At 38.9% G+C, this 278,575-nt stretch overlaps 26 protein-coding genes, 3 long non-coding RNA genes and 2 pseudogenes across 60 annotated transcripts in view; 14 read left to right on the top strand and 17 right to left on the bottom strand.

The window, feature by feature from the left end:
* The window catches only part of LOC113670258 (uncharacterized), a 14,462-nt gene extending 9,802 nt beyond the window's left edge, over positions 1-4,660 (bottom strand). The window contains exons 1-4 of one of the 2 annotated variants that reach the window (XM_027186362.2): positions 4,221-4,660; positions 2,666-2,761; positions 1,256-2,176; positions 807-1,064 (exon numbers count right to left, since the gene is read on the bottom strand). In XM_027186362.2, coding sequence (XP_027042163.2) covers positions 807-1,064; positions 1,256-2,176; positions 2,666-2,761; positions 4,221-4,335 — 1,390 coding nt within the window. In that variant the 5' untranslated portion in view covers positions 4,336-4,660. The remainder of the gene's footprint in view (positions 1-806; positions 1,065-1,255; positions 2,177-2,665; positions 2,762-4,220) is intronic. The other variant, XM_027186363.2, reaches the window with a different exon arrangement.
* Positions 4,661-6,757: 2,097 nt separating this feature from the next.
* Positions 6,758-20,186, bottom strand: LOC113670262 (uncharacterized). Of its 4 annotated transcripts, XM_089205176.1 has the most exons (19): positions 20,101-20,186; positions 19,221-19,331; positions 18,501-18,554; positions 17,811-18,029; positions 17,172-17,283; positions 16,681-16,865; positions 16,124-16,368; positions 15,418-15,805; positions 14,908-15,026; positions 14,662-14,806; positions 14,147-14,494; positions 13,751-13,932; positions 12,722-12,929; positions 11,361-12,536; positions 10,256-10,590; positions 9,383-9,559; positions 8,731-9,256; positions 7,965-8,139; positions 6,758-7,014 (listed from the first exon to the last, which is right to left on the bottom strand). In XM_089205176.1, coding segments are annotated over exons 2-19 (4,677 nt in total). In that variant the 5' UTR covers positions 19,303-19,331; positions 20,101-20,186; the 3' UTR covers positions 6,758-7,013. The 4 variants fall into 4 exon arrangements, with proteins under 4 accessions (XP_089061302.1, XP_089061303.1, XP_089061304.1 ...); XM_089205177.1 differs by lacking the exon at positions 20,101-20,186 and having other exon boundaries at positions 9,383-9,540; positions 10,261-10,590; positions 19,221-20,053; XM_089205178.1 differs by lacking the exons at positions 7,965-8,139; positions 20,101-20,186 and having other exon boundaries at positions 19,221-20,065.
* Positions 20,187-23,412: 3,226 nt separating this feature from the next.
* On the top strand, positions 23,413-25,287 carry LOC149046718 (uncharacterized). The gene is made up of 2 exons (XR_016186240.1): positions 23,413-24,155; positions 24,440-25,287. It is a non-coding gene; the product is annotated as an uncharacterized LOC149046718 (long non-coding RNA).
* A 135-nt stretch (positions 25,288-25,422) lies between these two features.
* Positions 25,423-48,978, bottom strand: LOC113685267 (uncharacterized). 7 transcript variants are annotated; one of them, XM_089205181.1, is made up of 20 exons: positions 48,848-48,978; positions 48,466-48,591; positions 47,415-47,483; positions 46,948-47,166; positions 45,742-45,853; positions 45,316-45,500; positions 44,676-44,923; positions 43,925-44,318; positions 43,562-43,680; positions 42,787-42,931; positions 41,555-41,905; positions 40,696-40,898; positions 39,245-39,446; positions 38,200-38,757; positions 37,764-37,790; positions 37,291-37,620; positions 36,629-36,789; positions 35,827-36,406; positions 35,102-35,276; positions 25,423-25,733 (listed from the first exon to the last, which is right to left on the bottom strand). In XM_089205181.1, the coding sequence occupies exons 2-20, from the start codon at positions 48,548-48,550 to the stop codon at positions 25,685-25,687; spliced, it is 4,212 nt and encodes a 1,403-aa protein (XP_089061307.1). In that variant the 5' UTR covers positions 48,551-48,591; positions 48,848-48,978; the 3' UTR covers positions 25,423-25,684. The 7 variants fall into 7 exon arrangements, with proteins under 7 accessions (XP_089061307.1, XP_089061306.1, XP_089061308.1 ...); XM_089205180.1 differs by lacking the exon at positions 48,848-48,978 and having other exon boundaries at positions 48,466-48,692; XM_089205182.1 differs by lacking the exon at positions 48,848-48,978 and having other exon boundaries at positions 35,827-36,403; positions 48,466-48,692.
* On the top strand, positions 25,857-29,222 carry LOC149046717 (uncharacterized). Its single transcript, XM_089205186.1, has 3 exons — positions 25,857-28,121; positions 28,359-28,665; positions 29,165-29,222. The coding sequence occupies exons 1-2, from the start codon at positions 27,956-27,958 to the stop codon at positions 28,523-28,525; spliced, it is 333 nt and encodes a 110-aa protein (XP_089061312.1). The 5' UTR covers positions 25,857-27,955; the 3' UTR covers positions 28,526-28,665; positions 29,165-29,222.
* A 1,447-nt stretch (positions 48,979-50,425) lies between the features above and the next one.
* Positions 50,426-58,891, bottom strand: LOC113685266 (uncharacterized). Its single transcript, XM_089205187.1, has 12 exons — positions 58,741-58,891; positions 57,975-58,037; positions 57,468-57,677; positions 56,887-56,998; positions 56,533-56,714; positions 55,371-56,276; positions 54,679-54,951; positions 53,134-53,604; positions 52,480-52,749; positions 51,407-51,568; positions 51,157-51,222; positions 50,426-50,964 (listed from the first exon to the last, which is right to left on the bottom strand). Exons 1-12 carry the CDS (start codon positions 58,838-58,840, stop codon positions 50,840-50,842), a joined length of 2,940 nt encoding a protein of 979 aa, XP_089061313.1. The 5' UTR covers positions 58,841-58,891; the 3' UTR covers positions 50,426-50,839.
* A 523-nt stretch (positions 58,892-59,414) lies between these two features.
* LOC113685264 (uncharacterized) lies at positions 59,415-68,271 on the bottom strand. 2 transcript variants are annotated; one of them, XM_027202753.2, is made up of 13 exons: positions 68,140-68,271; positions 67,620-67,820; positions 66,740-66,805; positions 66,180-66,389; positions 65,171-65,282; positions 64,490-64,671; positions 63,376-64,266; positions 62,620-62,892; positions 61,685-62,134; positions 61,108-61,377; positions 60,526-60,849; positions 60,089-60,157; positions 59,415-59,842 (listed from the first exon to the last, which is right to left on the bottom strand). In XM_027202753.2, the coding sequence occupies exons 2-13, from the start codon at positions 67,717-67,719 to the stop codon at positions 59,715-59,717; spliced, it is 3,075 nt and encodes a 1,024-aa protein (XP_027058554.2). In that variant the 5' UTR covers positions 67,720-67,820; positions 68,140-68,271; the 3' UTR covers positions 59,415-59,714. The 2 variants fall into 2 exon arrangements, with proteins under 2 accessions (XP_027058554.2, XP_089058789.1); XM_089202663.1 differs by lacking the exon at positions 68,140-68,271 and having other exon boundaries at positions 66,740-66,821; positions 67,620-67,662.
* A 1,634-nt stretch (positions 68,272-69,905) lies between these two features.
* On the top strand, positions 69,906-70,940 carry LOC149046716 (uncharacterized; annotated as a pseudogene).
* A 1,408-nt stretch (positions 70,941-72,348) lies between these two features.
* On the top strand, positions 72,349-83,977 carry LOC113669099 (uncharacterized). The gene is made up of 12 exons (XM_027185096.2): positions 72,349-73,358; positions 74,915-74,977; positions 75,091-75,300; positions 75,613-75,724; positions 76,395-76,576; positions 76,857-77,660; positions 77,980-78,252; positions 78,540-78,974; positions 79,304-79,570; positions 81,201-81,515; positions 82,068-82,130; positions 82,616-83,977. The coding sequence occupies exons 1-12, from the start codon at positions 73,277-73,279 to the stop codon at positions 82,678-82,680; spliced, it is 2,871 nt and encodes a 956-aa protein (XP_027040897.2). The 5' UTR covers positions 72,349-73,276; the 3' UTR covers positions 82,681-83,977.
* Positions 83,978-84,199: 222 nt separating this feature from the next.
* Positions 84,200-95,739, top strand: LOC113669084 (uncharacterized). 3 transcript variants are annotated; one of them, XM_089204307.1, is made up of 12 exons: positions 84,200-84,399; positions 85,006-85,065; positions 85,203-85,412; positions 85,949-86,060; positions 88,552-88,727; positions 89,458-90,384; positions 90,822-91,094; positions 91,325-91,786; positions 92,106-92,375; positions 93,523-93,759; positions 94,483-94,704; positions 95,086-95,739. In XM_089204307.1, exons 1-12 carry the CDS (start codon positions 84,309-84,311, stop codon positions 95,190-95,192), a joined length of 3,147 nt encoding a protein of 1,048 aa, XP_089060433.1. In that variant the 5' UTR covers positions 84,200-84,308; the 3' UTR covers positions 95,193-95,739. The 3 variants fall into 3 exon arrangements, with proteins under 3 accessions (XP_089060433.1, XP_089060434.1, XP_089060435.1); XM_089204308.1 differs by lacking the exon at positions 84,200-84,399 and adding an exon at positions 84,587-84,769; XM_089204309.1 differs by lacking the exons at positions 84,200-84,399; positions 85,006-85,065; positions 85,203-85,412; positions 85,949-86,060 and adding an exon at positions 86,637-88,289.
* A 1,521-nt stretch (positions 95,740-97,260) lies between these two features.
* Positions 97,261-108,675, bottom strand: LOC113669083 (uncharacterized). 2 transcript variants are annotated; one of them, XM_089204310.1, is made up of 12 exons: positions 108,116-108,675; positions 106,637-106,708; positions 105,645-105,854; positions 104,780-104,891; positions 104,222-104,403; positions 103,116-104,033; positions 102,662-102,934; positions 100,862-101,302; positions 99,934-100,203; positions 99,054-99,338; positions 98,830-98,886; positions 97,261-97,464 (listed from the first exon to the last, which is right to left on the bottom strand). In XM_089204310.1, exons 1-12 carry the CDS (start codon positions 108,216-108,218, stop codon positions 97,352-97,354), a joined length of 3,036 nt encoding a protein of 1,011 aa, XP_089060436.1. In that variant the 5' UTR covers positions 108,219-108,675; the 3' UTR covers positions 97,261-97,351. The 2 variants fall into 2 exon arrangements, with proteins under 2 accessions (XP_089060436.1, XP_089060437.1); XM_089204311.1 differs by having other exon boundaries at positions 99,054-99,332.
* Positions 108,676-109,194: 519 nt separating this feature from the next.
* On the bottom strand, positions 109,195-117,958 carry LOC113669082 (uncharacterized). Its single transcript, XM_089204312.1, has 12 exons — positions 117,829-117,958; positions 116,408-116,488; positions 115,946-116,155; positions 115,221-115,332; positions 114,459-114,640; positions 113,316-114,263; positions 112,668-112,940; positions 111,915-112,310; positions 111,004-111,273; positions 110,427-110,684; positions 110,249-110,305; positions 109,195-109,725 (listed from the first exon to the last, which is right to left on the bottom strand). Exons 1-12 carry the CDS (start codon positions 117,929-117,931, stop codon positions 109,616-109,618), a joined length of 3,000 nt encoding a protein of 999 aa, XP_089060438.1. The 5' UTR covers positions 117,932-117,958; the 3' UTR covers positions 109,195-109,615.
* An 11,673-nt stretch (positions 117,959-129,631) lies between these two features.
* LOC113669090 (uncharacterized) lies at positions 129,632-145,691 on the bottom strand. Of its 11 annotated transcripts, none has more exons than XM_089205607.1 (27): positions 145,528-145,691; positions 144,813-145,079; positions 143,390-143,599; positions 142,749-142,799; positions 142,535-142,591; positions 142,400-142,435; positions 141,685-141,720; positions 141,539-141,592; positions 141,271-141,321; positions 139,630-140,943; positions 138,957-139,079; positions 138,265-138,393; positions 137,872-138,045; positions 137,341-137,379; positions 136,894-136,929; positions 136,759-136,818; positions 136,198-136,281; positions 135,544-135,669; positions 134,117-134,179; positions 133,570-133,747; positions 132,864-132,934; positions 132,382-132,432; positions 132,119-132,208; positions 131,414-131,470; positions 131,153-131,233; positions 130,542-130,675; positions 129,632-130,475 (listed from the first exon to the last, which is right to left on the bottom strand). In XM_089205607.1, the coding sequence occupies exons 1-26, from the start codon at positions 145,589-145,591 to the stop codon at positions 130,569-130,571; spliced, it is 3,609 nt and encodes a 1,202-aa protein (XP_089061733.1). In that variant the 5' UTR covers positions 145,592-145,691; the 3' UTR covers positions 129,632-130,475; positions 130,542-130,568. The 11 variants fall into 11 exon arrangements, with proteins under 11 accessions (XP_089061733.1, XP_089061734.1, XP_089061737.1 ...); XM_089205608.1 differs by having other exon boundaries at positions 130,554-130,675; XM_089205611.1 differs by having other exon boundaries at positions 141,271-141,318.
* Positions 145,692-148,609: 2,918 nt separating this feature from the next.
* Positions 148,610-153,787, top strand: LOC113669069 (ADP-ribosyl cyclase/cyclic ADP-ribose hydrolase). Of its 2 annotated transcripts, none has more exons than XM_027185061.2 (9): positions 148,610-148,795; positions 148,933-149,051; positions 149,972-150,651; positions 150,871-150,959; positions 151,041-151,158; positions 151,436-151,533; positions 151,839-151,931; positions 153,022-153,108; positions 153,343-153,744. In XM_027185061.2, the coding sequence occupies exons 2-9, from the start codon at positions 148,991-148,993 to the stop codon at positions 153,431-153,433; spliced, it is 1,317 nt and encodes a 438-aa protein (XP_027040862.2). In that variant the 5' UTR covers positions 148,610-148,795; positions 148,933-148,990; the 3' UTR covers positions 153,434-153,744. The 2 variants fall into 2 exon arrangements, with proteins under 2 accessions (XP_027040862.2, XP_027040860.2); XM_027185059.2 differs by having other exon boundaries at positions 148,612-148,847; positions 153,343-153,787.
* A 5-nt stretch (positions 153,788-153,792) lies between these two features.
* On the bottom strand, positions 153,793-166,531 carry LOC113669068 (gamma-aminobutyric acid receptor subunit beta-1). 2 transcript variants are annotated; one of them, XM_027185058.2, is made up of 10 exons: positions 166,186-166,531; positions 161,161-161,297; positions 160,244-160,311; positions 159,586-159,812; positions 158,834-158,916; positions 158,605-158,739; positions 157,349-157,413; positions 156,571-156,720; positions 156,107-156,259; positions 153,793-155,753 (listed from the first exon to the last, which is right to left on the bottom strand). In XM_027185058.2, exons 2-10 carry the CDS (start codon positions 161,249-161,251, stop codon positions 155,469-155,471), a joined length of 1,257 nt encoding a protein of 418 aa, XP_027040859.2. In that variant the 5' UTR covers positions 161,252-161,297; positions 166,186-166,531; the 3' UTR covers positions 153,793-155,468. The 2 variants fall into 2 exon arrangements, with proteins under 2 accessions (XP_027040859.2, XP_027040858.2); XM_027185057.2 differs by lacking the exon at positions 166,186-166,531 and adding an exon at positions 164,225-164,394.
* Positions 164,827-165,918, top strand: LOC149046715 (uncharacterized). The gene is made up of 2 exons (XR_016186236.1): positions 164,827-164,960; positions 165,480-165,918. It is a non-coding gene; the product is annotated as an uncharacterized LOC149046715 (long non-coding RNA).
* Positions 166,532-167,187: 656 nt separating the features above from the next.
* On the bottom strand, positions 167,188-193,194 carry LOC113669071 (ZZ-type zinc finger-containing protein 3). Its single transcript, XM_027185064.2, has 13 exons — positions 192,247-193,194; positions 191,477-191,537; positions 190,902-190,979; positions 190,171-190,318; positions 188,713-188,845; positions 188,095-188,194; positions 187,620-187,721; positions 186,024-186,119; positions 185,393-185,533; positions 184,587-184,685; positions 168,601-168,636; positions 168,406-168,506; positions 167,188-168,164 (listed from the first exon to the last, which is right to left on the bottom strand). Exons 1-13 carry the CDS (start codon positions 192,840-192,842, stop codon positions 167,999-168,001), a joined length of 1,857 nt encoding a protein of 618 aa, XP_027040865.2. The 5' UTR covers positions 192,843-193,194; the 3' UTR covers positions 167,188-167,998.
* Positions 176,781-178,833, top strand: LOC149046714 (melanocortin receptor 3-like). Its single transcript, XM_089205175.1, has one exon. The coding sequence runs from the start codon at positions 177,198-177,200 to the stop codon at positions 178,089-178,091; it is 894 nt and encodes a 297-aa protein (XP_089061301.1). The 5' UTR covers positions 176,781-177,197; the 3' UTR covers positions 178,092-178,833.
* Positions 180,018-181,182, top strand: LOC149046713 (adenosine receptor A2a-like). The gene has a single exon (XM_089205174.1). It carries the CDS (start codon positions 180,145-180,147, stop codon positions 181,042-181,044), a length of 900 nt encoding a protein of 299 aa, XP_089061300.1. The 5' UTR covers positions 180,018-180,144; the 3' UTR covers positions 181,045-181,182.
* Positions 182,580-184,486, top strand: LOC113669072 (beta-3 adrenergic receptor-like). The gene has a single exon (XM_027185068.2). It carries the CDS (start codon positions 182,672-182,674, stop codon positions 183,587-183,589), a length of 918 nt encoding a protein of 305 aa, XP_027040869.2. The 5' UTR covers positions 182,580-182,671; the 3' UTR covers positions 183,590-184,486.
* A 2,230-nt stretch (positions 193,195-195,424) lies between the features above and the next one.
* LOC113669081 (allatostatin-A receptor-like) lies at positions 195,425-200,986 on the bottom strand. 2 transcript variants are annotated; one of them, XM_089204304.1, is made up of 5 exons: positions 200,850-200,986; positions 199,373-199,779; positions 198,832-199,276; positions 196,706-197,278; positions 195,425-195,571 (listed from the first exon to the last, which is right to left on the bottom strand). In XM_089204304.1, the coding sequence occupies exons 2-5, from the start codon at positions 199,775-199,777 to the stop codon at positions 195,555-195,557; spliced, it is 1,440 nt and encodes a 479-aa protein (XP_089060430.1). In that variant the 5' UTR covers positions 199,778-199,779; positions 200,850-200,986; the 3' UTR covers positions 195,425-195,554. The 2 variants fall into 2 exon arrangements, with proteins under 2 accessions (XP_089060430.1, XP_089060431.1); XM_089204305.1 differs by lacking the exon at positions 200,850-200,986 and having other exon boundaries at positions 199,373-199,900.
* Positions 200,987-203,053: 2,067 nt separating this feature from the next.
* LOC113669061 (uncharacterized) lies at positions 203,054-207,656 on the bottom strand. The gene is made up of 4 exons (XM_027185051.2): positions 207,512-207,656; positions 207,008-207,048; positions 205,890-206,038; positions 203,054-205,014 (listed from the first exon to the last, which is right to left on the bottom strand). Exons 1-4 carry the CDS (start codon positions 207,543-207,545, stop codon positions 203,733-203,735), a joined length of 1,506 nt encoding a protein of 501 aa, XP_027040852.2. The 5' UTR covers positions 207,546-207,656; the 3' UTR covers positions 203,054-203,732.
* A 94-nt stretch (positions 207,657-207,750) lies between these two features.
* On the top strand, positions 207,751-211,971 carry LOC113669080 (meiosis inhibitor protein 1-like). Its single transcript, XM_027185078.2, has 2 exons — positions 207,751-209,134; positions 209,415-211,971. The coding sequence occupies exons 1-2, from the start codon at positions 207,751-207,753 to the stop codon at positions 211,874-211,876; spliced, it is 3,846 nt and encodes a 1,281-aa protein (XP_027040879.2). The 3' UTR covers positions 211,877-211,971.
* A 1,588-nt stretch (positions 211,972-213,559) lies between these two features.
* On the bottom strand, positions 213,560-217,416 carry LOC113669095 (1-acyl-sn-glycerol-3-phosphate acyltransferase alpha). The gene is made up of 4 exons (XM_027185093.2): positions 216,828-217,416; positions 216,079-216,174; positions 215,667-215,739; positions 213,560-214,242 (listed from the first exon to the last, which is right to left on the bottom strand). The coding sequence occupies exons 1-4, from the start codon at positions 217,356-217,358 to the stop codon at positions 214,070-214,072; spliced, it is 873 nt and encodes a 290-aa protein (XP_027040894.2). The 5' UTR covers positions 217,359-217,416; the 3' UTR covers positions 213,560-214,069.
* On the top strand, positions 216,839-221,508 carry LOC113669094 (cyclin-dependent kinase 9). 2 transcript variants are annotated; one of them, XM_027185092.2, is made up of 4 exons: positions 216,839-217,868; positions 218,195-218,279; positions 218,385-218,475; positions 219,593-221,508. In XM_027185092.2, exons 2-4 carry the CDS (start codon positions 218,259-218,261, stop codon positions 220,453-220,455), a joined length of 975 nt encoding a protein of 324 aa, XP_027040893.2. In that variant the 5' UTR covers positions 216,839-217,868; positions 218,195-218,258; the 3' UTR covers positions 220,456-221,508. The 2 variants fall into 2 exon arrangements, with proteins under 2 accessions (XP_027040893.2, XP_027040892.2); XM_027185091.2 differs by having other exon boundaries at positions 216,846-218,123.
* Positions 221,509-221,874: 366 nt separating this feature from the next.
* LOC113669096 (tRNA wybutosine-synthesizing protein 3 homolog) lies at positions 221,875-226,862 on the bottom strand. The gene is made up of 8 exons (XM_027185094.2): positions 226,656-226,862; positions 226,434-226,505; positions 225,729-225,827; positions 225,064-225,135; positions 224,089-224,157; positions 223,343-223,407; positions 222,575-222,642; positions 221,875-222,349 (listed from the first exon to the last, which is right to left on the bottom strand). The coding sequence occupies exons 1-8, from the start codon at positions 226,818-226,820 to the stop codon at positions 222,201-222,203; spliced, it is 759 nt and encodes a 252-aa protein (XP_027040895.2). The 5' UTR covers positions 226,821-226,862; the 3' UTR covers positions 221,875-222,200.
* A 5,738-nt stretch (positions 226,863-232,600) lies between these two features.
* LOC149046712 (uncharacterized) lies at positions 232,601-235,794 on the bottom strand. Its single transcript, XR_016185935.1, has 2 exons — positions 235,657-235,794; positions 232,601-234,031 (listed from the first exon to the last, which is right to left on the bottom strand). It is a non-coding gene; the product is annotated as an uncharacterized LOC149046712 (long non-coding RNA).
* A 78-nt stretch (positions 235,795-235,872) lies between these two features.
* Positions 235,873-264,162, top strand: LOC113669092 (uncharacterized). Of its 3 annotated transcripts, none has more exons than XM_089204301.1 (33): positions 235,873-236,114; positions 237,959-238,016; positions 238,736-238,832; positions 239,348-239,428; positions 239,539-239,817; positions 240,179-240,445; positions 240,680-240,836; positions 241,136-242,826; positions 242,964-244,812; positions 245,387-245,547; positions 246,333-246,391; positions 253,425-253,551; positions 253,758-253,928; positions 254,155-254,252; positions 254,630-254,711; positions 255,029-255,134; positions 255,402-255,513; positions 255,685-255,739; positions 255,822-255,878; positions 256,045-256,098; positions 256,288-256,374; positions 256,484-256,570; positions 256,922-257,618; positions 257,711-257,787; positions 258,125-258,217; positions 258,363-258,416; positions 258,586-258,682; positions 258,791-258,964; positions 259,254-259,397; positions 259,745-259,805; positions 260,292-260,328; positions 261,180-261,242; positions 262,051-262,566. In XM_089204301.1, exons 3-33 carry the CDS (start codon positions 238,818-238,820, stop codon positions 262,180-262,182), a joined length of 7,224 nt encoding a protein of 2,407 aa, XP_089060427.1. In that variant the 5' UTR covers positions 235,873-236,114; positions 237,959-238,016; positions 238,736-238,817; the 3' UTR covers positions 262,183-262,566. The 3 variants fall into 3 exon arrangements, with proteins under 3 accessions (XP_089060427.1, XP_089060425.1, XP_089060426.1); XM_089204299.1 differs by lacking the exon at positions 235,873-236,114 and adding an exon at positions 236,780-237,137; XM_089204300.1 differs by lacking the exons at positions 235,873-236,114; positions 261,180-261,242 and adding an exon at positions 236,780-237,137 and having other exon boundaries at positions 262,051-264,162.
* LOC113669093 (uncharacterized) lies at positions 248,904-250,124 on the bottom strand (annotated as a pseudogene).
* Positions 264,163-265,342: 1,180 nt separating the features above from the next.
* LOC149046711 (uncharacterized) lies at positions 265,343-269,532 on the bottom strand. Of its 2 annotated transcripts, XM_089204303.1 has the most exons (3): positions 268,169-269,384; positions 267,478-267,882; positions 265,343-266,778 (listed from the first exon to the last, which is right to left on the bottom strand). In XM_089204303.1, exons 1-3 carry the CDS (start codon positions 269,382-269,384, stop codon positions 266,015-266,017), a joined length of 2,385 nt encoding a protein of 794 aa, XP_089060429.1. In that variant the 3' UTR covers positions 265,343-266,014. The 2 variants fall into 2 exon arrangements, with proteins under 2 accessions (XP_089060429.1, XP_089060428.1); XM_089204302.1 differs by having other exon boundaries at positions 265,343-267,882; positions 268,169-269,532.
* A 4,712-nt stretch (positions 269,533-274,244) lies between these two features.
* LOC149046710 (uncharacterized) lies at positions 274,245-278,150 on the top strand. The gene is made up of 6 exons (XM_089204306.1): positions 274,245-274,754; positions 274,866-274,897; positions 275,544-275,597; positions 275,895-276,049; positions 276,188-276,283; positions 277,024-278,150. The coding sequence occupies exons 1-4, from the start codon at positions 274,673-274,675 to the stop codon at positions 276,045-276,047; spliced, it is 321 nt and encodes a 106-aa protein (XP_089060432.1). The 5' UTR covers positions 274,245-274,672; the 3' UTR covers positions 276,048-276,049; positions 276,188-276,283; positions 277,024-278,150.
* The last annotated feature ends 425 nt before the right edge of the window (positions 278,151-278,575 follow it).

Here is a 278,575-nt window from a genome sequence, read left to right as displayed (position 1 = left end):
AAATTATGACAGATTAAATTATTCTTTTCTGACTATCACTTATTTCTTTAATCATTGACAGGAAATTATTTTAAGGTCATATATCTTTCCCCATTTGATTCTTAGTGTAAACCATATCTAGTCGGGTAGTCCTGGAAAGGAGAGACTTTGGCGACAGTGACTTACGCTTCCTAATAGTAACAGTCGATAACTGCTAATTTCCAGACTACCCTAATCCAGACGATCAGACCACACAATAAAGTGCAATTCTTGTTCCCACGGTTCTATGAAAAAGTTGACGAGCTGTAATAGTAGTTTCCATATACAGTCGACCTGTGTTAAGTGGTCGATCACGTGGAATGGCGGGGTGACTGCACAATAAAGGATCCACAGAATAGAGGTATTATAAAAACGAGAAAAAAACGCCATTCTATGTTTTAAACGACCACTTAATATACAAAAACTCTCTCCAAAATAATAATAACGTTAATTTCAGGATTAATTTCAAATTTCACTTGCAGATTATTACTAGTTTTATTTAGTGCTTATGCCTTAAGGGACCATTCAATACAGGTGTTAGACGAGGCAAGCAGGCCATTGGGACTTAGTAAAGGGTATCACGAACACTTAATAAAGGTGAAAATTACAGAATTAAAGGAGAAAAAATTTCGAGACTTTGAAAACCGACCGCTTAATATGGTGCCGCTTTTTGACGTCACCATGGGTTAGTGATCTACTGAGGACTTAACTGAACTAACTGCTGACTATCGAATTTATATAACCGCATATGTTATTATATTATCATTATAAGTATCATAAAAACGTACCAAAATTTAAGCTTGCATGTGTGGCTCTGAGCATAAAACCATACTTCTTCTGCCTTAAGAAGTAACCTCTCTTGCAGTATGACTCCAGTGAGATTGTGTTTCGATCGCGACTAAATCCTGGAACGTGAGCGATAAAGTATTGGCCCTTTGGTCCAAGTAAGAGAGTTTCACCGCGGACATAAAACTGGGCGTTACTTCTGTAGTTCTGTATGGCGGGATGATTTATAGAATAAATCATATACATGGCGCCATGATAGACTGTAAAATATAATAAAAAAAGTCAAGATTATATTTATCTGTAGCTTTATTTCCCATCCATAGACGCATGGGGAGAAGGCCTGGTGACTGCGAGGTTTTATTCAAGGACATACCCGAGGGTATTTCTGATACTTGTTACATTTAAACTTCCTAACAGATTCCCAGCTGGTACTAATGAGTAGTCGACTTACATGCAGTTGCTGCTCCACTACTGCTTACTGCAGCGGCTGCCTTAGCCGTAGCAACAGCCATCTCTGCCGCTGATATTGCAGCTACAGCACCTGCACCTCCACCAGCTTGAGCTCCTGCTCCTGCTATGCCAGCTGCAGCTGCACCAGCTGCACCACCAGCTACAGCACCCCCTGCCGCACCAGCACCAGCACCAGCACCAGCACCAGCACCAGCACCAGCTCCTGCCCCTGCTCCTGCTGCTGCTGCTGCCCCTGCTCCTGCTGCTGCTCCAGCTGCTGCCCCTCCTCCGGCCCCAGCTGAACCCATAACACCATTAATTATGGGCAGACCGGTGGTAACTCCACCTAACCCTTCGCCTTCTTCACCACCACCAGCCCCTGCCGCTCCTGCCCCTGCCGCTCCTGCCCCTGCCGCTCCTGCTCCAGCCCCTGCAGCTCCGCCGCCGCCTCCTCCTCCTCCTCCTCCTGCGCCTGCTCCAGCTCCCCCACCAGTGGTGCCTGCTGTTCCAGCAGTTCCTGCTGTCCCAGCAGTTCCTGCGGTGGCACCTGTTCCTGCAGAAGCGCCTCCGCCTCCACCACCTCCACCGCCTCCCCCTCCTCCACCAGCTCCTCCTCCACCTGCTGCTGTAGTCGGCTTCTGAGTGGGGTGCTGTCCGAAGATGTTGAAAACGCCACCACTCTGCACCTGTGCCATTAATATTTTTTGAACAGTTTCCAGTGCTATCTCGTGAGCTATTCGTTTTCCAGCCTCTTCCCCAGCTTTCGACCCTGCCTCCTCGCCAGCCTTGGCTCCTGCTTCGGCTCCAGCTTTAGCTCCAGTCTTGGCTCCTTCTTGAGCACCACTACTAGCCCCCGCTTGTGCTCCTGCATAGGCTCCGACAGTTGCAGCGTGAACAACCGAGTTGTTTCCAGTTATCACAGCTAAGTGAACGAGGGAAAAATGTTTAACTCAGGCCAAAGGTTAATTCCTAAAATAAACCTGAAGTGTAATAAGAGATGCACTTGTTTTCTGCTGAACGATAGAACACTTCAAACTTGCCCGAAGGTTTTGGAAAATTTTGCTACTGGCGTAATACCACACACTCTTCTGTGGTTATTCGACATACTCCAGTCGTTAGAATGCCGAACATTAGTTCGACAATGGCTCATTGACATTGTGTCTTGGGAGCAGGTTATCAGGAATTGAGTAAAATTTTAAATTTCCTTTACACCTCATAATTCTAGCGCAGTTTAGATAAATTAATCGTTATGGCAGAAATTTTTTTCCAGTCGTTAAACCATGAAACGATTCCGTGCAAATGAACATCAATGGCTGTATTAAATTTGCGAAGCCAATAACGCTATAAGGTCATTGGTCACAGACATGCATAAAAATGTAGTCGAAAATTCTAAACCTGTGGCCATACTTACGTATCACCGAGTCATTTCCACTGGAGGAAGGAACAGAAACACCTGGTATTCCTGATGGTAACCCTGGTATACTAGCCTTTTTTTCTTTACTTAGATCTGGAGAAGAAATGTAAGAAAACGTTTATTCAGCTTTTTTTACTGATGCTTCATGGGTGATTAGTTTTTGAGGAGCGCCTATTATTTTAGGCATTGAGTTTTAAAAAAGTTGTCGAAAATGACCGTTTGTTTCGTTGAACTCAAAGTGTAAATGTTCTAATATATTCCACGCGTATTACTCAGTCCGTAATTGCTCAGTCTGATAATTTGCAGTTTTAAATGAAAAATATATTGCATCTCAAATAGTTGATAACTACTTCGCTCATAGTATTTTCATTTCATTTTGATCCTTTGGATTCATTTGACCATGTCTTTTAGTTAAGTACTACTCTATGATTGCTTTCTTTACACCACTCAGTGTGAAAACGGAATGACAGTTATTTATTTATTTTCTATTAAAATATTATCCAGAGGTATGTTCTTAAACCACGTTGATAATTTCTTTTCCAAAGTTTCTAGATGTTGTTGATGGCTATTAACGTGTCTAGTCCATGTGGCAGGGTTACCTTAATCACTCACTCTAAGAGTAGGATTTAACTCATTGTGATACTATAGCTTCTTGTGTACTACATCGAAGAAACATTTTTGAGCAATTTCAATTCTTACCTTCTTTTATTCTTACGGGTGTCTTTCACTCGCTTTTGCAACAGAAAATATACTTTTTTTTTTTAGCTGTGAGTTTTTTTCGGTCGCTTTTTGTGTGAAGATCGTGTAAGGCTTGATAGTTCTGTGGGAGAGGTACTGTCAATTCTATCTTAACCCCCAATAAAATAGCGAATACGTAGATACGCGGGAACCTTCAGTGAAAATAAGTTTCGAAACTGCTACAATTGTGACATCTACAGACACATATGACATGCCTCAAGATAACAGCTTTTGGTAATCCTGTTTCTACCAATACAGCTACCAATAGAGGCAACCAGTAAAGACATTACTTTCTTTCGTATCAATAAAAAAATTAAAATTTTGGTTTTGGTGATAATAAATGTTTGGAATCGGCAAAGGGAGCTTATTACGTAAAAAGCTGCTAAACAGGAAAGGACCGAAAACAGCTAAATGTGCGAGTTATCTTTACTAAGTAAAATTTCTAGGAAAAAATTCAGTTGTGGCCACCAGGTACTAAGCGACAACGCGACAGTTAGAATAAAGAGTTAGTACCTGCTTTGTTCAAATAGCCTAAGGTGTAATGTTTGCTCTCACTAAGTTAGCCAACAAAGTTGTATATTAGACCGTTTATACCAAGCTATTAAAAAGAGTAATATACCTAAAATGCCTTAGATACGTTGAGAACTTGACGTTGAACACCATGACCGCTATGATACTTATGAGAGACAAAATTGTTCGCGTGTTATAGCTATGGTAAGGAAAATTACTGTAAGATGTTTACGGTATAAGTTCCGTCAGGGAATTCCCAGGCGTAAAATCTGTTCATTTATCCAAGCAAATATATCCCACCTACCGGTGACACGCAGTCTTGCTTGGCTGAAACGACCGTGTAGCTTGGGTTTTCTTCTACCACTGCTCACTTGGTCCGTCAAAACAAGAAACGCAAACAAAACTAGAAGAGCTCTCATGTCAAACTAATTTATCTTCTCCAGAAATACATCAATGTAGAAAAAAAACAACAGGGACACCGTCAAAACAATTGATTCGAAGACATTTAAGTCAAAGATCAAAGGAAGGTCGTCCTACAGACGAGGATAACTGAGCGTGGGCACCTGCCCCGAGATTCATTTTGCTGTCGTATTTTGAGTGACGTAATCTCTGTGTGGTATCAACGTTTCATTGTGAGTTATTTTTCCGAACGTTCTCCAATATCTACAATTTAATGATAGCGAAGTAACATGTAGGTAGTAATTACCTCATATCGCAGTCAAGTTAAGCACTTACGGAACGAGTTTTTTCTAAACGCCTCTTTCTTGGCAGACTATAACCAGCACTTTAAGGAAAATCACTTTATTTGTCCCTTCTGGCAGAACACTGGTCTCCTATTGTTTGATACCTGTTCCTTCCTGTTCTCTCAGTACATTAAATTATTTAGGCTTCGGTGTGTGAAACCGTAGACCAAACACAGTTTTTAAAAAACGTTCTCACAAAAAATAAAACTATTTTCTCTTTGCTGTTACGAATCTCTTGTTGCTGATATCGCTACGACTTCGTTTGAGTTTAAGCTTGAATTTAAACGAAGCAGAATCTGGTCGGTGACCAAGGGGCATGTCCTTAATTTACACAGTGTAATTTAAAAAACAATTAAACTTAAACTATCCAATTTGCTCGCTTCACTGCAATAATGAATAACTGTGTGCTAAAGAATGAGGTGACTGCAAGTGAGGTAAATTTGAACCGATGACAATCGAACATTATAGCTAAGCAGTGAATCAAAGTTGGAATTTTTGTTCCTTTTTTATTGGATGAAACTTGCCACTTTATGAGTTTAGAAATCTTATGCCGGACTCATCTCTTTAACAAACTAACATGGTCTCGATACTTAGTATCGTCTAAGACCGCAGTCTCTATTTAGCTACAAAGAACAACTGGGGTAAGAGCGAAGGAATATTATTAAATGCAGGAATGTGTTCTTTCTGAATATCTCTAAATTTTAAAAGATTGTATTTCAAAATGTGAAAATCCTTAAGCGGCGAATAATAGCAGACATCTTTGTTAAGAGTGTGTAATGTTATTGTATATTGAGTTCCTTTTTCATTTTTAGATTGCAGAAATGCCCAAATGAAAAGGTTTCCCTAAGGTCGGACAATAATCCCTCAATAAGCTTATAAATGAGGGAAATGGCGTTCAAAAACTTAAAACAGTATCTGGTAATTTGAAGGTGCGTCTACGTTGTTCATAAAATTATGCCCAGCGGTATTGAATATATTTCTTCTTGATTGGGAGGTTTAGCCTTGCTAGTCACAGTTGGTGACATACATGAAGCCAATTTTTTTAGAATATTGTTTTGAATGACACGCTCAACTGGCGTAATCAACTTTACCCTCTTGAGCTTTTGTCCACTTTCTAAGCTTGTAGGTATAATATCATGAGTTGCAGTAACTCGCACAAGGATGTGGCCTAAGATTTTGAAAGATCAGGTTAATTTTTTTTTAAAGTAAGTGCGCAGCACTCCGCTGTTTTGGTTAACTTGGTCGGGCATCATTCAGATTCTTTCCTATTGGTATCTATGGATTCAAGTTTTGTTAAGTTTCTGTAATGTAATGGGCAGAAATAACTCTTTTGTGCTGGTATGGTTGATCATTATTTTCCAACCAAGACGAAACGATTAAAAAAACATGGTTAGCATAGTTCTTGAAGTCGAGCGCGGGCTTTAGAAGCCCACATTTGCGCTCGCTATAAACATGGCAAAATGGAGGTTACTTGTTTTGACTGAAAACGGTATATATTCTGCTGGGAGACTGGTTAAGGCGATTTAAAAAAATTCTTCGATGACAAACAATCTTTCTCTTCGAATCCGTAATCTCTTCTCTCGTGCACTAGAAATTATCTCGGCCTTCTTACTTTAGTCTTAAATTAAGCCACGATCGAAGAAATAAATTTAGTGATCTTTCGTGATCAGACAAACTGAAAGCGCAAATCGTGATAGAGATTCTCCACGCACTGAAAAAAAAAGTTAAGTAACTCCAGCAATTCGAGGAAGGGATATTTCATGGACTGATTTTTTTCTAAATGTCTATAGGGTGTGCTAGCTTTTACAGATCGTAAATGGCCGCAAACAAATTCATAAATTGATTTTTAATTTTCATTGTTATCGGCGAAAAGATTTGTCCGGGAACCGCTGACCGGGAACCGCTGCTCAGTTCTCATGGTGAATATAACTCTAAACCAATCGATAAACATTCTTCGAGTGAATGGGATGGGTGGGTTGGAAAGTCTTCAGTATTGCCTTTTCCCGACATCATTTTAAGTGATACCCATCTTCTCGATTTAATTTTGGTTTATGGTCTGAGGACTAACGTCATAGCCGTAACGATGAAAACAAAGAAATTATTAAAAAATCATCCTTTATTATCTTTGAAACTTTTCACAAAGTGGAAGTAAACTAAGTCTGAAGTGTGGTTTTATCCCTTCGAAGTCCATAAGGCCATTTATTGTTTCCAGGAATTTGAAGGAAGACTTACATAAATGACATCTTTTTCAACACACGCTTCCTCATATGTATTCCACGATCAATAATCATTCCCTTCCAGAATTTCGTCCAGGTTAGATGACCACTTTTTACTTCACTCAATCGTTTATTCAATCTAAATGGTGCAAAATGACAGTTATTTAGTGAGATAGGTATATGAAGCCAGAGGTATGAGAAATCTTACTTTTAACGCCGTTCCTAAGAAAAAAAGGCTATCGAACAATTTATTTTTGAATTTCCTTTAATTTTCCCTACCAATGTCTGTTTAAAAAAACACAATAAAAAAAGATTGGTCACCGTGATTGTTTAAGAGATGTGATGGACCAAACATACCCCATTTGACCCGTACTGAAACGAATAACGCTACATTTCGCGGTTGCTGAAAGCAAGGCTTTTGACAATAACACTTGAAAAATAGGAAGTCTCAAACGTATGTAACGGTTTGATATATAATTTGTGGAAAAATGACACAATTTTAAAACGATATCGACTCAAAACACTCCTCGATTTGTTTCTTTCAAGGTCGTGATTTACATCCTCGAGCAAGAACAAAAGACAATCATACCTGTTTACCTCATTGATTGAAAACCAATACCGTGTTCTCCGAATACGTACGCGCTTATTTGCTTGATTTTTATGCACATTACAGGATGTGCAGTGCAATACTGAGAAATCACCTTACGACGAAATTTTCTAATCGAGTACAAATATCCTACGATATTGGACAGTTGTCTTTTTTGTGCTGTAAAAAATATGATTAAGGTCGGCTGCTTGCGCTACGCTTCTCTATCTGCTTCACTTCACCCACTTGCGAATGAAACGAACCGGTTGAATTATAAATGATTTATTGACGTTTTGTTTGTATTTTGACTCGCCCTGCGAGCTCGTCGTTAAAATACTCAGCGATACTGCACACCAAAACGTCTAATAAGATATATTATAATATATTTTATATATATTGTACGGAGAAATTAGATGCTAATCACTTTTAGGGGTCAAAAGATTCGAGAAGTTTATAGATGATAAGGCGAGTATTAAGAGCCACAGGCAAACCCATTTACTCACCAAGCACAGTAGCCCCATTTTCGGTCAAGATCGAAAACTTTTGTGACTGAACACCATTTTTTGTCAGCGTCTTCAGCTGTGCATCTCCAGAAAACTGTGCCTTTGTAAATAAAGGGAAGCCTACAACATGCTCCCTGTGCATTTCCCCCGGCTGTAATATGACCATCTTTACATACTTAAAAGTAAAATGACACAAGGTCAATCCTATACCTGAACTTGAATCAATGTTTTCCTTGACGTGGTCAGTTGAAATGACACTTGCTGGGTTGAGAAAAAACTTTATAGGGCCCACCAACTCTTTCAGCTCTTCGAACGTTTTAACCTGCTTACTCATCTGATCCTTAACAAGTAATTTAGTGTTAATTAGCCACCGTAAAGGGTAAAAAAGCTGACGTTTCGAGCGTTAGAGCGATTGGATCCGACGAAGGGCTAACGCTCGAAACGTCAGCTTTTTTACCCTTTACAGTGGCTAATTTACGTTTTCAACTCAGTTGTTAACACTTAATTACCTGCTATACTCTCCCACCGACGCAGCACCACAGTTCCTTTACCCCCGTTGCTCCTTAACAAGTTTTGTCATGTATACTTAGTCAAAAAAAACCTTTCATGTTGATACGATACGATTTAACTGAAAAAACTACGATTGCACTCGAACAGTAGAACGTATATTGTTCTCAGATTTAGCTTAACTATGAAGTGTAGGTCCTGTACTCATTTTTCGTCTTAGATATATCATGTAATTATAATTATTTTATTGATAGCTTACCAGATTTACTTAAACCTCGTCGTTTACTCTTGCCTGCTTTGTCGATCTGCATTTTACAGCAATTCTTTGGACATGATCTGGAACAGGATGTGTGGCAGCTAGCAGGACAAACTGACGTGGATCGAACACTAAGAGGGGATGATGAGTAGTTATCTAGAACTGGAATTCTCCTTTTTTCATGTTGTGCTGTCTTGCAACACTGCATTGGGCATTTATCATGGCAGCTATGGTAGCAGTTAGCTGGACAGGGAAGGGTTAGTGTGTAGGAAGAAGTATCACGAGTTACGCCCGACTGCGTCGTCGAACAGCATTGCCGTGGGCAAGTATTGAAGCAAACTCTGAGACAGATAGGTTGACAGTGGACTTGTGATGGGTCGACACTGGGCACGTAAGGAGAAGGAAGCGAAGGAAGATTACAGCAGCGAAAGGGGCAATCAGGGGCACAGAATTTACTGCAAATAGCTGGACATTCTGATGATGTATTTGGAATCGGTGATACTTGCTGGGCTGTCGACCCTTGCTGAGCCTGTTAAGGCAATAAAGTACATGTTCCCTTTTTCTTGGAAACTGAGATGTAGACCTGACTGATCATTACTCACAGCAGATCTCCTTATTTTCTTTGATTTGACGTCCCCTTCTAAGAGAGTGTTACCTGATTCAATGTTGCTTGTAATGTCTGCTGCGTATTCCTTTGTCTCATGTTCTTTACACAGCAGTAGTCAGGACATGAATCGATGCATTTCCCATCACACGCAAAGGAGCATGGTCCGTAAGAAATCTTGGGCTGAGGAGCCGAACCAGGGGCATCACCTTGGAGTTGACAGTAAAACTAAATTCAGATAAGTGGAAAAGAAAGGTCATAACCCGCTCGAACAGAATGAATTGCGGACGGAATGGCAATTCTCAGCATTTTCTGTTTTATTGCAACGGGAAGCCCACTGTCTGTGTATTATTATTCGAATGAGTCTCCGCAGTCTTAAATGTGAACGGCTTTTTAACCTATCACATAGTTTTTTTAAAAGTCTATCGTCCATTTGCTACATTGTTTTGTCGTTTTCATTCCGCTTTCGCGATAATGAAACCGTAGAAGAGGTCGTCCTGTATGGAAAGAAAGCCTCCCTATTATGTGGCTTCCAGAATCAACCCGAGTTAAAATCATGGAATGAGTGAAACACAGCTTTAGTACTTTTAAAGGAAACGAACAGCAACAGACAGAAAACGTAGTCAATATACCTCTTCCAAACTAGCGGTTTAGTCGTGCTCTAATCGATAATACCTTTTTGTTATGAAAATATTGGCAAAAGGCACGGCTATTTTGATACCCATCAAAGTCGCGTGGGTTTTTGAGACCCAGTTTTGAGTTGCCAGAAAAAAGTGACAAAAACAACGCGAGAAGCACACTGGTTGAGGTTGGCCCTTTGAAGACTTGTGTGAAAGTTTACCTTCTTGAGAGAAAGAAGCTGTCCCTTTGAGTTTTTCTGTGTTGATGCAAATTACCAACAAAGTTATGGTGGAATTTTTTTACCTTACCTCCACAATAGCCCCACTGTTTGTCAATATCATAGTTGTACGTGGTGGCACACCAGGGCTTGGATGCATCGTGAGTGGTGCAGGTTGGGTGTATTGTACCTTTATACACGAAAGGGAAATGACAGCAGTTACCATTTGAATTACCTCCATGAGAAAGGAAGCATGCTGCACAGAATCCCCACAGCTTGTCTTTGTCGTAGTCACTTGTGGATGAGCACCAGCGGTAACCTCTCTCAGCCCTCGTGCAGCGGTGTTGCGGGCTGCCTCGATAGATGAATGGAAATATGCAACAGGCTCCCATTGAGGTCCCTCCATGAGTCTGCATACATCCTGTGTTTTCCAAAAACAACCCAATGAGATGAAATTTCAGGCGGTTCGGAGGGTTATGAATTTTGACAGTGGTTTTTATTTTGTTTCTCTTATTTTCTCAGAAGGCAGTAAGATAAGGGCGCATGGGAATGTATTTTTTTGCTTTATGCAACAATTTGTTGATTAACAACGAGCAGGCTGATAACGTTATTATGCGCGCTGGTGGCAAAAAGGAAAGTTTAATGGGACATTTCTGGTCTGGCATGAACAAAATAGTGCCAAGGACCCTTTTTAAAGCTGACTATATTTTGTTTCCTTTTTGGTGAGAAAATTAGCCTCTCTCATTTCGCACGTAGTAACACAAGTCAGGTTTCTTAAACCACAATAACGGAGCAAAAACTGTTTTTTATGCTTTTATCGACATAAAGCCATGAGAGTCCTTTCAAGGCAAGCTTTAAAAGGCTTCATCGAGTTTTATAAATTTTTTGTCATGAAATTTAACTATTCTTTAAGAGGTGAAAAATGTAACAAATTGATCCTCTGTAGCAACGTAAGTACCCTTTTTCATTGATATATGTTTCTTTATTTGTTCATGGGATCACTTGGCTCACTGCAAGCGAGTTCGACAATGTCTTTCAAAAATCAAAAGTCGAGACCGCTGCGCAATGGCCAGAACGCTAGTTATATTGCTAATGTAGCTTCCGCAAGCTTCAAATAAGTATCAACTTTGAATATTTCAGAATGAGTGTAATCAATTTGACGTTTTACCCACAAACTTATTTTCCACCAACCTGGAACCAAGGGAGGCGTTGAAATTGGTGGTAGTGTTGGCAAGGTGACAGAAGCAACTGTTGGCAATGTGATTGGATTTGGTGTGGATGATGCGCATGGAGGTAAAGTATTAGATGGTTTCGGGGACGCTGAGGGTGAGCATGAAGGGGGGGAAACAGGAGGAGGATGAACGGTAGGAACAGGAGGAACAAGAGAAGGGGGAGCAGGAGGAGGTGTATTGGTAGGAGGAGCAGGGGAAGTAGGAGGAACAGGAGGAGGTGGAGCGGGAGGGGGAGCAGGAAGAGGGGGAGGAACAGGAGGAGGTGGAGCGGGAGGGGGAGCAGGAAGAGGGGGAGGAACAGGAGGAGGTGGAGCGGGAGGGGGAGCAGGACGAGGGGGAGGAACGAGAGGATTAGGTGGAAGGACTGGAGGGGGAGAAAGAGTGGGAGGGGGTGCAGGACGAGGAAAAGAAGAAAGAGGAGCAGGAGGAAAAGTAGGAGAAGGTTTGCAAGGTGGAGAGCCAGGGGATGGAGGCTTGCCATTTGGCCAGCAGGGTGGAGGTGTCGTAGTTTTCGGCGTGGTGAAAGCTGTAGTAGAGGTACGACATGGGCGAAGGGGTATCCCAGGAGTACTTATTACTTTTGGGCCACATGGAAATGGTGATGGACTAGGGGTACATGGACCAGGCTTAGTTGTAGAATAAGATAAATTTGACCCTGTGGGACTACAAGGTGGTGGGGTTATAGGGGGCTTGGTAGTTCTAACAGGCATAGGTGGGGAAGGGGGAAAGGGAGGCGGAGGAGGAGGAGGAGGAGGTAGAGGTGGTGGTGGTGGTGGGGGTTTCACCGGTGGAGGGGACGGTATTTGTGGTGAAGGAGGAGTTGGATGGACGTGCACATGAGGAGTAGTATGATGAGGAGGAACATGAGGTGTAGAAGGAGGGCGAGGAGGAGGAGGCGGAGGAGGAGGAGGGTGAGGAGGAGGCGGAGGAGGAGGAGGGGGAGGAGGAGGCGGAGGAGGAGAAGGGGGAGGAGTAGGAGGTGGAGGGTCAGGTGGAGGGGGAGGAGGTGGAGGAGGAGGTGGGGAAGGAGGTGCTTGTGTTTGTGGTATAGGTGGCGGCGGAGAGGTAGACAAGGTAGATTTTGAAGGCTTAGTCGTGAAGGGCCTTAGTGTCGTCGGCTTCTTAGTTGGAAAACCTGCAAAGCCATAAAAAAGTAATAGATTAAAAGTAACAAATAAAAGGGTTGATGTTGAATTATTCTTTATGCAAATTCGTATTTTGTGATACCAATATGCGAACTGATACCTTGGTGAGAGGAGTTAACGAGAAGCAAGCCAAAATGTGAAACAAAATGTGAAAGCTAAAGTAATCGTAACTTACTTGGTTTTGGCCTTGACGTAACTGTCACATATATAAAGTGATGGCATTGAAATCCTGGAGTCACATACAAGGTCTCCTTTCCCTCCAAGAGAATCTTGCGTTTTCCAGCCGGATCTCTCGCCCAGAAACTTACAAAATGTTTGCCAGTTGATGGGATTTCACTCTTGTCAAGAAATAGTTGCTGACTATCTCCTAAGTCTTCCATGACCTACAAGTTATATTATACACCTAATTTATGGTCCCCAGCGAAACAGTTCGTTTTGTTTTCTCGAGAGTCCTGATGTTTCCCGGGACGAAGTCGAGGGAAACATCGATCAGGACTCAAGGGAAAACAAAAGAAACCAGTTTCCCGAGGGACTAAACATGAAGTGCTTTATCATGTATTTAGACTTTCCCTTCAACAATCATGGCAAAAAACAAAAAAAAGTGCTGTTGTATTCGGCGCGCGGGCAACAACTGCGCAATTGTATCACGGTCGGGATACATTTGAATTCGATCGGTGGCACGTGACCAAGAATCAACCAATCACAGCGCTTGTTTTGTTGAGTGAAAGTCTAGGAATATAACAATACAGTTTTATAGTTTTTTCTTTTAATCATGGAATCAAAATTGCAAGTCACGGTTACGTTCTTTTTCATTACAAAATATTCATCGGTATTTGGGCTTATTCCCCTTAGCACAACCAATGAAGAAGAACGCTTTATAAATCCTAATGGAATGGAACGCACGTAATTATTTTTCTTATCACTGATTTCCCTGTTGCCATGCTCTGATAACTCAAACTATGATTGACTTCCCTTTGGAGCTCGAGGTTTCAGATAAATGTTTTGTTATAACAAGAACGATTTGCAAATTCCGATAAACTAATGATCGTCTTTAAAGCTCAAAGTTGACAACATCTTTTAGAAATCTAATCATTCCCATATGTTAGTTGTTCTATACCAATAAGTTTTTTTTCTTTTCTCAATAGTTTAGTACTATTGAGTTTAAAAGGTAAGCGTAGTTAGACCAAAGTTAACCGCCCTTTACCTGGGGTAAATATTTGTCATCGTAATTAGCATCAAGTGATCTCTTGACCACTTTACCACTTCCAATAACGTACTGGAGAAGTAGGCTGCGTCCTTTTACTAAATAACCCTCTGGTTTAAGACTGGAATGGAGCATAAAAGGAATACCTGCGTTATTCCAAAACTTTAGATACATGCATGGTTCTGCAAGAAAAAATAATGGTTCAATCAGAAGTGTGGTCATTTGTTTCGGTACCCTTCGGCTGATGAAAGCTGCTAAAGAGAACTCGGTGCATTTAAATATGGTTTGTTCGGATATATATATATATAAATGACGTTGGTTTTGGATGTAATCGATTAGGCCCCAAAGGAGGAGGATACTTTTTAATATATCATGAAGCATGTCGGGTTACTTTACCTTTAGGTTTATGAGGTGTTGCGGTCGTTGGAAGTGTTTTTGGTGTTGAGCTGATCGTTTTGACTGGGGTTGGCTTTGTTGTTGGTCTGTCTGTCGGGTGGGGTGGGTGGGGTGGTTTATTTGTACCGAAGCAGTTCATACGTGGACTCTCTGTAGCCGAAAGAGGTCGTAAAACAAATGCACAACGCCTCAACCAATTTATGCTATCTATGTGGAAGTCTGCCTCTAAATCCGCCCGGTGGTAGGTTTTATTCGAACTTCGACAAATGTACCACCCCTTTCGCTCTTTAAGGTTAAACTGAAAACCAGCTGAAAACGCTCGGGAAAACGCAAAGCTGGCGTCCTGCCCTAAATATGATGAAAAAAAAATTAACATCGTTATGACTTGACAAGTGAAGTTTCCAGCGTATTTGATGAATAAGCTCTATAACCATATGCAGACAAACAATGACCATACTGAAGTTGCCTACCGGACCGACTGTGAAGACAATTGATAAACTTTAATATCTACTTACTGAATGTCGTGTTTCCCGTCTTTCCCAGTATGAATTTGTAGTTTTTTTGGCGAACGTAGCTATCAGGTAAGCACACAGACTCAAATGATATAGACTGCTCATCTTTTGTGCCTGGAATAAAACCCGGAATCCTGACGACAAAGACCTAGCAACAAATTTCCAATAGGCGCGTATTAGTCATTGACGATACCAGTTGCTAGAAGACAAATAATTCGAAGATATTTCAAAAAACGATTTGATAATAACCTGACAACTTCGAGACAGCTCCAGTCTTCCAGAAGTAATTCGCCAACAGAGATTGACTTTCGGGTCCTGAAGAGCCGGTACATCAGTAGAGTAGATGACATACATGGCTGTACTCACAACTGTGATGGTGGGGAGAAACATCAATCCGGCACAATAAAGTTAAAATAACAGGGCGATAGTTTTTCATCTAACTTCCAACAATACAATAGCTTATCCCATAAGCACCAGAATCATTCCTGTTAATTTAAGTAAATAGTCTGGCTGTTCTGTGCGAAAATTAAAGGAAGTATGAGTTGCGGTAACAATGTTACAATAAGTACATCAGTAGGGCTTCGTCGTTGGTAACATTAAATTTTTGCTGTTCTGAAGTGTCCTTAAGGCCGCATTACGCAATCCAACGGCGGTATTTTGGTTGAATCGTGGATTTCAGTTGCTAAATATTTTTCACGTTTTCTTCATGATAGAGAATATAAAGGAAGCATCAGGGAAAACTTTTTCATTTTTACTCACTTTTCAAAGCGAACCCTCGCGGGTCTATAAGACCTTTTTTCTTTGCAAAAATCAAAGCGTTTATGCCAAGAGGTGGATAAATATAGACAAGTGTTTTATTGTGGAAAACAGCGTGTGTAAAAAGGCCAGTAATTGTCGTCCCTTGAGCTTCTCCTGAAGTCATCACATGGGTTCCTGTGATACCTAAAGTGACTCCAACTTGCGACTCCAACCCTCCGTTGCCTATTACATATGTATCTGTAATCAGTTCTGTTTGGGCACCCGCTGCTGCTCCAGCTCCAGCTGTTCCGGTTACATTTGCTTGAATTCCAGTCTGTGCTCCGGCATGGGATATTGCTCCTTGTTGCAATGGAGTAACACTCCCGTTTGCTGTATAAATGTTAAAAATCTTGAAGGAATAATAAGAATAACGAATGAATTGTAGGTGTAAATCGTTAAAAATCATGGAACTGCATTCTAATAAGGGTTAGTGTATTGAACGTGAACTTGACGCTAAGATAAAACCAGGTTGAAATCATGCGCTTAAAGTTAGATGTTTGAGTTAGACAAAAAGAGAAATCTGACCGTCCCTCCACTCATGAGGAACTCCCAGGCCTCTGGGAGCCTCTGAAGACGTAGCCACTGAACCTGTTTATGCGTAATCACGTCATAATGCCAGCGATAAGATACTTAGACTGGATCACTGAATGCCTAAGTAACACCGTACCGGTTTGTTAAAAGTACCAATTTTTAACAAAGCCTCTCTGAGTGTTTTAGTGGCTACTTTCATTGCCGTTTCTTTTGCTACTATTGCACCAGCCTCGGCTCCAGCTTTCTCTCCGGCCATGGCTCCTGCTTCTGCACCAGCTGTTGCGCCACTCTTCATTGCTTGTTTTACGCCAAGGGAGGCGCCAGCCTTGGCTCCCGCCTGCGCAGCAATTGTTATCAGAGTAGAGGAGGAGGTTTCGTTGACTGCGTTGGAGACATGAATACACTTCATTGGTACAGCTTTGAATAGTTTCATCGCATTTTAGTGAATAGCTGATGTTTTTTCATCGTTTTACTGCGCTCAAAAATGAATTAGAATGTCAAAGTAACGATAAAAGAATAATTACATTAATGATAAGAATGAGAATGATAAAACCTGACAATGATAACCACTCACTACTTGTGATCAAAGATTGATTTTTTCAGGTCAAAGAAAAAAAAAATCTATTTAACAGTCATCACTCAGTCCTACTCGTATCACCATACAAATGAGCGCAAGTTGACGACTTATCTTACGTCGTGGTTTGGGTGGTGTTGTTGTACGAAGAAACTCGGAGGGGATCGGATTGTGCTGTTTGCCGTCGGGAGTAATTACACCAACATCAAAGTTGTCACGGCCATATTGCTGTTTATGAAGTCCCTCGAGGTAGTAATAAGACCCTTTTATTAAGTGTATTCGTTGAGACTTTTGTTCGGGATATCTATAGGAAAAACGTTTTCTTGATCGTTATAAATGTAAAAAAGATAATATTATGACTTTTACCATGTGACCCCAACGACCCTTTGCGAGATTTTATTGATAACCAATAAACAAAAATCTCCTTATGTGTGAGCAGGGCCAGAAAAGCCGGGAGATACGAGTCGAAAGAAGAGTGGAAGAAAGATGAAAAGCAGTGGTCCTATGTAGAAATGCTCACTGACTAACCTCGGTCGAGCCAGACAAGAAAATAAACTGTGTTTGACCATTTTCCATGACGTACGAACCATGAAATAAAGTGTTAACTTACGCGGTAAAGCCCAAGTGAGAAGACTCGTGACCTTTGTCAACTCTAGCTATTTGCATTTTCCCGTCAGGGTTCTCGTCTAGGCTGAAGAACAACTTACCCTGATCGTCACTCGCTGAAAAGGAGGGTAATAAAATCTTTTTATTACCATTCAAATGAAGCGATTCTCTTAAGTGACAGGAGTGAAACTTGTCAGTTTGGGTGACAGAGAAATTGAACGATTGGCCGGAGTGAAAAATTTGGAATTTATAATGACTATTTAAACTGACTGTGAAGTCTTTGGGATAGCATTTAGTGCAATAAATTGAAAATTGATCGGCGGTGACATCATGGTAAATTAAATGGCGGTGACATCATGGTTTCACGTTTTCAACGCGAAAGCCCAGTTGTACAAAATAATGTTAATAACCTTTACGCAGTCACCCAAAATGTAAAACATTACCAGTCAATCAAAATTTCATTACATTTAGACTTTTATGTAAGAATCAAGGGCCTTGAACGCCATTCTCTTAAAAAAAAAAGCCTCGTTCCTATTTGGATTCATTGGGTTATTGCTTTTTTTGGCTGAATAGAAGGTAGCCAGATAGCTAAATTATTTAAATAGTTTGCAGTTTTTACCCGTTTTTTCCCCGTTTCTGATACCTATTTGGAAGATGTGATATCCTGTTTGAAGAGGCACAAAGTAACCTCTGACTCTTGATCCATAATTAGTTCCCCAGTCGTGCGGTTCGCTAAACTCTTTATTGTATTGAAGTGATGTTGGAAGCTTGGGAAATCTGGGATCTTTTAAAAGTTTTGTAACCAAATAGCCGTCAATATTATCCCATCTCTCTACGATGACTCCCTGTTGATATCTGATTTCTAGGAGAGGACAAGTTAACAGTAGGGTTAGATTGCGAGTTTTCTTTGGGTTCCGTGCAGCGCTTATAGCCAAGCCGAAGGCCGTTTTGCGTTGACCAAAGGATACAGTTCCGAACTCATTTTCTGCTTTTTTAGGCATTTTATCTATGAGCTTTTTGAACCGTCTTAAGGCTACAGTTTGTCGACGTTGGCGCTTCCGCGTGCTTTAAAAAACTGAACTTCTGTAGCTACATTCAGTACAGGTTAACCACTTATACCCGTAGTACAAGGGGTCGGATACGACAAAGGCCGAACGCTAGAATTGTCAGCTTTAGAAACGCTTTACGGGAAACAATTCACTTTATCGACTCAGTTGATAAAACCAAAGTATCTTATAGCTATGCTCTACTTGCCAAGCTCTACGGAAAAATGTTGAGGGGATTATCTTTGCTTCACTCTCCTCTCCACTACGCTCCTAATGTACTTCCTTACCTTCGTTTGGGTGAAAATGCCCAAAGAGGTCACGATATTGCGTTTCCTTTCTCTCTGCCATGATTAAAAATAGAAATGAGGACAAATAGTACTCACTTACGGGAAATTCAAGCTGATTTCACAGTAGTTAAATCAAAATTCGTATTCACAACTATTGTTCTATTTTTTTTTTAAGTCATTCTTGGCCGTGTTGAGAGTTGAATAAATAAAATATGGTCTGTACGTTGGGAGATCAGATTTTGATTATTTCTTTAGCATTCTCACATTTAAAATATGATCAGCTCAATTTTTCATAAATATACATTGGTTTACGCTAGAATTTTATCAAAAGAATTGTACTTTGAATTGCTATTATGATAAATAAATCTGTGATTTTTCGAGCTGCTTTTCAAGGCAGAAATTTAAAACTTTACGGTACCAGTCGTGTTGCTGACACACCTACATGTGAAAATTTTTGCAAATTTTAGAAGTTCGAATTCGAGCCATTTTCTCTGCCGAAAGATATTTTGAATTTTACGTGGATTAGTACCACAGTTGATATACTGATAACTGTATTTTATAACCGAATAATATTCTTTCAAACGTACTTACGTCTCACTTTACAAGGGCTTTTTGTATTAAGCATGTCAATAACATCGAAAATGTAATGTAAACGTGTTCGAAGATAATGTTTTCTATATGACTTACTAAAGAGGAGTACACAAGCTGATCAATCCTTACCTTCCTTTATCTTTGCCGCCCAGGAAGGCCAATTGAACATGTTCGTGAAAATGCCAAAGAGAAAAATCTGTGCACCTCTCATACTGCATTTTCATGACACACCAATCAGATCTGTGCCAAATACATGATCCACTTCTCAATTGTTACAAACTTGAGATATAATAAATCTAATTTCCTTATTCATTTAAAGTGTAAATATCCGTACTAACTCCCCACCTGCTGACTTATTTGTTCGTGTCACCGAACACGTCATGATGTAATCCAAAGTGAAGAGTCCTTGCTAATAGGTCGACACTTTACCGGCTGGGAACTTGTTCGTTGATGGAATTAATATGATAATTTTTTAAGTGGGAAAGAATTCTGTTTGCGCACCTTCGTGACCTTAACACGAACAAGAAGAGGAAGGAATGGTGCATCTAAGGTCACGCAAAATAAAAATAAAAATGTAACTACAGTATAAAACGAAGCAAACTCTTGTTTAAGGTCACTGATGCGATAATTATCGGCTCGAAAATTATGCTACAATTTGACTATCAGCATAACATGGAAGAAAACACAGAAGTCCTTGTAAAGAGCACTTCCATTGAGGCAAACATGGAATTTGTTCCTAATACAGCATTTTCATCACAGTCGCCATTGTGATCTTTCCCGTAAGAAATGTCAGCTTCTTCATCGTAATCAACATCATCATTGTCATGACTATCAAAATTTCAAACGCCATGATAGTGAGGAGAGATACGAATCTTTAAGTTTAGGTGGAAATTAGCCTCTGATTGTACTACTGAAACCAACAAACAACTATTATTACTAACATAGAGGCGAGACAGCGTGGCTGAGTGGTTAAAGCGCTGGGTTTAAGCCCTCAACCCCTGCTACTCACTGGGATTGTTCTCGGTTGTCCTGAGTTCATCTCCTTGGCTGCGCTTTGTATATGGCCAAATGGTCTGCCTCCTGTCAGTTGGAGTTTTATACACTATTTATTTATTCATAATGTGGATCAATATTTGTATCTGGGCAACGGAACTCGATATCGATTTGTCGCACTCGATTACCATTCCTGCTCGATAAGCAAACGACGTTGGATCAATATTTGTTTCTGGGCAACCGAGCTCGATATCGATTTGTCGTACTCGATTACCCCATTCCTGCTCGATAAGCAAACGACGTTTGATAATCGAGCTCGATAACTACAAGTCGTGCTCGATCGCTAATCGGATACGGGATCAATATTTGTTTCTGGGCAACCGAGCTCGATATCGATTTGGCTCTCGATCATGAGACACGGACCTCGTTGCGTTCGGTCCGTACGTCATGACTTCGAGCTAAATATTTTCCCGTCCCACCATAATACTGATTTAGTTTTCGATTTTGGAGGCACGACTGGATGTGTCCTATGGTTTCCATGGTGACAATTTTTTTCTTTTTTTTTTTGTTGCTTTATTTTCTACACGGTCCCACAAGCTTGTAAACCTCACCATGTTTGAATAAGGTTTATTGTGGTGCACATGCATTGTACTGTAAATTATCTGGGGAAAATGATGTTATGGTGTTTCTTTTATTTCTGTGTTGAATTTTATATTAGTAGTAGAGTTTACTTCTATACTTATTACGAAGAGCCAAACTGTTTTGAGAAATATTTTGAAGAACTTTTCTCGAAGAAGGGCAATCTGTTTTGAGCTATCTTAAAATGAAACGCTGTAAACTCCGTTAAGAGAAAAATTTATTTAAAAAAAAACCTGTTAAAATACCTTAACCTTTTTCAGGGAGTTTGACATACGAATCGGTCCCTGAAGATTAATATTGTTCACACTTTAACACTGACAAGAGCTAACCCCTTTTTTTTTTTAATGTTTTCAGTAAATCGGGCACCTGATACCTGGAGCTATGGCGGGTGTTCTGTCCTGAATCACCGAGCTAAATTTATTCTGGTAATTTTGCGTTAATAACTGAGTTGAAAACGTAAATTGGTCACCGCAAAGGGTAAAAAAAAAATAACGTTTCGAGCGTTAGCCCTTCGTCAGAGCGAGGGGCGAAGGGCTAACGCTCGAAACGTCAGCTTTTTTACCCTTTACGGTGGCTAATTTACGTTTTCAACTCAGTTGTTAACACTAAATTACCTGCTATACTCTCCCACCGACGCAGCACCTCAGTTTCTCTAGAAACTTACTCCCTTTATAACTTTATTCTGGTTTCTGTAAGAGATGTCTGAGCTCGCAAGGAAAGCCTCCTACTTGAAATCTTATAGAGCGTTACCACTCACGTTGCATGCAAATTTATTGGAACTAAAGAAAGTGTTCACTGAAGAAAAAAGTTTAACTCCCACAGGATTGGTTTGGTACACCAACATGGCCGCCGTTGGATTGTTTTGGAACACCGATATATGATAGGGTTAGGGGAGGGTTAGTCATCCTTAATGCTTACTACTGTATTTAAAGATCAATACTAAAAGGCTTCTTCTTGTTGTGTTTATAGCACCTCGGGCATGGGAGGTAGCTGATAAGACGCCCGCGGCAGACACAAAAGAGACATGTTATCATCAACGGGTTTTTGGACTGGAAAAGTACTTTTACAAACTCAGCGGAACCTGTAGCAAACTAAACTGTAGAGACGTTTCATGAAATGACAAGCAAGTTCAGAAACTTCGATCTTAAAGCGTTTTCTTGTAAAATAATCCTTTCTTCAAATAGATCTGTGCAAATTTTCTCATATTTGTTATCTTGACTAAATTTGAGCATACGCCCGTCTGAAAAAAAATGTCTTATTAAATCCGCTTCAGGAGCTCTGCGCGTATTTGAATTCATGTTGTTTTTAAGAATAGTGTGCCTTAAAACCAATAACGTTATATTGGTATAGCTTTGGAGTACTTCAGGGTTGTCCAGTGATCTTTGAATTGACCGTATATCAATTTACTGTAGTCGAGTGTAAATCTTCAAAGGGCCGCTACTTTCGGGGGGGACGGTTACTTTCGGGGTTCAATAGAAAGGTAAAAAATTAACGTTACTTCGGGGAACAGTTATTTTCGGGGAGGGCGTTTCTTTTGGAATTCTGCGGTATCTTCGATTCATATGCAACTCGTTCTTGGAGTTCCTACTACGGCCGTCCATCGAGGAGCAACGCCTTGGATATGACCTTCTGTAAACGTACATGGGGGCTACGTTTGGTTTTTTAGATTTTATTAAACATGGAATAGTCGTAAGTAAAACATTTAACAGTTACCGCTGGATCACTGGATATCATGATTGAGTTATGCGAAAATTGCTTTTTGAGTGACCATGAAAATCAAAGTTATTAGTTTGCGAAGACTTAAAAACGTAAATGGACACAGTCTTTTGTAATATGATTTGACATTTTTCTTTCCCATTGGTCACAGGAAAGATGCGAAAACGTAATAAAATCAAATCTGGCATAAGGAATCTCGTTCGAATTAAGAACAAGTCATAATATGTCGCCTACATTATTTTTGATCCACCTACACTCAATTTGTATTTGAAATCCTAAGGCGAAAATCTAGGGAGGCTGAAAGGCTAGTGTGTCGATCGTGAAAGGAACGTAATTCTAAAAGAATGCTTTTGGAAAGTTACAAGGCTTTATACCACTGACCGATGTCAAATTTTGCAAATTTTAGCGATTATAACTTTTGGAAAACGTTGAATTGAAAAAATCCGCTTCTGTTTTGCTGATCGTTTACATATAAAATCATCTGTCTAAACACGACATCCATAAACTTCCACCAGTCTGCTATGTCTGAAAAATTTGAGCTCAGTCGCATCGAAAGTAGCCAAGATATCAAAGTTTTGAAAGATGTAGCAAAAGAAAAATGGGATCAATATCAGTATCTGGGCAACTGCCCACGTACCCCTCCCTTCACCCAACATTAACCCTGACTTGTTATCAATTGACTATTGTTGAGTTAGGGGAGGGGCAGGTAGGCAGTTGCCCAGATGCTGGTATTGATCCGAAAAATGTTACCTTGCGAATTTATTCAAGGCCAAGTGATTCCCGTGGCCTTAAAACGAACAAATTAAAGTGCTGCGTTAGTAAATGCATACAAAGAGGGCAACATTGCCACAAAAAATTTTGCATAATTTGCCTGTAAGGCCCCCCTCTCCATTGACGCCACATCTGTTCGTCGAGGTATGATTGAAGATCTTCTTTTTTCATACCCCTTCGTATTTTTTGCCCTAACTTAGCGGGGGTAAACCTGAAATTTGCTCAAAAACTGAGTTTTTTGTTTTCCTCGGAATTTGCAGCTTTGGGTATTCAACTTCGCTATGGAAAAATAATTTTCTACTTATTTTCACTATTTTTGCCTTTTTGAGCGATTTCAAAATTCCCGCTCTGGCTAATGGTGTGGTTACCATGGCAACGAGAAGAGCATTTTTTGGATTTTTCAGTTGTTTATGATGTGTTATTCTGGCAACTAAGCTCCCAAACGGGCAGGATTTAACGAGAGATACTTTATGTAGTCTTATCTGAAGGGTTTTCTAGGGTCAAACCCATTATGGGATAGATTTAGAGGCAGTTTTGGTCGAATGTGACACTCGGTGTACTCGGAGCAACGAAAGGAAAAGTTATAATCAAAGGAAAAGTTATATCGAAAATTGTCGGAGAGAAAAGTAGATCTGTCTAGAGGAAGAAAAGAAAGAGAAGTTTTTCTGGAAGGCGAAAACAGAAACAAGAGTCTGAAGAAACAGCTCCCGATGTTGACGAAATCGCCGCCTCAACTCCGAGCACTTCGCTGGATGAAAATCAGCTCTCCGACTCGGACTCTAAAGAAACCGTTGGTTCCTCCAGAAAGAAAATGAAATATGCCGCTTCTTTTAGACAGCTCTGATGAAGAGTATACCTTCAATACCGAGGAAAGCGAGGGATTTAGATTAATAAATGAGAAAAATTTATCCACGGCCGTCTCAAAGGCACACGTGTGTGAGAAAGGTGAGAAATTTTTTTAAATCTATGTCTTTCTCTGTTCTCGATTATGACTTATTTCCCATATCATATCGACCCATAGTTCCAGTTTTTCCCTGCTAAATACACTGATTTATCTATTAAATCTTGGATTGGGTAAGAGAAAGATTTTTAGGTATTGTGCATATACACTGTAAACAAAAAATTATGGGGAAAAATCTCAGAATGTGTATTTCTGACTTGAGGTCTTTACTTTGCTTATAACAAAATTGCCCGATTTATCTTACAATTTTCACTTGATTTGTCTTTAGGCACCTTAACTCTTGAGGAAGATAAAAGTGCAAGAGTGGGGGTTACAGTTTTCCCTTCAGTGTAGTTCCTGTGAGGAATCCAGTCCACTTCCACCATCCAGTGGTGTGACCCAGTTAGGGAAATCATATGACATTAACCGCCGAGTCTTTTAGTAGGCTAAAAATCATGGAGAGGCTTTGTATCCCTGGTGGTGTTTGTACAAGAGTGGCAACACATGCAAAAGACAGTAAAAGTCCAATTTGCAGGTTATGCAGAAGGAAAAGAGATGGCGTCAAGGGAAGCGACTTCTGAGGACTCATCGAGAGGAAGCCCTTCAAGAAGCTGAAGGAGTTACTTATGAACCAGGAGGCTTTTAAATTACTTTTAGATACTCCTGTGGACAAAATATGGACACTTGGGCCACTATAGTGGTTACATATTGTAAAAAATTAAGTTTGATTGCTATCTGTAAGTTTAAAGGCTATTTTCTCATTACGCAAAATTTTGTCTTCAAGAAAAGATATCTTGACAACAATTTATCCAATTGAACTGAAATTTTCAGCATTTGTTCCTTTTGATAAGTTTTGTGTTATAGGCAGAGCAATTTTCCATATGATGTATGTACTTAAAGTTATGAAGTGAAACACCCCTCTGATTTTCCATGTCAAATTTAATTGATCATCATTTAAAATGTTTTCAACATATTAGAAATCCCTCTGCTTATAACAATAAGCAACATGTCTTCTTTGAATTGATACTAAAAATATTATTTTTTATTAATTCCAGAAGGAGTTCTCTTTTCTTAAGTAACCCCTGGTAGAACCCTGCAGGTGGCTCAATTAAACGAGTGGTATCCTATTACAATAGACATGTTGAGTCTGAAATATTTTTTTTCATGATCTTCAAGTCATAAGCTTTCCAGGGATATATAGTTTGCCTAAGTTTTGAAGTAAGTCCTAGCTGTGAAAAATGAGTGAAAAATGGGCATTTTTTCAGGTTTACCCCCGCCTGATTATTCCAGCAGGACTCTACCTCCTGTGTGTGGACACCAGTAACAGGATCAACAAAGTGTCGAGCATGCACGACGATTCGGTGCACGGCGACGTTATTTATACGGTTTTCCATGCCTCTGTATGAAGCCCAGTCATCGGTGTAGACTTCTGTTCCTGGTCGGATACACTTCGAGATTATGGGATCAAGTGTCGCGATATCCCGTCTCTCTACAACTTGGAAGTAACCCCGTGCTGGACTAAACTCGGTAGTGACTATACCAAATACCCACGCGTTTCTGGATGCTCTTCTTCCTCGGTTGAACTAAAAAAAGAGACGTACGGAGTTGTTACTGCACGTCTTTTTCCGTGACCAGAATGAACCTACTGCGGCAAAAATTTCTAGGTGAACATGAGAATAATTTATAGCTGAACATCCTCCTTTAGCGTTGTGGTAAATGAAAATGGGGTTAGCTTTACTTTGCGTTTGATTCAATTGGCCCATCAGCCTGGCAGTTAAACAACCCGGAGTACTTTTACTCCCACTGGAAGGAATGCTAGCCTATCGCAGTAGACCCTTGCCATTCACTGGTACTCATTCATAAACTGACAGAAATAGACACTATTTGAGTCCAGATATTTTCGTTTAACAATGATCTAACTGCCGATTACTTGAGGTAATAATTTAACTCGCTTACTTTGCCTCGTTTTAATAAGTACGCCTCCTTGGTACGCTAGTTTCATTTGGTTGCTTGCTTTCTTGCTAATTTGGATTCTTTAGTAGGTTTTGGGTCATCAGTTTCGAATCTTTTCAATGTCACATTAACCTTAACGGTTAAGGAGGCTCAAAAGTGTTTTTCAGCCGCGCGCGCCATTCTGCTTGTCAAGCCCCGTCCAAACGAGAAATGTTTGGCGATCAAACATTGCTCGGTGGCCAAACTTTTTCTCATTTCGTCAACTTTGTTTGATTGAATTTGATAAAATTTAAATGACGACAAGCATTTGATCAAATATTGTAAAACATTTGGCTTGTTCAAACATGTTTGACACCGTCAGGCCACTAAACACAGTATCAAAATTTTTGGTAAACAAACGATGTTTGATCGTGTTTGGTCGCCAAAAATCTCCCGCCCTAAAAGATTAGGATCAAATCTGCATTATAACGTGCGAGCGCTACATATGAAATCTTGCGCATGCAGTCGAAGCGCACTGACGCAAATGATAATCTAATCATGCTGAACGTTCTGAGTTTTGCTATGTTAGAATATTTTCGCTTCCGCTCGTTAGGTATTCTAATTTTTTGGTGAAAATCAAAGTCAGTTGGCACATTTTTTAACTACTCTTGGTAAGGAAAAATGAGAAAGCCGTAGCCGTAGTTGGTCATACAGATTTCTGTTGACAAAGGCCAGACCAGTTCCTTCTATGACAGAATAATTTGTTACTCTTTATCTACTTCCTATACTTTCAAGAAGGGAAATTAATTTGCTGTCTTGTTCAAGGCAGTTTGGTTGACGACATCATGTGTCTCATGGGATAGCAAGAACTTGAGCTTCAGCATTTCTTCTCTTTCCTTCCTCTTTGAGCTTCTTCTCATAGGATCCACTTATTCCCAGTCTCCTTGTGAACATTAACAGTTGAGGTGGACAGACACAACCCTTGGGGGTAAACGGTCAACCACACCCCTAGGGAGGAGGCTCTTCATAAGCATCCACACTTGGGGTAAACAAAAGTGCCCCTTGGAACGAGCCTCTTTGTGAGCATTGACACTTGGGGTAGACAGAAAAGCTCCTCAGGATGTGGCTCTTCATGAGTATTGACACTTGGGGTAGACAGAAAGGCCCCTTGGGACGAGGCTCTGTTAGCCTCGACACTTGGGGTAGACAGAAAAGCTCCTTGGGACGAGGCTCTTTTTTAGCCGCGACACTTGGGGTAGACGGAAAAGCTCCTTGGGACGAGGCTCTTTGTTAGCCGCGACACTTGGGGTAGACGGAAAAGCTCCGTGGGACGAGGCTCTTTGTTAGCCGCGACACTTGGGGTAGACGGAAAAGCTCCTTGGGACGAGGCTCTTTGTTAGCCGCGACACTTGGGGTAGACGGAAAAGCTCCTTGGGACGAGGCTCTTTGTTAGCCGCGACACTTGGGGTAAACAGAAAAGCTCCTTGGGACGAGGCTCTTTGTTAGCCTCGACACTTGGGGTAGACAGAAAAGCTCCTTGGGACGAGGTTCTTTGTTAGCCTCGACACTTGGAGTAAACAGAAAAGCTCACTGGGACGAGGCACTTTGTTAGCCACAACACTTGGGGTAGAAAGGAAAGCTCCTTGAGATGAGGCTCTTTGTTAGCCGCAACACTTGGGGTAGAAAGAAAAGCTCCTCGGGACAAGGGTCTTCGTGAGCATTGACACTTGGGTAGACAGACATGCCTCCCTCTTGACAAGCATTGACACAAACAATGTCACTTGTTCTATTGTTTAAGCAATTCCATGGATAGTAGCAGTCAGTTTTACTGTATAAAGTGTATGAAGTGTTTTAAAATTTGTAAATTTAATCAATGAAGGATGGTGTGATGCTCAAAGGAACAATGTGTATTTTAATTATGATAGTTACGCAGGACTCCTTTGAGCAGCACACTTCCCTTCCCTTGTTTTACTTGCAGGTGTCCTTCTTTGGGAATTTTCCTGCCAACAACAACAACAACCTTTCTGCAACTGTAGTAGGTAAGAAAACCTTGATTTTCATTAACCTGTAAAAGAAATAGCATTCTTGGTCCACCAAAGAAAATGCTTGTAGAACGATTACCACCCCCTGGTGATACATAGTTCATGATATGACAATGGTCCACAAAATATTATTTTGTTTGAATAATAACAAACTCAGGGTTTCAGCTAAACATAAAAATTGTGAACAAGAAACACATAGAACCAAGTAACTCAACATTTTCTGTATGATCATAGATGAAAGCCAAGCTGTGGGAGATGCAGAGAAAGAAGAAGGGACTAAGGAAGAAGATAAAGAAGAAAAGCAGGAAAAAGAAAAGGAAGAGGAAAAAGGAGTAAGTAATGAAGAAGAAACATTGGAAATGGAGATAAAGGAGGGAATGGAGGAATACCAGCTGGAGTAGTAGAAAAAGAACATGAGGAAATGAAAGGAGAGAGAGAAATTAAAGAAAAAGAACAAGGTACAAAGAAAAGAAGGAGGGACAGGAGGACAACAGCCAAAAGAAAGAAGGCAAAAAGGACCCTTCAACATAAGAGAAATTTGGTAAGATTATGAGTATGCAGAGTGTAAAAGTGTGATACAGATAAATGCTGCAGCAATTAACACAAATTTAAACTCTTTATGTAATACGTGGAACAGTGAAAAGCTTTCAATCAAAAGTCTGTCAAGGAAAAACAAGAATATCAAAAATGGATTATGTACATAGGCTACTAACAGTTGGCTTTTAAAATATATTAAAGTTCACACTGCAACCAGGTGGACAATCAGACATAGTTTGAAGCTACACTGGTTTGCAGATTTAATGAATGTAACCGAAGAAGTTACAATTCATAGACCCAACGTTTCGACACTCCTGTCTAGTGCCTTCATCAGGGGTAATCTAAACGCTGCAACAAGAGGTCCTTTTATATGATCACTAATTAGCGGCCTTTTTTCTGACTTTGGCTTTTGTTCCTGAAATCAAACATGCTGACAAGAGATTTACAATTATAATTAGCAGAACAATGTTATGATTTGTAAATACATTGATTTTTTTTTGAAGGATTGTGACGGCACCTGGAATTGAGAACGACGAAAATGGCAGACTTCATATTTGTTAAGAGGCGATCTCTGTAAGAGCGGTCCAGGGCATTTCGCATCGGAAAAAAGTTTTCCCTCAAACTTTGCCCAATAAACTATTTTTGGTAACAAGTAAGTAAAAACACATTAGTTTCTGGAAATACCTCAACATAAAATTTTTAGAGCTCTCAAAAGTCAAAGCTGCAAAACGCCCTTTTTTGACCTCTTGCGACATTGTAAAATTTCAAAAGTTGAATAGCCCTGTCCTCGTATCACACCGCAGGCAACAAAAAATATTTTGTATTCTTAAAGTGTGTGATATATAAGGTGTAAAAAATGCATTTCAATTTTGATATTCGTTTATTCAGAGGCTCGTCATAATTTATTTAAAAACACTCGTTGGACAGCTTTCTGAAATTGGTTAAAAGTACTCTTTCTTTCTCGATTGATATTGCTCAAGTCCAGACCAGACCATTAAAATTTCCACTTGATTTCTGCTAATAAGATGTTTGGCTGCAGAAAAATATAAAAACATCTTGCACTTATTGATTTTCTTCGCCGAGGTGACTTCGAACTTTTAGCGATAGTGCTAGCGTGACAGCCGATTATGCAAATTAGTTCATTGAGCAAACTCCGACCGTTTTATGTGAGTAGCTCAATAAATCTTAGATTTTAACCATTTTAAGTAGAAAACATAGTAGGGCAGAGCTTTAAAACCACACCGATTAATACTTTAAGCATTTTAAAAGGCCAAAATTTGACAAATTTTATTATCTCGTGACGAAAGACGTCAAAAACAACGTATCGAATATTATAATTTGATTAGCGCTCGTAAACCCTTTTTTAAAAATTTGGCTTCTGTTATTTCATATTTGAGTTCTGATGGCTTACGCTATTCAAACCTGTATGAACATTTCAAAATTAAACTACAGGATTCTATTTAGTGTAACCGGCGATAACAGCACACACTGAAATACACCATGATCAGTGACTCTGTCACGTAATTCCATCGTGTAATTGTCCTGAATACTTCTCACGTCTAAATAAAGCAGCGATTTCTCAGATTTCTCGCTGAAAGGGAAAAAATTATATTTGGTCGTCACATCTGTCTGCATAACAGTCTCTGTTCATAAGTTTGAAGAGTTCTTGTAAAAAAAGATATCGCATTCGCATAACGGGTGGACGTCATAACTAGATTGCATATCAACTGCACTCCGAAATCATTTCCTCCATTTTTGCAAGAGGTGCTGCATTGTATCTTGCATTTTGAATGCGAGCTCAAAATGTTCGCATATGTCTCTTAGCATCTTGACTTTGGGACTAGACAACCTTGCTTCTCTTGCCAACGAGTACACATCATAGATATCAAACATGATTGGATGTTTCAATCTATCTCATCCATTACTGTGTTCCTCGCCTCTCTCAAACACCCTTCGTCTACATCAGACGCAGATGCTTCTATCAAGTGGTCGTCTGCGTCGATGGCATCATCCGATTCTTGTTGTATTTGAGATCGCTGTTTAAGGCACAATCTCGAGAAGAAACCCTGAATCTGTATGTTGGATAACCACTCTGTTCTATCGAACATTCTCTCTCCATCTATTGTGCAAGCAGTTCGCATATCCTTTGCTACTTCTCTGGGTTTGGTTTCTGCCAGTGTCTCATCCGATATTAAATTTCTGTTTCAAGTACTACCTGACGTTTTGCAAAAGCCTTTCACTTGCACCTCTCTTATGAAGAGCCCATCCTATGGGAAGCTTTGATGTACTTGTCAAGGGTTCTGTGGCCACTGCAACCAGTTCAGTCGAACTTTCACCTTCTAATGACAATGACTGAAAGTGATGAACCCACTACCTCTTCACTTTGTCATAAAGACTTTAAGTCATGCTCGCAGGCACAGGACTTACATGATGAACTAGCTAGTTCATATGGAAGTCAAGGTCGGCCTGGGTCTTAAAATCTTAATCGCAACCAGGTTCAGGGCATTGATAGGAACTACCGTCGTTGCCATCATTGCTTTCTCCTGCTGATGCAGTTCGTCGAGCAGTAGTGGGGAAAAATGGAATCTCCTCCACCAGATCCGTCATTTTTTCTGTGGAAAAATTGCAATTTTCATTTTACCGAATAAACTTTCTAGGCCCAACATTAAACGCTCTCCAAACGCGCAGGCCCTCTTGTGTAAGAACCGCTGTAAAAAAGATTGGTTTTCAGTGCTGTCAGTCCTTGAAAATCTCTTTGTCTCCATAAAGTTACGAAATTCAGGAATAAAAAAGGCCTTTCTAAGATCGGATGAAGCAGGTTGCTATCACAACATCAAGATTGCCACTTTCGTACGTATCAGGTTACTTCCAGGCTTTCCTCCTGTCTTACAACAACGCTACTCACATGCCAATTGATTTCCCTCTTGGGAAACCATTCTGCTTGCTTTTCCCGGAACTTCAGCGCTATGAACTTCATTGACCAGTCAACTATTATAAATGCTTCATCTCCCTCCAAAGTATCGACAATTTTCCGCTGGCACTGATCCTGGTTTCTGCTCTCAGGATATGCCCTCTCCATTCAAAAATCTTAGCGGCAGCATTTTTTGCTTCATACAAATAGTGTTCCGCTTGAAACCTACCCAACTGCATTGTGTACTCAGAAATAACGCCATTTACTTCTTCAAGAACACTCTTCAGCTTCTCACAATCCTCACACTTCACGTTGTGACTGTGACTGCATACTTTCTGAACGTCAGTGTTACCAGCATGGCTCAGTGCAAAGACCCTACAGTGATCGGCACATTTGCTATCGTCCTCTTCGCAGTGATTAAAGTATGTAGTCTTCAAATACAACTTACTCTCCTGAAGCCTCTTCCGAACTTCTTTACACTAGTCCTTTTCTGCTACCACGCTTTCCAATTCGTCTATAATTTGGAGAAAATCCTCGATGCCATCCGCTCCCTCAGCTGCAGTATCGTCTAAACCTCTATAGAACGCCATACATCTTAGAAATGGCCTTTGAAATTTGCAAATTGACAGAATACCGGCTCTTTACCCCTTTGGAATCGCTACCAGGGTGCGTCGGAAACTGGCACCCTGAACTTTGGGGCCAGAACTTCTCATAAGTGTGCCTATGCTTTGCGCAGACCCACTTTTTGCCATAACTGAGTCTTCTATATCGAACAGGCCAGCCCTTGAAAAGATAAGCTCTCCTTCTGTGAAACTCTCTTTTGACAAATGAATTAAGCAGAGATGACTCTTTATTGAGTCAGTACTCTGTGGCAAGTTAAACAAACCGGAAACTCCTCATGAGTCTCCGAACGAAGTTTCTGAGGAACGCGACTGAAAACAGAACTTCTTGAGGCGAATACCGCTTCAAGAATTTAGCGGTATTAATCCCAAGCAAACCAGTACCGAAAGAGACATAAGAATTACAGGTAATAAAATTACGCGCTTTACAATATAGATATAGCTAATTGTTGGAAAAATTAGGTGACACGTAACGTAATAATTTATTTCCTCAAAAATCGCGGGGTCCTTTTCCACAAGTACTCCCTAGAGTTCTGAATAGAAACTTTCATTAAGACAGGTGTGCAGACAAAATTTTTCCTATTCCTGCCGACCAGAATTCTGATCCAAAAGGCGATGTTATCGCTGCTTTAATACGCAGGGAGAAGCAATTCAGGATAATTACACAATTGAATTATGTGACAGTGGTCACGGTGTATTTCAGTGTGTGCTGTTATCGCCGGTTACACTAAATAGAATCCTGTAGTTTGGTTTTGAAATGTTCATACAGGTTTGAATAGCGTAAGCCATCAGAACTCAAATATGAAATAACAGAAGCCCAATTTTTAAAAAGGGGTTTGCGAGCGCTAATCAAAATTATGATATTCGATACGTTGTTGTTGACGTCTTTCGTCACGAGATAATAAAATATGTCAAATTTTGGCCTTTTAAAATGTTTAAGGTATTAATCGGTGTGGTATTAAAGCTCTCTCCACTATATTTTCTACTATATTGTTTACTTAAAATGGTTAAAATCTAAGATTTATTGAGTTACCCATGTAAAACGGTCGGAGTTTGCTCAATGAACTAATTTGCATAATCGGCTGTCACGCTAGCAATATCGCTAGAAGTTCGAAGTCACCTCGGCGAAGAAAATCAATAAGTGCAAGATGTTTTTATTTTTTTCTGCAGCCAAACGTCTTATTAGCAGAAATCAAGCGGAGTTTTTAATGGTCTGGTCTGGACTTGAGCAATATCAACCAAGAAAGAAAGAGTACTTTTAACCAATTTCAGAAAGCTGTTCAACGAGTGTTTTTAAATGAATTATGACGAGCCTCTGAATAAACGAATATCAAAATTGAAATGCATTTTATACATCTTATATATCACACACTTTAAGAATACAAAATATTTTTTGCTGCATGCGGTGTGATACGAAGACCGGGCTATTCAACTTTTGAAATTTTCGATGTCGCAAGAGGTCAAAAAAGGGCCTTTTGCGGCTTTGACTTTTGAGAGCTCTAAAAATTTTATTTTGACGTATTTCTAGAAACTAATGTGGTTTTATTTACTTGTTACCAAAGATAGTTTATTGTGCAAAGTTTGAGGGAAAACTTTTTTCCGATGCGAAATGCCCTGGACCGCTCTTACAGAGATCGCCTCTTAATTTATTATTCACCTCCCCAACTTGTATTAATTTCATGAACAGGTCATAAAATGTTCAATTCAGTTAAAAAAAAAAAGTGAACTAGCATTTTTATAATGTCTAATTGTACAGCCCAAAATGTCTTCCTTGTGTTTTTTTGTCATGACTGCCAATTAAATATATGGCTTTTGCACTCTATAAAGAGGGCTAGCTCAGGTCGTTTAAAAACCAGGGTTAGATCAACAAGCATTGATTATTTTGTTAAAAGTGAACTGTTACAGTTGTTTAATGGCTTTTTGGTGGATCTATTAACACATTAATAACTGGATTGAACATTTAAAGACCTGTTAATAATGGAAACCTGCTCTCAACTATCAAGCCAATTCCTGAAAATTACTCACTTTTCACAAAATTGGCAAATCTGTCTTCATCTAGCTAACATTTAATCAATCTGGATTCAAAAATACATTTCTCTCACTGGTATCAATAATATCGCAGTGTGATTGTGTTATGTAATATCTGAATAGAATGAATGAAACAAACACAGCTTGAACTGTATGTTTATTTTATATTTAAAAATTTAGCTTCTTTTAACAATTACAGTAGCCCGCCACACTTTCTTCATTTCGTGAAATGTTGTCAATCAACCGTGGTCTCTGATAATGCATATGTTCAGTATAGTTAATATTATTCTTCTTAATATTTGATTGCAAGGGATGAACATTCATTACTTTTCAGACTTTTTTGTCATATTCTCCAAAAGATTTTCATATTTCATTAGAGTTCTGTTCCTTTTCCTAGTTACAAACGACCAATTAAAATAGAAACACGAAAGTGTATTGAGCTTATATAATAAAAATAGGTTATCACTATTATTATTACTATCTATTCTTATCAGGTTATGAGTACGACTTGCATTCTGTATTGTATACATGTACCGACCCGATTTGAATTAATTACTTCAGACATCAGGTATCAAAAAAAACTCTGAGATAAAAAAATAATAAAAGTTCGCAGGTAAAAATGTTTCTAGGGCGTATGTCAGTTCATTTATATCGCAATATCATTCAATAAATTTGACTTATTCTTCTCTTCGCAAACCACCGTTTATTTGCTGTAATCAGTGTAGCGTTTTGAAGTATCCTGCTTTGCATCATATCACAACAATCTGACAAATTAAACAAAAGGAAAACGTCTCAGCTAACATTAAATGTACCAATTATAAATATATATATATATATATATAAATTCGGGTTCATCGGTGCACTAGCTATTTATAACTTACCAAGGACAGTATCCCCATTTTCTGTCGAGCTCAAACACTTTAGTCACCGAACACCATTTCTTGTCTGCATTTTGATTTGTACATCTCCAATAAACCGCACCATCGTAAATAAAAGGAAAATTGCAGCAGGCTCCTTTGGCGTTTCCTCCGAATGTAATGGCACCATTTTTGCAATCTAGAGATAGAATTTAGCAGTTCAAAATCAAAGGTATCTACAGTGCAGAAAGAATCGTAATTTGCTTATTATGTTGACGCAGCTTAGTTTTCGCGCACAATTGCTTTGAGAACGTCCGATCACAGTGCGAAAAAGATCTGCCCATTTTTGCTATACAGCTGAAAACCACACACAAATTTATCTCTTAAGGGTGTTTTACGCCTGACATTGCACAATGTTCATTTGCACTCAAATCATTTCGCAGAGAGTGATAAATAGAACCTTTACACTAATAAATTCTTAATTTATTCCAAAAAAGGGCTGTTCATCTAACCTAAGCTAGAACTTTGATTGTTTTCGGCTTCCCTAAACAAAGACCTCTACTCGTAATTACCGCTGACGAAGTCTCTCACGGCCATGAGAAAGCCAGAAGCCGGAAGTACGAATACAGTTATTTCTTCGCGTTCGTGGACATAGTTGATACCTTCACCTAGCTGAGTACTCATAGTTACTTCGCGAAGATTTGGGGGGGGGGGGGGGGGGTTCTTTCAAAACACGAAATGTTATTTACCCTGGGCGGTGTTTCTCCACTTTTGCTGATTGATGTTTCCATTTTTCTGTCTTTTACAGCATTCGGTAGGACAGGCGTTTGTGCAAATCTTGTTACATACTTTTGGACAAAGTAACGTCGAACGGATCACAATCGGCGACGCTGAAGGTGTTTGTAAGCTCATAGAGGGGGATATACCCTCCCCTTGAATCCTTTGATAGAAACCAACACCCTTGTTGTTCACAGCAGAGTGAAGTAAAGAACTAGTTTCCTTTTGCGCTGCCTTGCAGCATTGCTGTGGGCAGTTGCCATGACATGTAGGGTAGCAGTTAGTAGGGCATGGTAGTTTAAGAGTGTAAGATAACGTGTTACGGCTTACGCCTTGCTGTGGGTTGTTACAACAGTCCGTTGGACAGTAGCTAACACATGTGTTGAAGCAGATCGGAGGGCAGTTCGTAGGTCTTTGAGGAGGACTTGCCATGTAAGGCGAAGGCGGAAGGAAATTACAACAACGAACGGGGCAGTCTGGTGCGCATGTCTCGGTGCAGATGGCTGGACAAGACTGCGAGGTCTGCTGAACCAGAGGGACCTGCTCGACCTGCTGATAAGGAAAAGTGAACACGCTGATAAGGTGTTTCAGCTCAATGTGTGTTACTGCATATTCCCCTTAGGAAATTGGTCGACCGTGAAGTTTGAGCGAATGATTCTGACTTTGAATTTACGGAACTCCTGGAACTGGCGCAGATAATTTTGTTATGTTTTCCATGCTTGGAATGGTAAATACTAATCCTTAGTGCACCGTCTCCTTTAATAAACGAATTACCTGAGGGGGTGGGGGTGTTAATGGAGCTGGTTGTTCCTGCGTACTTATCATGCCCTTTACACAGCAGTAGTCGGGACACGTGTCCACGCATTTACCATCACAATTAGCAGAACATGGTGCGTAGGCAATTTTGGGCTGGGAAACTGAGCCGGGCGCGTCACCTGTCGATATTAAAAATGATTCACATTAGAAGTGCAACACGAACATTTTAAATGACACTTTGTAGCGAATTATCCTTTTTGTTGTGCTTAGTTTCCATATTGAACAAATAAATAGTTCTACTTACGTAACATGTGACAATTTTGTACTCACTAGTTCTTAGATTTAGATTAAATTACATAATTTCAAATGACATTTACCGTTCCATTACTATATTTGAAACGCCTGCTATCCTTCTAATAGTTGCACTAACGGGCATTGTTATCAAATTGACTATTGTAATAGTACTTGTAATTTGATTGTTAACGTAGTTTTAACGTAGCGTGTAAAACAATACAACAAAGTGATGATGGCACGATTCATGCCAAAACAAGCATAATCGGAAGTTTCAAATTCATTTTGATTCAATTATTTTGTTGCAAACACAGCTATCACCCAAAAAAATACTGAAGTAAGCTTCCGGCGAGCAAACAAAAACAAACGAAAAAAAAATCATCGCTAACCTCCACAATAGCCCCACTGTTTATCCACATCATAGTTGTACGTGGTGGCACACCACGGCTTAGTTGAATCCTGGGTGGTACAGGTCGTGTACATTTTACCATCATACACGAAAGGAAAATGACAGCAGTTGCCATTTGAACTACCTCCGTAACAGAGAAAACATGCCGCACAAAATCCCCATTCTTTATCCTTGTCATAATTATTGGTTGTTGAGCACCAGCGGTAACCTCGCTCAGCCCTTGTACAGCGGTGCAGCGGGTTTCCTCGGTAGATGAATGGGAAAACGCAACAGGCGCCTTTTGAAGTTCCTCCATGGGTGGACATACAACCTGTTTGTTTGGTCGCGAATTACAAATAACTTCAATGCTAAATTATATGGAATATTTGATCCTTTCATTTTGTCGTGGTTGAAGAAATTGGATTTCAGCTGGGCTGAGATCTACCTTGGTATAAAGTTAAGCGTCCTGCCTACCTTGTATTATCACTGATCCTGAAACCTCTACGAAAGATGAAAATAACGTTTTAGAAATTATCTTTCCTTGTACCAGTTTTAATAGACCTTTGGTTCTTAGAGTCTTTCATATAGATATATCGGTATGTGTTCTGATAAAACGTCTGATATACTTAACGAATATTCACCGGAGTGGAGGTGACACCGAGGGGAGTGATTGTTTTAACATCAACCACACAAGAACTAAAAAAATTAATTTAGTTTTTGGTCAGTATACCGAAAATGGTCGAAAACCGACTGCCATCTTGTCTCTTTGCCTGTTCAAGTCGGAGTTGAATAGCAGTTGCTGATCACTTCAGCTTTTGCAAAATAGGGAGGCCGAAAAGCAGACTTCACTTGTCTGGTATATAATGAATGAAAATGTTACTGCTTCGCTGTTAGCACAAAGATTACTCACCGGGAACAGGAGAAAGGGAAGGTGCGGGGGGTAACGTTGGTAAGGTGACTGATGGGAATGGTTTGAAGCATAGTGGTGACCCAGCGGAACATGGAGAAATGACAAATGTGCTATTGATTGGCTTGCATTGAGGAGAACCAGCAGGTGGAGGACTAGCGTTTGGTGTGCAGGGAGGTATTGTTTTAGGTTGAGTCTTAGTAGTAGGTGTTGTTACTATGGAGCATGGACGACTTGTGGTCGTTGATACACCCGGGTTGCAAGGTGTAGTTTTAGTAGTTGGAGGGGTTGGCGGAGAAGGAGTGGAGGGTGGCGGTGGTGCTTCTGTTGGCTTCGTTGATGGAGGTGTTAGTATTGGTGGAGGAGGAGGAGGTGGGTGAGTCGGCTTGGGAGGTGGCGGGAAATGCGGGGGGTGGAAATGAACGTGGATATGAGGTATGCGTGGAGGAGGTGGGGGTGGTGGAGGAGGTGGTGGGGGCAGCTTAGTTGTGGCAGGTCGCGGGGTTTGAGTTGTAGGTTTGACTGTCGTTGTTCGTGTTGTTGGTTTAGTCGTCGAAGGACCTGTAATAATGAAAAAAAGGAAACAGGAACTATTTTAGTCTGAAAAGCATGGAAAACTTGTTCGATGAAATGCAATATTTAAGTCTCCTACGACAAACAAAAATCATCTTCCACTTTCCCATCACTTTTGTAACTTTGTTCATTTGCTATTTTTGGGACAAAATGATTCTTTAAGTAATCGATAAAGTGGGATAGGATGGAAAAACTCATTAACATGTAAAGCGCCTTGTATACCTCAATACATATCCTTAACAAAATAAATACAATAATATTTTTATTTTTAATGTAAATATATGAAAATCACACCTGTGAACCGCGGCTTAAGAAACGAATTTCAAAACAATCTTTGTAGTAATGAACACTACTTAAGCAGTAGTGAAAGTAAGGCCTGAAATGTTTTTCGGACCTCATATTCACTACTGCTTAAGTAGTGTTCATTACTGCGAAGATCACCTTCCATTTCGTTGTGTTTGTATTATCTACGTACTATGTTTTGGCCTTGATGTGACTTTCACTTCTATGTAGTGCCAGCAGTGCAGTCCAGGAATCGCATAAATTATTTTCTTCCCATCAAGAAGAATTTCGCGTTTCCCTTCTGGATCTTTGGCCCAGAAAGACACAATCTGTCTGGCTGCGATTTTGGGTTTGTCCAGGAACAACTGCTGAGTATCGGTCAATTCATCCATAACCTGAAGAAAAATCACAGATATTAATTATGCCCTCGGAATAAGATAATGAAGGCAATCTGATCCTGAAGGCGCCGGATCAGATTAGTAAAGATTTTTAGTTACATTATCAACGAAGTATCATAGCGTATGACCACTGGAACCATGGGCTAGGAGTTGCATCACTGGGTCACAGCGCTTAATAACGTCAGTAACCAACAAAACAGATTATTGACCAAATAATATGAATAAACCTATCTATTAATATTAAATTCGCGCACGTCCTTCGAAAGTCACTTGTTCTATGAGAGTGGCCCATTTACACTTTCAACGTCTAATAGCACTTTCCATTAGGCTAAAAATATTTGTTCAGCACAACCAAGTAAGCTTTAATGATGTAGAATGAATAAAAGGGGTATGTTTGTAAAGAAACGGTGGTGCTGCGTCGGTGGTAGAGTATAGCAGGTAATTTACGTTTTGCAACTAAGTTGAAAACGTAAATTGGCTACCGTAAAGAGTAAAAAAGCTGACGTTTCGAGCGTTAGCCATTTGTCAGAGCGATTGGAGGAATTGTGGGTTGTATGTTTGTTTATATTCAGAAAGTGGAGCAACGCTATTGGTGGAAGTTTGATGACGAGAAAACAGGAATAAATTAGTTGAATGAAAAGCGCTCGTTAATACCGTGGGGATTGAGAGTACCGATTTGGAATATAAATTTTTGTTCTAGTGTTTTCTAATGGGTCCATTAAGATAACTGATCACTTTACGAGTACCTCCGCCAATGTCATTTACTGCATAACTTGCACTTCTTGCAATAAGTTATACATTGGCGAAACAGGAAGACGACTAAGTGACCGATTCCGAGAACACCTTCGCAACGTGGAAAGAAATGACAAGGACGCACCCAAACCCGTCGCTAGACACTTTAATCTCCCTAATCATTCAAAACAACATATGGCAGTTTGCGGTCTTTCCTTACATCTAGGCAGTTCGGAAAGCCGCAAACACTAGAACAAAATTTTTTCTTCCAAATCGGCACTCTGAATCCCCACGGTATCAACGATATCATTCTTGTTTTTTTCGTCACCATATTCCCACCAATAGCGTAGCTCCATTTTCTGCATATAAACCCACACATAACCCACAATTCCTCCAATCGCTCTGATAAAAGGCTAACACTCGAAACGTCAGCTTTTTTGTTCTTTACTGCGGCCAATTTACGTTATCAACTCAGTTGTCAACACGAAATTACCCTTTCATAATATAGGCCCACCTCAGATAAAACTTCTCCATCTTGGTTTGGAACGTTAGTTCTTTTCACATGAAGAACCTTCAAATCGATTACTTTTTGATCGCGAATAACGTAGTGAAGGTGTAGCTTGGGTCCAGTGACTAAATACCCTTCTGGTTTGAGACTGGAGTAAAGGATGAAAGGCACCCCAGCTTTATTCCAAAACGTGAAGTTCACGCAGGGTTCTGGAGGGTAGACGGGAAATTTATATCTTATTTATCAAATTCTTGCATGAGGCTTATATTCATGAGAAATGTATCAACCGGTATCAATATATCCGTTAAGGTTAGATTTTGCATTGAAATGACCAATCAAATCATTCCGTCAACGTTTCGAGTGTTTAACTGATTTTTTTTTTCACGTAAAGTAGTTGGGATCATTATATAAATGTTTTCTGAACCTCGAACAATATACAACAATTTCTCCAGGTTTGAAAAAATGGTAATAGATTTAGACTCCTACACGGTTGGAATTTGTTCATGAGTCGGTGGTACACTGCCTAACTCTTAATCAGCTCAAGTTATCCCGTTAGAGTGCGACTTTAAAAAAAATCATGCAATGACCTCACTCTTCTTTTAAGCAGACTTATAGTAGTAATGTGTGTTTCCCTTATTTGAATGATGCGCATGAAATGTGTCAACGGGAGAGACTAGTAAAGGTAAACTTCTGATTATGCATGACGAGCTGGAGACGTAGCCAAACTTTAATTGTCCCTTATGTAATAATTTGCCAATTTTTTTATTGTTTTTGGTGGTTGCTCTGGTGACAGGCAATTTTTGAATAAGACCCAAATTTTAGCAATTATCTTTGTTCTACAATTAAAGACAATGATTATCATTACCGTAGTCCTTGTGTGGTGTGGTTGGAACAGTTGTAGGACGGGTGGTTCTAATTGTTGTTTTGTTTGTAAGTGGTGGTTTTGTGTCGGTAGAAGCAACACTAGGTGGTTTAGATGGTTCAATCGTATCGTAGCAGTTCATCAGAGGATTCTCGTCGGCTGCAAGAGGCCTTAGAGCGAACGAGCAACGCTTTAGCCATTCGGATGATGCCATGTTGTAGTCTGTAACCACCTCCGTTCGATGATAGTTTCGATTTATGCTTCTGCAAATGTACCATCCCTTTCGCATGAGGCTAAACTGGAATGCACCAGGAAGTGAAAATACTTGAAAGAAGGCTGCACTTGCATCATAATCTGGTGTTTAAAAAGAATAATTGAAAACTTATATTTTTCCCTATTTAAACCGAGGCAAGGTGGGCAGCGTGTTAAATAATTAAACTCAAGGTGCTTCTCCCCACCCTGAAGTGACAGAGTCCCAAAGCATCGGCGCATCTCTAGGACTTTTGCGGATTCACTCTTGAAACCATAGCAACACTAAGCGATTACAGCGCAATTTTTGAAAAATTGACAAGCGGCGAAGTTTTTCTTCCTGGTTAAGACACACGCAAGCTTAAAACTTAAGCTACAGACTCCTTGAACAGGGGTTTGAAATGTCGTTTGCACACCATAGTGTCGTCTTTGTATACTTGCTGAAATGTGGCTGCAAACTGTTGTATTTCGACCGTGAAAATCATTTTGTGTCGGTTTACAATAGCATCGATACGCGTACTGGGCGATACTCAGTCTGTTGAAATTTGCTGCATAGCAGTCTTAATCGATAAAGGTTTATTAGTTAGTATTTCAAAATGCTTAAAATCCCCGCCATATTAACTAACATATACGGTTGCTATGGACTTATAGACATATTCGTGACATGCGCAGACTTTTGTTAGCTTTTTTCCCAGCCGTATAAATGGATGTGTCAGGGAAACTCGACAAATAGCGCGAGGGCTACTTGCAGTGGACCAGCATACTGACCACGAGGATTAGAAACACTCATAATCGCTTTTTCCTGACGCTGACGATATTGCGTTATTGGCTCGTGGAAAATGACCTACGCCCTACCTAAATATCTCTTGTTACCTTCAAATTATGATGAATCATTGACATATGCAAAAATTGCAAACGCAGGTATTTCAGTGTGTTATGATTGAAACTTTGTTAGAATCATTGATATTACTATATTTTCCCTATACCAAATTTTGTATCTCCTTGGTGCCCCAAAACGAATCTGTAGTTCTTCTGTCGAATGTAGTGACCAGGTAAACACATGGACTCAAAGGAGATGGTTTGATGTTCTCCGGTCCCTTTGTCGAATCCTGGAATCTTGATGGCAAATGCCTACAGATTTTTTAAAAAAAATAGAAGCCCAGGTTCACAATTTTAAGTAAGTAGTTACTGAAAACACGTTTCTCAAGTAAAATAGTCTGTAATAAGAGTGGCAATGAAAATAATAATAGTTATAATAATAATAATAATAATAATAATAACAATGATAATAATAATGATGATAAAGTTGCTTTCAGAGGGGCCTTTTAGATTCATCAAATAAATGTTTAATAATGAGTAAGAGAGTCCCAATGGGGTTAACCGTTAGCCGTAAAACGGCCAAAATATTTAGCCGTTAGACGTAAAAATTGACAAATTTTAACCGTTAGTCGTAAAAAAAGTTAACCGTAAAAAATATATCTGGTGGAAACAATGGAAAGGTGTTAACCGTTAGCCGGAAATTGGCAAAAATTTTAACCGATAGCCGTAAAAGCCATCACCCCATTGAGACTCTCGAATAAATAATGAATAAGTAACAATTTGAGAAAATTAAAGAGGAAATAAAGATTAGGAATTAGAAAAACAAGCTTAAACACTCTTTTTTATAAACGTCACGTTAATCCTTGTCAATGTGAATATAATGGTGCGAAACCCGTCGGTGTCGATAATTACTGTATATAAGTAAATTTCATTTAACCCTACCTGACAGTTTTGAGTCAGCTCTAACTTTCCATTAGTGATTCGCCAGCAAAGATTGTAGATAGGATTTTGACTCGCGGGAACATCCAAAGAATGAATTACGTATAGCGCTCCGTTGACGACTATAAAAGCGGGAAAAGCACAATCCAAATGTTAAGAGGGCTTTACTATTTTGTTAAGGTCCACAAAGAAAATCCGTGACTACATTATTTGTGATATTAGAAATCGGAAAGATATTTGAGGTATTCAAAATTTAATTATCTTTAAGGGAAGGAATCGGGCTAGCACTAATCCATGTGCACTGTAAACGAAGCGTGCACAGAATCATACTTTGATGAATGGCATTGGGTGAATTTTTATACTTACGAACTCTGGAAAGCCCTCGTGAATCGAGATACACCATTTTTCTTGCAATGATATGAGAATTTTCGCCAGGAGTGGGAATGTAATATGGTTTTTCTCGATTGTATACATAAGCGCCATGAAAAACTCCCGAGTGACCTGCTGCAGCAGCGTTTGTTGCCCCTTGCGTTCCCGCTGTTATGGTAGCACTGACTGATCCTCCGACCCCGCCTTCACCTGGTTGACTCGTCTGACCTGTTAGACCTGTTTGGTTTATTTGACTAGTTTGACTTCCCGCCACAGCACTTGCAGTTCCAATTCCAATTGACCCAGTGGTGCCTGTTGTCTGTCCAGATGAAGACACTGATCCTGGCGTCAACGGTATCACGCTACCGTTTGCTGCATAAATATTAAATGTCTGAAAAAGTTGAAGTGATAAAGAAGTTCGTAAGAAATAAGCGTAATGAAAGAAGCTACCAAAACGATATGTGGTAGAGTGTTGCATATTCGCATTTGTAATGCACAAAGGTTTTTTATTTGGAATGAACATCTTATGAACTTTCATCGTAAGCGCGAGTCAAAGAAAAACAATCAGAATCCACGTTGATGATTTAAGTATGTAACCTCAAGAAAATAAAAGTCTGTTGGATGCTCACCCACAGAGTCATAGACATCTCGTGGAACTTCGAACATTAACTTCGCTCAAATACCTTTAGGCTTCTTTATATTAATTTTCAAAATGCAAAAACTGTTCCGGGCACCGTCGAATACCCACTGGTTTTTGAAATGTACCCAGTTTGGAAAGGGCCTCCTTCAGTGTTTTCGTGGCTACTTCAGTTGCTGCTTCTCGTGCTGCCTCTGCTCCTGCTTGGGCTCCAGCCCTTGTGCCCGCTTCAGCACCGGCTATTGCACCCGCCTTTGCACCACTCTTCAGGGCTTCATTCACTCCAAGGGTGGCACCTGCTCTAGCTCCCGCTTTAGCTGCTATCTTCACAAGATAGAAGGAGGAGGCACTGTCGTTGACTGAAAGTGCAGTTGTCAAATGTGATTAACAAATTAAGAAACGGTAGCTCTAAAAGGAGAACTTTTTTAAATTTTTTGAAATTGATCCCTCAACACACCATGCGACTGTGCTCAATTTAGCAATGAGTGTTCAAAATTTGCCCTTTAATCCAATTATAACAAATTTTGAACCCCAATAGTTTTTTTGGATTTCTTCACTTCGCGCACTGGTTTTTTTAATTTAATCATTGTGAGCCTCTTAGATAGACGAGTTTATCCTTCTTTGAATTTCTATTCATGTCTGCCTATCCTTTTGTCTTTCAGAATGATTAATTATTTATGTTTGCCTTAATTCATCCTCTTGTCTATCTGCCTGTCTCTTTCAAAAGGGCTCTATCTACCGTTGATCATACCGTGCGGCTTGGGAGGCGGCAGCGTCCACAAATAATCTGAAGGAATTGGCGCAAGAAATTCAAGATCAGGTGTCATTACGGCTACTGCCAGGGAGTCGTTCCCGTATTGTTCTTTATGAAGGGCTTCGATGTAGTAATAGGAGCCATTTTTCATGTTTATTGGATATGATTCTTGTTCAGGATATCTGCAGAAATGAAAAGGAAATAATATATTGGTAACAAGCACCATGTTGCAGTTTCCTGGATAATCCAACTTTCATATCCTTTGTCCCTTAAGATTCTGGCTTAACGGATGAGAGCTTTGTCGTCTTCCACCAGCCCATTTTTCCTCTCTAAATGACTCTTTCCATAATACGTTGAGATGAACTGCAGGTATTTTGTAGTGCCAATGCAATTCGTAGTTATGAATTAAAATAAAGCTCTTACTTTCTGAATTGCATGGGAAGAGATTCGTGGTCTTTACCAACTCGAGCTATCAATATCTTTCCATCCGGGTTATCAGTTACACTGAGGAACAGTTGGCCTCCATTATCACTCGCTGAAATTGATGCAAATTGTTAGAGTAAGGAAACTTTAATCTTCAGAGACAATCTGGATATGTAGTTAAACTCTTAAACTCCGGGTTATCAGTTACACTGAGGAACAGTTGGCCTTCATTATCACTCTCTGAAATTGATGCAAACTGTTAGAGTAAGGAAACTTTAATCTTAAGAGACAATCTGGATATGTAGTTAAACTCTTAGGTCCAAAGGTTAACAAAAATCTTTGGCTTCTATTAAATTTTTATTTTACTAGTCATCATTATGCCCTAATCCAGATTTAGGCTGGATGGTGGTGTTCATGACAGAACACTTTGCTTTCGAAATGCCAGTGTCTCTTCCGAAAAATACAATTGTAACCAACCACCTTCAGGCAGGGAAAGCAAAAAAAGTATGGCAAGGTAACCTGTAAGTGGACTGACAACCTATCCGAGGGACCGCTTAGTAGAACGTCTAGTCGCTTCATGTTATTAGCAATGATAGACTCCGGTATAATTTTTTGTTTAGGGATAATGTTTCGCATGTTATGCCTTTTGTTTTCCAGATTTCGGTTAGTAAGCTACGCTGATGGGTGAGTGAAGTCATTTGATAGATCTGCCTCACTCATGATTTACGCATCTTAAACGTTTAGCCTTAATTTCAAGTTTAGTTAGAAGGTTTTTATTCTATAATTTTAATGCGCCATAGAAATGTTATGAAAAAGCTCCCTATAATTTTTTTGTAAAGAGAGGTCCTTTAAGTGGTGTATTTTTCCCACACCCACAATTTCCTTGGCATATGCTGATTGTGACATTTTCGATAAATGTGCAACATGTCTCCTTTTAAACGGCTAAGAATATATGAAAGTCATATATTTCAACTGCGGATTAAGACGTGAATGAAAGTGATCCTCGCAGGAATGTGCACCACTTGAGCAGTAGTGAAAATAAGGCCTGAAAAAAAATTAAGGCCTGTACGGGATTTGAACCCATGACCTCAGCGAATACCGGTGCAGTGCTTTACCAACTGAGCTAACAAGCCAACTGGGAGCTGGTCATTAAGTTGGTTCCACGTTACTGCGAGGATCACTTTCATTCGTGTCTCCTTTTCTCACCTATGTAGAACACATGTTGTCCGCTCTTCTTTGGGACAAAGTAACCTCTGATCCGAGACCCATAATTGTCCCCCCAATTGACCGGCTCGCTGAATTTCGGTGTATAAGATACATATGTTGGCAGCATGGGAAAACGTGGATCCTCTAAAAGTTTTTCGATCAAATATCCATCTATTCCATCCCATCTTTCCAGTACGACTCCTTTTTTCCTATGAATCTCTAGAGAGAAGAAGGAGGAACACTTTATCTTAACACAATTAGCCTGAATGATCTTTCGTATTGTTGTGTTGGGAGATCTCATGTCAATTACCTTCCAGTTTTTACTAACTGCACCCAACAAAATCTTTGGGAATTGTAAGCTTGTACTCATTACGTTGACCATATACAGTTTACATGGTGTAGTGCTAACTCAAAATTTAGGTTTTGATGTTCTAGCAAATTGAACAGATCTTTTCTGTTATACAGACCATGGAAAGCAGTTGTTTTCTTGGGAATCTCTTCTCTTGCGGTGGAGTAAACGTTACCATCATGTTTTCCTGTTAACACAGAAAAGACCCATGAACTAGTAAAGCTTCCCGATTATAAACTTTAATGTTCATTCAGCTTTTGGCCTGATTTATCAGGTTTTCAATGTTCTGGCGGTGATCAAAGCAAAATAAAAATTTCTGCCTACTGAATAGTTATAATAACATTAGAATATGTTAAACAAATCCTACTTTGTTTTGGTCGCTTTTTTTAAAAATCAGAAAAATAGGATTGTAGGTAACTGAAAAATAAATTAGGGTTGGATAAAAGATATTTGAGCTACCCATATGCTTCCACATTCTATTCTCGTTTGGAGGATAAACGACGGTCCAGTATTTTACCAATTATTCTGTTTGAAGAAAATTCTGATTTGTTTCGTTGAAATTGGAAGAGTGATCTGTGCTTCGTTAACGAATAAAGGACTAAATGATCGATACAGGTATCAAAAACTTTACGTGAGAGAGAAAGCATTTCTATGTCTAAGAATGCTTACCTTTCTGTAGTGCAAGAACGTTTCTAGACAAAACACACTTGAGCAAATATGCTTTTTTCATACATATAACAAGTACGTGTACTTAAACAAACAGCTGGTTGTTTCTATCAAACAACTCAGTCTCACTGCAGGTCTGATGATAGAACGGTTGCTATAACTTTCACGATTACTCTTCTCTACATCATTAACAAAAATGCTTTGACCAACTGATGAAGTGTTCAGACACAATTTTGTTAAGATGATGCTTTTTCATTAACGGCTTTTAAACAAACGGCTGGTTGTTGTTATGGTTCGTAAACACAGCTTGGGGCAATCCGAGAATCTTACATTTTAGAAGAACAGGGATGAGAATGAGAAATAACCCAGGAAATGGCAGTGAAATAAATCCGTTGGCCTGACTGAAGTAGAACCGTTAGACATGCGTCCGTTGTTACAGGTCAAAAACGTTACCCATTTTCAAGCTTTATTAAATTGATGACAAAAATCAAAGTGCGGCTTACCCATGTGTTTCTTTGACGTGAAACAGGACGCCGGAGATTCGTACATGAAAATAATTATCCATATCAACAGATGTACACTTCTCATACTGCATCTTTATGAAGTCAAAATTAGCTTTGTGGTGGCGGCTGTAAGAGCAACATATTTTAGTTAGGTGTTAAACAGTTTGGGTTTTTTCCTGCTTATTTCTGCTAAGCTATGACATGTAGGTGTTACTAACCACCTGTTTAGACTGATCGGGTGGTGCTACTCAACCCTCTCTGTTGTTATGATGTAATCCTTAGTCAACAGTTGTAAGTGAAGCAGTTTTATGAGTAACTAAGGGTTCATAGAAACTTAATGACGGTTGAGTTTGAAAGTCATTTCAAGAAAAATTCAACTCACAGTTCTTGATGATAATGTCATTTAAAACATCGAAACGTCGAATCACTTTAACTTTCGAGCAAATGTCAAGAGATTTTACTCCTTTTACACGAACGTTATGAACGAAGGCACTTTTCACAGTGAACCACCAGGTTATAGTCGCAGAACGCTTCTCACTTAATTTTGTTGCTACTTATTTCTGACCTCATAGCAAAGTGGCATAGCTAATCGATCCTCCCTAGGTGGTTGAACTTCGATGGTGTTTTAAGAGCAAATTGGTCGAAACTCTTGAGAGAAGAGGATACGAGCAATTTGAATTTCCCTTCAAATCTGGGCCCAAATCAATTATTTTAAGTGTAAAATTTACTGTAAAGAAGAAAATCTTCAGAATTTATTGGGAATTGACGGAATTGAATTTAAGGTCAAGTATTTCAGAGAGATATTAGTCCTCTTTATTTTCACAAACGATCAGTCCGTCATGCAATTTCTTAACACTACAAAGGATGGATCTAAATGAAAGAGTCTTGACTGAAAAATAAACTCCTCAGCCAGGTCGAACATAATATATCGTTAAATTCTGAGCTTAAGAAGTAGACTTAATTTAGACCAGTTAGTTAAATTATAAAATTTTGACCCTGAATTTTGTTTTTTCTGCTTCACTGATTACTGTCTGTTAATGGTGGACGTAAACTCGTGTAACCTTCTCAACCGATCCGGAAAAATTAAAACCAGTTGAGAGCCTTGATTTCGTCTCAGTGAACCACGCTTTGGTGCCTCTAAAATAGCAAAAGAATCTCCAGTATTGAGTCTTACGTGAAACCTTCCAAAGAAAACAATTCTTTCTAGCCGAATTCGAGGTTCTTTCTTTAAGTTTCAGAACGAGGGTTTACTTTCGATACACGGGCGCCAAACGCATGCACGGTCCTAAATGGAGAGGGACAAAACGGATAGACGCAACTCTCTCACCAGTCAGACAATATGTGTCTGACTGGTTTGGGAATCGATTTCTTGTCTCGCTGAACGGCTTCAAGAGACCTGAATGTGCGTGGAAAGCTGAATATTAGAAATCACAGCATGGTCGAAATAAAATTCGCTAGCATGTTTTTAACATGCAATTTAAAGAAAGAGAGTGTTAAGTATCTTTTTCCCATCAAAGTTAAGATTGACCAGAGTTAGATAACGAGAGATTGTAGAAACAATACCAGACTTAGATTTTAAGGGGCCGTATAAAAGAGTACCGCACAGTAAATCGTCCTATAACAGTGCGTGTAGTGGCTAAAATGTAATAAACAGCCTACAGATGATGCTCTGTTCCGGAGGAATCAAGTCGAAGTAAACTTTTGTCTCTAAGAAGCCTGTCTTTCGCCCTGTCAAAATGGGCCTCCGGCCAATTCTAATAGACAATAATTGCTAGGAATACGTACAGCCCTTCGAGGTACAAAATTCTTCGACGAATGTCAATGCTTTTAACACCCATAACTGTGATGAAGATAAGTTACATTCCGGTTTGTAAACGTTTTAATTTTGTTTTAAATCATTGATTTGGATATACCGTAGAGACTAACAGAGGAGAAGTAATCACATCCTGAGCTCACCGGGTATGTAATTACCACCATGAAAGCAGTTTGTCGTTCTTTATTATCTACAAGTGTTCTTTACATATCCCACACGGAGAAAAAATTGGGAATATTTTGAAACACTTACAACACTGTGCACCCTACTAGGGTTTTTCCTATTGCTTAAATAATTGCATATTACCATTTCGCTCAGAATCAGGCCCCAGAATGGTGGTCATGCCAACCAAGCAATGTCTCACCCATATGTCTTGTCGACATATACAAGGATGGCACATGATTATCAAATCCAGGTATAGTGATTACAAGTAAATTAGTAGAGGTTAAGCGAACACGACGCACATCTTTAATTCAGTATTTCATGGAGTTCCTCTCTTCTATCCGTAACTAAAATAGTTTTGAAGGGCAAAAAATCGAAACAGTTCAGTTTTGTCCTTTTTTACGCCACTGTGATATCGTCGTCTCCTTCTTCACCCGATGTTTCCACGGGTAAGTTTCGTTTGCAGCACTGTGATGGACAAATGGGATGACATTCTCCAGAGGTGAGGCATGTGTTAGGACAGACTATAAAGAGATGAAAAAGAGGCAAAGAAGTGTTTAAATCAGTAACATACCCACATCTTCCTGTTATACTGAATTCTAATTCCAAGATTTTAAATTACATGCCTAGGCTTTCGCATCGTTGAAAGTATCCCTTGCTGCTTAGTAGTATGAAATTGCACTTAAAATATCCTCACAATGTTGTCACATTCCTACCTGTGGGATTGGCTACCCTGTGACCATGATAATGGTAGTGATAGTGAACTTCTTTTGACTCTTCCCCTTTATGAAAAAGAACGAAAACGACGCTTCAGTAGGAAAAAATTCTATTCATCGCACTGTTTCAACTTTCTGGTTGATCTAAATTGATGTCACTTACTTACTGCAGAAGGCATAAAATCGATATCGTCCCCGAAATCAAGTAAACAGGCAAGTGAAGGTTTTTCGGGTCAACATGCAGTATTACCTTCCTTGGGTGTAGTTACTCGCTGTGCTGAAGGTTTTGAAACTGCTGGGCCCACTGGTGATGGAACGGCAGAAGGGTGGTGATAATAATGGTATGTACCTTCTGACGTGGGAGGTACGAGAGAAGGCGATGCAGGGGCTGCTGGAGCTGTACCAGAGTGAACTATAAAGTGAGTTAAAACAAAGTAACGGGAAAGATAAACGCAGATGGTAACTAAAGGATATACCAAGATTAAATAAACAAATAAGACTGTAAAAGTTGCGTGATGAAACCATTCAAAACACATTCATGATAATGAATCTTTTTTCTGATCTCTTGGAATAAGTTTGTAAAACTTACTTTAAACTGTAAAGCAAATCAATTCATTTTACTCGCATATCGGAATATAGGTTGTTCTAGTAAACGAAATTTGAAAGTCTTTTCCCAACTGCACTAAAGTCACCATTCGAAGCAAAAAGGGAATTGTTAGTAGACAAATAATGGCTTCACCGCAATATAAAAGAGTTCGTTAAAAGAGAGGTAAATTGTGGTGGAATACAAAAGACATTTTGCATTCGATGTACATTGTGAAACACTCAACAGCAACGTGAACTATCTTGATCGTTTAGTGTAAAAGCTAGATACTAGTATCTGGAATTTTTTAGGATTTTTTCAGTCAAACGGAGTTTTTCTAAAATTTGAGGATTTTTAGAACATTTTTAGACAATAATTTCAAGAAAAATACAGCCTATTAGTGGCCTTCTGGTTTGTTTGAGAGAGAAATATGAAAGGAGACGATCCACTTATATGGTCTAATAAAAAAAAAATGATCATTTTGAATCAGATGGAAGGTGTTTCCATGCAACTTCACCACAAGAATCTCCCATTTTATGCAAAGTATGTGATTATTTCGAAAAAAAACTTAGATAAATCGGGATTTTAGAAAAAAAAGGGTAGAGATTTTCAGAGATAAAATGAGATTTTCAGACACTTTTTGGAGAATTTCCAGATAGATGTTTAAGCCATTTCTCGGGCCTTTTTTTAAATCTAGGCCAACAGGTGTGCTCAGTAATCCCTTGTCTCCTCGTTTGTACCTTGCTCAGCTGTAACTAATACATTCACGAACACAGGACATCCCACCACAGCTGGCTCTGAAATACTTGGTTTCTCGTTCAGGAGGATGTTAGTCTTTCCATGCGGATCCACAGCATTGAACGTCACGTAGCTGTGGAGTTCAGGTCTCTCTATTATGAGTTTAAGTCTAATTCCTGAACCAGTGACTAGGTATCCCTCATGTTTGAGTGAGGAGAAAAGCTTGAACGGTGATCCCATATTGTTTACAAAGTTCACCGTCACACAGGCCTCTGTTGCCAACATGAGAAAGGTTTTCATTAGCGATGCAGCATAAAAAGTCTATGAAATTGGTGAACACTCCAATAATGACTACTTTTACAGTTTTGAATACCACTGTTCGCTCGATCAGTATTACTTCTATCACAATGAAAAACATGAATGCTAGTTAAGCTAAACGGCCTTTAATTCGTCTCGTATCTACGCAAATCGAGATTCAAAATGTGTATCACTCTGATTCAAAAATCTCAAATTTTAAAAAACAATTCAATGAATTAAAAATATTTTCTGCCCCATTAACGTATCAGACTTTTACATTACAAAACGAAAATAAAGTTTTCGCCAAAGTGAAGGGGTGGTATAAAAAATTGTTGGAAACAATACAGACTAGCACTTACTCTTAACTGTATTAACAGCAGGTCTCGAGGGAAGGCCCATACTCCCAGTTGGTGCAGGAGGTTTATTCGATAGCTTTAAATTTGTTGGTTGTCCTGGTATTGTACCTATAGTGCCTGGTGGACATATCGGTATACAAGAAGGAAGTGCAGAGGATGAGGCAGGTTTGTTTGAAATCAGGTGAGGGGGGTGCGGTAGAGGTTGTCCACTTATGTGGGGATGTTCCACTGGCCCTAAAACGTTCTGGCACATTTTGTATTTATTTTCATTTTGAGCTATAGGATGGAATAAAAACGTGCACCGGCTAAGCACATCAGGGTCACCATTGTAAAAGTCCAGCATTAGCTCAGAGGTTGAATGTATCGATTTTCTTTCCCCTTTCTCGCAAACATACCAATCTTTATGCATGGACTGCAACATGATATTGCGCGTAAACTTCATCACAGAATATGCAGTAAAAGAACTCTCCTTATCTGCAAAAGAACAGCCTTTTTATTGGAAATAATAGAGATGGTAGGTTTTTAGCCGGGTAAAGAAAAAAATAAAGAAAAATGTTTTATTTTCGTCATGTCACGAGCGTGGGACAAAGAAATATGACTTGATTGAAAGGCAGTAGTGAAAATAAGGCCTGAAAAAATTCAGGCCTGTACGGGATTTGAACCCATGGCTCTACCAACTTAGCTAACAAGCCAACTAGGAGCTGGTCATGATGTTGGTTCTAAATAAACCCGTGAAGTGATGAAATAAACTGTTAAGAATATATGAAAGTCATACATTTGAACTGCGGATAAAGACGTGATGAAAGTGATCCTCGCAGTAATGTGCACTACTTAGGCAGTAGTGAAAATCTCTATTTCTTTACCGAGTTCAAAACTTACCATCTCTCTTATTTTCTATTTATAAACATAACGCTATAGACATTGTTGATCCTAGCAGACGCGGGATGCGTTTCATACGAACTTCTTAACAGATCGTGGAGTCTCCGTGGCTCAATGGTAGAGCATCGAAGCGCGGAGTTCGAAGGTCTGAGGTTCGATTCCTCATGAGGACTCAGAATTTTTTCTTTGTCCCACGCTCGTGACAAGACGAAAAAAAAACATCTCTCTCTTATTATTGTTGTAATATGTAGTTTGAGAGGAAGGCGTAGCATGTGATGCAAGAGAGGTACAAATTGTGAACTTCTCCAATAGACTCGAAATTTGGAACAAAAATGTTCTACTTCTCTAAAGGTGAAAACATAGTGAAAAAAGATAGCTAAAAAGTGTCATTTGTAAGAAGGCATGCGATCAGGTGGTACATTCAGTCAGGCAGCGAGCCAGAAGTCAATAAGACATGTGTAAAACCCATTTTTTGAGCCCAGCCAGGAGCTTGTAAACTTTGTTTTTGGACTGATTTAAGTCGTCAGCAATCTTTGCGAGAGGTCATATCACCCAACATGTTACCTTTCATTTTTCTTTTAGACAAAAGGACTAGAACTTTACTTCCTGTATCACCCACATAGGTAAAGGAATAATGTTTATGGAAACAATAAATAACTTAATACTTGCCAAAAAGGTCTGACCCGTCTCTTTTCTGCAGAATGTAGTGGTAGTTCTTTTGTCTGAGATAGAACCCTGGCAAGCAGAGTGATTCAAACGACACCGTTTCGTTTCTTTCTTTGATATGTTTGTAAAGCCCTGGGATGTGAGCTTTAAAAACCTGGCAAAAAGGCCCTAAGCCGAGGTCGCCATCTTTTGCACGCCAGCAGTAGTTGAGTGTACCATTTTCCTGCGAGTATGGAATGTTATATGCATGGATGGTGTATAATCCATGACCAACAACTGTGAAAAGAACAACAACGCTTGAAACGTGCTCTTAAAATATTAGAGGTGGTTAGCAAGTGTGTGTAAAGAGATACAATACCCAACACCATTTAACTCATATCAGGCGTTTTTCTTAAATAAGTAATGTATTATTTCTTCAGCCTTAATACTCATACATGTTATGAAAATGAAAACACTATTTACCCCACAATGGATGAGTGGCCTGAACCTGACTCCAAATTGATTGTCAAAGTAAATCAGCGACAATCAGAGGGGGAGAATCAGTCATAGGCTTTGGGGAGTAAAAAGTCTCTTGTCTTCTTAACATTTATATCTCCTTTCTGATTTAAAAAGTTTTGGCCTGTTTTAGACATATTTGATTTCCGTATTCATGTTTTGTTTTCAAGGTTGTTACGAAATGATAACGTTTTACTTACGTCTGCTTGCACCTCCAACTCTCCAGACTAATTCCCGAGCAACGGCCTGTGGATCTTCGCCCTGTTTTGGAATATAAGTTACTTCACGTTGTGTTGTATAACTTTCTTGGCCTGAAATTTGGACACCGCCACTGGCTCCACTAGCAATACCTGCTGCCCCTTTAGCCCCACTGATTATTTGGGATGATGATCCACCGCCTTTAGCACTCCCGGTAATGGACTGAACTCCAGCACCTCCTGCTCCTGCTCCTGCACTTACCCCTGCCCCTACCCCTGCCCCTGCCCCAGCACCTACGCCTCCTCCAGCAGTACTACTTGCTCCACCTCCCAAGCCTGTCCCTCCACTAAGCCCTCCTCCCATACCTCCTCCACCTACCACCCCTGCACCCATTCCTCCTCCACCACCTTCCGCTCCTCCTTCCATACCCGCCCCACCTCCAGCTTCACTTCCCATACCTGTTCCACCCCCCACTCCTCCCATACCTGCTCGAGCTCCCGCTCCCCCTGTTGGTGTGCCGCCAGTACTAGCTCCTCCACCTCCACTCGCTCCGGCCCCTACTGCATTGGCTCCACCAGTGGATCCTGCTGCTTGAGAACCTACCATTCCAGGACCAGTTACATCGATTACACTTCCATTCTTGAGGATTATCTTAAACTTATGCAGGTTGTCACCATGAAGGTTGTTCAGTGCGTCTTCCAGCATTTTTGTCGTTGTCTCGGCTGCAGCTTTTTCACCCGCACGAGCACCGGCTGATGCTCCAGCTTCCATTCCTGCTATTGCACCAGCGTTTGCTCCAGCGTGAGCTCCAGTTTTCATCGCCCATCTTGCTCCAAATGATGAACCAGCTTTAGCACCCGCCTTTGCCGCCACCTTAAGTATAATTGCCTGATAGGTGGCGTTCTGATCTGTTTGGAAATCATAACACTTATTGAGGGGGACGTTACTTTGGAGTTAAAATTTAACTATGAATAATTATGGTCTGGTAGCTAGTAAGAGACTTGACTTTTTAGGGTCAAGTTGCAACATTTTCAAGTTTACCTGAAAGCTTAAAAGGCTACAAAGGTTGAGTTGAATTATTTGGTTAATTGGTAGCCTTTAATCGGTTTTTAGAAGTTGCATTGGTGGGTGAATGTATTCATAAAAAAGACATAGTTTACTTACATGCAGATAGACGGTTTGTTGTCCATAAGAACTGAGCGGGAATCACCTTATAAAACTTTCCATCTGGTGTCTGTAAAGCAACTTCCAAGTGGTCCCATTGATGATCGTCCTTCATGATTGCCTCCATGTAGTAGTAAAGACCCTTTTTCAAAGATACCGGCAGGGACTTTTGATTTAAGAATCTGTTAAGGCATATCATCATATGTCAATAATTAATTTATCTGGTGGCCTTTAAAGAAATACCATCGGACGTTCAAAAATCTACCTCACAGTTTTTATATCTAGGAGAAACGTTTGAAGCGTTTTACTTGTTTCTGTGCTTCATCTTCACTGCCAGTGTGTTTTCCCATTTACCTGTCGTATTCATATTGGTCGCTGGGGAATCCTCCATCTACTTCAACAATCTTAGTTTTACCATCTGGCTTATCATTTGTACTTAGAAAAAGTTCACTTCCACCGTTAGAAGCTGGAAATGAAAAAAGGAAAAAAACCGTAGAGGCCCTTAGTAAGATATGAATCTTAACACATGTTATTTTTTAATTTCAGTTTGTGAAACACCCGTTCATGTTGCACACAATTGGGGTCATAATGCATCATGCAGCGAGTAGTTACGTTACTATCAGTCATTCCCTCCGATATGAAATTCAGTCAAAATGAGAACTTATGTTCAGGAAAGAACTTTCAGTCGAGTAATTCAGGCAAAAGAAAATTTGGACAGAGCGCAACGCTGACAGCTTCTTCGCCAAATTTGCACTAATCATGGAGCTCATCCAGTAAGATTGCGCGGGAGTTGCTTTGGGGTCATTTTATAGACGTTTACAGTTTTTGTTTATGTATGGAAGACCCCCTTTGCTGAACTTATTTACATATCTCATTAAAAGTATTTCATATTTCGAAAAGCAGTCTACCATTACATATAGAGGCTGGACCCTTACACAGAAAGAAGTAATGGTTTCCGGTTTGAAGAGGGACGAAATAAGTTCTTAAACGAGAGCCAAAGAAGTCTCCCCAGTTAGCAGGCTGTTCAAATGTTGGCACACATGTGGTAAAACTTGGCAGGTTTGGATATCGCGGATCCGCGAGTAGAAACCTGATTCGTTTGTAATCAATTCTATCCCATCTTTCTAAGTAAACGCCGTTCGTCCCTGAAACAGAATTGATTTTAAAAAAGATGAAGTAATAAAAGTTTGACTTGGTTTAAAGAGGTTACAGAAAAAACCCTTCAGATTTGAATCAGAAATGAAGCACTAATAGGCGTCACGTAAAAATATTCTTTTTGGGGAAATAATGTGTGAACACAAAGTTACGGACGAAAGGTCTCCGTACTCTAACGTCATTTACCCCAGGCTCTATTTCAAGAGAGAAGATATTTGCTACTCTACAGGTAAAGCACGTCAATTATTTGGAGACAAAAATGTCAAAAACATTGAATTCTCACTTACTGTTACAGGGTGGTGCAGAACTACCAAATGCCCGTTTTATACGAGCAACATCGTGCTCACCTTCTGTTGCGAGGAATGAATAATGTTTGAAACCGTTATCATGAAAATGTACGTACTTCAATAAGTGATAGCTTCCTATGAAATTTTTTGCATATATTTTCCATAAAAGTATGAAGATTTTAGCATCAATTGAAACTGAACCGGAAACGATGTTGATGATTTTGATTCTTCCATGTATAGATCACAACAAACATTCAGTATTACACCACAAAACACATGGCTTTTGTTCCCTTGCTAAATTAAATGAAAAGAAAATGGAGTTCACTTTATTTAATATGTATTTAAGAGGTGTATTAGATCAAGTATATCGTGATAAAGCGTTTGAGCTAGGTTATGATCATAGATTCCTTAGATTTTTTTCTTAAATGGTGTTGTCAAATCAGATAAACTTCATTCAGGCAAACTGTCTACATCCCGTCTGTGCTAGATATGATATGTAACAATTACGATTTGAATTTGAAGGAAATTCGGAGATAAAGTTCAACATCTGTAGCGAAACCCATTTTTTAGCATCTAGTAGTAAGTAACGTAGATGTTGATCTAACTAAGTCATTGCATTCAGTATTTCGCAAGTCTAAAGCTCAAGACTATAGAAAGACAAAGTTTATCAATTCTATTTGATTGACTTTGTAGAGGACATTACGGGTTGGAGGAGTAACTAACCTGTCACTTGAAAACAGTGATACGCAGTTTTATTGGAAATTACCTTTAGAGTCTCGGTTCTGGATTCCAACTTCGTAGCCATGTGAAACGGTGAGTGAAGTCACAGCAAATAATATAAAGCAAACTGTGACTGATCGGCTCATCTCAATAGCGTCTTCAGCTACAGAGGCGCCAATGCCAAGCGGAAATCTTTACGAAAGGTCATTTTTTTTATAAATATTGATGCTAGTTCTCAATAGTCGATGTGTTTTGAATAAACAAAAGAACACCCGCAGCGAATAGTGAAGTACCATGATACATTTGGCACACTCCTTGTCTCACTTTTATTGTGGCTCTCAGTTAAACAATTGGGCAATTACGCTAATAAGGCGTTGTAAACGATGTAGGAAGCATACTTTGGTGTGTGCTTTATTTTCGAGTATCGTCAAATTAGACGCAGACTGATTTGATCTAAAGCAGTCAATCGTGGCAAACGTAAGTATCACAAGGAACCAACGAAGAAAACCGCGTAACGTACGCCGTGTGCAAGAAAACGGGATTTATTGAGCCGTCATCAACTTTGGTTTTGTATCAGATTAGTGGATTAGATAGCGAGAACTTCAAAACAAAATCGTATACGAGGTCTCAAACTTAACTTTTTTAAAGTTTGGAGCAGTAGAGTCTGGGATTATGTTTTTGAGATTAGATACTCGAGACAGGTACTTCATGACACGTACATTTAGTAGTATTCTAAACAGTTTATTTGTAAGTTTTAACTTCTTTGACAATTTCCATCGCAAGAAATTACAAATCAAAGTGGAGACAGATACATGAGCACTTATTTTAGACAACACATGTCTTCTGTTTTTTTACCAGGCAAGCGATGCAGGAGTCGCTAGAATAGCCTCGAAAGCCATTTTTTAAAGTTTCCTAAGATCAGGAGTTATGCTAGCACGCCCATCCGCCATCAATATACAAATAAACAATCTTTGTTAATTTTAAACGAGAAAAATAGCGACATGCAATGAATGGACGTTTTCAAATCACCGTTATATCTTCGTCATCATCGTTGTCTGATATTTCCTCATCGAAGTCGCGCTTGCAGCAGTGTGATGGACAAGTGGGATGACATTCTGCAGACTGCGAGCACATGTTGGGACAAAATGCTGAAACAAACATATTTAAAAAAATAGTCCGGTTAAATCTTGTCAAGCCTCCAGCTTGTGTGTTTAATGTTATACTTTAGGCATGTTGGCGTACATTATGGCTGTAGTAATGTTGTGTTCTTTGTCTGTTGGTTTGTTTGGTAGAGATCCGGCCAGGTCATCCGAGATCGTTGAATAATCACTAATTATGTCATTAGGTTGTTGTAAGAACAGAATCGACGTATATTCTTTGTTCTTAAAATTTACCTGATGTACCTGCCGTTGCTTTCTGACCATGGAAGTGATAGTGATAGTGGAGTGATTGTGGTTCCTGTTCTGAATGAATTAAATCAAAAAAGGTTAGTTACGCGTTCATAATAACAATTAAGAAAATGTTTAAGTTATCTAGTCCCAATATTTCCAAAGCCCTGGATATGATGACTTTGGATTTGTTGTGTGCATGAGATTTTGCTCTATCAATGAAAATATGAACACAGCGTTCATCAGTATAACTGCCTCTTGAGTTGCTACGTTATTCTGACATAAGTTTGGGATTTAGTTTCACATAAATAACAAAAACGGAATCTCATGAAAGGTAAAGACAGCGGTGCGAAACTGCGAAAGTTACCGAAAAAATTTTGAATTTCGCTGAGGATATCAATCTTGGTCAGAAGTGGTAATTCTTCCTCAGTGTGTAAACTTACTTCCGTTTGATACTGAAGCTGAAGAAGGTGGTGATAATGGCAGGGAGGGTGGAGATGGTGCTGTGACTGGAGAAGAAGGAGGCTTTCGATAATTGTATGGAGGGGACGGAGTAAGAGGTGGAGCTGGAGATAAGGCAGGGGGAGAGGGTGGAGCTGGAGATAAGGCAGGGGGAGAGGGTTGAGCTGGAGATAAGGCAGGGGGAGGGGGTGGAGCTGGAGATAAGGCAGGGGGAGAGGGTGGAGGGAATATTGAAGCCGGTGAGGAAGGTGTTAACGGAAGTGACGGAGGAGCAACATGACTACCGGTCCTGTTTGTTGAGGCGCCTGTGCGGAGAAAAAAAAGTATCCAAATGTATGTAGATAAGATGATATCTATGTAGAATAACAGTCAAGTAGTAGTATCAATGCTACACTTAAATGAGTCATTTTAAACGCTCAGAAACCAAGTCGGCTGTCTTTTTTGGAAGGCTTATTTACCGTGTCGTGGGAATATCATCATGGTCCACCTTGATCATTTGCAATCCTGCTGGTAAAGGGTAGTTGCTCAGCGATTATCATCAACAGTTTATAGCTCATTTTTACCTTTTTTTGATGTCACTATGACATCCAAATAATCAGGACATCCTTCGACCACTGCCTCTGATATATTTGGTTTTTGGTTCAATAGCAATTCCCGATTCCATTTAGGATCTTCAGCGGTGAAAGTCACGTGACTGTGAAGTTCGGGCCGGTTTATCATAAGCTTCAGCTTAAAGCCAGATCCAGTTACTAGGTATGCCTCGTGTTTAAGGGATGATAAAATTTTGAATTCAGATCCAAAATTGTTTATGAAGTTCACGGCGACACACGCCTCTGCCGACAAAAAAAAAATCAAGAGGGAGTACTAACGTAAAATAGATTTTTAAAATGATTATACAAGACATTACAAACCACTCGACTAATTTCGCTCCCCATATTGGATTTTTTCTGTTCAAAGTGACTTTAAAGTGTTGACTTTGCATAAAGTTGTTAATTTAACAAAAAAAGGAACGTAAATTTATTAAAACTTTGACCCCAGGGGAAGTTTGAAGACAGCTCTTCTATGCTTGTTAGATACAGGAGACAAGAGATATCTGTAAAGCAAAACACATTGAATATATGCATTAAAAGAGTCACCTACTCTTGACATTTGCGACAGAAGGACTCCCAGATGACGTTGGAGGGCCGAGAATGGATGGTTCAAAATTTCCTGGTTGAGCTGAGGCTCCTTCCCCTTTCCTTGCTGGACATACTGGTATACACGAGGGCAAAGCAGGGGATGGTGATGCATCCGGAACTAAGTGAGGAGGATGCGGAAGAGGTTGTCCACTTATTTCTGGTTGTGCCACAGGTCCTACTACCCTCTGGCACATCCTGTATTTATTTTCATTTTGAGCGATAGGATGAAAGACAAACGTGCAGCGAACGAGGACATCAGGGTCACCATTGTAAAAGTCCAACTTTAATTCAGATGCTATATGGATCGACTTCGATTTTTTTTCGCAAATATACCAATCCTTATGCATAGATTGCAGCATCAGATTCCGAGTGTATTTCATCACAGAGAAAGCTCTGAAGGAGCTCTCTTTATCTGAAATTAAAGGGTCAAATCAATAAAGCTGGCAAAGATCTCTGTATAGGAGCATCGTTCTTTTGTCGTGGTATAATTTGAAAAAAGTATATATACATATTTTAAAAAATGGATAATTTACATTGGACAGTAGCTACGCAACCAAAGTAAAGAACAGAAATGAAACTGTGAACCAAAGGCATCTTCTGCTGTACTCTTGCTGTTGGTTGTCCAGTTTCTAAAACATGACGGACGGACCAGAAGTGAGGACCTTCAGTAGCGTTTTATAAATCTTTACATGTACCCATTTACAATCCAACGAAAGAAGACGCACAAAGATTGTGAAATAGTACTTAAAAATGTCAAGCGAAAATTGTTTCAAGGATTGAACTTGCACTTGCCGATTTTGCAGTCCTCTGATGCAATTATAACGATTGAGTATCCCAAGAAAAGGGGGGAAATGTAATATAGAACGTAACAAGCAAGCATTTGAAATTAATCCTTACCAAAGAGTTCCGATCCGTCCCTTTTTTGAAGAATGAAATGGTAGTTTCTTTGCTTGATGTAATGTCCTGGTAAACAGAGTGACTCAAATGAAACTGTGCCGTCACTGTCCTTAACTTTCTTGAAAAGGCCTGGAATATGAGCTCTGAAAACTTGGCAGAAGTGATCCAGCGCAACATCACTGTTTTTGGCACGCCAGCAGAAGTTAAGTGTACTGTTCTCTTGGGCATATGGAATGTCATATGAATGAATAGTGTATAGTCCTTTGTCCACAACTAAGGAGAGTGGAACGAATAAAATTTCTTTTAATTTGACAGACATCTGTTGTCAGGATTTATACAATTAAAGATTAATAGTCTAATTTCAGGCAACTGACAAACTCCAGGTCTCATAGTTGTGCAGCGTCTGAGATTGACTGTTCTATGCGCTCAAGAAAATTTTCCCTAGTTGATAACAATCTACTAAGTATTCAGAACTTGCACCGCTGCATAATTAAATCAAGCTTAGTAAGTCCCCAGATACTTTCATTGCAGAAAAATCGCTCTGGGACTTCGGAATTCTGTTAGACTAGTTATTTTATTTCCATACGCTGATAAATATTTACAGGTTTGAAACCACTAGCATTAAAGTTTAAAGTTTTCGTCTGAAAAGAATCTTGTCCCTATTTTGTGTTCGGAATTCATCTTTTTCAATTGGACGAATTACTTTGTGAAACTTTGATGTTTTTCAGTGAGATATGAGGGGAATTTTTCACTTACGTTTGCTTGCGCCTCCAACCCTCCAAACTAAATGTCGGGCAATTGTCTGTGGATCCTCTCCCGGTTTTGGAATATACGTGACCTCACGTTGTGAAGAGTAGGAAAATTCTCCAGGAGTCCCACCGACAGCACCCCCACCTGCGATTCCTGCAGCGCTAGAGCCTCCAGTAGCCATCCCAGAAGATGATCCAGCCACTGCAGCTCCTCCTCCTCCTATAGACACACCTCCGCCAGCACTAGCACCACCACCTATGCTTGTACCTGTTCCTCCTGCCGCGCTGTTGCCACCCCCTACACTCGAAGCCCCACTTGATCCAGCGCCAATAATTCCTCCGCTACTCCCTCCTGCTATTCCGCCACCGCCTCCTCCTCCTCCGCCTCCGCCTCCTCCTCCTGTACCACCACCTCCCCCTCCTCCTCCTGCACCTCCAGCTGCACCGGCGGTTCCGGCTGATCCAGCCGTTCCAGCTGATCCAGCCGTTCCAGCTGCTCCAGCTGTTGCAGAAGCACCGGCAGTTCCCGCTCCCCCTGCTCCACCGACCCCCGCAGCACCGGCAGCTCCGGCAGCACCGGTTCCAGCCCCTCCTATTCCAGGGCCAGTAATATCGACTTCACTTCCGCTTTTGAGAGTGATCTTAAACTTATGAAGTTCATCACCGTGAAGGGAGTTCATTGCATTTTCTAAAGTCCTTGTCATCGTGTTCGCAGCAGCTTTTTCCCCTGCACTGGCTCCTGCTGATGCTCCAGCCCTCATTCCTGCCATTGCACCAGCCTTTGCTCCAGCTTTTGCTCCACTTTTCATAGCCCACTTTGCTCCGAATGACGAACCAGCCTTAGCACCAGCTATTGCTGCTGCTCTGATCAATGTTGCCTGATACGTAGAGTTGTACTCTGGAGAACGTACATTATACGATAAAAATGTACAGTTAATTTTAATTATGGAATAATAGTGCAGATATTTCGTTTAATACATTGTGAGAATAATTGAGATTATGTGTGGGGGTGGGGGGGATGGGGGCTTTTGTAATTGAATGGGCGAATTTACGGATACAAAGTTAAGCAAGAAAAAAAAAATGAAAGAAATTTTCAAATTGAAGAGCACTGAGCTACTGACCCGAAGATGGGTGGTATATCGTCCACAGGAATTGAGAGGGAATCACGTTATAAAACTTTCCATCTGGTGTCTGTAAAGCAACTTCTAAGTGGTCCCATTGGTGGTCATCTTTCATGATTGCCTCCATGTAGTAGTACACGCCTTTTTTTAGGTAAACTGGGAGTGACTTTTGGTTTGTAAACCTGTAACGGTTTTAATATTTATAGCTTATTTAGCTGAGGGCTTTTGCGTGTTGGTCATTTACAAGTCTAAAACCGAAGCTAAATACAACTTTAATCACCTTTGATATGTTTTAACGTAGTCCTGGAGAACTGGATTGAGTCCAAAAATTACAAATTTCTTCATTTTCAAAATATATGTTTTTTTAAAAAGAATTCCATTGCACAATTGACCATTTCTCTTGAGTACTTAAAAGAAAGGCTACTCATACTTGAACAGGGTGAACATCAGATCCAATGATGTTGGCTCTTTCTGTTTCCTTTCCTTTCCATGGACTATTAAGGTTTCGCCTGCCCTTATAGAATCTTGGTGAAAGTCATATTGAGGGGCGATGTAGCGTAAATAAATTTTCCCCATTCAACGTATACGCCAATCTAAGATCATTTTTAATTTCACTTTCACCCTCCGCCTCTCCGGTGGAAAATTAATCCCAAATTAAACCATAATTTGTTGAAAGTGTACCTGTCATATTCGTAGTGGTTTGTAGGAAATCCTCCATCTACTCCAGTGATCATTGTTTTACCTTTTGGGTTGGCATTTGTGCTTATGTACAGTTCACTTCCTGCATTAGAAGCTGTATTTCAAAGAAAAGGAGTGCGAAATTGTATCGTAGTTATGTACTATTAAGTAAAAGAAAACCACAAAAATTGCTTTTGCGTTTTGCCTTTTTTCATTTCAACATCTGTACTAGTTAGAAGTCGTCCCCTTCCGTAGCCAATATCTGAACGTTTTTTGCCAATCTTCTCGAACACTAATCGGGTTTTTCAAAGATATGATGATTTTCAAATATTTTTTGTTCATGTGCGATTAGTCAAAACTATCACGTGACCGATTATTCATATTCCACACCTAAAAGTGCGAAATATCAGAGAATGCACCCCTGAAGATTTTCCCTAATTTTCAAACCTTACATCCAATACGAAAAGTATTCGAGTGATTTCTAGTTTGAGATAAAATAAGATGAGAGAGCATTTTGTTGGTTCATAAAGTCGTACCAGAGAACAAAGGTGAACATCATACGCAGTAAACAATAAGCTGTTCGTAAACATTTTTCCCGCATATTGCAAACTTATCTCAAGGATAATAAACACAATCGCTCTCACTTGGTGCGAAAATAAGCTCGCATATTTGTCCTTGGACATTATCTGTTCCTCAAAGCTCACAGTTTTCCTCGAGCTTGACTCTAGCAAAACTGTTCGCATCTGGAAACAGGTAGTGTGCGCGGACAGTTATGCGTGCATATTTTCACACTAGATGGAGGCTATTGTTTATCTATGATGATCCTGCAGCCAATAATGTGGTAATGATGAACAGTATATGTTTAATGTTCAACAATGCCTGACCCTGAGTTTTACTTGATCTTGTAAGAACTAATTAGGTGAAGTTTCATTATTATGTCAGGATCATCAGGTGATCCTTTGCTCCCTTTGGTCATTCTTTTACTATATATTAAGGAAAGCAGGATTCTTACAAATGAAGAAATAATGGTTTCCAGTCTGAAGAGGGACAAAGTAGGTTCTTAATCGCGAACCAAAGAAGTCCCCCCAGTTTGTTGGCTGCTCAAATGTTGGTAAACAGGTTGCAAAACTTGGCAGGTTCGGAAATCGCGGATCCGCCAGCAGAAATTTAATGCGCTTGTAATCTATTCTGTCCCACCTTTCCACGTACACGCCACGGGTCACTAAATGAAGGCAAACAAATTGATTCAATATCAGTAGGATTAATCATTTTTTTGCAGCAGGTCGAACGTATATTGCTGGAAATGATTACCGCAAGAGTTTTACCCACGACCGAACATTTTTAGCCCCAGAGGTGAATATCGTTTGAAATCCCCCTCATAATTTCAGTGCATTACAAAGCCAAAACGTGATGGAAATACACAAAATTTTACTGTAGAAGCGTATTATTTTCTAATACCTTTAGCTTTTGTAACCTGTTAACAAGAAAATGTATGAAAGTTATAGAGGAAATTACAAATCGAGTCTTGAAAATTGAAAACTAGTGTGGGTTATGTAACTATAGAAAACTTACAGTTACATGGCGGTTCAACTTTACCAAACGTCCTTTTTTGACGAACAACACCTTGCTCTTTGTCTTCTGCAATGAGGAAAAACTATGCGCAAGTTAAATGAGTTGTATCAACATCTGTTTTTTATTCGAAGAATCGAGATTATTTAAAGTTGTAATTCTCTCTCTTAATACCCAATGACTAACTCCCATATCTAGTTCAATGCAGATGTAGAACAGTCAAAGTCAGTTATTGAGCCGAAACCAAAACCAGTTCCACAATTCATTGGGATTTTCAATTTCATCGATATTCGGCTGAACTTACGTTAGTTTACGCTTTTCATTTTTCACAACAAATAAATTTCCCGGGGGTATGATAACAGTACAGGCCCAAATCATAATACTGTTGAATTTGACATGTAAGGACCTTTGATTTTTCAGTTACACGGATGTCTGTCAAGCGATAAAGCTGAGCACATTCTTCAAAAGGATTACGAGTGAAAGTAAACGTCTCTATGTATTGTGTGTAACATATGGTTGTTTATCTGATTGATCAGTAAACCCAGAGGGCAGATATTTGTTGACAACAGTCACGGATATCATCAAAAGTCACGATACATTGGGTGTTAACAAGTAAAAGCAAACACAAATTGTCACATTTAAAGGGGATCAAGTCACATTTAGGCATATGTCAGTACCAGATAAGCCTCACAGTATTCAAATTTATTGTATGCAGCAAAAGGAATTTTACAGAAGAAGACAGAAGTATTAAAATTATTTCCTATTGACACCGACAGAAAGCTTTCGAACCAAGTCCAGACTGCAGGTTATATGGATTTTAGGTGAATTGTCTCTAGTGAATCGGTGCTGCAAGTTTTCATTTAGCAAAAAGAGCTTAGCTTACCTTTCCCGTCACGGTTCTTGATGTCAATGCCTTTGCTTTGAGAAGCTGATAGTAGAACAAAACCGCATATCAGAGGGAAAATTGTGGCTGATGGCCACATTTCCGACGATTTTTAACGGTGGCGAAAAAAACCCAGGAGGGCAGAAACAAGGTCACTGTTGTTTTTAAATATTGATACTGGATTTGTCTTTGTTGATTGCCCTGAAAACAAACAAAAGAACACCTGCGACCTGATATCCAAGAAGCATGACATATTTAGCAATCATTTTTAAACAATCATCGCCGCTCCTACTAAAACGATCAAATTAGACACTCGAATGGAACATATGGTCAGTTTGTATTTGATCCATGACAAAAACACAAATAACTGGATCTAAGCGATGTCACGTGGAGTACACAAAAGAAATTTCGGAAGAGAAGATACTTGTAAAGAATGCGAGGTTTAACACGAATGGCGTGAAATTCAATTTAAAGACAAACTATTACGAATTATGTCAATATCACAGTTAAGGAAAAATACCTCGGGGAAAACTTCAATACATTAATGCTCCTATTCGAACAACACTGTCAGTTATGACACTAAATGATTTAAATATGGGGAAATTCAATGCACTCTTTGCGAGGATATTTGTGAGAGAAACCCATAAGCCACCGGAAAGAGAAAAGTTATTGAGTCAAACACAAAAGGTGTGGATTTTGTGATCAAGAGAAAATGCAACAATTATGTCAACATTGCTCAAGAATTTGGCATGAAGGAAGACTAAATATGACGTCAAAATAGGACCAAATCATAGTTTAGTTGACATAAGGTGTTCTAAAGCATTGATCACTACTTCGCTGACGAACCCAATTTTTTCCTTTTTAATCTTTCCTTTTTTTACATTGAATTTTAGAGGATGCGTCAGATTGAGAACCTTGCTCAAGAAGTTCTCATGAAATTGAGCACTCGCTTTTGATGCGGCGATACTAGTCAATAGGCGATCTGCGGTGCGTCATTTTATCAAAATGGAAGTTAGGCATTGGTAGTCTACGAGACTTAAAACCCGTGAGTTTATCATTGGTATGATGACCTTCCAACTGGAGAAGTCAAGTGAGGAACGTCATACTGTAAGTAAGGTAAACACTGAGCTTATATTCTGAATAAAAGAAACTTAGAAAATTCACGATTATGGTCTTCATAAAAAATTTCATGCTATCTGTTACACCAAACTAGAACCATAAATTTTACAGGTAGTTGTAGTCTCAGTGCAGTGCCCCCTTGATTGGGATATCCACCGGATTTGCGTGTCATGGGCGGCCTCACGCGTGTATGCCAGCGCGCGTATTGCGGTTGTCATAGGCTAGACTGAAAATCCATCCTTCTATGTCTAAAATGCCTATAAAAAAATGTGGTTTACATATGGTCAAAAAGTATCAAAGTCTAACTGACAAAAGTTTGATTTGATTATGGTCCTTAATGCGGTTTGAGATGCAGATGCTCCTCGGTCCAAGGTTGGTATTTAAAAAAGTCACTTGTATATGCATTATAGTTTAACTTTCTCCACCGAAGTGGTACGCTTTGTACCGAGAGGTCTTTAAAGCTTCATTCTAGCTAACCTATCAATGGCTCTCTTAAAATTCATTCAATAGCCCGGCTAAACGATGAGACGATTTCGTTCAACATCATATCGAAAGGGCATGTTTGACCTATAAGCTTGTTTGCTTTTAATTAACCTCCACTCAGTTGACCTCGATCAAAAATTCGTATGGTGCAGTCTCCTACACGATAATAAGTTTGAAGCCAATGGACAGTTCTATCCAACCACAGGTATCATGTATCGGGTATTTTTTAAATTTATAGACACCATGCAATCAAAATAGACAGTATGCACTCAACTGACAACTCAATTTTGATGTTCTTAGATTTGTATTGTAAAAGAGATTTGCATGATATTAGCATCACCTATGAGAGTATTTTTGGGGTGCGTTTGAAAATAATTCCGCTTGAAATCAAGAATACAAATGAGAGAAGAGGTTTATGTAAAATAATTGTTTCTGCTCTGCCTATTCCTAGAAGACACGCATTGAAATCTGTCAAAAACAGTCACAATGTACTAATGTGTACTGACATCTCATCTAGAGTGCTCCTTGGTGCTTCATACCACAGAAACTAGGTTAAGCTCCAGCAGCATGGGTCTCCTTGGCCCGTGTGCACCTTCACCTTTGTTATTAATTAATAATTATTTATGTCATGCTTTCTTATTGTGTAGATTCGTCAGAATTCGGAGGTTGCAGGTTATATCTGATATGACTGAAGTGCTTAAGGATCCATCAATTATGGCAGCTCAACTAAAAGTCAAAATTGTTAATGCACATGGCCAAGAAGAAGCCGGAGCAGATGAAAATGAAGTTTTCAGGGACGCACTGTCTGCGTTCTAGACAGCATTTGAGAATTCCTGCACAGTTGGAGGAGATGAACGAATACCAGTCATATGACATGACTTTCAAGCTCCAGAGTGGGAGGCCACAGCTAGACTCCTTGTTAAGGAATTTGAGCAACTCAACTTTTTTCCTGTTAAGTTAAATAGGGTATTCCTGATTGCCACACTTTTTGGGGAAACCGAGGTGACACAGCAGGAGCTACTCGTTTCTTTCTTAGCCTATTTGTCAAGGGATGAAAGGGCTTTGGTTGTGCATGCTTTAAACGGTAGTTTGGAAGATGAACACAGTGACGAGTGGCTTGATTTCTTAGATAGATTTGGATGTAAGCGAATTCCAAAGCCTGAGCAGTGCAAGGATACAATTTTAGAAATCGCTCACAAAGAGCAAATACAAGCTTGTCAATACATTATTGATTGCTGACATGAACCATTACGTAGTTTGAAGACAGCTACCCTTAACATCACGGAACTTGTAGATTTATTAAATAGAGCCATTCAAACAAAAAAAGGCGATCGATCTCCTCGAAGTTATCCCACAGCCGCAAAATAATGCCCAAAGAGATGCCATATCCTACTTTAAACGTTACCTGAGAGGTCTAGATAATGAAAGATTAAAAAAAGTTTTGCGGTTTCTGAAAGGAGCTAACACCATATACGTATTACAAATAAAGAATAGTTCATTTTTTTTCCTGAATTGTTTCGTATTGAAGACTAAAGTGTATGCCTTATATCACTCAAACAGAATTGAAAAAAAAATTTTTTTTTACAAAAATTGTGCAACCATTCTGCAAATGCACTCAGCCGAGAGTCAACCTGACCTGTTTGAGCCACTGTGTTATCGCCATTCTTCATTATAAGACAAAAGGTTAAGTATTGCTTATCACTGTGTAACTGTCCTAAAGTTGTTATTGCGGTATATAGTCTAATATTTACTGCTTCATAATATCAAATTTAATGTATCTAGCTTTTCTATTATATGTTCAACGCGTTGATGCAAATAAATTTAGCTCCTGCATCAGTCCAATAACATTAATTCCATGTTTATATGTAAAGTTCACCCCGCAACACTTGCATAAAGCAAAGCTTGAGACACTCACAATGTATGACATCAGCATCACAAGTCGTATCCACCAATCTATGCACCCTTTTCTAAGAGTACCCCCACCAGGCCTCAAAACGCTGGTTTGCGCGTAATTTACCATTTACAGAAAACGGTTATCTTCCGATTGGAAAAAATGTTGTATAGCAGCGATATCAACGTTTTCAGTCCCATTATCTGCCCTTTTAATCCTAGGAGTTCCACCAATTTGTCGAACACAGTCGATGAAATACTGAGCAACTATAAAAGGATCATTATTTGATGGGCCCACCTCCAGCCACGTGATTCGTTTACTATACCCATCGATACCTCCATGTATACAGAAGCCAAACGGGTTCAGTTTATTGTATCCATCTGTGTGCCAAAAATGGTTTGGCTTCTACACCGTCTGGGTCAAGAATTTTTAAGAGGTTCCTGACAGTATCTTTGTCAACACAAAGGCCGTAGATCTGTCAGAGTCTTTGAGTCATTTGTCTATGGCCAATCGTACTTCCGCTACTACGCAATTCTATCTTTATGCATCCACAAACCTCTTGAAGATCACTACGATTTTTCCGTCTCCTAAGACCTCGAGACTTCAGAATCCTCTTCAATTGACGCATACTAAGGTAAAAACCGTAGGTTAACTCGATAAGCAGCAAGATCTCTTTGTTATTCATTCTCAAATGATAATAACCGTCAATGATATCTCCAAGCTCAGCATTGCATGCCTTGTTGTAAGATAGGCAGATACGAAGGTAAAACTGCTCGACACTGTGACACATTTCCAGTGACAAATAGAATAGTCATCTTTAAGTCCTTCTATTCATTTTCACTACGCGGGAATAAGCATGTAATTTATGATCAGCGGTTGAAAAGTCGAGAAAAAGTCGAGAAAAAGTCGAGAAAAAAGTCGAGAAAAAAGTCAAGAAAAAAGTCTAAAAGAAGTCAGAAAAAAGTCAAGAGAAAAATTCGAAAAAAAGGAAAGCGTGAGGAAAAAAAATCGAGCGCGACAAAAATATCGAGCGCGGCAAAAGAAAACCGAGCGCGGCAAAAAAAATCGAGCGGGGCAAAAAAAGTCAGGCCGCCAAAAAAAGTCAAGCGCGACAAAAAAAATCGAGCGCGACAAAAAAAGAGTCGAGTGCGAAGAAAACAAAACCACGCGCGACAAAAAAAAATCGAGCGCCACAAAAAAAAATCGAGCACCACCATAAAAATCGAGCGCGACAAATAAAAACCAAGCGCGACAAAAAAAGTCGAACGCGACAAAAAAAAAATAGAGCGCAAGAAAAAAAAAAGTCGAACTTGACAAAAAAAAGTCAAGCGCGACACAAAATAGTCGAGGGCGACAAAAAAAACTCGAGCGCGACAAAAAATAATCGAGCGCAAGAAATAAAAAACCGAGCGTTACAGAGAAAAAAAGTCGAGCGCGGCAAAAAAAAAAAGAAGGCGAGCGCGACAAAAAAATCGAGCGCGACAAAAAAATCGAGCGCGACAAAAAAATCGAGCGCGTGAAAAAAAAGTCGAGCCCGTGAAAAAAAAATCGAGCGCGAGTTTTGCATGGCACCAACTGGGCTCCGTACACTTGCTAATTGATTCCTCTCGCTTTATAATGACAACCTCATGGATCATCATACGCTTCCCAGGTGAGAATTTTTTTTTCTGACCAAAGCTTGTCATGCGCGATGTTGATTTAAAATGTGTTGATCATAACTATGGTTTTAACGGTTATTTATCGACCTTCTTAGGTTCCTATGCGCGAATTCACACTTCGCGCTCAACGAACAATGAAACACACTGTAAAGATAGTGGGCTGTCAGTGAAATCAACCAAAACATAGAGTTTAAACTTCTATTCAACTTGGGTGACAATTTTCCAAATAGAGGCTCAATTAGGCATTAAGTTTCCCCTAAGTATCTTTAAAATGACGGTAGAGCAGATCCCAAAAATGTTATATGTTCTTTAGTACCCAACTTTTTTAGCGCTTAAGATAAAACGAAATAGTTCTAAAACTACGTTACCCATTATATGAAACAGTATCGCTTATTTTTGCAGGTGGCCAGGTTTTTATGGTTTCCTACATTTTAGCACCTACACATCCAATCAACTCAAACTTCCTTGTTCGAGTTTTGACTCATCGATTTAAGTGATCGATTTAAATGCAGTTTCCAAATATTTTTGTTTATTCAATAGTGAACTTTCATATTTTGACTGCTCTGTCACACAACGGTACCCGAACAGGTGAGGAGACTTTATGCTCTTGAATTAGCAAATGTAACGAATCGCTGTTATTCTTTAAGTGCTATTTTATCTATTTCCCGTTTAAAAAAACCTACTTGCTTAAAAAAAAAAATTCTATCCATCACATACGAAGGCCGTTAATCTGGAAGCACAGTCTACAATGAATTGGCTTCGTGTTCCTCCAGTGCTAAACTTCTGTGCACCTTTTGTCAACTCGATGTTCGTATTTTTCGAGCGTACTAAAACGGTCTTTCTCCTATTATCTCCCCATCTCTTTTTTACTTTAATAGTAATGTTTTATCTTTCTATATATCCATTACCTTCGTAATTTGTAATGACGTATTCGTTCCCTAAAACCCCAACCAACCTCCTTAATTCAATTCTATTCTACATCGATCCTTACTGAAAAAATATAGAGAGTTTGGGATAGAAGACATAAGGTAAAGGGCTCACATATACATGCTTGGTAAATTGTGGAAGTATTTCTGATGAACATCAACCTCTTTGTTATTTTATTTTCTTGCCCTACCAGATTTTGTTTATTGAATATATCTCAAAAGACCAAATTAGGTGTTTCTCATATGTAACTGCAATTAGAGCAAAGCCTGTAAAACTATCTCCGGCATAGACTGCACGCGGTGTGATCACGTAATGGATTTTTTTTGGGAGGGGGGAGGGGGGGAAGGAGGGGCTGAATTGAACTGCTGAAAAGAAAAAGAATCTTAACTCGATGCCTCCTTCTTTTCTGTCAATGCAGAGACAACATTTGCTCCGGGGACAATCACGTGAATCTTTTTTAATTGTGAAGTTGGAGTTGTTATCAATATTAGATGGGGGCAGAAGAGGACAAAATGGAAATTTTATGATGTATAGAGCACCAGTAGGAAATATTAGGAAGACAGCCACTAAACTAACGCCACCCGCATAACGAACCATGTAACATTCGAAACTATGTGCTCTTCTTTTCTCACATTTCCACAATTTGAGGTTTTAAGCGCTTAATTATCCAACGCAGTTTCGAAAAGATCTTATTTTGTCATCACTGATTACTCTGCATGAACAATTATTGACTGTAAAGCGAAAATGTCGAAATCCTTGCGATTGTATGGTGTACGATAAACGCTCGAAGTGACCTTGACAAAGACGACGTCAATAACTTAATTTTAAAGGGCCAGATACACTAAACATTGGATTTATGTGCCCTGGGGCTGGCAAGGTTTTTTCTTTTTTTTTTAAATTTTTAATTTTGTACGAAAATCATTCTGGTTCACTCGCTAGTCACTACGACTCCATAATTTCCTTTCTGAAAGGGTATGACCTCGTTAAGGAGGCACCAGATACCAGCGGTCGCTTAAACACGTGACTCGCGATAAGACCATGTCTTTCTTCTCAGCCATTCAGCCCCCAAACACTATATATCATTGATCAGCATTCTGCAATCATTTAGTCATTGTTTCAATCTACGAGTAGCTATCAACACCAATCACAGCGATCAATTTTGCAACGTTTCTTATGATCGACAGTACATTTCTTTCTCTTTTTTCATTTTTTTGAAGGAAATGGATACCAGACGTTTAGACAGAAACGATCATTTGGCGTCAAAGATGCGACTTGTAACTGTAAGTTACCCTCTGTATGTAGTGCTTGTATATCATTAGTAAGTGTTCTGAACAATAGATATGTCTCTTATAACTTACACCATTTTACCTCACCACCTCTGTCTTCATTTCAGTGACCCATGGCGCTTACTTGGAGAGATATGACAGAATCGATTATAAACGTGTCAAATTTCTGTTGGCTGATCCTCGATACCCAAACCTACCGAGTTTTGCAACATGTGTTCCAACATTCGAACAGCCGTCTAATTGGGCAGACTTCTTTGGGTCACGCTTAAGAACATATTTCGTTCTGCTACAGACAGGAAACCACTATTTCTATCTTTGTACGATATTCCTTAAACTTTGTTCATCATAATGTTATACGCGATTCATGTAATTATTTTTACATCAGACTTTTCACTTTAATCCTCATTTCAACATGGCCAATTAATTCAATTGTGAGATGGAATTCTTTCGCGAGGTAGACAATAACCCATTACACTCTGCCTAGTAGAAGGAAACAATCGATTTTGGGAGGCACACTTTCAAGCCCCTTCAATGGCCCAAAATTCTCTATTGCTCTCTCTCTTCAAATATGCTTCATTTGCAGTTCAATGTGTGGGTGTTAAAATTTTGCTGTTTGATTTTTTTTTCAGCATCAGACGCCGGGAGTGAGCTCTACCTCAGCACGAATGAAAAACCAGAAACTAAGTCGTTGATAAATTACGTAAGTGGAGGATTTGCAACCTATCAGTATGAGTACGACAGGTGAGACCATGAGCACAAATGCAGTTTCAGAGTGTTATATTTATCTCTGTTGCAGTAACGCAAATCTCACAATGATGTAACATAGTTTCCTACAAGTTCATCTCGTATTGATAGAGTCGGGTTTTGCCATGTGCATATACAGAACGCAATTGGTTTTGCTTCGATAATTAACAAAACTGTTGCATGGATATTGCCAAAATATTTCCCCTCTCGATATATGATACGTTAACCGCGTGCATGTTAAGATAAAAATGTCGTCCTGATAACGGGTATCAAAACGGCGTTTGCGCTTTTAATTTTTATTAGCAGAAGTGTGATTAGTATAACTGAACAGAAAATTGAACCATCACTTCGAATGAAAGTTATTTGTCTCTCTTGTAAGAATTTGCATCTCTTCTGTGGTTGTTTCATTACACAAATGAAAAAAACTTCAAAATAGAATTGCAGTTTTCTCATATTAAAAGAGTCGCTTGCTAATTCGCAGTTCTCATCTGTGGAATATCAAAGTTAAGATTCATATTCCGTCATGGCCTCTTAATATTCTCTATTACTTTAATACAGGCACGTGGTATAACCTTGCTGGTCGTTTATGTCAATTTTTTTTTTTGAACGCAGCATCCACTACATCCACACTTCAGCGTAATGATGTTTTTCCTTTTTGCGCTCTTAGGTTTACAAATCAAAAATCTCTACCTGTTTACATGAAGAAAGGTAAATTTTACTACATGGAGGCAGTGATGAAAGATGACCACCAGAAAGATCACCTGGAGGCTGCTGTTAAGACACCAGACGGACAATTTTACAAAGTTATACCCTCAAAATTCTTGTGGACAACTTTGCCACTACCGCCTGGTTGGTATATTTTCAAATAAATTTTGATAGTTGTATTTTACCAGTGGCTGGTAGGTGTACCAAAATCTAAAAAGGGCTACTTCGGCATTTTTCGTCACTTAAATGATTTTTGTAAAGAGCCATCACTAAACACTTTCACCAACAATATTTGAAATAACAAGACCCTAGGCAAATATTCAAACAGTTCATCACTTCAGTTATTTCCTTATTTTCTACGTATGGTGTACTATAAAGGACAGGAGCGATTAAAGTATTATCACCCATCATTATTATTTATCAGAGAAAAACTCAACCTATCAAGTAACGTTGCTCAAAGTTGCTGCAAGAGCTGGTGCAAGAGCTGGTTTGGCATTTGGAGCTCATTGGGGAAAGAGGAGTGGGGCGAAAGCAGGAGCTAAAGCAGGTGCCTTGGCCGGAATGGAGGTAGGAGCATCCGCCGGAGCTCGTGTAGGAGAAAAAGCTGCCCTACAAGTGATCACAAAAACAATCGAGGATGGACTCAATAACGTCTATGGACAGAACTCGCACCGATTTAAAATTGTTGTAGAGAATGGGAACGTGGTTTCCGTTACTAATCCAACTTCAGGAGGCACTCCTGGAAGTGGGGGATCAGGTGCTGCAGGAGGAACAGGGGGTGCAGCTGGCGTAGGAGGCAGAGGTGGCACAGGAGGAGCAGAGGGCGAGGGCGGTAGAGGGTTCGGAGGTACAGGAGGCGCAATGGGGTCGCAAGCCGCAAAGGGCGAAGCGTATGGAGGGGGAGCAGCAGCATCGATGGCTGTAAAAGGAGGAAGTGGCTCGTCACTTACTGTAGGGGTGAACGGAGGTGGCCAAGGACAAGTCAGTGCTGGAAGAAGTGAGAGCGCATCAGGACAAGCAGGAAATGGAGCATCAGTTTCTGCTAAAGGTTCACAAGTGACTACCGGTGAGGGAGTAGATACTTCTCCTGTTTCTAGTAGCAACAAAGCTAGCTCTCAACCAGATGAATTTTTGGGGTTCCAGGAGGCGTCATATATGTTAAAACCTGGAGAAGACGCACGAGCAATAGCAAGACTGCTTGTGTGGAAACAAGGGGCTGCAAGCAAACGTAAGTGGATGTCTTAGCTCAGAAAACTCGTAACATTAACACAGCTATTATTTGAAAATTGTTAATGAGGTGGTATCAACTCTCTGGAAGACCCTTTTTGATTTTCCTAATCCATCTGAAGTCTCAGCTTAAGAATGTTTTGAGCGAACGCGATCTCAGAACATAGATTCCCTATGATAATTTTTGTTTCCGTGTCAATTTCCTACCAGACCGGGTCCGGTGTAAATGTGAGAACTAGACGTTTAGAGGGCTATATTTAACAATAGTAGATTGTACATGAAGCTTTACTAAATTAATTTTTGCATTTTACATGTTTCAGTTGTTCAAGATGGACTTTACACGGTCCACTCCTGGGATATACCCTACCCACAAGAAAATGGCAGCCTTAACTTCTGTTGGCGTTCTTACAATGGAAAAATGGCTCTTAGACCATTCTGTCAAGTGTTCTCCGTGCGAATTCCTGCGTTGCATCAAAAGGTTGAAGCGGGGAAAGAAACCGCTTCGTTTGAATCAGTTTGCCTTCCAGGTTATTTCTTGAGGCAAAAAAACTATAATTTTATTTTGCAAAAACGTGATGGATCAGAATTGTTTGGTGAGTAACATTGACGCCCACATTTCTTAAGATCTTTAAGTCAATTTTCCTTTTTGATAGTACAATCTTTTTTTGCCGCGATTTGAACTACTTCACCGAGCAGATTAATTGAACTATTCTCATCGTAGTTAAGTTTTTGTCTAACGTATTTTGCTGGTTAAAGTTTTATTTGTCTTTTTGTTGGTAAAGAAACGACCTTAGCCTCAACTGAGCACATCAGAGTATAATTATGAACAATAACATAGACGTGATTGTTAAAGTGCGTATAACTTATTCTTCCTCAACAGACAAAGAGAGTTCTTTCTACTTAGTTAGAGTGATGAAGTTTAGTCGGAATCTCCTGCTGAAATCAATGCACAAGGATTGGTATATTTGCCAAAGTAGAGATCGGCAACGTGATCACATCACACCTTTGGAGCTGGACTTTTATGATGGTGATCCCGACGTCCTCGAGAGGTGTACATTTTCATTTTGGCCAGTTCCACCATACGAAAACAAACAAAAGAACTGTCGGAACGTTATTGGACCGGAGAAACCATTAACCATCGCAGGACAACCACAACCCCATCCTGCTCATTTAGTTTCAGAGACCAGCGCCCAACCACTCCAACCCTCCTGCATCCCCTTGTGTTCGTCTGGAGGGTTAACACCGGCGGCACCGGCAATGTTTCAAGGATCAACCATAAATGGTCCTTCAGAGCCTTCTGTCGCAAGTGGAAAAAGTAAATACATGTTTAGTCTGTCATTGCTCTTTTTCATGGTACATGTTAATGCATGATTCTTTCTGAATTTGCAGACACCATTTTAATCCTGGTCAAATTTCAGACTCAAGGTATAGGAATTAGTCAGACTTAACAAACACAGATCATTGAGTCAATTAGTTTGAAACGATCACGAACTAAACAATTATTATGACAACAAATGTCTTCGAGGATTCTCCATCACAATCCATAAATTATTATTCATTGAAATGCCTTCCAATGATTAACATGTAAAGCTTTCCAATCAATTTAACACTTACTGTTTCCCATTTTGGTCCCTCTTTTTTCAGGGATGTGCGTTGCATTAAACTTCATAAACAACTTTGGACCTTCATTTAAGCTCCTTTCCTCTCTTAAACATGAAGCGTACCTTGTCACTGGATCAGGATTTAAGCTTAAACTCATTATAGAACGACCTGAGCTACATAGCCATGTTGCATTCAGCGCTGAGGATCCGACTGGAAAAAGCAAGTTACTTTTGAATGAAGAAACAAGCATATCAGAATCACCTGTCCCTGGTTGTCCTGTGTTTAAGGATATTTCAGTCACCAGGCAAGGTACGACGCATTAATTATCCTGTGGCATGTATTAAGCGGTATACCGCTTTTGATTTATCATTAGTCCAGGAAAACATAACAATGTGATGTGTATACAAAATTAAACACTTTTCCTGTGTCAATAGAGCAGGATAATCAACTTGCGTTAAAATTTATTTAGTTTGGTTACCTTTTGAGCCTCACTTTATCAGAAACCATTAGAGAATTCAAGCATTCTGGCTTGCTGGTATGTCGAAAGAAATTCCCCGCGGTTGAAAATTCATTGCAACCATATTTCAGTTTCCCTTTAAGTCTCTCTTCCTAGCCAATCAGCTATAGATTTTCGTGGACAATCTTTCAGCCTTAAGCATGATCCTCCTCAATCAGTTAATGCCGAACTCAAAGTCAGAAAGTACTGTGCAAAGGTAATGCAAACAATTATCGTCGAATATTGGGCTTTGTTCTCCCCATATATCAGCGATCTATGTTGCATTTTATAGACACCTCAAAACGATAAATCGACGAGATATCAGAGCTTTCCTGTGGTATCTCGTTCCAAAGATAAATCGTTGCGGTGATATATCGTTCCGGCGATATATCGACGAGACATCTGAGTTTTCCTGCGATATCTCGTTTCAAAGATATATTGTTCCAGCGATTGAATAGTTTAAGCGATATATAGTTGCGGCGATATATTTCTAGCATACATTTATCGTAGAGTGCGCAGTACATCATCACGATAATATTATTTGCTCCAGTGAAATATCGCTCCAGCGATTCATCATGTTAAAAGCAGCAGAATATATTTTTTCGTGACAGAAGGAGATGAAGTTTTACAACATTAGGAAACGAGGCAGGCCTCAAGGGCAATATTTAGATCGAAAATTTCGATTAACTGCGATAGCTTGCGAACAAGTAATTTTATTAAGGCATTGATAACAGCCTCTAATGGTTAAATACGAGCACATGACAAAAAATTTAGGATAGCTAAGCGGTCTAATTTAGGCGCTTTTTTTTCATTTATTCTCAAAAGCTGGCATTTTCCTGTGCTTACTTTACATGTGTCCCACATGTGGTTTGTTTCTCCTATAATTAGCACTGATAGGAAAAGACCTCGCAAAAAGTCTTCCTTGTAGATATTCGCGTCTCAAAGCTATTAACATATCAACGGGATTCGGTTCGTACTCAAACTAGTCGATTCGTACCTGTCCCAATTTTAATGCATTAGAAATATCTCACGCACTCGCGCGTTGTTTCGATTGTTTCCTAGGATATTTCGTAAGTTAGTAGAGTCAAGCAAGGTGGTAAGTTTGTAGAGTCAAGCGAGTCAAAATTCCAATTGGGTGCTGATCATTATGTTGGTTCCAAAAAAACTCTCCAAGTGGTAAATAAATGACTATAGATATACGAACATCATACATATGTGATTCGAGTTCGCTGCGTTTGCTATACGTTCGTTGTTTTGAACATTGTATCCACTACATCCAGTCAGTCGCTTCTAACGTTTAACTTCACTGAATACCTATCTAAATTACAATGACGATACGGCAAAAAAGTCAATTCGATACTGTATAGAAGATAAGTAAGGGCAAATTTAAAACTTCTTCATGATGGAAAACCAATACATTATTACTATTTTTCTGAACTACAGGTAGTGATTCACGAGAAAGGCTTGGGAAATATGAGCCTTTCTCCTTGGGCACTCGCGTCTCGACATCAACTTCTCAACCTCATCCTCCACCACCTTTGTCACTTCTGCGCCCTCCCTCTCCTTCTCCTCCAGCTCCGGCTTCTCCTCCTCCTTCTTCTCCTCTTCCTCCTTTCCCTCCTCCTCCTCCACCTGCACCTGCACCTCCCCCGCCTCCTCTTCCTCCTTCACCGTCCCTTCTTCCACCGCCATCATCACTATCACCAGCCTCTTCTGCATCAGTCGTTTCAACAGTCCCTGCAGCCTCGGAAATTCCAGGTAAGCCACTTATTAACTTTGTGCAAGCTAACACAATTATTTAATCGCTTTTTTTTTTTATCTAAAAGCAAGGTTTTGATGTGGCTTACATGGTCATCATTTTCTCGAAAAAGATTTGAATATGTGCACTATGAAATGATATCAGCAACTAGAGTGCTTTTTACAAACTAAGATAAACGACAATGACGAACCAAAAAAATGATGAACAATTCGCGTAACAGCAAGTTAGAAAAAACAATAGGAGCAGTAAAGTAAAAACAACTTTTGATATCAAACTGTAAATAGCATTGAAGTTAGCCATGTCCACAGATATATTTTGTAAGCAAAAAAGAGACTTGTGTTATTTCATTTGATAAACACGAATCGACCAATATCATTTGTCATTCAAGTGACACTTCCTATGTTTCAAAAACGTCAGAGACTAATGCCTTTCAACCATACCCAGATAAACCTTTTTATGATATCATCCATTAATATCTCGCTAGAACGTTATAACCCTTTAAAGTATATGCGACTTCAGGGGAGTTTGAAAATTAAAATTATTTTTTGAAGAAAAAGGGCCTGGATCCATTCATTATCACTACCATTACACGAGGACACCGTTCCGTACTCTCGGTAGGTGAAATATTTTCCAAAATACAAATGATCTAAATGAATCATTATAAAGATTAATATGAAAAATACTGATGTCAATAAAAGATAGATTAAACAGAAAACGTTTAGCGTTTGCGAATGATTTCTTTAATTGGACAAAGAAATAGAAAATAGATTTTTAGTTCATCTTCTCTTTTCTATCAAAATGCAACATTTGTCCTGCACTTGAAACTGATGGTTTTACAACATTGAATAAAAAAAATTCTTGGCCCTAGTGCACATTTATGAGTTTCAACATTTATTAAATCAAATGAACTCAGATCTAACGAGAAAAATAAGTGTAAAAAACTATCGGTATATTTGTCTCCGTAGCGGTTGAATTAAATTGGGATCATAAGATTTTTCACAAATTCATAGTTCATCTTGCAAAGCAGAAAATTCGGACTGTTGTTTGTTTAGTCGTTTTAATGTAAATATATTTAAACACTTAACACCTTTTTTAATAGGTTGTCCAACGAGCTGTTCCTCCACTGGGTGCCCGGTTTCCTGTCCGCCATCCTGTTGTCGGTAAAATCCTTGTTACGCCGGAGTGCAGATTGAACGAGGACATAAAATCGTTCTTTTCAATGTGGTTATAAACTGGACGGAAGAAAATCAGTCAAAGGACCTTGCTCTTGCGTCGTTGAAGCCGCAGTTATTGTGGCTGTGCTGCTTGTCACTTTCCAGATGTAGGAAGCAGGCAGTAGATTCGTAAAATCATGATATGAACAATTTTAACCGGTTTACATGTTCTGAAAAATCACCAAACAATACTTGCGGGGCATTGCTATTCTCGCTCTCAGCGAGAACCCGTTGACGAAATTCGCTAGTTTACATCAACCTAGCACACGCGTTGTATAAAACACGTAAACCTAAAACGTTCACGGATTTATATGGAACATGCGTTTTTTTATTAACATTTCTACTTGAGATATAGGACGTTCTTTCCTTAGATTAAGGTATTGAAAGCTCAGCATTTTCCATAACATTTGTTGTTCCTGAAAAATATCTTTAACCAAGAGTTACTTTAAGCTAAAAACAAACTTCAATTAATAGATTAATAGATAGATGATAGTAAATGACTGATGAAGATAGATAGATAGATAGATGATAGTAAACAAATATATTTACAAAGGAGAATACAAATTAAAACTGAAAAATTACAACGTGAGTTGATGGATCCTTATCTGAACATAACAGCATCAGCTTCAAACTAAAACTTGCGTATTATGGTCTAGGTGGCGTTTAAAACTTTTTCAACCACAATTGGCAGTAATGTCGCGATCTGATTGGCCAATTTGTCGTTGTCAATAAGAGTCGAGATTATGCTGCTGCGCCTCGTAAATCCACAACATTTTGACCACTGTCATGACGAATGTCGTTGTCGATAGGAGTACAGACCACGCTAAGCCATTTTCGATTTGTTAAATCGACAATTTTTATAATTGAATTGATGATTCCTTTTTTGTTTTTGTAGCGAGTTTCAAGAACGCTTCACATTAATATTTATCATAAAAACCAAAATGAGTGATATGCATGGTGTCATTTTACTTACTCTGTTCTTGTTTTCCCGTGCAACAAAGAGGATCAATTAGTGGAGAATCTCTCTCGTCAAATGATGTTGTAGTTCCTAGTGTTATAAGAATCGTAGAAAGGGGGGTCCATACTCGCCTTATATGTGTGTCTTGTTTTGACTGCATGCGCATGAAAGTTAAAACTTTAAACTCTCTAAAGCTAAACGAATTTTAATGGTGGTGCTGTAGATATAAACACCCTAAGCAAGAATCAATTTACCAATTTCAGTTTCTAATAAATACGAAGATACACCCTTACGTATATTTGGGTACTCTTCTCTAACGAAAAAGGTCATTTGTTGTTCTTGACTTAACGAGAGAATCCAGGGTGCGACATTCATGTGAATGTCGGTGAATCGATTTTATTAGATAAAATATGTACTTAGGTGAAATCGTTTCTACTAATTGATAACACCACAGGACATAATATGTCAGGACGATGAGTCTTTCAGTCAGATTACCCGTTTCGAGCCTTCATTGTTCGCTTTTCACAGCAGGTGGCTTTTCAAATGCAACCATGCAATATCTTTGAATGACGAAAATGACTTAGTTCCAGCGATTTCATTTTGGGCCCCATTCACTTACAATGAATTCCCTGATAGTCGTGTACTTTATGTTATTTTGCTTCTTCATTGGTCCATTCTCCAAAGTAATCACTACAGTAATGGAAACATCAGGTGGGTTATTCAAGTGTTGTAGTAATTAGAGTGAAATTGTGTCACTTTTTTGAGAGGGTCAAGTGTAATCTCATACAAAGATTTTCAGATGATTATGGGTCTTTTCAAGCGCAAAGCGTAATAGTTTTCAATATCAGATTTTTCAGGTCAATTGAATTGCAATTCTAGGGGAGGGAAACTAGTTGAAGTCGAACGTGTTTCAACCTTTTCCCGCCGACACAGGCTGATCATTTCTTTTCTCTGCTATATTTTATGTTCGTAAAATTCAATTTCGTTTTAACGAACGTAGAGAAGAATGAAAATTGAAATGCACCTTTCGGTCCTAATTTGAACCAAAATGCGAATAAGAGAGAGCAGGCATGATGAATTGGTGAAATCTCTCGAATTTCACTTAATTTTTTTTGTTTGATTCTCTGCACCTGATGTCTTATATGTCTGTTGAGATTCACTGACATTTAAATTTACTCAACTCTTTCTCGCTCTAAGTTCTAATCTTCTTTAACAGTGTATTCCTTTCATGAATTATGAAAAAGATATAAACCTCTTTGTATAACGAAAGTTACAAAATGATAAAAATTTTCATTCTTCATTTATTGACATCAATAGATAACTATGAGCCCGTCAGGCTGCGACGAGGCTTCGGCTTTAGAAAAGCAGTTTGTGGATGTAAGTAAATGGCTCTTCATTTTGATTGTACTTGAAGTAATATTTACCTGAGGACTTTCGAAAACCATGGCGATCGTCAGTTCAGTTCCCAGTCATGATATCGTACTTCTCACTTATTTGTGTATGTTGTTTTCTAGTGAAAAATGGCGTATACCTGGAGAAATGGGACCGAATTGATTTTAAACGCGTTAAGTTTCTGTTGGCTGATGAACGATTTCCAAACATGCCAAGTTTTTCAACATGTGTTCCAACGTTTGAACAGCCCTCAAACTGGGGAGACTTCTTTGGCTCACGTTTAAGGACGTATTTTGTTCCTCTTCAAACTGGAAACCACTACTTCTTTCTTTGTAAGGAATAATGTAGTAATTGATACCTATAACTGAATTTGATAGCATCCCAGAAAAGATGACCGAGAAGATTCAGGACTCGAAAGGATTCGAACCCGCGCCTCCCAGACACTGCTTCGGCTACTGGCTGGGCCACGACGTCACATTTTGGAGGGAAGCCATTTCTTTAAATGAAGTACGCATGCGAAGATCATATCATCACATGCCTATCATTTAAGTATGAGCAGATTCCTGCACGGGATTAAATTCGAAGAGCCCACTTTAATTTGCCTCGCCCCAACATTTGTCCTCGTGGCTCAGCTGCCCCAAATAGTTTCTGACGTCACGATTTACCTCATCTTTTACTTGTTCGCAACAATCAAGTGGTTTTTAACACGCTTCTGAATTGTCTTTTTTTTTTTCATATTTTCGTTTTGTTTAGCCCATTTATTTCTTTATTTAGAGTCTTCAATTGGGAAAGAAGAGCAAAACATACTATACACTGTATTATTTTCATTTGATTGCCACATCTGATTGCTATCCATTACTTACTCTAGCTTCCAATGCTGGGAGCGAACTGTTTATGAGCACAAACGATAACCCAAAGACCAAGACAATGATTACTTACGTAGATGGAGGATTTCCCACTGGCCAGTATGAGTATGACAGGCACGATCAGTTAAGATCTTTAACATACCAAAACTATTATAATACAGAAAATGTTTTTTTTTCTTTTGGTGAAAGATTTTAGCTTTTTGGTTGGCCGATTACTACGGTCTTGCTTTTTTTTCCAAAGTTTCCTTTGCTCTTAGGGGTGAGAGTGATTATTGTACTCGTGATTGACAAGCTAACTTAACAATAGACTGTCCGACTGATTTGATGGAAGAATAATCAAATGGATTGATAAATGAAGGTCTGAGCGACTGACTGACAGACTGACTGACTGACTGCCTGACTGACTGGCCGACTGACTGACTGACTGACTGGCTGACTGACTGACTGGCCGACTGACTGACTGACTGACTGGCTGACTGACTGACTGACTGACAGACTGACTGACTGACTGGCCGACTGACTGACTGACTGACTGACTGACTGGCTGGCTGGCTGGCTGGCTGGCTGGCTTATTGACTGACTGACTGACTGACTGACTGACTGACTGGCTGGCTGGCTGGCTGGCTTATTGACTGACTGACTGGCAGGCAGGCAGGCTGGCTGGCTGACTGACTGGCTATCTGACTGACTGATTGACCGACTGACAGACTGGCTGGCTGGTTGAGTTGGCAAGTCACTAGATCATTGGCTGATTGAACATCTGTTTGATTCAATGACTGATCAAACGAAAACATGATTTTCTTAACTAATGGATCCATTCTTACGGTGGATCCAGGATTTTTCTTAGGAAGGGGTGCACCACTCAGGGATGAAGTAAATGACGAGTGACGTAAACAGAGATAATTCCACGGAAAGCCGCACGAACGATTTTTATTCACTAATTGCGATGTAGCAAAAAAACCAACGAGTGAGTTTTTTAATGCATCACGACGAGATGTTTCTATTTCATACATACTGAGATTTTTCCTTACTGACCGACACATTTCAAAGATGGAAAGTTATCTAAATTCAAGAGCAAATTTTATTATAAACACCGCCAAATCCGCAACGTGGCGCGATATTCAATCTCTGTTGACAACTATATATTCCATTTTCTTATTTGTTTTCAAACTAATTTGCCAAAGGAGTGACTTTACTTTTAAAAGAGAGACAAAGATAATTCATATTTTTAAACTTCAATTTATAAATGGCATCGCGAATTTGCAGATGTTTGCAATTTTGAAGTTTAAAACTTGCAAAGAAAACGGCACACCCTCGGTTTTGCAAACTTGTGTGTTTTCTTATACGCTAAATCGTTGATGATACGAGCTTGATAGTTTTTTCTTTTGAGATATCGTTCAAAGCTTGCAATAATCTTCATTTGTAAGGAATGATGTTAACCAGAAATTTGGACTTATTCAATAAGTGTTATGATTAAGGCCTTTGCAAGAGCCTCGTCAAGTGAAGTCGAGATTTATCCGGATATAAAAGGTTCGCATTTATTTTAATTGTATCATTTTTAAGTTAAACGCGTTTTCCGCTCCTTTCTCACAACGCACACGCCAAACAACTTACATTCTATCACGTACGATGAAGACAACGTTCAAATTCCAATCAGAACATACCCAATCATTGCACTACATGAACAGTAGACAATTTTATCAGTTTGGTTTGTATTTTACCATTCAAATTCATTCCATTATACCACATTAGACTTCGCTAAATCACATACCATTTCCTTGTAAACAACCTGCATTTTATCACGTATTCTAACCACATCGTCCAACACCACTGAAAACAATTTACATGAAACTTTAAGCTACTTATAGTGAATTTTCCACACATTCCCCTACGTTTTGACTTTTTCCACGAATAAAATTCGCTTTTTAACAACCTTGGAATTAACCCAATCGCGTGTTAATTCAAATGTAAACAACTTGCATTTTATTACGTATTTCACACACAGAGGGCAAAGTCCAGATAGGCAACAACATATCAAGGAGCCCTCTTTTAAATATTATCCTTTTCTCATGCTCAGTGTATCTGCCCTTTTACGTGATCGCAATGTATCTTTGGTTAGGGTCTATTGGGGATGCAACAGTTTCAGTTTGCTTTTCTCAGTAAAAATTACGTGGAATTATATATTTTAGGCGACTAGCTGTTGACGAATAATTTTGATTTTCTTTCTGTTAGAGGAACGGCCGTAAGCGTAGTCTCTTTTGCAATCGTTTTTTATCTCGTCACGCAATGACTCTCTCTCCGACGGGGAATAGACGAGACCAAACAACGGCGGTGAAGGAGACAGTAAGCGTGTTAGCGATCCATCTTATTTTTGCACAGAAATATTTAGGAAATAGAGACAATAGACCACAAAATACCTGTGTGAGTTAAGATAAATTGTTTTTTCTCCTTTTCTTGATGTAAAGTAATGAGATATTTCGTTTCTTTTGAAAGTTATGAAAACATCAGGAACACAAAGTGTCCCATCTCGACTTACCCAGCTGAAAAAAATATCTCTTGCATACTACGCATGCCTCTTTTTAATTCCCAATTATCTTCACCGCAGGTTTCTCAATCAAAAATCGTTGCCGATTCGTTTGATCAAAGGAAAATATTATTACATGGAGGCTATTTTCAAAGACGATCATCAGAAGGATCACCTGGAAGTTGGATTAGAGACACCCAACGGATTATTTTACAAAGTAATACCCTCCATGTTTTTATGGACCGAAGCGAAATCAAGTGAGTACCTACAGTGTCAAAATTGCATCTTTGATGATAAAGTATGCAGAATATACATTAAGTGACTTTCTTTTCATCTTAATTGGTGCGTCATGGAGCGTTGAGCCTCAATCTCTAAAGTTCCTGGTGCCTTTTGGTCTACTTTTGCTTTTACCACAACTGAATTCTCTGAGCCGCATGATATTAAAATATTTGCTCCTCCAATTTGGATCATGGAATGTGTCTCTTAATCTTTTTTCATGTCATGCGTGTATCTAAGAATCTGAAAATCTGAGAATCTCAAAGGAAATGAGCCACTATCATGTGACTCAAAGAAATGTATTTTTCTCACTGAGTTATGTAAACATTAGCAACAATTGCAAGATTTCCTGAAGAACGCTTACATTTTCCATTCAAAACAATATGATTTCGAGGACCTCTCCGGCACAGGAGGATTTTAGAGCATCTCTTATTTTAAACCATGAATAAGGCGTCTCCTCTTCTATGGCATGGTAAATTTACAGAAGCTAAATTGGATAAACATGTGTATATAAATTATGACAGACTGAACATGTCATTTTATCAATTTAAAACAGCTTGAGTGTGTCAAGGATTTTTAATTATCCCATTTACGTCCACCAAAGCAATAGCTTTCATTCAAAAACATTAGGCGACTGTATCACTAAACGCTGAGATATTCTTAACCGTCATTTTTTTCATTTTAGACACTCAGATTTCTTTCTCTTTTTAGCAAAAAACGCAACCGCTCTGGCAGTTTTAATTAAGACAGCAGCGCGAGCCGGTGCAGCAGCTGGTTTATCATTCGGGGCGAAGTGGGCGAGTAAGAGTGGAGCAAACGCGGGAGCTAAAGCTGGTGCGATGGCAGGAGTGAAGGCTGGGGCATCAGCTGGAGCTAAAGCAGGCGAGCAAGCTGCCATCAGAACAATGAAGAAAGCGCTAGAGGATTCTCTAAATCTTCTTCATGGTGGCTCTTTGCACAAATTTAACATAATCATAAACAATGGAAGCGTCACGGCCGTTACCGGTCCAGGAATGGGTGGACTGAGTACCACCACAACTGGAGAGGCAAGTGCAGGCACTGGTGCGGGATGGGGTGGAGGTGGTGGCGGGGGAGGGGCTAGCGTTGGTGTTGGGGTAGGTGGTGGCGGTGGTGGCGGTGGAGGTGGTGGTGTTGGAGGAGGGGGAGGAGGGATTGGAGCTGGTTCGCCTGGTATGGCTGGAACAGCTGGTGCATCAGGCACAGCTGGTATTGCTGCTGGTGTAGCGGGAATGCCTGGATTTACAGGAGGTGGGGCTGCAGGCGGAGGTGCGGGTGAAGTTGTAGGCGGAGGAGCAGGAGTAGAGGGAGGGGGAGGTTCCATAAGTGGAGCAGGAGGTGGCGTTGCTGCTGAAGCTAGTGTTAGTAGTGGAGCTGTTAGTGGAGCTGCTGCTGGAAATGGTGCTGTAGCAAGTGGCGCAGCTGGTGGTGGAGGGATTGGGAGCACGATTGGTGGTGTAGGTGGTTCTGAAGCAGAAGGAATTGTAGGTGTGGTTTCAACCAGCGGAGCGACGAGTGGGTATTCAACACGGCGTGTAGTCACTTACATACCAAAAGCAGGAGAAGATCCACAGACCATTGCTCGAGCGCTAGTTTGGAAAGTAGGAGCTGCGAGCAAAAGTGAGTCAATGACGATATCAATATGCCAATAACTAGCACGGGAATATAATCATTGACAAATAAATATATGTACCTCGGAAAAAAGGGGGGAAATCGGGTGAAGTGTAAAGGACTTATTTCTAGTCTGGGCTATCTGTAATTTATTGAAAAAAACTAAACCTTCTGATACCAGAACATTCCTTAAAGAGGCCTATTGTCAATACTTATTTTCACTGTATCAGTATGTGATTTGGCGATGCTCAAACTGTCGTGTTCGAGTGATGCTATGAAGGATTTCCACTCAAATTGCTGCGAGGTTTGAAGGACGATACATCTTCAAATTCTCAGGAAAGTTTACTAGGGTCCAGAGGTATACAGGTTATGCAGATAAGAACTGAAATTGTAAAAAATATATAACTTAAGTGAAATAAATTATTTAAACCACGTTTTGCCCCTAGTTGTAGATAGAGGATTATACAGCGTCCACTCGTACTTCACTCCCTACACACAGGAGAACGGAACCCTAAATTTCTGCTGGCGATCGCTCAATGGTGACGTGAATTTAGATCGCTTCTGTCATGTCTTTAGAGCTCATATTCCTGGGCTGTACAAGCAAGCTGAAGAAAAAAATACCACTGTATCGTTTGAGTCAGTTTGTCTACCAGGATATTTTGTGAGGCAGAAAAATTACCACTTTATTCTTCAGAAAAGAGATGGATCAGAACTATTTGGTAAGAAATTTTGCAACGTTGGAACCAATTTTATTTTTCACAAGTGATAGGCATGATCATAAATACGCATTTTCTTGATTTACGATCTTACTTGGTGTTAGGGTAAAATATTTTTTTTATTTTGCATTGTTCACCTCTCCTTTGAAAGAGGAATCAAAAATTATTCTTAGAATGAATATTTCTTTGCATTTCTTATCCCTCAATATTTTCCTGACATCATTTCCCTACAGATAAAGACAGTTCATTCACTCCCTTTTCTGTTATGAAGTATACCAGGAATCTTCTACTGCAGTCATTTCACAATGATTGGTACATGTGTCAGACGCCTAACGAAGGCAATTCTATACACAAGAACCCTACCATACTGCTGGACTTTTATAATGGAGATCCAGATGTCCTCGCTCGCTGCACGTTTTTATTTCACCCCATCGCTCAAAATGAAAATAAACTGACGTGGTGTAAGAACGTGTTAGGACCAGTAGAATTTCCGTCCATAAGTGGTCAACCGCTGCCTCATCCTCCCTTCTTAATTCCACCGGCAACAGCCCAGGCCCTTGCCCTTCCCTCTTGTATACCATTATGTCCTCCAGGGACTGAGGGTGGATTAATTGAACAGGAAACAAGCGTTGGACCCTTAACACCAATTATTCCTTCACCACCTGAATTTTCACATGGACCATCTTTCCTCCCGAGTAAGTGTTCAACACTTTTTACAATGATTGATAGACCGGCGATATTTTTATCCATGATCAAACGGTAGAGAGAAGACGCTCAGAAGGGAGTCTCTTGTATATGTTTTCCTAATCCAAGGCGTCTTTTCTTAATCGCTTAGCGTTAAGGATAGGAGACAGCTGAGTGTGATATATTGCTATTAATTTTTTTTGAGAAAAGGAATGTAAAGGATACGTATATTAAAGTTATCACACTCGACACTCTAAACTCTTCAAAGATGTAAGATTAGTGTATTTTTATTGTAAATTGTGATAAATTACATGTTTGCTTCCCTTTTAGAGATGTGTGTTGCGGTAAACTTCATTAACAAAGTTGGTTCTCCATTTAAACTTTACTCGTCTCTTAAACACGAGGGATATCTAGTCATTGGACCTAGCTTTAAATTAAAACTGATAATAAATCGACCCGAACTGCATAGTCAAGTGACATTCTACGCCGAAGATCTTTCCAGAAAACAAAGAATTCTTCTAAATGAACGCTTAAGCATATCAAAGCCAGTGGTCGCTGATTGTCCCCAATTCGAGGACGTATTTGTTACGGCAGAGCGAGGTATGATCAAAAGGAGATATTTTGGTGATTTCACTTATAATAATATATATAAGCAGCTAATATTTTCGTTCCCAATGCAATACGTAGATTAATGATTGGCGTCAAAAAAGTATAACCTGCAATACAGGCGTCTTACGGCGAGTTAATTTCGTTAAGAAGTTCGCGACAGTTTATTCGACCCGCCATGCGGTGGGGGGGAGAAGGCGGGCAATGCGAAAAGGCGCCCGCCTGAAAAGGCTGTTGGGAAGCAAAACATCCCCTAATTAGTTGCGCGTCGCTTCATTTCCGGAAATTAGTTGGTAACCAATTATTTTGATTGGTTACCTTCGGACAAAAACAAACACACGCAGAGCCGATGAGTGAAACGGTAAAACAATTTTTTCAGCCGGGAAAGAAATGGCCTCGAAAAAACCTCCTCCGCGGTCATAAATGTGAGCTGATAATTATGGGCTCTACATTTTCCAGGCGACAATTCTTGAGTGTAACTGCCCTTAATCCATTTGACGATTTTCCCCCCAAGAGCGAAGCGTCCAAATGACATATTTCGCAGGTGATTGACAGCTAAAGCTTAAGAGCACCAATCAGGAATTCCATTCATGGGCGAACGAAGGTTCGCAAGACAACAATAACCTCGGACAGGCATAATATTTACTCCCTTGGTACAAGTTTCCTTCGCTCCCCAGCCTTCCGTTGCCATTAAAATAAAAGATGGCGGCTGTAATTATCGCTTAGAAAATACTGAGCACTCGCCCGCCAAAATTACGGATTTCGGATAATTTTAACTTTAGCCGGGATTCCCTCATTTTTGGTGAGTTTGAAGTAGAGTGCAAAAATATGGCGAATGGCATAATGAACGATAAAAATTCATGTGGATTTAAAACGGATTTCGATAAAAAATTGACCAGAACAAATTTGGGTTTAATACTTTTACATGCATTGTTATACTGTTTTAGGAAGGAAAAACTCAACCCAAATAATGCAACGTAAAAGAAATCGACAGTCAAATAGTAATGTACTTGATCGTGATACGGTGTAGCAACAACATTTAATTTCACAATCATTGTTACCAAACAGCAGCAACAGTATGCATAGATGCTCAACTTAAAAGCAACCCTTTCTATCTCCGTTTTATTTTTTCGCACTCCAGTTCCGTCTTCATTTCATCCCCCTTACCATCATAATTACTTAACTGGTGTTCCACCCGAAGTATCCCCCTCAATACCGGTTCCGGCACCACAACCAGCATCAGCGGCACCTTCTCCTTCAGTAGGAACTCAAGCCGCTGCCTCCTCGTCTTCTCTGGTTTCGGCGCCACCCCTTCCCGCTCCCTCGCCATCAGCTCCCGTCTCTCTGCCTGCGGCTCCACGTCCTCCACCTCAAGCAGGTAAGTTAGAATCGAACATCCGTTCACTTAGATTTTTATGCTTAAGTCAGACACACGAAGATATGGCAATTTGTTGTTGTTTCGTTAATTGTTCTTTGTTTTCAAGAGAAGTGTTTATCTGCATAGGAGGCATAATTTTGGAGTCGGAGTGCTCAGTGTTTTCTTAATAAAAATTTAACTGCATTCTGTAATTTTTACAGCTTAAGCAGGCTGGGGAAGAAAGGATTTATGTTGGTGCGAAACACGAACTTGTAACAAGATACTTAGTCTGCATGCTAGCGCAAGACAAATTATCGAGTAATTTTAGGTGGCTCTGCGCCTACTTGTAAGATATAGATTCCTTTGCTAATTTTGCCGAAGTATGAATCTTGATATGATAAATGCAATTCAGATATAAACTAAGGGAGTTATTCAGCTCGTTTTTTAGTTACAACACAAAGAAGGAAAGTTAAGGTTTTTCTTTTAGGCTGCATAGTTGATTTGGTAACTATAACTGTGAAGAAAACTTTTTGAGAAATGACTGGGCATCCACTATCTAGTGTAGAATCACAAATCCTGACAACGCTATAAGCCAGGACCTGCACCAACATTAGTGTAAATTTTAGTTAAGGTAGATCTCGCTAGGTAACACTATTTCTTCCACAACCCCCGTACGAGATGGCAAAGGAGTATGGTCCCATTAGCCTATAAGTGTTAATGGATACTTGCACTTTACATCACAAGGTGTCTCCGCAGCAGTTCCAGTCAATCCCGTTACACCTGGGGCTCATCTTTCTCCTGTGTTTATGTGTCCCGTGCCTGCCACCCCTTGCATCCCAGATCCACATCCTCCAGTTTCTTCAGTTCACGTTCCCCCGTCCCCGGGACAAACGAATGCTCCATCACCAGTAGCCTCGCCCTCTCCTCCTGAAGCTCCAAACGTTCTTGTCACGACATCTCAGGAAGGTACGTGCTTCAGTGAGCATGATTGTTTGCGTGTATCAGTGGTAGTGATCAGTCACAATTGCTAGACTTTTTTAACAGATGCAGTTCTAACTAACTAAAGATGCAAATTTAATAAAGAATACAACAAGCCCGTTGGTAATCAGAGCTTGCTTATGGGAGCTAAAATTAAGAAAAAGAGAAAAACAAACACGAGAAAGAAAGGCAATTTTCCATATAATTTCAATGACAAAGGTATCTACACTTATGAGACTTATTAAGACCTGAATGAATGTATAATAGGTAAAATGAAAATCACGCTAAATCAGGTACCTTAATCGGAAAAATAAAACTACAATTATAAATTTATCTAATACCTATTTTTCTTTGATATCTTTCAATCAGGTGATACTCATCCAATTCACTATCATTACCATTATCACGGGCCAAAAGCACCTACCTATGTAAATGAGGAGGATGAAGAGAACTATGAAGATATGATGTTCATCTAGTAGTGAAAAGAATTATGGGAGATAATCTTCTGTTCTACTAGGTGATCGATTTTTCTGTAAAGCGAAAGAAATGATACCTTGGCGTTTACAGCCTGGCAAACGAAATACAAACATTTCCCAACAATCTTGAAATTGTAGCAAATCTGTTCCAAAGGTTACTCTTCTTTAACTGAAAAAAAGTTACCCTTTTATAGTCATTTAAATTATTAATGTTCAAGAGATTGACGTCGATAACAGAATACTATAATTATTGAAATATTTCCTTTTTATGACATAATTCTTGTTCTTTTTGCCAATTGCATGTTTTAAAGCTGTCGATTAGTTCTGCAGCTTTGCTTTCATTTGAAGTTCAGAAATAAAGCTAAGTTTATGGTGTCTTCGCTTTCAAAGAATAGCTGCAGTCTGTTTGGTTATAGTTTATGACAGTTACTTGAAAAAAAAGGTCAGCACAGAGGCAATAACAGTCGTTAAGGATGGTTTTCTATGACTTACAAATAAATTCAAATGGTAAACTTAAAGTAAACAATAGCCTTTATTTGGCGCGAAAATTTGCACGGATATTTGCCCACGGATATTATCCGTTCCGAGATGCGAACAGTTCCCCGAGAGTCAGGCTCGAGGAAAACTGTGAGCTTCAAGGAACAGATAATGTTTTAAGACATATATACAAATATATGTTCGAGTCAAATGGAGCCTTTTGTGCTTATTTTCCTTCAATTATCTAAGCTGAGGCATATTCGATGCTTTTAGCGAACCAATCGGGTGCAGCAAAAATGCGTGATGGATTATAAGCGCCTACCTTACAAGTAGCGAGGATGAAGCAGCGTAAACTATGTTCGCGATAAGGTACTTAATGCCATCAATTATTCTTCATTTTCTGCAGCACGCATTTCTTTACACGATACACTGCACATTATGTTCGGAATTATGAGGACGCTGAGTGTAAATGTGAAGATTCTAGAGGTTGTGGCTCACTGAAATCAAAGACACTTGAGGTAGCGGTAGCTCGGATCCTTCTGATGGTAGCAAAAGTAGTGGTGTAGCTTCAACTAACTTCAGGCTTTTACTAACTAACGGTGTGCGTCGTACTTTTATAGGCTATGATACGTGAAGAAGGCTAAGGTGTTGCAAAAATGTAGCGCCCACAATAAGAACTACTTCCCAGGCAGCAAAGATCCAAAGTTATGATACAATTCCAGGAAATCTCGATTTCCACCGACGCGTTCATTTTAGACTATGGAATTGACTACATAATAACTAAACATAAATTAAAAGGAAGTTTGTAGGAAATTAGTAAACTAACATTGAGTACGCGATAAACATACCGTTTTATGTATTTATTACTTGCACAACTAAGTCCAACACAATAAAAAATACCAACAGTACTCACGTTAGTACTTAACATTACTTTAACCCTTTAACTCCTAAAAATGATTAACATAAAAGTTCTCCCTAAAATATCCATACATTCTTCAACAAACAGGGATAAATAAATAAAGAGAGAGAACAAACAACAAAAATAACAATAACTTGCCGCCAATATTTAGTAGATGCACAAAACAAATTCAATTTTCGAACAGACAAAAGTTCTAATGATTCCTCGGGGATCTATTTTTTGTTTTTAATTGTCGCCCAGATTTATTGGATGACACAAAGTGATATAATTTGAATTTCTGGTTTAAAACCTAGGATATTCACGATGAAAACTAATCCAGGATTTTGAATAAAGCTAAAATTGACAATAAAGAGCCACCCATCCCGAACGAGTGATAGCTATACGACCATTAAAAAACTTTTGATGAGAGAGGGCAAAGAGGAAAGGAGCTTACAAGAGGGTGGGGGTGGGGTTCGTTACTAACTTTTAGTGCTAGACGGAGGGCGCAGTAGAGAGGGAAGCTTATTACAACGTTCTCATTCCAACATTAATTTTCACCGTGAGATGAATTAAAAAACTTTTGATGAGAGAGGGCAAAGAGGAAAGGAGCTTACAAGAGGGTGGGGGTGGGGTTCGTTACTAAACTTTAGTGCTAGACGGAGGGCGCAGTGGAGAGGGAAGCTTATTACAACGTTCTCATTCCACCATTTATTTTCTATAAAGGTTTTCCCTCACTGAATACCGTTTATAAATAAAAAAAAATAATTAAAAAAAAGCAGTCTTGTTATTGTATAAGTTCGTCGTCGTCAATGTAATCGTTTTCGTCTCGCTTACAACAATGTAACGGACAAGACTGAGGAGAACATAGGACCGAGTTAGAACATTCACTTGGACAACCTGCAAGAGAAATATATTTATTGGTGACCAATACATCGGAAATACGCACCGTGAGACGAATTTACTGAAACCAGTCTGAAAAAATACTGGCGAGGTCACCCTCTAACTTGCTAAAAAAAAAACTGTCAAGAATAAAATGTAACAGAGAGCGAATTACCGGCAGAGCACGAAGTGGGCGAATTGCAGTTCCAAAAAGCTTATAAGATATTGGAGCTTCATTTTCGATCTTTTGTAAGTATCCTTTTTATTATATAAAGATGCATTGTAATTGGGAACTACTGAGGACGTGAAAAATTCAAAACGATGTTAAAAAATGTCTTATCACATAAACTGCGGTGTTATACAGGGATTTCCGGCCCTAAGAAAAGCCGTAACAACACACGTGAAAAAATATCGTATTTTTTTCACGTGTGTTGATATGGCCAATCAGCTGCTGACACGTCACTCGCCTTTGGTGCCACTCGGTCAGGTTGATGAATGAACGGCAAAGTTTTCATGATTCTCAATACAAGTTGTTTGTCGGAGCCTTCTGGAATTATGGCGGCTAAAACACTAAAAATTCCGTATCGCTGACAGACAGCGAGGTTCAAACTTTCTTAGAAGGGGAAGAAAACCAATTACTGAAAGAAAAACTGAAAGTTACGTATTCAGTGGCTTTGGTGTTGGCATTTCTTTCGACTGAGAATGAAAATCGACAACTGGAAGATTTGCCACTGGCCAATTTTGGCCGTTTACTTGAAAGACTTCTTCTGTCAGTAAGGAAAAAGTCAATAAATGAGAATTTGGTAAATTAAAAATTATGACCATTGTTGTTTTTGTAATCATTATTCAACGCATTTTTCCATTTAAGAGTTAGCGCCAACGCACTTTACGATTATTATTTGGGGATTGTCGATTCATTTATTTTCATTCATTGGGGAAGTCGGCTTTTCTTGTCAGTAAAGGGCTATAGTGTTTATATGACAAACGAAATAATACATGGTCGCTTGTAGATATGGAATTTCTCTTCTCGTGTTCAACTCAACATCTCACTCGTGAGCTATCGAGTTGAACACTCGAAGAGAAATTCCATATCTACGTGCGCCCATGTATTATTCTCTATTAAATAGCATGCCTTTTTTAGTGAAACCTACGGCTTTTTGTACAGTATTTTTCTAGCAATCGGCGTTTAATTCACGTCTCCGTCTATATACCAACCATTACCTTGAAGGCTTTTTGACTTAATTCCTCTCTCAGTTTAATAACTACACTTTACCCAGTTTACCGTATGATTACTCAGTCATAATCGTCCTAGTATTGTTCATGTAACAAAAACCTAAATAACGAGAACTACTTTTCGTATAAGAACAATTATAATCTCTTTACCATTTAAAGGATTCTTCCATCGGTGATAATGGAAATGATAGTGAAAGGATCCATTATCTGTAACAGAAAAAAAGGAAGCAAATTACCATGGGAAAGGTTTGGGCACTAGCAGGAGATTATAAATAGTTTATAATCTCATGGTATTATTATGAATAGGAAGCTGGATAAGTTAAAGTATAGAAGTAGCTAAATGAATCGTTGTCATCGATTGTAAATTACATTACCTTTGTGGTGCGATGGCGATGCTGGACCCGGGGAAGGAGGAGCTGAAGCTGGTACCGGAGGGAGAGCAACTGACGGTTCATTTGCCGATGGAGTTTGAGAAGTGGAAGAGGCAGGTGCTTCTGCTGGAGGCGAGGGAAAAGGTGGCGGAGCGGGAGGCAAATGTGGTGATGGGGGTCCATATTGAGACGGCAGGGACGGTACTGGTTTTTGAGGTGAAAGAATTCCTGATTCCACCGGCGGAGCATATGAACTACTCGATGTATTTGCCTGAGATGGACCTGAAACTTAAAACAAATTATTTACTCAGTTGAGATGCCTATTGAAGCGGCTGGTAAACACTTTATAAGTGGATAATGCATTGTGGCTTTTAGATCGTTTAAGAAAAGATTTCCAATTAGGGATGTTTTGAGGACACGATAAAATTCAAGTTTGAAGATAATCTTTTCATCAAGATCATAACCTGTGATACACCAGCAAAAAAGAACAACTTCATTTGTGGCCCAGAGCGCACTTGGCCCCTCTCATCCCCATCGAGCCATCATAGTGGATACATATACCTCTGGGTGTGCGCGGCTGTGCGTACATAATAGTACATAATACTTGCATTTCACCTTTTTCATGTAAAAGAGAAGCAATATGTTCTTCTGCGCCTGTACAACGTTACACAATAGTAAAAAGCACATCAAACTGCGTGTTTAGTTCAGCTTGGTACATAATTACTTACTCCGGCCCTCACAGTTTTGTCGAAAGTTTTATCCAGCTTCATTGCACAGAGGAAAAATGTGAGATTTGTGATAGTAGGAAATAAACCCATCTAAAATCTCATTTTCTATGAAATGATTTTTAGGAAATTGTTAAGTTTCCAGCACTTTACATCACCTTGTAGGGATGTCACTGAAATTTTCCGAAAAATAGGACAATCTCGCACTACTGGTTCCAGAATACTTGATTTTCCGTTTAAAAGAAGGTTGCTTTTTCCTACTGGGTCTTGGGCACTGAATTCCACAACGCCATGCAGCTCGGGTCGGTTTACAATGAATTTTAGCTGAAATTCTGACCCACTGACGAGATATCCATCTTTTTTGAGAGGGGAATAAATTTTAAATGGACCGTGGAAGTCGTTGATGAAAATCAATGCAACGCACATGGCTGAAAAAAGAAAGAGAAAGTATAATGTTAACAGAATTATATCTCAGTAAATTAGTCGATAGAAAGTTTCTGCTTTGTTTTTGTGAACCATCAGAGACCTAAGCTTTCAGACTTCTTTTGCTATATTTCTGAGATGCGAAGCTCAACTCATTAAATTAATGTTTTAAAAGTGACCTATGCATCCAAATGTAAGTCAAATAATAAGGATTTTGGGGGGGTGGGGTCGTTTGTTCAGCAGGCTGTGGCACAACGAGCAGCTTTTGGACTCTTTTCATGCCATTCAAACTTTATTTGTGGCTCATCAGTCATTAAACCAATAAACGCTGATACGTAAACTAATTAAAATTTTGCAAGTCCTGTTACACGTTTTGAATGCGCTTATTTATCAACTTTACAAACGAATTGATATGGTTTGGCACATACTGGATAGAAAATAATGGACAAGTTAAGAGTTATATTTTTGCAACAGGCGTTTCGATGCTTGAACGTGCTACTTGACCCACATTTTGAGGCTAGGGGTAACTAAAACCAATGGCTGACAGCCTTTCTGGAGGCGGTAAACCCCAATCCAAGAGGAAATGTCGAGCAGCTCAGCTTTGGCAACAATGACACATTAGAGTTAAACCATATTTTACACTGCATAAAAATAAAGACGTACGTGCACTCTTTTGGACGCTTGAAACTCCAACTGTGGACGGAAAATTCGGAGCAGATGTTCCTCCCACTCCAGAAGTTCCTCCCGCTTCTTGAGCCGGGCACACTGGCAAACATACAGGCAAGAGAGGAGGCGGCGGAGGAAGATGTGGCAGTAAAGGAGGTGGGTGGGGCAGTGACTGTCCGTTAATTTCTTTGTGCTTTACTGGACCGAGGACATTTTTACAGTTCATGTACTTGTTACTGTTTAACGAGAGCGGGTAAACAGCGAAGGAGCAACGTTGTAGAACATCCGGCTCACCTTTGTAAAAGTCAAGAACCATTGCAGGATCCCTTTCTTTCCAATTACTCTCTTCGCATATATACCAGTCTTGGTGCATGGCGTTGAAAAGGAGATTCCGATGATATTTCATCACCGAATAGATGTAAAAGGAGCTGTCTTTATCTGAAATGAACAAAAATTGAAAGTCAAGAGAACCTTGTCTCTAATTTTTCTAGATGGCAGAGTGTTAGACCAAGTTTCATTGCTGCTTAACTCCGGGTCAGAAAACTTGAGTCATCGTGCCCGATGAAAACATGGATGGGTGAATTTTATTTCCTCCAAATGCAGTCCATTTCCGTACTAACTCAAACCATTCTCTCAAGACCCGATTCTCTCAAGACCCGATTGTATGGCAATCAGCAGGCCGCATTCTAGTGACTGGTGCATTAGCGTGAGCATAGTCACATTTGGATTTTTATACTTTGGTGACGATTAAGAGAAGATAAGTACACGAAGAAAGTGAAATGTGATCATCGCAGTAAATTTTCCAATTTAAGCAATTGGAAAGAAGAAGCCTGAAAAAAATCAGGGCTTCAACGGGATTCGAACCCGTGACCTCCGCGATACCGGTGCGATGCTCTACCAACTGAGCTATGAAGCCACACATTGGGAGCGAGGTCAATTTATTGAGTTCATATCTTCCCGTGCAGTGAAATCATGTGAAGTTTATATGAAATAATTCATATTTTGTACTGCGGTTGTAGATGAAAGTGAAATGTGATCATCGCAGTAAATTTTCCAATTTAAGCAATTGGAAAGAAGAAGCCTGAAAAAAATCAGGGCTTCAACGGGATTCGAACCCGTGACCTCCGCGATACCGGTGCGATGCTCTACCAACTGAGCTATGAAGCCACACATTGGGAGCGAGGTCAATTTATTGAGTTCATATCTTCCCGTGCAGTGAAATCATGTGAAGAATTCGGGTTCGAATCCCGTTGAAGCCCTGATTTTTTTCAGGCTTCTTCTTTCCAATTGCTTAAATTGGAAAATTTACTGCGATGATCACATTTCACTTTCATCTACAACCGCAGTACAAAATATGAATTATTTCATATAAACTTCACATGATTTCACTGCACGGGAAGATATGAACTCAATAAATTGACCTCGCTCCCAATGTGTGGCTTCATAGCTCAGTTGGTAGAGCATCGCACCGGTATCGCGGAGGTCACGGGTTCGAATCCCGTTGAAGCCCTGATTTTTTTCAGGCTTCTTCTTTCCAATTGCTTAAATTGGAAAATTTACTGCGATGATCACATTTCACTTTCATCTACAACCGCAGTACAAAATATGAATTATTTCATATAAACTTCACATAAGTACACGAACTTAGACATCTGTGTCTTGCCGTTCACTTTACCCAAAGATCTGAATCTACTAATTATTATCGTGAATACGCTCGTCCAAATATGAGGAACAGCTCGGACAGTGTGATCGGGAAATAGCGCATATAAATTCAACAAATCGTACTGAATATCTCACCAAACAGCTCCGTTCCATCTCTCTTTTCCAGAAAATAATGATAGTTCTTTTGTCTTAAGAAATGACCAGGCCTACACGCGGACTCAAAGGATACGGAGTAGTTCTTTGAGGTAGCCTTGACATAAAGAGCAGGCACTCGAGCGATAAAGGCTTGGCAGAACGGCTTCATGTGGAGGACTCCATTTACTGACCGCCAACAGTTATTTAGATAGGTTTCCTCTTGTCTGTATGGTATGCCCCATGAGTGAAATGTGTACATTGCATTTGCGACGACTGAAAGAAATTAAGGTCTTTAGTATAAGGCCTCACTCCTGTATGTTGAGTTTAGGTAAGAATATGAGGTTCAGTAATGATACAGTTTAGGTGGTGAAGAATTGACATCTAAACATAGCACAGGTAAATTAAAGTACGCAAAGAATGATTGAAAAAAAGCTTCTTAGAATCGGATACTTACGCCCTGTTGCACCCCCTACTTTTGGCCAAAGCATGGCCTGTGATGTAGCGAGGGCTTGGGGATCTTCCCCTGGTCTTGGAATTATCGTTAATGGCCTTTCAGGTGACAGGGCATAACTATCGACTTCTTCTTCACCAGCCCCTACAGCTACACTGCTTCCACTTGCTGAGTTCGTGGTTGAGGTAACCTGTGAAGAAGTGCCAGCCCCACCAGTTGACACTGCAGTAACAGCACTTGCTCCACTAGCAACACCAACACCACCACCTGTCACAGTTCCACCTGCCGAACCTCCGCCTGCGATACCCCCACCTATCGCTCCACCACCACCAGTGGCTCCACCTCCGGCGCCTGCGGCACTTCCACCACCTCCCCCTCCACCCCCTCCTCCGCCCCCACCTCCTCCTCCACCCCTACCCCCACCTCCTCCTCCACCTCCACCTCCAGTTCCAGGAGCTACAACGGTCCCAACTGTGCCAGGAGTGCCGGCTTTCCCAGCTATTCCAGCCGTTCCAGCGATTCCAGGGGTTCCAGAAACACCACTGTTACCACTACTTCCAGTAACTCCTGGTGCTGCAGCGGCTGCAGCGGCGCTTGCTCTCCCAGGGGCACTTTCCATTCCCGGACCAGTTACAGAAACAACACTTCCATTTTTGAACACAATTTTAAATTTGTGTCCGTCATTACCATGAAGAGAGTTAAATGCTTCCTCAAGGGTTTTTGATGCCATTTTTATTGCAGCCTCAACACCTGCACGAGCCCCCGCTGATGCTCCAGCCTTCATTCCTGCTATTGCACCAGCCTTTGCTCCAGCTCTGGCTCCACTCTTTCTTGCCCATTTCGCCCCAAATGATGAACCGGCTCTTGCACCAGCTCTTGCAGCCACTTTGAGTAAAATTGCCCGGTAAGTAGCATTCTGCGCTAATAAATAATGACAGGAAAGTGTGAGCGATAAGCCCTCGAACGTGTGAGAGTTTTGACATTACTTTGGTAAAATACAATTGGACTAGTGTGACTTCACTAAGTTATCCTAAAATGTACATTTAAAAAACGATAGAAAACCCTACATTTAAAACATTAACGATGAAAAACAATAAAAATCGACCAACCTGGTTTTGGAGGAAGTTTCGTCCAGAGGAACTTTGATGGAATTACTCTATAAAATGTTCCATCTGGAGTCTTCAATCCAACTTCTAGGTGATCGTTCTGATGGTCGTCTTTGAATATAGCTTCCATGTAATAGTACTTGCCCTTAAATAGATAGACTGGTTGGGATTTTTGATCAATGAACCTGCAGTAGATATGAAAAAATTACTCAACGTTAAACAAGCTTTCAGCCATCACATAAAACGGATTTTTAAGTGTTAACTTCGATAATCGCGATGATTGATAAATAGCTGACTTTTAGCAAAAAAAACTTCAACAGCCCTGAACTCCTGAGAATGTCGAACAGGCCATGTACTTCCCATATTCACTCTCCTAAATGACATGCGCGTCACGGAAGCCAGTAAGCTAGTCAAATAACAATCAAATTTCATCTAACGATGAAGTAAAACAGAAAAATATTTAGAAAAAATTGCATCAGATTGCATAAAGGAATAAGGCATTACTTAACGGCATTTTTTGAAATATCTTGTACAAAGAAGTAATTTTTTAATTACTATTACCTGTTATACTCGTAGTGATACGTGGCAAAGCCACCAAATATGGCATTAATCTGTGCCTTCATCTTTGGCGTTTCGTCTGGGCTGAGGTAGAGTCTGCTCCCAGCATCAGATGCTAGAACGTAGCAGGGAAATTTTAAAAAATTTCATCGTTTAACAAGAGTCTGATAAGAATCGTTTGGACGTCGTTGCAAGAGAGCGTTAGGTCCTTTCCTGTATCTTTGCATACCTAACTCACAACGGGATCAGTGCCTTCAAAGCACCTGTTGTGGTCTAAAAGATGATAAGATGCTTTTTATCTTTCTGCTTAGTTTGTTGGTTAGTTGCTGCACTGCATTCTGGTAGCTTCTTTAAATAAACAAACTATCCAAGTTCTTTCCTACTCGGCATAATTGATAGTTGTACCAAAGACATCTAAAAAGGCATTATTATGGGGTATCCCACGTACACGGAAAACGCGCAAAACTCGAATAACCTTACCGAAAATATCGATTGCATGATATGCAATATTACGATTATCTCCGCGAGCTGGAGCCTTGGCCTTCAGTTCATTCGTTTCAAACTTTAAATAACTCTCTCTCTCCCCCTCTAGTTCTATAGGTAGGGTTCCATGTCATCCTGATAAGTAACTAATTCAGCTCCTGATCACAATTCTTCCTTAAAGTAAATGTTTTTCCGTTTGGGGTAATTAACGCTGATCAAATGGTGCTATCATCGCGACCGTCTACGAGAAAATCACGGTTTCCCTCGTTGGTAATGCGTGCGCGATACTCGCCCATGACAATTAAGCCCATTGAGAATGCATCACGCAATACTATGTTTATGTTCTTATATTCACAGATTATTAGTACAAGTGTGAACTTCTTACAGAGATAGAAATAGTGGTTTCCAGTTTGAAGGGGAACAAAATAAGTTCTCAAACGGGTCCCAAAGAAATCTCCCCACTTAGAAGGCTGTTCAAATGTTGGAAGACATATTGATAAACTTGGCAGGTTTGGGAATCGCGGATCTGCCAGTAGAAATTTGACACGTTTGTAATCTATTCTGTCCCATCTCTCCAGGTAAACACCATGGGCCACTGAAATTAAAATAAAATTCCTTTTAATCAATTATAAGGAAGAGTGCAGCTTTATTTGTGTGTAACATGAAACGAACAGTTCTGTTATTCTGGAGTAGACTTTTCAAATCCACTTCATTTTAAATTCATTTTCAATTTTTTTTCTTTGGCCAGTAATGCATTGGTCAGTAAGCAGAATACAGATAGCAAGCGAATCAGGCACAAATATTATGCGATATTAGGACAGCTGTTTTCTTTTTGTACTGTAAAAATTCTGTTTAACCTGTCAACTGCGCGTTCTACGCTTCTGTATCTGCTTTGCTTGTCCTGTCTCATGTGTGGTTTGTATTTTGACTCGCCTTACGGGCTCGTCAAAGTACAGGACAAGTCGTAAAAATACTCAGCGATACTACGCACCAAAACGTTTACTATGATGTAGATCTCAAATGCAAAAAGTTACACTTTACATGCGGAAATACCAAGTAGATTTTTATTCTAAAGTAACAAAAGCAAGAAATTAACGAGGTAGGAAAAAAGCGGTACACTACATTCTTTATGGAATAATCTGTCTATAACATTGTATTTATTGTGAAGTAATAGAGATATTGATCGCAAGCCGATTGGTCAAGATAGCGTCGATTATCTCGTCAAAAAAAACCAATACATTGTGGCTTTTTGTTGCAGACGCAAGCACCTCAGACAGCTCTGTTGTGGCAAAAAATAAAAGAGTTTGTAAGATTTTGATCTATGTTGTAAAGCAATTAAGAACTTTCTGAGGACAAAGTCTTCGCGATGTAACTTACTGTTGGCGCAAGGTCCTTCGTTCGTACTTCCAAATCTATACGCCCGCCTTCGTCTTAGCAGTCCGTCGTCAACTATCAGTGCAAAAAAATCGTTTCCAAGGCTCAGTTCAGACAGAAATCCGAATTTTTTTATTACAATATCTAAAATGAAGGAAAACAAAATTTACCAAATACTTAAGTATGAGTCGAAATAATGTGGACTCCGTTGTCAGTAACAAGCTAAGTAAGTGTGGGCATTACATACTTTAATCAAAAACAAGAGAAAATTCGTACTTTGAAGAAGGAATAAGCTCCACCATCCCCGGCATTAAAATGTATATGCTGTGGTTCAATTTTAAAAATATCCAAAGAAAACTCTGGCCGCAAGTGCACGACTTCTCAGGAATGAACTTAACTGGCGAAAACCAAATTGCGCTGTTAACAAACAACTCTGGATAAGTCAGCTACGCGCCTCAGTTTGAATTGATACATTGGTGTGCAACAATGTCACGAGCTAATCGTTTATTTTACAATCTAGCGACCAGGTTGCTGAGTAATCTCAAAACGCAGTCAATGGTTGTGAAATGAAGCTTGCTATGCTTTACGAAGTTTAAGAGTTAGTGCTCAGTTGACCATATAAAAAAGGACCTGCAGTATACGGTTGATCATTCGTTTAGATAAACATCTTTTTGTTCGAGTTAAATCTAATCTAGAATAATTTATTATTTTCCCTGAGTCTCACCAATCCAGTCTAGAGTAAGCTTAGAGTTATATATTTCATTTTAAAATTTGTGCTAACCAAACAGAAGAATCTAACGAAGTAAATATAGTTACGAAGTTTGAGAAGTTGAGATTTAGGGATGATGATAATTTAAGCGGAAAGAGCTTCAAATTTACGAAGACAGTTGTTCCTAGACTAAAACAAACAAGTACAAGAGAGTAGATACCAAAGGAAGTCTGATCAATGTCTAAGTCAATAAGGTTATTTGGTTTCATCAGTTGAGTTGATAATGAGCGTTAATCCCTCTTAAGAGCCTTTAGTTGTTGGCCATTCGCCCTTACAAGAGGCAAGCGCTCGAAACTTAAGGTCTAGAATCGCTGTACGGTGGCCAATTCACATTACCAACCCAGCTGATAAAATCGAATTATCTTGTTTTGACTCTCACCGACCCAACACCACAGTTTTCTTAGAAACCTATCCCTTTATTCTAAATCAATAAGCTCACTTTACCATGTTCATGTTTCCACATACACTCTCTAACGCGATAAAATTTAAATTTAACTCTAACTGTGTTTGACACGGTACTTAAGAGCACGCCGCAGGGGTCCCTCATATTTCGAACGAGTCGGCGGCAAAGTATACTTTCAAATATTTGATTATATGCCCATAGTTGTATTTAAATTAGGGGAGGCGTTCACTTCCATTACTCGAAAAGTACGCAGATTTACAAAACAGTGAATGGATTCTAAAATTTCGCTGGTGACAACAAATACGCCTACCTGCTGAATCTCTTGATTTTCTTCCGTTTTTATCACCCTTTGAAAATAACACCATAAACAAAGCGTATAGTTCAGCATAAGCAATGATAGATGAAAACTTCATACCAGGTTTCAGATGACTAAGTAGACATAAGATGTAACGATTTAATCGCACTTTCTACAGATTTACTTAGTTTCTTCCGGCACCTGCTGACTAACAAAGGGTTTCTGATTGGTCACGTAACTCGCGAACAATTTTTCATCAAGAGTTTTTCTTTGTAAATTGATGGATACATCAAATACGAGAATGTGTCTGTGATTCTTTTTTTTATGACGTGGTCACAAATAGACGCTATTTCGCATTCTTTTAAAATTATCACTAGATTAAAGAATCGCATTTCAACTCCCGTTTTACCGTACGTGGCATGTAATACCACTCATGTGAATTGCTACTAGCCAAATTTAAATGTCCGTGCAGTGAAATGTTTGTGGAGTAACATGAAAAGAACTTGACAACTGTCTCTGGAGTGAATCAAACTTGATCAGTTTGCCAAATTCGGCCATACATTACCCTGATAAATTGTGACTCATCAGAGCGTCCAACGTTAACATTTTGGTAAAACACAATTTTTATGTAGCTATACTTGCCAGTTTTTTTTCCATCAGGGCCTTCCTGAGTAATCTTTATTAATATCGAATATTCAAATTTTAAAGGAGGCGTTCTTGTGTTTTCTCTTCCAAAAAAAACACAGTATTTGATGGACATTTCTTTCCTTCCTTTAAATTAGCGCAACTCACTGTAGAAACTAGGCAATCTCAATGGCGACCACCAGTCTAGCTGCTTACTTATTTAAACATCATAAGGAGAAATAAGATGCTTATCACTTGCGAAAAAAAAAAACGAAATGTGTCCATGGACACGAATGGTCATTGAAAATAGAGTGAAAATTAAAATTATTCTATTTTGCTATCTATTTCATGAAACCAGCTGCAAGTTAAACTGTTACACAGCAACCCAAGAAGAGTTCCTTAGGGTTTCTCAACTAATCAGATGTAAAACCAATCGCTACTCAAGATACCTTCGATTACCAGACAGAGTCATTAAATTAGCCATTTATTGATTGGTTGGCCTTAAATGGACAACCTAGATACAAAAACAAACAATATAAAAATTATTTTCAGCAGAAAATGTCGTATGGCAGCCGTTGTGAAGAAAGTACTTTCAAGGCATCGTTTTGGATTCCTTTATTTAAGATAATTCCTCTAGTATGGAACTGAAGTAAAAGAGGATGGCTCCTCTGGTAGATTCTCTGTACGTCGTTGCCTTGTTAACATCTGCTGCGGCCACGTAAGTGTATTCAAGGCTGCTCGACCTACCTGAGCCTTTAAATTTTGGAGATGCAGGCGGGGAGAGGAACGAGTCTCCCACATGAGTGAGTGATCTTTTCTCTATTTTTAAAACGTTGGCTACCGACGTTCGATTATAGACCAATGATAAACTGATCAAATTAGATAGAGTGGTTACTTCTTAAGTTGATCGTCAATATATTCGTCAAGTTCTGGCTTACAACATTGTAACGGACAGGAGAGAGAAGGGCATAGGGCCGAATTGGAACATCTGCTTGGACAACCTGCAAGGGATATATTTGTTTGTGAGCAAAGCTTCTGCAGAAAGTTGCAACATGAAAGTTACTTAAAACAATTTTTGATCAAACAATAAGGTCACTTTTCACTTTAGTATGTTAAGTTGCCAAGGAGGAGGAGAAAATAGGAGGAAATTTTCGACTTCAAAAAAAATTTAGTCGTAAGCAAAAACATTTTACTCGCGCCTAGGTTGCATTTAAATTCCCATAAATTCCCAATGCGCTTTGATGTGCTATGCAAATTTATTTTAGCATTCTTGAAATCTCACTGGAAAAGACCATCCCATGGTCCATAATATATCTGGGAGCCAATGCTTCCACCCTTTTCTACGTTAATTGTTGTCGTAATCTTGTACGGCTTACTTGGTCATTTTCGCCGAAAATTGTGGAAATTTACTTCCAGAGGGGAGATGATAGAGTTAGGGTGAATAAGTCAAAATATGTCTCCCAACCATTGTAGAATACATCTACACAGTGAAACACTTATTTTGCAGGCAAATACTTTTTTTACCATTTGGAAACGTCTTTGTTGGATAATAGTGGAAATGATAGTGAACGGATCCATTATCTGTAAAAACAGAAGAACGTTCTAGTTAGAAAAATACCGTTTGGACTGTGGAAGGACGTGAGAGGGGCCTGGAAAGCTAAATGGCCAAGGTGAATCAAAATAAAATTTCGAGAATTCTTACCCACTTTTCGCTGCACTGGCGACACCGGACCGTAGAGAGGAGGAGGTGAAGCTGTTGAGGCAGCAGAAACATTGGCAGAATTTGATACCGATGTTGAGATAGGATGAGAAGCAGAATAAGCTGGAGGTAATGGTGAAAGGGGTGGTGCAAGCTGGGATGGGAGAAGTGATGATGGTCTTTGAGGTGATAGACCTACAGATTCCTCTTGCGGTGCTTGAGATGTAACTGATGGTAATGGTGTTTTTTCTTGAAAACGTCCTGTAATTAACAAAGAACGGTTTACAAGGTGCTAAGAGATTAAGACCAAGCAAGTCAAGGTCAATTGAAATTGCAGTTTTACCTTACACTACGACTTGGTATCAAGTTACTGTGTTAATCATTTGTCTGCATGAGATGATAATTATTATCATCTAATGCATATCAAACTGAAGGGTTATTAATTATCATTCAAAACTCATAAGGAGTTTCATCCGGGGAGAAATTAGAGAAAATGGATCAAGGTCATATTCACAAAGTAAACCTCTGGAAATCAAGATTGTAGATATGTATGGTTTAATTTTTCAGACCGTGAAATCACCTTGTTGGGATTTCACTGAAATCTTCCGAAAGATCGGACAGCCAGGCACTACTTGCTCCGAGAAAGTGGATTTTCCATTCAAGACAAGGCTGCTTTCACCTTCCGGGTCACGGGCACTGAATTTTACGTAGCTATGCAACTTGGGGTGGTCTACGATGAATCTGAGTTTAAACTCTGACCCATTGACAAGATATCCGTCGTGTTTAAGAGGAGAGTCCAATTTAAATGGACTACCGAAGTCATTGATGAAGTGCAATGCAACACACATAGCTGAAACAAAAATGGGTCGTAACAAGAGATTACCTCGTGAATGTAATAATAACCCATAACTCGATTTTAAACTGTTTATATAATGATACGGAATCGTACGTGAACAAGTTTCTTTATAATCTTCTGGCTGTGCTATTTTTTTCTGTTGATCATATATCCCTGAGGTGAAAATGGAGAGCCTATAATCAGTTGTGAGTTTTCTCTTGCTCCAAAAATGTAATTGTATGTCAATCGTATTAAAAGGCACTTGGGTTAGCGCTTAGAAACTCGGCGTACACTTGGGTAACTGTATAGCCAGCGGGCGACATCCACACACACGCATGGAAAAAAATTGTTGCGAAGGTTCTCACAAGTTTGAATGGCGCTACCCTTAAACTCAATCCTTCTTAAGGAGCTTACACCCACCGATTGTATGCACAAAATAGGACATGTTTGGTATGAAAATAGATAGATCCGAAAGGGTTCATACGTACAAATGAATGTATACGTGTATACGTATACATAATTTGATTATCCTTTAGAATTACTATGAAAAATCTGATGGACGAGATCATTCAATCAATATACAATAGCCTTCAGCTTCGGCAGATAACACAGACCCATCCGATAATCATTCTTTAATGTCAAAAAATAAGACATACGTGCGTTTTCAGGGACGCTAGAAACCTCAACTGAGGAAGGAAACTTTTGTTCCTGGCAAACTGGCAAACATAGAGACAAGGCAGATGGCGGCGGTGGAGGAATAGGAATCAGATGTGGGGGATGAGGAAGTGGTTGACCATTGATTTCGCGATGTTTCACTGGTCCAAGAACGTTCTTACAGTTCATAAATTTGTTGCTGCCTAGCAGGAGAGGGTAAACTGAGAAGGAGCAGCGCTGAAGAACATCGGGTTCACCCTTGTAAAAGTCTAAAATCATCTGTCGGCCTTCTACTTTGTATAGTTCTTGGCATATGTACCAATCTTTATGCATGGCGTTGAAAAGAAGGTTTCTTTCATATTTCATCACCGAGAAGATGTAAAAGGAGCTGTCTTTGTCTAATAAAAACAACGACAACAGTAATATTCACAAGCGGCAAAATAGATATATACTTTTTTTAAATTTACATCGTTTACTGCCGAAATATTAGCTTGAATTGTTTCTCTTGGATTCTACAAACGAAATACATCACGCTTTTCAGTGAAATTAGAAAGAAGGTGAAGAGGAAAACGGCAAAACTGCACTAATATAAGCTTTTCCTTCATGTGCAATTTTATTGCTATTTGCTCTCATCTGCCCATTATATATTTTACGTAGATCCCGTTAGTTTAATGAAAATGTATATGTAAAAATGGAAAATTTACAATCTACAAATAATAGGAAATATGTCATTCAAATCGTAATCATTATTTTACCAAAGAGCTCCGATCCGTCTCTCCTTTCAAGATGGAAATGATAGCTCCTCTGTCGTATGAAATGATTGGGTCGACACACAGACTCAAAAGATACGCTGAAGTTTTTTTCGGTGGCTTTGCTATAGATTGCAGGCACGCGAGCTGTAAATGCCTGGCAGAACTGGTTCATGCGAAGGTTGCCATTTATTGATCGCCAGCAGTAATTCAAGTTGGTGTCCTCCTGTGTGTATGGTATGTCCCAGGCATGAAAGGTGTACATTGCACCTGCCACAACTGCCAAAATAAAGGCACTTTATATGTGAAGACTTAATTGAAGCCTGAAAACAACCCTTTTGGAATCCTTATATCAGGCTACACTCAAGAAAGTGAAATGGTTAAAAGGAATTTTCAATTGACTCAATAGGCAAAAAGTTTTTTTAAAAATTAAGTAATAAACGGTCCTGAATACTTAATAGTGAACCTCAGACATGGTCAACGAACGGAAACGGAAATAATCGACTCTAATTGAAGGTGGCTTGTACCTCTAAGACTTCAGAAAAAAATAAACAACTCGTGCAGCGAAAAAAAAATTGAAACAATATTTTCATGATAATTTGAAAATCATTTAATAAACATACGCAAATTTGTTTAACACTCTGAATTGCTTACTTGCTGTAGCACCACCCGCTTTCCAAAGCATCGTCTTTGAATTGGCAAGTTCCTGTGGATCTTCTCCTGGTCTCGGAATCACGACCAACGGCCTATCTGGAGAAAACGTCCTGCCGTCTATTTCTACTTCACCAACACTTGCAGCAACACCACTACTTGTGGAGCTTGCTCCTGATGTAACCTGAGAAACTCCCATGAATTCACCTACCATCCCTCCACCTGCTACACCAACGCCACTACTAGTTGGTGCAGTACCAGCTATACCTCCGCCTCCTCCTTTCTCTGATATTACTCCTCCGCTTGTGCCTCTTGTATTTCCACCACCACCAGTAGTTGCGGCACTGCCTACACCTTCTCCAGCTCCTCCAGCTCCTCCAGCTCCTCCAGCTCCTCCAGCTCCTCCAGCTCCTCCAGCTCCTCCCGCTCGCCCAGCTGCTCCACCTCCTCCAGCTCCTCCAGCTCCCCCAGCTCCTCCACCTCCTCCAGCTCCTCCACCTTCTCCGGCTCCTCCAGCACCAACTGCTCCAGCCTTTCCCGCTGATCCAGCAGCTCCTGTGCTTTCTACTTTCCCTAGCCCTACAGCACTCCCAGCTGCTCCTAACGCTACAGCTGCTGCAGCAGAGCCAGCTCTTCCTGCACTTTTCATCCCGGGACCACTCACGGAAACCACAGTGGCATTCTTCACAAGAATCTTAAAATTATGCCCGTCATTTCCATGAAGTTTATTAAATATTTTTTCTAGTGTCTCTACTGTCATCTTTATCGCTGCTTTTACACCTGCGCGGGCTCCCGCTGATGCTCCTGCTTCCTCCCCAGAAACGGCACCAGCCTTAGCGCCTGCTTTTTTTCCGCTCTTTCTCGCCCAATTCGCTCCGAATGCAAGACCAGCTCTTGCACCAGCTCGCGCCGCCACTCGGAGTAAAATGGCTATATTGGTAAAGTTTCTGGCTGAGAATTAAAATGGGGAAAAGGTAAAATAGCAACTCGTTTAAAAGCTGCTCCAAAAAGAAAATAATACACGACTCAACGGAAATTTCACTGCCTCACTGAAGGTTATTTTCCCTATCCTGTGGCCCAAGGCAATTTTCAGTCGTGATTGCGTGTATTATTTCTATTGTAAAGAAGAGTACAAAATTCACCTACCAGGCGGTGGCGGCAGTGTAGTCCATAAGAACGTTGAGGGAATCACTTTGTAAAAGGTTCCGTCCGGTGTCTTTAAAGCCACTTCTAGGTGGTCGTTTTGATGATCATCTTTGAATACAGCCTCCATGTAATAATATTTACCTTTTACTAGGTAAACTGGGAGAGATTTTTGACTGATAAACCTGGAATTGAATTTAAGTAACCGTACTCAATTTTTTCCGAAAACAAGTTGTGAAAATACGAGAAAAGGTTGTGGTTATTCATCGTGGTGAATAACAATAAAAGCAACGTTTTTCGTTTGTCTCACGATGTAGTCACGTGTGATGTAGATCGCGAAGTTTCGACTGCATACTGCTAGTCTTCTTCAGGCGATGAGGTCGACTGGTCATGCGTGATCTTATAAAGCATGATGCTCTTACATGAATTGCCTCTTTGACCCTGCGCGTGTAGTAATAAGGGTCACGATCAATAAACTTTACTTCGTTCCAGAGTGGCTTGTGTCCGGTGTTGTGGGCATGCACGCACACCCCTCCACCGTTTCAAAGCATGAAACGAAAAACTAAGCTTTTATTCTTTTAAAGGTACCACCACTGAAATGTTGCTTGAAATTATTCATGTCGGGATTTGACCATTAAAAAAATTAATACACCACAGCTGAAAATATTTCCAATGCGTTCAAAAAAATTTAATTCTCAACGCTTAAGTCTTCCTAAGAAACATAGAAACTTATCACCATATAATAGATACTCTAATTTACCTCACCTATTGAACTCATACTGATAAGTGGCAAACCCGCCATCTATTGCACTAATCTTTGACTTCATCTCTGGTTTTTCGTTTTGGCTGATGTAGAGTTCGCTTCCAGCATTTGATGCTAAAGTAAATGATAATCATCGATTATGTAAGACTTTTCTCCAGGACGTTTCTGTTCCGTAAGCCAAAAGAGTAAATTGTTCATCGACGAAAGTAAAATTTTGTCCTGATCACGATTGAAAATAATGGGAAACTAATGGATGAAATACGCTAAGAAACTCATGATAAATTTCCTGCTCCACGCGTGCAAGCAACACCATCAAAAACGGATTAACGGATCACTGGACGTGCAGGGGAAAAGTGTTTGAATTTAAAAACGTTAAGAATATTATTCGCTTATATAGTATAGAAGTGATTATGCCTTTGGAGAGATTCATGCGTCGGAAAAGACGATTGATGACAGGTTGAAGGTCCCACGAGTGTATGAACCTGCCTTATGGGTTGTCTAGCGAATTATCAAAAACTGCTGAACCATTAGCTCGTGATTTGTATGATAGTTATCTTCCAGCAGTGTATTTAAACGAGCTGAGAACTGTTGTTTCACCTGAATACCAGCCAATAAGGTTAACAGAGCATACGCGTTCCTTCATACGTTCCATGCGGTTTAGCACTCAATTTCAACTATGATGAGCCGTCTCTTTAACTTAGTTATTTGAAAAGGAAAAGTTTCTTACAAAGATAGAAATAGTGGTATCCTGTTTGCAGAGGAACAAAGTATGTCCTTAAACGAGAGCCAAAGAAATCTCCCCACTTTGAAGGCTGTTCAAATGTTTTGACACATGTCGCAAAACTTGGTAGATTTGGATAGCGCCGATCAGCCAGTAGAAATTTGACACGCTTGTAGTCGATTCTGTCCCATCTCTCCAAGTATACGCCATGGGTCACTGAAAGGAAAGTGTGAAAAAAACAGAGTGAAACCTTTTTGCTCGCGAAATGAACTTTATCTTTATTCAAACTATGTCACAGCATTTATGAAACTTTCTAAAAAATAGAAAGTTTATCCAGCCAAAAATTAATTTTGATTTTACCCACTTCTCCCATAATCGCTGAACCGACCCAGTTTAAAGATGAAATGTCATGCTGTGTTACAATGCAATGTTACACGTTCATTTAACGATTGTAACGATGATACTCACTGTGTCTACAAGGTCCTCTTTCGATGTTGCCAAAAGTTGACGTTGTTCGCCGTTGTCTTATCAATCCATGTTGGCCGTCAACTGTCAGTGGAAACTTCATGAATAAATGCTTCACAAATGTCGTTCTTACTTCTATAAAGCAAACCTGTCTTATGAAATCGCCCCGGCCCTTAAAGTAATTTAATATAACAGTTTCTATACCTTATCTCTCATGAAGGTAGTCATGGTCACCCTTTCTGAGGTCCCGTAAAGTGCCCTCTGTTGCTTTTACCTGTATTGAACGATCGAGTACAACGAAATGCTCCAAAATAACTTTTTGAATATTCTAAATTTCAACCTTTGTTTTGTTGCCTAATTAAACAAGTTATCGAACTCATAACGAGGTTTGTCAATGATGTTTAGCTTTTGAGATGTGTAAACTTGAGTGACGTTGTTGCCATTTCGTTAAAGTTTTGTCATCAAAGGGGAGGCGCAAAATCGTACAATGGAAAGTAGTTTATGTCGCCATTACCTGCCGTGATTTAGAGACAAACAAAAAACCGCTCCAGTCACGGAATATAAGCTCCCTGTAGCGCGTATGAAAGGTGACGGATACTAATTAAATCAATATTGTTGCCTTCTTTTGACTGTTAACTTTCTAAACATTGTCCCTTCTCATTTCCTCTTTTAACTGATTAATTTATTTTCTCTGCTTACTTTCTATGTCCTTGGTGAGACAAAATTACAGTAGGATGTTTATGTTATCTTTAATTTCAAACTTAATTAATTATTAGTTTTTGTGCAGGTGTAATGTGATTCCTGAATAACCCTGTAAACTCAGCAAAATAATCATATTATTTAAAATAAAATGGAAAGAAGCGGTTACGACTGACTTGGTTGATTTTAAGCGCGAGGTTGACACACAATGTAACCGCCGTGGTGTCCAAGAAATAGCTTTGAATATACATAGAATTTAAACTGTTCGTGCGGTTCCTTAACTAATGGTGCGCGTGCTCGGGTGAACTTTTTTTGTTACACCAAAGTAACAAAATGTACTTATTTTCTTAATTTTCTGTGCCTTTCAACGCGTGCAGTTGAACCGCATTCCTATTCTCCCTTATTGTCCTTTGATTTCCAGCGTTTAGCTAAGTTAAGGTCACGAGCTTTACTACTTTGAGGAATTTCAAGTAGAGGACTTTAGCTGATATCTTAACAGGAATACCAAACTTCCTCCTTCTAATTGCTTAGTCGATAGTTTTTACGAGAGTAATTTACATTTAAGCCGACAAATCTGAGCTTTTGGTACGTAATCTAGTGTCCATGCACTCGATTGATCATCTGGTACATCCAGTTTTTTCCGATATTATGAAATTTGAGTAAGTCTTAATCTCAACAGTCTCCAGATCACTGTTTGGTTAAAACTACATTAAAAAACATCCTACCTGTTGAATCTCTAGATTTGTTCCCTTTTTCCCCACCTCTTGAAAATGACAAGATAACTAAGAAGTAGAGTTTAAAAGAGACGATGATCGATGAAAACTTCATCCCAAGTTGCAATTTCCAAAACGATGAAATGCACTTGAATAGGCTTGACATGCCACCTGTATTCGGAAGTGTTCAAGGAAGCTGGTCCTGGTGCTACATGGGTCATATAACTTAGCTATGTTTTTTTTTCGCGTGAGATGTATTGTTTGATTTTGCTTCGCCCAGAATAATACCAATTTTGACACAAATTTGAGTTGATTGCGAAGATCATCAATATCACAATTTCGATGCTACTAATATGAAATCAAAGCTGGTAAGGGGCTGCTTGTAATTTTAACAAATGCATTGTGGGCAAAAGTAGTGTTAAGTTTCAATTTAGTTCACGATGCTTTTGACGCACCCCAAGCTGTTGATAGTTTGATAGAGAACTTTCTTCAAATTTCAAAGAAGTCACCTATCTTAGTCGCCACGTTTCAATGATTGTGATGGCCAAAGCGATTTTCATACTTTTATTGTAATAATTGATTACAGTTCACTGGTTGATCATTTCAAAGTTAAATCCTGTCGGTTCAAATGGAAAATTATTAAAACTAGCGGTCACTTCCTTTTTTTTAATAAATATTTTTCTATTTATGTTCTTTTTTTTTCCATGGAAGGCACCGACAATGTGGAAGATTGGTTATCTTTTGAATCGCTGCTGACCAAACGTTGTTTACAACAGCGCATCGGGCAGAAAGGAAGGCATATTCTTGTCCTGCTGCATCTGTTTGAACACGCTGGAAGAAAAAAGTACTGACGTTATATGAGATTCAAAACCTAGACGTGGAATATTGGATACGGTATGTAATTCATTAAGGGCTTTATGGCCTCTGTGGCCTGGCTGATCCATAACGGGGGCAAAACCTTTTCTAAGTATGATCGTGAGTTTCTTCAATGAAAACAGTATCCCTCAGAAAAATCTATCTTATGCATAACACTTTCAAACTATAATGGCTGGAATAGAATTATCAGTGTCAAGTTTGAATATCTTTTTGGTTTTCAGTATTTCTCTTCAATGTATTGCCCTGTTTACGAAATCAAATCTACAACGTCAAGCATTCTAAAAACAAATGATAAAAATGTATTTTGAAAAAATTGTTTACTCACATTTTGTGGATGGAGCTTCTGAAGCGGAATAAGAAGGGGAACCCGCTGCAGAAGGGAACGATGCTATAGATGTTGCCTTCGACATTCGGGGCGGAGCAACAATAGTCATTAGGTCATCAAGATCTACTGGAGCCTCAGGGAAACCAGAAACTGCTGGGGGGAAAGAGGTTATCTGGGAATTAGATGGAGGAAGAGGCGATGATAAGTTAACAGTCCGACCCGCAGGTAGAAGAATGGAAGAATTCTTGAGAGGTGGAGATTCTGTTAGATTTGGACGTTTTACTGGCCGTGACCAAGAGGAAGGGACTGCTGTGGAGTTTGACGAGTCTTCTGTGAAAATTGATAATACAAAATCTGTAATTCTCATGAGTTAAATACTTTTTTTATAATTTTGTAAAACTGCTAAATAACATGACTTTACTGTTTTGATTTGATGGAGTTTGTGGAACAAAATGCCAGGAGTAAGAAGGAGAATTCTCTGGAGTACCTAAAGATTCTGGCGGGAAGGAGCCATTAGAAGAAGATGGAGGACGTTCGTGAGGGATAGAAGGACAAGGCGCGGAACTATCGACAGGTACTCGTGGAGGAAATTGTACCCTCAGCAGAGACGCAGGAAACGCCGATGAACAGCCTGACGAAGCAGTACCTGGTAACAAGATGGAGTAAATTTAAATAACATGCCACCATAACTCTTTCTCCTTATGATTCTATCACGTCTTCTTCTGTAACGGTTACTGGCAACTGCTAATAGAGTTAACTATGGCTCCCTTAAATATCACAATTATGGAAACTTTGGGGTTTCCTGACCATGGGAGCTATTTCAAGCATCCTGCAACATATTGCAATGCGTGAAAGTACATATGCAAGTTGTTTTCATAAGAATAAAAAAGTGGAGTCCAAACTTTTGCAGGGATCTCGGTGCTCAAAGAACCCAAGGGCCACATAAAATTTCTGTGCGCGTGTTACTTAAAAGAACGGTATCTTAATTTAAGAAAACTAGAACGCAGAGCTTACTATTATTTTAAACATCTATGACCTTCTGGTGACGGGCATATCTTTTAGTTCCCTTTAATTTGAAATAGAAAAGAAACTGAGATATTTTGTATCTTGATTATTAAAACGTTTCAAAACTCTAGTTAAATTAAGGAAAAATAATTCACGCGAAGGGTAAAGTAACAATCTTCATGACATGTAAAACAATCATACTTTAGTCTTTTCTGATAACAACGCACCAGGTTCAGGCGTCAAAGAGGCTGAAGTGTTTGAAGGAAACGAGGTAGGTAGCGTGATCTTCTTTAGATTCTGAACGTTTTCGGCTGCAGCAGAATTTATGACACCTGCAGGAGTTAAAAGAGGAAATATATGTAGAGGTTAAAGTATTATGGAAAGGCGGAGAGGGAGTTGATGGCAACTTTAGGTTAGCGACAGCAGGAGAGACATTCATGGGTGCTGATGGAGGAAACAGACAGAGCGGAATCCAAAGACCTGGCAATCCTGCAAAACGGATAACTTTTGAACTAACTTCACAGTTGCTATCATATGGTTTTTGCTCGCACATTTTACAATGGAGACAGGAGCTCATTCAACTCGAGTTGTAAAAATTTACCTGAATTGTAATACGATATACAATACGGTTCTTTTTTACCCTTTTCCGAGGACGGCGCAGTAGGCATGGACAAAACGGCGGCTGAACTCTTGGAAGGAAATGAAGTAGAGAGTGACGTCTTCTTTGGATTTACAACCTCATTAGTGGTATTTACAGATTTTGAGGTGACTCCAGATTCCCAAGGAGGATAAGGTGTTGTTTGGGGTGAGGTATCACCAGGAAAGTTAGTAACTTTAGCAGATAACGATGTTTTGGACGCAGGAGGGATTTGCATTGGGGCTGCGTCTGTGACCGGCGGAGTGGAGCCACCTGATCCTAAAAAACAGCAGGATTAGATAAAGGAAAAAATCTTTATGATGATCAAAAGACGAAGGAATGCTAAACCAGGTGTTTGTGCGCTGTTACCTTCGTTCGGTTCTTGATCTGAATTTTTATCCTGACCTTTCAACAAGCACATGGGTATCTACGACATACGAAGAGTGCCATAACTGGTTTCTGCCCATCATTTCAGTGGACTTACCTGATAACGACGTAAGAGGAATATCACATCTTCCAAATTGATTTGGACACGGTGAGACCTTTGGATTCAATAGGGTGGGTGAAAAATTGGTTGCAGCTGAATAATTATGAGAGAAACTAAAAATTGGGGGAGGATTGCCACGTGACCTATAAGGAACAAATCGAGTTTCTTTTTTGGGGTGATCGGAAGTGACATCAATTGGGGCCGGAAATTTGAGCGGCGGCATAGAGGAGGAAGCTGAAGAAGCACCCGACAAGCCTGAAAAAGAAAAATATATAGAAGACATTTGGAAATAAAAAACCCTCAGATATCAGGTTCTTTCTTGTTGTTTGATTCACAGTATGTTTTTGAGAGAGCTACAGGGTGTTTAGTTCAAAAAATTATGGTCCTAATAAGCTCTGTACAAAACATTTGTTTGCCCTTTTGAGGGAAACTTACTAGATTTGGACGAAGTAGGGGTTAAAGTCTCTTCAGGAGAAGAAGTCGGTGGTGAGGTCTTCATCGGAAGTTGAGTCTGGTTATCGGTTGTTTGGGAGTTTGAAATCAATCCGGAAATCTGAGAAGCTGAAGAAATTCTAGGCAAGAACGAGGTGCCAGGAATAGTTGATGACCAAACTTTGGGACGAACAGGAGACAGATTGATTGGGGCTGGAATATTCATTGACAATGTGGAAGAAGATGAAGGAAATGAAGTACTCGAGGAAATGGCTCCTGTTAAACAAAAAGTATACCTAAACACAGACCGTAAGATGCGTGAAAGTTATTATAATTACATTCAAGAACTCCTCTTTTCCACTAATTCACCTGCCAAGTTGTTATCGGAAAGTTTGTTATTACCGTTAGTTAAAGAAAAGGCTCCACCGTAAATAACCACAGGTCATTTGGTTTGAACAGGAGTAAGATCTCGATTTCACGTGATAGAAAGTAGAAAGTAAGACAGCTTAGGAATTTAATGCCATTCAAACCGACAAGATGCCAGTACAAAAGAGATCACCATTCGGTATATTAACATATGGATTCATCCTCTGTTATCTTTTATTTACGGCTTTCCTTTCAAGTTTACACCTTGCACGGATGTAACGTACACGTCCCAAAATACGGGGCAGCCTGGTACCATTGGCTCTGAAAGAGTTAGGCCGCCGTTCAGAAGAAGTTTATTTCTGGTTGGATCCTCGGCACTGAAGACAACATGACTATGTAGTTCGGGCCGGTCCGTGAGAAGCTTAAGGTTAAAACCACGTCCACTGATAAGATACCCTTCATGTTTAAGAGATGAGTGAAGTATGAATGAAGATCCCAAGTTGTTAATGAGGTGTAATGCGACGCACCATTTTCCTGAAAACGGGAAAAGAGACTACGTTTATGCTCACCCTACTATCGAAACGCTCTATTATATTTCATTTGTTTTAGACACTTGGCTTGAAGAAAAAATGGTCACTTTAAAAGTTTATGAAAATTATTTTCTCAGACTATCAAGCGTTGGCTAAAATCTCGCCCGCGTCAATACGCGCTAAGTTTCCTAGTTATCAAAAAATTATAAGGACACTTACTGGTTTTTGTTGAGATAGTTGGCTTCGGAGCAATTCTGCCACTAGCAGATTTCGCGGTATTTATTGCTGATGCATTGGTATTTCCAGGTGGTACCCCTGGTGTTGTGACTAACGGTTTATTATTGACGCCAATGATCTGTGAAGCTGCCTCTGGAAGCGTTATCAGAGGAGGAGCGCTAGGAAGTGGTTGGCCGTTAATCATGCGCCGTGGATCTGGGCCAATCATGCCTTTACAGTTTTTAAACTTGCTCTCTGATTGAGGAATAGGATGAAGTAAAAAGGTACAGCGATCAAGAACGTCCGGATCTCCATTGTAAAAGTCCAGGATGAGTTCGATTCTAAGTCTCGTCTCCGTTTTTCCAACAGGAATACTTTCGCAGATGTACCAGTCATTGTGCATCGAGTTGAACAAAATATTTCTTGTATGCTTCATAACTGAATAAGCATAGAATGAACTGTCTTTTTCTGAAAACAAACATTTAAAATGAGTGATAAAAAGAATTCCAGGAGCAGGCTGATATAGGATGAAAAAAAACTAGATATATTCGCGCTGAGAATCATGTGAGCTTCTTTTCAGACAGAATTCCTGGGGCTAATTTTGAGAAATGCCCATGCACTTTTAAAAATTTTTCTACAAAAACATGGTTATCATTCTAGTTTAGATAAAGATCAGCTATTCTTTCTAAATAAAACTCATTAGTAATTTGGATATTACCTGGTTTATTTTTATGAAATTTTATGACAGCTAATTCCAATTATTTGTTTCAAGTGCACTTCAAATTTCTAGATGAAATTTTTTTCACTCCTACATTTTGCTAATCTATCCAAGTTAGAATATTTTTCTTAAAAAAGGTGACCCTTTTCTTATCAAAAAGTTCTGATCCATCCCTTTTCTGTATCAGAAAGTGGTAGTTCTTTTGCCTCAGGAAATAACCAGGAAAGCAAGCAGATTCAAAAGAGACACTGTCTCGGTCTTCGTTAGTTTTTTGGTACAAAGCGGGGACATGTGCAATGAATACCTGACAATCGGGTTTTATGAACAACTGGCCATCTGTTGATTTCCAACAATAGTTCAAGGTGAAGTTCTCCTGAGAGAACGGTACGTGCCATGAGTGAATCGTATACATTGCCTTATCTACAACTGAGATAGGATGAATGAGGGGGACTTATGTTAGTGATGACTAAACTGTCAAAACAATTGCAAAGAGATAACGTTTTGAAGATTGAAACTGACCAAGAAAAACTCACTTTTGGAAGCAGCTCCAACTCTCCAGACAAGTGATCTGGCCATTTCCTGAGGGAGCTCTCCTACTTTTGGAATATACGTCACATCTCGGTAAGGAGTATAGTTAGTTTTTGTCTTCTCTTGTCTTCCTGCACTCTTTCCAGCAGCGGCATTGATCCCCCCTCTAGCAATAGCACTGCTGTTTGAACTAAAAGCTGATTGTTTTCCCGCATTACTTGTCACGGACAGGCCTTTTGCGCCTTCCCATCCGGTTCCTCCACTTCCCCATCCACCCTCTGCCCTTTCACTACCTATGCTTCCTGCTTCTTCTCCTGTTGTTACCTCCTTTGTTGCTCCTCCCCCTCTTCCTCCTTTGCCTCCTTCTTCCCTTCCTCCACCGTTTCCACCTGCCTCTGCTCCACCGCTCTTACCTCTACCCGCAGCCTTACGAACGCCTCCCCTCATTTCTCCAACACTTCCTCCCTTTCCACCTCCTCCCTCTCCTACTTTACCTCCTATTATTCCTTTCTCTTTCCTTATGACTGTAACTTCCCCTATTCCGGGACCGGTTACAGAAACCACCCTTCCATCCTTAACATTGATTTTAAATTTGTGCAGGTTGTCGCCGTGAAAGGAATTTAAAGCTTCTTCCAGTGCTTCTGTCATTGTTTCAATAGCAGCCTTTTCGCCTGCTTTAGCACCAGTTGATGCTCCCGCCTGCATTCCAGCCAGGGTGCCAGCCTCTTCTCCTGCCTTTTTGCCACTTGCCATCGCTAATTTTTTTCCAAATGAAAAACCTGCTTTTGCACCAGCTCCTGCCGCAGTTTTTAATAAAAGCGACTGCTGTGTCATATTGTGCACTGTTAACAAACAAAATGTAAGTCATATACTGTCTAGAAGTATATTTTTCATATTACATAATTTTTCAGCTTTACTTCTCTTGAGAACTGTGATGCTTAGACAAACTCAGACTTAGTGTTGTGGCATAAATTATTAACGTTCAAGTTGTTCAATATGGTAGCCAACGCGGTGAGTTGTTGTTGTAATGTTGTCTTGTAATTCTAATTTATGATTGGAAAATACTCTAAATTTACAACTAGTAGTAGCCATAGGTGTCAAAGTATAACAACGTTGGACTTTAGTCAAAACTGACAATAATTTTTTTTTGTACCGCTTCTTATTTTACGCCTTTAATTTATCCCTTATTTGAACTTATTAGTCTTTCGGGATATAATGTAGAATATCTCTTACCTACGTAACGTTGCGTTGTCCAAAGGAACTTGGATGGAATAACGGTGTAAATAGTCTTGTCAGGAGTTTGCAAACCAACTTCCAAATGATCAATCTGATGGTCATCTTTCATTATGGCCTCCATGTAATAATAACGTCCTTTCTTTAAGTATACGGCATTCGACTTTTGGTTGGTAAACCTTTGGAATACGATGGCAAAACAAAATTTTGTGACTCGTTGAACTAAATAAGAAACATTGAAAACTTTTTAGTTGAGTGATAAGTCGGTCATGTTTGCCTCTGACTAAATGTAAAGTAAACATTGATTACTTTACAACTACCTGTCGTATTCGTATTTCTCTGTAGGAAAGCCTCCGTCAACTTCGCAGATCATTGCTTTATTCGTCTCTAGGTTATTTGTACTGATGAACAGTTCACTTCCACCATTAGATGCTAAAGAGATGAGTAACAGCAAAACATTTGCGCGAATTAGTGATAACACTGTTCGAACACATTTGAATAAAACGCGATCCAGGAAAAATGTTCGAGATTTATTTATCCCGAAAGACTAATAAGTGATCATCATATTGAGCACAAGGAAATTGTCGTAAAATAAGGAAAAATGTCTCCACAGTTTCTGGAGAATACTCTGAAGTTTCATTTGGTTATTATAGTTATATCAGCGTGCCATTAATAACATCAAATATGACACCATACACACTCCACAACACGCTTCATTTTAATGGCAGTGACGAGTCTATTCGCTCCCAAAATTCTCCTTTACCATGACCGACTCCTTTAATCGGAATGTTAGATATTTCAGACTTGTGTTCCGTTTGAGTTTCCATCAGCTCAGACGTGTATAGGCAATTTTGGAAATTATTATTTAAAAAAAAATTATGTTAACCGTTTGTCACATGCGTGAGACATTTTATTTCCCGTCATCCAACTTAGTTTGGCTAAGATCTTTCAACCGATTAATCAGGATATACCTCTTGTTGTACTGTTCATAAAAAGTAACCCTTACATATGAAAAAATAATGATTTCCGGTCTGAATAGGGACGAAGTAAGTTCTTAAACGAGAACCAAAGAAGTCTCCCCAGTTAGAAGGCTGTTCGAATGAGGGCACACAAGTTGAGTAAGATGGTAGGTCTGGAAAACGGGGATCAGTCAGCAAGAATTTAATACGGTTGTAATCAATCCTGTCCCATTTTTCCAGGTACACCCCATGTTCCACTGAAATGAGATAAAGAACATTAACTTTTAAATAGATATTGATAAAATTGACGTTACTGTTCTTTCCGTCCGATCTCCAACAAATGAAAGGGCGCACTAATTAGACATTCTTATTTGCCGTTTAGAATTCAAGTGTCTCCTTAACCTCCTAGAAAAAATAACTGCTAGATATTGACATCAAGAAACACTGAAACGAGCATTTTGAGCCCGAGCAAAGCTTTTTATCGCCAACTACTTACTGTTGCATGGAGGACCAGGATTTCCAAAAGATCGTTTCGTCCGAGAATGAGACTTAACCGCCGCATTTGGGTCTTCAAGCAGAAAAAGACATACATTTAGGAATCTCACAACGTTTATAACATAGTTCTAAATCTTATCTAGCTTAACAGTGATTTTACTTGACTGATCTGGAAGAAACTTTTTCAGAGAAAAGGAAAGCATAAGCATCTTTCACGCAACACAAAAAGTTGCAAGAACTGCGGAAGTAGGTTTGAGCAACTTTTGTTTTTGTGTTTTCTTTAACTGATTTTCAGTTAAATGTTTTAAATATTTTTATGTCGATAATGTCATTTGAGGTGTGAGGAGGGCCAGGGTCGTAACTTTCGGATTTAAAAAAATTGATTTGTTTCAGATTGAAATGTTGTCGTCTTACTGACAAAATAAAAAAAATAAGTTGAGGATTCGTAAACTGTTGTTTGGTTTCAGAGTTTCCTTTCCGTCTCGATGATCCTTATATTTCTTGTCTTGTTATGGCAGACGAGTTTCAAAAGAGAAGAATAGGTAATACTTTTTTGTATTAACACTATTTCTGATGACCTAAAATTTTTAACTGTAGTTTAACAGCCAGTTTTGCTACATTTTTCGTTATCATTTCTTCCGATATATCGACATCTGGCCTGCAGTTATCATCACGTAGAGAGGAGCTTATTTAAAGGTATTACCTTCATCAGCCTAACAAGCTTTGTACAAAAAAGAGAGGATTACTCCCTTACTCCCTAAGGATAGACTCTCATCCGTGAGTGATTCACACCAGCTAACAAGGTGCTAACATAACCCGCTACCGGCTGATTAATTTTTCTTCTTTCAATCAACAGAAATATTTTGCCGTTTAAGACATGTGGTATAAAACTTGAGCAAGAAACTTAGTTGTGTTCCAAAATTTCAATAGAAAGAAAACAAATTTCAGAAAATCAGTCTGATTTGTGTTTTTAACAAGGTAAGAGTCATATTCCATGAAACGTTCTATTTTCAGAGCAAACGTAACTGTACACTAAAAACTTTTATTCTTTTCTTAGATAAGAGTAATGAATACCTAAATGTTTTATTACCTGGAAAAAAGTTGCTATGACATCCCCTCCTTGATATTTCAAAACTACAGACTAGTTTAACGATACTGCAGGAGCTATATTTAGATTTTAGCTCTTAATCTTGCACTTAATCTATCAAAGCAAAGTTGCAAGTTTGGAAAGCCGAAATATCAGACCTACATGTTATTGCGATTCATTGAAACAACCTTCTAGAGCCTTTTTTTACGGAAAACTGTGAAAAAGTTCAAGGCTACATTATGTTTATGTTAAGAATTACTAGCACTTACCTAGGTCGGCACCATAAAGTGGAATCACCAGTGCAATAAGCCATACAAAAGAATTGCTGTTTAAACGAACCATAGTGAACTTTTACCACTGAACCCAGCCGATCATAACGTCAAGAGTAAGGGAAATCACAATTCTGATACTTAATGAGTGAAAAAAAGAAACCTGTAATAAAACCAAAAGAAATCGAAGAGAATGGTTTAAGATTACCACCAGCGAGATGAAACAACGTTTGTTTACAAAGGTTAAGTCATTTATCGACAAATAAGCAAACATATATGTTTTTAACAGTGTTAAAAGCATGAAGACAAGAGATTGGTTCAAAATGTGAGAGCCTGGGAAATCTTTCTAGGAAGGTAGAGCAATCTCCTGACATGGTGAGAAATATCAGGAAGGGTTTCATCACTCTTCCTTCACATTTTCAGTAATTTTGATATACCCTCTTAACAGGAATTTCCGCTCAGTTTCTTCATGGGCAAACGAAAGCTTATGTCTAGAAGGAGAGCACCTCGTCGGAGGAAATTTGTTCCAACTAAGAGGTCGGCATTTCAAAATTTGTTTCTGAGATCTACTTATCACTGTTTAACAACTTCCAATTGGCAACCACCAAATTTCTCGCCAGTTTTCTAAAGCACAATAGTTCCTCTAAACACTTACTAGCTCATATATTAAAGGTCACACGGCAACCAGGTGGACTTACTTACTAGCTCGTTAGTCAAACTTTCTCGTTCTCTCGAAATCATCCAGTGCTACTGAAATATTATTTGTGGCTATGGTTCTAAAATTTCCTTTTTTATCAAATATAATATAAAATGAGCTTTAGCAGGTTTGTACACGCATGCTATTTTCAACGGGAAAAAGTTTTGGAGATTGTTTCCAATTTTTTTGTTTTGTCTCCGTTTTATTTTTTGCTTGTTTATTTTAACAACCAAAAAAGTCTTTGGTTAGCGACAGAGCATCTTCAGCAGCCGTTATTAATTTTGGTCTCGTCACGCAACACGAAACAAACTTTCCTTCCCCATCAACAGTAAGGATTGAATGTGTTCTGAAGGCTGGAACACGCCATACGCTACAAGAATGCACGTTTCCTTTAGGAACATGGCAAGGAGTGGATCGTCGGTAAAGCGGCACAGAGCTGCACCTGAGGTGACCCCTTACGGTGAAACGGGGAGCCCTTAAATCCCCCAAACAAAGCAAATTACCTAAAAACACAAAAGAGAAGGACATCACTGGTTCCAAGTCCGAGGGAATATTAGATGAAGCTCGTGGGTTTGATAACAACTTCAAAGATTTGCTTGGTTCCTCTTTACTCGTTAGGGCCTTTTTTTCCGTACTTTGTTCTCAGGGCAATTTTCATGTTCAGAAGGCGATAAAAAAGGCCGAACCATTGAATTGTATACAGTTGTGCTGTAGCTGTCTAGTCCAAATTGAAACCAGGAATTTTGTTTCATAAAACCAAATTATAGCATTGTTGTTTTACCTTCACTCCCATCCTCTCCAACACCCACTACGCCAAAAGCGGTTCCCCAGCTAGTGAACTGAATATTAGGATGTGACTTAAAAGGCAGTTGGTAATGGATAAGAGCAAACTCAACTTGAATGTCTCTATGAAAGACTTGCCCCACTTCCTGATCAAACAGGTACGATGAAGAGATGAACAAATGAAAATTTTATTAAATCCTTGCACTTGAAAATAATTTTACTGATGAACAATGTTAATGAGTGCATTTATCTAGAAACCATGGTACACCTACGTAGACAATACTGCTTGGGTGTTCCGGAAAATTAACTATATCTTGTTATCCGTCATATGAATAGTTTACTTATTATAAACTAGTTATCAATCCTTCAGTAAATTCTCTTATTTCCCTCTAAGCAAATTTTTCATTTTACAATTATTTTTAGTATTTTGTATGAGTAGAGACACTTTCGTAAATAAATTGTATTTGTTTTTCTCTTCATATTCTTATTTCACATTAGGTAGGAGACTATGCTTTTTATTTTTTTTTCTATGAGTCTGGACACTATGCGTGAAAGTTGAATCGAAAGTGTTTTGAGACCTATTTCCACTTAAATTGAATTTACAAAGGGTGGGTACTGTTTTTTCTCATTTATCAGTGCATGTTAGCGGTTCCCACTCATCAACTGACTAATTTCAGTCGTCCATGCAAAGTCCTATCTAATATTATGGCGACTGCAGAAACATTTGAATTGTTTCTTTCGGGTGACATGCCTCCCGCCATTTTAAAGAAACAATCAGGAAATATGATTATGTTATCTACTCAACGCGTTAAGAATCATTCAGGAGAAATCAAATTATTAAATTTAACTTAAATGAGCGTGTAATTTTTCTGCTTTTAGAAGTTCTTCTCTAGTATTTAAAATTGCACAGGTTGACTCCATAAATGAGGGTCAGTAGAGCTCCAACCGTCTATGCTGCAGGAAATCTTCGTCAAACGTGTAAGCTGAGGATCCCTGCTGTGATCTCAATTAACCTCCTGAAAATAATACATACAATTAACACCACGCGAGTGCACATCAAATCACACTGGAAAGTTTCTTACCACGTTTCTTACCACGTTATGTTCTCATTAAGACATCACCTTAGCCCGTCTGGCAAGGGAATCTTCGTATTTCTTCTCTCTCCAGGCTTCCTCTTTCTCAGCAAACAGTTCCTCTTTAAGGGTGGGCTTAGGATCTGTAAAATAAATAGCTTAATACAGCAGGGACTCAAATAGTAAACTGTACGACACGAGGTTCTCGCCTTATTTCCCGGTTCAAGGAAATCATGAATCATGTGCCTGTTGAGTCAAGAGGATACATGGCTTTGTAACTTGACCAAAAAGTCAAGAAAGCTAATAATCCTATCTTCAGTTTTGTTAGTATCTCAAAACGTTGTTATATTGTTGTATTGTTATTATTGGAAAAGTTTAAAGTGAGCCCGTCATTTGCAACAATAAATTGTTTATCTCTGAATATTTCTGGGTTGACTGAAATCGGGGGTGATGGAAAAATAACTTCAGAGAGCTTTCCTTTAGAATATTGCCTATTAAGGGGAATCAATCTCCTTCAAGACGCCATCTTATTGGTTATTCGTTAGAACGTGGTCGGACACAGTACTGTATAAATGCATGCGCATATATATGTTAAATTGCAATTAGCTCCAAATTAGTACCTTGACTCCTTAAAGATTTCTGACTGATTTCTGCTTCCTCGTTCTTGATTGCCCTGGTCAGCTGATCACTGACGTCACTATCTAATTAATCGTTAACAGAGTAATGTGTAATAGTTCATGATAAAGTAGATTAAAAATAGGATTGCAACTAAGTCAGTCCCTCATAAAAAGCAAATTATTCACGAAATTTCTTAAGGGATAAACAGTGAACTTGTTTAAAAAAAGTTTATTGCAAGACAATATTTTTGTGATTTAGCTCACCTATTTTGTTATCATCGACACCTTCTCCTATGTCTTGGTACTTGTACTCATATAGACCTTGAATTTGATTTACAAAAAAACAAACAAACAAATTATAGAATACGCCAAACAATTGTGCGTCGTGATGAGTGTGGAAAATTAGCTGCAGCAGAAACTTTTAGAGAATGGTTGTTCTTGCAACAATACTGTTAGTGTCGGATGTAATCCACATAGCATCAATTTTACCTCATTGAATTGGTTTAGAAAACTTATGCTCTCTTCTTGACCAATTAGAGGCAAAATTCAAACCAATATTCGTATAATCAATCACGTTGTCTCTCTCTGCTGGTCATTTACCAGTTTTCCATTGCGTTTTCAACGGCACCTTACTCAGCACAAAGGAGCCGAGAACTTACAGGAAAAACAAGCAAGCTGCCTGGAGTATGTGAAAACGCGAGTGACTAAGTCGCGGTTAGTTATAATATGGAACCTGATTAATTGAGAAAGTGGCGTGAGTTTCTGATTATTCTGGATCGATTCTGTAATCCACTCCTTTGTGATGATCACGTGCGTCTAAGAGAGTCACCCTCCCTCTACCCCACACTATTTGATCGTAATGGAAAGGTTAGCAAAACGTCAAGCAATGCTCGTTTTAAGGTATCATGTGACTTGATTGCTCAATATATTTTGGAAGGAGTCTAATCTTGTGTTGACTGTCCCACTAACCATTCTCTGCGAAGCGATTGGATGCCAGACTATTCGCTGCTGGTGTTGAAGCGGAAGTTGTCGGGAGTGACCGCTGTTCACTTGCCATGGCTATTAGGAAATACATTTTGTTTCAGTATATAATAATAATAATAATAATAATAATAATAATAATAATAGATGATGAGGAAACATAATTCGCCAAGGCGATTTTCTGTGAGGCTCCTATAACATCTTCAATGAAATCACACGAAGCACAAAAAGGAATTCATTGCCTTTCTTACCAAGACCCTGCTCACCAAGCTTTAAATCCGCCTCAGGGTTCACAGAGGCATCTGTAAAAAAGGAACAACGTGCTATATCAAGAACTTATTAACAATGCATCGTGGGAATTTCGGTTATAGTTGAAAGCTTTCATTTTGAAAATATCAGCCGATCAGAACTGAACATTCATACAAATGAGCTCAGGCAAAACAGAGGAACAAGCACACACAGCTTCTCGGATGAAAATTGAGGCGGATAGCCCCGGAAACTGCGAATAGACTGTGAAACTACAAAATCACATGAAAAAACAAATAAATGAATCCTATCAGGTGTCTCGTTTTATACTGGAGACTCAAGATATTACTTAACGTTGAAGTCATTCGTATATTTGTTGGTTTCGTTCTTTCTCTTGTGTTCGTCTCCAAACCTAAGAATGCTATCAAAAATTCTGAAGGTTATTTTTAACTTTTTGCTGCCTGAAAATAGATAACATCTGGCCTACCTGACTCAATGCACTGCTCTAACACTTTCATTTGGTTGTTTTTGCCTTTTTGAAGAATTATTTTGTAAGGTCTACGAAGGAAAGGAAACGATTTTAGATTTTTTACTAGTGCTCCACAATCCACAAAATTTGAGCAAACCTTCCATTTCCAGTCATCTATAAAAAAAATTTATTCAATTCACGACCATAACTATTTGACAAAAGATTGCCTTTTCAGTATGTTTTTTCCATGCCCTAAATCCCTGTTAAACATCAGTTACAAACTGATCACATTCATGTCTAGTCCATAATAACGATGCTTCAATCGGCGACACAATTTTTCAGACATTATCATTAAAATCACAATAAATATGCTAGAATAGCGAATGAATTATCCCTAATAATTTGCTAATTCCCCTGTGCAATGCTTTATTTTGTTTTTCGTGATTGTACAGTGGGGGAATGGGGTGTTGTATGATCTGCATTCTGCTAAATTTCATCCAGTCAATACTTGATCTTAAGTGGATACATGGATGTCTTGTCTCAACTAATTTGATTGCAAAAATTGAATAGTTTTAAGAGATGTAAGGGCTAATTCCTAAGATACAAATATCACTTGGGAGGAATCCCTGTTGGTATGCCCTCTGGTTGGGGAGAGCTCGATTTCCCATAACTAAGAAGAACAAGTTTAATCACTCGCATAATTAAATCAGTTGAAATAACTTACGAGTCAAAAGCTTGAACGACATTCGTGGTAGTGTCACTGGGTACGCCATCTTTATCATAAACAATCCCACCAGCGTCAAAGAGCTTGTACGGATTAGATCTTTTAAACGCCATGGGACTATTAGAAGGATGTTTTTGGAAATTAAGCAGCCTTGAGGGACCGCACTGCATTTTTGCCACTGAAAGAACATCAAAGGTTGGTAAGAGGTATTTCTAGTAGTCTAAAAGATGTCACTAAGCTGAAATTATCAGTCTTCTTGACTCTGCAAAATCGGTACGTAATGTTTATCTTAAGAATGGACTTCAATTGACTTATTGCACTAAATGACGAAGAGTACCGTCGGCTATGAAGTCAAGGCCAAACTAAATTGGCCTTGTATAGGCATTGTATTGGCCTGCTAGATGGTTCTGCAGCTGACTGTTAAAGTCCGTCCAGCCATATTACGTTATAAATAATATTATGGTACAAACGAGACTAATGGCTGTGGGCAAGTTTGCATTAAAAAACATCTTTTATAGAGAGAGGGGTAGCGTCTGAAGCTTCTGACCTTGGCGGCCTTGGTATCGCACCACGTGAGTTTGAAGTTGATCATATGGACTCTGCTCCTCATCTTAAAAAAGGAAGAAACATAGTACAAATTCTCTTTCGTTTTTAAATTTATCTTTTCCCGTCCCTCTTTGTATTTTCTTCGTATTTACGCGAGCTACGCGTGAATACACAAATTAGCCAATCACGTCAAAGAACTCTGACCTTGACATTGCAAAGCTGACGAGGACATTTTTCGCGTAATTTTTTCTTTGTTTTGAGCTTTCGTTCGCGCAAGTTTGTTACACTTTGTTTGGAATTTTAAAAAGTTTCGGAGTTTTTGTTTTGGCTAAATGCTGATGTTCCTTTACAAGTTTAATACATATTTTCTACGGAGTTTGAACTTTAGCCTCTTTTTTCGTGAATGGATTTTTTACAAACAGGAAGTCTGATAACCGTGAAATCGTTATTTTACTTCCCTTTAGGTGAAATTTTGTTTGTTACAAGGAAGGCGATGAATTTTTGCTACAGGAACACCGACATTGACAATCATTAAATTGGTATCGTTGTCGTTATCATTGTCATGGTGCCGATTATGTTATCGTCATCGTCAACTTTTTTTAGGTCTTATATTTCAAATAACAATTTTTCTCTTCCTCTTCCCCTTTGCACTTCATTTAACAATTGGTTCATACGTCAGTGTGCGTTCATCGAGATATGAAGCACGCGGGAAGTTTGGAGAGCACGAAAGATGCGTAAGAGTTGCTCGAGGCGTAGCCTCTAGCTTCTTGAGTGCTCTCCAAACTGCCCAAGTGCTTCATATCTCGATGAACGCACAGCTGACGTATGAAACAATTGTTTTATTTTTTTTTCTCGAGGGATGTGTTTGCTGACGTCATGAGCGTGCACAGTAGGAAAATGAAGCACGCTCGCGCAATTGAATTGATTACACAAATTTACTAGCTATGTTATAAATAACAACTTTTCTCTTCCTCTTCCCCTTTGCATTTCATTTTGTATTCATGCGTGGCGCGTGTGATTTTCCTTTATTAGCCGATCACATCACAAGACTCTAACCTTGACATCAGAAACTGACGCAGACACTTTCGCCTACTTATGTTGTTTGTTTACATTCGACCGAGAAAAACGTTGCTTTCTCAGAGATGGAAGAACCAGAGATTCAGTGAACGTTTATTCTATTTTAACCTTTTGTAACTTGGATTTTCTCCCAGAAAGATGCCGTAGATAGATGATTACCATGGCGGTGCTAATGATTGGTGCAGTGTTGGTGACAGAAAGAAGACCGGATCAGAGAAATCTAATTTTGTCCGGTTGTGCCTATAAGAAATTGTCTTTAAATCAAACTAAATGCATCCGCTATAGAGAAAATCGTAGAATACCGGCACGGCAATGAAATTGTATTTAGGTAACATTTGTGTCACAACTTACCGACGCTTAGATAATGATTGTTACCATAGTCATCTCGGTGTTTGTAGACGTTTTTGTGCACGTGTTTTAGGACAACTGGTTTGTGACGGTGGTGCTTGTTGGGCCATTCAAACTCATGACCGTAATCTGCCATGAAAAATTGTCATAACTAATTCACAAGCTTTGAAAAACTAGTGAGTAAATATGCTTGAAGTATAAAATGATTTCAATTTCGGACAAAAAAAGCAGAAAAAGGCTTGACAGGGTTTCCTTTACATGGCGAAATATCACTTTGCATTATTCCATAACAACCCGTCGCGTAATAACTTTTTTCCGATAATCGTAAGCCCAGATAAACATGACTTGATTTAAGGTATCATATTCTACTGACATTGGATCTTCAAATGTATGGCCTACAGCCTTTGACGAAGGCCGAAAGAAGTAAAAATTGCATGAAATTAAGGAATTTACAAACACCTTCCTAAAGGCCTATACAAGGGGAGGACTCCTAAAAAAAGGCCTTCTTTTGTTTCATTCATCAGTGTATGCCTCTGTAGCCGCTACAAATTTCTGTTACTCCATGACTATATACGATGAATTGATGATATAAGTCGTCTTATCTCTTCAAGCATTTCAAATTTACGAGATAAAAGTTTATCTGAGAGAGCTTGTTACCTTGGTTATTGGAAGTTTCGTTTGTACTTGCAGAGTCTTCCTCTTCGTCCTCTTCGCTATCTAAGTCGGCCTCTTTTTCGCCCACTTGGTGTTGCATGCACGAAGTGTACAGTATACATATTCTTAAATTAACATGCGCTCATAGCTTAACGTTCGTTTGCCTTTTGTTACCGAAATGGTAAAAACTGATGACACTCATAGACGTTCCCTTGCCTAACATATAGAGGAAGTCTATTTGCAATGAGTATAACTAATTTTCCAACAGCAACAGACTAGGAGAACAATTTTTTCTTTTGCCTTAATCTTCCATACTCTCTGTTCCCAAAAATGTCAAAATATTGCCATTGTGTGATTACACTCGCTCTTTAATTACCTGCCTTAATATGGTACGATTGTTTTTCTCTTAAATAAACCTCAAGTGTGAGTAAGTTTAAAGGTTACTGCATTCAAGCGAGACACTGCATTTAGGGAAGTTAGTTGTGCACGAAAATTCGTAATTGGTCCCATTAGGCCTACAAGCAGCTGATTACTTGGAAAGTTTAGTCAAAACCAATCACCTACCAGGGTCTGAAGCTTTCGGATTTGCTTCTTCTGCGTGGTATTCAGGAAACTCCTCAGGGCCTGTTGACAGTGTTCATGCATGTTGTCAAGTGCGTTTGTGAAAATTAACAAGAAGATTTAAGAATCAGAGCATACTTAGACGGTCAGTATGATGTTTGCTTTTCTTGAGTCCTAGAAAAGAATAAAGATTTCCTTTAGTAGAAAGCATAACGCGCGAGGATTTTACTGTTGTCTTTCACTGAATAGTGGTGCACGTCAGATCTTAACAATTGAATGAGAAATTTCAAAAAAGGTTGACGTTAAAGCATTTCAGTAACGATCAATAGGGTGGTTTTCTGGTCGAGCAAATTGTCCTTTAATTAGCAACACTTTCGTTACGTAAATTGGGGTGAGATGAATTTACTACGAGCGCCGATCAGTACATCAAACCCCTTTCGTCTTAACTTTTAACAGCTCGTTTTCAAAGGTGATAGGTGTACTTTTTCATAACAAACAAACAAAAGGGAAAGCTGGTCTAACGTTAAGTTTTCGTTGAGCTTCAATAAATTTTTTTTATGAAGACGTGTGTGAAACGTAACGCACCTGAATTTAGAGATGAATGGTATTTGCTTGGCTTAAATCCTAGTGAAGGTATAACAATATAGAAATGAACACTTTTGTTTTAATAATATAAAAATACGAGCTATTGCAGTTTCATTCAATGCATATGGTCATTAACTGATTTATATTGCATTTATTATTTTGCAAAGTAGTGGTCTGGAAATTGCAAGAGCCGATCAGTTTATGAAGTCACATTCAATTAAATCTCTTAATAACTTGAAATTATCACAAAATACTCTCTAATGCTGAGCTTAAGTTTCAAGGACAAGTCAGTTTGACACTGTAAGGTCGGAGGGGTGGGGAGTACTGGTCAACCAAAAGGGTACATTCAGTTCGCGCATTCTTTTGCAGAAAACGTCCAAAAGCTTTCTGCCATGTGGGACAGAAAGGCTTGGTTAATGTAAAATGAGTTTTCAAGTGTCATCCCCTCCCTGACGTCATCCAACTGCGTTAGCGTTGATTTAACTACATTGTTATGGCTAAGTTGAAAGAGACTGGTACAGAACTACTTACCTTTACATCCCTTAACACACGGCATAGTGTCAACTGGTGCTCCGAGATGACTACAGTCACGTCCACCGAATTGAGGTTTAGGACTTGTGCATGACCTGTGTCTGTAACGTACTCCTTCACCACATGTCACGCTACATTCGGACCAGTCTGAGTAAGGTGTATAACCTCCATTAACTGTAAGATGAAAAAAAATAGTTGCCTGGGATCGATAATTTAAAGTGAAATAAATTTAAACCTGAAATGATTAACACTGATCTCTCAACGAATTTGTGAGGCAATGCTCTGACAAAACGGCAGATTTTTCTATCGCATGTAGACGATTTTTTTTTTATGTCTGTAAAGGGCTGGATCAAAGTTTTTTCTACAAACGTAAAAAAATGGCCGCTCCCTTACCGGGACAGTTTTGCACATTGCACGACCTTCGCTGCAACACTTGTCGGTTGTTCACTTTGATCATGCGCAGTCTGATTCCTCCGCCGCATGTTTTATCACATGTTGTGAAACCCGTTGCTAACACGTGATCTGAAAATAACAACGAGAATTTTTCCTCAAAGTTCACCTTATCAGGTAAACACAGTAGGTTATTCACAGGAGGTTATTCACAGTAGGTTATTCACAGGAGGTTATTCACAGTAAGTTATTCACAGTAGGTTATTCACAGTAGGTTATTCACAGTAGGTTATTCACAGTAGGTTATTCACAGTAGGTTATTTACAGATGTGTTAACAAAGAACATGTTTGCGTTCTTTGAAATTGTCCAGTTCTCTTTGGTCAAAGTCAACACCAGAGTCAAGCATCAAACTGCGACCTACACTTCACAGTCACAGTGGCTAACTAAATTTTTACATAGTCCCGTCATAAGAAAAATTTTAGCTCATCTGCGAAATTTCAAACGCATTGGTGTCTTGTTTACATCACTGCGCCACTTTCACTTAAATTGGCCCATGAGGATGATGAATATATTGCGTTCCAACCAAAATAACGCATGTCTTCGCTCACCCTCTGTTTCGTTCCTGGAACACTTTGAGCTTCTACTTGTATCCATTTTATGGCACAAAGGATTCTTATAACTTATAATAACTTACTGCATAGTTTGCAGGCCTTTCTACAATATCTCTTCATCAGCTCGCTGAAAGTCAAACAATATCGTTGAGCCGCCCAGTCTTCACAGGCTTTGGGGAACTTGTCCTCGCATGTGTCAAGGTAAACTGTTCATGAACAAAGGGTATGTTTTTACCATCATAATCAAAGCATGGCTGTTGTACTATCCCTGTCTACTAACGTAGAAACTCTCGCTAGGCACGATCTTGGATGGAATCGAAAGGTGATGTAATCAACTAGCATTAGAAGACAGTAGCGTATCATTACCGATTGCTTCTCACTTGTTGGGGGAGAGATAGGTAACGAGAATAGCGACAACAGCAGTTACTCTAATAACCACCTGATTAAATATATCGGGCATTTACTGTGTTAGGGAAAGAAAATTTCTGTTTATGTGTAGTTTCCTTGATTTTTTATGGAAATGAGCTTAAGATGAGTAATCCAAATTGGAAACACATGAGCTATTTCCACTAGTACAAAACGTAATTAGAATCAGGAACATACGTATTACCAATGGAAAAAACCGGAGATTCACGGAGATTAAGTTAAATTGCACTTCCCCTTCCTGAACAATAGCATATCATCGGATGAAATTAAAAATAAAAACGTCGAGGCTCAAACGACTCTTATATGCATTATAAAATTTATGAGACTCACATATCTTAGCAGAATCCACGGGATTCAGCTCATTAAAAGTCTCCTGTAATGAAGCGTTGTGGGGCTTACGATTTTTCATCCAGTCAGTCACAGTGTTTCTTGTGCCTTTGCCGGCGGTGACAGGAGTTGGGTTTCCTGTGGTATCATGATCAACAAGTTCACTGGCCAGGTGATCAAATACCTCGTAAGACATGTTGTTACCAGCTTTACCACTGGGTAGGTCTCTAGTGCCTTGGATCACGTGTAATCCTGGGGTGCTTGTTGGTGGGATAGTATTTTCCCCCTCCACCGTTGCCAACTGCGTTTTGTTTCCGCTGTTGTTCTTCAAGGGAGAAGCCTTTGCTCTCGAGTTCTGAATCGGCGTAGACGCTTTTTCGTCAGCAGCTGATGTTGTGAACGGAGAGTGCGGCAACTCCGTTACAGTTGTCTGTACAGTTGATTGCGACTTGAGCACCTTCAAGTTCGATGGAGTCTGAGGCAAGTAAGGAGGGTTCTGGTGGACCTCTGGAGTTCCACTAAGCGCCAGACTTGGACGTTTATTTTTGTTTAAATGTTGTTGAATGTTGTTAAATGCATTTGGATGCATATTCTTTACAATAACAGTTCCTTTTTCACTTGCTTTGTTATCGCTTGGAACATCCTCAATTGCCTCCAGAACATTCCTTAATTTCTCAATATTCGAGTTCAGAGCTTTGTTTGCCACTGTTAAATCCTTGTAAGCCTTGTTCCGCACAGCATGCAGGTGCAATGGAGTCTTTTTAGACGTTTTGTTTGAACGGGTTTTGGGGGTAATAACGTCATCAATACTAAATCCGGCAAGTTTCTCTTTGTGTCTCTCTTTTTCCCTGTTCTTCAGCTTGGGAGGATGGCTATACTGATATGTTGTGTCTATTGTAAGTTTTCCGTTCAACTTGGGTTGTCCTGTCACTACAATCTCCTTGTCAATATCTGTTTCATCGTTCTGATCCAAAGGCTTCGTAAGATCAATCACAGGGCCCAGGACTTCTACCCTTTGTGTTCTTTCCGTTTTATTGTCCTCTGAAGAGTTGTGTATTGAGTCCTGTTCATGACTTGGTTCATCAACATCGCTTTCAGAGTCAATTTTTTTCGTGTTTTCCGGTTTATCTGACTCGGTATGAATCTCAATATCGTGAACAGCACTTGTTTTGCCATTATTTTTCTTTCTAGTGTGAATTGACGGCTTATTTAAATAATCGGAAGCTTTCTCCGCGATGGTGTTCACTTTTTCCTCGATGTCTTTCTCTATTTTCTCGAGGTACGTAGAATTGTTTGTATTCTGGGCAGTTCTAAAAGCTGAGAATAAATTGAGAAGTATTTATGGAAATGTGTACCGTATTGGGTCTATAGACTGCGTTTCGGCGGTCTTTATCGGTAAGTTGGCTGCTCTGCTCCAGAGCTAAGTCTCAAATTTTGTACAAATTTAAAAACGACTGAAGTTTCAAAATTTACAGCGGCATCATGGGTACATCGAGGAGGGAAAAAGACCTAGGGCTTTGTGCTCCGTCAAATAAATCCTGGAGTTGTAATGGTTGCCTTGACGAATTTTAGAGCGAAGCTGTTAAGGAGGAGCTCTCTTGAGTGAGTGTTTATTTATCATTATTTTGAGAGAAATTAACGTACCGTCCTCGATTTCCTTTAGAATTTCTTCCTGGCTTTCTTCGGAGGAATCTGCTATAAGAAAACGTGAAGGTAACTCATTTGTGAAAGCCAGAAGATTGTATATCCACCAGACATTTGGAGACGAAGCAGTTAAACAAGAGCTCTGATATGAATTTAATTCATCATTGATAACATTTCATGAAAAGCTCGAAATCTGAGCTATAACAATAGGCATAATCAAGATCCAATAAAAAGTCCATTAAAGAATGAATGGGCATAATTTATCTACCTTCTGTGTGTATTTTAATAGGCTTTTTATCATCCCCATCATCCGTCTTATCATCTGCGAATTACATAATAACGGTATTTAAACACTCTAAAACTCCTTGCAAGTATCAAAGTGCCAAATACATCCAAAGTTCTTTTAACAATTACCTTCAGTGTGTATTACAATCGAGTCGTCTTTTTCATCTTAAGGAAAAATGATCAGATTTAGAAACATGAATATTTATTTTTCGATAAACATGACAAAAGTGACATAGTATACAATCACCGTATATTATGGGACAGCTACTTTACGAAACCACTCAGTTATTTATAATTGAATTTCAAAATGAATAAACGATTTTTTTTTGGTCAGTCATCTGATTCAGTCTGAAGCAAACAAAAATTGACTATCTAAAGCCAATGACAATGACCTGTTATTTTATTTTATTTTTTTACTGGATCGAGGAAAACAATCCTCATTACTCCAAGCTGAGTTTATTTTTACCTGTTCTGACGATGTATGAACGACTCACTATTCTGTTACATGTAAAAAATTGATGCTTTCACATCCTTAAATTATTCGGCCGAGCTCGAAAAGAAAGCAAGAAAGGATTTGTTTGATATCATCTCAACAAATCAGAGCTATCATTGCCATGTTTAAGTTCTATCGGAGGTTGTTTTTTATTATTATTTCTCGCAGATTAACGTAACATCACATGGGGAGATGGCGGATGCTCGAAGGTAGCTCAAGACCACGCCTCTTTGTTTGCAATGACTACGACTCGCATTAATTTGATGAAAGTTTCGCAGACAGGAAAAAGTGAGTGGTCTCAATTCTTGTTAAAGATTAACACGTAAAACAACTGTTATGGCTTTTCCTTACCTTTTTCCTTCGATAAATACGCCTTCTCAAAATCCTCTGCACGTGGCAACATGAAGGACGACAAATATAAAGTTAACAAAAAAATTCCCTTGTAAAAAAGGAAGAATTGCTCACAATGGAACGTTCAATTCTCACCAGCGTTTAAATCGTTGGCTTTGGCAGTCGCAATATCAGCATCTTCATCCGCGGTGTCTAACAACAGTCGGAAAGAAAGGGAGAAATGAATAGATTTCAGGTAGAAATGGGTATTCCAAAGTTTGGTATGCCAAAAACTTTTGCTGAGAAAGATTTCAAAGAAATCAGCCTAAATAAAGCAAACCGCGAATAACAACTGATCAAGAAAACTTACCTATGAATGTCCCGTCTCCAACTAAAACCGTCTTTTTTTCAGCATTGCTATCTAGAATTCATAAAGATGACCTTTATCAGCTATCTAACAATAATTCATTTTATAATCACGAGAAGAGGGAAAGGAATGATTGAAATTATATGATGGGACATATATTCTAAAAGAAAAAAAAGCTTAAGGCGATTTTTCCGTTGATCGAAGGTCATCTTAAAAAAAAAATATATTATGAAACTCCGATGAGGTAAATATTCTATCTATGTCAAATAACAGTTTGAATCACTTACGACTCTAAATATTTTCCAACGCATCTCTATTTTGCAAGTAATATATTCTCTTTTGCAGTTTCTATAGCCCGTTGCTAAGTATATGGCGAAAATTAAATAATAATATGTACATACTTTTGACCGAGGAGACTTGAAGACAGCTGAAAAGATTCCTGATATTTGCTTATCGACTGTGATGAAAAATTAACTCTGTCCATGAATTAAATTACAGTGTCCGCTTTGTAAAGCACACATAAAATCTCTAGTTTTTGTACTTAATGAATACCTCATCCTCTGCGTAATGGCTTGTGGATAATGTTGTTGACGATCATTTCAAATATAAGAATTATCTAAATAGGAAAACAAACTGATGATTACCATTTCCCTGCTTTGGAAAACAACGATGAGGGGCAAGAAAGAAAGTGGAGTCCAACACGTCTTTACTCGACTCATTAACTTTCCTGAGAACCATTGTGTAAGGCTTGTGTTTCAAATGTCGCATGAACCACGTGGGATGACTGTATAGTTCAAACGCATAAAGGGTTGGGTGTTCTGTGACTTTCAAAATGAAGAAAGTTGCATCCTTATCTGTGAAAATATATCAGTAGTTTCGTTACAACACCGTTGTACAAGGAATGGATTATTTGGGCAACTTCTGGCCGCCTGCTAACTATAACTTTCTCCTGCTATATGATGGTAATTGAACTGGGTGGAGTGAAATATTGTCTAAAATCATTTGGATTTCAAAATCAAACCAGTGTGTGGCAAGGTTTCATTTGAAATCGCAAAATTGTAACACACGAAGTTCAATCTCTACTTTATAACATCCATTTTGAAATCGCAAAACAATGTTTTGTTGATTCAATTGAGCTAATTTGTAGAAAGTTGCAAAACCCTTTTTTTCTTTTACCTGCAATTTGATTGATCTTTTTAAAAGCTTCCTCGTTTGCCAGGAAAAAGAAGCGATTTAGAGCAAAAAATGATGCCTTTCATGAATAAATCGCACTAATGAGAACCAATCAGTTTAAAAGGATCACCAGTGATCTCAAAATGGATGTAATGATATTTATTGATTCCCACGTCGGCCCAAGACGTAATGCAGAATTTGTAAAAGAACCCAGTTACAGTATTACGATGACAAGTTGAATATGATTTGTTTGACTTGGTTGACAGAAGGATGTGAAAAATAATTTTGTTTCGACCTAATCATTATTCTAGAAATCGAAAAAAAAACAGCTGCGATCATAAAGTTTTCATAAACACCTCATTAAGGTTATGTTAATCACAAGTCATACTGTTGTTAGGGTAAACTGATCTCTGATCTATCGCCAACCTCAGAACAAGTGACGATGTAGCCGTCATTTTTTTCTAAGTAGAGTACTGTAAATGCGTGGATTCGTAACTAAATGTCTTTATGAGTAAATCAATAAGTTGGTAACTTCTGAGCACGGACATGAAGTAAAATAACCTGGTATTTGCCTCGTCACGAACGAGAAACAAAGAAAATAATCTAGCACTTCCTCTTTAGGAATCGAGCCCCAATGCAAATATTTGAGCCACATTTATTCTTTGTCCTACATTTGTGACGAGACGCTTAACATCTTTCATCATTACATGTTTACTAGCGTGCTTGCAATTTAAAAGCTTCGTCGGCATTCCAGGTGGGTTATGTTGACCACGAATGATAACAAATGCATTAAACAGGCTAACATGTCAGTCGTAAAAATTATTTTTCAGTTGTTTTGCCTTACCATTTACAAATATACCGAATTAACAGTTCAACAACGCAATTTTCACTTACAGAACACTGAATTGTTGACCTCCTTCTCCAAATGGAAGTGGTAGTTTTTGTGGCGCAGGTAAAACCTGGGGTGAAACAGTGCCTCCAAAGATACTGTTCCCTTCTCATCTGTGAGCCCCTCACGAATCCGAAAGATTCCTGGTTTGTCAGTCAGCATTGCTCTCCTTTTGTCAGCTCGCACACCATAATTCTCCGCCGCTCTTGTTGGATCGTCAAGAGGGGTATTAATAGAAACTATCTTGACACATTTAGGAAGCCGGAGGTCTGCTACAGGTGGAAATATGATACATGTTTTTTACGAAAAGTAACAGATTCATTCCTGACGAAAAAACATAGTTACGAAAGCGCCCTTCGTAATAATGATCTTAAGCAGGGATACAACATAGGGCGATCATGGAATGAAACCCTTTCAAAGCGTTACTAAACGCTTCTATGTCAAGTTGATGCATCCAGTGAAGCATAGAAAGACAAACAGGCGAGAAATTTAGGTCCACCACAGTTGGCAAGTTCAGTTGGTACTTCCAATACATTACCGGCTAAAATGGATTTAAACAAACATACGGGTAATTTTAAACAAGGAATACACTTAAATTTTCTTTGAACCAGAACAAGTCATCTGCTTTCGATACCGTTGAGTGAAGCCTGAACAGTCTTTGCCTTCAAGCATAATCGTTCAAGCAAAAATGTGAAGCTTCCGTTTAAGCAACGTACTGACCTTTGGCCAAGATAAGACACAGCTGGAGAGACAACAGAGCTGCAAAAATTGCGAATAACCTCATTCCCAAATTTTTACCAGTAGACTGTGAAAATGGCAATGAAATTCAAAAACAAGAAGTCATATTTTGACTACCATAAACGCAAAAAAATCGAATTAAATTTATTAATGACCTTATGTCTTTGATTCACTTGAGCGAGCACCAATGAGGTAATTCACTGAATTGTCACACTACAACAGGGATTTTTATGTTTCAAATTACCGCCACCGGTTGAGGAGCCAAAAAAGCAGTTTTTTCCAATGACAGTCCTTAGGTTCATTGCGTTATACCGAATGAAAACGTCTTTAATCAAGAGCACTCTTCTAAACTCTTACAGGCTGAAGAGTTCGGTCTCTTTTTGACAACGAAATTCGTCGTTAACGCTCGTTCGATGAAAAAGTCGGGCTTAAGTCACACATTCGTGTCGTCACCGTTTTCTTTCTATGATTAATTACTATTATTTCTATGTCTTTGTTCTTAAAGCAAACGAAACAATAACGTGATTTCCTGCGATTGTGCTACTAAGGTTATGCTGCAAACTTAAAGGTGTATTGGTCTGCCCACTCTGCGGGTCTGTTCAACACAAATCTCCCACAAAACCGCCAGCTACGCAAGCTAACGGTACCTCTTTGATGAGATTAAGGGGCTGCCCCCTATTTAAGTCAAAAGCCCTCAAAATTAATGGTAGTATACACATGAAGCCAATGAAATCATGAATAACGGTTCGTGTCGAGCTTTGTAATAAGTGGATTACGCTCTTTTGAGGGCAAGGTCCAGTGACGATGAAAACAAATTTGCTAATAAGTCTCTGCGATTTTTCGGAATGCATCCCTCGTTTTGTACAAAGTAAAATGTTCCACAGTAAACGAAAATTTCAGCCCCAAGGGGGACTTCATACTACTCTGCCAAAGAATTATTCCAAGATAGCCTTTCTTATCTTTTCAGAGAGTTTTTCATTTCGAACTTACAGTATACGAACATTGAAAAGATATTCATGCCTGTGTTTGGTTTTACACTTCGTTTGTTTTTTTGCGTTTTCCGTCGATGTAAGTACCACTTATATAACTGGACACTCATCGGAAAAAAAAATGAAGGCCATCTAGTGTGGCCTGCATCTAATGGTATCTAGTATATAAATCTATTAATGTTCCGGAGAAATTTCCAAAATTGAGCGTCGAAAGTAATCTGGGGTTGTTTTTTTTGCTTTAATTCGCTCTGCAATTGGTCCAGAAATTCGTATTACTCTCTCAACCAATCAGATGCAATACTAAAACCAACCATGACTTAGTCGCTCGCGTTTTCCCGCGCTTTAGGCAGTTTGTTTCTTTCTACGTTGAGTTCTCATTGGCTCCTAAAGGTTTTATTCCTTTCTTCTGATTGGTCATTGTAATTACTTTGATTTTGGTTTTCCTACACTTTATCGAAAAGCGCTCTATCAAAAATGCTGCAATCTGATTGGCTTTGCCACTCGCTACTATTCTGTGATGAAGAGTGAATAAAGGAACGTGTTTGTTAACAAGATTCGATAATAAAAAAGAAAGGGGCTGTCCTGTCCTTACAAAATAAAAATTGCTTATCAGCTCTCAATATTTATGCTTAATGCTGATCCGGGCTTCACCCTTATGCGATAAACAATTTCGAGCACAGTTACCTCTATAAAAGTTCTGTATTTGATTAAATGGTTTTTGTTCCCTTCTTTATTTCCACTTAGTATCGATTGATTGAAACAGCTCTTGATTACAGCTATTTTTTTTTCATTTAAGAAGGCTAAGTTAAAACAACTTAATGAAAAATAGTTGACGGGAAGAGACGCTGAATGAGTGGAGCTCCTTGTTCATTCAGTGGGCATGAAACGCGTTTTAAATAATCTTTTATTCACTGTTTACTTTTGAAACTACAGCTAGGCTCTTAAACATGAGTCTTTATATTAAAAACTCCATCTACAATCGGTGGCAAAACGCCACGGACCCTTCATGCTTTCCTTTCTGGTTGCATTGCTTTTCACCACCTCCCCCTTACCTTTCCACCCATGACACAATTTTGAGTTTTCTCGATTTCAACTTGGGAACAAGGTCATAAGACATTACGATCATGAAATTAACCGTCACTTGATGAAGAGACCAGACAATAAAAGCAGATGCGCAATGCTCCTGGGAAGATGCTCTAATCCTCCTTTTGGGCAGAAGTTCAACATTGTTCGGGATGGGGGAAAGGGGCATAGCGACGTTAAAATCTCATCATTTGGCGTATTTTTCGTATTCTTCGTATTTTTTTCTTTTTCGCGGCAAGAGCTCACCACGTGACTTGCAAATAACTGCTTCCAAATAATGGTCAACTCATGCGTACACCTCTAAAAAATGTTGTGTATTTGCAGCAGATCTTTATCTCTTCATACCGAGTGCTGTTCACGCTCGTCCGTGGAGAATGAGAGATCGCTACCCCAAGCTGTCAGAGAGTGATTCCCGAAGACAATTATGAAAAACAAACTTGCAGATAAATGATTTCCTTAGCCTTAGAAAAATAGATTATGTACTTGCCGCTGGCTAATCGAGACACTAATCAATCTTGTCTATTAATTAATATTGAAAAATTTGACACAGAAATAAAAGGAACAACTGAGAATGTGATGGAATCTGAGGGGAAACGCTGATTAAATCTTCACCTTGTTGACCAATCAAAATCCGTTGACGATTCATCAAAGGCTGAAAAATATGAGTAACAAATCTGTTAACAGACAACAACATTACTGAGTTTTTTATAGCGTTGTCATATCGAAAAAAAGTCATACTTCCTCTTGAATTCAAACATTTATTTCTTTAACGCGAAGAAAGATATTGCGTGCCACGATGTAACCCTACTGAGCTTGCTTCGTATCATGGTCGTCTCTGAATTGCGAATGATTCTTCTTGTTCCCCAGAACTTCTTTACGTTATAGAATCGAAGTTAAAACCGATCAGAGAATTCCTTTTTATTTGTTCAGTTTCAAACGACGATTTTTTCCACATGCAACTGACACTCGATGATAGCCAAACCTGTTTATTTGGCTGGTACCTGTTCATTTGTGACTCCACACAACAAAGCCATGAAAAAACTTCGTTCTCGACAATGGCTGACGATCAACTCTAACTTGTAAAGAAAAATCGACGACACTCTATTACAAATTTATAGACCAGCATAGTCTATCTACATCTCGCAGAGAATTTATAGTGATTTGCATCGCACCGTAAGGTCATGAAATGAAAGCCTGTTATTATTCGTAATCATAACACGAAAGATTTCAGTAAGTACCTAATAACGGACCTTTAGTCTATCCCATTCATTTTACAGCCATAACGCATACGTGAAAAAATGCTTTTCCTCAACAGGTAAGCACCGTATTTCAACAAGCGTTTCCGTCTTCTGGACACCAGTTGGAGTGTAGCCATGACTTTATGGAGCGCATTTCCCAGCATATTTCTCTTACAGTTGTGTCTTGTCTGTACAGGTATGGCACCTTGTGATATCAATTATAGAAGTGTTTATCTGACCGAATTATTGCAATAAAAGCAAGCCCGGCATTCGACCTTCTGATCCGCATTTGAACTTATGAAACAACTCGATTCGTTGGTGATATTTAAGACCGCCCCCGTAGGCTTTGATTACCGGTTGACTGGCAGGAGGTATCAGTGTGATAATGTTTATTCAAAAACAAACTCGTTGCTTATCGTCGAGAGTATCACTTTGTAGATATCATATATAGTGTAATTAATACCCTTTCGGTTATTCATACAAATTGGCAATTGGAGCTAAAGAAGCTCGGTTAACAACACGGAAAAAGGAGGGTTGTTTGCTTCTCTTCAATTATGCCATCGGTGACCTATTCTGACGCGACTTTGTCATGGTTGTATTGACCCCGGTTAGGATAACAAAAATCGTTTGTATGGTCGAATAATATTATTGACATCAATTTTCATGTTGCTGTTGTGTCTTGGATTTCTTGAATCACGATAATGTTAGCTCGGCTGTACTTAAATTCCTAATAATATTAAATCCTCTTCATTTACTCATGTCAAATATCCTCACTATCTGAGAAGTCTATCGTGAGCATTTTTGCAATTGTTGTTGTTTTTAACCTGTCAGTGTCAGTGTAGCTATATCCATTTCAGATGAAATGGGTAGAATGCGTATTTCTTGACAAGTTAGCGAAAGCTTAAGAAATAAAACAAACGAAAGATAAAGACCTTTTCCTCGAACTTGCACGCATTGTCACAACCAAAAGGCAAAATCCTCACGGCTGAAAAACATTTATTTCTAGGTCCTAGGAAAAAAAATCCTCAACCTTTTTACCTAGAAAAGCCTTCTTGTTATGGCGCTATTATGATCTAAAATTGTTTGAAATGATATTTATGCACTCCATGCCTTTAGATGCCAGGCACATATCACTACACAGTAAAAGAAAAGCAAGATCCCAAAGTGGACAAGTCCAGAACACTACTGCTCCTCTATTCCCACAAGAGCCCAGCACTGAATGGCCGAGTGCTCAAACCAGCAAAAGACGCCTGATTCCCCTGTCTTTCGCAAATCGTGCGTATCAAAATACTTTCAATCAGCCGCTGTTTTACAGCAGACAAAATAACTGGCTTGCAAAGCGATACAACAATTTATGGGGGAGATACCCTATAGGCAGTATCAGTACATATCATCCACCGTTATTACCTCAAGGTTACAACATGGCTCAAAATCCAGGATCGAGAAATCGGTTAGCAAAAGCAACGAAACTTCGGAATAACGCTGATGAAGACACGAAATTTGTAGAGGGAAGAATTCAAGAATATTACGACCAGAGAATTAACAGGAACAGGAACAAATGGATGTTTAAGCCAATCGGAGGTACCACCCTGCACCTGAAAGAAATCTTCTTGGGAAGGTGCTGGGATTTTATTGAAAATAGGGGAAAAGATCTTGAAAACCCGTCCAAAGTGGATTGTAACGAGTTATGGGAAACGTTTTCGAAGAGTTTTGCCTTTAAAGGGCCCTGTGATGTTACTTCCAAGGATTATGCACTCTTCTTCGACTTATATGACGAGAAACCGCTGAACGACAAAGTAAGTGCCTTAATGTGCTTTCAGTCAACTTCTTTCTTTTTATTTTATGATTAAATGAAATCACGAAAGTGACGTGAAGGTGCCAATTTCATCGTGCACTCACTCTCCAATGAATTAGAAATTATGTTGACAGTTATCGCAGACATAGTTTCTCAAAAGGCCTACTGATTCATTATCCTTTCGTTTGTTAAACCTGCTTATTATTCGTGTGTTTTGCAGGTCATGTTTTGGTCGGGAACCAGAGAACTAACACATGCGTACACCAGACTGTACGACAGATTTACAACCTTAGAGGATACATTAGCAGGGTAAGAATAACCAAAACATGTTTTCCTGAATCCAGCTCTCTCTAAACATTCTGAACGATTTGTTCATCCTGATGCTACTAGATACTTGCTGAACGGCTTGAGATGGTGTGGCAGCAAAGAGGATCCTGGGATCGACTACAAAGAGTGTCCATACGAATGTAGCAAGCAGAAAGCATTCTGGGGTCTGGCCGCCGCAAAGGTAAACATTTTATGTAAACACTTGAGCATTGTGGTCTTCCAGTTTTTCTTAAAAGGATACTCGTAGTTTTACTGAGTTCGTTTGTATCATCCAATGCCTCGATGCCCCCCTCCCTCTCCCTCCCCTTGTAAAAATTAGGGAAAAACTCAAAGCTTTCCAAATTTTGACCCTATCAAATTGATATTTAGTAACCCAGACTGGTCTTAAATTAAATAAATGGCTTTTAAAATAGTACCTTGCATAAATCTAGGTAAAATTTTTGTTTTTCTTCCAACAGCTGGCGAGACGAGCAAGAGGCATTGTCCACGTCATGTTAAATGGTACAAGACAGCACCTCGTGGACAGGCAGATATTTCCTTCATTCATGGACGACAGGTTAGATATCTCCTTTGTTTTCTAACCATAGATACTATTCGCCACAAAAGCCTGTATTTTAGTCAATAAAAAAGAAAAAATGAGCGGGGAAATTGTTCTTACTGGTGTCCGATGAATCTATGGGAAATCAAAGTAGTGCCAAATCAGGATCTGTTGGCAAATACAAGCATTATTTAAATAAACCTTGCACATAACTTGGTCAAGCATAGAGTATGGATGCTATTGGAGAAGGTCAGTAAAACGGAAGTTACTAGTTGATATCCACTTCACACAACTAATTATACCTAGTAATATTATTTTCACAGTTATTTAGCAGAGAATCAGCTGTCAAGTCTTCCAGTACGGGATGTCAAAGAGTTTAGAATTCTTGTGGGCCATACTCTTCATCACAAATCTCTGTGAGTAAATACAATTTCAGCTGCACTGAAAGATCGTTCCCAGCCTGCAGTTCAAGCGTTTAATCAGGGAAGCAAGTTAGCGTTGGAGGCCACACTATTTGATCTTTTGAAATTTTTATCTCTCCCTACCTCTACCTAAAAAATTCAGCATTGTGGCACAGCAAGGGTTTACCTCAGTGTAAGAACCTGGGAGAACCTTTGTTTTTTCTTAATTATTTTCATAGGCTCTATTGTTTTGACTTGTTTGTTCCATTTGTTCTACGTCACTCTTTACACCACTCTTTTCTTACACTAAAAGGAGGCAAAGTTATCACGAAAAAAGTACTGAGTGCTCTTAAAAATACAGCAGGCTCGGGTGTCTCATTTTCTTATTCCTACAAACTCTTTTATTGAGGTACAAGGGTAAGCGACACTGATAACTTAAGTTTCAATCTAAATTCCATTTTGATTCCCGATATCCAAACAAACTCTAGGATACAAACAACTTCAATTCTTCGAATAACTAATGAGTTTCATGAATCATATTTCCTTACGTGAAAAATAGAGACACTTTTCAGCTTTACCTCTATCATGTGTTGGTAGGCTTGAGTCTTTTTGTTAACCATTCGGTGGCTGAATGGTAGAGCTGAATCGTGCAATTAAAAGAAAAGAATCTCTCTCTCAAAGGTGTTAGTCACTTACCTCTTGCGTAAACCGAATCTGAAATGTTTCTTTTGTAGGTTACGTTAGAAACGTCTTCCAAACTTATTTTGTTCTGAATTCCCTTCTGTTAAACAAGCGAAGGTGTTATAAATTCCTAACGAGGGTACACTTAAAATGATAATGTGAAATTATTTTCTTATTATCATGTGTCGATCCTGGTGCTTTTATCAAAGATTATTCTTATCACTCAATGTTAATGTCTTGCACTTTCAGGGTGCTTCAACGTTATGCTGATTCATTGTGCGGGCGTTGTGTGCATAATGCTTTGTGCGCGATCTGACACGTGTTTTGCATGAGGAGGCATGGGTTGAGCGTAGAGGGCGTTGATTGTCTGTGTTACGTGAATCGTATTAAAACAATCTGAGACTGTAATTTATCTCCTTTTCAGGGAAAGGTGCGATAGCTTGACTATTTTAGAGTTGCAGAATCGAGCCAAGGCAAGGGGACTGAAGACAACATGTTTTGATAATCCATAGTAAGTAAAAATATTGCAAAAGGATACAATATCTCCAGCACCGTTCATGTTTTTTTTCAGTGAATTTTTAAGATTAAGCCAGTCCAACGAAAACATCCAGTTTTACTGGTCCACTTAATTTGATTAGATCAAAATTAGATAATTTTTGCTTCTCTAAGAATGACAATACCAGAAAATTATGGAGATATGATTACCTTCTTTCTTTAATTTTTCGTTTCCGATTTTTCTCTTCAGCTTTATTCGACATCTTCTGTGCTTAGACAACCCAGGGGATCCTTTGTGTCTTTTCAAGGTTTATGACCAAGATGTGTTGCCGGAGAAATAAATTTTTAAGTCGGGAAGTTCGTTGGTGTCTTATTGTCTTTAACGCACGCCTCATTGACTCGCATTTCTACTCGCCTCTACGGGGCTGGAAAAAATAGCGCGCGACTCGTAAAATATCCGCACGTGTTATGTGTTTAACCATCAAATAAAGTACTTGTATTTAAAATGTCATCATAGACTAGAGGTTTTGTGTTGTGCAAGCAGAAGCCCTACACTTTCCCGTATTGATGATAACAAATTTATCACACGACTTGCATATGCATTCTTGAAAGGTGGAGTGTGGCGTAAATAAAGTATTTTATCTCACATGAAGAGGTTTCAATTGTCATATAAATAAAATATAAACAAAAGAAAAGGACCTCTAGCTGCTTCAAGTTTTATTTCTATGCAATAAATTTACTATAAATATTTGATAGCTGTAATATCTAATCGCTAACGCTACACGAATGTTCTTATATATAGCAGCAAACCTAACAACAATTATAACATAGTTAGAAAGACGAAATCAATGATTTCTTTATCATATACATTTCCCAATCGCGATTGCCTGACCACGAAGGATTGAGTGTTAAAGCTTATGAGATTTACATGATGCTTGTCACACCAACTCTTTCGAATCACGTCAGCAATATCAGCATGGTCAAGGAGTGAATCACACTCTTTAATTTGACTGATAAAATACATAGAAGAAAACTTGATGATTTAACCCCCGAAATTTATTTTATTTTTTGATAAAGGTCCCACTTTTAGGCGAGGATCACCCCCTCCCTCTTTTAATAAAGATAAGAGCAAAATTGTTTGACAAGTGTATCAAACTTGAAATTTTAAAATTCTTACCGGGCCACTAAATCCTTTTTGAGTACTATACGTATTAAAGAGGTTCCAGGAATCTTTGTGTGTTAACTAGTACAAGTAATGAGTATATGCTAAATAATTTTAAGCACCTGTCAAATCGAAAAAGGAAACAGGAAGTTGTCAATTTTACTTGTAGGAGAAGACCCCATGTCTCCTGTTACCTAAGAAATTTTTATAGAATGTTTTCAACTGAACCAGAAATTTCGTTGATTTTAGCAATTATTGCTCGCCCACTGATCCTACTCACGAAAGCTTAATGAGTAGTTAATTATCGATTTTCTTAACAATCGATCGAAAGTCGTCTAAAGCTTGCAAAAACGGTCTACAAAGCATACAATACAAAAAGAAGTAAACGATGAAAGAGTTGTAAAACTTGCCCCAAACTACAATATCATTGTTATATAAACCTTTACAATAATAGAAACTTAAAAGTTAACAACACTCCCCAATCGTTTATAGGCTTACTAGCGTAACATACTAAGTCGATGTTACCAGAGAACGCCTTCCTGTCAAACTCAACAAATGTAAAGTATTACACTTTGAGATGGAAAGATTCAGGGAAATTTCTGCATTATTTGGCCTCTATAACTTTCCTTTTACATCTGTATTTCCTTTAATAATACGATAAAAATTAGATATATCTACTCAAAAGCAAAATAATACTTACGGCAACAAGGCGAAAGAACAGTTATCAAATAATTTATGAAATGCAACGATCCCTATTTTTGTTTCAATCATTCGTCGTAAAGAGAACGATGCGACGGCTTCGACTTATATCAAACATCATTTCAATCCAGTTCCCGTGTAGGTATTACTGCTCTATTATAAAGTCCTTTACGTAATTTGTCAAAAATTACACGCTCCCTCCACGCTTTGTTATGTTCAATCCTCAAGAAATCCACTCTGTATCTCAAAAAACTTCATATCCTCTTTAGTTACGCTCAAACTCAAGAATAAACTGGACATGCGCATCTGAATGAATTCTGACCCCAAGCGAAAAAAAACAAAAACGTGTTTCAACAAGCCTTTGGGATAATAACCATTTAAAGTACTTAGTTATGACAAAACCGCCTAACAAACGCTCAGTAAAGCAAATCCATTACCATTTAATTATGAAAAGAGAGCTATATATGCCTCTCCCCTCCAACACATCTTCCACCATTCGCCACCAGAGTCTCCTCTTACAGGATTCCTCCGTAATAGAGCCAGTAAGCGATATTCAGAAAGATAAACACCACTGGAAACAGAAGCCTGGAGAAAAACTCCACAGTATTGAGAATCCTGACATAGTGATCCTCCGATGGAGGCTTCTTGGAGCCTCGGCACTTGCCCGGTCTCGTCACAGTCTCCACCTGGGATTTCCCTGGTATCCAGACGGCTTCTTGACCTGAAGAGGGGCGGCTACCAGGCGAAGGAGGCGTTTTGTCATTATCGACCAATACCTCTGCAGCTTCGGAAGCTTTGTACTAGAAAAACATCAGCAACAAAATAGAAGTCAATTTATAGTAACACTTGTAAACAGCAGATAATGTTTATTTTTATAACTAATCGTTCAAAAAGCGGATGCACTAACGTGTCCAGCGGACATACTTGTTTATTGAAACAAGATGAAATAAATGGGAGAACAGTTTAATTTGTAAATGACTGATCTGGTTTGAAAATGCATCTACCTTCTCCTAATTTAGGTAAGGCGTTCGTGGTCTTACCCAAATGCTAGATGCATTTGGAAATACCGGAGATTTTGCCACCAGTAGCCGTTAGAAGATTTTACACGTCATCAGCTCATTTATGAACTGTAAATGTGTCGTCATTCTCTTACCTCGTCGTGTTTCTTCCTCATTGCAACCCTGTTTCGCTCTTCCTCTCGCTGCTTGAACACCAGATAAGACACAAAGGCGTATTCCAAGATGGCGGAAAACACGAACAGAAAGCACATCATAAGAAACCATTCCAAAGACTTAACGTACGAAACCTGAAACGCACAATAAAAACTTTTTATTCATTTACTCCTCACGATCAAGAAATCTCCGACATATTGCTAACCACGTCCTATTGGAAGAGGTTAATGGCTTTTAAGGCGAAAATTTTTCTGTTACGGCTAACAAAAACATTCAAAACTGATTTCAATTATTTCTTAAAGTTAGTGATTAATTTACAGTTTTCTAAAACATATTTACTGGCTCGATTTTATCATTAGATTCAAGCAACAAGGGTAATTTCAGATCGAGCCGCTGTTGGTTGATATAAGGAAACTATCCTGCAAGCTAAGGAATGAAAATGTACCTTTGGTAGAGAAGTCCTGGCACTACCAATCAGCGTTGCCATGGTAAGAACAGTAGTGATTCCCATGGCAATCCTAGCGGCGGTTTGTTCGCGATCAACCCAGAAACTAACCCAAGCCAGGACCACAATTAAGTAACACGGCAAGTAAATCTGCGAAATTGTAAACCATCAGTTTATGAGGCTAAAGAACAAAATTGGTCTGCCAGATCTCAAGGATAAATCACTGTTGGGCTGATGTCGGTCGTGAACTATCCTGTGAAATTTTTGACGCATTCAGCTCAGCAAATGTTTGTTTAACCGTTTAAACCCAGGAGGGTTACTGGCATCTAATTCCTCTCTAAGGATTCACAGCTGAATCAAACATTAGGCTCATGAGAATTAAGGAAATGAGCGCAAATTTGAATTGTTCTTTATTTATAGATAAATTTTCTTTGTCGGTGCCATGCTGAGTTTAGGTTGTAAAGTGCCAAGGACTTTAATTTGGCCGGACGTAAACGTCAGTAAAACACAGCTTTTTTTCAATCATTTGATCTCGCATAATATAATACTAATTACCAAAGGAACTGTCTTTATTTATCGTCTAATGAGGGGGGGGGGGTGGAGGGTTAAATAATTTCCTGGGGAAACGGAAGGAGGTCATTTGTCGTCAACATAGTATAAAAGGGGAAGTATAGGAAATTGACTGCCGATCAACTGCCAATGACGAGGGATCATAAGAATATTTGAGATTCTTTTCTCATTATAACTCTTCAGAGAGAAAATTCATTTCGGTTCATACCTGAATCATGTGGAATCCCAATCGACGAGTCAAATCAAATTGAATAGTTAAGAGGGAGTAAGTTCCTGTAACACACAAACATACGTATTTAGTGGATAAGTAGTGGGTTTAGTACACTGATGGCTTACTTCCAGTAAAATGTGTTAAACGACCTTCAATTTTATCTGTAGTTGCAAGCTGTTACATTCCTTTCTTTGTCATTTTGGTCAGACCTGCTCAAAGCCACTCGTTTGTTTACTCGTGCGAAAGCAGCAAATGCAAACTAGCACCTCTTAAACACTTCAACCCTTAAACCCATATGAGTGATTGGCTTCTAATTCCTCATTACAGTATCCTTGAATCAAATGTAAAGGTCACGAGAACAAAGAGAATTATCATTTATTTAGGACGCTCCTGGAAAAAACAAACAAACATGAATACCAATGTAAGAGTGTAGAGGTATTTTGGTATTATCAACTGACTTGATAAGGTAAATTGGCCAACGGTGCTGAAGAGTTTCAAACAAGAGTTTCGGTGGCCAATATTGATTATCCATTCAGTTGATAATAGCAAATTACCTCACTACGACGCAGCACCAAAGTTTCCCTAGATACTTTCCCCCTTTATAAAAGGGTGTAAAAGGTAAAGCTCTTACACGCAGTTAATGGATTTTCACATGCAAACTGTGTCACATACATTTATTTCCTTTTAAGGCAAACATGTCTGCATGTTTTGCATTCTGAACGCAGTGTTAAATAATGGTAATTGAACTGAGTGGAGTGCAATTTGGGCTAAAATCATACGCGTGTGATTTCAAAATTGAACGAACGCACAGCGCGAGTTCGATTTGAAATCACAAGTATGATTTCAGACCAAAATTGCACGGCACAAGGTTCAACTACCACTTTATTACATCCATTTTGAAATCGCCCAAATACAGGACTTGGTCAGTTCAAATATTTTATTGATGCAGTACTGAGCTAGTTTGAAATTATATTCATCCATTTTTGGGGGGGAGAACAATACTCTTTGTCTTTCAATTTCCTGCAATTAGGTTGGTTACTTTATACAAGCCTTGAAATCTGATCGGTCGTTTTGTTTTTAGTGTACCCTACTCACTAGCTGGGAAAATGATGCGATTTAAAGCAAAAAATGGTGCGATTCGTGAATAAATCGCTTCTATTAGAGCCAATCAGATTATAGGGACCACCAGTGATTTCAAAATGGTTGTAATAAAGTGCGTGAAAGCTTTCTGACGTCAAAAGATAATATCGTACCAGTCGAGAAGTCCTCAGTGTCTGAATAATGATCATAAGATGTCAAAGTGTAGCTGGGGATCTGAATTTTGTCTGACACCGTCACAGGGTTTTTGTGATACCATTGAAGGATCAACTCTTGGTCATCGTAACTGACTGAGTAACACAAAGAACAGCTGGTTAGCAACAGTTAAACATCCATAGATTTCAGGAAAACAAGATACAGTTAACAAAAGTGGATATCACTTACAAGCTTCAATGTTTAGATAACATTTTTGTTTGTCCATTGGGAAATTTATCAGGTTCATCGGGCACTGTGATGTTATTTTCAGCCTTTAAGAAGACAAAAAATACAAATACTATAAGCATAATGAGCTACAGGCAAATCATTTGCTTGGTTTCTTCGCTCAGCATCCACATAATGAAGTTATCAATGGCGGGTAAAAAGAGAAAGTCTGCACATGCGCTAACTGACCAGCATAGCTATCCCGGATGTAGTTTATATGCCACTTGTAGTTGTATTTGTCATTTACGGTCGTTAATTCCCTAATACCCGACGCCTCTCCTATTTCAATAGCATTGCATTAGAAATAGATGCATTTGAACTTCACTGCAACACCTTGATCAAGTGATAATTAGGGTCTTTTAACAGATTCATGATGGAAGACTTAAAATTTGTGGTAAAATGAAACAAAAAGTGTAAAGATATGACTAGAGCCAAAAACAAATCGAGGGTGTGCCTTATCGATATCGAAGGGAAGGGTGGGTAAGTCCGACGAATATCAAGCAACGGAAAATTCGAAGAAAATTCTGAAAAAATGTATCGTTAGCAAAAAAAAATACCGTTCTTGGAGATTTGAAGCAATATTCTTGAAGTTTCCAGTTACTCCAGAATTCTTCAAAAGAAGTAGTCATTCAAAACCCACAAATCATCTACCCTCTTTATTCCTAAGTAAACCCACTCCCCTACCCCCGGAGAACTTTATATTTTGTTTAGTTTACCTCATGCTGTACAGTACGGCACCATCAGGCCACAGTCGGACCACTTCATTGGTGTCTGTGATGTCGTGTTTAAGCCCGTCCTTGATTCCAGGAAAATGTGTATCCGGAACCCAGATGAACTTGAGCATTTCAGGATTAAAAGCAAGTCTCTTTTTGTATCCTTTGTGGTTGTATTTCAAACGCTCGTCTTTCCAGTATTGACGGAAGTACATGATTGTCGTAAATTCCTATTTTGAGCAACAAACGGATGGGCTTCATTTGATCTCTCATCACTGAACCACTTACAATCTTTTTAACAATTGGGTAAATTACTGGAGCTCTTATATCTTGCTTGCCTCGGTATCACTTGCCCCTTTCCCCCTGATGTATAGTTTTTCCAAAAAGGAAAATCTCTATGACTCTGGAATCACCTCAAGCGGTTGAATTCTTCACAAACGCGTACAATAGAATAAGCTTCCTAAAAGAATTCCACTTTGCTCTTTATTACTTTCACGTTTGTCTCTGGTTGTGCAGAGGAATACGTAGGCTTTTTTAGAACAAATCGACCTAATATGGTCTATAATGATTAATAAAAAGTTGAGAGAAGAATTGATTCGCACAACTGTTCTCTCAAGAAAACCAGAAAATTCAATCCTAAAGAAATAAAATTAAAACATACCATGTTGATTTCATCGATATCACCGATGAACTCAATGAAGACAGTCGCAGACACATTGACTGGGGGACCTGGAGAGGGATTAAAATCATCATATCCACTGTAAGAACCGTACCTCTTTGTTGATTGGTGGCTCAAACTCAAATCCAGGCCAAAACAAAGATTAAAATATTCACATGAGGACAACAAGTTGCGAGATTTGTTTGCCTAACTGTAACTAAAGAGGTTGATTCTATGCCAGTAGTATACAAGGACAACATAGGTTATGGCCACTCAGGTTACAAAGTTTTGAACCACGTGCACTTAGTAGTAATATGCCAATCGCATGGCCGGGTTGGCATCCAAGATGGCGATTTGATTTGGAAGGCAATCTCGCCGTCATGCAAGTGCCAAGCTATTATGCTGGACAGAAATGACATAATTGGTTATTTTGTACCCCCGTGGAATCTTGTGACCTGATTGGCGATGCCCTGTAGTGCTCCCGTAAACTAATTATGCAGTAAGTCATCTTAAGGTAAAGGAGCAAACTTTGAATGTTCTCTTGATTAGGGTAAATTTACCAACAACATGATCCGCAAACAAGCTTAGTTATAGTGAGTTCATCTTGGTCAAAATTTTTAATGTCTTTATTTGCAATGCAGTTCATCCTTCGCTTTCATTCATCCTTTCCGCGCCTCGATGACGAGTATTACTTCACTTCATCTAGAGATAAATCTCCGTGACATTAAAAGCGATTCGAGGCACACGTTTATCTAAATCTTTAACTCTTCAAACAGTGAATGCAAGAATCTCGAGGTTAGGCAGCCAGTAAACAGTCAAAATATTAGGGAACAAATGGTTTGGTAGGTTGGCATATTACTGATCACTTTTTCATGTAAAAACTGATAGCTTCAGAAAGAAAAAAAAAGACTATTTCATACCTCCAAAGTTAGGGCGAAGTCTCTTGTCATAACCATCGAGAAGATCACGTATCAGTTGGCTTACATTGAAATTACTAGATGAACTTGGCATTGACTTCGGAGTTGTCGTAGCATCAGGCTTTGCAACGGTCACGGGACTGGATCAAAAAGAAAAATATACAGATACTAGTTACTCTGTCGATGCACAGGTGACAAAAGACGTTCTAGAGGGTAAATTTATCAGCTTTATATACAAATATTTTTAATGTTTTTATTTCGAAAATATGATAACGGTTCATGATGGTCCTTTGGATTTCCACGACGAATCCTTCGACGATTTCGAGATTTTCAAACGTTTAAACATTGGGTATGCACAAACCTGCGACATTTGCGGAAACCTTCATTGTTATCAACATTATAGGACGTTTTTCGGTGAAATTGACGTACATCGCTACAAAGGCAAGATTCCGGCACATTAGTAGTTTTAAAGATTTACTCTGTATGGGAGGGTTCAATTTTGGCTGATAATAATAACAGTGCAATCTTTTCTTGGTCATGAAGAGCTTGATAAAGGTTCCCGAAAATTATTATATCCTGATCATAGTATTTTACCGGAAGCTTGAGCTCAAATGTTGTCCTCATTGTCGAACTCGTCCGAAGAATATCTTGTTCTTTGATAATGTGATGTAAAATGTGATGAAGATGACCCTACGTTGACGTGGTTGTCACAAAAAGAAAGACGAGTTTCGGTTTACTTGTAACTGGCATCAACGTTACTCTTGCATCATAGGAACTCAAATCTTGATAGTGCTCCGTTCACATCTACTCCGGCGCAGCAGACAGTTGCGGGCAGATGCAACGGCTCCTTTCAGTCCGCTCATTCTTTTCAAATTCATGCAAAGCCAAGACTAAACTGATGCGTGTTTAACTCGTTCCCAGTGAATCATGAGATGTGTTTTTTCGTTCTTTGCTCTCTAAAAGATACCTGATACCCTTATCATAATTTTTTAGCTGCTCTTTCGCTAAGCGTGGTCCGTGCGGCAGCCTGGGATTATCTTTAACCGTGAAGCATTACGCGCTGGTCTTGCCTGTAACTTTCTTCGGACATTTTGAATACTCTATTTCGTCCGAGCCGATTTTAAATTTGAAAATTAGTTCAAATTAGAGAGGATGGGAAAATACAATACGGCTTTGGAAAATTAGTCAAATCATTAGGATTTTAATTCTCCTGATAATTTTCAACTAAGGTTTCTTTTAGTTTGTCTTGACAAACCTTCCGGCAAATCTAGATTTCGATTCACATAGTTCAAGAAAAGTCATCTCACTAAATGTAATTGAAGCGTTAATTATTTCTCATTCGGAGCTTAGGATTTCCATTAGAAGAAAAAGACAACCACAGATGAAAAAAGGAAACGTGGAATTGAAAGGTTGAGGGGTTTTTCCGTGGTAATTGGCAAGAAATTACAATGCGAAGGTCATTCAAAGCTCGACGATGAATTACTGCTAGTGATAATCGTGAATTGAAACAATTTATCAGCGAAATTAGCACCTCGTATTACAATTGGCTTGAAATAGAATGGTGTGAAAAATACTTCTCATCCCTGAAAACAACATATCTCTACAACGTGCAGCTGCTAATTAAAATAAAGTACTTATTTCGACTCCAATATCACTTAGAAACATTTTGAAATGCAAGAGCTACCAAAAAACCTATTGTCATACCATTTTAGCCAGGCGAATTCCATCAGAATAACAATGTTTATTTTACGTCGTACGACGTGTTATTCGTAGTATTTTGAAAGTATTCGCGTATAACTTGTGAAATCTTTGAATCATAATGATGTCAAATAGAAAAGTTAAGATCAAAGATAAGACAAATAATTTTTATCTTGTTATCTCAAAAGAAAAGGAAGAAATTGCGTTTCGTTTAGTTTTGACTACATACAAAAAGCTCCGCGATGTTTTACATAGATTTAATTTTCAGCTATGTCAAAGCACAAGAATTGTTTTGCCAATAAAATTTGTCGGGTAACATCAATTTCTGTTTCTTAATGCGATGTTTTACTGCAAAAAAAAAAAAAAAACATTGGATCTAGATGCAACAGTTTTAATTGTACACAAAACAAGTCGATATGAAATCTTCAGTGTGGTGTTCAAAAAACAAACGAAGAATTGAATATGAGGGGAAATGACCCCTGTAGCGCCTTTCTGAAACTTTCTTCGGCACGCAAAGTGATAAACAGTTGTTTGCGATGTCCGAACAACTTTAGCAGAGAAGTGACGCTCTACCATACCCAGCTTAACTTTTGTCATATTAAACAGCACGAGCACCGAGTTGTAGGTTGTATACACACCTGACATAGAATCTAAAGAATCGTTGAAAAATGAGATAAATTTTTAAAAAGAATTGTATAGATTCTTAAGCTCAAAGCCATAGGGAGCCCAGTACATATTGGCTTCAGTTTAATTAGGCCATAGAAGTCGAGAGCCAGCCGGTTATGAAATTCCGTGGTTTCTGCCGCAATTTCTTAGTTATATGACGATATGTAAATATCCGAGCTCGCTGCCGTGTTATAATGATATGATATGATGTTGTAAGCTAAAACAACGCCCGTAATAAAGGATGAAACCAGCGGTTTTCATAACCAATCCGACAAATTTGATTCATTACAAGGTAAATATTATAGACTACATCTTAAAAAAATACTCTGCCGGTGAAAATCTGTTCAAAATATCGCAGGGAAGGAAATAGAAACAGCTGAATAATTTGTCTCTTTCGAGAATCGGACTAGTCTAACCGAATGAAATTAATTGTTGAAAATGGACAAGGAAACAAACTCATTCTACAAACAGAATTTAAGTAGGTCACGTACGCAAATTTCGGTAAATACAACGTTGTTACAAAACTTGGGAGTACACAGTGGAAATAAATATACCTTATACACATCCATTTAAACATTTCAATACACCAAGTAAAATCCGCGTCAACACGAAACGTTTTTAAAATAAAGAATATATCTTTGGCGAGGAAAGTTTAGACTAGGGACAAAAAAATTGAAATTGGAAAGGACATAGCTTCCATTACCTGGACTGATTCAATTTAACGTCCTGGGCAAGCCCGTGATTTCCCAGCAAAAAAAAAGCTGCAATAAGCTGTGGCAACATCTCTAAGGCTCTGTAGTCTTCAAACTAGGCGTTCCCTGCCTCAAATGAAGGCGATCGGGGATGCATGCATATTTAAGTTGGCGACAGGTGTGTTTTGCCGTAAAGTTTTGAATCAACACTTATTTAAATGGCTCTGCCGATTGTAATAAGGAAAGTCAATTCGGAGCCAGTAAATTGAATACATTTCGCCAAATTCGAATACTTCTGGGACACAATAACATCTACCTAAAACGAGAATGAACTTTGTCGAAGTACTTTTTAATATAATACCATAAAAGAGGGACAGAGGTGAGGAGAAAACAAAGGAACGATGCTATATTTAAAACAATTTTTTTTCTATGGTACTGAACAGCGCTTTGAGAGATATTTTGAATTAAAACATTACTTCTTGTTCTTACCCTCGAAAGAACTTTCTTGAAGAGAAAATTCCGCATAATGGGCAAGAAATAATTTTTTATGACCAAATTTATGAAATAAAGCTTGTCATCCCGTTATTGATATTGAGAATCAAATTTGCAAGTACTTACCGAAGATAGTATAAACGACCAATCGAAACTGCAAAAAGCCTAAAGGTCAAGTTGTTATGAAGATTGCATAAATATTCTGGGATAAATGCCTTGAAAATGAAGGACCTTTTACTGAAGTGAAAAATTGCTGTGAGTAGATTGCTAACATCTTAAGCATTGTTCAAAAAAGAAAAAAGTCCAATACAGATCATTTGTGGGTGGATGGAATTAAAGCCAACGAAGTGAAAAGGCAACCGAAATTTTCCGCAGACTACAAAATTGCTCAAACCCGTGGTTTTTGACCATGGTAGTGCAATTTTTTTGACTATCGGTGAAATATTTACTCGTGCTTATTAACATCAAATTTCACTCGAAATCATGTTATTGCTTGTACCAATACAAGTTTTTAGAAATGTAGCGTGTCTCAAGCGAATTCGATGAGAACTTGATAAAATACAAATCGATGTTACATTGTAAACAAACTGGCCCTTTTTGTAGCATATGCATGCACTCACAGAGGTTGTTTTTTGTTTGAAGACAAAATTTTTCCTGAAGCGGTGGTAATACTAATACACAGTTGGTTTCTGTGAAAACTACCTACCGGCAGAAAAAACATACGAAAAAGAAAGATAGTTATGTAGACGCTAATGGATTTTCCTTTTCATAAAGAGGACAAAGACAGCCTCTACGTGATACGACAGCCTGTCAGCGGCTTGTGATAGTAAACAGAGCTACGGAAAACCAGACGACAAAATAATTCAAATGGAAGCGGTGTATCACTGAAAGCAACGAGACAATTTCACGTAGGGAAGCAATGCATCCTAAAGGGAACCGTGGAGATAAGAAAAGTCAAAGGAATCCGCGGGACGGAAAGCCAAAAGAATCCGCGGGACCAACCCAAGGCGTCTCTTAATTTCCTGTGTAGATTAAAATCCTAAAAAGCTCAAACTATTTTGTTATTATTCTGAAAGGACGCAGTTTCTCGAATTTGCTCTTTATGCTTCTTGATACGTCGAATTTCTTTTCCATTTCATGTCATAGAATCACGAAAGTAAACTAGACGACTGAAGACTCCAGTTGAAATAAAGTTATAAATAATAAATGAAAATTGGAGCTAAGATTGTTTATGGATGTACTCGATCTGTGCATTTGTTCTGATCAAGTAAGTAATGAATACATTACGTGAAAAACGCCATATTTCCCCAATCGACTCCCATTTTCAATCGTAAACAATCATTTCTAAGAATGAATCAGGCAAAAAGTCAACCTTAGTCACTTTTTGGCTCAGACGCTGCCACTAATGAACGAACACATTCAAAAATACACAAACAGCTTCGTGTCTTTACGTAATCAGTATGGTTTAAATCTTCCCTACCAAAAGCTGGGAAAAGTCAGGGACGCGCTAAATAATAGATTATTGTTCCATACGTAACCAACGAGAAGAGGTTCTTTTGCTCCGATACCGACACATCAATTACCCTCTGTAGATAATTGAGGAAGATATCGAAAGGAACCAAGCTGGGCCGCGGTTCATCGAGCTATGGAATAAAAAAAGGTTATGAAAAAGCCAACTGGAGCCATCCCCTGAATAAAGTTTGTCTCGTTCTCAGCAGCTTCTGGGTTTGAAGCATTTGTGATCTCTATGATTAATTAACTTCATACCGAGTGGCTCCCGGGTACGTGGTTAATGACGTGTAGTAGAACAAGCGATTTTGTTGGATATCCTAAATGTATTTGGCACATGCGCAAATGCTGGCCAAGTAATAGGCATTTCATCAGATATCAACAACGCCATTAAAATTGTGACCTCGCAGCGTATCTTTAAACAACTCAAGGGCTGCTTGATTTGTAACGATTTTCGCTTCTTTTTTTTTTTTTTTTCAATTTCTGTAGGTTTTAAGGAAGAGTCTAAATACGTACGTTGCCGAATAAATAGAGGTTTTTGTTCTTTTTCGTTTCAAAGCGATCATTTATGAACCGTGAGGTAGAAGAATTTTACGGGTATCAATACTTGCGGATAGTCCTTGATCCGACAGTAGTTCCCCCCAGCCGTAAAAAAACAAAAGTTATTGATAATTTACAAACTCCAGTCAAAACAAAACATCTGCCTGCGAGTCAAATGTCAATTCGCACTCTTGGTTTTTTAACTCATTCCACATAACCATCTATGAATCATTTACCATGTAATCCCTTCTGCATAACGCGATAAGAAAAAAGATTTAAAATATAATCTTTCTCTGCGAAATTATGTTTTGCTAATAGCGCAAAATTTAGTTCCCAGCTAAAATTTCAGTTATCTCCAACGTTGTAGAGATGTTCGTGTAGAACACGTATAAATTGAAACAATCGGATCAATAAAATTACGGCAACATTTTCAGGGTACACAGTCGTAAAGGACGAACAGAATAATTTATTCTTTAAATTGCCGCTTGTTTTCCACACTTACAACTTGGCTTAAAAAAATATATGATGTATGAAAAATTACATAGGAGTCCAATTAAGTACCGGTGTACATTTGCACGGACAATTGCCGAGATATAACACTTTACAGGGACATGAAGTACTCTCCGTTAGATATAAAACCGCGCGCTCTTTTCATTCACTTTAGCTTTGAGGAAGTCCATTTTACAGTTGCGTGCTAGGTTGCCACGCCTTTGAACAGGAGTAAGGCTAAGGGTGACTTCGTTATGATACAAAATGTGCTGCTTTTCAAAAGTAAATTAATTTTTTATCATGCTTACTAGATACTGGTCTCTATCAAAACAAGGTCACCTTCAGTCTCACTCCAAATCAAAGGATTGGCAACTAAGTACACAAATGTGAAATGGTCAATTCATACACTCAATAACAGTTCCTAACTAGATTGATGTGTTCAGCTTACGTGTGACTGGCCCTCGTCATTATCTTTAGGTCTGGTTTTCAGACCCTTAGTAAAGAGAATGATAAAGAATCAGTGACAAAAACTGTTCAGAATGTTTTCCAGAAAACTGAACATCTGGAACCTATTCTTTCAACAAGTTAATAGACCTGTCACGATTTGTCACTTAAGAACGCGAATCTCATAGTGACCGACTAATCAGGATGAGTATGCTCTAGAAGTAACCAATCAGGAGCTGGACGAAACACGACAATCACTTCTTGTTTCCGAATTTTCCCGCGTAGGACGCCGAATACAAGCCTGTCTTGTGCTAGCTGGCAGTAGAGGGTAGGAAATTGGTATCCAGGTAATTATAACCAGCACTAGTGCTGCCTCTGCTGAGTCCAAGATAGTCTCCATCCACGAAAAACGTAGAACTAGAATACACTGGTTCCAGGTGATGTTCACTTGTGTGAACACCCACATTCACATTTCCCCTGTAAAACAGATTGAACATTTGTGAGCAGGCTGTGCAAATCAAACAGCCTTGTTGTCACTGCGATGTTAACTGAGCGATACTATGTAAATGAAGAAGGTAATGAAAAGGAACAGTGCCGAAAAATACGTCTGGTCATAGGGTATTCTCCTATCAAGAAAAACTTCTCTTCTTTTCCCCTTGATATTAAGCATAAAAATACGAGTAGTAAAATTTCAAGATGGCGATTACAACTCAATTACCTTTCTGCGCACTCCGTGCACAAATCAACACTAACATCTTTTGAGCAGTCGGTACAGTGCCATCTTGTGCCTGATATTGGATTTATTCCACAGCCATCACACTGTAACGTAAAATGGCGTTGCGTGTAAATGTAAGTACAATACTACTCTCTTATTCCCAACATTTTACAAACAAACACAATTTTGTTGACTTACCATGAAGCCATGGTGCTGGACAGCTATCTCACTTTGCTATAGATGAAAAAAAGTAGTCAGTCAAGGACGCAATAAGATACATGGACTGGATTAATATTAATATTAATATTAATATTATTTGCATATCTCAAGCAAAATTTAAAAGGTTGGCGCTACCTGTTGATCTTCGGAACGGGAAACGTTCATGAACTGATAACATTTGTCCGCAAATAACCTATTGCATAAGAGTTGTACTGTGCAAACAATCTAAAAATTTCTCTGTTTCCCGTTTCCTAAAAGTGAATCGATTCTGCTTGTTGAGTAAGCCATCTAACACTTGCGAAGATCGTCTGACCGCATAAATAAACATAATTGCACCAAATTTGCACCATGCTACAAAATTAAACATTTTCCTTTCCTAAGAAACAGGCAGATCATTCAAGAGCGTTAATTTCTCGTTATATCGTTTGAGATAACGAGAGTGAGTAATTCTCGGAAAAATCTTTTAACCCCCTTAATAGGCTATTCTTCCTATTTACTGGGAATGAATACTTCATTTTGAGTGAGATTTTAAGATAGAATCTGTTTATGAGGTCACTATGGCGCGTTACGTGAATAAATTTATTACATAATTAAGGAAAATACATTTACCTACGACTACCAAATCGAGTAAAAGAGAACAAAACAGATCAGGAAAACAAAAGGAAGGTCAATCTGAAATACAGCGGTGTCCAAGTAATTATCGCTTTCTTGCGTCTCAGGTTTCGATTGATATAAGTTAATATTTTCCCCTCAAAATCTATTGAATGCCAAAGAGTAGATGTTCATTTCCAAAAACCTTTTGTAAATTATGCCGAACAATTTTGTAAATAGCAGTGGGGTCTCAGCTCCTTCATTAAAAATGGCAGATTCATTTGTGAACCTCTACACAACTTAAGTGCGTGTACTTGTAAGCTTTCAACAAGATGTAAAGAACGCAAGCTTGCCATGAAATCTTGACAAAGATCAGAAGAAGAAGCTTTTGTTGGGCTAAGGAAATTTATCTAAAGCTGGAAATTCAGCAAAGAGGTTTGAGGTCAAAACTTTCATTCCAGAGTTTCAGGGAAAGATCACAGTTTAATTACGGTCGATATCTCAGCGATCTGTAGCCAAATTATCGTTAGTCATAACAACTCTTGGAAGGTTTCTGCTCTATTTTTGGTTCTAACAGGGATAAACATTGCATCATTCATTACAGCAACTTTGGGAAATGTATAAATCCTGGCTGTACTTTACTAAGTGTCCTCCCAAAGTACTTCTTCGTTGCTTGGCATTCTCGGATCTCGATGTTGGTCTTCTTGTGCAGAAAGCAGCAGCTGCGGTTCGTTTCTGCTTGTTGTCTTGCAACACTGGCATCACTGCTATCTCATGGAGAAACTCTGGCTTTTCTCCAACTCATTCATGTGCGTGATTTCAGTTTCGACTGCCAATGCAATTAGTGCAGACAGGCTTCTTGCGTTGTCTTTGGGAATCAGGTATCGCCAAGTTGTGACAATAAAACGAGCTCGCTTTCTAGTTGTTCTGTTGTTGTTGGTTTCCACAGGAACCTGCTTCCAATTATTTACGAACGAATTTGCTTCTCTCGTCTTTCACGTCATAATATGTTCTTTATGGCTAGTTGTCTCCACCCACTGTTACACGCGAATCTATCTCACTCTCAAAAATCACATTCAGGCTCAAATAACTCCACAAGGCCACCTCAATGGGATATTGCAGCCTTGCTCTTGGTGCGATACAAAATAACAGTGTCCAGCGCTTTATGGGTTTTTGCTGCGATGATGATCAGTTACCTTCCTTACATATCAATCTTTAATTTAATATTGCCGGTTCTTCTGTCAGTTCTCCATTAAGCTTTTCTCTTATAACACGTAACTTGTTTGCAAAACTTTGCTTTATCTAAATTCTACAGTTGGTCCCATGCTGTACTGCTGGAAGATCAAGGATTTTAGAAATGCAGTCAAAGAAACTCTGGAAAATCTTAGGCTGTAAGTAAAGTGTTTCGGCTGCGATGTCAAGATTACTGAATAATTATTCCATGTCAATTACGTCACACTACATTAATTCCTCAAGTCCGATGGAATCAATTCAATAGAAACAAAAATTGGTGGCGCGTTGTCAAGTCAACCATAGACATAAAACCTTGCAGTAAAAGTAAATTCAATTTGGAGAAAGCTAACACTAACCTCAGAACTAGCGACGCCAAGAAAAGACTTGGGTCATTTTTACTCCTTGGCAGACCGATTCAACAGACACCGATATCAAAAAGAGTTTCACTTGTCTTCACTTCATATGCCAAATTTTGTCCAACTAGCTCATTAATTATACTACTAAGAGTGTGCAAATGCGAGGGTTTTCAGAAACAAAGCAACGTTTTAATTTTCAAAATAAAAATACTCATTCCTAGTGTTCAAAGTAATAAATAACACAGGCCCTGCGATCAAAATGCTCCCTATGGAGAAACTTCCATTTATCTTTAACTACCTTCCTGTTAATCTGTCGCAAGGAAAAGTAATTTAAGGTGTTCAATGACGACAGAAATAATTTTCATAGAGGTACTCCACTGTTTCCATTACACGAATACAGCATTACTGATTATCCTTGAGAAAATAACAGCACTTCGCTAAAATCAACCAGCACGTTAAATCAATGAAATTTTAAAGGACAATTATTTGATACATCGAGCTGAAAAATCATCTCAGCCTCCGAAAATAACGGAAGGCTTCCTTTTTCCTCCTTGGGCGGCCCGTCATATCACAAAAATATTATGAAAATGATCTTCACATTATTTTGACCATAAGCCAGGGTAAAATTACCAATTCAAGTCCAAAATAGAATCAATCAGTGGGATAAAATCAATATACCGAATCCAAATCCTTTGATCCAAGCGAAGAGATATTTTTCGCTAAAAACTACAGAGCTCTAGCAACCCCTATCTTCGGAATGCGACAGTAAATTTCCAAAAAGGTCGATAAAATCTGCCAATAGAAAATTTTGTTCCATTCACCTTTCGCAAATCAGAAATAATAAAGAACACAGCTAATATGCCTTTTTAAGGAGATCGACATACACCAGGCAATATACTTTGCTTATGGTATGATAACCATAACTATCCACACCAAATTTATAAACATTCCAATGTATTCCATACCCTAAGAGCACTTTAACGAAAATTGGAGTCTCATAAAAAGCAAGGATAAAAAGAAACACTTGTTGTAAATTTTCTAAAACCTTACAAGATCATTCATAATTAAAGACTTCCTTCTCAAAGGGCTAAATACACGAACAACATGGAAAATGAATTGGAGGACTATTTCCTGACATACATTTAATTACTAGCACAGGCTCAACAATCCATACAGAAGAAAGTGCAGCTTCATAATTATATGGCTCTTCCGTTAACAAACGTCCTTTCATTACATTGCCTGGAAACGTAATTTAAGGAGTGCAATGACAGCACGTAGCCCTTAATTCCGATAGGCGAAAAGGCCATAGCTATCTGCTTATTCTTTGAATCATTAGTGCTCTTTGCATAAATACTGAACAGGAACCACGAATTTTCAAAGGATGCAAAAAATCAAAACAACCTTTGAAGAAAATTGGAAATTGGTCGATTTTGCTTGAGACACGGATTTCGCTCGTTTCTTGTGTGTTGTAAGACATTCATGTACCTATACTAAAACAACAATCAGTTTGATCGGATCTCTTTACTTTTCGGAGTTTTTCGGAAATTAAATTTCACTCGAGCGAAGGCTTGTCGTGACACTTTTCAAGACTTTAATTTCATACAACTTTGGAGGACAATTTGCAAAAACCTACGGAACTCAGAAAAAAACAAATACCACAGCCATGTATATTAACTTTATCTTATCTATCGAGGCGACTTTCGTAAACATCACGTTTCAATCAAGGAAACAGGAAGACTTGAACGACACCTTATCGGTTCGCCTAAATCACACACGCCAAAACCGATCAAATTCAAGGTAAATTTTTAAAAAGTGAGGCGTTCTAAACTGATCCAACTAACATAGCTAGGAAGTAGTTGTCGTAGAAAAGGTAACTACAGAAAAAAACTTTGCGGCCCGACTTTTACGAGAACTTTATAACTCCGTGAACTTACCTAATTTTCGGTAATCTACAAGTTTGGCCGCCATTTTGAGGGACTTGTCAACACGAAGCGTAACCGATATAAATCAAACAGGAAGATCTAAAACCGTCAGAAATACATACGAAAGCAATTAAAATGAACTTTACTTTCAATTCAAGCGGCAACTTACCATCCCCATGCGACCATTTCTTCCAACAATTCAAACACTACGACTAGTTTTCGGATTCCACCGTAAGAAATAATCTGTGCCACCCAAGCTTCGACTCGAATGTGAAGTACGAATCAAATAACACAACTGCTTCATCTTCGCGGCAATATCACGCTGGTATTTTGATTTTCCGATCGACAAGCACGGTGATCAGGAATGGATCGGTGTGTTTACCTCATAAACGTGACCGCTGACCAGCCGCTGAGTGAAAACAGTGTAGCGCAGGGTGGGGTGGGGGGCGGGCTTATCGTCATAAGATATTCGAATACATGCTTAAAAAGCTTTAGGACTATCAGTCTAAACAATGAAGGCATGCTTCGTGCTACAGACAACTTTTATTTTATTTTCATAACTTTCTCCTTTAAATTAGAGCTAACCGGGGTACCCATATAACCTTTTTGCCCGTCATCAGTGGTATAAAATAAGGTGTATTTTCCACCAGAACCTTTTATTTATGCCCCATTGCACGGAATGAACACTATACTTAGAATGTTTGTACTAAGTAATTTTTGCCGTTCCCAAGAGTGTATGCAAAATGATAGAGATTTGATTCATTCCACCGACACGTTCTTTCAAGTTATGGCGCGTGCAGGTTTTTCCTATCAAAAGTCGCGCGTGCAACACACCGGAATTGAAAATTCATCGTAAAATCGCACGAACCTTAGAATGAATGTAGGCAACTTTGACTTCTGGCGAGATGAAGTGGATGGTTCAAAGGACCCCCTGAGATTTTTTTTCAGGACTATAACTGAGATTTGTTTATAACTATGATAATCGTCATCAATAGCGGACGGTGCTTTTTACCCATTGTTGTCATCATTATCGTTATCACGCCGGAAGAAGTATAAAGCCGGCATGTCGCCTTACCTAACTACACAGAAAATTGTTCTCTCTTTTGCTCCCCTTGGATCCTGGAAACTGTTACTATTAAGACGATCAACAAGAAAGCCTTTATAATTATTGAAACTTTTGATTATCAGAATGTACGAAAAAATCGGTGGGGAGAGTTATTCGCGTATCTTATAACCTAAACGATAGTTTTCAATAAAACAAATACCCCTTAATTCAATTTACATTAGTTGTCTCGTGTTTAAAAGTGGCGTTTCTGGGGACCGTAGATTCTTCTCTGATTCTTCTTGTCTCAGCCAAGACTCACTATCATCAACTTTTTTCTTGTGCCTCTTACGGTATGGGACACAGAGAGCTGAGGTAAGCGATTGCAAACTTCTCAGTTAAAGTAAAGCCCCGTAGCATCCATCAGGAATTGAAAACCGTGATGCACTGTTTAATTTTATTATTCTTAATCAAATAAGGGGTGTTTTAGCCTGCAAATTTAACCATACTGGTTAATGAGAATCATACAAACTGAGGAAAACTGACCGCAAATGATTGTGAACCTTACGCATGAATAAGTGTATTGCGTTGTCAGGTGATTTAACCTTCTACAAAAACATTATTGATTATCAACCAAGCAACATTGTACATATTTCCATCTGCAATTAAAAGCACTTACACATAGATCTATGTTTTTTCAACGTGATGTGTACTTAAGTACCCTTCATCTAATAAAGAATTTCTTCTCTTTTCGAGCAGATATGTCACGTGACAAAAATATTTAACAGAAAATGTTACTGAAGACTACCTGATTCAACTGGAATAATAACTCCAAACAGCTTTTGAATGCCCTGAGACATATGCGAGGTAATTACATCTCTGCCTTGGATATTCTTCCTGACACCATCATGATCAGGATACTGACATGTTACCTTTGTACTTCTCCAAAACTTCCCCAAAGTGTGGCGATACCTATAGCAAATCCACATTTTTTTTGTTTATCCTCCTGAGCGAGGTGAAATAGGCCAATCCTTGCCAAGATTAGTTCATTTTCACTTAAGACCTCTTTAGACAGGTGGCAGCTTATCAAATGATGTTTTACTTCGTCATTGCATTCAGACAGTCGTACTAAACCACTTAAGCCACGCGATCAACCAAAGTTTTTTCCATCTTTGCTATTCAAAAAGCAGTCCTGAGACATAATGAACGTCTCGCTAACGAACGACTTCTTCCTGTACTTGTAATAGTTTCCAACGCGATACAAGTTCGGGAGATCTAAAGGAACTCACTATAACTTTGTATACTCGATACGATTTCAATTTCCGCGTCAAAGGAGAAGCCTACTGTGGTCAGTGGTTACGCTCGTGAGGTAAAGAATGGGTTTGTGACTTTCTCACTCAATTGAAAGACTCGCGTCACTCTTATGAAATGGTTGAACGGAATACAGACTTCGAGCAGTCTCTTATTTTTCTTAAAGATAGTGAGGTCACGCGTATCCTGTGAGCATGGAGAAGCCGCGAGTGTCTCGCGTCTCTGCCGCTCCACGCTCTCAGAGTTGGGCGAAGACAAGACACGTTATTTCTGGTGCGATACAAGAGGTTCAATGGTTATCTCGATTATCTAAACACATTATTTACGTGGTAAAGATTTGTTTTTAAAGCTATGAATTGATGCTAGTCCTATTTGGAACGAAATGTATTTGAAAGAAGAAAGGAATACTAAGTAAAACAAAAGTTGTCTGCAACACGAAGCATGCCTTCACATTAAGACTGACAGTCCTAATGTTTATCATGATACTTTAATGCGTACGTTCGAATGTTCCCAAAAATCTTCTGATAATCTGCCCGCACCCACCCCTCACCCCGCCCTCACCACTGAACCGTACTGTTTTCACTCAGCGGCTGGTCAGCGATGAAGTAAACATGGCGATCGCTACCTGATCACCGTTCTTGTCGATCCGAATGTCAAAATACCAGCGTGATATTGCCGCGAAGATGAAGCAGTTATGTTATTTGATTTGTACTTCACATTCGAGTCGAAGCTTGGGTGGCACAGGTTATTTCTTACGGTGGAATCGACGAAGGGAATTCGAACACTAGTTGTAGTGTTTGAATTGTTGGAAGAAATGGTCGCATGTGGATGGTAAATTTAACGAACAATTTCAAATTTTGCAGCTTGAATTGAAAGTAAAGTTCATTTGGATTGCTTTCGTATGTATTTTTGACGGTTTTTGATCTACCTGCTTGATTTATATCGGTTACGCTTCATGTTGACAAGTCCCTCAAAATGGCGGCCAAACTTGGAGATTGCCAAAAATTAGGTAAGTTCACGGAGTTATAAAGTTCTCGTAAAGGTCGGGCCGCAAAGTTTTTTTTCTGAAGTTGCCTTTTCTATGGCACCTACTTCCTAGCTATGTTAGTTGGATCAGTTAAGAACGCCTCACTTTTTCAAAAAATTATCTTGAATCTGATCGGTTTTGGCGTGTGTGATTTAGGCGAACCGATAAGGTGTCATTCAAGTCTTCCTGTTTCCTTGATTGAAACGTGATTTTTACGAAAGTCGCCTCGATAGATAAGATAAAGTTAATATTCATGGCTGTGGTATTTGTTTTTTTCTGAGTTCCGTAGTTTTTTGTAAATTTTCCTCCAAAGTTGTATGAAATTAAAGTCTTGACAAGTGTCACGACAAGCCTTCGCTCCAGTGAAATTTAATTTCCGTAAAACTCTGAAAAATAAAGAGATCCGATCAAACTGATTGTTGTTTTAGTATAGATACATGAATGTGTTACAACACACAAGAAACGAGCGAAATCCGTGTCTCAAGCAAAATCGACCGGACCGCTCTTACAGAGACACTCTCATAATAATAAACTCATTTCCCTCGGTGAAATTTGGACCACCAGCAATCATTGATTATTTTGCTGATCTTAACAGATAAGCAAATACAAAAGTTCCTTTTCCTGTTTATCCTTGTACCCCGAGACAAAAACGTCTTTCATTAATACCAAACTGTAGACACCAACTTTGTAAATTTAATCTTACAAGACAATTATTTTAGCCATCAAGCCGACAAATCGTACATAATTCTACCAAAACCTGTAAAATCTCTACAACGAAGATCAGAGCATAGAACCGTTATCAATATGATCCTCACTTATAGCCACTGTAAAATTCAATTAAATACCGTTGAAATTTGGTCTAAAGAACTCATTAATTATTCACATTCTATTGATTTTTGAGGGCAGATGCGCCATTATCTTTTTCGTTCCAATCATCAAACGCCAGCTTTCTTGAGATAAACACTATTACTTCGAAGACAGAAAAGTGGAGAGTAAAAAGGTTGTTCCTTTCATTGTCTTTTGATCACGTAGTTTCTGTTATAGTCACGGGAATCACTTTAGAATTTCACTTATCTTGACCTCGTTGTTAGAGTATGTTCAATTACTCACAACAAGCAGGACTGCACTGTCACCTCAGTCGCACCTTTTCCACTTTCACTGGGGTTTTTTTGGCTTTAAACATTGCATCATCCATAACAGCAACACTGGGAAATGCACTCATCCTTGTTGCACTTAAAAAAGAATCCTCCCTTAATCCTCCGTCCAAATTATTTCTCCGTTGCATGGCATTCTCGGATCTCGGTGTTGGCCTTCTCGTACAACCAGCAGCAGTTACATCCTTTTTATGCGCTGCGTACCAACTTTGGAATCTATGTCTACTCAGCGGCTTTATCTGGAATTTCGTTAGCGCATTCTTTACCGGATTTTCCTTTGCGTCAATAACCGCCATTAGTGTGGACAGACATCTTGCTTTGCTGTTAGGGATTAGGTACCGCCAAGTCGTAACTATCCAGCGTACTAGAGTGGTCGTTGCTCTGTTTTTGGTAGTGTCTACTGCTTACTGCTTGACAGTCCTCAAGAGCTACAACGTTTTCATTACCTCAAGTGTCCCAATGTGGTCCATATGCTTAATAATCTCCACTTACTGTCATACGCGAATCTACCTCACTCTAAGAAATCACATTCAAGCTCATATCACTCCACAAGGCCAGCCCAATGGGATTTCGCCCGAGAACTTGTCGCGATACAGAAAAACAGTGTCCACGACATTGTGGCTCTTAGCTGCAATGATAATTTGCAACTTTCCGGTTTTTTTGGTTTACATTATTGATACAGCGACCTCACCATACCTTTCATTGATGATGGTGCAATATTTTGCAATCGCTTTGATTTATTTCAATTCATCGCTTAACCCTTTGTTGTATTGCTGGAAAATCAGAGAAATAGGGAATGCAGTAAAAGAAATTCTCAGGAATCTGGCATCATAGTTGTGCGTGGATCACAGAACGGAAACATCAAGTAAAAATCAGTTTTATTCTTATGATGTCATACAAAATAGCTTCTGATTCATGGCCAGCCCTGTGTCGAATCAAATCACGCTCACACGTTCCAACAAATTCCAAATGGCCCATTTAAACAGGAAATGGTACACACAGCTTTAGCACGATTCACTGATTAATTTTTTGTTATCAAACTGCAGAAAGAATACTGAATTGCTCTCGCGAGAGATATTCCTAAATAAAAGTTACTACATTCCAGCCCCTCCTATATTCCGAATGCCATCGCAAATTTCCAACAGGAAATCTGGCAATGGAAAATTTGGCTGCATTCATAGATTCCTAGGAAACAACTAAAATGTCTTCCTCAAGGAGACCGACATATACCAAGCAACATACATTACAACTGTCATACTGCAAAATGTCCTCCAAAAAATTCTAAAATACAATGGAGCCGCACAGTATCTTAGCAATAGTCACGAAAACAAGGATAGGACCCGAGAAAAGAGATGTTAAGGTTAAAGAATGACTTAAAAAGTTGTGATCTGTATATTCTCAGTATAGCAAATTAATAGCACGACACCTATCCACACTAAATCAATAAACACTCCTATGTATTTCATACCCTAACAGAACTTTCACAAACATTGCAGTTTCTTTTAAGGCAAGAATAAAAAAATTAACCTATGATAAATCTTCTGAAAAATTACAATAAAGACCATTCATGTAGAAAGAGTTCCTTCTAACAGGTCAAAATACAAGAGCATTTTTAGGGCGTGGTCAAATCACGCAGACATTGAGTCATTAGGGCAATAAAAGTTTCCTTTTTCAAGAAGACCAGGAGCAAGTATTAGATAATAATGGGCTTCTTCCCTTCAACATGAAACTTCAGTCGACAGTTCGCCATGAATTTTCTAAAAACTTACAAAAAAGGCCATTCATGTTTAAACAGCTCCTTTTCACAGGTTATTAAGCGAAAAAAAAAATGGAATATGAATCTACGACTATTTCCTGTAAAACACAAAATTATAAGCAGAGGCCCCACAATCTTTACACAGAGAAAAGTACAGGATCTCATTAAACATAACTTCTTTGTTTCGTTAGTAAACTTCCTTTCATTACATTGCATGCAAAAGTAATTTAAGGAGTAGAATGACAGCAGGTGGTGATGATCACAATAGTTCCCAGTCACTTCCAATAAACGAAAAGGTCATTGCTACTGTCTTATCCTTTGCATCAAAAATTATACTTGGCATGAATACTGAACAGGAACCAAGAATTTGTGTCCGTTAATTTTTAAAAGATAAACATTTGCGACATTGAGGTAAGTGGTCACCTTAATCTCTTCTAAAAAAAAGAAAAAATGGGAAACACCACCCTCCTTTGTAGAGTGGCTTTTCAATTCCCATGAATATCACAAAACGATCCTAAATTAATTTTTAAATTACGATATGGAGATTTAATATCAACCCATTTCTTTCGGTGAAATTTGGACTACCAGCACTCATTGATTATTCTGCTGATTTTAATAAATATGCAAATAGAGAAGTTCTTTGTTCTCTTTATTCCTGTGCCCTCACGACATTTTTCATTAATACCACACTGTTGACATGAATTCGCCAAATAAACTCTTAGAAGACAATTATTTTGGGGCATCAAGCTGACCAATCGTATACAATTCTTCCAAAACTCGTGAGATCCCCGAATAGGAAAGTTATCAGACCATAGAACCGTCATCAATACAATGCTCACCTACTATTCAATATAATATGCAATTAAATTCGGGTAAAACTTGATCTAAAGAACTCATTTATGATTATTCGCGCTCTATTCATTGTTGAGAGCAGATGTTCCAATTACAAACATTTTTCAGTTCAAATATCAAACGCCAGCTTTCTTGCGATAAAAGGTGTTACCAAGAAGACAAAAAGAGGAAAGCACAACGGCAGTTCCTTTCATTTTTGCCCGATCAAGCAGCTTCTGTTATGATTACTGGAATCACTTCTACTGAGAATTCCACTTTTCTTTACCTCGTCGTTAAAGTATGTTCAATTACTCACAACAAGCAGGACTGAACTGTCACCTCATTCGCAACTTTTCAAATTTTTCCACTTTCACTGAGCTTTTTGTGGCTTTAAACATTGCATCATCCATAACAGCAACACTGGGAAATGCGCTAATCCTTATTGCACTTCAAAAAGAATCCACCCTTAATCCTCCGTCCAAGTTATTTCTCCGTTGCATGGCATTCTCGGATCTCAGTGTTGGCCTTCTCGCGCAACCAGCAGTAGTTATTTCCTTTTTATTCGCTGTTTACCAACGGTGGGATCTGTGTCTAATCAGCGAGTATATCTCATTTTTTTTTAACGCAGTCTTTCCTGGATTTTCGTGTGCAACAATCACCATTGTTAGTGTGGACAGACATCTTGCTTTGTTGTTAAGGAACAGGTACCGCCAGGTTGTAACCATCAAGCGAGCTAGAATTGTTGTTCTACTGTTCTTGTTCGCGTCTACTGCCAACTGCTTTATAGTCCTCATAAGCACCAACGTTTTTATTATCTTCAACTTCATAATGTGGTCTTCATGGATATTACTCTCCATTTACTGTTATATGCGAATCTTTCTCACTCTCAAAACTCATATCCGAGCTCAAATCACTCCACAAGGCCAGCCCAATGGGATTTCACCCGAGAACTTGTTGCGATACAGAAAAACAGTGTCTACTGTATTGTGGCTCTTTGCTGCGATGATAATTTGCTACTTTCCGTTTGCTTTGGTATTCATAGCTCATTCAGCCACTTCACAAACCATTTCATCCATGATGATATTCTATTTTGCGATCTCATTGGTTCATTTCAATTCATCTCTTAACCCTTTGCTGTATTGCTGGAAAATCAGAGAAATAAGGAATGCAGTAAAAGAAATTCTCAGGAATCTGGCTTGATAGTTGTGCGGATCATAGAACGGAAATAACAAGTTAAAGTCAGTTGAAGTCTTACAATGTCACACATGCTCGCAAGTGGAGGCAAACTCTTGGTTCTGATATAAATTACAAACATGATCACCCTCTATGTGCCAACAAATTCCAGAGTGTCCGTTTGAAAAAGAAATGGAACACACAGTTTTAACATTACTATAGTTGTTTCGGTGATTATAGAGATGCAAACACTCTGATTGGTCAAGTATTGCGTCATATTTCGCTATAATCACCTCGCGCGAGGACAGCTAAAATGCCTTCATGAAGGAGACGGTCTTTTATCAAGAAAGATACCTTAGAACTGGCATACTGCAAAATTTACTCAACAAAGTTCCAAAATACGATCGAGTTGCAACTTCTCTGGGCAATAGTAACGAAAACAAGGATAGAACTGAGGGAAAGAGAAGGCTAGGCAAAAAAAAGACTTTAACCATTTGACCCCTAAGAGTGACTAGAATGAAATTTCTCCTTACAATATCACCCCAGAATCAAACATTAAGGTCATGAGAATAAATTAAATGATCGCCAACTGAAGAAGCTCTTGATTGTTAAACAAATTCTCCTTGTCAGCACCTTAGGGAATATATAGAGAACAGTGTGGAGAATATGCATACTGATATTAGGATGTAAAGGGCTAAATGTTGTGTTCTGCATATTTTCACTGTATAACATAAATAGCACCACAACTATCCACACCAAATGCATAAACACTCGTAAGTATTCCATACCCGAAGAGATCTTTCACAAACATTAGATTTTTTTTAAGGCAAGAATAGTAGAATTTACCAGATCTAAATTTTATGTCTAAAATGTCTAAAGAGTGTCTACTGTCTAATGTCCCTCTAACAGGCGTATTACTCGAACAACATGAAATATGAATTGGACGACAATTTCCTGACAAACATTTATCGAAATAGAACAGGCCCATCAATCTCTCAAAAGAAGAAAGTACACGATCTCAATAAACATAGCTCCTTCCTTCCTTCCGTTAGCAAACTTCCTTTAATTACACTACACGCAAAAGTAATTTAAGGAGTACAATGACAGCACGTAGTGACGATAACAAAAAAGCCCCCTTGATTCCGATAAGCGAAAACGCCATAGCTATCAGCTCATCCTTTGAATCATTACTGAACTTTACATAAGTACTGAACAGGAACCACAAATTCCAGGTTGTGATTTTCAAAGGATAAAAATTGGCGACATTGAGCCAAAAAATCACAATAACTTTGAAGGAAAATTGGAAAACATTCTAATCCATAACGCGGCCTTTCATTTAGATTAAATATTATAAAAAAGACTTTTATTCTTTGTTGAGAGTACAATATGGTAGACTTAATAATCAATAAAATATTCAATTACATGAGGGTGAAATTTTTCACAAAAGAACTCATTGCTTACCACTCGTATTTCATTTGCTGTGAAAGAGCAGATGTATTCTTTCAAATAACAAACGCGAACTTTGAAATAAATAGTGTTACTACGAAGACAGAAAAGAGGTGATTCCTTTCATTTTCTTCCGATTAAGCAGTTTCTGTTATAGTTACAGGAATCACTTCTAGGATATCACTTATCTTGACCTCGTCGTTAGAGTATGTCCAATTACTCACTACAATCACCGCATTGTCACCTCTATCACAAATTCCCACAGCCGTTTGCCACTTTCACACCGATTTTTGTGGCTTTAAACATCGCATCATCCATAACAGCAACACTGGGAAATGCGCTCATCCTTATTTCACTTCAAAAAGAATCATCCCCTAATCCTCCATCCAAATTATTTCTTCGTTGCATGGTGTTCTCGGATCTCGGTGTTGGTCTTCTCGTGCAGCCAGCAACAGTTGCTTCCCTTCTGACTGCTCTCAATCAAGGTTGGAATCTGTGTGTAATCAGCGACAGTATCTGGAATTTTGTCAGCATATTCTCAAGTACATTTTCATTTGCGACGATGACCGCAATTAGCGTGGACAGACACCTCGCCTTGCGGTTAAGGATCAGGTACCGCCAAGTTGTAACCATCAAGCGAGCAAGAGTGGTCGCTACTCTGTTCTTGTTATTGTCCATTGCCGTCTGCATGGCAGTGTTTTCAGGCGTCAACGCTTTCATCATCTTGAACACCATAATGTGGTCTTCATGGCTAATAATCTCCACTTACTGTTATACCCGAATCTATCTCAGCCTTAAAAGTCATATCCAAGCTCAGATTACTCCACAGTGTCAACCCAAACGAATTTCAGCCTTGCAGTTGTTGCGATACAGAAAAACAGTGTCCACTACTTTGTGGGTTTTCGCTACAATGATAATTTGCTACCTTCCCTTCGGTTTGGTTTGGATTGTTCACGCCGCCGGTTCAGAAAGCGTTTCATTGATAATCATGAGCTACTTTGCAACAACGTTGCTTTATCTGAATTCAACGCTTAACCCTTTGCTGTATTGTTGGAAAATGCGAGAAATAAGGATTGCAGTGAAAGAAATTCTGAGAAATCTTTTATTGAATCTCAGTTGCGTGTGAATAGAGCCAACAAAATAGTTAATTGTCCCCAAAGTATGAAAGAAAAATGATGCAATGTCTCTTGTGAAGATAAGTCACCGGGTTTAAACAAACTAGCGTCATCGCTCTTCTTATAACATTTTACATTATACTGAATTAGATAAAAATAATTTAAGAAGAGATCAAGTCTCGGGAACATTGAGTCATGAAGGCAAAGAAGGTTTTCTTTTTCACAGGGAAGTTGGACAAATATCAGGTAATAATGGGCTCTTTTTGCGGAAGAAAAATACCAGGCATTATCAATGGTTATATATTTTTTTAGAAGACGAATTCGTAAAAGACGGACCGTTGGGTAGTTAACGAAGCATACGCATTCGGGCCAATTCGCAGAACACGGAAAAACCGAGAGTCTACCACAACTATGCAATAAAAATCAAATCATCACAAAAAAATCAACGAGAAAAGTAAGTGATGTAAAAGAAACATTGCACTGGATAAGCCACCTATTTTAGGCCAAGTGATTGATTCCTTGTAAAGCTTTCTTAAAAACGAAAAAAGATTTAGCAAACGTCGGGGTTTAAATATGACTTCAAATGCAGAAAAGAAGACGGGTCCAGCCACCAAAAGAGAAAATAGAGGGAAATTATTTTCTCTTGACCACATTTTATTTTGAGCGCATACTGTGCAAGACGGTGTCCCAAAAATTTATGTTTCTGTAACACAAAACCTGCCTAAAGGAGTCTTCTGCAGGCTTTGTAACAACATGAAAAGGATCCCTTAGGCCTGACCACTGACTATGCCTTGCGGAATAATTATCGTATAAATAAAGGGGTGCAATGAAATATTTTGAAATTGATGCTGTGTTAGAAATGAGAAAGAGAACCTTAATGAAAAGAATAAAAAAGATATATCCACCCTGGAAAATATATTCTGGTAAACTTTCAAATTTCCTTTTTTTCTTTCACTGCAATATTCAAAGGACGTTTACCACTCTCAAAAGTGATTAGCTATACAGTACCTGATATTCCATCAGTTTCTGCCTCTTTAGTCTCTTCAGCTCCACAAGTTCTCTGTATTCCTCTGTATTCCGCTGATCTACTGGCACAGTTTCTTCATCCTATCATAAACACAGTATACAAAGTAAGTTAGTAAGTGTTTTTGTTTACAAGAATGTATATTATACACAAAATGGCGCTCTTCGTACAAAAGTGCTGTTAAACCAAAACCATAATAATCGCAATGATGAAGGTGCATATTAAAAGAACCAAAAAGACCAAATGAGAATTCATGGTAATTTTAACGAAACTGCATCTAGCCCTAGGTCGGGTCACAATTATCTGCGTCTACGGTATTCCATAACGATGCTTTCCATCAAAACTACGGCATAAGAAAACAGCAGTTTCACGCAAAAGTTATAAAAAAAAATGGAAAACTTCAAAGAAGTCTGTAATAGGTAACAAAAGAAGGCAAAAGGAAAACTTGGGACTTAACAAACACAATGCTTATTTGTGTATCTCGTTTGTCCAACGTTGTCTTATGAGCTTAGAGTGTTTCTCTTACATTCCTACTGTACAACAACTTGGCTCTGACAGCCTTGAAGGTCTTGGAGCACCATGTCGGGCTGCTGAAACGTTTACACAAGCGCATGTTTGACCGCTGTTTTCCTAGCCACACAGCAGCAATAGATGACGTCAAGAAGACGTCACAGCTTTCATAATATGAAATTGTTCTCTGACACTCTTTGGATATTTAATTCGCTAACAAAGGCACTTTGATAAGTAAGAATGGAAATATCGTAGCTAAAGGCTAAATTACTAATCTTACCGAAGGATATCCGGTCGTATCATCCGTAGCTACACTTGAGATTTCGTCATCTTCGTCCATTAAAACTTTTGGTCGATAGGAAGGGAAAAATGTGGAATTTCGAAACCCAAGAGTCTGATAGTGATGGGAGGACCGTTTACTCTGCAAGACCAATTGGCCACACGATTTGAAAAAGAACATGTCAAAGTTGTGCCATCGTATAGGATAACCTGGACACTTTTAAGCAGCTCATTTTTTGTGTCCTAGGGGGTCGATCTATCACACATCAACTCGCAAAGCTAGTAAAGGTGCAATAAGCATTTTTGGAGAAAACTCGCCATATCACTAGTCTAGTGAAGCCTGGAGCTAACAAACGTATTTGCTGATTTCCCGATCTTTCAATAAACAGATTTTGAAAAATGATTCTAGTAGTGATTACCCATGGAACAAGTGGTATCAAGCAAGTGTAATCAGTACTCATTCTTCACATATCAACAACGTGATTTCTAAGATGTTCTCATTCCTTTTCAGCAACGACTTGCATTTGCTTTCCGACGCAATCAATCATTGTAATGAGCAAACGTGAAATGAATAAAATAAACAAACCATTAAAACTGAAAAACTGGAGCACAAATCAATTTTTCTCTCTCACCCTGGTTCCTAACCGAGGTATGTTGGGCACACGACCAGGTACAGGCAGTCCTGCTTTAGCTAACTTGATGAAGTATTTCTGAACTCGACTGGCAACCTTAGAGGAATTAGAGTAATTTAATGAGCATTCTAAGATGGTTAGGACGCTTTCCATTATTGTGAGTCAAGATAAAATAAAGTAAAAGAAGGGAAAACCCCAGTGCGGGCCTTGAGATGTGACTACGGACCATTTTCGAGATGCACAAAGTCTGTTTTGAAATAAGGGTAAGTGCCAAGTATTTCATGTCGAAATTATTTTTTTAATTTTATTCTTGTGCAAACATGACTCATTTTTCACAAGAATGGTTTTGCTCTTAGCTTCATTTTAAAAAAGTGAAGGTTTTAAAACTCGAAAATGGTCTATTCTTTAGGATTTTCTCGAACGGAAGTCTCAGACTGTTTTCTGACATGTGCGCGTGAAGTCTAACTTCGATCCCTATGGTTTGAGTGAAAACTACAATATTGGCGGACAGCATGCGGATTACTAAATTGTCGAAGAAAACAAACTCAGAAAGAAAAGAAATGTTACTGGGGTCTGAAGAAACGTACTTCCGTCTCGTTCTGAACCGAAAAAATTTTTGTGGAATCGACATATCCAGGGAAACGTTATGATTGCTCCTCTCTTCCGCTCATTTTCTCTTGAGGTACATCCAAAACTGAAGAGGCCTTGGTTTTAGAGCTTTCCCTCAATTTTGTACTTCTCAACCATCGAAGGGAATTCTCTGATCAAGCAAGGCACTTCTGATTACGTAAATTTCTAAAGAAACTGTGGTGGTGCGTCGGTGGGAGAGTATAACAGGGTATCAACTGAGTTGATAATACTTAATTGCTTGTGATAAATACCAGGATTACCTCATCTTTTGACCCACATGAGTGAACAAGACAAAATTTCTCCTCACAATATCATTAAAAGATCAAGATGACAAGAGATGAGAATAAAGAAAATTGTCAATTAGGGGATTATTAGTTGATCCTATACCAAATTCTCCAAACTGACATCATAAGAATTATATGGAAGACAGTAAGAAAAATTACTAATGAGATCTTGGGAAAGAAATGTTAAAGATGTACGCAATTTGAGATACAGAGACTTGACTCTCTGAAACATTCTTTTACAACCAAGACACAATGATTTGAAGATAATGACAAAGAAAATAAAACAAAAAAAATTAACTTTTGGCCATTTAGATGATCATCTCTATTTTGTTAAATTTCTATCTGTCACCAGATTTTCATATTCACATTACTAAAAGAATTTAATAGCTCTGATTTTTACATTTTTCCATAAAACACTGATATGAACAAAGCATGACAGAGGTGTATCCCTTCACCCCTCACATATTTAGAGCCATAAATTGGACATAAGGTCAGAGGAAAGATATTGCAAAAATAACTCAATTAGTTTCATTGAGACTGTTGTAAATGCACCAGAATTAGCCCTGGTGATGCCTACATGTATAATCTCTGTCTGTGGCTGGTACATAAAGCAAAGAGTAATTAATAAAATAATAATAATAACTGTAACAAATTATAATAATATGAAGAATTGGAGTAAAACCTGTTTGTAAGTTCTGTTCCCTAGGGCAGCAGCAATTTTCTCCCATCTCTTGGATTCAATCTCCTCCTGGGGATAAATCTGCAACAACTTTTCCAATTTAGCCTGGAAAGAGGAACAAAATTTGTCAAATGTCCAATCCGCTGGCATCTTGTAACGTTGGTGTCCAAAAGTTCCATCATCACCCCTCAAAAAAAGGTTGAATTCCATTGCAACTGAGGGTACATTCTGCTGTAAACATTTATAGTAGGTAGTTGAGAGGTTGTAAATGTTAACTGACCAGTTGGCAACACATTGATGCCTCAAAGGCCACAGGGAAATGATAGGTGGAATATTTCAGCCAAAGAAACCAAACACCTACATATCAAGAGTCTTTGGGGAAGTCAGCTAGTTTCATTAAAAGATTGACATTGAGTACTACACACAAACTTTCCCCTATTTTTTTCGTTCTAGCATGCAATGGTAAAACCAGACAAACCTGTTCTTCAGTAGTCCATGGCTGATTGAAGGTTACTGGTTTCATATCGCTTTGTCCATTCTTTAAGTCACCACCTCTTGGAGTGAAGGCACTTGTCAGACTGTTAATTTAGAAAATGGTCACAAATACAAGAAAAAAATAATGTTTGCCCACAATGCAGAGAAAAGATAAATTATGACATTGTTTGTTGCCTTGAAAACTTGTGACTAACTACAATTTAAATAAATAAAATTTTGGCTTAAACTTGCACAACATTACAAAAAGTAATGCTGTGTTTTCAGAATTAACATCATTACAGTTTACAGGCCTGGGAGGTACTTTTTCGTGATCCTATGCTGAAAGAGAGAGTCCACACACTAGCTTGCTATCTAAGATTGGTTTAAAATCTAAAAGTTGAAAATCTGAAACACAGAAAGCAAGAAACATTGATTGTCCAGCAGGGAAGGCATGATGTCTTGGACAACCAGATGCAACACCATTCGAAGTGTTTTCAGAGGGATTCTTCCTTATTTGCCCTCATATGAGCTACTTTGCACTATGGAAAGTAACAATAACTTGTTCTCCACCAATTGTTTTGGATTGCTGAAGGTTAAAACTAAAATTTGACAGGACACTCACCTTTCTCGTTCTAGTGGTTTTCCTTGCCTGCTTGCCACAAACCCTCCTCCAAAGACACTGTATACATTGCTCTCTGAAGGTGCAGTTGAGGAGGTCTCACTTGCATCAGAACTTTGCAATGATGATTCAGTTGCTGGAAAAAATTATATTTCTATTCTTACACATTCATAGTACTTGCCGATACATCATGATTTTACTGAAAGATTTCATTATGTTTTCAAACATTAATAGACCACCAAATGATGAGGTCTTTCAACCAGACAAGTATAGGTAGGTAAATCAACCCTTAAATGCCCACAGGTGACCAAGAAGGAAATTTCCCCTTACAATATCAATGCAATATCAAGTGGACAAATATTAGAAAAAGATTAAGAAAAATATCAAGTAGGGGATAATAAGTTCATTCAATATCAAAGTATCCAAACTAATATCATAAGAATTGAATAGCAGAAAGTAAGGAGAATTGCAAATGAGATCTTCCAATGAGTTAAGGTTTTTCACTATCAATATGAAATGTTGCATTAAGATGTGTTATTGACAATGCACTAAGTCACAATGGCTTAAACTTGGCTAAGGTTTCTTGTGCTGGTACATGGAACTAGTGATAAACATCAACTTTATAAACTGTATTGTTTAAAATGTCTTGTTTCATTTGCACATGTCACACCTTTATCATTTGTATAATTGAAACATTCCTAACAGCTGCTTTGACATTTATGAATGTTCACTATTACTGTCATTAAAGAGTTTTTTTTTTTGTATTTTGTATTTCTTGCAAAGATTCTCTAAAATGATCGTAAACTTTGCATAAAAGATTCTAATTTATCTTAATTATCTACTATATCATTAGTATATATATTGGCAAAAATTCTGAGATCAAAGTTGTGGCAGAAGAAAATTATAACGATCCCAAATTAATCTTGGCTGAACAGTTTACAGTGAACTTGTATGTTACAACTTTCACAATACATGTGTTTACTGGATGTGCATCATTGTCAGCCTCTTGAATTCAAAAATAAATTTGATATTCTGATCACAATTATAATAAGCAATAAGTGGATGTAGTTTTTGCATAATATCATAAATTATTAAAACAGAAGTCTGAGTCATCAACCATGGCTTAAGGCTGAGACAGGTAACACAGACACCAGGTCTGATACTTCATGATATCTTGCCAATGCCAAATTCAATTATTGTTTTTTCATACAGTTTTTACTTGTAATCATTCAGCTACTTTTAGTTTCTCTATGAGTTTGCAAAAGTTTGCCAACACTACATGGAAGAGGGGTTTAGAAACCAGGCAGACTTTGAACTCAACAAGATAAATGCACTATCTGCTGCAGATATTGGGTTATCATATAAACTTCACATGCTATTGTTTATTGATTGAAGCTCTCAACCAATCAGATTTTTTCATAATAAGTCTAATGTATTAAAACAATTATTGTCTCTTTGTACCTTTTCCCACATTGGTTGCACTGGCTCTAGTGAGGTGTGGATTACTCAATCTCTGTCTCTCTATTGCACTCAGTGATACTGTATACTCCTCCCAAGGAACTGGTGGCAGCTTCACAATCTTCTGCCGCGGTGGAAGATCTAAGTGTTCCTTAAGTTACACAAAAATTGCCTCAAGTTTATAGGGCTTCTTTTAGCAAATCTTCCACTAGCCCTTGTAACATTTATAAGATGTTACCAAAAAAACATTGAACTGTGCACCCTCCTCATCACAATTGATAATACCTTTCCCCTTCCCCCTGTGTCAACAAAACTTGATGAAGGTTCTAACTACCTGCAGCAGGTCCTAATTTTAAAAGGAGGGCTTCATTTCAAATTTTTTGAAAATAAATAGATGTAGCTTTGATAGAATTGAACAAACTGAATACCATTCATTAACCCTTTGCACCCTAACATCAGTATGAGTATCCTCTGTACTGTTCTTTATACATTTCCTAATGTGCTGACCAGGAAGATTTGTTTAACAATCAAGAGCTTCTTTAGTGGCTGATCATTTCCTTCATTCTTGCGACCTTTATGTAGCATTCAAGGGTGATATTGTAAGGAGAAATTAGATGTTTGTCACTCTTAGGGGTCACATGGTTAAAAAGGTGCCTTTTTATCAAAACTTATGCAACATACTGACAGAGGTCATCTTCAAAAGCCAAAAACATTATCTTAGAATAAAATATCACCTTATTTTGGAGCTTCTCCACAAAGCTAACAGGATCCTGACAAGCTTTCACCTGCTGTTCATAAAGGTTATCAAGATCCTTTGAAATGGGAAAGAATGAGAAGAGTTACACCATAAACAGGTATCTATACCAGTACATCATGAAAAAAATCTCTCCTATGGATTAGTTAGTTTTAAACTACATGTCTCAAAGCCAACATAATCCCCTAAGCAAACACAAAGGAAAAAAAAGATTGACCCATGCTTCAAGTTTAGCCAAAACATACATTATTAGATGCATATCTAGCTTCACTATTTAAGACACATAAAGTGGGGCCTGTGGGTGACCTACGGATGCCCTCAAAATGCAGGAGGCTATGCTTTCTCATCCATCTCCAAAAAGACTACAATGTTGAATTTTGCAGATTTGATAGCAAAAGCAGCACATTCTCCTCAGTTATTTTAAGAACCTGGATGTTGCCTGGTCTGGGGCTTGAATACTGCAGTCTAGCACTCTACAACCTTACCTCAAACCTGGTGGTGGGTTATGTCGCACAAATATTGAAACATTATTTCAAGAATAATAATTTTGATTACCTTGACAGCTTGACTCCTCTGAGACTCCAAAACCAGCAACGTTTGTAACAATAAATGATAGCTGGTGCAAAAGAAGATAAAAAATCCTCTATAAAAATCCTCTATAACTACATCTAGGTCCTCATTAACCTTAAAAGAGTTAGAGTGATTACAAAAGACTCATGACATTTTACACAAAGTCACATTCAAATGAAAAAAAGTAATAAAAAATAGTAAAAAGAAACAAAAACATATTAACCCTTTCACTCCCATGAGCGACAATGGCAGAGTTTCCCTTCGCAATATCAATACAACATCAAGCAGGCAAGTGAAGAGAATAGAGAAAAATAAATATCAATTAGGGAATTATTAATTTACCCATAACCAAATTCTTCCAAAATGGCATCATGAGAATTGTATAGCAGGTGCTAGTGAGAATTATTAAAGAAATCTTGGGTGTGGAAGAGTTAAAAAAGTGGCACCCGCTTGTTACTTTTCAAAATAAATTCAGACTGGAAAGATATGTTGGTCTGTTTGCTTGTTTGGTTCTTTTACCAAGCCACTAGGGGGGTGGGGGCTTCTTCTGAGTAATAGGCTATTGGAGATGTGCTGCTGGATGGAATCACATTTTCATGACTGGATTTACTACAGTGAAGTTGTATTTTCAATAAAGTCACTAAAATGGAGTTTTTTTTTAGGCAAAAAATAATGGAAAGTCAGAATTAAAAATGGAAAGACTCATAGTTCAAAAGTAGTTACTGCATTACTAAAAGTGACTAAGTAATACTTACTGTTTATTATCTTTTAGTGCCAAATGATCAGACTCAAAATAGAAGCGATTGTAGTCATCATCCTCTCCATTGCCATTCAAAAGCTGGTCATGCCACAGGTTAGTCTCTACGGTAGGGGACTCCTTCTCCACACCATGAGCTTCACTTTTTGTTTTCTTATCCAATGTTTCAAATTGCAACTGAAATAACCTTTCATTATAGGTCTTGCTGTTGATTTTTCCCAACTTGTCATGATCCACCATGCTTAATTGTGAGCCAGAAATTTGATCACAAGGATAGTCATTAAATCCAACATCTATCACATCAACTTCTTCAACAACCTCACTAGGATTTCTCTCAGAAATTCTGTCTTCATCTAAATCTTTGGACTCATTTTGAGATAGGCCATGGGCTTGATCATCGTCCTGGCAGTCAAACGCCGTGACATCCAAATCAACTTCACTGTCCACATTACATAAACTCACTGACGTTTCTGCTGCTTTTAACTCATTTTCCATCAAATCGTTGCTTTTAATTACATCTCCAAATCTAGCGACTGTTGAATGAAGACTCTGATTATCAACCTCTTTCGCTCGGTTTAATTCATTTGATTTCATATTTACCTTTGTGACCAAGCTCAATATAATCACGCAGCTTGAAATCTAAGTTAGATCTCCGTTAGTCTGTCAGAAAATAGTTATTTTCCAGCTAATTTCAAATATTTCTATCATTTTTTGTACCGTAAAGATGTTCCGTTTTCGAAGAGAGGACAAAATCCGTTTTATGGACCCACAGGACAGTAGAAGAGCACAACCAAAGAAAACGAGAACCCGAGTCGTCTAAGCGTTGAATTATCAAAATTATATAACTGACAGCGATTTTTACGCAAATGTATAGTTTCTATTTCAAGGTACCTTTTCCTAGATTTTTTTGTCACTCTTATCTGCCATCTTTAATGTTGACATTATTGAGTCCTCTATAGCTCAGAGGCTATTCTTTGGCTCAACTGTTTGTCATTTAAAACCCCACGTAGTGTACGCCGCCATGCAGAGTCTAACGTACATATTCAACATTGAATACAGCAAAAACAAATGGTTGCTCACCTCAAGAAATGTAAGATAGGGTAGACATATTTTCTCTTGAGGATTTGAAATATCTGACGAGCAGGGGCTGGTAAAACAGCTGTTTGCCTGGACAAGACTTATTTTTAGTGCCCACCAACTCCCTACTAATCTGAAACAAATCCATAACCCCGAAGGCGTCCATTGTTTTCGCCTTTTTTTGCTTTTGTCAAAGAAATGTATCCATAATGCAGAATAGGGTTATACGGAAATCTACTCGATTGTGAACGCCTGCCTCACAGGCGGTGGAGGCTAGCGTTTCTGTGTCTCATGATAAGCCTCCTGAAACGAGGGCAGTCGGCCTGGGCATGGATATCTCTCGAGCCGCATAAGGTAATTCTTCAGAAAAAAAAGTTATCGAACACAAGTTTTTTTTAAACTTTCCTTAATTTTCCTTACCAATGTCACTTTCGAAAAACACAATACAAAAGATAGGTCACCTGGTCCGTGGATTGAAAAACAATACCGTGTTCTCGAAATGCGCGCGCGCCAGGAGCCCATTCTTGCGCGCGCTCATTCCCCTTATTACGTGATCTTTATACGCAATACAGGATGCGTGTTGCAAAACTGAGGAATCATCTTAATGTTGGATACAGAATATTTGAGGAAATCACTCGAATTACCGCTGGTATTTATGCAACTTCGCTGTTGTTCTTTTAATCAACGCCGAAAAAATTAATAAATAATAAATAACGCCTGCTGAGAAGGCCAGTAATAAGAAGTGCATTTGATTGAGGAGGTTGAGGAAGGTTGAGGAAGATAATTTGGTTTTCTAAACCCAGTTAAAAATGTAAATTGACCACCGTAAAGAATTTTAAAGTTGACGTTTCGAGCGTTCGCTCTTCGTCAGAGCGGGTTGTGTGTCTTATATGCAGAAATTGGAACGTGGTGACAAGAAAAACAAGAATAAATTAATTAAAGGAAAAGAGTATGGAGATTAAGGGTGCCGATGTTTATTATAGAGTTTTGCAGCTTCCCGAACTACCTGCTGCTTTGAATGACTGAGAATATTAAAGGGTCTAGCAACCGGTTTGGATGCGTTTCGCCATTCCTAGTCTAGTCTAGGCTAGTCGTCCTCCTCCTTCGCCAAGATATAACTTTTTTTTTAAAATAAGTACAAGTTGTACAGGTAAAGTGAATGGTAGTCTTAAATGATCGCTTGAGTCCCGATGTAGTCTCGATGTTATGAATGAAAGGGCAAGTTTTTCATCGTGCGCGCGCATTTGAAAGTTTCGGGATGATCATCAATTTTTATTGAACTTTTGAATTTAGGAAGTTCAACCTCGCTCCCAGGTCCCCTCTCTTCCTTTCTCGAAGGAGGAAGACAGAGGACCCAGGAAAAGAGGAAGGAAGAAATTTTACAGAACAATCGCAAACAAAGTCAATAAAAATCAATGTAATCTTTGAAGATCCAGAGTTTGAGGACTGTGATTGAGCATTACTACTCCCTTTTGGAAGCAGCCTTGGTTGCCCTGGAACATCCCTGGGTGGATGGAAAGTAGAAATGGCTAGTACTGCTGAGGCCTTCAAAGGTGGTAGGGGAGGAAGATTCTGATCCTTTTTAGGTGGAAGCTGCATAGAGGACTTCACAGGTTGGGAAGAGGCTCCTTGTGTCTGTACCTTCTCCACATTTTCTTTTTGAAATTTGGAGCTACCTTTGACATCATTTTGTGCAGCATGTGGTTGTTTCAACAAGAGAAGTTTGGCTTCTTCTTACTTCAGTTCATTTCTAAAGTGTGCAATGGACAGAGGAGAACCTGGCCTCGAGCCATCACTAGTATTACCATTAGTGACTTTGACATCACCCTTGACCTCACCATTGTTCTTTCTCCTGCTTTCCAAAGAGGACAGCTTTTCACACTCAATTGTAAGTTGCTTTTATTTCATTAAATAGTAGTAGGAAATTATAGTTTTATGTACATTAATGAAAAAAATCATTTGGTTTGAATTCACTTTTTTTCTTTAGCAGAATGATTATACGGATACAATTATTATCGCGAATGTACAATGAATCGCTTTAGTTTCACTTTTTTTTCATTAAGTAGCTTCACTGACAATGTGAAATATATAAAACCGAGCCTCTGATCTAAAGGTGCGATCGCCATTTCTTATATAGTTACGATAAAACCCAAAATTGTTGCCTTCGAACAACTATCGTGTTTCCTGCATACATCAATAGTAAATGTAAAGTACGCTTCTTCCTTCACGTCAGAGCCATGATGATTCTGCGAAAGAGATATATGAAGAAGTCACATTCTTTAAATCTCTATACGAATTTCATGATGAACTCCAATTCTTGGAGCAATGTTTGACGTACAAGACAAAAGCTGAGTGGTTGAAACAAATTATCACATTCCAGAAAATAAGGAACCTCAAAGAAAATGAAGTAAATTTAAAGCAGTCGGTTTTGTAAAAAACTTAAGTCAAAGAAACTTAGTTTCATTTTAATCCTCAGAGTCACTCGTTTTTACGCATCTTTAGAAGTAAAAATGACCACGTGACCTGAAGAAACGAGAACTCTGAGAACGAGAAGCTGAATGCGTCGATCAATTCGAAGCTTTAAGATCCCCCCGGCCACTCTCTCCCCCCTCTCTCCTACCCTTCAGAGTTTGAATTTTTGAAGATTGGTTCGTTCAAATTTCTGAAACGCCTTCTCCCCCTCCCCCCCCCCCCCCACCCCGGCCAAAATTGTGTTCAAATGCCTCACCCAAGTACCGGTTGTGATTGTCGATTTTTTTTGTGAACGGCAAGATAAATAGCGACCGTGACTTTCTTTTAGACCTTTTCTTCTGACCATCTGCTCGCAAAATTGAACTTTTTACCTGCAAACACCTCCATATTAAAAGACAAAACACGTTCATTCCGCTGGAGAGACTTAACAATTCAAATTGCCCACCCCACCCAGGCAAGCTTCAAATTTACCACCCCCACGGTACGGACGGCTAACTGAACCCTGTCCCGTAAAACACGCATGTTACGGAAATGGCACAAAAAGCCGCCCGACGTGCCACACGCCATATTGGGCATAGGAAATTCCCGGGGGTAGCACGGGGTGGTGGGTGAAGCTTCAAAGTTATTCTGCGCATCACAGACCAGTTGCGACGAGCACGTGCCCATGCATACAGGGGAAATTTCTAACGCGGAATGACTTACTCTTGTAAGAACCTGGAGAATTTTCTCGTCGAACTGCTCTGATAACTCAAGGCCCCGCTCTTTCTGCGCGAGCACGAGTGGTCCAAACTTGTGGATAATTACGTTGCCGCTTTGCGGTTTGCTGAACATCCCCAAAATTCGCTTTCTTAGATGCGAGATTGATTGCTTAATGGTAATAATAGATATTAAATGTTACTATAATCTACCTTCTTTCACAGTCTCATGTACGTCAACTCTGCTGAACTCAGTTTGGGTTCCTATTTCCACATTCTTGACAGTATGTTTAGAGATCTTTGGCATGATATTATCCACTGTCTCCGTGGATAAACCTGTCTCAAACCCAGATTGGTGAACTCCAATGTCCACACCGTTTAAACTTGACCCAGAAAAAACGGAGTCCTTGGATGCCGCAAGATTCTCCGGGACACGTCGATCGTTTGGAGTTTGACGCATGCGTGGCCAAGTGTTAACGCTGGTGCCTTTTCGAGCTGCCCGTCGGGGACTTGTTTCGTCTTGCTCTGCAATGGTTTCTAGGGCCATAAGAAGTACTTCTATGGAGTCAGGGGGTACAGCACTAGCTGGTGTGTCTACCCTCAGAGTAGGGGATCCTGGAATGACGACTTGAGATGGGTCATCGCCAAGAATCCAATCCAACTTTAAAGTGGTCTTGTCAATGGCGCGCTTGTTTTTCTTTTCGTCATCAAGGCCGTCTAAGTTTTCTGCGCCTTCTGCAGAGGCTGATTTGGAAATGTATTCACCAGTGTTACAATACCTGAGTACTGATGTAAATAAACGTTTAGTAAGAGGCAATGGAAGTGCGAGATATGTGAAAAGGCGAAGGGCTGGGTAAAAGGTTAGAAGGTTAGATTCTTTGTCAAACATTCGTGGGTGGAGGCGGAATCATGAGTCATTGACCAAAGGGGTTAAATCAGGTGGCCAGAATCATGAATAATTAAGAAATCATGAATTATAAGATATAGTCAGTGAAAAATCATGAACACCGTAAACAAGTTGTCGATGAATCATAAATCATTTCATCGAACTAAAAAAAATTGTAATTAAGGAATTATTTACGTCTACGGTCAGATAATTTCACTTCTGCCCTCGATAAAAGTATACTCCCTCTTTGAATTAAGGTAGTCCCTCGCTCTAATGTGGGTCACCCGGCGGTGCTCTTCTTTCAACTTATCGTGTAAACTACAATACTGGCGTCTTATCAAGTGGAGCAAGGTAACAATGAATATTAGTCGCCATTCTCAAGTTTGATTAAAAAGGAATGGAAAGAGATATTGTACTTATAAAAGGAAAGGTCTTTAAAACCTGGTATTGAGTTGTAACCGGGGACTGAAAAAAATGTGTGTAATCAGAGTTCCGGTCACTGCGTTATCTATTGGGTATATAGTAAGTCTCAACTGAGTACTGAGAGTAATCCGGAGCTACTTCGGTTTTGTTTAACCAACGATTTGTCTACAAAACTCGTACTAAACTTTCCAATCAATCGGTTGCACGCGCTTAAGATGATTACTCAGAAATAAAAGTTGTTGAACGATTCTTTTTTGAATTTTTCCTTTAACGTTTCCTACCAACTCTGTTTCGAAAACTACGATGAAAAAAGATAGCTAAGCGTGCTTGCTAAAGAGATTTTATTGGCCAAGCGTACCCCATTTAAGCCTATACAGGTGCAAATGAATAAAAAAATATAGGTCACCGTGCTCGTTCAAGAAATAAAGACCGTCGTATCTGGTGAAAAGAAGTCGACTAGCGAGCACGCGCGCTCTGAGACTTTTCGAATTTTAAAACACGCGGTGAGCATTTGTGACGCGTACGATTTTCGCGTACGCGAGTTTTTTTTAGTTTTTCAGTTTTTTCGGTCGTTTCGCTTTTGGGGTTTTATTCGTTTAAGATTAAGAGTTTACCGCGCGTCCGTTTGGTGGTGTTTTTGCCTTTTTCCGAAGAATTTCCGTTATCGCTTCGTAAAGATTCTCCATGTTCTCGGAATGCGCGCGTGCTTATTCGCCTAATTACGTAATTTTTTGCGCAGTATAGGATATGCAATGTAATGCTGAGGAATCATCTCGACTCGGTTTGCTCGTTCATACTGTGAGGTCTCATTGTCTTTTTTATGTTTTTCTTCCCTTTGATTGGCTGTTTGTCGCTGGGAAGTTGATTTGGTTTTACGCTAAAAAACTCAGTCCAAATGTTCTAAGTACGTTTTTAAGTCGTAAAATGTCGGAAAATGCTAAAGAGAATGAACCGTGTTTCACTATCGGAACGAGTAATTGAGAGGTTGTGGATTCTAACTATGGGGCAGTAAGTCCAAACAGAAACACACCTGATAAGAGTTTCCTGATTTCCATGCGAAACTTTGGACTGCAGACCAGGTAGCAGATTACGTTTGTGACACAGGGAATGCATTCAATTATGTCCCCGACATATCCAACAAAATAGCTAGGTGTGTAAACACGGAGTGACTGAAGAATCACCATGATTGATGCAGGGAGCGTACAGACTGCAAAGACTATAGCGATTAGCACAAAAACCTTCAGCGACCTCTTAATAAACAACAGAACTTGTTTGCTACCTGCTGAAGCTCTAAGTCTTCGGTTGATATTGTGGTAAGATATGGTGTAGGCAGTCAGCTCTACCACCAGGGGGAGGGTATAAGTAGCGACAGTCACAGCTACTCTGTAGCCAGGGGCCCACTTTTCAGAGTCACACGCCACGAAAAGGACTCCTAAATGAAGAATCACAGCGCTGATGAAAACGCTTAAGAAAGCCTGTGGGATGAGAAAGGGAGAAATTGTAGGTCATTGCAATAACGGCAGCTTCAACAAGTTGATCATCTCATATTGAAGTCACATCAAGACACTCACTTTTTTCTTGACTCCAGAAATTTTCCTGATTGTATAGCACATCGATGGTGAGCAAACAGACATGGATCTCTCAAGACTGATCAACATCAAAGAGAGCGAAGATGCAAATCTGGCCACTCCCTCTACATATAACAAGGCTTTGCACATCGGCCGGCTAAGCTGTACATCCAAGTTCTTTATGACAATGATGGCGCAGGTGACGCAAAGATACAGCACGTCAGCTACCGCCATCTGGACGATCAAGTAAGTGCTGAGGTCGCGGAACGATTTATTCTTCAGGAACACGATGAAGAGGAACGTGTTCGTCATAAATGTGATCACGAAGATCGCAATGTAGAATCCGGTAACAATATGCTCAAACCATCTCTCATCTTTGGATGCATTGGTGATGATAAAACCTTTCATCTCTAAGGGTGAAACAATGAAAATAAGGGACCATTCACTTTGGGGGGCGAGGATTTTAGTCGTTTCTCAATGAAAATGACCCAATCCTCACATAACGCTCTACAGTATTCTAATGACATTCCCCTCACGGGTGATCAGTTTTCTCTAGACTCTGTTAGAGACGACTGACGTCCCTTTTGTTCCCCCTTAAAACCATGTGATCCCTTAAAAATCATTAGATTAATTTTAGCCTGAGCCTTTAGGCGAGGGTTAAAATGGGAAGGCCCCAAGACATATTTTTAGCCCAAAACATAGTCTGGTAAAACTATTTCTATCATTTTAGATGGCATAGAGAAAGTATAAAACTGGAAAATCGACAACAAAACAGCCTGAACTATCACGCCAGCGTGCCAAATTCTCTATTTTAGCTCGCAAAATGTGCCACAATTCCCGACAAAATGATAATGTTAAAAAAGTCTCTTTCAGTCTGCGTAACATAACATTTATCTGCGCGGACCTATCGAAGTAGATTTTGTATGGGTGTGCGTAAAGCAAATATCTTTCTAACACAACTTCCACTTGAACCCAATTTGCTGTCGAAGGACACTTCCTTTAGACTCGTTAGTCAGAGGTGATTATTCAACAGGAGCTGACGGCCATCTCAGATAGCAAGAAGATAGATTACTCAGGAACTCGGCCTCATCAGATGTTTCGGCCTTTGATTTTTGTTTCAATTCCTACTCTCCGCGGTGGGCTCCCCAAACGGAGTGACAGATGGCAATTTTGAACGAAGTAGGCCAAGAGGATGTTTTCTCTTTAGAATTTTTTTCGTAGTTTCTATTTTAACCAAAGATTGCGGCGTATGTTAAGGTGACTCTTTCTTTGGTAAACTAGGTATAGCAGGAAAACGACTCGTTTGAAAAACAAAATCACAAAGCGTTACAAAAGTCAGCGTCAGTACCAGAGGACACATTTCACATCGTAAATGTACTTGATTTTTCAAGCGAACATATAAAGTTAGAATCAATCTCTTTGATTGATTTGAAAACAGTACTGCTGGCTTTCAATAACCAACGGAGATTACACCCCTTACCTTAATTCTGACAGACCTAGTATTTGGCTGAAGTAAAACTATCGTTTGGTGATAGATTTTCCAAAAGGTTATGTCAGTATTTATCCTTAAACAACTCCTTCATCGCAACTCGCTTTTGAGGTCATTGTTAAAAATCAAGTCTCCAGCGGTTATAAATCATTGTGCCGTGTTCCTCATAGCCAATAAGAGCTATATATAGAAACCATACCGTACCGCACCTGGTTCGGGTGCGGTTAGCTAGGTTCATTTGCATTGACGCATTCTTGAACTTCGCGGAACGGATGTCGATTGGAAGCTAGGCGTGAGATGAACAGGATACTACCGGCAATGCCGAACAAACGTTCAATAAAAATCGCACGAACGGTTCGTGGTGCCCACAGTCAATTGTCTTCATTGTTTGGATTTAAATTAAAAGAACATTTTTTCGATCACACAAGTAACGAATTGAAAACAATGGAAAGAAAAAAATAGACATTATCACACAAACGGAAAAAAAACAAAAAACATAGTCATGCGTAGTAAGCAAGGGTTATTTTTTCGGCTAGGCGGGCCAATTGAGATGGGACACTGTGTAACTTTCCACCGGACGAAAATATCGCATTGCTTCACCTTAAGAGAAATAAAATATTACTATTTTAACTGAACTCACCAGGTATTTTGCGGTTTATTGTCTAAATACCTCTAAGCAAAAATAAAATGCATTAGTGCAACTTTTATTGTTGTTTCCCTCGCAGCCGTTGTTTAGTCTCGTCACACAACGTCATATATTCCCCGTTTGAGAGGGAGTGCGTGTTGCGTGATGAGACCAAATAACAGTTACGAAAGAGACAACGCTTACTGCCATTCCTCAAACAGAGAGAAAATCAAAATTAGTCGCCTACAGTTGATTGCCTCAAAAATATAATTCCACGTAATTTTACTACGAAAAGCGAACTGAAACTCTTTTGTCTCCAATAGACCCCAACCAAAGATATATTGCGATACATTGAACAAGAAAAGGATAGGATTTCAGAGTGCCTATGAATTTGGCAAAATGGTGCCATTGCATACCTTTTCACTGGTAGGGTGATACTTGAACCAACTCTTAACTTTTACTTATGTAGTTTCATGTTTAAATCAAGTCAGATTCAATCAATGCACCTCAAAAAAAAAAAAAACAACAACAAAAAATAATAAGAATATTCTACCCATCTTTGATGTGGTAACCTGGCAGCAAAGGATCATTGTTTAAGCTCCTGGCCAAGTCTTCGGGCACAGTCCACTTAATAAACCTTTGACCCTGAAAAGTGATAAGCATCAAGTTTCTCCCGCCAATATCACCCTGAATCACTCATTAAGGTCAAGAGAATTAAGGAAATGATCACCAACTACAGAAGCCCTTGATTGTTAAACAAATTCTCCTTGTAAAACACCTGAGGAAATGTATAGGAAAAGCACAGAGAATATGAATACTGATGTTGGAGTGTAAAGGGGTTAAGAAGGACAGTTTCTGTGCTTTGTTTTGTTGCTCTATAAATAAATCAGGGACAAAAAGATCAACATTTGTGTTTCATCTCCATGTTAACACCAAAGTTCTCTCTAAACAGATGATCATAAACTGAGTGCCAATCTGCCTAAAAGCACTGGATCATATCATTTTATTGTCATCTTGACTAAACTGGCCAGTTCAGCTGAATCAAATTTATCCTTTAACATCAGGGTTTACTGGGTTGTGCCCTGAAGTATATTATCAAGTGCGACAGAATGACTTTACAGATTCAAGTTGCATGTCAAAAAGACCAAAACCTCAGTAATCATAGCAGCTGATCAGAAAAAAGGTAGGCAGTTTAAGGAAGTATTGAGAACTGAAACTTAATACACTTGCAGACCACAGTTGTTTGAAGTAATGCTATCCACTGGATAAATCTCTATCCATTAGATAACGTGGTACCTTTTCTTGACACTTATCCACTGGATAGCAACTCACCTGCCCTTTGAACAATTGGACCATAGAGTGTAGTGAGCTACACTGATGGAACCTCTCAGTGTATGACACAACACTTCTGAGATGGAAAATTTGAAATTTGAAATTCTTTGAAAAATGGTTTTTATCATCTGGAGTATATTTGAGTAACATTTTTTTACCAGACATTGATGTTAAAATCAGTTAAAAAATTAATTATTCTCTGTCTTTCAAGATAGCTGTGAACAAAAACCACTGACAGTTTTTGCATGGTACTTCCTGTACAGGTTTTTAATTTGATCCTTCTTATATAAAATCAAAAAACATAAGATAATAACTAACTCATCAGAAAAAAAAAAGATTTCATCACATGACAAATCTGAATACCACAAATACTTATTTTCTGTCTTTTAAGTTAGCTGTCAACAACACCGACAGTTCTTGCACTGTACTCACTTTAAATACAACTTTTTAGTTTAATCCTTCCTCCATAAAATCAGAAAAAAAGGAAAATTGCTAATTTACAACAACAACAACAAAATGATTTGTTTAGACAACAGTTCTCAATATCACAAAAGGCTGGTATGCAAAGTGAACAGCACAAAATGGTCTGACAGCAGGTGGGTTTCCACCACCTACTGCCTTTTAATGACAAACCTGCATGTGCAGTCACAAGTCACTTTTTATTAGGAATTAGTTGTCAGAACTTGCTGGCCCAGTGAACAGCATCTCTTTGCAAACATGAACACCAACATAACACTCAAATGTGAACATCTTCAATGTAATAATAACTTACCACACTATTAAGTTTTTTTTCCAAACTCAATGCAAATAAACAAAACTTGAGTTTTAATAGTTAAAACTCTTCCTTAGGATGCAAACAGACAAGCAAACAAAACAGTATGCTAAAATTATGGCATTTCTCCTGTTCATCTACAAAATCACAAGTTTGCAGGTGAGTGATCTGGAGAAGGTGTATCCAAGGACCTGGCTGTCTGCACAACCTTTTTGCTACTCTCCAATAGTGCGTCCTTGTCATGGAAGCTGTTGCCCTGGAGGCTGGAGTAGAAGGACTTGTTAGGAAGTGGGTAGTGTCTTCTAAAGGAATCATCAGTCTGACAGGGTGCATTCATTGTTGGCTGGAGCTCTGTGTTGGTTCCCTGATGTTTCATTGGTGTCAAGTATCTGGCCATTTTTCTAGTGGATGTCTTTATCACATGGTCAAAAGCTTGCCCATTGAAACTGTGAAGTGCTTCTATTCGTGCTCTCTCCAAACGTGTCAAGAGCCTGGGTGCTGCTTCAGTGATTATACTTTTGGCTTGAGGGGATGCCTCATGAAGACTTTCCTCCCAATTAGGGTGCTTACTCTTAACACCTTTCACATGATCTTCACACACTTGGACCTTCTCAGTCTGGATCTCAGTATTGCTGCAGTCACTGGGTGTCACTTGAGTTACTTCATCAACAGAATGACATTTTTGCAGAGACATCTCTCCCAGGACATCTACAGCATTTGCAATTAGTGCTGGCTCAACATCCATCTCACCATCTTTCTGACCAGAATCACTTTCATGATGGGTTTCCATGACTATTGGTTCATTTACCTCACTTTGAACTTTCCCTTCCTCAACAGTTTCACAGTCAACAGCCACTGGGTCACCCTTTACTTCAGCTTCACAGGCCTTCTTGTTGGAGGAACACAACTTGTCAAGGCTCAGGCCTCCAAAACTATGAAGAGCCTCTAACTGTGAGGCTTGGACCTTGGTAAGTCTATTACTTTTGGCAGAATTTCGTCTTCGCATCATGGCTGAACTCCTTCTTCGCAAAGTTGATGACCTTCTATTTTGTCTCCCCTTATTTATAGATTTCCCCTTTTCTTTCATAATTCTTTCCAAAGATCTCTTGTCAAAGCTTTTTTTAGTGTTGTTCTGTGCAGTATCTTTATTCTCAAGTCCTGAGTGTTTGGTTCCTGCACTTGATCTGTGTCTTTGAATCTTATTTTGCCCATCTTTCTTTTCTATATTTTCTGCCAGTGTGCCCAAAGGAACATTTCCAAAAGCTTGCTGTGCTTCAAGTTTACATTGTTCAAGTCTTGTGAGTATTCTTTTTGCATTGATGGGGTCATGTGTTTCTGTTTTCTTCTCACGCACACTAATTTTTCGTTTCTGGCCGAGACGAATATTCTTGAATGCTTCATTGGCTTCCTGTCTGGCTTTTTCCATTCTAGAGGACAAAAGTATTCTATGTATGACTGCTTTGCTATTTCATAAAAATAACAAATAAAGGTTCAGTAGAGAAAAAAAACACTTTTGTTTTAAGATTTGGAAATCATACTATACGGCTCATATTTTACATCGATTCCATGGGAAAAGATTCCCATAACAGGCAGCTATGAAACTGGAGTTTACATTTCTAATGGTACCCCTACTGAGTAATTCTTTTAACATTCCATTCTGATTTTTTGGGTAATGATTCCTTGTTCAAATTGTGCTGCTATGGTGAGTTACATGAAGTCAGAGGTAGATCAAGAGAAGAGGTGGTGTTTAAGACTCACATTCAGTTTTTTAATTATTTAATGTATTGTTAAACCAGCTTAATTTGGCATCCAGCATGAGGCTCAGCACTTTAAGAATTTTTGTGTGTGCTGTTCTGCATGCAAAACTAACAAAGTTCACAGATTGAAACTTTAGACTGATAAGTCTTTGGTGTCACTCTGTGTTTGGCCACTTCTCCCCAAGCAACTCAATTAGAACATGATTGTAGAAATGGCAAACAATTGAAACATGAGATTGTTGCAGGAACCTTCAGGTTGTGAAATTGATACTCAACTTGTGAAATTGATACTCAATCTTAAGCAATTGAGGGGTCTTTTCACCAAAAGATAATAGTAATAATGAAAAGAAAATTGATAAGAGTGAGACCAAGACAAACATTGTTTTCAACTAAGCTCAGGTGCATTTGGACTCCCAGGATTGACTTGCAATAAAATTCTCTTTGGCAATGTTGATACAGTTTAAAGCAGGCAGTTAAGAGAAAAAACAGAAAATCTTCAACCAAGGGATATTGCCTTGATAAAACACAAAATTATCAGTCCTTACCGAGTAAGCCTCTTCACATTTTCTTTCCTTGTGGCAGCAGTCTTCGCAGTTGAATTGAGTTTTGACTTGAAGCTTTCCCTTTTAACAACCAAGGAATCAAATGTGCAGTTGCCAAAGGCAGCAAGTGCCTCCAGTTTTGCTTGCTGTACCTGTTGATGATACACAAAAAATGTTAATTTTTTTTCAAACAACAGTATATTGTATTCAAGAAATTATTTATTGCAATAATTTTGTTATCAGTTGGAGACACAGTGTCCAAGTCAGACTACGAGTCATAGCCAGGTTACTGAGTTGTGTACTTTTGCAAGACAAGCACTCTTACACTTGCCTCTCTTTACCCTATGCCCAGTTCTTTTTTAACCCTTTACACCCTAACATCAGTATGCATATTCTCCACACTTTTCTCCATACATTTCTTAAGATGCTAACTAAGAGAAATTGTTTAACCATCAAGAACTTTTTAAGTTGTCAGTCATTTCCCTTATTCTCATGACCTTGATGTTTTATTCAGGGGTGATCTTGTAGGGAGAAATTAGATGCCAGTCACTCTTAGGGGTCAAAACGTTAAGGCCAAATTAGTGCTAACCCAGGATTAAGTTATCTGGGTTTCTTTATTTCTTTCTTTAAGTCTTTTCCTGCTAATTTTCTCTTTTCTTTTTCAAGCATTCAAGCATCAAATTGTAGACAAAAGAATTGTATTGAATATTCTTTTAAAGCTATCAGATCTGTCTGGTCAGGTTTCACACCAATCTTGGGTTATCTTAACCTAGCTAATTGAACAACCCAGAGGAGTACAACAGGGACCAGCACATTGTCAGGGAATCCTGCCAAAACCTGGAGTAACCCTCCATCACACTTCCATCCACCCACAGGTGGTAATGCTCCTAACATCAGAAAGCACATTCTCCAAAGTGTTCTCTACATATTTCCCATTACTGACAAGGAGAATAGCTCTGACGATCAAATCAATGAGCAATTATTTTTTTGATTCTCATGGCCTTAGTTTTTAATTCAATGATGATATAGTCTGGAGGAATTGGATGCTAGTCGATCTTAGGGATTAAATTTGTGTATGTCTTAAAAAATAGGAATAAAATACAAAAAACTTTAACTACTACCTTTGTGAGTCTTTTCTCTGAGCATATTAATGGATTTTCCTCTGAAATATAACAAAGTAACGGTCGTGTTTACTTGGAGTGATATATCGATTTAACTGACTTTGCTTAAAAAAGTCTCTAATTTGCGTTTCCTATGTCGTTGTGGTTCGGATACGTGTGTCATCTCTGAGCCTGTAATAAGCTAGCAGATAACTCAGATCAAACGGGGGCACGTACAGTTTACAGCAAGTTGTACAGTACTAGTACTAAGACGTACGCGGTACAGTTCGGCAAAAGCATATATTTGTGTGATAATGTAAGTTTACTAATACAAACGGAATCTATTTTCAGTTATCACAAAATATTTTACAAGCCAGCCCTGTTATAACGGACAGATCGTATCCCTAATAAAGTTATTGGGTCTTCATGTACGATATTCGAAAACAAACATTGCGACGAGGTCGGGCGATGGAAGATGTTGTCGACAGAGATATTTTTACACGATTCAAGCAAAATAGTACTTACCTTCTTTCATATCCACAGTTACGTCAGATGCCATCCTTAAGCAGGCTACAAACTGCGACAGGTTAAGAAAATTTCTGGTCGGTTATGGAAATCGTACTCCGATTACTTCGTTATTTATTTTGAACTTTCCCTCCGAAAAAAAACTGTAGTGCACATGCGCAAGTGAAACACATAAGCTCTTTACATTCGCGGGCTCACATGAATCGTTACCATTCCTGCAAGTATCGCAAGTTAGCAGAATGGAGTCGACCGAAAATTCGCTCAGTTTTTTCACTTCAGATCACTCAAAGCATGATTCTCAGTGGCGAATGACAGGAAGAAACGTTACATTAGTCTGCGTAGCGTGTCTTGTAGAGCTTTTGGAGAGTCCAAATGTCCTTCACCTTCGCAAACGCAAGGCTCTTCAAGAGATTGTTTTTCTTCTTACGAACAATCAAAATGTCTTGGAGCTTTTCTGTCAAAGTACGCAGATTGTCTCGCACCTTTGCAGCACAATAATGGATTTGTTGTCATCAGAGAACGAACTTCTGATGAACACAGCAGTTGAGGCACTCGATATTATCACTGTCAAGCTGCGTTCTGAAAAACTTGTGGAGAAAGTTATGGAAACGTCAGAGAACCAAATATTGCGGTTAAACAATTTCAGGAAATCCTATCCTTTTGTTCTCGCCTTAGGGCGACTTTTAAAATCGATCCCGGCTTTGTCTCAAGTATTTGCCAAGAATTCGTCTTCTCTTTTGGAATATTTTATCTCTAACATTGTGTTTCCTGAAGAGTCCATTAAAGTCGCCTTTCTATTCATACTTGTACAAGTATGCTCCAGCGAAGAAGCGGTGAAGGAGTTAAATTTTCAAATCCGAGAGAAAATGTGCCGACAAACATGCGCTGTTATCAACTGTTCTGTAAGTCTCGATACTCAAGTTAACGCCCTTGGGGTCCTGAAAATGTTCACTACACAGCCAGATGTGTTAATGTCAGTTTTGAAACCCCCAAACGAAGGTAAAAGCGATATTCTTGAAAGTTTAAAGAAGTTGATGCTATCACAAAACGAGGCAATCCAGACTGGAGCTATACAATGCATCACTCGTATTTTACGACATGATTCTGAAGAAAAATCATTTACCAGGGTCATTCTAAGATGTGGAATAGGAGAGATGCTCCTTGAGGACTTGGAGTGTTCAAATGACATAATTCTGGCCTCGGTTTTCTGTTGTTTGGATCACATAGTGAGAGCCGATGTCTTTTACACCGAAGGCTACTCTGTCTACGGCATCGAGTCAGTAATCGTCGGTGTATCAAAAGCCATCAAGTTCAAGAATCCTGAAATCATTCAGCAAGCAATTCGTGTGCTTTCCCTAATTTTATCTTCGCAATCGTTCAACGTTCAACTCTTCCCAAACGAGGAGCTTTGTAAGAAATGTGCTGATATCCTGCACCAAAGCTTGAAGTCTGCAGATCACAGGGTTATCACTCAGGCAGCTTGTGCTGTGGTGCAATTTCTAAACATCAATCGTTTTCCCTCATCGATGTCGTTTGAAGCTGTTGGTCCTCTTGTGTCAACTGTGATCTCCCAAATGGAAAAATTCACAAAGCCAAGGATATATTTCCGAAATATTCCTAAAGGTAAGCCATTCTTTAATTCCGCATCCTTTTGAAAGAGTCAGCTCACACCCCTTCTAGGTTAAGTTTAGCCAACACCTGTAGAGCAGATTTAAGCTATGACCAAGGTCGCAGTGATATGCTCTTAAGTGAGACAAGTTATTAGATATATTTCCACTTTTTCCGAAAATCGCCTGACCTTTTCTTGCACTTTAAATATTACTAAACAACTTTGAAAGCCGCTCCACCTAAACGTTTCTGGTCGTATTTATACCTCAGCATAACAAAAATGTTTATCCATTAGGAGCATTTGGAGCACTTCTGGGTGCTTTGTTGGAGGTTATCAAGAAGGCTTTACTATTTGGTCAAGAGTTCCAGGTAAGGAAACCGTCGTACGCAGCCCTGCTGACAAGGAATGAATCAACGGTTTCATATGAGAATGAAATACTTGAGCAGTTTGTTGATTCGTTGTGGAAAGCTATCGATCAGACATGTGTACCGGCCTTGATGCTGAACTACGAATCTATCGAATGTCTTGCAGTGTTCAAAAGCTTTTTTGAGATTCTCTCTCTCTCAGTGTCTTCAGTGAATAGTTACAGACACGATTTTGCAAAGAAACTAGCGTCAGGTTCTTTTGTTCGACTCTCCCTAGAGATCAGAGAGAGCTTTTGTAGACGTCCAGATGGCAAAGAGCTCGAAGACGTCACAGGGCGTTTCTTGACAGACCTGTGCCTTGCTCTTGCCGATAGTTGCGACACCACCCAGCTAAAGGAAGTGCTTCAGACAAGCAATATTGCTCGTATCCATTCCGTAACCGCTTGCCTAAACATACTTACACAATGCCCAGTGAGACAGTCTACCACGACTGAGATAAATGACGTCTCTCTCTTCAATTCACAATGTGCTTGCATCGAACTGATGTACGTGGCGTTTACTCATGGTGACATGATCGTCTCCCTCGAAAGCCTCGCAACAAGCTTGCACAAGTATATAATGCTTCTTTCCGACCTCAGCCTTATGCCTCGTGTCACTCTGAAACACTTACTGTATCTTTGGATTGCACCCTACAGCAGGCTGAGTAAACTGACACTGCCAACTGACGTCATGGAAACCATGGACGTCGCTCAACACATTCTGGAGCAGAATTTGGTGAATTTTACACCAAACGAATTTGAGTCGATTCACATTAAAAACATTCTCTTCCTTTCCTGGATATTTTCTCGTGAACCTCTAACACACGCCTTTGGTCGACAGGCTTTGATTTGCTTTCTTAGAAGCGAAAAGACTCAGAACTGTTCCGCTGACGAGGAACTCCAACAACTTTTAATTTCAAACGATCCGTGTTTTCGAGAATTTGTCTCACTGATTGATCATAACATGGAGGCCCTTGTTAGTCGAGTAGGGATCATTATAGAAGCATTGATGTCTGGAGATTCAAAGTCTATCCCAGCCAAGTTAAGTGCATCTCACTTAAAATCAACAGCAATCCAAATAACTAGCATTTTCCTCAAGATTTTTTCAAGCCACAAGTCCCATCCTCTCGCACACCATTCTATTTCTACCATGCTGAATGTGATGACAACAGTACAGATGAAGGCCAACCTGGCATTTGACGTCAAACTCTTGTATCGCGTCATCAACTTGTTGACTTCCTCAGACGGTGATCAAAGATTTGCAGTTTGTGCCATAAATTATCTGAATGTTTTGCTGGCTAGGGATACGAATAGAGAAAATTACCGGGTGGCTGCGGTGCTTCTATCCAACAAGCCTTTCTGTAGCTTTGTTGAACATATTTTAAATTCCAAACTGGTAAACACTGTCGAACTGCGAACGGACTCTGTCAAGGACGTCAATCTTCTCGCAAGCACTTTGGTTCTCATCGCATCCCTTGCAATCTCCCAGATGTTGTCTCAGGAAGGTGCTCAGCATGTGTTCAGTCTCGACAAAAAATGTATGATTAATCTTGTTAATGAAGGGCAAAGCATTTTGGGTCTTGCAAGTCTTGTCTTTTGGGATGTCTTCTTCAAAACTAGAAAGGAGTTAGTGAACCCCATTTTGGTATTGTCGAATGGTAACGACGCAAACGAACCTTCTCTCGAGAAACTATCCGACGAAGACCTCCATGTTCTGCTTGTTTATATACAGAACTCGTTAGTCCGTGACAGTGAGACTGTAAGACAGTGCGCAGTTAAGTGCTTAACAAGCTTTCTCGGTTATGTCCCAAATACCTCAGACTTCGCATGCAATCCTTGGAACAGAATCGTTTTGGAGTCACAATTGTGCGTACTCAGTGTTAATGTTCTAACACCGAGCTTGGTGCTGTTTTGTTTGCTGGTGTTGCAGTACGCACCGAGCAAGCCTTACTTAAACGATGTCCTTCAAGACGCAGTGGAATCCATTCTCCGCAAAATCCCTAACGTTCTGTGTTCAGAGCAAGACCTGTCATGGTACTGTGTCAATTTTCTGGCGCAGGTCTTGAGTAAGAAACACAAAGTCATGTCAGAAAACCAAAAAGCTGCTGTCTTATCCTGGCTGACAACTTTTAAGGAAACGCTGAGGGGAAACGAGGAACGAAGAAGCTTAGCCGAGTCCCTTAATACAGAAGCGGAACAGAGTGACGAAAGAGAAGTCAGATTTTTCAAGATAGACGCTGTAATTTTCCCCAAGACATCACTTAAACCATCGGCTTGGTTGGATCATGAGCTGTTGGAAAAAGTCTTCTGTCTCCTCGATAGTAAAGGCAACGAAGACAGTAAACAACAGTAGCCTAAGCGAATCCCTTAGTACACAAGCAGTACAGAGTAACGAAAAGGAAATCAGAATTTACAACAGAGACGCTGTGATTTTCTACAAGACATTGCCTAAACCGCCTGATGTAGTGAATCATGAGGTGTTGGAATGCCTTCTGTCTCCTTTATAGTAAAGGCAACGAAAACGATGAGACAACAAATAAGTTTCTTGCGTGAATTTAAAAAGAGAATCTCCATCGCAAGAAAAGTGGATGTTTAGCAGAAAATTTGACAAAACTAGGTGAGAGACGGGGTCTTTGTAGTTCTGAGAGAGCAGAAAAGTAGTCTGAAAATTGTCGTTACAGAAGTAGAAATTTAAGGGTTTTGTTATCTTTTCTTACACTTAGGGCAAGTTTAGCCATGTTTACTAACCAATAGCAACAATCGTTTTTCCTTTAAGAGATACACATTTTTACAAACTTGATCCACGTTAAGAGGCTTTTAATCTGTTGGACATATGACTTCATGGAATCGTTCAGAATCGCTTGGGGTTACGCGCAGGATTTAACCCAATTTAGATCTGCTCGCGTGATCATTTTTCAAACTATCTTTCGAGTATGCATTTAAAGGTATTCAAACGCTGCCCGAGAAGGTTACATTACCAATTTGGTGCAAATTTCTTGTAGTGTGGTCCGGCAGGGCAAATTCAGCTTGCTCATTGCAGTAAGTGCTGCGAGAACAACATGTTTAGGGGCGGGTTAACAGCTTCTGCAGAAAAGTCACTGCAAGAAAACGGCATTAACAGTACTAGCCAGTAAATACAGCTGCCTCAAACTATTTCAGCCTCTTTGATAGATGAAAAGTACAGAAATCGCACTTCAGTTGATATGATTGGCGAACAAAATCTTGCGTGCTTCTTTGAAAGTTGCATGTCCATTGAAGACCTATCTACACCCCTTAACGCGCCTGAACGTCACAATTTATGTGAGGGGAGGTCTTTTCAGCAAAGAGATATTTCTTATCAGGGCAAAATTAAATTGTGTCGAAAGTAATCCAGGCTTGCATTGGTTTGGTTTACTTTGCTCTGTGAGTTTGGTCCGGGAACTCGCACCACTCTCCAGACCATTGATAAGAAAAACTAAAATCGATCACGACTTGGTCGCCCGCGTTTTCTCGCGCTTTAGGCGATTTGCTTGTTTTTACTTTGAGTTCTGATTGGCTCTTCAGGGTATTTTCCTGTCCTCCGATTGGCCCCTGTAATAACTTTGGTTTGGGTTTTATGACAGTCAATTGCAAAGCGCTCAGCTCTATAAACAACTCCTCAAAGTTTAACAATTGCAATCCGAGACTTGTACATTTTATGGATACGGATGTTACTTAATTGTCCTTGAGGTCAAACATATTACTTATTAAAGGTGTGTTTTAGGTCACGTTTAATTGTTCATTTGGGAAAAAACATATGCAAATTAATTTAGCATTTGAAAAACGGTTGTGATGGAGTAACAATTAAACAAGTACTGAATACCAGATTCCTTCTTGGGTGACTGTTTCATAAGTGTTAACATTTAGCCTGCACCTAAAGGCACCAAAAGGGCTCACTCTTCCACATGACAAATTATTTTTTGAACAAACTAATCACTTAGTAAGAGCAGTTCCCATTGTACTATCCACACTGATTCTTGGGCTGAGACAAGACAAATTCAATGGAGTACACAAATGCTGGGATAAAGACAAATCCTTTATTTATAAATAAAGGCCATTAAAACATTTGTTTGAACACAATAATTTAAAAAATAAAAAAAAAGACTCAGATTACAAGTATTTCAAGCCAGATGTTTGTCTGAAAATTAAAATAGAGTTATTGATTTATTTCATTCATAAAAATTAAAATAAAGATCTCTTTATGATTTAAAATTTTGAGTTTCAAAATTAAATAAAGTAAACACCAAGATCACTCTGTTTGTATTATTGGAGTTAATTGAATTACAATCAAAACTTCAAAACCTTGCAAGCGAAAGAAGGTCCACAGGCATCATTGGCTATTTTAGCCCAATAGATTACGTAGCACCAAAAATTGTAATGGGACTGGAAACTATAAATTCAATGTACAATCCATCTCTTTAGTAAAATAATTTCATTTCTGATCATATTCATTTTTAAAACACACTTAAAACTCCACATAGAATTGAATTTAAGCTCAACTTGCTTTAATTTCATGTAAAAGTTAGTGTCACTCATTCTTTTTCTCTCCTGCTGGTACTGAATTCTGGTGGCTTCCTGAAGAGTCCTTTTCATGGAAAACTTTCAGCATCTCTTGTCGAACATGATCTGTTAACTCCCCAACATCATCAGCTGCAAGGCCATCAGTTGAAATGGGATCCAGCACTTTAATTTTAATGATTCCTACAAGATGGCACATGAAAAACTTAACTAATAAGTTTATGATTTAACCCTTTAACTCCCATGAGTGACCAAGACAGAATTTCTCCTTACAATATCATTACAATATCAAGCAGACATGTGATGAGAATAAAGAAAAATATCAATCAGTGGATTATAAGTTGATACAATACCAAATTCTCAAAACTAACATCACAAGAACTGAACGACAGACAGTAAGGAGAATTAATAATGAGATCTTGGGAGTTAAAGGGTTAAGACAGCATCAGTGTGACTGACAATTAGGTTACCTCATACACAATGTGGTTTGCAATCAACATGGAAAGAGTAGTCAAAGGGAGTCAATGTCTGTGACAGTAAATGACACTGACAAACTGAATAAAGTTATCATCAATACCTTAATTCTAGTAATCCCTACTTCCACCTTTCATTCAATGAAGTATCATAACTCCCAAACAATGTAGAGAAAATTATTATACATTAGGCTTTCTATGAAAACTCTGATTGGGCAAGAACATACAGTCAATATACAATAGTGTATGAAGTTGACATGATAACTCAATACCTGCAACAAATATTGGATTATCATGTAAAGTTCAAAGTCTGCCTAGTTTCCAAGCCCCTTGCCATTAGTGTGCTCAAACTTTTGCCAACTCAGAGAAAAGTGTCTTCTTTTGCATATTGGTTAAGAATATATTATCATTGCATTTTCTTATGGTGTGTTATGATATGTTAAAATTTGTTTGACAGTATGCCATATTTGGTTATTTGCTAAATTAAATATGCAGTGATATTACTACTTATAGAATTGTCTCCAACATGGCATGTTGCATTTCTTCAGTTTTGGCAGATAACTCAGACCTCAGCATTGATAATTCATGATATCATGCCCAACCTTATCCAATAATTAGAGATGGCCAATGAGAAAAGGAAAAGTGATTAGCCCCTTCAAGATTGTTTTCTACATTTGTGGGTAATTGATTTTAAGGGTGGTACAATATGTGTAGATCAATCAAAGTGCCCTCTAAGGCAAACTAACACATTTAAGGAAGGTTACTTTTGACACAAAAAAGTTTTTAATGAGTGCAGAACTGTGGGCCATGGCTGACTAAGGAAAATAAAAAAACATTCAGACAAGAGAGTGTGAGTGGAATAAGGCAGCGATCCTGCACTGAGGTGGAACCCTAGTCCATCCACCCATCCATTCTAGTAATCCCCTCATTATAAAATATTTCTGTCAAAATCAAAATTTACTATCATCTAAGGGGTGGGAAAGGAGGAGGTAACAACTTCTACCTGATACATTTGAGTATTCTCATTACCTGTATGCTGTATAATGTGTGGATTTATGGAGAAGTTACATGTTAATCACCTCTGGGAGTTAAATTTTTCTTAGTACTAAAATGAAAAAGCTACCTGAAACTTACCATGTTCAAATGCTTTGTTTTTCTTGTTGAAAATTGAAGAGTAGTCATAGATTACAATAGGAACAATAGGAAGCTAAAACAAAACACACATGATTGTTTCATTCTGAAGTTCCATAAAATGTTCCATTTAATTTTTACACTACTTTTACATATTAAGTATTATTAATAGATGAATATTTTAACTGTCTTTACGAATAATCAAGTTCACAAAGACTATTAATTATTTTCAATTCATAACTTTTGTCTAACGAAAAACACCAAACCATGAAGTTGGCCTGCATTTTTGTCCTGCCATTAATCCTCCATCTTGTGAGTTGTTTCAAGTCATCCCTCTGTGCATTATCCCTTTTCAACACTTTCCAAATTCACATGTGTTAATGGACATCAACTTGAGAGAATCCAGACAACCTACCTGTGCCTGAATGGCAAGATGGAAGGCACCTTTCTTAAATGGGAGAAATGTACCACTCTGGCTTCTTGTGCCCTCTGGAAAGATCCAAAGATTAATCTGCAAATTACATGAGAACATCTGATATTTAATTTATTTAATATTTACTGCTAACATTTTAGCAAGTTACAAATAAAGTAATAACGGTGTAAAACCTGTGTCCTGTGAGCAGAAGACTTGGTCAACAGCTCAATCTACTGGCGGTTATGTGTATCTAATGTGTAAGGTTATATTATATTTCTACGCTTAATAACCCCAAAAAGCTTTGGGAGAAATTTTCACCAAACAGCGAAAAATCCTCACAGGTGAACTAATTATAATTAAAAAAACTGCTGAAAAAGAAGCCAGAAAAATATCATGCTTCAACAGGGTTTGAGCCCCTGTCCACCAAACACCCACAGGGCCCTGTTATTAAGCCAAAAAGCTACCAGCTGGGAGCAAGGTAAATTTTAACAGCTTATTTGATCCAAAGTTTGTGCTGACAAGCATAAAGAAAATTGCTCATTAGCATTCCTCTAGGGGTCCTCAGAAAGATACCAAGATAGCTATAATTTGGATCTTTTTGGACCTCAAATTTCTCAGTTGATGTTTCACTGCTTCAAGGCTTGAAATAATCAGAAACAATTCTAAATACTTCGATTGTTGTCTCGGCCGTTAGCATGACCATTGAAGTTTGAACCCAGCCCCCCTCTGTTGACCACCTATACGGTTACCTTTTTATCACGCATCGTTTTTGCTGTTTTATCCATGACGTTTCTCGCACTCTTGGCGTTAGATCTATCAACAAATACGACTCCAAAAAGCCAGGCCGCAAATCCAAACAGAGGTGCATACAGTAGTTCCCTTTTCGCTAAGAACGTGGTTCTACGGGGTGTCGTCTGAAGCAACACAAAAACGTCAAGCGAACTTTGATGGTTGGCTACAATAATGAAATTCTTCTCTTTGAGAGTATCAAAGATCTCAAGTCCTTCAACTTGAGCGCGTATCGAGTAGGCTCTGACGAGGAAATTGTACAAGATGCCGGAGCAACGATGAAAGTTGTCTACATCAAATGGATGGCACAAACCAACAAAGGTCCAATGAATGGCGGATAACATGATCACAAAGTTGTAGCCAATATACTTTATACGGAAACGAAAACTTCGCGATTTTCTGTATAGAAGAATGAGTCCGAGTAAAAGAAACAGGAGACATAGCAACAAGAACCTAAACTGCCACATTTCTGCGTTGTTTACGACGGTCATTCGCTGTTCATGTGGTCAAGAAGTCGAGACACAACAATAATGTTTACGAGTTTCCCACAATGCAAAGGTTTGTTGAAATCCCAGAAATCCCAGCGTTCCTTCCAAGTATATAAACGGAAATTCTCTTTTACCAATTCAGTTACAGTCAGAAAGGCATTCACTCTAACGAGAACTCAATGGAGAAAAAATCTTCTTGTCACAGGCTTTTTATTTCGAGACTGACATCAACTTGACAATTATATCCAGGAAAATAAGACGAGAAAGACGGCGCCTTTTTTCGACAATAACGATTTGTCGAAGTTCGTAATGCAGAGAGGGACATTTCGTGGGGAGGCGCAATTTTCGTCAAGAGATGAGTCGTTTAGTGATCTGATTGCCAAGCTTAAGCAAGATTACGAGTGTAAATGTAAAATTAGAATGTGAAATTGGAGATTTCGTCTGAAATTTTCCACGCGTTTCTCGGAAAATGAGAATCTTAGGTCGATGACGTCACAAGACGCCATTTTGAAGGTGAGCACGTTGACTTCTGGGAAGGATTTTTTGGGTCTCTTCTCATCCGGGAAACTTGCTTCCTGTGACCTTCATTTTACCGGCGTAAGGAGGACAACGTGGTTTCGTACGCGATTGTCTTCTCTTTGCCAAAACGCCATTTTCAACCCTCGTTTGTCGCGTAATTGTGATGAGTAAAGACCTCTTGGACTACCCTTTCTGCCATGATGTCAACAAATACGAAAGGATGGTTAAAATTGGTCAAGGAACTTTTGGGTTTGTTGACTGCTTCAGTCCGCCATTTTGATAATTCGACTTTGTCGTTTATTTTAAGAATTGTTTTGCAGCGAGGTGTTCAAGGCACGCAACCGAAAGAATCTTAAAGAAATCGTTGCCCTCAAGAAGGTCCTCATGGACAACGAGAAAGAAGGGGTATATACCTATTATTGTTGTAAATGAGTGATTTGCTAAATGTAGTAGTTTCCGTGCTTGTTTTCTAGTCATTGAACTTTTGGTGTTTTTTGCACCACTGTTCAGTTCCCGATCACCGCCCTCAGAGAAATTAAGATACTTCAGTTGCTGAAACATGAAAACGTGGTCAATCTGTTGGAAATTTGTCGAACGAAAGGTGAGTTGAAGTTTTAGTTGTCCAGCAACTGGATGTTGAAATAACTCTGCAACCAGTATACTTTTTATGGACGTGACGGCGTAGTTAAAGTGTCGATGACGCTGCTAGTCTAATTTCAGGTGTATCTCTTCATTTTCAAAGAAACAGAACTATTTTTAACATCAGTAAACTATACTTTGTGTTGTTTGAGTGGTTATGTCATGTCTACTGCTCCTTCGTTACTTTACGCGGAAGTCATGTGGTTTAACAATATAAGAGAGACACTACTTCGAAGATTTGCAACTAATTGTCACTGAAAATATCTAAGAGTTAAATTATTTTAAATATTCATCTAGTATTTTACTCATTAATGAGGGCCAAACAGGACAATATTTTTCAGGGTAATCAATGTAAACAGATTTTCTCATTTTATGAAGAATCGTGGTTGTGATGTCAGGATAGTCAGTGCCTTGGAAGTAGTGCAGCTTATTTTTCAGAGGTTTTCTCCTTATCAAGAAGTATTTAAACTGTTTCTCATTCTGCAAGTTATATTTTGCATCCTCAACATATTCATCAATAAGTTGTGGAGTTCTTTTACTAAGATGTGACAGTCATTAAGCACTCGAGGGGAAAAATTAGTCGTTTTCTAAGTGAAGAACCTAAAAAAATCATGAATGACTCCAAAGAAAGGGAAATTTCTCAAGGAGCCAGTTGTAATCAACAGTGAAATCAGCATACTCTTTTGGGGCAGGAAAATGTAATAGATTCAGGTGCAGTGGCATGTGGTGTTGTGGGTGCTTTGTGTTTTCTAGACGACCATTCTCAGAACATTTCAGCACAAAGTTTGGGTGATTCAAGATTTCTGTTGCTTGTAAAATGAAATTGCTTGAGGGATTTTCTCTAACATGCTGAAAGAGGTGTCCCACTGCATACTAATCTGTGCAATATATATTTCAAAATAATTTTTCTCTTCCAAATTGAGGTTATTTTTCTGAATGGAGACAAATTTGTAAGTTTTATTTTGTGTCCTTTACAACATGAATGGGATAATAGTGAGCATCAAATCTACTTTTAGATATGTCCCCTCTGTTGAAGTGTGCATTAACTCTTTTCATTTTCTTTTTCTTTTGTCTTCTAGCCTCTCCCTATAATCGCAATAAAGGAAGTATATACCTTGTGTTTGAGTTCTGCGAACATGACTTAGCTGGCCTTCTAAGCAACCATCAGATCAAGTTCTCTTTGTCAGAGATGAAAAAACTTACCCAGATGTTGCTAAATGCACTGTACTTCATACACAGTAATAAAATCCTGCACCGAGATATGAAGGCTGCAAATGTTCTAATAACTAAGAATGGTGTGCTGAAGTTAGCAGACTTTGGTCTGGCACGTGCTATTCACCTGAACAAGGACCAGACCCAGCGTTACACCAATAGAGTTGTCACTCTTTGGTACAGACCGCCAGAGCTTTTGTTAGGAGAAAGAAACTATGGTCCTCCCATTGATCTGTGGGGAGCAGGTTGCATTATGGCAGAGCTATGGACACGAAACCCTATCATGCAAGGGAATACTGAACAAAATCAGTTAACCTTAATAAGTCACTTGTGTGGCTCCATTGCTGCTGATGTATGGCCAGGGGTAGAGAAACTGGATCTGTTTAGTAAAATGATCCTACCGGCAAATCAGAAAAGACGAGTGAAAGAAAGATTAAGAAACTATGTGAAGGATCCCCTTGCTCTCGATTTAATTGACAAGTTTTTGACCATAGATCCTGGCCAAAGAATTGATGCAGATACAGCTTTGAATCATGATTTCTTTTGGAGTGACCCATTGCCATCTGACCTGACACGTACATTAAGCTCGGTCAATACTTCAATGTTTGAGTTCTTGGCACCTCCACATCGTGGCAGAGGTCAAGTGCAACCACCAGCTGCTGGACAGTCTCGTGTGGGGGCTGCAAACCAGCTAAGTGTTACTAGCAGCACATTTGATAGGGTCTTTTAATTTTAGTTGCCTTTAATTTTCAATGAACACTTTGCATGCAGTGAAGTATATATTGTATTTATATGTGATGCAAACAATTAAACAATGCAAGTAAAGACTCAAAGACTCAAAAAAAAAAAAAGAAGAAAAACAAAAAAAAAATTGCAAAAAGAAATAAAACAAACTAAAAAATAAAACAAAAAGAACTTGTAAAAAGAAAAAAAGGATCAAAACTACAAAAATGAAGGTCACTCGCTTCAAGCTTGTTTCTTGCAATGCATTGCCACATGCAGTAAATTAGCATTGTTTACATACCCTGCAGTTTTTGTTTACTTTTTATGCATTAGTGTATTGTAGGTGTAATGAAAATAGATGAAAACATTTGTGATTAAAAACAGGTGCTCTATTTTAAAGCATCTCAGACGTGAAATATTTCTTAGTTCTTGTGGATATGCTATACAAGAATTGGAAGTAACACCAAAAAATATTTAAAAAGCTATGCTGTGTAATCATGGCCTAAAAAAAAATTATCATACTTGGAAAATGCCCAAGGAAAGGGGAAGTCACAAACATGCTTACAGAAATGACTGTTCAATTTTCCCTGGCAGATTGGGTAATTTCAGTAGGGGTGGGTATACTTGATGAGAATTGCAATTATCATCTCCATCACTGAATAGTCATCATTCAGTATTGGTAAACCTTATTTTTCTGATTTTTCCTTGGGAGAACCTATTATTGCCACTTTGAAATGTTTTATACACCAAGTTCATACTGTTTTTGTTTTGGTTTTTTTTCTTTTGCATTGTGCTTATGTTTAATATTATTAGATAAATTATGGAAGCATAGTGGTGTGAAGTTAAGATACTATGTTTCTGGAGTTTGAATGCAGACAGTTTACTTTTCATTTAGAAAAAGTTGAAGCCCCGTGTTGTATGTTACAATTAAAGCAGTTAAGGCAGTTAAAATTATCACAGAATGATTTTCCGTGTCAAATGCTGGTGTGCTGCCTGTGCTAGTATCATACTAAATAGTAATTTGAAAACAGTTTAAATAAACAAAGTACTGATAACAAAATTTGTAGGCCTTGTGTTATTTGTATGTAACCAGTTGTTCATCTAGGTCAGTCAGTAAGGAGACCCTTCCCACCTTGTGTGAAACTGTGGACTAGCAAGCCTAGATATTGGGACGAACTTCTAGAAGAGTGGCAACACTCTTGCTTCAGAATCAACAGAGGCTCCTGCAGACTGAGGGGCTGCTAAACTTGTGAGACTTACCGTTACTCAACTGGCTTTAGAGCTTCAAAGAACTCTAAAGGAGTACTGGTCACTGACTTTAAAGTTACAGTGAACCTTAGAAAATGATGAATGGAGTTGTGTTTCAAAGAAACAGCTAACCAGACACAAGAAAACTTCCACACAGGCATTGTTTACTTGGGTTTACTTGCTTTTCTCAATCTTTATTGGGATCAGTCATGACACAACTGACCAGTCAGAATCAAATGAAAGAGTCTCCAGTGCACTGAATCTTGCAGCATCAGGCCCTTACTGGTCCTTTTGCCATTGACACTCAGTTAAGAATCAAACAATATTGCAAGAAAGATCTCCTACAACAGTGCCATGTTCTGATGATAAGTAACAATTTCCCCTATAATTTCCAAAATTAAGAGATGTGAGCCAATTTTCCCAATTTTCTTAGCGCTAAAAGGTTGCTCTTTGATCTGGGCTCAACTGTGCACAGTCACCTAAACCTGGCCCAAACAATAAAGATCATGACACATCCCCATAGAAAGAGGCCAAGCAGTCAAGCACATCATTATCATTTAAATGTACAAAATTATCAGCATTTGATTTCTGGGAGGTTCTTGTCACTTCAGTAAATAGTTCATCTTTTCTGGTGTCAGTAGTTTGTTTTGGGTCTGAAATCAAAAGTACAAACTTGTTAAGGTATGGGCTATCTGTACAAGAAAGGGTTAAAACTGCTAAGTTACTGAGTGAACTTGTAAGCATATGTAACCAAATGATACCGTTCACAACTAAGGTAGATATGCACCAGCATATTCTTCTAAAATAACAAAGCAATGGGTTGGAACTCACAGAAAAGCCGTTTGGATGGATGTGATGAAATCACTAATTGCAAGTACCTGTTTTCTGAGATGTGCTGTCACTGAGGTTATGATTATGTAATACGTCCTTGAGGTTCTTGAAAAATCTGCAATGTTACGTAAAATGATGACCATTTTGCATACATCAGCATCAAAACAAGGAATACTATTAAATATAACTTCACTTCAATCAAAAGACACTCAGACAAACACCAAGCCACTTTCTTATCTCATAAAGTGATTACTGACCCGTTACACCCTAACATAAGTATGCACATTCTCCATACTATTCTCTTTACATTTCCTACAGTGCTGTCAAGGAGAATTTGCCTTACAATCAAGACTCACAGTTGGTGATTATAGACCATTACTTCCCTTAATCTGGTAAAGTTGTTCAGGGGTGATATTGTATGGAGAAATTAGATGCCAGTCAGCAGTCGAAGAGTTAATGAAATTGTTAATGCAAAATGTTCTAAAGAGTGCTTCTCATGTGTATAACATTTACAAGTTAATTGGCTGTGAGTGTTGGTATATTTCATTAGTTGTGAATGTGCTTGTAGTTGATGCATTTGTATCATTGTGTAATTTTACAAAATTAATTTAGGGTAGTATGTCATGTTTTTTGTGGAATCTGAAGGTCTGAGGTTTGATTCCTCATGGGGACTCCAAATTTTTTCTGTGTCCCATGCTCGTGACAAGACAAAAAACATCTTTCTCTATTTCTTTATTGGGCTCAAAATTTACCATCTCTCTTATTTCTATTTATAAATGTAGTCTTTTTGACCAATGTTTATATATCAGGTGTACCTGTCTATTCTTATTTGATTATCTTCAAGTTTATTGTTTGCAATATCCACCAGGAACTCTACATACTCAATAATGAAAAAAGTCAAAATCAAGGGGTATAAAAATAATAATTGAATTGAATTCATATACAAATCAAATAACTGTTGGTAGTTCCTCAAGGAAATATGAACTAGTGGTATTTCAACATGTGACTTAAACCCTAGTAAGGAAATTGCATCACATGCATGTACATCCCTTAGGAAGTGGAGAGAGGATTTCTTTTACCTAATCATGGTTCACTTCATGCAGAGATTCCATCCCATGATGTCATTTTCTGCATTTTGAGCCTATTGGCTCCTATTGCATTTTTGTTAATGATGTTTCTTGCATACAGTGCATTATACAGTGCAAAATACAATGGACCCATAGAGCCAAACAAAAAAAAAAACAAAAAATAACAAAAGAAAAAGGAGCACACCAAAAGACCATTAGTGAAGCAGGAAAAACTTAATCTTCCTTTGCCAGAGAAAAATTTTAAAAAATTATTATAATATTGAGCAAAAATTGGAAGGTCCAAAATAAACTCTGGAAACAGGATTTTTTCAGCTAAAACAGGAGGCTTGAAACCTCTATTTCATGTAAAACCTCATTTTCAATCCCTGTTTTTATCTAATTACACTGATATTGCACTACACCTATCTCTTTCCCCTAATCATTAAATTTCAAATTAAAGTGTAGATTTGTAGGGAAAGATTTTGCCAGATTACCTTATGTGACACCATTTGTTCTCCCAAGTGAACAAGTGGGACTTCTAAGCTCTGCGTACTTCTCACTGCCTGAAAAAAAATTAATAGATCAGCTAAATGTGATGAGCTGTGACTGGTTAAGATCCCATTAGTTGCCACATTTAATTATGCATACCACATACAGTGAGTAAAATAAAAACTAACTGTAAAAGGGAAGCATAGACCAAAACAGGCCAAGGAAAAATATTCTGATATGGTGTTTATCAATTTTTTTACCCTTTACACACTAAAATTAGCATTCATATTCTCTTCTTGGTGATTTTTTTGCAACATTTTCTATGGTACTGACACGGAGAATTTGTTTGATAGTCAGGGGCTTCTTAAATTGGTGATTGGTTCCTGTATTCTCATGACCTTTACATTTGATTTAAGGGTGATACTGTATGGAGAAATTAGAGGCTAGATTTTCTGAGGGGTTAAAGGGTTAAGCTTATTTCTCAGTCGATATAGAGCTGTTAAATCTAATAATCCTGCCCTAAGAGCAAGCAAACAAGAATTTTAAGTTAGATATTAATTACTAAAAAAGATCAATATTTTGAGTCTATTTCAAATCAGGGATTTACTTGACTAAGGTTACAACCTGTATGTTTTGATTAAATATATTTCGTTTGATGTCAAGTGCAGTCTGTGGAAAAGGCTTTTTTGTAAGTTTTTGGTTTGGTAGAAGGCTACATGAGCCAAGTGCAAAATGCAATACACAAGCCCTAATGTCTACCATTGCATTCACTTAATAAATCTGAAAATGCCTAAAAGTAATGCCTAATATACTCTTAAGATTTTTATTCATGTTATGAATATACATTAATTTTGCAGGTATTTTTTATTTTCTTTTCTTGTCATTTGTAGAACATTTTCTGTGTTTAGGAAGAAATCTTTTGAACTTTTATTACGTAGCATTAGAGAACCATCCAAAACTTAACTAGGAATGACACCCACCACAATCACATTGGCCTTCCTGCCAATGACAATTCCAGAATTCTTAAAGCCAGATATAAGTGCAGCTTTGAGCTAGATGGGAAATAAACAACACAATAAATAGTCTGTGATAATCATATAAATTATCACAGTTGTGTCCTCCCCCCTCAAGTCCCAATCTTAAGGAGGTTGACTTTGACTTTGAAAATACAGACATAATTTTTCTTTAACAGAAGTGTTTGAGTAAGCTAAAAAATACTAATAAGATAGGTAAATTTTGAAAATTTAAAGTTGAGTAGTATCAACCCTTAAACTCCCATTAGTGACCAAGAAAGAATTTCTCCTCACAGTATCTATACTCAGTAAACAAACATCATAAGAATTATACAGTATATAGGCATTAAGGAGAATTTTGGGACAGAGTGAAAGGGTTACGTAATATGTCATCCTGTCATAGCCAGGAATTCAGGGTGATAGAAGAAGTAAAGAATCCGGCAGGTCCATTGGAATGGGGAGTGCAGACTTCTAGACCATCCCATCCCCCTGGATCTGTCTCTGCCTTGCCCACACATTTTTCAATTAAGGGTTAGATATGTATGATTTCTGGAGTGCCTCAGGAGGACCATTTTATGCAGCTGATCAATAGTTTGATAGAGTATTTGTCATAAATCAATTCAATTACTTGCCATTTGTTGTCCACATTCAAGATTCCTGCACTGAACATGTAAAACAAATGGTTCAAACTTGAACACAGCACTTCCTTTACAGTCCTTCAAGGAATTGATCTAGTTTCAAAAGATAACAATGTGGATAGAAACGAGTTCTTCAGAAAACTTTCTGTACAAAATGTCTACTTACCTCCTCATAGAGGAAAAGGAATGGAGAATTTTTTCCACTGATCACTGACTGTTACAGAAAGCTGAGCAGTTGTTTGAATAGGAAAATTGCCATGGGTCAAGGATGAACCAAAAAGTTTGCCTTGAATTTTGGTTTCTATCTTTCTGGAAGCCCAGGTCGTTAATCCTGTTATTATTAGTCTTTGACTGGCCCTGGTTGTGATGCAAATTTGGTTTTTTGCATTCTGGGTAATTAGGGGCAAGATACCTATCCTGCTGACAGCTTGCAAATTGAGTTGTATGCTATAGAATTTAATTTCAAACCCCTAATCACCCCTTCTCCATGGGACATCTGATGTTTTTGGTTACAAGGCAACACCAAGAAACACATATGTACCGTTAATTCAGGCTAGGCATAATTATAAAAGGTAGTCCAAAGTTTTCTAAAGAAGCTCTTAATTGTCAACGAATTTCTCCTACTCGACACCTTAGGAAATGGAAAGCGAGTAGCATGGAGAACATGCATACCGATAACACTGAATGGTCAATACTTACAACTTCTTCTTTTATAGCTGCATCATGGGTAACATAGAGCCATTCGCATTGTTTTTTCTTCTGATCTGCCAGCTGCAAAATATGAGGTAGTTCTATTGCGCGCACAAAAAAAAATGTTGTAGGAGGTTTGAGAAAAAGAAAAAATGGGTAATCCTAAAGTTTTTTTATTATTTTTTAGGTTAACACATGTACAGTCAAACATGTTTTTGCTAACTGGCTAACCTCGGAGAAAATGGATATTCTTCCAGAACAAGAACTTGTCGTAAAAAAGTTTTCTTTAGCGTTAATGTATTGTACTAAGTCCTTGATTTGGTCATCTATGCTCCCCTTCTTACTAAGATCAACTTGCGACAGACATGCCACTTTTTGCTTCTCGAACGCCGCCATTTTAAAAATTATTTTTCCTGTCACGAGATGATTTCATACATGAAGGATATACCGCTTGAAGGAATACAGCTTATCATTGGTACTACTGGCTCTCTAACTACCTTCCCGCCATTTCCAGGCCTAGCACGAAAGAGTTAAGACTGTAAATTGCTGTGAATTTTATCGAAATTCTCCCGCTATTGCTTGAAAATTATGTTACGAAGAAAGCCTACCAGAATAGAACTAAGAGGAGAGGATGTGGAAGAATACGAAAAGGCAAAAAAGATGTGGACGAAGGAAACAGAGAAGAAGGAGGAAGACGATTCTAAGCTGGAAAGCTTACTCGACGATTCTCCTATGGCGTACAATGATCCAAAGAGAATTGCAAAAATTCACGAGAGAATTGGCTATAAGCCAGAGACTGTACCCAGCGATGGGACAGCGACTTTCAATTCGTAAAGCCTCCAAAGATGAGGTGGTAATGGCTTTCGATTGCGACTGACTTAAGTGGTGCTTCAGATGTTATTACTGAATGCATGTTGCAAAGTCATCTAAATAATTGAGCATCGATTCAGTGGTGGAGGCTTAACTAATACTGGTAGGTTTAAAGAGAAAACTTACTATTCCATCAACTCTTATGGGAACAATGTGGAAAGGAACTTGAAACACGCTGAGCTTTTTGTTAACGGTGAAGTTAGGCATAAATTTATAGCTTGGTAATTATTACTCACACAACGTGACTGAGTACCACTGCTGCTGAGGTTGACTCCATACCTGCCAAATTTAGTGTTCTCCCTGAGAATCTCCTTTGCCTTTTTTGAGCATAATGCATGCAAGATTCTCAAAGCAAATGGGAGTGGAAAATGTCATTTAACTTCATGGAGTGAAGAGCACAGACAGACTCTACTTAACAAAGATTGGTGTTTTAATTACTTTCAAACATTTTTGTCACTAGTAAATAACTGAGGCATGTTCAGTTTAACAAATGTAAAGGAAGAATCCTTTAACCCAAGAATCAATGATTCAAAGAAATCAAGATTTTGGTTGAAACTTAAGATGAATGTAGGCACAATTTCTCCTGTCACTTCTTTCAGTGTGTAGAAAAGCAATCAGGAAAAAAAAACCTAAGCTCTTCTGATATATATCTAATCATAGAATTGGTACTAGCTTTGGTTAGCATCACAAAGTGCTCAGAGGACATGATAAAAGCTGGAAAATTATGAACCAAGATGTTTCATTGAGCTCTGACATGTAATATAAGGCCTGTTTAGGGGTAATTCCATTGGTCTATGTTGCATTTGTGCATAATTACTTTTTGTAATCAGAAGCTCATTACTAATGTGTTCCTGACGTAATTTCAGGGATGATAAGTCCAAGCACATAGACAAACTTGCAGCTTTTATTTATGGCTGGTGGCTTGCCAGGGATGTAAATCATGGTTTTCTCACAACCCTTTAACTCCTAAGATCTGATTGTTAATTCTCCCCTCTAGCTGTTACACATTTCCAAGTAAATTAGTAAGAGGAATTTGGTGTTATCAGTAGATAAAAATACCACCTTCTACTTGATACATTTGAGTATTCTCATTACCTGTCTTGTGGATAGTGTGAGGACAATATGGGGAGAAATTATATATATTAATCACTTCTAAGAGTTAAAGGGTGAAATAAGCATGGAGACCTCCATCTTTTCTTTATTTCACAAGAACTGTAATCAAGAACAAAGACTTAAACAAATCATGTTCAGGACTTTCAATAACAAATTCCAGTATTGCTTGAAGTAGTAAGACATTGTAGAAACTTGCAATGTGCATGTATGAAATAAATGAAAAATGTTCAAACCTTCATTGCCAATCCATTAAGGTAAACTGTAGCTGAAAAATTGTGGCTAAATGTTGAAAACATTCTGACAGGCTTTTGTTGGTAGTTTTAGAGAGTCATGTAAACTTATATCCATTATGAAACTAAATGGTGTGACTTTTACTAAGGATGATATAACTTCAGGGTATAAAAACTAAAAAGTTTTGAACACTGGGATTACTTATGAGATGTCAATTGTTAAAAAGGAAAGCTCAATTACACATGGAATGTAATACAGAACTTTAATTTCCAGGTAGTAATTTGAACAATCTAGTGTTGAGAGTTTATCAAGTTTGTCTTGGTTTTGCTTTACTAGACTCTGATTGGTCTGGAAAACACTAGCTTTTTTGTCAACTACTCAGATAGGAGAAGATTTCCAATGAAGACTTGGCTCACATCAGATCCAAATTATTTACGTGTGATTTGACTGGTAACAGGCTGGATGGAGTTTTCTGTATCTCAGTTGTAGAACATTGTAATATCAAATATCAGCAGAGTTTGGTTTTGATTCCTCCAGGGGACTCGGAGTGTATCATCATTCGGCACTCATGAAAAGAGGAATAACATCTTTCAATATTTCAAGTGTTCATGCTTCTTCTATGCATGACCAAAACAATCATTCACTCACAATACTAGTATTTTGGAAACCATTTATTCTCATTATTAATATTTATATTACTTTGCAATTTCAAATTATTTCATTCTCAAAGTTTGAACATAGCATCAAGAAGTGTCCTCTTATGTTTTTGTACAATGGACATGGAAAAATATATTATCAATATTGCAATAAAAATTTAGAAATATTATTCAAAAATAGTCAAAATTGTTGGCTATTTTTGCCATGTCACATTCAGGAGTCTAAATTTTTATCTTTCCCAATCTGGACCTCCACATTACTAATATATCCACTCAAATTTTTAATTTCTCTTCACAGTGTCACCCCTAAATGAAACATTAAAGTCACAAATAAACAAAATGATCCCCAACTTAAGAAACTCCTGCTGATTGTTTAACAAATTCTCCTATACAATACCTTGGGAAATGTATAAAGCACAGTTTGGAGAATATGCTGATGTTAGTGTGTAAAAGGTTATGTCAAACTCCTTGTTTATAGTAGGATATTACCTGGCTCTGAACTAAATGTGCATAATTAGACTTTGGAAGACCTCATAGATGCAGTTTCATAGCCTGGCGGGAATTTTTTGGCTGGTCTGTGTCCTGGGTGACCAAACACCACTAAACACTCCCAAATTATTCAGGGCAATTCGAAAAATCTAATATTTTACTCAATCCTCGGTGTTAAAGGGTAAGTACACCTGTTAAATTCCACAGTTAGCAAACTATAACCCTGGTAACATGATAGCATGTTTCGCATTCAGCTATTAAATCTGCAACTACTGGATTTGTTCTTCAGAGAAGACCGCCACTTTTGAATACATTAGTAATGAAGTGGAAGTGTATTTTGCCATTCAGATTGTATGAAGTTGTTGTTTAACTGTAGAAAGAAGTAAATACCACAATAATCGAGGAATTAGTTGATATTATAATCTTAATGTCACTTGTTAACATCGTTGGTTGCGATCCTTTCATCCAAGATGACGTTACCGTCTGAGATGACGTATAATCAGTTCTTTTGCAGACACGCACAGTTATCAGCTCTCTACATGCAATCCAAACAGACGACTTATTCAACCAACGGTTTGTTGGAAATCACTAAAGACTTCCTTGAAACTGAATAGGCTGTTTTGCTGTACATGTATTTCAGATTTAGATCAGGGCCACACTGCAAATTTACCACAGTCACACAACACAAGATCACGAGTTAGACAGCCTTAATTATAATTTTTCTCCCTTTATCACCAGAAATTATTGTGGTCGAAGCGCTAGTACGAAAGCAATCAGTCCTTTCAAGTTAAACTTCAGATTTTGCCCTTCGCCGTGCTCCATGTAGTATTTTCTTGCTTTTGTGTGTACAAGGAGGTTCGTAGTTTTTCTCACCGTTAGTCGAATGGTTTTCCTTGAGAGACCCGTCCTTGTATTGTTGACTCTTGATTGATAACTCCAAACTCTTGGTCTCATAGGTAAGATTTAAAAGTTTTGCAGATAGCAGCGACTGTAGGCTACACTTTCTCCTGAAAGCCCATTCTTTGTCAAACACGAACTCGTTGTCCAAATTCCTCGACAATACCGGATTTCCACCTTTGAGTTTCTTATCTGCATTTTCCATATTCGCGCCTTCAGATTCATCGCCAGAACTCTCGTTATCCGGTAAATAGTCTTGATCACTGACCTCTCGACTGACTTGCATTTTAACGTTCAAATTTTTTGGTCCGTCAGGCAGAGAATTATTTTAAGTGGTACGTGCTGGAATGAACTAGGGTTTCGGAGCAGCATTCGGATAAAAAAGCTCTTACGTGAAACAAAACAAAAGATTAAGTGATACTGAGTTATAAAAGATGCGCTGTCGATGTTCTGTGAAATTAGCATAACAAAAGTGTTCTTTCATCACGGTTATTACCTGAGAAGCCCTTGAATTTTCCAGAAAGTAAACAAAGACGGGTCCCCGCAATGACAAGAAAATATCAAATTGTAACGTTTCAATATCTCCTATGGGTTTTCCAAGCAAGTTTAGTTTTTCGTAATCAGTGTCTTTGAGCCGAACTGCTATGCACTGCTCTTTGCTGCCGCATCAATCTCTTTTCTGTTGGAAGAAAAGCGCCTCGAGTATGAGCTTTTCGTTTCATTTGAAATGAGAAACAAGAATTCCAAAATAAGCGTCAGTTATTGTAAATATGGAGCCTTGTATAATATCAAATTCGTCGATCACAATCATATTCAATTTTCTCTATCTTTGGGAATCTTTCCCAGCTCTTGGTTCTTCGTTTCCTCATCTGTCTCTCTCTAGTAATATTTAGTTGTCAGTTCAAAGTTAACATGACTTAGGCCACAGTCGTGGCAATTTAAAGTTATTGCTTAAAATATCAAGAGTCTGCTTTTGACGAACCTGTAGGCTACAAAACTCGTGTGATGGACTAAGTGCCGCCAATCGCCGCCAAAATACTCAATGCATTTATCAAGTAGGCATAAACTCTGTCAAAAATATAATTTTTACGGCAGTAAACATATAATACAAATGAACAGGAGTTGAAGGGAGAAAAATAGTTGACCTTAGGGTAAACTGACGGGTTTTAATTTTCTTCTTTATTTATTTTTTTCCTTTCCCAAAAGAATGCAAGGAACAAACAAAGCTAAGGAGGCCCTTTAACTGTACAGCCGAAATTCAAAGTGTACCCATATTCGTCCTTTTTTGTGATCATCATAAAAACTAAGGTTTTTTTTTCTTTTTTTTTAAGATGATAACAACATGCAGTATTTCAAGTGTTAAAAATTTTAAATAGTCGCGACTATTTTCGCGAAACTACGTCATGGAGCTCTTTTTAGACCACAGGAACAATGCATGTGCCCTCTTGAAAACCTCTCATATTTTCAAAAAGTTCTTGTAGTTCTTCAAAGTAATAAATATTACGCTGACAGAAATTTTCAGGAGGTGCAGGCCTAGGTCTTCAAATCCTTTTCAAGATCACCACGGTAGTTTCTCTTTGACTCTATCTCCTACAACAAAGCCAAAATTTGTGCAAGTTTCCCTTTGCACAAATCACGTGTGTGTGATCTTTAAAACAACTCTCAGTCACAAGATTTCGAATTTAATGATTTCCGCCCCTCCCTCGATAGCCAATTATTCCTAATAAATGCTTCTTTTTCATCTGTGGAAAGTGTACAGGTCTCGAACGGTAAATAAGCATACGTTTAAATTGGACTTATTCCTCCAAGTATTTGCGGTCAAGACTCAGTTTTCAGGCAGTCGACCTAACTCAGAACACACATCCTGATAAATACAGATAACAGACAAAGAAATACTTTTGGTCGTAAGCGACGACAAAACCCATTTAAAAATCTATTTAATTTCAAGCATCATTCAATCATATGACGTCAACTGCGGCATATTTCACTTACGATGAGTCTCATTTTGTACTTAGAAAGCCCCGAGCTGTAGATTCCGAGTTATTTTTCAATTTCCCTCTTTCCTTAATTATCCAAACTTGTTTTCGCAAAAGTATCCTCCGAAAAAAGGGTCATTAACAGATGTCAAGGCTATCAGGAACGGAAAGCGTGACAGGTTATTATCAACTGCACTAAATATAGACTGCGGCCCAAAATTACGCGCGCCTGTTCTTCAAGACACATTGAGTAGGGAACAAAATACGCGCGAATCTAGGACAAATATATCGCGATGTCGTGCGGTTACTTGGACAGTTGGTAACAGTATTTGAACTGTAAGAAAACGCGTGAGTGAGTTGTTTCAACATGTTCAAAGGATGAAAAAAAATGGACGACAGTTATCAGCCGTTGAATAAATAAAAAACTTATTAGACGTTTTGGTGTGTCGTATACTGCTGATTGCAGTATTATCTATATATATAGTCCAAAAAGAACTTAAAAGTTGCTTTGTCTCTGTGCTGTATCATCAGTGTATATCAATGATTTCTTGATAACTGATATAAGTTACTCTACATAAATATGTACCAGTGAGAGTAGTCACCTCTGTAGTAAAAAAAGTCATCCTCCCAAAACCGCGATAAAGCACTCTTATCCTTCCATAATTAATCTTGTAGAATAACCTTGCCAACCACAACTCTGCGTCACAGGACAGTTCCTGACTTGGACTCATGTCTACATTATTCTTGATCCTTAAATCACGTGTTGAGTAAATTAACACCATCATATACCTCGCACGCAGTTTATTTTCTATTAAAACCTTCATTGCAACTTGGGCGATTGGTTAGTGCCAATGATTTCCTAGTCTACTGATTTGGTCGAGCAGCGTAAAAATTTTTAAACATCCCCTCTTACATGTAAACATGTCATTCTTTAAGTTGGCACCACATCAGTCACACGCATGGCGGGCATATCATCACTTGCCTTACCAGGCCGTCAAAGAGCCAAACAGCTTTATCTTTGAATAGTCTTCGTTTTGTCGTCCAATCTCATGAGAAATTTGGAGTATATAAGCGACGAAAGGCTACATCTTCTCTTAAGAGCCCATTCAGAGTCAAAAACACATTCGTTCTCTTCTGTAGAGTGTGAAAGAGTGGTATATCTATATCCCAATAGCCGTTGATGGTGGTCATTGAAACGGCTGACTGAGCGCATTCCGCAGTCAGATTCGTCATCTGCGAAACATTCTTCGTAAGATGAGTTACCCCGACGATTATCCATTCTCAAAGCGATATTTCCAAATCTCTGTTTCCTTTCCTCATACGAGGCTTTAGCTTCTCCTCACACGATAGCAGTCATTAAAGTCCAAATGTCAAACTGTGAGTCACATGTGAATGAATAGCAGCAAAAATATTCACAAATTACATACGAGTGTATCCTGGGCGTAACTACAAGAGGGAGTGATTAGTTGTCTATGTAGGCTCATTAATTGACGGGCGCTTTGTTTGGCTTTGCTCATTTGCCAGAAATTGCCAGATGGAAGGAAACTGCGGTTTTCTCGAATAAAATTTTAACGCATTACCAATACAGATAGAATCCAAAAAAAAATTTGAGACATTTTTGTGAAACGTGCGAATATCGATATATTCTTAAAGGACTTGTGAAACAATGATGATGGACCAAAGCCATGATGAATAAAAGTAGGGATCGAGTAAAGCAAAGAACCTGATAAATCAGGTTTAGTGACTAAATCAAGACGTCTAGTTCATAATGACCCGTTCTTCTTCTGTACTAAAAACTGATACACAGAATTGATATGTTTTAACATATCAATTCTGTGTATGTTAAAACATACAGTGTTCTGTAAAGCACAGCGGGCAATCGCTCATAGGCGGTTGACCTTGAAAGTTCTTTTCGTGACCTTCTCATTCGTAACCTCACGTTTTCATTCGAGAAAATACGAGAAGTCCTCTGTGCGCTGTAAGAACACGTATTTTGTACAAGCTTATTGGCTCCTCGAGTGTCACTGGTAAAGTCCAAAATTTTGATTTTAAAAGGTATACCCGTCCACTAATCTTCAACCATGTAGGTTTGATGATTACACTCAGGCAGAGGCTACTTCCAAATTTGTAGCATTTTAAAAGATAAAAGGACGTAGTAAAGCCGTTTTGCAAAAATGGCTTAGTGTTGAAGTATTTTCTTTGTCTTGTCAAGAGTGTGAGATATAGAAAAAGTTCTTAGCATCTTAAAAAGGCGCATCATTAAAAAAGGTGACCCATGAGGAATCGAACCTGAGACTTTCGGAGTTCGCGTTCTGATGATCTTCCACTTCACTGACAGTGCACAGTTTCCAGGGCGAGTAATTCCATTACTAGTTTCTTACTCCGGTTACTCATTGTTATATCTCACTCAAATCTTCTTTGTCATCAAGGTTTTTCTCACAAATGTAGTGAACTAGGTCTTCAGGAGACAAATTTTGCTGAAAATGTTTTTAAATTATCGTCACCCTCTGCTCCATCGCTCCCTTCCTCCGCTCGAGGTTGGGGGAGGGGAAAGGCTGAGCACTATCCCTTTCCTCAGAAAGGAAACTGAGGGGAGGGAGTGAAAAAACAATTGTTTATGGTGGGTTGACGGCCCCGTCGGATCCTGGACAGAACCTAAGTTGAACTCTGAGATAATGAGACTCATACGTACAATTTGTCTACTTCGCAGTCGTCTTTTGAGTGCCACGCAACGGTGCCCCGCGGGAGGAGTAGCGTTGCGTGACATCCTGAAAAACGGCTCCAAAGTAAGACTAATGCTCCGTTAATTCATTCTGTTATCATTCTTTTTTAAAATTTAAAGAACTTTGTGATTTTTCTCTTTCACACGACGTTGGAAATTTTGACGATTGATTTACTAATATATTATTATGGTATACCGGCTTAGCTTTCCTAAGTGTCATGAAAACATCCTGGCGGTCTAAACAAGCTGAGTCACGTACCCGGTTACGTAATACTTACCAGAAGTAAAGTTTGTTGTCAGATTAAGCGCCTACATTTCCGATTGAATATGTTCATAGAGGAAGGCACTTCTAAAGTTCCAATTGTCCGTTTTAGCAAGGCGTTTTCACCCAGAGATTTGAGTGAGGTTCTTTTTATAGACGACATCGGAGACAAAAGTGGAAAAATTTTGATTCATCTGATCTTCAAGTTGCATTTGCAAACTATCGGATGTCATTCGTAACTTATCGAATGTCTTTAAGCGTGTCAGTGTCTGAAACGTGATACCGAAGTACCTTTTGAAATCTTCACTGGCGAATGTCCTGGGAACTAATAATATTGGGTCATGTGACAGTCTTTCTTTGAGCCGATCGATTCTCATCACGAATAATGAATTTTGATGTTGTCTGATGCTGGATTGGGAGACAACAACTACGACTATTCGTTGGGTTGACTAACCATCATTTGACGTACTATTGGTAAGAGACTTTTATTCGTGATTTGTGTCGCCAGATTCTGTCATGCTTGCCGGTGTAGAGTTACAGACCTAACCCTAATTTTCAAACGGGACGGTGTGTTGGTAGAGCATATCATATACAACTGAGCTAAATCCTCTCATGTAAAATGGTTCTTTTTGGACTCGTTCACGCCTTTTGCGGTTGTTTTCTACTCACACACCTTATGATTCATAAAATCGAGACTTCGAACCGAAAAATTCGAAACTACAAAGCTAATTTCAACGTTTTAAGTTATTTGAATATACTAAAGGCTGTTTTATTATAATCCACCATGAGATATATCAATTTACATTTTTAAGAAGAAGCTGTTCCTTCGCTACGACCAAGAATACACAAGAATGCATACAGATTATCCTGTTAAAGTCAATACTAAATTTGGACCGAAACTAGTTTTTAAATATTGGAGACACTTTTTTCCTTTCATAGAACTATAAACGATTGGATTTTTGTCTTACGAAAGCTCAGACGGAAGTCAAACATGTTAGTTTGGACGTTAGATCTTGAAAAAAAGCGTTTCTCAAAATTAATATTCGGCTTAACTCACTTCCGGTAAGACGTTCGAGAGCGCGAGACTTCCGTAATTTGACGTCAGCGGAGAACCTTCGTAAACAATGCGTGAAGTGACGTGGCGGAATCATTCGCTACAGTGAGTTCGATGTGAGAAGTTGATTAGCATATATGTTAAAAAGTTTACTTCATCGAGAACTTTGTTAGACTTACCAAACTTTATTCCACGTTGTTGCACTGTTAACTTGGTGTCTCCCTTTGTCCATCGGTGATCTCTGGCTTCGTCCTGTCCGGAGGAAGTCCCAGAACTCCGCCATGGATGAGGGGGCTTCATCAGTGCTATAAGTTCTAGCTTGAGCATCGTGAATTCGTTCTACACGTTCTTCGCGTTAGTAGCTTCTACCTCGATAGGATTTTTGAGGTCAGCCTATAACATGGCACAGATTCCAGGCATTTTTAATGCCGCTCGATATTTTGGTAAGTTCTTCTTTTAACGCTTGCAATGCGCTTTAATCCAACTATCTCGATGTAACCTGTTCCACCGGCTTCTAGATTTCGACCAGCAAAAGACAGCCTCGAACTCGATGTTATGGATGTCACGAAGGTTAACATAGATATTGGGAGGGTGGGACAATAATGTTCTCCAAAATTTTTTCTGGAGTGTTTTTTTTTCAATCGCATGTTTTTTATTTTATTTGAAAAGTTCGTGAAGGTAAATTTGTTACACTATTTAGACACAATTTACTTCCGGTTGAACGATGTGAGCTGATTTTGATACTGTGAAGCACAAACATTTTGAATCGAATATAAATTTCTATGTACGGATTGAACGAAATCAGGTGTGAATAGTTTTGGCTGTGATAGATTTGTTTTAAATTTAATTTAGTTAATCAAAGGTACGGTTGAACTTCTTGTAGTAAAAATATTAAGTAGCCCACGCAAGCAGTTATTCTATTCAGATGGCATGTGGGAAAAGCAAGATATGTATATCATTTCTTGTACACAGGCATGTGTGGTGAACATTGTCCACTTTCTGTATTGTGCAATAAAATGTGTTTCAATTTAATCATGCAAAATCACTGTCACAGGGAAAGAGCATTTAGATTTGAAAATACAACAAATATATTTACCTGGTACATAACTTGCTTGAGGCTTCAGTACACTTATTTTTTTTATTATATTATAACAGTCTGGTATTTGTAGAAAAAAGTCACCACTGAATAGTTATGCATTATGGATAGATGTAGTTATTGTCACAGTGTTCTACATATCATTAACTTTCATTATTTGAATTTAAGGTGGTTCTAGCCCTAATAAAGGCCAGCAAGATTCATTTTGGAACCACCAATCAAGCAGGTATGTTGTGTTTATTCCTAAACTCTAACTCCAAAGATCTGATTATTAATTCTCCCCTCTTATTGCGACCATTTCCTCGTGAGTTAGTTTCAAGAATTTGGTGCTAGATCAAGATAACAACTTCTACCTGATAAGTTTGGATATTCTCATTGCCTGTTTTCTGGGTGTGTATGGGTGTTATGGTGAGAAGTTACATTTCAATCACTTCTTGGAGTTAAAAGGTTAACTATACATTTCCTAAGGTGCGGATAAGGAGAATTTGTTTGACAATCAAGAGCTTCCTTGGTTGGTGATCATTTCCCTTATTCTCATGACCTTAATGTTTGTTCTGGGGTGATGGCATAAGGAGACATAAGATGCTAGTCACTCTCAGAGGTTAATCTGCTTTTAGAACGTCCATTCAGTTTATGTCAGGAAGCTGATGCAATGAAAAAGATTCCCTCAAGAGGAACACCATTCTCTTAACCCCTTCCATCTCTGTACCAAAGGAAATATTTAGAGAACAGTATGGAGAATGTGATAAAAGTGTATATATATATATATATATATGTGTGTGTGTGTGTGTGTGAAGGTTAATTGTCCATGTTTCAGAGACCTGGGTTATTTCTAGCGATTTTCCAATTCAGATTCAGAAAGATACTTGCACTAAATTATTTTGAGAATGATTTGACATAGGGAGGTCTTTAATAACAACCATTTTTTTACTGTTTATTTTTCAGTGAAAATAATTTCTCAGGATCAGAAGCTCTGCAAAACTCTTTCGAAGTAGCAACATCTCCAACACAGAGCGTGGATCCTTTTATGAGTTGTACTCAGGTAAAAATTTTGATAGGGACAAAAATATTTATTTTTCATCACTTAAACCTAATTAACACTGAGAGGGTAGAGAAAAGGGGGCGAAAAGGAGTCTTTGTACATTAAAACATAACGCAATATACCCCCATACTTGTTATTAGAATAGACAATTTGACTTGCAATTGTTTTAATTTCAATGCGGAGACAGCTTAAAGTGAAAGAGGGCAAACTTTTTCCTCCTCCCTATGGGAACCTTATTGAGCACAGCTTGAAATTTTGACCACAAAAAATCTGGTGATGAATTTTTTTTTTGAAGTATTGAGGTATAAAAGCAAACACCATACATTGTAAAGGCAAACTAATGGGCATATTGTTTTCAATTTGGTGAAAATATTGCCACTTGGCAGGCTGGAGATGGATTATGTATATAGTAGGAGACAATTCAAACATTTTTCTCTAGAGCTATTGGCCAACCAGTCTAATAAACCATTCTTTAATACCTGCCCAGCAGTAATTGTACTTTTTTTTTTCCATAGAATGAATTTGATGGTTGGGATGAGTGGCCGGCTGAATTAGACGAATTGCTTGGCAATACTACTACCCATCATTATGAGTCGGTAAGAACACTTTCCCTGCAATTTGGTTAGGTTAAAAATGAGAGTAGTGTTCTATAGGCTTTTTTAGCTTTTCTAGTAACAGATTAAATATGATCAACTTTTGTTTATAGGAAAGTGTGGATGGTTTTACTGATTCCGAACTTGTGGTTCCACCACATGATGACAACGAGTTGACAGGGAGTACAACTTCATCCTCACAATCATCTCCAGCCATAATGGATACTAATCATGATCAAAGTACTTGGGTTGAGGAGGAAACCTCCCCCTACAGTTACCCAAAAGTTGCAAATATGGTTAATCAGTCTATGACACCACAAATGGATTCTCAGCAGAGATCATTTTCGGGGGCTGACTTTTTTGATTCTTTTCAACCTGATGCAGTGGTGCAGGTTAGTTATACATCCACTCTTTGACCCCTAGAAGTGACTAGCATCTAATTTGTTCCTTTTCACCCCTGAATCACACTTTAAGGTAACAATATTGAAGGAAATGATCCTCAACTAAGGAGAGGCTCTTGATTAGTAAACAAATTCTCCTTGTCAGCATCTAGGAAGTGTTGAGAGAATGATGAATGCATAAATAGGACACTGCATTTTTAAAACTATTTCCTGACTTCTATAGGATTTGTTTTATTTAACCAGAAGAGTTGTTCATTAATTAGGTCATATAATTATCTTTGGATCTTTGAAGTTCACAAAGTATGTAATGTGACTTTTTTTTCCTTTTCTTTTCTTTTTTTTTTTTACACAGGAAAGTGTTTCTGAACATGCCCAATTTGTTGATCCTGAAAGCAATCAAGAAGAAATCATGGAGGGCAATAATTTGGCCATCACAGAATCACCTGCACCAAGGATGGATTATGCATGGGTTGAGGAACAAAACAGCCCATATGCATACTCGGAATACCCTCAGTCTGCAGTGCCACAGACTGCATCGCAGCAAAATTCTGCAATTGACTGGTTCAACCAGTTCTCAAATGATCCAACTGACAGTTCTCAGCCTGATGGGGGCATGCAGGTAAATTACTAGCAAACAACTTTTTTATGCAGATAGGGGATGGGAAGAAAGAAAAAAAATCAGCAGTGGTGTTTTGTGTGATTTAACACCAAATTGTCAGATCTAAATTTGTAAGAAATGTTTGGCAGACAGTGCAGAAAATTGATAAATTCATTAAGGATTGTACTTTTTCAATGCCCAGTGTGTCCCTATAAAAAGTATTTATTGGTGTCTTTTTTTATGGGACGTTTTTAGATGGCCTTCTATCACCAAGATAGTTCCTCCAATGCTCCTCCTATGATGCATCAAACAACAGACATGCAAGAGTCTCAAGCTCAGCAATACAACAGTGAGTCTTACCCACAGGGTTGGAGCCAAGAACCTGAATCAAACAGCTGGTTCAACCGAGAAGGTGATCATGAACTCTTTATTTTTTACAATAAAAGTTTGGAATACATAGTTTGATCCTTTAACTGCCAGAAGTGATTAACAAGTAATTTCTCACTATAACATCCATAAATTTTCAGTAGAACAGGTAATGAGAATACTCATACTTATCAGATAGCTGCTATCTTGATTTAACACCAAATTCTTGTTACAAATTTACAAGGAAAAGTGTAGCTGCCAGAGGGGAGAATTAATAATAATAAATATACAGATTGTTGTTAATGAATTCCTATGTTACTGACATAAACTGTGTATCAACTGCAGATGACATTCTTGCCCAAGCATCTTTGCAAAATCTTGGAGAGCCTCAAGACATGGGGGATGCCATGTTTGCTCCAGATAGAGGTGTTGAGAACAATGGTGTTTTCCCACCTGCTTCATCAATGGATACTCCCTCTGAATTACCTAAGCTAAACCAGGACTTTGAGAAACTGGAAACCCAACTGCAGCCTTCAGGCCAGGCTCCTGTGAAGGAACTTCCCTTTGGAGTGCAAGAACCAAGTGCAGCTGTTGAACAAATTCAGCAAGGTCCACCGATGGAGCATGCTCTCCCAGTGCAGCAAGCTCCTCCATTGCAGCAAGGTCCATCAATGCACCATGGTCCACAAGTGCAGGAAGGTCTATTAATGCAGGAAGGTCCATCAATGCACCATGGTCCACCAATGCAGGAAGGTCCACCAATGCAGGAAGGTCTACCAATACACCACACTCCACCAGAGCAGCAAGCTACACCAGGGCAGCAAGGTCCATCCATGCAGAAAGCTCCTTTAATGCAGCAAGCTCCACCAGTGCATCAAGCTCCACCAGTGCAGCAAGGTCCGCCAATGCAGGAAGGTCCATCAATGCACCATGGTCCACCAATGCAGCACAGTCCATTAATGCTCCATGGTCCACCAATGCAGGAAGGGCCACCAATGCACCAGGCTCCACCAGCGCAGCAAGCTACACCAGGGCAGCAAGATCCATTAGTGCAGCAAGCTCCATCAATGCAGCAAACTTTTGTAATGCAGCAAGGTCTGCCAATGCAGCAAGGTCCGCCAATGCAGCAAGGTCCCCCAATGCAGCAAGGTATGCCAATGCAGCAAGGTACACCAATGCAGGAAGGTCCATCAATGCACCATGGTCCACCAATGCAGCACAGTCCATTCATGCACCATGGTCCACCAATGCAGGAAGGGCCACCAATGCGCCAGGCTTCACCAGTGCAGCAAGCTACACCAGGGCAGCAAAATCCATTAATGCACCAAGCTCCACCAATGCAGCAAGGTCCGCCAATGCAGGAAGGTCCATCAATGCACCATGGTCTAGCAATGCAGCAAAGTCCACTGATGCACCTTGGTCCACCAATGCAGGAAGGTCCACCAATGCACCAGGCTCCACCAGTACAGCAAGCTACACCAAGGCAGCAAGGTCCATCAATACAGCAAGCTCCTTTAATGAAGCAAGCTCCCACAATGTGGCAAGGTCCACCGATGCAGCTTGCCCCACCAATGCAGCAAGCTCCACCAATGCACCAAGCTCCACTGATGCAGCAAGCTCCACTGATGCAGCAAGCTCAACCAGTGCAGCAAGCTCCACCAGTGCAGCAAGCTCCACCAATGCAGCAAGCTCCTCCAATGCAGCAAGCACAGATGGATTCTACTTTTTCAAAAGGGACAGAACAGAAAGAGCCAGAGGAAAAGGTGAAGTCCTTTAACCTCCATGAGATGCATTGGGTATCACCCATAAAGGAATCTTCAAGCCCTGAAGTACCGGACAGTCCTCGTGATGCATTTCAGGCTGCTTTTCTTCAGAAGCAGCTTGCTGGGAAGGCACCTGCTTCTTCACCTCGGACGTCTTTGTGGATGAATAGTGCTCCTCTGCCAACACCCTGTGTTCTAGCTCCTGCTGCAGTGGCTACAATTGACTCATGTGAGCCACATGGAAATGAAAGGGCTCCTTCAGCTGAAAGACAGGTTAGTAGGACTGTCATTATCACTCGATATAATTAAGCCAACAGCAAAAGACAAGATGTTAAGGGTAATAAAAAAAGGGATTAGCTCCAAAATGAATACTCCCAGTTACTAATTTTCTCATTAATTTTCCTCTCCAGCCAATGTCTCCATCAGGACAAATGCAGGAAAGAGGACCTCCATCCCCATTGCAGCAACCACCACCACCCACTAATGTTCCACCTGATGTTATTCAACAATCACATTCAGTTGTAGCTCCTACAAGTCAAGAGGCAATCATGCCACATGTGTTAGCAACATCTGATGGTGTTGATCAGAGAATGGCACCACCTTTGCCTGCTGCTCCTCCAGCTCATGTTGGGAGAGAGTCTGTTACATACCCTTATGTAAATCAACAACCAGATGTCCAGCCATGTGTAGCTGATGTTTCCTTCAATGCTCACAGTGGTCTTAATCAAAGAAGATCACCACCTCTGTCTTCAGATTTGTCAGCTTATTGTAGTGGGGAGTCTGGCCCTCACCCTAAAGTAAATCACCAACCAGATATCCAGCCACATACAGCTGAAGTTTCCTACAGTGCTTCCAGAAGTCACAATCAAGGAGTAGCACCACTGGAACCTGTGGCTCCTCCACCTCATTTGGGTGAGGAGTTTGTCCCGCACCGTTGTGTAAATCACCAACCAGATATCCAGCCATTTACTGCTGATGTTTCTCGCAATATTCCTGATGGTCATGATCAAATAGTAGCAACCCCAGAGCCTGCTGCTCCTTCAGGTTATGTGGGTGTGGATCCTGTCCCCCACTCCAGAGTAAATCACCAACCAGATGTCCAGCCACATGTTGCTAATGTAGTCTTTCCAACTCTAAGTGACAATGTGAACCATCAAGTTCCAGTAAATCCCAATGCATTGCCCCGAAGCACTGCAGAGCCACACCATGGGTCCATGGTTCTACCACCTGAAACATCAAAGACAGCTTCAATTTCAACGCAGGAACCAATTATGCAACCTCCCAAGGTTGAAGCAAAACCAGAACCAACACCAATGTCATTGGCATCTTTGCTTCAGGGGGAAAAGAAGCAACCTAAAAAGAAAGCATCTGACGTTGATAAGAGCTTGCAGAATCCAGTTCCAATGCAGTCTTTCACTAACACTGTGCAGGATTCCTCATCTCCTCTCTCTGCACAAGAGAGAGACAATCATCCTTTTGATTCAAGAGGTAGAGTAGATGAGGGACGTCGGCCTGAGCATGATCCAAGTGACCCTCGTGATACTGATTCACCAGAAAATTCAAAGCGCAAAGATGATCCTTATTATGACCGAGACAGACGGGATCCATATTATGAACATGATAGAAGAGATTACAGGCGGGTGCATGAAAGAAGGGATTATGACAGACACGAATATGGCCGAAGAGAATATGATAGAATGGAGTATGACAGGATGGAATATGATTATCGGGACAGAAGGGAATTTGATCGAAGAGAGAGTGATCACATTAGAAGAGATTATGATCCCAGGGATTATGACCGAAGGAGAAGTTATGATAGAGGGGAGAGCTACGACAACAGAGATGCCTATTACGGTTATGGGTCCCCAAGACAAGGAAGAAGGAGTTATGATGATCACAGAACTTCCAGAGAAGATTTGTACAGAGTCTCTGATCCTGCATATCCTCATCCATACTACAGTGGACGCAGTACTCCTTCATCTGATAGAAACAGTCCTTCTTATGACAACTCATCGACTTCCTACCCCTCACATCATTATGGCTATCCATCGTATCCACCATATCCATCATATCCTGATACTCAATCCATGGACATGTACCAGTATTTAACAATGTTGTACTATTACTATCCACAACACTATGATCAGTATTGTGCCCAGCTTGGATACTATAACACTGGTTACACCCCAGAGCAGATGGCTCAGTATTACAATGGAAACCAGTACCCTCCTGGTTACCAAAACTCTCAGCCAGTACAGGGTATGTATCATTGTTCTGTTGCTGTTGTTGGAATTTCTCTTTTTTTATATCTTATCCTGTCTTTTTCTTTTAAATAAATTTTCTTTTTAAACACTATGGCTGATTTCCAGGTCTCTCTCTTTTTTTTTTGCCTCTCAGGTTGAAGTTTATAATTTCAGTGAAAATATATTTTTGGGGGGATGTCAGCTTTTTTAGGATTTTGGGTATCTGTGGCATTTTAAACCCTAAGAACCCTAAGAGTGATCAGCATCTAATTTCTCCTCACAGTACTAATGCTGAATCACTCTTAAAAATCATGAGAATTAAGGGCACGACCATCAACCTGAGGAACTTGGATTATTGAACAAATTCTCCTTGTTAGTAGCAAGGAGATTTGTAGATAAGAGTATGGAGAATATGGATACTGATGTTAGGGTGTGAAGGGTCTAAGGTCCTTTGGTTTTTGCTCTGCTCTTCAGGATGCACTTTTAGAATAACTATTGTCTTGGCTGTTTTTGTAGATATATTGGTTGAAAATTGATAATTGGTGGATGAGGAAAATGTCTTAGTAATTCTCTCTCTCTGTTGTTCCCAGCTGCTCAGACTGAAGTCCAAGAATCTGAACCTGCACGACTGACTCCACAATTGTACAGAGTCCAACATCCCTTAGTACGTTTCAGTGGTAACAGGTTGATCTCCCTCCTAGGCAGTGGGGAAGAAGATGAACAACCCAAGTGTGTAGTTGCAGCAGTTCAGGTTTGTTCAATAGATCTGAATGGTTGAAAAGTGCTATTCCACATGTTGTTCCAAACTCAATGAACACATATCAAGGGTTAGCTGCATGAAAACTTTTTTAGTGGTAGTAAAACCCAGACTAAAATAATTCATGACTCTTAAATCTGGGCCCGGAAGATTTTAATTAGCAAACAGATTCAATATTGCTGTGTGTCTGTTCAGTGATAGATCACAGATCAACATCAAAATGTTGTAAGAACATAATTCAGCAGCACAGGAGGCACAGCTGAGAGTTTCACTGAGCTATGTTCTCACTAGATCTTGACGTCTTCTGTGATCTGTCACTGTACAGACCAGCAGTGACATGGAGTCTTTTTATTATAAATGATTAAAAAGTAACATGTTGTTAATGGTGATGCCAGCTATGTTCTCCAATAGGTCTTTAGTGAGAACCAATCCAAATGGGTGGGGGTGGGGGTGGGGTGGGGTGGGACTCAGCTTATCATGATTTTAATGCCTACTATGGCACTTGGGATCTCAGTGGACTTGAGAAAAGGATTTTGTGTCTGGATATATGTGGCAGTAGTTTAATTATTTTATTGTAAAATATTTCAGTGTGATAAGTGTACAATTTAGGATAGTAATTCCTCCTTAAGCCTGTGAAGCTCATTCTCCAAAAGAGAACATACTAAATGATATGGAGTTGATTGTTGCATCCATCTCTACAACATTTACAATATGACAATCCAAAATGAAATTAGACACGTAGACAGTTTTTAGTATATCTTTTGTTCTTGTCTGAGCAGATGGTGTTTGATGAAGAACAGATAAATCTCATCAAAGCATTTCCAGGCCCACTTTCAAGGTTAGTTGGCCTACACCTGCTAAGGCAGTTAAGGAGGGAGGCATTGGGATTTTTGGTTTTGCGGTTTTGGCTACATTTTAGATCGGTTTTTCGGTTTTGGTGTTCGTTGCGGTTTGCGGATTTTCCGAATTTTAGCATTTGGTTTTCGGTTTTCGCGAAAAATATTGACGGGTTTTCGAATTTGATATTCGATGCGGTTTTCGGTTTTTCCGAATTTTAGCGTTTGGTTTTTGGTTTTCGTGAAAAATGTTGACGGGTTTTCGGATTTCATATTTGACGCGGTTTTCGGTTTTTCCTATTTAATCTATTTGGGTTCCGGTTTCTCTTCGATCTGAGCGGCAATTACGCGCCTCCATTGATCTCGAATAGCAGATAAACGCAAATGTTATCGAGAGGAATGTGTGACAAACCAATTGAAATATCGCAGGGATCCCTAGGTAGCCTACGTATCCGTACCCTTCCCCCAAGGTGGGGGGGAGGGGAGGGTACGGTTACACGAACATTGCCAGAATTTCTTTATCAATGCCACCTCGAAGTTAGTGACCAAGTTACAGGCCACACGTGACAGATTGATCAACATTCCAATAGAATCTCCAAACTTTCAGGTCTTAGTTCGCAAATGGAAATGTTAGATTAGGGATTTTCGATAAAACTTTTCAGAGCTATAGCTTTTTGCGACTGCAAAATTGTAATCCTAGAGAGGACCTTTGTGCAAACTTCCTTGATTTAATTAGGTTCCATTACCAGTTGCTGAGTCCGCAAAGACCACGCTCGAGGTTCTCGAGAGAGCAGCTGTTAATTTAAGCAGATACTGGAAGATACGAATGCCAAGTCCGTGGCATTCATAAATCCTGTAATGAAATTAGTTTAGGTTACTCTGTATGCTCCACTTGTCACCACTGTATCGGATCGATCGGGGTTTTATTAACTGGGATGCGAAAATGTATCGGCGTTGACAGTTTCGCGTGCGGTTTTCGGTTTGATCGAATGTTTTTTTCGGTTTTTCGGTTTTGGATGATTTTTTTCTACGGTTTTACGGTTTCTAATGGGCCCCCCCTCGTTAATGCCGCTCTCGCTAAGAGCAGTCCTCTCGACTTCCCTTCGGAAAAAAGTTTTCTTTTATTTTTTGTCCATGAAAAAGGTTTAGGACACATGTCTCAAAACTAGTTTAGTTGTTCTCCAATTCTCTTTTTTTGCGTCGCCACAAGCCAAAAATTATTTTTGGTCAGTACACCCGTGTAGACAGCGATCGAAAGTGTAAATTTCACAGATTTTGTCCAGCGTGCAGCGACTGCAATAACATAGCTCACGGAATTCTATCTTGCTACAAGTTACGAGGTGCCTTCAATTAGTTCACAGACAAAATATGGAAACTTCAGCTGAAGTATTTTTCATACAAGCGTGATCAGAGGAGAGCCTTCTATTCGACCTTTATTTGCATATCAAAATTCACCAATTTGTACGAAAGAAATCTCAAAATGCAGGCGTTAATCGGGCTAAAAAAGCATATCAGTGTATAGTTTATACACCAATGAGGTCAACGATTGGCTTAAACCCGCGGGTATATCTGTAGCTTTCATCCACTAACATCTTAAATACAACGCAAATCCATGCGTTTGCTCAATTGCGCTCGTGTCAATGATCATTTGCATAATTCTGAAACTCGACCAAAATCTCCTTTTGATAGTTCCAACCTCGTTTGTTTATCCTCTACGGTGAGGATTTCAGGTTTTCATTACAACTGAATGGAGAATAGATGCCGAGTTGTCCTAAAACGTTGCGTAAACGTGATCGGTCGTAACGCTTGCGTGCTTGCGTGACTTACAAAGTAAACAAAGGCGATCGGAAGGCGCCTTCTCGATAATTTTCGTTGAAATATCTGGTCATGAACTACGCACAGTGAGGAGAAGATCAAAATTAAATAATAAGGTTTGGAACTCTAGCTATTACAGACATAAAGTGTTTCTTAAAAGGGCGCACAAACAAGTTGAATACGTTACAGTGTTATTTACTGCAACAACACGCAGACACTCCGAAAGAATTCTTCCAGTTTCTCCCGAGATTTTGCACACAAAATGCGATGAACTAGCCTTCCTTTCTACAATTTTTTTTCCATCATTAATGGTTTAACAGTGTTATGGACCACAACGGCTTTGACCGACAAACTCAACATTTCCATGCGACCATCAAAATCAACTGGACAACCCAGCATGATGTGTTGCGTGACGTGATCGTGAAATTTTTCCCTTGTCTATAACCTATATCGCGAACTAAAATTAGTTGATGTAACGAATTAGAATCGAAAGCTATCAAAATGGAGTGAATAATTTTACATATTACTGAGAATCTATCTTTTAAAATGTTTACTTGATTCATGGAAAGTAAAGATTGTAGTGGCTGCGGGTATTTCAGCCCTGATTTCTATGAGCACAAGTTAAGCTTGTTTTGGTCCGGTCATTTTGGCAAACAAAACAGATATTCATATGTTCTAAACATGGGAACACCTGGAAGACACTAGGAAAGACACTCGATAAGCTGGAAACCACTCCGCTTCGCGTCGTGGTTTCCTACGCTTATTTCGTGTTCTTCCAACCTCCCGCGTGTTTACATCAGGCTATGTAAACACGGAAACCATTTTACATTTCTTCATTGTACCATGGTTTCCTCAGGCGTTCGCTGTTTTTTCGTGCGTCGTTGGTTTAGATGTTTCCTTATTGTAGACATCCATACTTCCGGTATTTCGGCTCCGATGTCCCTGTTTATGTAATTTGGGTTGAGTCTTAAGTGAATTGCCTCCTTCACTTTCTTTGTGTACTGATGGCTTTCTCGGTCAATAAGCGTGGTTTCGTTCCACAGCGGCTTGTGTCCGGTTCCGTTGGCATGTTCTGAAACCGCAGAATTCTGAGTGCGTGCGAGTCGTATATCCCTGTCGTGTTCTTTCATTCTCGCTTGCATGGGTTGTCCTGTTTCCCCGATGTAGACTTTGTCGCATGTGCATGGTATCTTGTAGACTACGCCATCTTGCTTGTTTGGGTCAGCGGGGTCTTTTGGTCTGACCAGCCGAGATGTTAGTGCGGTGTCGGATTTAAAGACGGCGCGTATTCCTTGTTGCTGTAGGTGGCGGCGGAGGGGTTCTGAGACCGCTTTGATGTATGGCAGTACTGCGGTATACTTGAATTCTGTTGTTTCTCTCTTGGGTGTTGGATTCCTGGTTTTGGTCACCTTCTGTAGGAAGGACGGAGGGTAGCCGTTGGCGACGAGAGCTGTGGATAGATGTTTTTTTTCTCCTGGGCTGTTCCAGATGGCTTGGTGATGATGCCTTTAGCTCGGTCATGTAAACATTTGACAGTACCGCGTTTAACAGATTGTGGGTGATGCGAATCATAGGCGAGGTACTGGTCGGTGTGTGTGGGTTTTCTGTATACACTTGTGAGTAGTTTGCCGTCTGGTTCCCTTGTTACGAGGGTGTCGAGGAAGGCGATCTTGTTGTTATTCTTAGTTTCCATGGTGAAGCGGATAGACGGGTGTTGTTGGTTGAGGTGGCTCAGAAGGTTATCCGCGTTGTGCTGTTTCATGACGATGAATGTGTCATCTACATAGCGCTTCCATATTCTCGGTGGTTCTGGGGCTGTAGCTGAGGTTTGTTCTTCGAAGGCTTCCATGTATAGATCGGCAATTACGGCGGAAATCGTCTTCTTGTTGCTCGTAGAGTGCTCCGTTGTACTTTAAGTATGTGGATCTCTGGACGAAATTTAGAAGATCTGCAATCTGGGTAGGTGTGAGCGCTGTGCGGTCTGGTAGGCTCGGATCGTTGTTGAGTCTATGTAACGCGGCCTGTACTGTTTCTTCTATAGGGACGTTGGTGAATAGCGACTCGACGTCAAAGGATATCATTGCTTCGTCTGTTGGGATGGTCTCTTTACTGATTATGTTCGCAAATTCTCCTGAGTTCTTCACTGTGTAGTTGGAGTTACCTGTGAGAGGAGACAAAATTTTAGCTAGGTGACCCGATAGATCGTAAGCAAGGGTGTTGACAGAGGACACTATGGGTCTGAGCGGTGCGTTGGCTTTGTGTATTTTTGGTACGCCGTAGATTCTGGGTGGTCGCTTCTGCTTCGGCCTGATCTTGTTGTATTCGGTCTCCGATAGGTTCCCGCTTCGTTCGAGTTGTAGCAGCTTTTCCGTGGCTTTTCGGCTCAAGCGGTCTGTTGGGTCTTTGTTTAGGAGTTTGTACGGCCCGGTCTCGATCAGTGTTGACATCTTGGAGTGGTAGGTTTCCATGTCGAGGACTACACTCGCACAGCCTTTGTCTGCTGGTAGGATCCTGATGGAATGGTCCTGTTTGAGACTTTTTAGCGCATTTCGCATTTCCGTTGTGATGTTAGGCTTGGGTAGTACGGCCTTTTGGAGTACGTTGTTCACGGTTCTTCGGACTGTGTCGGCTTGTTCCGCGTCAAGTGGTCTGATGGCTGTTTCTACCTTCGCGATTATTTCTGTGGCCGGGATGTTGGTCGGCGTGACGGCGAAGTTTAGTCCTTTCTTGAGCAGGGTGGTTTCTGCGTCGCTGAGTGCTCTGGAAGACAGGTTAATGACCTAGTTTGTTTGGTCAACGTTGGGTGTCGAGGTTGACTTGCTGGCTGCTTTCTGTTCGAGGAGAAGTTTCTCAAATTTTTGTTTCTGTTGCTCCTTGGTGTTGTTGAAGACTTGCTGGGTGTTAGTACTGATCTGTTCTCGTAGAGTCTTTAGTCTTGAACTGACTAAAATTTATCAGGAAGGCTTTTACTTTCTTTTGTTGCGAAACTTGTGGATTTTAGAACTCTGAGCGACGTACGATAAATCCTGGCAACTAGAATTTGAGTCCACTGGCGAACTATGCCGGCTGGTCTCATGAGCAGATCAAGCCCTGACGAAAAAATTTGACAGCTTTGAGATTTTTAAACGGATGCAAAATCGAGACAAAAATTTGTCATGACAATTTTTCCTTTGATTTTGTTAAGAGAATTCTGGTTTTGTCTACTCGTGCAGATAGCCCAGAGAGGCCCTTACGAATCAATTTTTAGTTAAATAATAGCCTTCACATTCGAGAAATTGAAAATATATTACTCGTGTGATCCAACTACAACTATAATTCCGAAAACATCTTTAGTCAGTCTGGCTTTCTTTCACTGCCTCACATTGTCCCTCGTCTTCTGGGTGCCAACAAGTACTTTCACCGCATTTCCAATGTTTCCGAAAGTGTTCCGATGTTTAGAACATTCCAATAACTGTTTTATTTTTTCCATATCGGGCCCAAATGACCGAACCAAAACAAACTTAACTTGTACTCGAGGATTTCGCTGGATAGCTGGTAGTACTTCAAATGACTCGATACGTCGTCTCGGCTTTCCAGGAGAGAAATCAGAGCTGAAATATCCGCAGCCACTACAATCTTTGCTTTCCATGAATCAAGTAAACATTTTTGGAGATAAGATTCTCAGTAAAATGTAAAATTCTACAGCCCATTTTAATAACCTTCGATTCTAATTCGTTACATTAACTAATTTTGGTTCCGCGATGGAGGTCATATGACAAGGAAAAAAATTTGCACAATCACGTCACGCAACACATCAAGCTGGGTTTGTCCAGTTGATTTTGACGGCCGCGGGGAAATGTCGTGTTTGTCGGTCAAAACCGTTGTGGTCCATAACACCGTAAAATCACGAAAACAAATTGGCAGAAACGAGGGCTATTTCATTGCGTTCCGTGTGCAAAATCTCGGGAGAAACTATAGGAATTCTTTCAGAGTATATGCGTGTTGTTTTGGTAAATAACACTGTAACGTATTTCAACCTGTGTGTTTATCCCTTTAAGCAACGCGATATGTCTGTAATGACTAGAGTGCCAATTTTCATCTTCTCCACACTGTGCGTAGTTCATGACCAGATATTTCAGCGAAAGTTATCGAGAAGGCGTCTTCCGGTCACCTTTGTTTACTTTGTAAGTCACGCAAGCGCGCAAGCGTTACGACCGATCAGGTTTACGCAACGTTTTAGACAACTCGGCATCTATTCTCCATTCAGTTGTTATGAAAACTTGAAATCCTCAATGCAGAGGATAAACAAACGAAGTTAGAACGGTCAAAAGGAGATCTTGGTCGAGTTTCAGAATTATGCAAATGAGCATTGATGCGAGCGTAATTGAGCAAACACATGGATTTGCGTTGTTTTTAAGATGTTGGTGGATGAAAGCTACAGATATACCCGCAGGTTAAAGGCAATCGGTGACCTCAATGGTATATAAATTATACACTGACATGCATTTTAGCCCGATTAACGCCTGCATTTTGAGATTTCTTTCGTACAAATTGGTGAATTTTGATAAACAAACAAAGGTCGAATAGAAGGCTCTCCTCTGATCACGCTTGTATGAAAAATACTTCAGCTGAAGTTTCCATATTTTGTCTGTGAACTAATTGAAGGCACCTCGTAACTTGTAGCAAGATAGAATTCCGTGAGCTATATTATTGCAGTCGCTGCACGCTGGACAAAATCTGTGAAATTTACACTTTCGATCGCTGTCTACATTAGTATACTGGCCGAAAATAATTTTTAGCTTGTGGCAACGCGAAAAAAGAGAATTGGAGAACAACTAAACTAGTTTTGAAACATGTGTCCTAAACCCTTTCCATGGGCAAAAAATAAAAGAAAACTTTTTTCCAACGGGAAGTCGAGAGGACCACTCTTAGTGAGAGTGGCACTTAATAATTCTCTGAAAGTCCTTTTGTTTTGTGTTTTTCAAACTATGAGATTTGGTGACAGAATTTCATTTGAAAATGAAGTTGCATCAAAGCACCTTGTTAAAACAGTGGACAAATGTGTGAACTGCTTGAATGTACAGAAAAATATTGATAAACAATCCTCTTCAAAAATTAATGTATCACCATATAAAAATCCCTTAATGTCAGAAAATACTCATTGAACACAACTCCCTAACCTTTGATTGTAAACAGTGTTATTGAGGCATTTATAATTTTTTCTTCAATTTCCACTTCTAGCATGTACTCTAGTAGAACAGAAGTGATGTCTTACTGTGAACAGAGGAGTGCTACAACAGACACATCCGTTGAATTAGTGAAATCTCTAATTTGGAAAATTCTTGGGAATCTAGTCAAGCACAATGGAGTGAGTAATTGTGAATGATTCTCAAGTTTGATGGTCTTGTGGTTTTGTCTGTCTGTTCATCCATTCCTCTATGGTGCTCTCCTATTTGGTTAATTCTAAGTGCTTCCACCTACAAAAATTGTTGTTGCAAAAGATCAGTGGCTAGCTTCACTTTGCCTCAAAACCTGGTAACAGTAATAAAAATTGACCAACTGTTGTATTCTCAGGCCTTTGTACCATCTGATTTGGCTGAGATCATTATGGCAAACTGGAGGATGTCTAATGCATCAGATCAACATGAATTCCCATGTGCTGAGAATGCACTGCCAGCTTCCGAGTCTGAGAAGAACAAACATGTTGCAGTTTATAGAGAGATGCTTTTAACAGGTGCAACTAAGGTAATGTTGGCTTTTTACTTTCAGCTCTTGATTCTTTTTTTCCCAAAAAAAAAACTTGTCTGCCTCACTTGTGGAGTTTGGGTGACTAGAGTATGCCTTTTGGGCAGCCAATCCCCAAATTGAGTAACCATCGCTTAGCTGGCTTGATCTAGCAACCCAGTCAAAGGCTACCCATGGAACAGAACTTGCAACACATGGCTATAGTCATTTACCATTATTTGTCTAGGATGCCCTGGAGTACTCCATGAGATATGGTCTGTGGGGACACGCCATGATGCTGGCAGGAAAAATGGATAAGAAAGTGCAAAATGATGTTATGACAAGGTAAGGAATAGATGTTATGAATTGCTGGAGACATGGAGACTTGTGATTTGTCTAATGGACTAAAAACTGAGAGCTTTTGATGTGAACCCTGTGTGGATCATTGTGATATATGTAATTGGGAAAGACACTGAAATCTTTCAGTGCTTCTCTCCTCCTGTGAGCTAGAAGGGCCACTGGTAAACTGACACAGAAACTATAAAGCTGAAGTAAGAACTGCCATCAGTGGTGCTAATCCAAAAAAGATCACCATATTTAGTTAAGTGACTTTCATTGTTGCACAGCGCAAATATCTTACTCACAATTCTAAGGTCCTCCTTTAATTTGCTCTTCTTTCAAAGCTAATTCTTAACTTCATTGTTTTCTGTTTTTTAATCCAGATTCATGAGGACTATGACTGATTTTGATCCAATCCACACGGTTTACAATCACCTTTCTGGAAGACAACCTGTTGCATTGATGGTGAGTGACTGCCCAGCTTAAACCTTCTCTTTTGTTGTTGTCAACAGCTGTCTTCTCACATAGTGCTGGCAATAGGGTTACTACCTGAAATGCACCATCCTCTCAACCAACCATGCTAATGCATTCAGCAAACCTGGTTTTCCATGGTTGGTGCTGTTTGCTTGTTCTCACTGGTTCTGTGCAACATTTCTCTCCCCCCCTTCCGAAATATTTGGACTCATACTTTGGTTTAGATTTTACATCATACAATTGACATAATCTGTCCTTTGGGTGCCTTTTCATGAAATCTTTCAACTTTTGCTACTCTTCCCTTTCAGACACCTGATGACTGGCAAAGGAATCTTGCAGCAATGGTGGCCAATCCACCCCGTCAGCACCCAAAGAGTAACAAGAAGAACATCATTTGTTTGGGAGATACTCTGAGTAAGTTCCACATCATGGTGCAAGTTGTTTAACACATAATAGATTAGTTAAGTGCACTGAAAACAAATTACTTTGTAGTGAACAAAACAAGTGAAAAAAGTTTATTTATGCCATAAGCTAATTAAGAAAGAGCAAGTTATTGTGGCAGTTATCATAATGCACATGTTTCAGCCACTGGCTTACTGAATCAGTTATTACCTTACTATGACATCACCACTAATGATACTCAGTCAGTTATAATGCAAAATGATGATTTCTTAATTTCAGTGGCTAATGATCAGGTTTGGGCTGCACATTTATGTTACCTGTTGGCTTCTGAAAAGTTTGGTTTTCCATCTGATGAAAAGACCAAGATGACACTGATAGGAGTAGATCACAGGTAATTGTCGCAACTCTGTTATAGAGTGATGAACCAACGGAAATGTTCCAGTTTGTTCAAGTCGATTCCGTCTCTTCATTCTAAAACACCACCACTACAAGGGGCTTTTTTTTTATCTCTTTGTACTGGAAAAGATGTCACCAACCCTTGAAAAATCTTTCTCTTTTACAGAAAAAATCCACTCACAGAGAAATCCATCCCTCTTGAAAACTTGCAGATGATGGAGGTATGAATCTAAAATTATTTGTCATACAGTGAATTCTGATAAGAGATAACTAATCTTTCTTTCATTTTGTCGTTTTTGTTAGGTTTTAGAGTATGCTCTTAGTCTAAACAACGAAGAATATCATATCCCAGTGCTGCAGGTATGTAGTTAGGGACATTGATTGTGGGTCTGTTTGAAAGGGATATCTTTCTATCATGCTGCAAATCCTGATTTGAGGTCAATTGGAAATGATGCCAGCGTACACAATCTCAAGTATTCACTGAAAAAAGAATAAATAATAATGGTAAAATATTTGTTTTTATTAGACATACAAATATCTCCATGCAGAAAAGTTGGCTGAGGGAGGTTTCACTGATGAGGTAAGAAAGTAAAAGAAGAATTGATGTTGTTGTCTTGTGAATTGTTTGTTTGTGGTGACAATTTTTTCATCACTAAATCTTAACTAGAAGACAGTATTTTTTAAGGAGGACATGGGCAAAAATTCTGGTTCTGTTGAATGAGGGGTGCCATAAATGCAATGTTTAACTCTGCACTTTTTATCTCAAAAGGCTCAGCAGTATGCAGACCTCATTAGTCGTATAATCATTAAACATCCTCACCACTTTAACTCTACATTAACCAAGAACATTAAAGAGGTAAGGAATTCAAGATGAGATACCAGTAATGTAGATGATTTTTCTATACTTGCAAAGGTGTACTGTTGAATATCAATTAAATCTTGCTTTTCTTTTCTTTGTGTCTCAGCTGGCAGACAGATTAACTCCTGAAAGTGAAGAGGCTGCTGCTACAGAAATGACGGAAATGTTGGACAGGCTTCTGCAAGCTAAAGATGTAAGAAAAACAGAGTTGCCATTTACAAGTTAGGTTGCTGTCTCAGATGTTATATCAGAAGCTACAGGCCATCATAATTTTTTCATGGAGAGGTTTTCCACAGCAGTTGTAGTTGAATGTTTAAGTTCCTTTAGAGTATATTCCATAGTCTAGGCTGGCCTTTTTTGCCCTAGTTTATTGGAATCATGGCATCACAGTGCAAAGAGTCTCATTGAACAAAGCTGAACAATTTCCATATAGATGTATGGGACAGCATATCTAATAACCCTCTTAATAATCAACAGTAAGATATGCATCAAAGATCAACAAATAGTGCCATCCACATAATTATTAATATTTGCTTTTCCCCAGCAATCATCCCAGATCAGCAGTTCTGTTACAGAAAGTGAAGGTGACGCAGAAGATCCCCTTGGAGAAAGCTCAGTATCCTTTTTCTCAGGATATGAGCCTACCCCCAAACATCAGGGGGCAGAGGAAGCTGAAACAGCACCTCCCATAAGACCGCCCTCAGCTACTGGTCATCATCAAGATTCATGGTCTAGTGGTATGGATCCAGAAGCTACTCAGCCTGAAAAGCCTCTAATACAAGGAACTTCATCCATGCAGCAGTTTCCTTCAAGTTCTGCATCCCAACCTCCAGACGTTTGGTCAGAGCCTTCATCTGCAGCAAATCCTCCTCCACAGCAACCTTTCTTTGTGCCAGGTCCTCCTGTGTCACAACAAGTTACTGAACCAATGGTCAATGACCCACCAGCTGCAGTGGAGGACCAGCCTTATTACCCCCAGCAGCCAGTGTGGAAAGACAATTACCAGGAGGTATCTGAGGTATCATGGAATGACAATCATCAAGAGCCCTCTTGGAATGGCAGTCATCAGGAACCGTCTTGGAATGGCAGTCATCAGGAACCATCCTGGAATGATAGTCATCAGGAACCATCCTGGAATGACAGTCATCAGGAACCATCTTGGAATGACAGTGGCCAGTCATCATGGTCAGAGGGAGTCAGAAATGAGGAACCAAAGAAAGTTGAGCCTCCACCACCTAAAGGTATCAAGTGACAGTATGATTGATTGTGTGATACAGTATTGTACAACATAGGATTGTACAAGATTTCTGACAGATTTTTTATCCTGTTATAGAGCCTGAGCCACCAGCAAAAGAAGAACCAAAGCCCAAACCATCTGAGAAGAAAAAGAATGCTAAGAACAGCAGTAAGGTTTGTAAAAAAAAACAAAACAAAATACTGTTCCCTTTATGAGCAGTCATTCTACTGCAGTTCTACTGAATTATTAACTTTCTCGTGGTCTTATGTATAGGAATGCATTCAAGCTTGAAGGTTGTGGAAGGTTTTCGCAACCACAATCATCATTTTAAATAATTGCTAGCTGCAGTGGAGATTCAATTCCCTTATTCTCTGCCTAGGAATTTATCCAGTGGATATTTTAATTACCCAATTTACACAAATGTGCACAGAATAAAGTGCTTAGTGTTCCTTTTTAGGATGAGATTTTGTCAACAGCATATTTCAACTGTTTATATGGTTTTATTTGCAGGGTGGCTGGTTCTCAGGTCTGTCTGGGATAATTCAGAAAGTCATGCCTCGAGGCTCCAATGAAATGATTCTTCCTGATGACAAAAATAAAACGGTAGAGTTTCTTACCACTTATTTTGTTACCTGCATTCTTCTCTAGATTTTTAAGGATTTTGATTTTTAACCCTTGCATCATTAGTTTTCCTTTTTTTTTTTAAATTCAAGTAACTTTGCCCTTTTATAATCTTGTGTTAATATAGATTTACTGGGACGAGGAGCTCAAAAAGTGGGTCAACACTGAAGAGGATGAGCAGGTATGAGTGTCATTTTAATCATACTTAATAGAAGTTGGGACTAAATTAGCCCAAATTCTTTAGTTATTGAAACAGAGGTCTTTTTGAATGTGCTAGAAAACGAAACAATTGTTGAGATATTTTGATATGATAGTCATCAATGATGTGGTTCTTGTTTTGTCCTGTGTAGGAGAAAACTCCACTACCCCCACCCCCAAGTGACATGCAGCTTGGTGGAGGTATGCCACCTTCTATTCCACTCAGCAATGGCTTCCCCCCCAGTGCAGGTGAAGATTTTTGTTGTCATTTTAGGACTTATTAGACATATACTTGAGTTTTTAAGACACCTTTTCAAAGAAGCTATCAGTCAATATAATTCCTATAACTATCTTCAGCGTCAAAAATGAATGGTGCTCGTGAGACATCTGCAGCTCCTCCTCCATTTGGGGCCCCATTGTTGCCAAATGTTCCTGCCAGCCAGCAGTCCAGTCCAGGCATGCTACCTGGAATGACGACTCCTTCAACACCTTCTAAGTTCTCGCGGTTGGCACACGGGGGCAGAAGACATGGTAAGTGCTTAGAATACATGATCAGATGTTTTTGTGAACTGTTAATTTAAAAACAAATATTCTTGAAGGTCTAATCCAGTTTGCTAAGTTCTAGTTTCTTTAGTCTAGAACCATGCATTGGGGCTACCTTTATTAGCTTCTCTTAGATTGACAACCTTACCTGCACATTTCCTTTCATTACTCTAAAGTTTATTCTGATTGTAGAACATCATTGAAAATAGTTGTGACAGTAATTTGCTTTGATGCTGAAACAGTTACTAAGAGGTTCTGACTGCCTTACTCCTTTCAGCTAAGAAGTATGTGGATGTCTTGAACCCAAATAGCCAAAGCTCCAATGCTTCTGCTCCACTTCCAAGCGGTCTTCTGCCCATGATGCCCGGCCCAACTACTGAATTTAAAGGAAACCTTTTCATACCTGCTCCTGTGACTACAAGTAAGAGTAATGCATTGTTCACATCTGTTGTTGTTGGTAATATTGTCACTTTATTTCAGATCTCATCAAAATGAAACTACAGTGAGACCTTTTTTGAGGCAGTCACTTATATCAGTAAATTTAAGATATTTGGAGAAAAAATTCTTATTTACAAATAGGCCTTGATTCTCTTTTTTGGTGTTTGGAGTTTTATTAATTTTCCATGTGGATCAAGTATTTATTTAACCCCAAGAAAATCATAGGTTGGTTGTTAGAAAATAATCAATGAAGTGGTTGCCATAATGAGTAACAGACATAATGTTTTCCAAACATACACAACTAAAATTGATTCTGTGTTATTCTTATAGCTGATCAGAGTGCTGATCAACAGCCTGCTATTGGCAATCCTTCATCACGTCCCTCATCTCGGTAAGATAATTAATGATGATAGAAATGATCAAGTGATTTCTTTTCAAATGACAATGTGTATTTTATAACCTAAAAGAGGCTTAATCAGGCTTACATTTTAGGATAATGGTCAGCTTAGCAGGTGCTTATGGAGAGAAAAAGATTTCTTGTAGCGGGTAACACAAAGAAGAGAGATGATGCAACACAAAAATTCAGAATAAGGAAGAAGAGCTTTGACTAATCTTCCATGCTCTTGCCACAGAAGTCTCGCAGACATTTTTTCTTTCATTACAAAGAAATTTATCCTTACAATATCAGTATAGAATCAAGCAGAAAAGTAAAGAGAGCAAAGAAAAAATTCAACAAGGGGATAATTAGTTGATCCAATACCAACTTCTCAGAACAAACATCATGAGAATGATATAGAAGACAGCAAGGAGAATTACTGATGAGATCTGGGAGTGAAAGGATTAAAAAAAAGACTTTGTTTTTTGTTTTCTTTTTAAGAAATGAAGAAGAGGACAGGGGCGATCAACAGTCACAGGTGAATTGCAATTTTGAGCCTACTTTTTATCAATTTGAGATCAAACCCCTGGACATGTGAATTTATTACACTTGATTTTCTGTTTGTTCACCTTTTCTCAATTATTATTAACTCAATGTAAAAATGAAAGTAAAATTCTAAGTGTTAAAATGATAATGCTAGGCAAAGCTGGTTAATTTTAAAACTAATAAGCAAATCTGTCACTGCTTCATATCATAGTTTTAAAATGCATCACAATGAAATGTGTAGGGTATATGCAAAATACTTAATGTTAATCTGAAACAGCATTACTGTATTCCCTGTAAATTAAAACGAGCTGCAGTGTAAAGACTCATGCTTACAGACAGTGTACAATAGTGTATAATGCATCTTAATCCGAGTTTTTAAACATTTGAAGGTAAAAGGTCACTTGATGTCTGTTTGAGGCATTTTTAATTTCTTTTTGTGAGCCTACCCTCTGCATTGAGTGTACAGTTTGATTTTTCATATTAGGGGTACATGTCATTTTCAGTGTTCCTGAGTTGTAGATGCTTGAAGTTGGGTGCAATGAGTGCTTAATAGTCAGCTTGCTGGACTCACACCAGGTCAAAGTATCATGTTCTCAAGTGAGACACACATGAATAGATTTTGGGAAAATTTCACAAACACTTGTCTTCTCATTTATGAGGCAGCAACACTTTTCATCATTTCTAGCTACAGCATCAGGTTATGCAGCATAGATTGAAGGATTGGAGAGGGATATTTTTCTTCTCCTTGTTTTGTTATGTCAGATGGAGAATACATCATTACAGCTGAAGATGCTTCCAGTGTTCAGTTTCCTATGTTTTCAACATACACATTTTTGTTTTCAGCATTCCCGATCAAGCTCTGTTTCCCTTACTTCAGCTGAAGTCCGTAGCTATATGATGCCCCAGGTATTTAACTGAATTCTGCCCTAGCAACTGCTGTAGGAAGATCAGCTTAGGCAGAGTCCATGGGGCAACCATAGACAGTGAAAAAAATTTTAAAAAAGTGTAGTGAAAGCTGTTGTAAATTTCACCTGAATGGGGCTTGTTTGAGTTTTAAAGTTGTTCTTTTCATTTTATCAGTGTTGGCCATTTATACTTCAATGCTTGCATCCAAAGATCGTATTTTCACTTAATCATTTTAGATCTAATATTTCTCTGTTCATTTAAAAATCATCCAACTTGCCTTTAATGATTCATCATATTTCTTCCTTCCTAATAACAAACTTAAAACATCTTTTCTGTCTAACAACAAATTAAGAGGTTTAATGATTTGCGCAGTTCAAGGAAGTTTTACAAGAAATAAGTAACAAATAAAGGATTTAAGGTTTTAATTAAATGCTGTGTATTTCTTTGATGGTTATTAAGCCAATGAGTCTTGTACTGCACTTTTAAAAGTTCAACTGTCATTAAAACTTTTGGCGGTTAACTTCTTAAGTCTTGTTTAAAATGCTTAAATCAAACCAGGTTTTCCTTTTCCTTTTCACAGTTTGACTAATTTCACATACTGATCTTAATCTGCTAAATAACTGGACTTTTTTCCACTTAATGTTTTTAAGTCATCTTAATCTACCATCCCTCACCAATTTTACTCCTTGTCGGTTTATTCTAATGGCTTTTGTGTTGTTGGTTTTTTTTTTTCTGTCCTATTAAAATTTTTGATGAAAGCCAGAATGTTGGTGAGATAGCTTTAACAATTTCTGTTTTACTATTGCAGGACCCAGACCCACCCCCTCAAGAAACCAATTCCGTTCCTCCACCTATGTTCTTTGATCCAATAGTCTTCAGTCAGCCTCAGGCTCAGGCCTCACCAAGAAAATCTCGCTATCCGGGTATCCGGAAAAACTAATTGTCTAAAAAAAAACATTTAATTTAAAAATTGGAGATTTTGAAATATTTGTCTGGCGTATTTAATTTTATGATATTTTTGAGAAGTTTTTGCATATGATTCAAGTTTCCGCTTCCTTCCTTTCCTTCCTTTCTCTTTCTCTTGATTTTCATATTTTGAATTTAAGCTGTACTTTTTCCATTCTTCCTCTCAAAAATTAATTCTGCTCTGGGTCTGACCCATTTTGATCGGGATTTTTTCATCAAGTTTTCAGTGGTTATCAAATGAAAAAATCCACATTGATTTTTTTTTTTTTTTTTTTTCGAACCAGACAAATATTTCAAAATCTCCAATTCCTCTAACTGTAATAAATAAAAATTAATGGGTGGAGCAATAAAAAAAAAAGGGGGGGGTGTTAATACTATTTATAAGAATTATGGCACTTTTGGACAATTTTAATCCTATTTCTCAAAGAAAAATGCATTGATTCCAACAGCACTTTATTTCACAACTGAGATGTAAGATTATTTTATTTTGAATTCAGCTACAGATTTGCACTTTATTATTTTGATCTGAATCCTTTGCTGTCTTTTAATGTTTTTTAATGAGAGCCAGGCTTCCTTTTTTTTCACCAAAATTGTTGTTTTATTAGCTTAATCCACCTTTATTAGTTTAACTTCCAAGTTACCTTATCTACTCAGTCTACCTTAAATTTGTTATCAATTCTTCTGCTCTTTGGTTAAGACACTTATCTATATAGTTATCTCCTTTAGTAAAAAAAAAAAAAAAAATTGGACTATCTGCTCTTTAAGTTAACTTAAAAAAAAAAAAAAAAAAAAAAACCTTTATCATGTACCTTATAGGTACCATTAGTTAAGCAAACTTGCACTCTATAATCTGTAGTAATATTTTAGAAAAAGAAAAATGCCGCACTCTCCGGCTTTGACATCATTATTTTATTAGTCCAAAAAAAAAAAAGTAGAAAATTCTGTACTATCTTAATTTTATTATTTCTGGTATCAATCTCTTTCAAATGTCAGTCTTATTTTTAGCCTTTGCTCGGAAGAAGTCAGCAAGTGATACCATCTCAGATAACTCAACAGTGTCACCTCTGTCATTATGGCCCAGGCTTTTGTTTTGTTTGTTCTGCACTTTTTTTCTTTTTTGTTTTTGTTTTTTGTTTTTGTTCAGTAGGCAGGTTTGTTATGTGTGGTCTCTCAGTGGCTATACTGGATGATTATTCTCTGTTTAGCTCTCCCAGTATAGTTTGCTGAGCTTATCGCATTTCAAACCCACCTCTGAATAATACTAGCTAGTCTCTGAGGTTAAGGATTTTTTTTCTCTCTTCCTCTTTAATTCCAGTCAGAAGTCAGTTTGTTCAGCGTTCTGGTTTGTTATGTGTGGTCTCTCAGTGACTGTACTGGATGATTATTCTGTTTGATAGTTCTCCCAGTATGGTTTGCTGAGCTTATCACATTTCAAACCCATTTCTGAATAAATCTGACTTCTTTCTTGGTTTGAGGGCTGATTTCTATCTTTTCATTTATTATTGTTTGTTTTGGGATAAAGTTTTGTTGTTCAAAAGTCTCCCATAATGGCTCTGAAGTAGACATTTGTTAAGTCTCAATCTGCTGACTTCATTCTGAGGGGTAGAAATATTTTATTCACTATTTTTCAAATATGTATGTAGCATGATCACATTTACTGAAACTTGTTTTAATCCATTTCATACAATCAGTTTAAGTGTCATAACCAGCTGTCATTATTTTTCAATCATCTTTTCGAAGCCTGGCTCTTTTTGAGAACTTTTTTTAACATCTCGAGTTTCATAGTTTATACTTATTGAATTTCACAGCAAAGAAAATTTAACTGCTTTTACTTTATTTCTTTTCTTGGAATCCTAAAATTTCTCTAATTTATCATAGCTGTATTTACAAAAGGTAAATATTCATACGGGGGTGGGTCTTTTTTGTCCATAAATAAAGTAAATATGAGTTCTGACTTGGCCCTGATTGGTTTCATTGACTTTAGATATGTTGGGGTGACTTGACGTGACCAGCAATTCATGGGCGGTGGTCTTGTTGGATACTAAAACATTCTGTCTGAAAAGGCTAAACGTGGTTGTATGAGGGTGATATATCACAGTCATAAATGAGGAAAGAAATGAGAAGATTTTGTGTCATGTGCACAGCAGTACATTCCCATCCATAAAACATGTTTAAAGAACACTTCCTTCCCCTTCCTGCCTCGCCCATGGGTTTTGCTGCTTCAGGTCATGACCCTTTTTATACACGGTTGCGGGGAAGAACGGTGCGATTTGCAAGCGAGCTTAAGCAAACCACGACGATGACGATGACGATGACGATGACGATGACGATGACGACGTGATGAAAAAAAAACTGAACAATTTTCTACTTGTCCTTTTCGAAACAACGTGAAATCAAAAAAAGTGTTTTCGTTGTCTGATAACGGAAAGCCCTTTACTATCTGGAATTTTACGCCGCTTACACGTTATCAGTGAAGGTTGGGTCAGGCATCATTATTGGAAAATTTTCCACATTTGCCCATCGGCGGAATTTGCACGAGAAAATATAATTTTATTCTTAACCCTAAGTTTTCCTTTACAACGGAGTTCCGACTGCTTGAGGCCCTTGAAAATAGCCATCATAACCATCTCCCAAGGAACAGCGCAACCTATGCACCACATCAATATTAACCAAACTAGTGAAAGACTGCAATAAAAATTTCCACGAAAGGAAAAAAACAAATGTACATGTAGATCCCTTGAACTTAATTGGTTGTCTTCCAAAAGCAATTAACTTCCATGACCTAAACAAAACATAGGACATGAGCGAACATTTTTTATCGCAAGAGGTATTATTGACAATGGGTAATATTCAAGGAAATACTGAAACCAAATACTCTAAGTAAAATTATTTGTCTTTTGGGAGCTGACTCGAAGTTCAACAAAGATATCCCAGTTGCGTGCAGCAATACAAAGTTGTTTGTACAAGTTCACGTCTCCTCTACTCAAGAATGCAGTGGGAGAAATAAATTAAGATTCACTTAGGCGACGCTTACACAGATGTTGTTGACTTGAATCTCAACCAAAAGTTTTACCCCTCTCACTTTTAAAGAATTTTAATTCTTAAAATGTTGAAACATTAACAAGGAACTTTGGTAGATTGCTAGATGTTTGTTTAATCGTTTCAACACTGCATATCATGTTTACAAAAAGTTAAGGCAGACGAAGTCAGTTTACACTCGAACAAACGTTTATCGCTAATAGAATTAAGTACTAACTTACTAACTTATTTACTAACTTGCTTACTTACTTACTAACTTACGTACTTATTTACTTACTAACTTACATACTTATTTACTTAATTAATTCTTTACTTACTTATTTACTTATTTATTTACTTACTTATTTACTTACTAACTTACATACTTTCTTGCTTGCTTACTCAGTAATTTAATCACTAAATAGAGCAATTTTCTGACGAGAGTCGAAAGTAATCTGGGATTGCATTGGTTTTGCTTTACTCCACACTGTGACTGGTCAAAAAAACACCTCATGCCACACTCTACACCAACCATAAATGCAGAAGTAAAACCAATCACGACTTGGTCGCCTGCGTTTTCCTGCACTTGGAGCAGTCTGCTTGTATTACATAACTATATATACTAACTATAGATAAGCACTTAGGTCAATTTTATCTTTTAACAATGTACCCAAGACCCTTGATAACCCAACACCAAAAACCCCAAATGAATTTAAATATGCTTCTGCAATATAATACTTAATTACTTGCTTACTTGCTTACTCACATCCTACTTCATATCCACACAGCTAGCTGAAGTACATATCAGGAACACTTAATCTCTCCATTTCCTCAATGTAATCATCCACCAACTTATCAGCATCCTCTGTGGAGACTTTTAATTTTTCTCCATTGATGCAGTTATTGATAAGGGTATATGCCCCAACGAAAAAGGTTATGATAAAGGCGAGCTCTGCCACAAGAGAGGTTTTGGCCATAATTGCTTCTTCGCTTATGATTGGCCACACAGACGAAAGCAAGAGAAGTGTGAAAAACAACTTAAGCAAAAGACATACTAATTGGTTCCTGATATGCAGGTTATGATCCTCACAAGCATTCTTGAACAATTTTTCTGGAATGACTTTCACAGAATATCCCTCCTTTCCCTGTTTATAATTAATCAAGAATGCTGCTTTCTGCTGTTTCTTTCGTTTACAATATTTCTTCTGGTAAGAAGAACCCAGTTTATACACCAGATCATAGTAAAACTTGGTAAATGCACCATAACAACTCCATAGGTAATAGACACTGAACATTACAATGCTAACCTCTGAAAGCAATACAATTGAGTAACTTGCAATTGTTTTGATAGTACCTACTATAAGAACTCCTAATGGAACAGCACTATAGATACCCCAGCTAAATATTAGCCAAATTAGTGAAAAGACCAACATTACAATATCAGAACAAGAACAAATATAGTAAGAACCTTTAAATTTGTTTTTGAATAGCTCTCTCAGAATCCATTTATGTTCGTGACACAGGTAAGCCAGTGGAGAAGAAACAATTATGTCTAAAAGCATAACAGGTATAATTAACAATGTGCTTGCAACCATTAAAATACACCAAATAAATATATGTATCTTTTTGTAACTGGTACAAAGCTCAACATAGGCATTACAGTGGTCTAGAGCAATACTCACTTGTTTTAATAGAATAAAAGAGACATTCTGTGCAACATCATAGTACTCGAAACATTCCTTAGCATTCCCCTTATAAATTTCATAAAATGGAGAGAAAAAATTCAAAACACCTGACAAACGCTGATAAAATGCATTATATACAATATGTTTCCAATGCTTATTCCTTAAAGGTGTAAATGGATTAAAAGGAGATTTATAATCAGTGAGCTTTGACGAAAGTTCTTCATACACAAAACAAATTAAATGTTTTGAATAGAGAGAACATGACACTGGTGTTTGCATGGAATTTTTACTCAAAAGGTAACAACCAAAGACTAACCGCATTAAATAACACAAAGCTGACAATACAACCAAAGTTAACAGCCCAGGATGTTTAACGGTACTGTGAAACACAGAGACAGACAAAAAGGGAGATGGCAAACTAACAGATGTTCGTTTTGGGAAACTTTGTAACATAATTAATAACAAATCCCCTAACCCAATGAAACAAAATGGTAGAATAAAAATGATAATCAACCTTAAAGCCTTTAATCCTGTGTCTATGTTTAATGATGAGAAGAAAATGTTACCTATGAAGCTCCCAACTCCTACAGGGTTAGTGTCTCCAACAATAATGGCATGTGTGTAATTGGTCTTGGAAGTTTCATCCAAAGGAGATCTCTGGCCAGGTTGCTGGCTTGGAAGATCCTGTTCCCCTATTTTAACTTTGCACGAGGGAACTAGGCTCATAGCTTGATCATCTTCTCCATGGCTGCTATTTTTCTCATCAGTACCCTGAAGGATTTGAATTATGCGAGGAGACAACTCAGCTTGACTTGACAGTTCTGTGACAGGAGTCAGAGCAGTATTTTCTTCCTCGCCAGATGAATTGACAGGTTTCTGTCTGGCGTACTCCTCATCAGCGGTAGAACCATCGTGTGAACCGTGATCATCTGTATTACCACGTGTTGTTGTGTTTTCACTCTTGGTGTGTTCTGTAGGAAAATTTTGCCCTGACATTTTGCCTTTGCCACATGAAATAACACAAAGCTGACAATACAACCAAAATTAACAGTGTAGGGTATTTAATGGTACTGTGAAACACAGAGACAGACAAAAAGGGAGATAACAAACTAACAGATGTTCGTTTTGGGAAACTTTGTAACATAATTAATGACAAATCCCCTAACCTGGTGAAACAAAATGGTAAAATAAAAATGATAATAAATGGTAAAGCCTTTAAATTTTTGCCTATGTTTAATGATGAGAAGAAAATGTTACCTATGAAGCTCCCAGCTCCTACAGGGTTAGTGTCTTCAACAAAATTGGCATGCGTGTAATCAGTCTTGGAAATTTCATCCATAGGAGATGACTGGCCTGATTGTGAGCTTGGAGAATCCTGTTCCCTTCTTTCAACCTTGCAAGAGGAAACAAGGCTTGTAGCTCGATCACTTTCTCTATGGCTGCTATTCTTCTCATCAGTACTCTGAGACTTAGCTTGACTTGACAATTCTGTGACAAGATTCAGAGTATCATTTTTTTCCTCGCTAGATGAATTGACAGGTGTCCATCTGGCGCACTCCTCATCTGCGGTAGCACCATCGTGTGAACCGTGATCATTTGTTTCACCTCGAGCTGGGATGTTTCCTCTCTCGGGGTGTTCTGAAGGAAAATTTTGCCTTTCATGTCTTCTTTGTTCCATGTAACCTCCACTGTCTTCTGCTTCTTGTGTTGGAGTTGTCAGCGAAGATTTATGGTACTTTGGCAGTTTGACTTTAAGCTTTGACGGTCGAAATAATCGGAATGTCACAGGGGAATAAAGAGCAAAAATAATCCAAATGATTACTACAGTTGCAAACCAACCGTCATTAAAAGTCAATAGATCGTTGTCCTTGGTAAAGGTGTGAGAACTTTGATTTCCAGCAGTAACCACAAATATGCGAGATTGGTGACCAACCGTCATTCGAACCAAGGTAGAATTGGTTTTAGTGTTGTTTGCAAGGTTTTCGACGTAATGCAAAATTGACTGCGGACTGTGGAGCGGCGTTAATCGTTCATAATTGACGTTTGTAGAGTTCTTTTTCGAGGTTGGCTCGAACATACAAGAGACTTTCATTTCTATGTAGCTACCAGGAAAGAATTGCCCGGAAAAAATAACTTCCAGTATCGACTGAGTGATAAACGCCATTTTGCCCTTTGTCTGGAGGTCAATGGACGGCTTCAACAAAACTATTACAGTTGTATTAAAAATGATTGTATCCAATTTGGTTTCGTTGGCACATCTTGCAGAACCTACCCACTCCTTATACATGATAGTTAATTTCAACAGTCTTCCTTCGGCTATGGCATTCTTTATTGCTTCGCTGGTGGCATTCGCATTTTCGACAACACAACTCCAGTCGCAAACGCCTTTGTTGAAACGGTGGTCAACACCGTTCAAATTTGTTATAAATACAAGGAAGGCAAATGATAACTGTCGCGCCTTTAGAATAACCATTCTTAATCAGGTTCAGCTTACGAACCTGTTAGACTCCTAAAGGAATAATTTCCCACTTTCAAATTTCAAGGTTACGAGGAAGATAACCGTGGTAAAGCTTAAAATATGCATGAACTCTTGACTTCCCCTATTTCTGAGAATTGTTTTCGTCGCTTAACATAGGAAAGGTATTTGTAGTGTTTCTGACAGCTGCCAATCATAATGTTCGGAATGCACACGCGGTCCTTATGAAGAGAAGCTATTCTGTAGTCGGGTTTCGTCCCACAGGTTGATTAAATATCGTTGTGTTTCTACCGAACGTCTCAGTGGTTATTTAACCGCAAACACCACATCTGGCGACGAGGATTATTCATAGAACACACACACAACAAAACCAAAAGGATTTAACGGGATTTCCGAAGTGATTTCCACAAAAAAAATCCAAAGCGATCTCCGAAGCATTTTCCCGCGTAAACATCATGGCCATTTCTCTACCAAACTTCCCACCGTTTGAAGTTCACCTCGATGGAAATGCAGGCCCAAGATGGAAGAAATGGTTAAGAAGATTCGAGAGACTAACTATTGGAATGGGAATCTCCGATGATACGCAGAAGAGAGCCCTTTTGCTGCATTACGGCGGTCCAGAAGTCGACGAGATCTTCGACACGCTTCAAGACGTCGGTGGAGACAAAGATTACAAAAAGGCCGTCGAGAAACTAACTGCTCACTTCTCTCCGCAAGTCAACGTAACGTACGAAGTGTACAATTTCCGGCAAGCCAAGCAAAAAGACGGAGAAAACCTTGACTGCTTTCACACACGCTTGAGAAGCCTAGCGAAGACCTGCGATTTCACAAATCCAGACAAAGAAATCAAAGAACAGATTATCTTGAACTGTAAATCGAATTCCCTACGGCGCAAAGCTCTGCGAGAAGACCTCGACTTAGCCGACCTCATGAAAGCTGGTAGAGCCTTAGAATTAAGCGAAATACAAGCAAAGGAGTTAGAAAATCACGAACAAACCGTAAACGCGGTAAAGTTTAAGAAGAGAGGAATCTCGACACATCTCAAAGGGAAACAGCGCCATCAACAACCTCGCCAGGAGTCACGCACTCGCTACGAGTCACGCAATCACAGCAACTCCCGAAAAGAGAATATTAAATGTAGGAACTGTGGCGGACCATACCCTCACAAAGACTCCTGCCCCGCGAGGAACAAGAAGTGCACCTCCTGTGGCAAACTAAACCATTTCGCTCGTGTTTGTAGAACAAATCCACCTGAGTCAGCAAAACACGTCACACATGAAGACACGGCTGAAAATGACGAATACGTATACACTATAGGCGGTGACAAGCAACCAACTTGCCACGTCAGGATCGATGGAAAGCAAATCGAAATGATGGTCGACTCCGGTGCATCGGTCGATCTCATAGACGAACGCACCTTCAGGGAGTTATACCAACGGAAGGTACCAGAAGCCTCCAAGCGCAGAATTTTCTCCTACGGATCATCCACACCCCTACCTGTTCTGGGAACCATCGAAGCCGAAATATTCGCCAACGCCAGCAGCACATGGACAACCTTGCACGTCATCAAAGGTGCTTCAGGAAACCTCCTGGGTTTTAACACTGCTACGAAACTTGGTGTGCTCAAGATCATCAATCAAGTCAAACCTGACGAGACCAGTCCCCAGTCCCCCATTAACGGAGATTTGGAAAGCCTGTTCGGTGGAATCGGCAAAGTGCGAGGGAAAGTCATCAAGCTTCACATAGACACTAACGTTGCACCCAAACAACAACCACACCGTCGGATACCCTTCCATGTCAGAAAGGATGTCGAAATGGAGTTAAAGCGATTAGAAGAGCTAGACATCATCGAGACTGTAACGGGCCCAACACCCTGGGTGAGCCCTATTGTCATAGTCCCCAAGAGCTCTGGTGAAGTGAGAATATGTGTGGACATGCGAGAGGCCAACAAGGCTGTTAAACGAGAAAAACACCTGATGCCGACCATAGACGATCTGGTTGCTGACCTCAACGGAGCGACAGTCTTCAGCAAGTTAGACCTTTCGTCTGGATACCACCAACTGGAGCTGGCCCCAGAGAGCCGCTACATTACCACATTCAGCACACACGTCGGACTCCGAAGATACAAGCGCCTCATGTTTGGAATTAACGCAGCATCCGAGATCTTTCAGAACGCAATCGAAGAAATACTCACAGGCCTCCCTGGATGCAAGAATATGTCCGACGACATTATCGTTTATGGAAAAACTCAGAAGAAACACGATGAGAACCTCCGTGGTGTACTGGAACGGCTGAAACAACATGGCGTACGCCTGAACAAGGAGAAATGTTCCTTTTCAAGGAGTGAGATTAAGTTCTACGGACAGATTTTCAGCAAGAATGGAGTCAAGGCAGACCCAGCCAAGATCAAAGCGATCACTGACATGAGCAAGCCAGAAAGCACCGGCGAGGTGAAGTCTCTGCTGGGAATGGCTCAATATGTGTCTCGTTACATTCCAAACTACGCTACGATAACTGCTCCTCTACGACTGTTAACCAAGAAGGACAAGTCATGGCAGTGGGCCGACGAACAGCAACGAGCATTCGACAAGCTGAAAGACAGCCTGATCAAAAATCACGTGATGTCGTACTTCAATCCAAGACTCAAGAGTGAAGTGATAGTCGACGCGAGCCCTGTCGGACTTGGAGGATTGTTGGTGCAGGATGGTAAAGTTATCAGTTACGCTAGCCGAGCACTCAGTGACGTCGAGAGCAGATACTCTCAAACGGAGAGGGAGATGCTAGGAGTAGTCTGGGCAGTCGAACATTTTCATCTTTATTTGTATGGATCAGAGTTCACCATTGCCACAGACCACAAACCACTCCTAGGTATCTTTAACAGTCACAAGCCAACGTCAGCGCGCATCGACAGATGGAAGCTGAGGCTCATGCCTTACAACTGCCAACTCACCTATCGACCTGGCAAGGACGCGGAGAATCCAGCCGATTTTATGAGCCGCCATCCAAGTAACATAGAAAGCAAGGAGCGCAGCATTGCAGAAGACTACGTGAACTATGTATGCAACCAGGCAGTGCCAAAAGCAATGACGCTGCAAGAAATCAAGTTAGAGTCGGAGAAGGACGTTTCGCTCCAAGCACTTATCAAGGCCATCGAGACTGACAATTGGACACATCCCGAAGTGCAGGAGTACAGAAATGTGAAGGACGAACTGTCGGCCTACCAAGGAATTATACTGAGAGGAAACAGGATTGTAGTCCCAAAAGTACTGAGAGGCAGAGCTGTAGACCTAGCACACGTTGGACACCAAGGAATGGTAAAAACAAAACGCCTCATCAGAGAGAAAGTGTGGTTTCCTGGTGTAGACAAGATGGTTAAGGAAAAAGTCGACAGCTGTTTACCATGCCAAGCAACAACTACTAGTAAGGCAGAACGACTCGAACCTCTAAAGATGACACCGCTACCAAACGCCCCCTGGAAAGAACTTGCGATGGACTTTCTTGGACCACTCCCTTCAGGAGAGTACCTCATGGTCGTCATAGACGAGTACAGCCGTTTCCCAGAAGTTGAAATCGTCACATCCACTTCTGCTAGATCCACCATCCCGAAGCTTGACTCAATCTTCGCTCGACAAGGAATTCCTGATGTCTTAAAGAGTGACAACGGACCCCCCTTTAATGGCGCGGAGTTCAAGAACTTTGCTGAGCATCTGGGTTTTCACCACCGCAAAATCACGCCTCTCTGGCCAAGAGCTAATGGCGAAGCGGAACGTTTCATGAAGACACTAGAGAAGTGCGTGAGAGCCGCTACCGTTGAGCACAAGAGCTGGAAACAAGAACTCTACAAGTTTCTACGACAGTATCGGGCGACACCTCATTCGACCACTGACATTTCGCCGTGCGAAGCACTTAATCACAGGAAGCTCAAGACTACGCTACCAGAAGTGACACCACCAGTTCTTGAGAAACAGAAGAACATGACAGATAGGGATGCAGAACAGAAGTTGAAGATGGAAGCATATGCAGACCATAAGTTAGGAGTGAGAGAGAGCAAGATCAAGCTAGGAGACACAGTCCTTATTAAGCAACCAAAGCGCAACAAGCTAAGCTCCCCGTTCAGTCCAGTACCTCTCGTGGTTGAAGAAAAGAAAGGATCTATGGTTACAGCAAGCAATGGGAATAAAACTATCACGCGGAACTCATCCATGTTCAAAGTTGTCCCGAACCACATAAGGCACGCTGAAAAGATAACACAAGGGCAGGCAGACGAAGATTTAACAGCAGAGCCTTGGTCACCAGAAGTTTCAGAACAAGACAAGTCATCAAGTTCTCCAAGCCCAATTACACCCTTGCGGCGATCTCAGAGGCAAACAAGGCTCCCTGCGAAACTGAAAAACTTTGTCCTACTTGTGCAATAGAACCAGACACTCGAAGCTTGCAGTTGAACTTTGTGACAAGCTAAACACGTTCCAGTTTATCGTTCTTAATCATTAGAGTTCAGTTGCTTAAGTCGATTTTTTCTAGACATACATGTATTCAAGTTTACAATCAAGAAGGGGAGAGATGTAGTGTTTCTGACAGCTGCCAATCATAATGTTCGGAATGCACACGCGGTCCTTATGAAGAGAAGCTATTCTGTAGTCGGGTTTCGTCCCACAGGTTGATTAAATATCGTTGTGTTTCTACCGAACGTCTCAGTGGTTATTTAACCGCAAACACCACAGTATTGAGCAATAGGGACCTGAAGCAAACCAATCTAATCGAAGTCTTCTTTGGCGCTGACGTCCTGACTAGCTTAATTAAGGTCCCTAATAGAACAGCGTACGCGTCATGCTTTTAAATAGACAGTAAAATAGGACAGTTGACTAGTCATGCCTGTGTACGTGGACAGTATGCGTTATGTGTGCGCGCTGTTGTCGCGCATTTCGCCGCGCGAACTGTTGTTTCCGTTGCGAAAACGTATTACCGATGTATAACTTCTTTCTCGGATTCTATCATAATTTGATTAATTCCAATTCGGTCTGTAATCATACTTGTGATTAACAAATCGGACTCCCGCCTCCCAGTCGTCCGATTTTGTCAATCACTCGTATCATTACAGACCGGATTAAACTCCAATCAGTCCTATTACCATTATAAATAGTGTTATAAATAGTGTTACTGCGACGTCTCGGGGCCGGGGGGTTGCTATTGTGCGAGCCTGCGAGCCTGAGCCTTTTTCAACGAGCCGGAGCCATTTTTTTGCGAGCCCCGAAAGTTCCCGCCAAAAATATCCAAATGTGGACATAATGCCTTTTTATGGTCTTAATTACATGCGGTCTACAAGTGTTCTGCAAAGTACAAACATGGCGGAATATTCTCACCTGAATGGTAAGTTTTCTTTTCATTTAATTTTTTCCACTTAGTGGTTTGTTTTTTATTAAAATTACGCAGATGTTTAAGTACTAATACTGTTTACACATTTTGCTTTGAAAATATCAGGTTTGGGAGGCTTTAATCCTAACGACAGCAAGGTGAGTTTTTGTCTGACTTGTGATGAATTGTGATTTATTTCGATCCTTCCCGTTTTTTGCCTCAACTAGTGCGGCAGGTATTCTTAAGCTTGGTATTTCATCGCTTACATTGGTAGAATTCACTATTTCACACGATTAGTTGGAAACAAAAATGAAATGGTGGCATGCCAAGTATCCTCTTACAGTCTGGTTTCGTTGCCGCTGAATTAAATCACTTTTGGAGAAATAAAAAGTCCAGAAGTTTTTAAAGTTTTCTTTAGTACAAGATAGTGGTCTTGTGGCGCATTAGACAGTCCTGACTTTTAAAAGAGGCAGTTTCGCGATGTTTTACAGAGATACCTTCGGAGATTATAAGCTTACTTGTACACATTCAAAAGGAACTGAGTCTTACACTCCACCCGGAATTCAAGCAAACTTTCAATTGATGAACCGATCGCGATTGTAGTACGAATGCGATAATAACATGCGTCAAAACATTTTTATTTTTGATGAAAAAATCTCTGTTAACAACAAAAATTAAAACAGCCTACATTTTCAAAAAACTCAAAACAAATGCCCATCCAGAGAACTTTGAGAGTTTAGTATGGCTTATGTAGAATTTCATCTTACTACAAGGTTAGTTTAAATCACCCTTTATTTCATTTAGGAATTGTTTTTCATTGACTTAAGAGAAAGCCCCCTCAAGAAAGGCACTAGTAAGGTTAGTCATGTCTAATATTTAAGTAATTCTAAATTGGGTGTTATGATCCCTATGTAGGAATTTGTATAAACAAGATATGTAAAATTTGCACTGGCTTCCATACCTCTAAAACCTCATTCTTTTTGGTGTAATAATTGCTTCTTCTAATAATTTAATTTTCCTGACCTCTTCAATGTCTGCAAACATGAACATTATCAAGGTGACCTAGCCTTTGGTTTTCGCTTACTTTTAAAATCTGATTAAATTGTATTTATTTTATGACAAGTTATTTTTCTTATTACACTCTAAAATTTACAGACTGAATCCTTTTGGAAGTGCAGAAAGTGCACACTCATAAATGTAGAATCATCTGATGTTCGCAATGTTTGTGGGTCATCAAAGCCACATAATGCACCCATTAAGATTGATATCAGTGACTCACCACAAAGTCCACACAAAAAGAGGACATGAAGGTATATGTGACAAATGATTTCAATATAGTTAATTCTAGTTAGTTTTCAGTGCTCAAAATATATTTGAGGTAATGAAACCTCTTTTGGGGAATTTGTGACAGTCATGCTCCAGCATGTCTTATGTTTCCTTCACTATAGAAACAAAGATTCCAAGCCAATTTCTTCAGAAATCAGAAATCTTTCATTCGAAATGTCTTTTGAGGAACCTAGTACATCATTGATGTACATTTCTAGGTAAGTAATGTTTCATATGTCTGTAAAGTTAAGCTAGTTCATAGTTCAATTATCAGCTAAATCATTTAGCTTCAGGATTCTAGAATCTTTTGATTACATGTCAAACTGATGATAATAATAATTATTAGAACAAAATACTTAAACTATTTGCTGTGAGGATAATGCAAAATTGATGCAATGTGTGTGGCAGACCCATACAGAACTAGGTAAAATAAGTGTCAGTTGTGTCATAATTTTAGGACTTAATCTATTTGCCTGAAATATTTGGTACTCATCATCTTTTTTAAAAACAAATTGTTTTCCCTTTGATTCACACATCTTACATATGGATCACAGGAGACTTTTTTACAGTACTCTTTTTAAAAGGTTGAGTAAGGGAGAAATTGGAAAGGAACCAATATAGTAAGGCTGAGTGATGTCATTGATTAACTTGTTTGCATTTCTGTCCCAGTCTGATGTCATTTTAATATTTTACTTCATTAACATAAAATTTACCCAGAAATGACCCAATGCTCAACAGTAGTCAACTTTAAAAAAGTTGAAAGAGCACTTGAATTATATATAGCTCCATGCATGTGATATTAAATTCCTTCTAGAAATTTCAGCCATCAGAACAAAAAGGAAAAACTCTGTGTTCCACAAGTGTTATCAGCCTACATATTTCTGGCAAAATTTAAACTTTTTCACAATACATACTAGTATTATTGATATGAGCCTGTAATCAATGCCTTGCCTCCTAGGTCTTCAGCGCTACACGAAAAATTTCTGGGAAAAGACGCCAGTTGTTAAAGTCGACAGCCTCCCCTTTGACATAAACGGAGAAGCTGTTTATCAAGTCCCTTACCAGAAGGACAAGAGGATGAAGGCTGTTACTGATGGGCGTCCTTGGGATAGGGACATGCCAAAGACGGCAAGGAGGAGCGGGAAAGGGCTCAGTACGCGCTCAGCGCTGTAAAGGATCCTACGAGTGCGAAAATCCAAAATGTTCTTTCAAGCAGCAACATGGCAAAGCCAATAAAGTCCAGTTTGGGAAAAACAGGAATGGCGACGTGATGTGTAAAGGTTGTGGAAGATGCTCTATCTTTGTTTCTTGTTTAGCTCGAAAGTACATGGAATTCCTGCCCCACGTATGTGAGGTTCGTGTCTACCACGTTGGTACGCATACTTGCCAAGCGAAAAGAAAAGTTCCCCTTCCCTCCTTGTGGAACAGTCTCTTCGTAGGATCCCAAATTTGAAACCATCCGAAGTAGTGAGGCAGTCGATTTTGGAAGGCCTGAAGGCAGACGTTGTGGACTGGGATGGCCTGGAGAAAACAACGGACTCTCTTCTCGACACAAAGAAGATTTCAAACCTGAAAGAACCTCTCAACAATGAAGATATGTGACATGAATGTATTACACAGCTATTGGACGATAAAAAGGGGACCATTTTCGTTAAAATACATATTTATTAGTTTCCGCCAGCTGCCCAGACGTTTTTGATAAAAGCCTCGACTAAGGACCGAAGCATAAAAAACCTGACTTGCGAAGCGTCTGTTTCACAACATTCACTAGCGCAAATTAAAGATTCAAAATAAGATATAAAATCATCTTGCCTGAGTAGTTTGCGAGCAATCATTTTTTACTATATTGTGCGTTTTGTTTAGTTATTACAGACCTAGGGTGAATGACAGTGAAATCAGGAAGTTGTGCACAGCGAGAGGTGTGTCCAATTATTCCTTCACGTCTAGGTTTAAAACAGTTTAAACAATGGAGTTCACAGTTTCAGTTGTATTTGAAGTTTCATATTATAATACAACGTTCAGGTTAGATTAACTGTATGCAGCTACATGTTATACTTAAGTAAATAAAGTTCAAGTTAGGCTGGTTCTTTGGATGGAGATGTCTTTTCTTCCTGTGCTAATCCAATTCTTTACTGTCGCTGTCGCTGTAAAGGATGGACAGTTCACGGTTTTTGTTATAACGCACTGCTCGCTCCTCGAGCAGGTAAGAGGTAGCGAAACCTGAAATCGTGTTTTCTGATTAACTACCTGGCCGACAGTATGGGGCTATCTTACCCACTTTGGATTGCTTGTTTTGTTCCCGCAAGAAAACATTCTTAAGTCAATGAGTGATCTTTTGGCCATGTCACGGCGAGTTTCATTGAGAAGCGAAGTGCTACCGTTATTTACATGCGTGACCGTTGAAATGACAATGAGAAACAGTCACAACTTTATTTATTCTCCGCAATATGTACAACAGCAATTAACGGTTTTGTCAAACGCTTTTTAGTGCTTATTAATTCTAACAGTTC

The sequence above is a fragment of the Pocillopora damicornis genome, chromosome 4 (assembly GCF_964200805.1).
Source record: "Pocillopora damicornis chromosome 4, jaPocDami1.2, whole genome shotgun sequence".
NCBI lineage: Eukaryota > Metazoa > Cnidaria > Anthozoa > Scleractinia > Pocilloporidae > Pocillopora > Pocillopora damicornis.
Note: the sequence above shows the minus strand (reverse complement) of the source record. Positions and strands in the feature narration are given on the sequence as shown.

What these genes read in the sequence shown, in the direction of transcription:
- LOC113670262 (XM_089205176.1), bottom strand. Translation starts at nt 19,302, where the DNA reads ATGAGAGGTGCACAGATTTTTCTCTTTGGCATTTTCACGAACATGTTC. An exon ending in AGCTGTCTCGAAGTTGTCAG is followed by an intron (nt 14,807 to 14,907) that starts GTTATTATCAAA and finishes ATTTGTTGCTAG; the next exon opens with GTCTTTGTCGTCAGGATTCC. An exon ending in GGGGCTATTGTGGAGGTAAG is followed by an intron (nt 9,560 to 10,255) that starts GTAAAAAAATTC and finishes ATCTGAATTTAG; the next exon opens with TTTTACTGTCAACTCCAAGG.
- LOC149046717 (XM_089205186.1), top strand. Translation starts at nt 27,956, where the DNA reads ATGAAGGATGGTGTGATGCTCAAAGGAACAATGTGTATTTTAATTATG. An exon ending in CCTTTCTGCAACTGTAGTAG is followed by an intron (nt 28,122 to 28,358) that starts GTAAGAAAACCT and finishes GTATGATCATAG; the next exon opens with ATGAAAGCCAAGCTGTGGGA.
- LOC113685267 (XM_089205181.1), bottom strand. Translation starts at nt 48,550, where the DNA reads ATGAGAAGTGTACATCTGTTGATATGGATAATTATTTTCATGTACGAA. An exon ending in GTGGAGAAACACCGCCCAGG is followed by an intron (nt 35,277 to 35,826) that starts GTAAATAACATT and finishes TTCTATCTCTAG; the next exon opens with ATTGCAAAAATGGTGCCATT. An exon ending in AAATGGGGATACTGTCCTTG is followed by an intron (nt 25,734 to 35,101) that starts GTAAGTTATAAA and finishes CTCTTTTTTTAG; the next exon opens with TTCAACCGAGGAAGAAGAGC.
- LOC113685266 (XM_089205187.1), bottom strand. Translation starts at nt 58,840, where the DNA reads ATGAGCCGATCAGTCACAGTTTGCTTTATATTATTTGCTGTGACTTCA. An exon ending in TTCTGCACCACCCTGTAACA is followed by an intron (nt 57,678 to 57,974) that starts GTAAGTGAGAAT and finishes ATTCTGTTTCAG; the next exon opens with GGACGAACGGCGTTTACTTA. An exon ending in AGTAACTACACCCAAGGAAG is followed by an intron (nt 51,223 to 51,406) that starts GTAATACTGCAT and finishes TTTTTCATAAAG; the next exon opens with GGGAAGAGTCAAAAGAAGTT.
- LOC113685264 (XM_027202753.2), bottom strand. Translation starts at nt 67,719, where the DNA reads ATGTGGCCATCAGCCACAATTTTCCCTCTGATATGCGGTTTTGTTCTA. An exon ending in GGTTGGAGGCGCAAGCAAAC is followed by an intron (nt 62,893 to 63,375) that starts GTAAGTGAAAAA and finishes CACTCTCCTTAG; the next exon opens with TTGTGGACAAAGGACTATAC. An exon ending in TTCTGTCGCAAATGTCAAGA is followed by an intron (nt 61,378 to 61,684) that starts GTAGGTGACTCT and finishes TTTTGTCGGCAG; the next exon opens with AGGCGTGTGTCGCCGTGAAC.
- LOC113669099 (XM_027185096.2), top strand. Translation starts at nt 73,277, where the DNA reads ATGCAGTTTCCAAATATTTTTGTTTATTCAATAGTGAACTTTCATATT. An exon ending in AACTTTGCCACTACCGCCTG is followed by an intron (nt 76,577 to 76,856) that starts GTTGGTATATTT and finishes ATTATTTATCAG; the next exon opens with AGAAAAACTCAACCTATCAA. An exon ending in TGATGGATCAGAATTGTTTG is followed by an intron (nt 78,253 to 78,539) that starts GTGAGTAACATT and finishes CTTCCTCAACAG; the next exon opens with ACAAAGAGAGTTCTTTCTAC.
- LOC113669084 (XM_089204307.1), top strand. Translation starts at nt 84,309, where the DNA reads ATGAATTCCCTGATAGTCGTGTACTTTATGTTATTTTGCTTCTTCATT. An exon ending in TAGAAAAGCAGTTTGTGGAT is followed by an intron (nt 85,066 to 85,202) that starts GTAAGTAAATGG and finishes GTTGTTTTCTAG; the next exon opens with TGAAAAATGGCGTATACCTG. An exon ending in ATGGACCGAAGCGAAATCAA is followed by an intron (nt 88,728 to 89,457) that starts GTGAGTACCTAC and finishes TTCTCTTTTTAG; the next exon opens with CAAAAAACGCAACCGCTCTG.
- LOC113669083 (XM_089204310.1), bottom strand. Translation starts at nt 108,218, where the DNA reads ATGAAGTTTTCATCTATCATTGCTTATGCTGAACTATACGCTTTGTTT. An exon ending in AGATGGAACGGAGCTGTTTG is followed by an intron (nt 101,303 to 102,661) that starts GTGAGATATTCA and finishes TGTTCATTTCAG; the next exon opens with ATAAAGACAGCTCCTTTTAC. An exon ending in ATGGAAGAATCCTTTAAATG is followed by an intron (nt 97,465 to 98,829) that starts GTAAAGAGATTA and finishes TTTCTCTTGCAG; the next exon opens with GTTGTCCAAGTGAATGTTCT.
- LOC113669082 (XM_089204312.1), bottom strand. Translation starts at nt 117,931, where the DNA reads ATGAAGTTTTCATCGATCATCGTCTCTTTTAAACTCTACTTCTTAGTT. An exon ending in AGCGGGTGGTGCTACAGCAA is followed by an intron (nt 112,941 to 113,315) that starts GTAAGCAATTCA and finishes TTATTTTGGCAG; the next exon opens with TTGTGGCAGGTGCAATGTAC. An exon ending in AGACGGATCGGAGCTCTTTG is followed by an intron (nt 112,311 to 112,667) that starts GTAAAATAATGA and finishes TGTTTTTATTAG; the next exon opens with ACAAAGACAGCTCCTTTTAC.
- LOC113669090 (XM_089205607.1), bottom strand. Translation starts at nt 145,591, where the DNA reads ATGAGGTTATTCGCAATTTTTGCAGCTCTGTTGTCTCTCCAGCTGTGT. An exon ending in AAAGGCCTGCAAACTATGCA is followed by an intron (nt 138,394 to 138,956) that starts GTAAGTTATTAT and finishes TGTTATTTTCAG; the next exon opens with ATCACGTGTTAGCAACGGGT. An exon ending in GCGATACCAAGGCCGCCAAG is followed by an intron (nt 133,748 to 134,116) that starts GTCAGAAGCTTC and finishes ATGTTCTTTCAG; the next exon opens with TGGCAAAAATGCAGTGCGGT.
- LOC113669069 (XM_027185059.2), top strand. Translation starts at nt 148,991, where the DNA reads ATGACTTTATGGAGCGCATTTCCCAGCATATTTCTCTTACAGTTGTGT. An exon ending in TTAGAGGATACATTAGCAGG is followed by an intron (nt 150,960 to 151,040) that starts GTAAGAATAACC and finishes TGATGCTACTAG; the next exon opens with ATACTTGCTGAACGGCTTGA. An exon ending in CCTTCATTCATGGACGACAG is followed by an intron (nt 151,534 to 151,838) that starts GTTAGATATCTC and finishes TTATTTTCACAG; the next exon opens with TTATTTAGCAGAGAATCAGC.
- LOC113669068 (XM_027185057.2), bottom strand. Translation starts at nt 164,304, where the DNA reads ATGTTGCCACAGCTTATTGCAGCTTTTTTTTTGCTGGGAAATCACGGG. An exon ending in GTTAAATTGAATCAGTCCAG is followed by an intron (nt 161,298 to 164,224) that starts GTAATGGAAGCT and finishes TTTTTGATCCAG; the next exon opens with TCCCGTGACCGTTGCAAAGC. An exon ending in ATATCGATGAAATCAACATG is followed by an intron (nt 159,813 to 160,243) that starts GTATGTTTTAAT and finishes TGCTCAAAATAG; the next exon opens with GAATTTACGACAATCATGTA.
- LOC149046714 (XM_089205175.1), top strand. Translation starts at nt 177,198, where the DNA reads ATGTTCAATTACTCACAACAAGCAGGACTGCACTGTCACCTCAGTCGC.
- LOC149046713 (XM_089205174.1), top strand. Translation starts at nt 180,145, where the DNA reads ATGTTCAATTACTCACAACAAGCAGGACTGAACTGTCACCTCATTCGC.
- LOC113669072 (XM_027185068.2), top strand. Translation starts at nt 182,672, where the DNA reads ATGTCCAATTACTCACTACAATCACCGCATTGTCACCTCTATCACAAA.
- LOC113669071 (XM_027185064.2), bottom strand. Translation starts at nt 192,842, where the DNA reads ATGAAATCAAATGAATTAAACCGAGCGAAAGAGGTTGATAATCAGAGT. An exon ending in AGAGGAGTCAAGCTGTCAAG is followed by an intron (nt 190,980 to 191,476) that starts GTAATCAAAATT and finishes CCCATTTCAAAG; the next exon opens with GATCTTGATAACCTTTATGA. An exon ending in CATGGACTACTGAAGAACAG is followed by an intron (nt 187,722 to 188,094) that starts GTTTGTCTGGTT and finishes TCCTCTTTCCAG; the next exon opens with GCTAAATTGGAAAAGTTGTT.
- LOC113669081 (XM_089204304.1), bottom strand. Translation starts at nt 199,777, where the DNA reads ATGAAAGGTTTTATCATCACCAATGCATCCAAAGATGAGAGATGGTTT. An exon ending in TTTCTGGAGTCAAGAAAAAA is followed by an intron (nt 199,277 to 199,372) that starts GTGAGTGTCTTG and finishes CTCATCCCACAG; the next exon opens with GCTTTCTTAAGCGTTTTCAT. An exon ending in AATCAGGAAACTCTTATCAG is followed by an intron (nt 197,279 to 198,831) that starts GTGTGTTTCTGT and finishes TATTTACATCAG; the next exon opens with TACTCAGGTATTGTAACACT.
- LOC113669061 (XM_027185051.2), bottom strand. Translation starts at nt 207,545, where the DNA reads ATGGCATCTGACGTAACTGTGGATATGAAAGAAG. An exon ending in AACTGTGGATATGAAAGAAG is followed by an intron (nt 207,049 to 207,511) that starts GTAAGTACTATT and finishes GTTATATTTCAG; the next exon opens with AGGAAAATCCATTAATATGC. An exon ending in AATGTGAAGAGGCTTACTCG is followed by an intron (nt 205,015 to 205,889) that starts GTAAGGACTGAT and finishes TTTGTCCTCTAG; the next exon opens with AATGGAAAAAGCCAGACAGG.
- LOC113669080 (XM_027185078.2), top strand. Translation starts at nt 207,751, where the DNA reads ATGGAGTCGACCGAAAATTCGCTCAGTTTTTTCACTTCAGATCACTCA. An exon ending in TTTCCGAAATATTCCTAAAG is followed by an intron (nt 209,135 to 209,414) that starts GTAAGCCATTCT and finishes TTTATCCATTAG; the next exon opens with GAGCATTTGGAGCACTTCTG.
- LOC113669095 (XM_027185093.2), bottom strand. Translation starts at nt 217,358, where the DNA reads ATGACCGTCGTAAACAACGCAGAAATGTGGCAGTTTAGGTTCTTGTTG. An exon ending in ATCTTGCCATTCAGGCACAG is followed by an intron (nt 215,740 to 216,078) that starts GTAGGTTGTCTG and finishes GTTTTGTTTTAG; the next exon opens with CTTCCTATTGTTCCTATTGT. An exon ending in AAACAAAGCATTTGAACATG is followed by an intron (nt 214,243 to 215,666) that starts GTAAGTTTCAGG and finishes GCCATCTTGTAG; the next exon opens with GAATCATTAAAATTAAAGTG.
- LOC113669094 (XM_027185091.2), top strand. Translation starts at nt 218,038, where the DNA reads ATGAGTAAAGACCTCTTGGACTACCCTTTCTGCCATGATGTCAACAAA. An exon ending in ATTGGTCAAGGAACTTTTGG is followed by an intron (nt 218,124 to 218,194) that starts GTTTGTTGACTG and finishes ATTGTTTTGCAG; the next exon opens with CGAGGTGTTCAAGGCACGCA. An exon ending in TGGACAACGAGAAAGAAGGG is followed by an intron (nt 218,280 to 218,384) that starts GTATATACCTAT and finishes ACCACTGTTCAG; the next exon opens with TTCCCGATCACCGCCCTCAG.
- LOC113669096 (XM_027185094.2), bottom strand. Translation starts at nt 226,820, where the DNA reads ATGGCGGCGTTCGAGAAGCAAAAAGTGGCATGTCTGTCGCAAGTTGAT. An exon ending in GAATATCCATTTTCTCCGAG is followed by an intron (nt 226,506 to 226,655) that starts GTTAGCCAGTTA and finishes CATATTTTGCAG; the next exon opens with CTGGCAGATCAGAAGAAAAA. An exon ending in CAGCTATAAAAGAAGAAGTT is followed by an intron (nt 225,828 to 226,433) that starts GTAAGTATTGAC and finishes TTTTGAAACTAG; the next exon opens with ATCAATTCCTTGAAGGACTG.
- LOC113669092 (XM_089204299.1), top strand. Translation starts at nt 237,095, where the DNA reads ATGGCACAGATTCCAGGCATTTTTAATGCCGCTCGATATTTTG. An exon ending in TAATGCCGCTCGATATTTTG is followed by an intron (nt 237,138 to 237,958) that starts GTAAGTTCTTCT and finishes TTTGAATTTAAG; the next exon opens with GTGGTTCTAGCCCTAATAAA. An exon ending in AAAACTTGCAGATGATGGAG is followed by an intron (nt 255,740 to 255,821) that starts GTATGAATCTAA and finishes CGTTTTTGTTAG; the next exon opens with GTTTTAGAGTATGCTCTTAG.
- LOC149046711 (XM_089204302.1), bottom strand. Translation starts at nt 269,384, where the DNA reads ATGGTTATTCTAAAGGCGCGACAGTTATCATTTGCCTTCCTTGTATTT. An exon ending in AGGAGCTGGGAGCTTCATAG is followed by an intron (nt 267,883 to 268,168) that starts GTAACATTTTCT and finishes ATTTTCCTACAG; the next exon opens with AACACACCAAGAGTGAAAAC.
- LOC149046710 (XM_089204306.1), top strand. Translation starts at nt 274,673, where the DNA reads ATGCCTTTTTATGGTCTTAATTACATGCGGTCTACAAGTGTTCTGCAA. An exon ending in TTAATCCTAACGACAGCAAG is followed by an intron (nt 274,898 to 275,543) that starts GTGAGTTTTTGT and finishes TATTTCATTTAG; the next exon opens with GAATTGTTTTTCATTGACTT. An exon ending in TCAAGAAAGGCACTAGTAAG is followed by an intron (nt 275,598 to 275,894) that starts GTTAGTCATGTC and finishes TAAAATTTACAG; the next exon opens with ACTGAATCCTTTTGGAAGTG.